This window comes from Trachypithecus francoisi, unplaced genomic scaffold (genome assembly GCF_009764315.1).
Source record: "Trachypithecus francoisi isolate TF-2019V2 unplaced genomic scaffold, Tfra_2.0 Lachesis_group14, whole genome shotgun sequence".
Taxonomy (NCBI): domain Eukaryota; kingdom Metazoa; phylum Chordata; class Mammalia; order Primates; family Cercopithecidae; genus Trachypithecus; species Trachypithecus francoisi.
Genome location: NW_022681459.1, coordinates 42,718,991 through 42,964,930, shown reverse-complemented (window position 1 = coordinate 42,964,930; position 245,940 = coordinate 42,718,991). Strand labels below are relative to the sequence as shown.

General features: G+C 47.7%; 4 protein-coding genes, 1 long non-coding RNA gene and 1 pseudogene across 28 annotated transcripts; 3 read left to right on the top strand and 3 right to left on the bottom strand.

The window, feature by feature from the left end:
• The first annotated feature begins 1,972 nt into the window (after positions 1-1,972).
• SLC25A18 (solute carrier family 25 member 18) lies at positions 1,973-31,113 on the top strand. 7 transcript variants are annotated; one of them, XM_033233023.1, is made up of 11 exons: positions 1,974-2,264; positions 6,717-6,779; positions 17,499-17,718; positions 18,775-18,897; positions 19,104-19,159; positions 20,314-20,404; positions 21,127-21,245; positions 26,516-26,681; positions 27,285-27,439; positions 29,110-29,185; positions 29,610-31,113. In XM_033233023.1, the coding sequence occupies exons 3-11, from the start codon at positions 17,699-17,701 to the stop codon at positions 29,749-29,751; spliced, it is 948 nt and encodes a 315-aa protein (XP_033088914.1). In that variant the 5' UTR covers positions 1,974-2,264; positions 6,717-6,779; positions 17,499-17,698; the 3' UTR covers positions 29,752-31,113. The 7 variants fall into 7 exon arrangements, with proteins under 7 accessions (XP_033088912.1, XP_033088914.1, XP_033088916.1 ...); XM_033233025.1 differs by lacking the exon at positions 1,974-2,264 and adding an exon at positions 6,583-6,601 and having other exon boundaries at positions 17,631-17,718; positions 29,610-30,212; XM_033233024.1 differs by lacking the exon at positions 1,974-2,264 and adding an exon at positions 6,584-6,601 and having other exon boundaries at positions 29,610-30,212.
• Positions 31,114-31,708: 595 nt separating this feature from the next.
• Positions 31,709-77,990, bottom strand: ATP6V1E1 (ATPase H+ transporting V1 subunit E1). Its single transcript, XM_033233019.1, has 9 exons — positions 77,786-77,990; positions 67,202-67,267; positions 59,895-60,004; positions 59,161-59,227; positions 43,995-44,084; positions 42,319-42,387; positions 36,913-37,007; positions 33,758-33,845; positions 31,709-32,282 (listed from the first exon to the last, which is right to left on the bottom strand). Exons 1-9 carry the CDS (start codon positions 77,816-77,818, stop codon positions 32,220-32,222), a joined length of 681 nt encoding a protein of 226 aa, XP_033088910.1. The 5' UTR covers positions 77,819-77,990; the 3' UTR covers positions 31,709-32,219.
• Positions 66,265-66,724, top strand: LOC117096075. The gene is made up of 2 exons (XR_004442338.1): positions 66,265-66,330; positions 66,651-66,724. It is a non-coding gene; the product is annotated as an uncharacterized LOC117096075 (long non-coding RNA).
• Positions 77,991-89,298: 11,308 nt separating the features above from the next.
• Positions 89,299-194,993, top strand: BCL2L13 (BCL2 like 13). Of its 14 annotated transcripts, none has more exons than XM_033233007.1 (7): positions 89,763-90,083; positions 109,742-109,912; positions 142,931-143,038; positions 149,017-149,173; positions 155,730-155,799; positions 163,306-163,449; positions 191,695-194,491. In XM_033233007.1, exons 2-7 carry the CDS (start codon positions 109,792-109,794, stop codon positions 192,550-192,552), a joined length of 1,458 nt encoding a protein of 485 aa, XP_033088898.1. In that variant the 5' UTR covers positions 89,763-90,083; positions 109,742-109,791; the 3' UTR covers positions 192,553-194,491. The 14 variants fall into 14 exon arrangements, 13 of the variants coding, with proteins under 13 accessions (XP_033088897.1, XP_033088898.1, XP_033088909.1 ...); XM_033233011.1 differs by lacking the exon at positions 109,742-109,912 and adding an exon at positions 152,731-152,864 and having other exon boundaries at positions 89,954-90,083; positions 191,695-194,993; XM_033233008.1 differs by lacking the exon at positions 89,763-90,083 and adding an exon at positions 90,088-90,204 and having other exon boundaries at positions 191,695-194,993.
• LOC117096792 lies at positions 93,626-93,739 on the bottom strand (annotated as a pseudogene).
• A 1,319-nt stretch (positions 194,994-196,312) lies between the features above and the next one.
• Positions 196,313-236,852, bottom strand: BID (BH3 interacting domain death agonist). 5 transcript variants are annotated; one of them, XM_033233004.1, is made up of 6 exons: positions 236,705-236,852; positions 215,638-215,707; positions 207,897-208,107; positions 203,701-203,840; positions 202,342-202,569; positions 196,313-200,389 (listed from the first exon to the last, which is right to left on the bottom strand). In XM_033233004.1, the coding sequence occupies exons 2-6, from the start codon at positions 215,647-215,649 to the stop codon at positions 200,378-200,380; spliced, it is 603 nt and encodes a 200-aa protein (XP_033088895.1). In that variant the 5' UTR covers positions 215,650-215,707; positions 236,705-236,852; the 3' UTR covers positions 196,313-200,377. The 5 variants fall into 5 exon arrangements, with proteins under 5 accessions (XP_033088895.1, XP_033088892.1, XP_033088894.1 ...); XM_033233001.1 differs by lacking the exon at positions 236,705-236,852 and adding an exon at positions 235,935-236,363; XM_033233003.1 differs by lacking the exon at positions 236,705-236,852 and adding an exon at positions 218,202-218,785.
• Between the last annotated feature and the right edge of the window lie 9,088 nt (positions 236,853-245,940).

Here is a 245,940-nt window from a genome sequence, read left to right as displayed (position 1 = left end):
ATATGATGCTACTCAAATTGTGCATTTCGATGGGTTCTCCCAGTGGTTGGGAAGAGCACCACTCTAGCCTGGCTTCCTTCACTGTCCTGTCAGCTTTCCTAGAGCCCAGTCCAGTTGCCTCAGTGGCTGAGATGGCATTAGCAAATCTCCCTGTGCATATCAGTAGCACACCCTTAAAATGTACGCAAACTTGGGTTCCTAACTTCCAGATGCCGTCCTACCGTGACATGAATTCCTCACCAAACAGGCCAGAATGTTTTTTCGACAGATTTGGCTATTGATAGGCTTTAATTTTTCTTGAGACAGGGTTTCACTGTGTTGCCCAGGCTGGGTACAGTGGCATGGTCTCAGCTCACTGCAACCTCAACCTCCCGGGCTCAAGCAATCCTCCCACCACAGCCTCCCAAGCAGCTGGGACTACAGGGGCACCCCACCACACCCAGCTAATTTTTTATCTCACCATGTTGCCCAGGCTGGTCTAGACCTGAGCTAAGTGGTCCGCCTGCCTCAGCCTCCCGAAGTGCGAGAAATTACAGGCGTGAGCCACTGTGCCTGGCCTTTATTTTTTATAAGGAGCTTAGCCAGTTAGAGTGCTTGCAGATTTATTTTCTTCCGACTAAAACCAGCCACAAACATATATACCAAGGTTGGGCATGGTGGCTCAAGCCTGTAATCCCAGCACTTTGGGAGGCTGAGACAGGCGGATCACGAGGTCAGGAGATCGAGAACATCCTGGCTAACATGGTGAAACTCCGTCTCTACTGAAAAATACAAAAAATTAGCCGGGCCTGGTGGCAGGTGCCTATAGTCCCAGCTACTCAGGAGGCTGAGACAGCAGAATGGTGTGAACCCGGGAGGTGGAGCTTGCAGTGAGCCGAGATGGCGCCACTGCACTCCAGGCTGGGCAACAGAGTGAGACTCCGTCTCAACAACAACAGAAGAAAAAACAAACATTCTGGCTACAGTGGCTCATGTCTATAATCTCAGCACTTTGGGAGGCTGAGGCAGGAGGATTGATTGAGCCCAGGGTTTCAAGAGCAGCCTGAGCAAAATAGTGACTCAGTCTCAAAAAAAAAATATTATATATATATATATATATGTATGTATATATACACACACCAAAAGTTAGCATCTTCCACTGGTTACCTGTTTTAAAATAGTGTAGTAGGCAGTGTAAATGTGACTGTATTTTTGGAATTGTTATTATTTAACACTTGTTTAGCGCCCTGGGTAACATAGCTTACACAGATAATCCTACACAGTGAGCTTACTTAAAATAAGCATAAAAGCTACTCTGGCAAGATTTAGGGGGACAGGAAGCTATGCATTGTTACTGTAGATTAGTCTCAAAAGTTCTGATCAACTTTCTATTTTGACATTTGGAGACATCCATAGGTGCTTCTCTTGTTAAAGATCAATGTCTTTTGTCTCTAAACCAATTCGTGTTACTGGAAGGAAAGGCAACCCAAGTTTTATCAGCCCCTTTGTGGGCTCCATTTTGCTATACTCTTATGTTCTCTGAGAGTGCTACTGACAGCACTGAGAAAATAACCACCCAGATGGGCTATTTCGGGGCTGATCTTTACCCTGGAATCCTCCTGGAAGGTGAATGGCCTATGTCATGCAGTTGTTATGCAAGAGGTATCATGGGCCCTCTCCTGGATGGCCCAGCAGCAGCCGCCGCCTTCACTGTCCTCCCCACAACTGCTGTTGATTTCTCTACATTGATCCTGCAGATGTTTCCCTGGCCTCATGGTGTACCCTTGGACTTCTAAGGGACCTCTGTGCATCTGTTTTGGCCCCCTTTCTGCTAGCAAGGCTCACTTCCCTAGTTTCCTTAAGCAATCTTATAAAAAGCCTTCAGTGCAAAATGGACTGCAAAATACTAGCCAAGAAGGCGAAGGCATCTGGAAAATGCCCAAATGTGGCTATTGTGTGCTGAAATCCCGGCCCCTTCTACATCCATGACGTGCATATCAATGCAGGTGCCCTTGAGACTTCTGCAGGTTCGGGAGAGCATGACATGCTCCTAGAGTCCCGGATTTGGACTTCATTGTGGACAGCCTGTGACAAGGATGAGGAGCCCTATTCTAGCCAGTTAAAGCCGGACAGAATTTTTAAAAGCAGTGAAGCCAGTTCCTTGGATATATCCACGGGTTTTGCTTTGAGAAGGGATTGAGTAGGCAGTGAGAAAAGCCGAGTGCAGCCTGGCCCGTGAGTGCCTCAACAACTGAGATGAACATCGACTCACAGGCAAGTTTTCAGTAAGTATTTATTAAATACCCACCGTGAGCCTTGTACTTTGCCTAGTTACTAAGAAACCAAAAGGGAGAAAAATAGCCTCTGCTCAGAGTTCATGATAAACCTGTATTGTGAATACAGAATACAGAAAAACTGGACTCTAGTGTGGTGCTAGAAAGAGTGCACTGCTTAGCTGAGATAGCAGACGAAGGGAAGATGTTTTTGTTTCCTCCCTGCAATGCAGTTGTACCAGGAGGGTGGCGTGTTGGTTTTCTCAGCCCATTTAATTTGGATAGAGCTGCGGGCTCATCAGTTTGGGGACTGGCTTCATCGCTTGTTCTGTCCAGCAGTCGCGTCTTCTCGGACTCCTTGTTCCAACTTGAATTCCTCTTTTGCCCTGGCTCCACTCTAAGCTAAGATGAAAACTGCATAATTCAGAAAATGCAGCACAAGTAATTACGTCCGGTGTGATACTAAACATTTCCCAAAGGCAGCACAGATCTGCAGAAACTGCAGCTTGGGAGAAGTGACGGTGTTCCTCTCCCCACTCCCTCAGCCTGCTCTGATCATTACTCACATGATCTTTTGTGATGTTCACAGTGTAGCATGGCCATCATCTGGGAACTTGCTAGAAATGCAAATTTTGGCATCCCACCTAAGACCTTAAACTGAAGAAGGGCCCAACTCTCTCTTATAACTAGCAACAGATGCAACTCTCATGGTTCTGATGCAAACTGACCTGGAGGAATGGCCCTGACATTTACATTTTGGTCCTTAGATGCAGGCAGTCTGAGCTGAACATCTTCAAATCTGAGGCATAGCATAGAAAAAGGAAAGAAAACAGTTTATATAATGTAAAAAAAATTTTTTAAAGGACTTAAGTTGACCGGGCACAGTGGCTCACACCTATAATCCTAGCACTTTGAAGGCCAAGGCGGGCAGATCATGAGGTCAGGAGATCAAGACCAGCCTGGCTAACACGGTGAAACCCCGACTCTACTAAAAATAAAAAAATCAGCCGGGCGTGGTGGTGGGTGCCTGTAGTCCCAGCTATTTGGGAGGCCGAGGTGGGAGAATCGCTTGAACCCAGAAGATGGAGGTTGTAGTGAGCCAAGATTGCGCCACTGCACTCCAGCCTGGGGGACAGAGAGCAAGACCCCACCTCAAAAAAAAAAAAAAAAAGCCTAGGCAACATAATGAGGCCCCACCTCAAAAAAAAATTTTTTTAGTTAGCCAGGTTGATGGTGTGCACCTGTGGTCCCAGCTACTCAGGAGGCTGAGGTGGGTGGATCACTTAAGCCTAGTAGCCCTCCCTGGGGATGATCTTTTCTCTGCCTCTGCAGCCTGATTTGTCACTCTGTGCAGACTCAATTCTGTCTTTAATTCACGTTTCTTTGCCATACTGTGACCACCCTCTTCCAAATGCCTGTTGGATGTTGCCTGCTGCTGCTGTTTTGTCCATTGGATTTATTTGCCACTGTTCCAAATTTTGTATTACTAAAATGATTTACAATGTAATTTCCAGACTTTATTTCCCATAGTTTGCCTAATGTTTTAAAAGTCCTTTCCGGCCAGGCGCGGTGGCTCAAGCCTGTAATCCCAGCACTTTGGGAGGCCGAGACGGGCGGATCACGAGGTCAGGAGATCGAGACCATCCTGGCTAACACGGTGAAACCCCGTCTCTACTAAAAATACAAAAAAAATTAGCCGGGCGAGGTGGCGGGCGCCTGTGGTCCCAGCTACTCAGGAGGCTGAGGTGGGAGAATGGCGTGAACCCGGGAGGCGGAGGTTGCAGTGAGCTGAGATCCGGCCACTGCACTCCAGCCTGGGCGACAGAGCAAGACTCCATCTCAAAAAAAAAAAAAAAAAAAAAGTCCTTTCCTAGCCATTTGATTATATGTCACATTAATACTAACACCCTATTGCTGCCCATTTGTGTTTAAATGTAACCTTACTAGCTTCATTACCCAGCTTTCTTGCCTTTTTGCGGTGGTAAAATGTAACAGAGAATGTATCATTGGAAGTATGCATCTCAGCATCGTTTAGTACATTCATATTGATGTGCAGCCATCACGATCCACCCTCCATCTCCAGAACATTTGCAGCTGAAACTCTGCCCTGTTAAACGCTGACCCTTGCCATGCACAGTGGCTCACACCTGTAATCCCGGCACTTTGGGAGGCCGAGGCAGGTGGATCACTTGAAGTCAGGAGTTCAAGACCAACCTGGCCAACGTGGTGAAACCCCATCTCTACAGAAAATATAAAAATTAGCCAGGCGTGGTGGCAGGTGCCTGTAATCCCAGCTACTTGGGAGGCTGAGGTTGCAGAATCACTTGAACCCAGGAGGTGGAGATTGCAGTGAGCTGAGATCACGTCACTGCACTCCAGCACTCCACGCCCAGCTTATTTTTGTATTTTTGGTAGAGACAGGGTTTCACAATGTTGACCAGGATGGTCTTGATCTCCTGACCTCGTGATCCGCCCGCCCTCCTTGGCCTCCCAAAGTGCTGGGATTATAGGCATGAGCCACTGTGCCCTGCCAAGTTTTCTATTTTTTAATAGAGAGAAGGTCTTGCCAAGTTGAAGTGCAGTGGTATGATCATAGCTCCCTGCAGCCTCCAACCCCGGGGCTCAGGTGATCCTCCTTCCTCAACCTCCCAGGTAGCTAGAACTACACACGCCACTGCGCCTGGCTGATTTTTTGTTTGGGGTTTTTTTGACTAATTTTTTAAAAATCTTTTGGACGGGTGTGTTGGCTTACACCTGTAATCCCAGCACTTTGGGAGGCTGAGGCAGGCAGATCACCTGAGGTCGGGACCAGCATGACAAACATGGAGAAACCCCATCTCTACTAAAAGCACATAATTAGTAGAGATGGTGGTGCATGCCTGTAATCCCAGCTTCTCGGGAGGCTGAGGCAGGAGAATCGCTTGAACCCGGGAGGCGGAGGTTGTGGTGAGCCAAGATTGTGCCATTGTACTCCAGCCTGGGCAACAAGAGTGAAACTCCATCTCAGAAAAACAAAAAAAGAGATGGGGTCTTGGATGTTGCCCAGGCTGATCTCAAACTCCCAGGTTCTAGTGATCCTCCCACCTCAGCCTCCGAAAGCACAAGGATTACAGGCGTGAGCCGCCGCACCTGGCCTCTGTGTTTACTCCCTTGAGGACCTGCCATACTGTCTTCCACCATGGCTGCCCTGTTTCACATTCTCACCAGCAATGCACAAGGGTTCCAATTGCTCTACATCCTCACCAACGCCCATCTCTTTTTTTGAGCCATGCTTGTGGGTGTGACACAGCACTGCACCGCTGTTTCTGGTGCCTACTGTAACCCCCTCATCTGCAACTGCCACTTTAAGCTCATGTCAGCTGCCAAACTTCTCTTCCCTCCCCTGTCTTCTTACCTACCCCCTACTTTTAACACTCAGTGGGGGGATAATGTATCTTCCTCCTGCTGATGCGTGCTTCAAATCTGATGCCCGCCTCTGACATGTTTAATCGCCTGCCAAGCCCTACAGAATCTTCACAGAAACCATTCGCACCTCTTCCCTTCTGTGAGCAGGCTGTCTTTGTTTGTTTGAGATGGAGCCTCGCTCTTGTTCCTCAGGCTGGAGTGCAGTGGCACAATCTCAGCTCACTGCAAGCTCCTCCTTCCGGTTTCACACCATTCTCCTGCCGCAGCCTCCCAAATAGCTGGGACTACAGGCACCCGCCACCACGCCTGGGTAATTTTTTGTACTTTTAGTAGAGGCGGGGTTTCACCATTTTAACCAGGATGGTCTCGATCTCGTGACCTCGTGATCCACCCGCCTCGGCCTCCCAAAGTGCTGGGATTACAGGCGTGAGCCACCGCGCCTGGCCCTCTTCTTCTTACACTTGTAACATTCTTAAGAGTGGAGAATGTGCCAAAACTACATTGCAGCCCTTCTGCAGCTGAGCACATGATAGCCCCCAACAAAATACAAATACAAAATGAACAGAAAATGTATTCCTGCAGGGAGGGTGCCTCCCAGGATCATTGAAATAGCCGGTTATCAGCAGTAAGAAGAGTGCATGAGACTGAGAAGCAGAGATTTGCTTCTGGCACCAAATGTCTTGCAGAAGTGTTTGCATTGGATTGATTTTCAGTGTTTGTCTTCCTCCCTGGCTTCCAGGTCTCTCAGTGGGCGGTGAATCTCCGCTCACCCGCAAGCTGCCTTGTTAAAATCTTTTCCCAGCCTGGACTTTTGTCCGAGTCATATTAGCAACCAAGTAAACAGCAACCTGCTTGCCACCTGGGGAGGTACAGCGTGGCTTGACTGGCTAGTAGCCTCTTTGGGTTTTGTTTCAAACCCAACCTATTTGAAGGTGCAGTGTGCGGTGAGAGTCTGGAACCCTGCAGCGGGGATGAGGGGGATGCAGTGGGAGGGAAACCGACCACAGAAGGGAAAACCAGCCCAGGATGGCTGGCACTGAAAGCCACCTCTCCCTGCAGCTCAGCAGTGATCTGGACTGTATCCTGGGTTCCAGTAAAGGCAGAGGTTCTTGCCGAAAGCAGGTAAGTGTCTTGTCTGTCTGCATCCAGCTAAGAGTTGGTAGGAAAAGACTATTCTAGCAAATAAACCATTTGGGGAAAGGGGAAGAGCAGCCAGTGGGACAGGGACACTCATCCCATTTGTTGGACAGAGTCAGAAGGGGTGGGCACGAGGAAGTGGCCTCCCCTGACTGGGGTATCCCAGGCAACATCCAAGCCAGGAAGCAAGTGATTTTCTTGGCAATAAGTCAAGAACTGGCTCCTGACTAGTAGAGTGAGGGCTCATTCCTGGGAATACTCACCTTTGCTCTGCTAATAAAAGGATATAGGTGGGGACGTGGTCCTCACCCTGAGGCCCCCAACCCAGCTCCTCACAGCAGGAAGAAAGAAGCACAGCCCTACAGTGGAGCCGGCAGTCTCGTGACAGGTCTGACGGCAAAGTCAGAGGGGAAGTCATTGTGGCTCCTTGATTCAAGGATGCTTACTGGATGCCTCTGCACCATGGCTAGGATACTGCCCCGAGACTTTTTTTTTTTCCTTGAGACAATTTTACTCTGTTGCCCAGGCTGGAGTGCAGTGGCTTGATGTCGGCTCACTGCAACCTCCGCCTCCCGGGTTCAAGCAATTCTCCTGCCTCAGCCTCCCAAGTAGCTGGGATTACAGGCGCCTGCCACCATGCCTGGCTAATTTTTTTTCTATTAGTAGAAATGGGGTTTCAGCATTTGGCTGGGCTGGTCTTGAACTCCTGGCCTCAGGTGATCTGCCCACCTCGGCCTCCCAAAGTGCTAGGATTACAGGCGTGAGCCACCACGCCTGGCCTCAAGACCGTCTTAACTCACAAATAACCAGTAATTTTCATGGGGAAGCAAGTCAGTGTCAATGTAATGCGGTAAGTGCTACAACTTGATGAACTTGAATATTTGATGGGATAACAGCAGTGGGCTCCTAGCCAAGAATGGGGGGACTCCGGAAAGGCGTGTGGGAGGAGGTGACGTCTGAGCTGGAGCCCAATGAACATTTGTAAATCACTGGGTTTGGATGTAGAAAGAGTGTCCTGGGTGAAGGGGACAGTATGTGCAAGACTTAGATGCAAGACTGACGTGTTCTGAAAGCAAGAGTTGAAAGCAGGGATGAGGGAGAGGAAAACCAGGGCAGGTTGTACTGGAGTGGGAGCCTGACCCGAGAGCCTCGGGAAGGCAGCAGGCCCAAAACTACCCCCGCGCCCCTTCACCCACTTGGCAGTCCGGAAGGTGGATTTGAGGGCAATAAGGCTGAAGGCAAGGAGCTGAGTTAGGAGCTCTCAGGCATCCGGGGGGACAATCGGTGGTGATCTAGCACTGGCTGCACAGAAGGGAAAGCCAGAGGAGTCCAGCCATGGGAATGAGACGTTTTTAAATGGGAAGAGCGAAAAGTGGTGTGATCTGGGGAGCTTGGAAAACTCTAGCACGCTCCTCCCTGCAGCTCACCAGCTAGTATCGTTTTTCTAAATAGTGTGTCTTGTTCACAGTGTGATCCTCAATTACAGTGTATTAAGAATCACTTTTCCGGCTGGGCGTAGTGGTTCAGGCCTGTAATTCCAGCACTTTGGGAGGCCGAGGTGGGCAGATCACTTGAGGCTGACAAGTTCCAGACCATCCTGGACAACAGGGTAAAACCCCATCTCTACTAAAAATGCAAAAATTAGCCAGGCATGATGGAGCATGCCTGTAATCCCAGCACTTTGAGTGGTTGAAGTGGGATTATTGCTTGAGCCCAGGCATTCACGACCAGCCTTAGCAACATGGCGAAACCCCATCTCTACGATAATTTTTTTTTTTTTTTTTTTTTGAGACAGAGTCTCACTCTGTCACCCAGAGTGGAGTGCAGTGGCGTGATCTCGGCTTACTGCAAACTCCGCCTCCCAGGTTCATGCCATTCTCCTGCCTCAGCCTCATGAGTAGCTGGGACTACAGGCACCTGCCACCACACCCGGCTAATTTTTTGTATTTTTAGCAGAGACGGGGTTTCACTGTGTTAGCCAGGATGGTCTCAATCTCCTGACCTTGTGGTCTGTTCGCCTCAGCCTCCCAAAGTGCTGGGATACAGGAGTGAGCCACCGCACCTGGCCTACAAATAATTTTTTTTTTTTTTTTTTTGAGACGGAGTCTCGCTCTGTCGCCCAGGCTGGAGTGCAGTGGCCGGATCTCAGCTCACTGCAAGCTCCGCCTCCCGGGTTTACGCCATTTTCCTGCCTCAGCCTCCCGAGTAGCTGGGACTACAGGCGCCCACCACCTCGCCTGGCTAATTTTTTGTATTTTTTAGTAGAGATGGGGTTTCACCGTGTTAGCCAGGATGGTCTTGATCTCCTGACCTCGTGATCCGCCCGTCTCGGCCTCCCAAAGTGCTGGGATTACAGGCTTGAGCCACTGCGCCTGGCCTACAAATAATTTTTTAAAAATTAGCTGGGCATGATGGTGCACACCTGTAGTCTCAACAACTCAGGAGGCTGAGGTGGGAGGATCCCTTGAGCCAGGAAAGTTGAGGCTGCAGTGAGCCAAGATCACACCACTGCACTCCAGCCTGGGCAACACAGCAAGACCTTTTACAATATTCTGTACCTTCTGGATTTTCTAATTTTTTTTTTCTATTACTTTAAGCACTTTAAGAAAGGGAACACATGTTCATTAGTAACAAAAAGTAATGGATCATTCCTGTTAGCTCATTATCTTCTAGCAAAACAGGGTAGGCCACAGGTGAGTTCTGGTAGTGGGATTCAGGCGGGGTGGCCGGAGCAGCCTCTGAGTGCTGCTGGGTGGTGAGATCAGTTGACGGTGACGCGCCTCCTCTCTGACTTCCTCCCCACTTCCTCCCAAAACTGCTTCTGACTCCACGCCAAAACCATCCTTAGCCACCTCCACGCTTGAAAACTAGAGTCTGGAGTGGTGAGAAGGTAGGACTCGGTATCTGGAAATACTCCTGGCAATGCAGCACCTGGGCGCTGGAGGACTAGCCCAGGGCCAACCACAGCAGCATGGTGTCTACACAGTTGAGGGGTTCTTTCCGCCAAGCCGGTGTGCCTGCTGGCTGACTTCCCTCCCACAGTGCTGAGGAGAGAGTTCCTGAAGCCCCCGTGACCCCATCTCTCTCCTTCCCTGCAGGCAGTTTCGGTTCCTAACTCGCATCCTTCATTCCGCAGAGCGGAAACAGCTCCATGGTTCTTTCCTGCCTTTCAGCCCTGGACAGTCACCAAGGCCAGGCCTTTTTGTTCTCTATAAAGTTCTCTCCCAGTAACCCTTGTTCTCTAGGCTTTTTCTCTCACCCCTCCCTCTCCACTTCATTGTTTTACTGTGAAGTGTCTCCTAATTGGCCTCTCACTGACCGCCCTCAACCCATTCTTCCAGAATTGTCCTCATACCACATTCAGTGTGGTATTTTCCCCCTTAAAAGCATTCAGTGTGGCCAGGCAGTGGCTAACGCCTGTAATCCCAACACTTCAGAAGGTGGAGACGTGTGGATCAGCTGAGCACAGGAGTTCAAGACCAGCCTGGGCAACACAGCAAAACTCCATCTCTACAAAAAAGTTTTTAAAAAATTAGCCTGGCATGGTGGCATACACCTGTGTTTCCAACTACTTGGGAGGCTGAGGTGGGAGGATCGCTTGAGCCTGGGAAGTGGAGGTTGCAGTGAGCTGAGATTGCGCCACTGCACTCCAGCCTGGGCGACAGACCCAGATCTTGTCCCCCTGAAAAAAAGAAGTATTCAGTGTTTTGTTACTGCCTACAGGATCACATTTAAAAATTCACTTTTCGGCCGGGCGCGGTGGCTCAAGCCTGTAATCCCAGCACTTTGGGAGGCCGAGACGGGCGGATCACGAGGTCAGGAGATCGAGACCATCCTGGCTAACATGGTGAAACCCCATCTCTACTAAAAATACAAAAATTAGCCGGGTGAGGTGGCGGGCGCCTGTAGTCCCAGCTACTCGGGAGGCTGAGGCAGGAGAATGGCCTAAACCCGGGAGGCGGAGCTTGCAGTGAGCTGAGATCCGGCCACAGCACTCCAGCCTGGGCGACAGAGCGAGACTCCGTCTCAAAAAAAAAAAAAAAATTCACTTTTCATGTTGTGAAAATGCCAATCGAAAAGAAAACAAAAGAGATGCCCTTTTAGGAGGGCACATACTGTCTCTAGCCACCCAGGCTCCCCACGTATGGTCGAACCTTCCTTTGCTGCCTCCTTCCCACAATTCTGTTCCCTGAACCCTCTGCTCACACCACGCCCACATCCAGGCTCTGCACACCCCTCCTTCTGCTTTTAAATGCTTCCTTATGCTTTTTTTTTTTTTTCTTTTTTTGAGATGGAGTCTTGCCCAGGCTAGAGTGCAGCAGCATGGTCTCAACTCACTGCAATCTCCACCTCCCGGATTCAAGCAATTCTCCTGCCTCAGCCTCCCGAGTAGTTGGGACTATAGGCACGTGCCACCACGCCTGACTGATTTTTGTGTTTTTAGTAGAAACAGAATTTCACTACGTTGGCCAGGCTGGTCTCGAACTCCTGACCTCGTGATCCACCCACTAAGGCCTCCCTGAGTGCTGGTATCACAGGTGTGAGCCACCATGCCTGGCCAATGCTCCCTTATTATTATTATTATTATTTATTTATATATGTATTTTTCGAGATGGAGTCTCACTCTGTCACCCAGGATGGAGTACAGTGGCGCGATCTCAACTCACTGCAAGCTCCACCTCCCAGGTTCAAGCGATTCTCCTGCCTCAGCCTCCTGAGTACCTGGGATTACAGACATGCGTCACCACACCCAGCTAATTGTTGTATTTTTAGTAGAGACATATCAAATTCCTTCTTAATATGATTCAGTTATCACATGTGAATTGTGAATGCACTTGTCTTCCCAATGCACAGTGACACAATGTCATAGCCAGATGGTGCATCCCGAGCTGTGACAGGGAGCCTCTGTCGTCCAGGTGGCTGTTTTTCTAGTCCTTTCCCACTTTGATTCCAAAGAGTTTCAGGTGTGTCTTCTCATTGTTCTGTATCCCAGCACTTAGATTATGATTCATACACTCTAAATTCCTTCAGAAAAGACAATAGAGGAGGCCAGGCGCGGTGGCTCACACCTGTAATCCCAGCACTTTGGGAGGCCGAGGCGGGCAGATCACGAGGTCAGGAGTTCGAGAGCAGCCTGGCCAACATGGTGAAACCCCGTCTCTACTAAAAATACAAAATAAGCTGGGCATAGTGGTGTGCGCCTGTAATCCCAGCTACTGAGGAAGCTGAGGCAGGAGAATGGCTTGAATCCAGGAGGCGGAGGTTGCAGTGAACCAAGATCATGCCATTCACTCCAGCCTAGGTGACAGAGCAAGACTCCGTCTCAAAAAAAAAAAGAAGGTGAGGAAATGCGGGCCATTGGCTGACAGTCTGAAGCATTCAGCAAACCTTTTTTTTTTTTTTTTTTTTTTTTTGAGGCGGAGTCTCGCTCTGTCGCCCAGGCTGGAGTGCAGTGGCCGGATCTCAGCTCACTGCAAGCTCCGCCTCCCGGGTTCCCGCCATTCTCCTGCCTCAGCCTCCTGAGTAGCTGGGACTACAGGCGCCCGCCACGTCGCCCGGCTAGTTTTTGTATTTTTAGTAGAGACGGGGTTTCACCGTGTTCGCCAGGATGGTCTCGATCTCCTGACCTCGTGATCCGCCCGTCTCGGCCTCCCAAAGTGCTGGGATTACAGGCTTGAGCCACCGCACCCGGCCAGCAAACCTTAAATGACTCAATAGTTGAACAACTGTCCCTTTGTTGACCAAATTCCTTGGCAGCGTAGCAAGTGCCCTGGCCAGGCAATGTGGCTGCCCCAGGTGCCGTTTGCTGCAAGAACACCCCTTGCTGGGGATGCTTTAGGCCTATGAGAACTTTAGGCCTATGAGATCCTTTAGGCCTATGAGAACTTTAGGCCTTGAGAGAACACAAGGGCTTCCCTGTGGCGGGGTGGGCTGTGTCACTTTACAAGTCTATTCCTGGCCAGGCGCGGTGGCTCATGCCTGTAATCCCAGCACTTTGGGAGGCCGAGGCGGGCGGATCACGAGGTCAGGAGTTCAAGGCCAGCCTGGCCAACATGGTGAAACCCCGTCTCTACTAAAAATACAAAAATTAGCTGGGCGTGGAGGCATGTGCCTGTAGTCCCAGCTACTCGAGAGGCTGAGGCAGGAGAATGGCGTGAACCTGGGAGGCGGAGGTTGCAGTGAGTTGATATCACACCACTGCACTCCAGCCTGGGCGACAGAGTGAGACTCCGTCTCTTAAAAAAAAAAGAAAAAGGGAAGAAGTCTATTCCCATCAGTGCTGGAACCAGTAGGATTTCAATTCTGTGGAGGGCAAGGCCTTGCTTTGTTCCCCAGCTGTGTCCTTGCTGCTTAGAACTGCAAATGGCATACAGTAGTCACTCAGCAAATATCTGTAGAGTGACTAACATGTAGGCTTGTGGGTTGCCTTGGGGAGCAATTATCGGCCCTGGTGCCAGGTTTGGAGTTTTCATGGTGCTATGACTCCTTTCATACCTTGCCTGGCTAATGGTTTCATCTTTGTTGCCTGTTTACTAATGCCTTTACTGCTGCCAGGAATCTTGTCAAGTCACAGGCTTTGATTACCACAGGCCTGCTGAAGGGAACTTCTGGGGCTGGATTTGCAGCAGCTTGGTACAGCCTCGGGGTAGGGAGGCACATGCTCCCGCCCAATGCTCGTCATGGGTGGAAACACTCACGTCTGTCTAGCTGTGCTGTGGAGTGGCCCTGGGATTAGGGTGTGCCTGATTTCTCTGGCATCTGTTAAATACCCCTATTCCAGTAGCCAGGGAGCCACAATTTTGTTTTGTTTTGTTTTGTTTTGTTTGAGACGGAGTCTCGCTCTGTTGCCCAGGCTGGAGGGCAGTGGCGCCATCTCAGCTCAAAGCAAGCTCCGCCTCCTGGGTTCAAGCGATTCTCCTGCCTCAACCTCCCGAGTTCCCGAGTAGCTGGGATTATAGTCATATGTCACCATGCCCAGCTAATTTTTTGTATTTTTAGTAGAGATGGGGTTTCTCCATGTTGGTCAGGCTGGTCTCGAACTCCCAACTTCAGGTGATCTGCCCGCCTCGACCTTCCAAAGTGCTGGGATTACAGGTGTGAGCCACCGCGCCCGGCCCACAGTTTCTAAAGTAGTAATTTAGCTCTAGAAACAGCAGGGAATGTGACTATAAGAGCAGTCACAATGTTCTCAATTATTGGACTCCCTGGCTTCAGACAGAAACGGTTGTGTCCTATCCCTTTTTTTTTTTTTTTTTTTTTTTTGAGACGGAGTCTCGCTCTGTCGCCCAGGCTGGAGTGCAGTGGCCGGATCTCGGCTCATTGCAAGCTCTGCCTTCCGGGTTCACACCATTCTCCTGCCTCAGCCTCCTGAGTAGCTGGGACTATAGGTGCCTGCCACCTCGCCCGGCTAATTTTTTGGTATTTTTAGTAAAGGGGGTTTCACCGTGTTGGCCAGGATGGTCTCCATCTCCTGACCTCGTGACCCACCTGCCTCGGCCTCCCAAAGTGCTGGGATTATAGGTGTGAGCCACCACGTCCAGCCAACTGAAGTCCTTTTTTAAAAATTTATTACTTTATATAAACTGTTTTCTTTATTTCTTTTTTGAGACAAAATCTCTCTGTTGTCCAGGCTGGAGTGCAGTGGCACAGTCTCTGCTCACTGCAGCCTTCGCTTCCCAGGTCAAGTGATTCTTCTGCCCCAGCCTCCTAAGTAGCTAGGATTACAGGCGCCCGCCACCACACAGGCTAATTTTTGTGGGGTTTTTTTTTCTTTTTTTTTTTTTTTTTTGAGACAGAGTATCCCTCTGTTGCCCAGGCTGGAATGCAGTGGTATTGTGTCAGCTCACTGCAACCTCTGCCTCCTGGCTTCAAGCAATTCTCCTGCCTCAGCCTCCCGAGTAGCTGAGATTACATACACGCGCCCCCATGCCCCGCTAATTTTTGTATTTTTAGTAGAGATGGGGTTTCACTATGTTGACCAGGCTAGTCTCGAACTCCTGACCTCGTGATCCGCCACCATGCCCTGCTAATTTTTTTTTTTTTTTTTTGAGATGGAGTCTCGCTCTGTCGCCCAGGCTGGAGTGCAGTGGCCGGATCTCAGCTCACTGCAAGCTCCGCCTCCTGGGTTCACGCCATTCTCCTGCCTCAGCCTCCCGAGTAGCTGGGACTACAGGCGCCCGCCACCTCGCCCAGCTAGTTTTTTGTATTTTTTAGTAGAGACGAGGTTTCACCGGGTTAGCCAGGATGGTCTCGATCTCCTGACCTCGTGATCTGCCCGTCTCGGCCTCCCAAAGTGCTGGGATTACAGGCTTGAGCCACCGCGCCCGGCCGCCCTGCTAATTTTTGTATTTTTAGTAGAGATGGGTTTTCACCATGTTGCCCAGGCTGGCCTCGAACTCCTGACCTCAGGTGATCCACCCTCCTTGGCCTCCCAAAGTGTTGGGATTACAGGCATGAGCCACTGCGCCCTGCCCTTTTTTTTTTTTTTTTTTTTTTTTTTTTTTAGGGGCCATAGGGTTTCGCTCTGTCACCCAGGCTGGAGTATAGTGATGTGGTCTTGACTCACTGCAGCCTCTGCCTCCTGGGCTCAAACAATCCTCCCCTCTCAACCTCCTGAGTAGCTGGGCCACCATGGCCAGCTAATTTTTTGTATTTTTGTAAAGATGGGGTTTTACTGTGTTGCCCAGGCTGGTCTTGAACTCCTGGGCTCAAGCGAGCCACCCGCCTCAGCCTCCCAAAGTGCTGGGGTTACAGGCGTGAGCCACTGCCCCCGGCCGAACTTGAGAACTAGAATGTGTCTTTTGCGCACTACAATGTCACCAGACCCGGAGCAGTGCCCAGCACTCAGTAAATGTCTTCCTGAATGGATTAGTGTAGCACCAAGAGAAAGACTGCTGTCTCCCCCACCCCTACTTTCTTCTCTTACCTAAAACAAAATAGCTGGAGGCAGCAAAGAATTGCTGGCAGCCTGGAGAGCAGTGAGGAGTGCGGGAGAGCTGGGGACCCTAAGGCAGCTTCAGGGGCCCGGGCCAGCCTGCGCCCAAGCAGAGAGCATCGGGAGAGCTGTTCTGACACTGCCCCTCTGGGGTTAAAGCAGCCCCACTCTGGCCCTGCATGGTGGTCACGCCTGTAATCCAACACTTTGGGAGGCCGAGGCAGGTGGATCACCTGAGGTCGGAAAAAATACAAAAATAAAAATTAGCTGGGCGTCGTAGTGCCTGCCTTATAGTCCCAGCTACTCCAGAGGCTAAGGCAGGAGACCACGCCATCACACTCCAGCCTGGGAGACAGAGCAAAACTCCATCTCAAAAAAAAAGCAGGCCCCTCCTCAGAAGCTGTTGTAATTGTAGCTTCCGCTTGTCAATTAGGAATACAATGTAGTTTGGTTTCTCAACTAGATCACATGAGTTTCAGAAAACACAGTTTAAGGCCGGGCGCGGTGGCTCAAGCCTGTAATCCCAGCACTTTGGGAGGCCGAGACAGGTGGATCACGAGGTCAGGAGATCGAGCCCATCCTGGCCTACACGGTGAAACCCCGTCTCTACTAAAAAATACAAAAAGCTAGCCGGGCGAGGTGGCGGGAGCCTGTAGTCCCAGCTACTCGGGAGGCTGAGGCAGGAGAATGGCGTAAACCCGGGAGGCGGAGCTTGCAGTGAGCCGAGATCGTGCCACTGCACTCCAGCCTGGGCGACAGAGCGAGACTCCGTCTCAGAAAAAAAAAAAAAGAAAACATAGTTTAATAGTCAAAAAAGTAACTGTGGAGCATCTTAAGTGTTTTTTTTTGTTTGTTTGTTTGCTTTGTTTTTTGAGATGGAATCTCGCTCTGTCGCCCAGGCTGGAGTGCAGTGGCGCGATCTCGGCTCACTGCAAGCTCCGCCTCCTGGGTTCAGGCCATTCTCCTGCCTCAGCCTCCCGAGTAGCTGGGACTCCAGGCACCTGCCACCACGCCTGGCTAATTTTTTGTATTTTTAGTAGAGACGGGGTTTCACTGTGTTAGCCAGGATGGTCTCCATCTCCTGACCTCATGATCCGCCCGTCTCACCTCCCAAAGTGCTGGATTACAGGCGTGAGCCACCGAGCCCAGCCTTTTTTTTTTTTTTTTTTTGAGACAGAGTCTTGATCTGTCACCCAGGCTAGAGAGCAGTGGTGTGATCTCAGCTCACCACAACCTCTGTCTCCCAAGTACCTGGGATTACTAGCCCGCCACCATGCCCAGCTAATTTTTGCATTTTTAGTAGAGACAGGGTTTTACCACGTTGCCCAGGCTAGTCTTGAACTCCTGAGCTCAGGCAATCCGCCCACCTCGGCCTCCCAAAGAGTTAGGATTACAGGCATGAGCCACCACACCTGGCCATCTTAAATATTTTATTGTCGTTCTTGGACACAATGAAAGGGATTCCTAGTTCATAGCAACTCCTCTTAAAATCCTTTCCCATCCCATCTGCTTCCTCCAGCACCACTCCCATGCCTCTGTCCAAAATGCCCCAGACATCCTTTCCTCCAGTCTCAGCAGGCTATATCCTGCTCTCCCATTCCGCTTCCTTCTTATCTGATCCCCAGAGTCCAAAAGTTCAAGGATTCTGATTTGAATCCCAAAGTCCAAAAGGTTCAGGAAGGGAAAAACGTGGAGCAAGCGGGCCGCATGACTCCACTAGTGACGTGCGTCCTCGCCCATCTGTGCGGTGTGTGTTTCTCTGACTACAGAGGAGGAAGCTGCAGCCCAGGGAGGTCGTGACTTGCCGGGAAGGTGGCTCGGGCCAGGCTGCACTCAAAACCCGTGCTCTGTCCACACTGCTACGCGGCCAGAGCCAAGGAAGCTTCCACTTCTTCCCTCAGCCAGCCCCGACAGCAGCTACCCCACGGAGCCAGCAGCCCTGTGTCCTGGGATCCCCAGTCCCTGCAGAATGGCCCACCAAGATCTGAGGTGAGCTGGACAGGGGCAGCCGGAGGCCCTAGCCCCTAGGCCTGGGGAGAGAGTCGCTATGGTGATAGCACATCCAGGTTTCTGAAGAACAAGCTGAGTCCTGGGGAAGAGCAAGAACCCTGCTCCCCATATAACATCCACCCTACCTTTACTGCAGCAAATACATACACACAAGCATCTGTGCATTTATATATTATTGTTCAACATAGTTTGTTTGGGTTCATCTTCTCTGACTGCCAAGTTTAGTTCACAGTTCTCTTTATCGTCCCAAGTTTCTTCCTTTGTGAAAGGCCCGCTGTCATCCACTCTTACCACTTCCAGGTAAATCCATCGCCAAATATTTTGTTCACAGTCTGCCTCCCGCCTGAAAGATAAGAAACGTTTAGTGGGTTCCAAGGAGTCTGAGAAGCTTTGTTTTTTATATCTGGTCTTCCAAAGCTCCTATACCCAGCAGGGTGGGGGGCATGTTATCTCAACTGTGGCTTGACTTTTGGCTGGAACTAGATCACCTCTAGGGCTGACCCACTTGAAGCCCACACTGTGGGAAGTGCCTGTTCTCTTATTATGAACAATAGCTGGCATTCCCCCCAGGCACGGTTTCCATAGTCCTCAGCAACCCTGGAGTGAGTGCCGCGGGAATGCAGGCCCAGAGAGGCGAGGTCACAGTCGGGATGCAAACTCGGTTCTGCCTGACCTTCAGCCAGTTTGTGTGAGAACCACACACGTGGCTCCAGGCCTGCGGAGGAGCCAGAGGGTGGGCCGGGGAAGCTCGGGGCAGAGCGGTGCCCTGGTGGCGGCCCATGGGGGCAGAGCTGGACTCCTCCCAGAAGCCCCTGCCGGTCCCAGCCCCAGGGACTTCCTGGGTTGCAGCAAGATGCCTCAGCCCTGGTGAGTGCGGCTGTCCTGCCTGGACCAGACCTGGGCCAGGGAGGCTGAAGAGCGTCTCTGGACACCTGTAGGGCTGGAGTTCCCCACTGTCTGTGCCCCTGCCCATTCCTGGCTGCATCCGCTCCCTAACCTGCCCCTCCCTCTGCCTCTCTCCTCCCCGTGTCCTAGCATCACAGCCAAACTCATCAATGGAGGTGTAGCAGGGCTCGTGGGGGTGACCTGCGTGTTCCCCATCGACTTGGCCAAGACTCGCCTGCAGAACCAGCATGGGAAAGCCATGTACAAAGGAATGTAGGTGCTGGCGGGCGAGCGTGGAGGGCAGAGGCGCCTGGAGGAGGGATGGGGCCCCTTTCCCTCCAGTCTCCAGGCAGCGTGCGTGAGCGTGGGGGCTGGGGAGCTGGTCAGCTGGTCAGCTGGGATGTGCCCGCGGGAGCAGGGCATGGAGGGGGCTGGGCGGCCTGCTGCACCCTTACTCCTACTCTGGCCTCTGCTTTCAGGATCGACTGCCTGTTGAAGACGGCTCGGGCGGAGGGCTTCTTCGGCATGTACCGAGGTGGGCTTCTCAGGCCCCCTGGGAGGCTGGGCAGCAGGTGTGAGCGTTTGGGACCTGGGGAAATGGTGTTCCTTCCGTTGCTGCGGGGATGGGCCCAGGGCTGCCAGGGGGTCCTTCCTGATGAGCCTCTGTGCTCTTGGGTGGAGTCAGAGGCAGCTCTGGGTCCTGGTAAGGCTTCCGGAGACCCCCAGAGCACACCCCCGCCACCGCCTCACTAAGAGCAGGCGAGCCCACCCTGCCTGCCGGCCTCTCTCTGCCTGGCTAGAAGCGAAGAGAGAGAGGCTGAAAGGGACTGCGCGAAGGGGCCTGAGCGCCTGGCAAGGAGTTCTGGGTGCCTCCTCCCCAGCACGGTCCAGCGCTGCCACGGTCCCTGCGGGGTCCCCAGCCAGCAGGCCACCTTGGATAGTGGATCCAAAGCTGGAGTTGAGCAGGAGCTCATATGCTTGTGCCACCGAGAAGCGAAACACAAACCCTGGAGAGCCCCGAGCCAGCAGCCAATGGGACTGGCTTGTGCGGCACAGAGGAGCAGAACCCCAGTCCCTGCGCCTGGAGCCTGTCACTGGGAACTGCTGGTTTATCATCCGCGACCCCACCAGCAGCAACAAAAATGAAATGGCTTCCTGATAACCAGACTGAGGAGTCCGCAAGAAAAAAATACGTAAAAAGAGGAGAATGTGGAGCCGGGTGTGGTGTCTCACGCCTGTAATCCCAGCACTTTGGGAGGCCGAGGTGGGCGGATCATGAGGTCAGGAGATCGAGATCATCCTGGCTAACATGGTGAACCCCGTCTCTACTAAAAATACAAAAAATTAGCCGGGCGTGGTGGCGGGCGCCTGTAGTCCCAGCTACTCCGGAGGCTGAGGCAGGAGAACGGCAGGAACCTGGGAGGTGGAGCTTGCAGTGAGCCGAGATGGCGCCACTGCACTCCAGCCTGGGCGACAGAGCCAGACTTCGCCTCGAAAAAAAAAAGAGAGAGAGAGAATGTGGTAGGGAGTGGGAATGGAAATTATTTCAGTGAAACAGGCCCGGGAGCCCCACCTGGCCCCCAAGATGCCCTTCACTCAGAGACTGGCCTGGCTAGGGCTGAGGGGCAGACCCGGGGAACTGTTATTTCTGGGATGGCCTTGACTCCCCATCTTGTCCTTCACTTCCAGGGGCTGCCGTGAACCTCACTCTGGTCACTCCGGAGAAGGCCATCAAGCTGGCGGCCAACGACTTCTTCCGGCAGCTGCTCATGGAAGATGGGTATGGCCAGGTGGAGTGGGGTTGGATCCTTCACTGTGTGTTTTTTGGGAGAGATGGCAGGAAGAAGATTTCAAATGTGCCTCATTTTACCTGCCTGCATGCATTTAAATATGTGCACACAGGGCTGAGGGCTGCTGGAGAGTGAAGGGAGAGAACGAGCTGGTATACTTTGGAAGTGTGACAGATAATATAGACAACATATAGAATACACAGACAAATCCATCAACTAGGCAATACATTTTTAAAAATCAGCCACCAAGCTGGGTGCAGTGGCTCATGCCTGTAATCCCAGCACTTTAGGAGGTTGAGGAAGGAGGTCACTTGAGCCCAGAAGGTCTAGGTTGCAGTGAGCCATGTTGGTTCCACTGCACTTCAGCCTAGGTGACAGAGTGAGACTTCGTCTCAGGAAAAACAAATCAGTCCCCAAACACTTTCTAGCTCTCTCTGTGCCTCACATTGCCCCAGTGATGTTCCTGAAGGGATCAGGGACAACACCTGGCCTGGGTAGTTTCTCTGTCACTGTTTTCAGCTTCCACGCGGTGCTACCTCCCTAGCAGGCTTTGTTTTAAACTTAGTCCCCTGTCAGTACAGAGACCACACCTAAGGGCTAGCTGATGACTTGCCCAGCTGGGTGAGTGGCAGTCACGGGGGCCATCCAGGGAAAGTCCCCCTCTCACAAGAGGGCAGCTGCAGCTGAAGGAGCCTGACGCCTGTTCCCATAGGATGCAGCGGAACCTGAAGATGGAGATGCTTGCCGGGTGTGGGGCTGGGATGTGCCAGGTGGTGGTGACCTCTCCCATGGAAATGCTCAAGATTCAGCTGCAGGATGCTGGACGCTTGGGTGAGGCCTGTCCCCACCTCCTATGGGAACAGTAAAGGGCTGGGATTGGAACCAGGCACATCCCACATCCCACCCTCATTTGCTAGGCTGTGTGACCAGTCAACTTTCCAAGCAGGTAGAAGTCTTTGGCCAGGCATGGTGGCTCACGCCTGTAATCCCAGGACTTTGGGAGGCTGAGGCAGGTGGATCACTTGAGGTCAGGAGTTCAAGACCAGCCTGCCCAACATGATAAAACCCCGACTCTACTAAAGATACAAAAATTAGCCAAGTGTGAAAAAAAAAAAAAAGTCTTCGTTTATGGTTACACATTTCATCAATGCTGCCAGCTCTAGAACAAATAGCAGAAACGAGAATGTTGATTCAGAGGGTCAGAAAATACTTTATGCTTCTGTCATATTTTCTTCACAATTAGACTTGATTTCCTAAAGATTTTAAGAAACGCTGCCGGGCATGGTGGCTCACAGCTGTAATCCCAGCACTTTGGGAGGCTGAGGCAGGTGGATCACCTGAGATCAGGAGTTCAAGACCGGCCTGACCAACATGGTGAAACTCCATCTCTACTAAAAATACAAAAATTAGCCAGGCATGATGGCAGGTGCCTGTAATCCCAGCTACTCGTGAGGCTGAGGCAGGAGACTCACTTGATCCCAGGAGGCGGAGGTTACAGTGAGCAGAGATGACGCCATTTGCACTCCAGCCTGGAGGACAAAAGCGAGACTTCATCTCAAAAAAAAAAAAAAGGCCGGGCGCGGTGGCTCAAGCCTGTAATCCCAGCACTTTGGGAGGCCGAGACGGGTGGATCACGAGGTCAGGAGATCGAGACCATCCTGCCTAATACGGTGAAACCCCGTCTCTACTAAAAAATACAAAAAACTAGCCGGGCGACGAGGCGGGCGCCTGTAGTCCCAGCTACTCGGGAGGCTGAGGCAGGAGAATGGCGTGAACCCGGGAGGCGGAGCTTGCAGTGAGCTGAGAGCCGGCCACTGCACTCCAGCCTGGGCGGCAGAGCAAGACTCCGTCTCAAAAAAAAAAAAAAAAAAAAAAAAAAAAAAAGAGAAATGCCAATGACTGGCTCACTGAAACCTCCAGTCAGTAAGTATTTTGTGCTGTAGAAGCTGGCTTTTGGTGGAAAGGCATAAAAAGGGATAAGAGAATCATTCCCATCCTTTTGTTTTTTCCTGGAAGAGAAGTTTGGCCCTTTCCCAAATCCTAGTCCTTTCAGAACGATGGAGCGGTGTTGGCTCAGCATGGTACACTCCTGTAATCCCAGCTACTCGGGGGGCTGAGGCAGGAGAATCACTTGAACCCGGGAGGCGGAGGTTGTAGCGAGCGATCGCACCACTGCACTCCAGCCTGGGCAACAGAGTGAGACTCCCTCTCAAAAAAAAAAAAAAGCAAGCACTATGGAGTGGTGTAGATGCCACAACGCATATAGTAAAAGCTAGAGCTGGCCAACCATGGAAGGGATGTGGGGGCCTCTCCTTAGGGCTAAACCACAGCAACCAAATTAAATACACTAACCCATAATGCACCGAATGCAGCACCTGGCAACGGGCTTACGGTCCTGTCCTCAGTCCATGCAGTGCCCTTCCCTTCCTCAATTCAGCTGTGCACATGTGCTGTGCTAGAATTCTACCAGATTTCTACATCGAATCAGACCAGCCTGGACCAAATAAAACTGTGGGAGAATAAACTTTAGGCACAGATGAGCCCCCACTGTGTTTAGTTTTTCAACCTGGGTAAGAAGTTTAGTATTCCAAAAGCATTTAGAAAGAAGTAAAAGATAGGATAGCAATAAATTATGGTGCATGTAAAGATGACAACGGGAAAATAATGTTCATATGGATCAACTAATTGCTTAAAGTTAATTGTTTGCAGCCTGCACCTAGATTACTACCATAAGAAAATGTGTGCCTGCCAGGTGCAGTGGCTCACGCCTATAATCCCAGCACTTTGGGAGGCTGAGGTGGGTGGATCACCTGAGGTCAGGAGTTCGAGACCAGCCTGGCCAACATAGTGAAACCCTCTCTCTACTAAAAATACAAAAATTAACCAAGTGTGCTGGTGTGCACCTGCAGTCCCAGCGGCTTGGGAGGCTGAGGCAGGAGAATCGCTTGAACTGGGGAGGCAGGGGTTGCAGTGAGCCAAGATCAGGCCACTGCACTCCGGCCTGGGTGATAGAGCAAGATTCCGGAAAAAGAAAAGAAAATAAAAGAAAATTTGTGCAAAGGCTGTGTGCAGTGGCTCCCAACACTTTAGGAGGCCGAGATGGGGGGATCACTTTAGCTCAGGAGTTTAGAACTAGCCTGGGCAACATAGTGAGACCTTGCCTCTAAAAAAATACAAAAATTAGCCAGATGTGCTGGCATGGGGCCGTGGTCCTGGATGTCCTGGCGTGGGGCTGTGGTCCTGGACGTGCTGGTGTGGGTCTGTGGTCCCAGGGACTCGGGAGGCAGAGGTGGGAGGATTGCTTGAGCCAGGAAGGTTGAGGCTGCAGTGAGCGATTGCACCACTGCACTCCAGCCTGGGTGGCAGAGCAAGACCCCGTCTCAAAAAACAACAAACAACAAAACAGGCCGGGTGTGGTGGCTCATGTCTGTAATCCCAGTACTTTGGGAGGCCGAGGCGGGTGAATCACCTAAAGTCGGGAGTTCAAGACCAGCCTGGCCAACGTGGAGAAACTCCGTCTCTACTAAAAATGCAAAATTAGCTGGGCGTGGTGGCGCATGCCTGTAATCCCAGCTACTCGGGAGGCTGAGGCAGGAGAATCACTTAAAACCAGGAGGCAGAGGTTGCAGTGAGCATTGATCGTGCCATCGCAGTCCAGTCTGAGCAACGAGAGTAAAACTCCGTCTCAAAACAAAAACAAAAGCAAAACAAAACAAAAACCACAAAAAAAGAAAATGTGGCCCGGGCACAGTGGCTCACACCTGCAGTCCCAGCACTTTGGGAGGTCAAGGTGGGTGGATCACGAGGTCAGGAGTTCGAGACTAGCCTGACCAACATAGTGAAACCCCGTCTCTACTAAAAATACAAAAAATTTGCCAGGCATAGTGGCAGGCACATGTAATCCTAGCTACTTGGGAGGCTGAGGCAGGAGAATCACTTGAACCCAGGAGGCAGAGGTTGCAGCAAGCCAGGATCACGCCACTGCACACACCAGCCCAGGCAACAATGCGAGACTCTGTCTCAAGAAAAAAAAAAAAAAAAAGGAAAAAAAAAAAGAAAATGTGCATGATAACTAGATTCCTAGTATGAAATATTTTCGGCCGGGCACAGTGGCTCACGCCTATAATCCCAGCACTGTGGGAGGCCAAGGCGGGTGGATCACGAGGTTGGGAGTGGCCAACACAGTGAAACTCCGTCTCTACTAAAAAAAATACAAAAAATTAGCTGGGGCCGGGCGCGGTGGCTCAAGCCTGTAATCCCAGCACTTTGGGAGGCCGAGACGGGCGGATCACGAGGTCAGGAGATCGAGACCATCCTGGCTAACACGGTGAAACCCCGTCTCTACTAAAAAAAATACAAAAAATTAGCCGGGCGAGATGGCGGGCGCCTGTAGTCCCAGCTACTCGGGAGGCTGAGGCGAGAGAATGCGTAAGCCCGGGAGGCGGAGCTTGCAGTGAGCTGAGATCCGGCCACTGCACTCCAGCCTGGGCGACACAGCGAGACTCCGTCTCAACAACAACAACAAAAAAAAATTAGCTGGGCATGGTAGTGGGCGCCTGTAGTCCCAACTACTCAGGAGACTAAGGCAGGAGAATGGCGGGAACCCAGGAGGCGGAGCTTGCAGTGAGCTGAGATCGTGCCACTGCACTCCAGCCTGGGCGACAGAGCAAGACTCCATCTCAAAGAAATACCAAACAAATTTGGGACACGTCATTGGGAATAGCTTCCTTTTGGCAAGGACTTATAATCTAAGCAAAGCTTCTCAAACAACAGATTTAGGAAAATAAATATTCACAGAATTTCAGTGTCATAAATCCCATTGTTATTAATGGGCCTCACAGCATTTTATTTTATTATTATTTATTTATTTTATTATTATTTACTTATTTTTGAGGCAGAGTTTCACTCTGTTGCCCAGGTTGGAGTCCAGTGGTGCTATCTTGGCTCACCACAACCTCTGCCTCCCAGGTTCAGGTGATTCTCCTGCCTCAGCCTCCTGAGTAGCTGAGATTACAAGCATGCACCAACACATCTGGCTAATTTTTGTTTTTCTATTTTTAGTAGAGACAAAGTTTCTCCATATTGGTCAGGCTGGTCTCGAACTCCCGACCTCAGGTGATCTGCCCACCTTGGCCTCCCAAAGTACTAGGATTACAGGCGTGAGCCACCGCGCCCAGCCACCTCACAACATTTTAAAGGTGGTATAATTCCATTCTAATGAGTAATATTGAACTTATCAAATGATGGGCTCTGAATTATTTAAAGAATCAAATTCTACCAAATAGGGAAGGGTGGGACGGACCTGCTCACCTCATCTTGGAGGGCGAGCAGAAGGAGGTGCCATGGAAGCCTGAGGGAGACATTCCATCCTATTAGCACTTTAGGGCATGGGAATTTCACGTATGTTCTGCCTAACGGTGAAAAGCAACAAATTATTTTTGTGTCTAAAAATCACCTAGGCCAGGCACAGTGGCTCATACCTGTAATCCCAGCACTTTGGGAGGCCAAGGCAGGTGGATCACCTGAGGTCAGGAGTTCGAGACCAGCCTGGCCAACATGGTGAAACCCCGTCTCTACTAAAAATACAAAAATCAGCTAGGTGTGGTGGTGCATGCCTGTCATCCCAGCTACTAGGGAGGCTGAGGCAGGAGAATCGCTTGAACCTGGGAGGCAGAGGTTGCAGTGAGCTGAGATCACACCACTGCAAAAAAGACACCCAAAATAAGTAAAAATAAAAATGATCTACATAGGCTGAGAAATGGTTTAGAAATGGAAGCCAGATCAAATCCAGTTTTAATGGGAGGGCAAGGAATGGAGCCCTAAGGAACGTGGCGGAGAAGCAAGCGGGTCAGGCTGTGGCCGTGCTCTCGGGAAGTGCTCTCAGCACTGGGATAGCTCCTGAGATACTGCAGACCTTAGGAAGACGTCCTTAGAGCCAACATTTAACATTCTAAAATCAGGACATTCTTCCGGATGCCAGTCGAGGTGTCAGCCTGGCCTCTGAACTCCCCGGGCCAGGGATTGAGAGCCACACTCATAGGAGTGTTCTGTAGCATCTGTCGGGGACCAGGTAGTGATGGGGTCTGTCCTTTCCCTTCCAGCCGTCCATCATCAGGGCTCGGCCTCAGCACCCTCCACCTCCAGGTCCTACACAACGGGTTCGGCTTCCACCCACAAACGCCCCTCTGCCACCCTCATCGCCCGGGAGCTGCTCCGCACCCAGGGCCTGGCTGGGCTCTACAAGGGCCTGGGTGCCACTCTCCTCAGGTGAGCCTTTCTTCCGCTTCCCTAGGACAGTGCATGGGGGAGGGCATGAGGGCCGGAGAGCTGGCTGTCCCTATCTGCCTCTGTGTCCTTCCCAGAATATCCAAACCCAGGTGAACAAACGATTTCCACGCTTCCTGTTTTGTCCAGAACTGGCCAGGGTGGCCCAGAATGGGTACCTAGAAGACTGAAGTTTTAGGCCCCTTGCATAGCGATGACCAGGCCCACAGGAAGGCTGCGTGTTTTGTGGCCCAAAGGCACCTAAGAAAGCCCTGTCTACAGAGGACTGCAGAGTTCCTAGTAAATGAGTGGCCATGTCCCTCATCTTCCCTTGGCCTGCCTGCCCCTGCACAGAACACGTTTCCAGCCTCGGACTTGCCTCTGGCAGTCAAGAGGCTGCAGGTGCTGCAGGGCAGAGGAAGGAGCTGGGAGGGCAGGACAGATGGCAGTAGCCCTTTTGTCCCCTGCTGTCCCGGGCACTGAAGAAGGGGTGAGTCCCAGCGGCTTCTCTGTGAGCCCCATAGCTGACAGCAAAGCTCATTGTCTCACCTTGGGTGGCAGCCCCAGGGCAGCTCGGAGCTCAGTGTTTCTCTTCCTCTTCTGCAGAGATATCCCCTTCTCCATCATCTACTTCCCACTGTTTGCCAACCTTAACAACCTGGGGTTTAACGAGCTCGCCGGTAAGGCGTCCTTTGCACATTCCTTCGTGTCAGGCTGTGTGGCTGGTTCTGTCGCTGCGGTCGCAGTGACGCCTCTAGATGGTAAGGAGGTGGGAGACGTGTCCTTTCTATGGGATAAACAGTAATTTTGCACTTAATAGATGAGACAGCCCGACCCTGGAAGCCGTCTGGGGTTGCAATCTGGCTGCTGGCAGAGGTTCATTAGAGGCTCTTCCGGAGAAAGTGGGCCCAAGAGACTTTCCTTCTGTTTCTCATCCCTGACACATCTGCTCACCTTCCAGATGCTGATTCCTTTAGCTTTTCATCCCCTCAGAAGAGCTGTGAGCCTCAGCTGTAAATTATTGCTGATCTTTTAAAATTTGGGGTTGGCCAGGTGCAGTGGCTCACGCCTGTAATCCCAGCACTTTGGGAGGCCGAGACGGGTGGATCACGAGGTCAGGAGATCGAGACCATCCTGGCTAACACAGTGAAACCCCGTCTCTACTAAAAAGATACAAAAATCTAGCTGGGCGAGGTGGCGGCGCCTGTAGTCCCAGCTACTCGGGAGGCTGAGGCAGGAGAATGGCGGGAACCCGGGAGGCGGAGCTTGCAGTGAGCTGAGATGCGGCCACTGCACTCCAGCCCCGGCGATAGAGGGAGACTCCGTCTCAAAAAAAAAAAAAAAAAAATTAGCTGAGTGTGGTGGCGGGTGCCTGTAATCCTAGCTACTTGGGAGGCTGAGGTAGGAGAATCACTAGAACCTGGGAGGCGGAGGTTACAGTGAGCCAAGACCACACCACTGCACTCCAGCCTGGGTGACAGCACAAGACTCCATCTCAAAAAAATAAATACATAAAATCTAGAGCTAAAGGCGGGAGCTAAACCCACTGTAAGAAGACAATGCTTCCCTCTGTGTTAGGGCTGCCTGCAGCTCCTCAAACATGCGGGCGGACTTCCTATACCAACAGTAACCTGGCCAGGTGTGGCAGCAGCTCACACCTGTAATCCCGAAACTTTGGGAGGACGAGACAGGAGCCCAGGAGTTTGAGACCAGCCTGGGCAACAAAGTGAGACCCTGTCTCTAAAAGAAGTAAAAACATTAGCTGGGTGTGGTGGTAGCGCCTGTAGTCCCAGCTACTGGGGAGGCTGAGGTGGCAAGATCACTTGAGCCCAGATGGTCGAGGTTGCAGTGAGCTGTGACTGTGCCACTGCACTCCAGCCTGGCAAAAGAGCAAGACCCTGTCTCAACAAAACCAAACAAACCCATGGTAACGTGACTCATTTATTTTATAGCTGAGGCCCCAAGAGGAAGACCTCCACTTACAGATCACACAGTGCACACAATGGCAGAACCAGTCTCATGACCTTTTTTTTTTTTTGACACGGAGTCTCAATCTGGTGCCCAGATTGGAGCGCAGTGATGCAATCCCAGCACACCACAACCTCCGCCTCCCCAGTTCAAGTGATTCTCCTGCCCCCGCCTCCCAAGTAGCTGGGACTACAGGCCTGTGCCACCATGCCCGGCTCATTTTTTATTTTTAGTAGAGATGGGGTTTCACTATGTTGGCCAGGCTGATCTCGAACTCCTGACCTCGTGATCTGCCCTCCTCAGCCTCCCAAAGTGCTAGGATTACAGGCGTGAGCCACCGTGCCCAGCCTATGACTCAGTTTTATATGTGGTAGCTCTAAAGGAGGACCCAGCCACTTTGTGTTGAGGGGAGGACACCAAAGGTAAGCTGTTCACTGCTTATTTTAACTTTGACTTGATTTAGTTCTGAAAACTCGAATCCAAACCCTCAAGAAAGGCCTGGGCGAGGACATGTACAGTGGGATCACCGACTGTGCCAGGTGAGAACCAGTGTCCTCTCAAATGGTGGCTGGGACCGGTTCCTCTGCATGGGCGTCTGCCTAGATCAGATTTACAGACCAGCTTTAATGCTGGGCTCTGGGTTTCTTAGAAGTCTGTCTTTCCCTCACCTCTCAGAGAAAACAATGTACTGGGAGCCTTTTTCTTCTTTGTGGTATCCCTACAGCATCTCTCACTAAAGATTCTAGCCACATCAGGCCTATTTCCAAGGCCTTGACCCAACTGCTTAAGTAACCAACCTGCAGGCACCTAGCGGGCGAGGCACAGCCCCACACCGTTGGCCCCTTGCTCTTGCTGTGGAAGGCACTATTCTCGAAGAGAGGTGCACAAATGGAGAGGCCACCACCGAGGGCTGCTGGCAGACTGCCCCTGCCCATCAGCTCACCGGCTCTTCTTTCTCCCTAGGAAACTCTGGATTCAGGAGGGACCGTCTGCCTTCATGAAAGGCGCTGGCTGCCGGGCACTGGTCATAGCACCTCTCTTTGGGATTGCTCAAGGGGTCTATTTCATTGGGATTGGAGAGCGCATCTTAAAGTGTTTTGAGTAGACAGAGCTGGAGGTCAGGTCTCTGCAATCGCCGCCCTCTCTCTAGCCCATTTCACTTAGCCTAGAGGGGACGAGGGCAGGCGGGGTGCCCTGGCCTGCCTTATCCTCTACGTTGTAGTGCTACCTCAATCTCGGGAGAAACAGCCCTGTATTCTAACAAGCTGAGCACAGCCTTCTTCCCCTGCGTGTCTACACTCATTTTCCTTTGTGGGCACAGCTACCAGGGGCTTTCAGAAGCCCCTACCCACCTACTTTTCAATAAAAATAGTACTTTAGTTGTATTAACTGCAGGACCTTAACAGGTAGTCAAAATAGAAGGGTTGTTTCTATATTTTAACATCTCAGTCAAACTCAGCAACCTTCAGTCAGCTTGAGGATTTAGCATTGTTAATCTTGGACTCTATAACTTGAGTCCTAGCACTGATTTTTGAGGAAAAGGAGGATCAGAAGTTCAAGGGACCATGAAAGTCCTCAACGTTAGCACCTCGTTTGAGACCAAGCACCCTTTCAAATCCCTGGATGGCTGAGGGGGCTGAGGCCGGCTCTGACTGGACACAGCCCTTCCCTCCCCTCCCTCCCCTCCCTTCCCCTGCCCCAGAGCCCAGGCTCTTGCAGACCCCTCCCTGTATCCGAGGAACACTATTTGAAATAAAGGTGAACGGTTACAATCTCATCTCTTCATCAGTGGGTATAGCACAGGCTGCAGTGAATGGTGTCACCATCTGCTTTTCTACGTCCATTTCAAACCCCAACATTAAAAAGGGCACAGAAGCAGGCCCCGTGACTCTTCAAACTGATACTTACTGGGGGTGGAGGATCACAGCCACAGGGAAACATCTGCTCGTTAGTGACACTGGGCTTTAAGCCTTGATTCTATCCCTTCGTAAGTGCATCGTCTTGAGGAGCTGAGTTTGCTGTGAGAGCCGTCCTCGTGCACCTCGATTCCTGCCCCATAGGCTGCTACAGGAGAAATCACGTCACAGCAGCGGGGCCAAGTCCTAAGAAAATCGGCACCTGCTGCAGGAGCTGGTGTTTACAATAGTTCCACCTGCTGTGAAACCTGGGCTAACGAGGAAGAGGATGGCGCCAGCATGGTCAGCCTTGGGAGCCTCACTTTCTGTTATAAGAACTGTATTTGAGTATGGTCCCTGGAGACAGACCTCAGTTCAAGTCCCAGCTCCACCATGTACTAGCTGCAAGGCCCTGGGCAGCTCTTAGTCGTCACCTACGGAAAAATAAAACATGGGGCAGGGGAGGAAGAACAGGGCCTCTGTGAAAGGATCTGGTTCCAGCACACAGTGACCTGCTCTAAAATAACTCGGTTTTTTGGGCTGGATGCTGTGGCTCACGCCTGTCCTGTAATCCCAGCACTTTGGGAGGCCGAGGTGGGCAGATCACGAGGTCAGGAGATCGAGACCATCCTGGCGAACCCGGTGAAACCTCGTCTCTACTAAAAATACAAAAAACTAGCCGGGCGAGGTGGCGGGCGCCTGTAGTCCCAGCTACTCAGGAGGCTGAGGCAGGAGAATGGCGTAAACCCGGGAGGCGGAGCTTGCAGTGAGCCAAGATCGCGCCACACACTCCAGCCTGGGCGACAGAGCGAGACTCCGTCTCAGAAAAAGAAAAAAAACCTTGTTTTTTTCTCACTCGGGCAACACTAACACAACTATTTCCTCGATAAAGTTGTGCAGCCCTTCTAGAAGCCAGCTCACACTGAAGAGCCATGTGGGGCGTGTGGCAGATCACAAGGGTGGAAAGAATGCTCCCCTCCCGGGTGACGGGCTGGGAACAATGGACAGCAGCCCAGGGGACACCCAGAGGGTCCACGGGTCCAGGTGCTGACAGCTGTCACCAGCAAGTGCCACAGGGATTGGGAAAATACTTCTTTTCTAGGTGCCTCAGTAAGAATTTGACTCTGTCAAAACCTAAATTTGTAGTGCTTTACACTAGAAATCACATTAAATCCATGTAACTCTTTTAATAAATAAAGCATATTCATGGCTTAGATTTTAAATCACATTTACAGATGAGGGAAAACTTCTAGGCCTAAACAGGTAACAGTCAAGCGACTACTGCTGGAAGGAGTGCTGCGCCACACGCACCTTAAGCCTCAAGAGTGGGGACTGCAGGGCCAAACACCAAACACATCACCTCTAGGCCAGACGGAGAGTGGAGACCCAGGAAGCCCATGTGACCACCATCCGCCCCCTCCCCTAGTGCTGGAGAACCAACTGGACACTGTGTTACTTTCAGATGAACTGGAGGTGGGTCCTGATCATATTACATGAAGCTTTCCACCACTGTGAACAATTAGGCAAGGCATGAGTGACAGGAGGGGCATCACTGATAAATACAGAGCAATACTGGGGCAGTAAAGAGGAAGCTACAGAGACATTCGTGTTTCTTCAAATATCAGAAGCTTCCACATCACAGCGGGAGAGCTGAGGATGAGCTCCACCTCCTGAAGGCTTAGTCCAAAAACTTCCTGTTGGCATTTGCACCAAACAAGGCTCCCCGGACTTCTGGCATCATCTGTGGAGAGAAGGTGTGATAAATATGCAATGTCAGCTGGAGAAGTTGTAGAGTACTGCACATCTTAACCACAGGTGCAAAGCCACGAACCTACATGGCTGGGAAGGACTCACAAAGCCACGCACATCAAAGCCACCCTTTCGTTCCCTGAAGCACAGTAACACATTCATTGGTGAGAAGCTTAACTCATCCCAAATCTAGGGTTCAGACTGCTTACAAAAGGGACACAGTAAAAAAAACCAACAAAAACCCTAAGGTCACTACTATCTCAGACTTAACTCATCATAATCATCTCATCACAATATGCTAGGTCACCTACACTCTTTCTTCAATAAACATTTACTGAGTGCCTACTATGGCCACAGCGGCCGCACAGAACACTTCCAATGCCAGTTTAGGCTGAAAGCACTTGCCACAGCCACTGATGAATCCTTAGGAGGACTTAACCCTGGATTTCTAAGGCTCTGCTGTCCAACAGGGCAGCCCCAGCTACAGCTGGTTATTGAGTGCTGAGAAACTGAATTTTTCAGTTTAATCAAATATCCGTGAGTGAGTAGTGGCTATGATACTGGATGAGACAGTGGCTACTAGGAAACAATGTTCTGAGGTTTAAGTTACCAGAATATGAAAAAATCAAGGTGAAAGTGCTTTAGTTATAAGACAAGTATCTGCATAAACAGTAAACTGCCCATCTAGGTCAGGGAATAACTAGGTTAGCAGCCACAGCAATAGACTACCACTAGAAGGCTAGAAGATGCCCAGCATTTTAGAACAAATGGAATTTTCCTGGCTTGTTTCCTAGAGTTCATGTGTACAAATCTGGAAACATCTGAAAAGCCAGCAGCTTTATGATAATTCCTTTAAACAAGTATTTGTGGCCTCGTGTGGCGGCTCACGCCTGTAATCCCAGCACTTTGGGGGGCCAAGGCGGGTGGATCACCTGAGGTCAGGAGTTTGAGACCAGGCTGGCCAACATGGTGAAACCCCGTCTCTACTAAAAATACAGAATTAGCCGGTGTGGTGGCGCGTGCCTGTAATCCCAGCTACTCAGGAGGCTGAAGCAGGAGAATCACGTGAACCTGGGAGGTGGAGGTTGCAGTGAGTCGAGACTGCACTCCAGCCTGGGCAAAAAAGAGTGAAACTCCATCTCAAAAAAGCAAAACAAAACACAAGTATTTGCTTTAGTTTCCATGATTCCTGTTACAGAAAAAACTTGTCAGCACCTTACATGTAGTAAAATGTACAAATTTGAATCATAGGTCAACAAAACCCTTGTTCTGAACCCAAATTCACCCTCATGTAAATGTTATTACCTTAGCAAATGCTACTGCATGCCCTATTCTCATTCTTTTTGAGCAAATGTCCAAAAATGTGGAAGGACAGCAACAAATCCCAAATACCAGGGAATGGACATGTGCTGTCTGTCCCACTTCAAAGTAATAGCAGACCAACTACCAAGAAGTACCCCCCCTCACCTGCTGGGCTATGAGGTCCAGCCGGCTTTCCAGGGTGTTGGAAACCTTTATTTTACGATCCCCATTATAGATCTCAACTCCACCAGCTCTGCAAAAATAAGCACAGGAAATAATCGTTTTCAAAGAGTTGAGAAAGATACATGGTACCCTTTACTCCCGCAGAGGAATGCCCTCGTCTTGGTGTGTAGACTGCGCAACCTAAGCAACAGGCTTGAAAGGAACTGAAAAAGCTTCTGAAGATGTAATGCACAGTTGGTTTCAAGACACCTCCATCCCTGCCCAGACGTCCATTATATGAAACAGTGTAGTATTTGCACACAACTATCACACATCCTCCCCTCTATTGTAAATCATGTCTACAGCACCTAAAATAGCTAATACAACGTAAATGGTTGTTACACTGTAGTGTTTAGGGAGTGAAAAGAAAAAGTTGGTTGAATTCACAGGTGTGGACCCCAAAGATACAGAGAACTAACTGCATTCATCTCAATAACTCATTTACCAGGTGACACTGTGTGTAGTTTTTGTATTTTTTTTAGTAGAGACGAGGTTTCACCGTGTCAGCCAGGATGGTCTCGATCTCCTGACCTCGTGATCCACCCGTCTCGGCCTCCCAAAGTACTGGGATTACAGGCTTGAGCCACCGCGCCCGGCCCTGAATGTTTTCTTTTTTTTTTTTTTTTTTTGAGACGGAGTCTCGCTCTGTTGCCCAGGCTGGAGTGCAGTGGCCGGATCTCAGCTCACTGCAAGCTCCGCCTCCCGGGTTTACGCCATTCTCCTGCCTCAGCCTCCCGAGTAGCTGGGACTATAGGCGCCCGCCACCTCGTCCGGCTAATTTTTTGTATTTTTTAGTAGAGACGGGGTTTCACCAGGTTAGCCAGGATGGTCTCGATCTCCTGACCTCGTGATCCGCCCGTCTCGGCCTCCCAAAGTGCTGGGATTACAGGCTTGAGCCACCGCACCCGGCCCCTGAATGTTTTCTTAAGCCCAATCCTGCTCATCATTGATAAGGCCCTATCACGACTGCATGTGTGTCTGATAAAAGACGTCACTGCTGGCCAGGAGTGGTGGCTCACCCCTGCAATCCCAGCATTTCGGGAGGCTGAGACAGGTGGATTGTTTCCATTCACAAGTTTGAGGCCAGCCTGGCCAACATGGCGAAAGCCCATCTCCACCAAAAATACAAAACTTTGCTGGGCACGGTGGGGCACCTGTAGTCCCACCTACTTGAGAGGCTGAGACAGGAGAATTGCTTGAACCCAGGAGGCAGAGGTTGCAGCAAGCCGAGATGGCGTCACTGAACTCCAGCCTGGGCAACAGAAAGAGACTCTGACTCGAAAAAAAAAAAAAAAAAAAAAAGAGGCCAGGTGTGGTGGCTCACGCCTGTAATCCCAGCACTTTGGGAGGCCGAGGCGGGCAGATCATGAGGTCAGGAGATTGAGACCATCCTGGCTAACATGGTGAAACCTGTCTCTACTAAAAATACAAAAAATTAGCCAGGCATGGTGGCAGGCGCCTGTAGTCCCAGCTACTCAGGAGGCTAAGGAAGGAAAATCGCTTGAACCTGGGAGGCAGAGGTTGCAGTGAGCCGAGATCATGCCACTGTACTCCAGCCTGGGTGACAGAGCGAGACTCTATTAAAAAAAAAAGTGTCCAAGGACTTTCTTCAATGTTACTGGTATGGCTAGGTGGCCTCAGGCCGGTGAAATCGATAAAATGACGCTGGCTCTCCCCTTGTCAGGAGTTTCTACTGCCTACCCCAACTACACCGAGAAATGTTCTGTCATTTCCTCACAGTCATAAAAATACCACCCGTGGCCGGGCGCGGTGGCTCAAGCCTGTAATCCCAGCACTTTGGGAGGCCGAGACGGGCAGATCACGAGGTCAGGAGATCGAGACCATCCTGGCTAACACGGTGAAACTCCGTCTCTACTAAAAAATACAAAAAACTAGCCGGGCGAGGTGGTGGGCGCCTGTAGTCCCAGCTACTCGGGAGGCTGAGGCAGGAGAATGGCGTAAACCCGGGAGGCGGAGCTTGCAGTGAGCTGAGAACCGGCCACTGCACTCCAGCCTGGGCCCCATAGAGTGAGACTCTGTCTCAAAAAAAAAACAAAAAAAAAAAAAACCACCTGTACTTGCTATTCTATTTCTAAGGAACCTAATTACTAGGCATACACAATTCTTGTTTTTTTTTTTTTTGAGACAGAGTCTCGCTCTGTCGCCCAGGCTGGAGTGCAGTGGCCGGATCTCAGCTCATTGCAAGCTCCGCCATTCTCCTGCCTCAGCCTCCCGAGTAGCTGGGACTACAGGCGCCCGCCACCTCGCCCGGCTAGTTTTTTTGTATTTTTTAGTAGAGACGGGGTTTCACCGTGTTAGTCAGGATGGTCTCGATCTCCCGACCTCGTGATCCGCCCGTCTCGGCCTCCCAAAGTGCTGGGATTACAGGCTTGAGCCACCGCGCCCAGCCCACAATTCTTGTTTTGATAAAATATTACTTAGAAGGAGGGAGTACCTACCTCAGCATCCAATACAGAGATCTGGTCCTAGCTTTCATTCTGGTGGCCACCTCCCCGCAGAAGGAATGCAGTGACCATAAATTAGACTTTTTTTTGTTTTTTGAGATGCAGTCTCACTCTGTTGCCAGACTGGAGTCCAGTGGCGTGATCCTGGCTCACTGCAAACCTCCGCCTCCCAGGTTCAAGTGATTCTCCTGCCTCAGCCTCCTGGGTAGCTGGGACTACAGGTACGTGCCACCATGCTCAGCTAAGTTTTGTATTTTTCGTAGAGACAGGACTGGACTGTGAGCAGAGGGTGGGCTGGTATGATAGGGAGTCTGGCTCCCCAGGCCATGTTGACCAGGATGGTCTCGATCTCTTGACCTTGTGATCCGCCCACCTTGGCCTCCCAAAGTGCTGGGATTACAGGCGTGAGTCACCACACCCGATGATACTAGACTTTTAGAGTGTATTTAGCCGGCCAACAAGGGAGAACAACAGAGCGCGGCCAGAACAGGAGCAGCTGCAAGAAGAACACATCACAGCTCTAGCCTTGTGTCTAAGAGTGTGTTGGCGAAAATACCATTTGAAAAAGGCCCAGTAGAAAGGCCACTCTCCCAGGGAGAGAAAGTAGCTGTTAGCAGCAGGAATACTCCTTACATGTCTTCAGGCAGGTAGGACTCCTGGTCAATTTGGACATCTACATCATTTTTGGTGGCAATTTTGTACATAGGGATTGCCTTCTGCACTGCAGCCTGGAAATACAGAAAACAATGAGAGGTATTACTAGAAACTATGAAGCAGGTATCCAAAAATTCAACAGACTATACAAGCAAGGATATTTCCATTTATGCCATGTAAAAGAACAGAGGCACTGCTGGTGGGAATGTAAAACGGCACAGTCACTGAGGAAAAATGACAGTCTGCACAGAGGAGGGAAGAGACGCGAATGGTTTCTGTCAAGATTTAACAGGGCTTGGCCAGGCGTGGTGGCTCACGCCTGTAATCCCAGCACCTCAGGAGGCCAAGGCGGGTGGATCACGAGGTCAGGAGTTCAAGACCAGCTTGGCCAAGACGGTGAAACCCCATCTCTACTAAAAATACAAAAATTAGTGAGGCATGGCCGGGCGCGGTGGCTCAAGCCTGTAATCCCAGCACTTTGGGAGGCCGAGACGGGTGGATCACGAGGTCAGGAGATCGAGACCATCCTGGCGAACACGGTGAAACCCCGTCTCTACTAAAAATACAAAAACTAGCTGGGCGAGGTGGCGGGCGCCTGTAGTCCCAGCTACTCGGGAGGCTGAGGCAGGAGAATGGCGTAAACCCGGGAGGCGGAGCTTGCAGTGAGCTGAGATCTGGCCACTGCACTCCAGTCCGGGAGACAGAGCGAGACTCCGCCTCAAAAAAAAAAAAAAAAAAAAAAAAAAAAAATTAGTGAGGCGTGGTGGTGCGCACCTGTAATCCCAGCTACTTGGGAGGCTGAGGCAGAGAACTGCTTGAACCTGGGAGGCAGAGCTTGCAGTCGGAGCCGAGGTCACACTGCTGCACTCCAGCCTGGGTGACAGAGCAAGACTCCATATCAAAAAAAAAAAGGTTTAACGGGGCTTGGCAGGTGATTCAATATGCCAGAGGCAGTTATCAGGTTTGAAACATGGATCAGCAGGAGGAAGATACATTATCCCCCTAACTGAGAGTGTTAGAAGCTGGAGGTGCGTAAGGAGGGAAGGGAAGGAAGAGAAGTTTGGCTGCTGACATGAGCTTAAACTGGTAGTTGCAGATGAGGGGGGACAGCAGGCACCAGAAACAGTGGTGCCATGCCATACCCACAAGGATGGTTCTGATCAAAACAACAGTATAACGGTCCTCAAAAAATGAAGCACAGAATTACCACATGATCCGGCAATTCTACCTCTGAGTATACAGACAAATGGATAGAAAGCAAGACAGATATCCATACACCCACGTTTGCAGCAGGATTATTCACAGTAGCCAAAAGGTGGGAACAACCCAAGTGCCCAGTGACAGATGAACGGATCAGCACAACGTGGGGCACCCACACCGTGGAATATTATTCAGCTTTACAAAGGAAGGGCATTCTGACCCACACTACAGGGACCTTGAAGGCATTATGCTAAGTGATATGAAACAGTCACAAAAGGACAAATACTGAATGTTTCCACTTATATGAGGTGAACAGGGGAGAAGAGAGGAGATAAATAATGGAGAGTTAGTGTTTAATGAGCACAAAGTTTCACTATGGGAAAATGGAAAAGTTCTGAAGATGGATGATGGTGATGGCTGCACAATGTTGTAAATGTACTTAATGGCACAATGTATGGTTAAAATGGTAAATGGTATGTATATTTTACCACAACTGAAAAAAAAAAAAAGAAAGGCTGGGCACGGTGCCTCAAGCCTGTAATCCCAACACTTTGGGAGGCCGAGGCAGGTAGGTCACAAGGTCAGGAGTTCAAGACCAGCACTGGCCAACATGGTGAAACCCTGTTTCTACGAAAGATACAAAAAATTAGCCAGGCATGGTGGTGTGTGCCTCTAATCCCAGCTACTTGGTAGACTCAGGCAGGATAATTACTTGAACCCAGGGGGAGGAGGCTGCAGTGAGCCGAGGTTATACTACTGCACTCCAGCCTGGGCAACAGAGCAAGACTCCATCTCAAAAAAAAAAAAAAAGCCGGGCGCGGTGACTCAAGCCTGTAATCCCAGCACTTTGGGAGGCCGAGACGGGCGGATCACGAGGTCAGGAGATCGAGACCATCCTGGCTAACACAGTGAAACCCTGTCTCTACTAAAAATACAAAAATTAGCCGGGTGTGGTGGCAGGCGCCTGTAGTCTCAGCTACTTGGGAGGCTGAGGCAGGAGAATGGCATGAACCAGGGAGGTGGAGGTTGCAGTGAGCCGAGATCGCACCACTGCACTCCAGCCTGGGCGACAGAGCGAGACTGTCCCAAAAAAAAAAAAAAGAAAAAGTGGGTTTTTACCACTATCTGGCAATTCGTGTGGTGGACATAATTAATAAAGTCTTGTCTTTGAACAATATTGTGCACACTCAAGTAACCATGTAAATCCTTTCTTGGAAGAACTGAAGACCAGCCACATTTCTCTCTAACAGTATTACTTTGTTGAACAAATCAATGCATCTATTCAAGAGTTCCTTGTTTTCTTTCTTTTTTTTTTTTTTTTTTTTGAGACGGAGTCTCGCTCTGTTGCCCGGGCTGGAGTGCAGTGACCGGTTCTCAGCTCACTGCAAGCTCCGCCTCCCGGGTTTATGCCATTCTCCTGCCTCAGCCTCCTAGTAGCTGGGACTACAGGTGCCCGCCACCTCGCCCGGCTAGTTTTTTGTATTTTTTAGTAGAGATGGGGTTTCACCGTGTTAGCCAGGATGGTCTCGATCTCCTCACCTCGTGATCCGCCCGTCTCGGCCTCCCAAAGTGCTGGGATTACAGGCTTGAGCCACCACGCCCGGCTGGAGTTCCTTGTTTTCATATCTAATGCAGCACCACTTTGGAGAGCTAATCACCAATTCTGGACACTGATACTGTAGAAGTTTCAAGAAAAAGCTTGCTTGGCACCCAGAAATATCATGGTGTTATCTAGAGAAGGCTAGTGAGCAACTGAAACCTCCCTCCACTGAATGACATCACCTTGGTGAATTCTCCATTATGATGTTGAGCTCTGTTTTACAAGTTAATAAATGAGGCTGTCAGCATAAACACAGACTGGGGTTACTGAGATGGTTTCTAACCTTTTATTATAGTGGAGAATGTACAGTTAAGGGGAATGAGTATCTATGTTCTCTAGCTGGCACACACTTTCTTTCCTAGTGCACAAGTAACTTAGGGAGACAAACTATAATAAAAATGCAAATAGGCCGGGCACAGTGGCTCACGCCTGTAATCCTAGCACTTTGGAGGACCGAGGTGGGTGGAGAACTCAGACTCAGAGCTGACCAGAATCTCTGGGTGCCCACATTCTTCCTCTAGGTATAGGAACACATTCAGTGAGGTTAGAGCTCAGCCTTGCTTGTCTGGCAATAGGCTACCTCCTAAGATGGCACTGCCTATCTTTGTTCCAACCCAAAGTGCTGTTTCCATTATTTGATTTTTAGATTACAGTATTACCAAGTTCCTAGAAAGAGAGAAGGGTACTAGCTTGGATGGCAACTTGACTCTTAAGAAAACAGATTAGAGGCTGGGCGCGGTGGCTCACGCGTGTAATCCCAGCACTCGGGGAGGCCGAGGAGGGTGGATCACAAGATCAGGAGATAGAGACCATCCTGGCTAACACGGTGAAACCCTGTCTCGATTAAAAATACAAAAAATTGGCCGGGCGCGGTGGCTCAAGCCTGTAATCCCAGCACTTTGGGAGGCCGAGACGGGCGGATCACGAGGTCAGGAGATCGAGACCATCCTGGCTAACACTGTGAAACCCCGTCTCTACTAAAAATACAAAAAACTAGCCGGGCGAGGTGGCGGCGCCTGTAGTCCCAGCTACTCGGGAGGCTGAGCAGGAGAATGGCGTAAACCCGGGAGGCGGAGCTTACAGTGAGCAGAGATCTGGCCACTGCACTCCAGCCTGGGTGACAGAGCGAGACTCCGTCTCAAAAAAAAAAAAAAAAAAAAATACAAAAAATTACCCGGCGTGGTGGCGGGTGCCTGTGGTCCCAGCTACTCGGGAGGCTGAGGCAGGAGAATGGCATGAACTCAGGAGGCGGAGCTTGCAGTGAGCTGAGATCGCGCCACTGCACTCCAGCCTGGGTGACAAAGTGAGACTCTGTCTCAAAAAAAATAAATAAATAAATAAAAAATAAATAAATAAGTACAGGCAGGTCGGGTGCGGTGGCTCACACCTATAATCACAGCACTTTGGGAGGCCAAGGTGGCTGGATCACGAGGTCAGGAGTTCAAGACCATGATCAGCCTGGCCAATATGGTGAAACCCCATCTCTACAAAAAATACAAAAATTAGCCAGGCATGATGGCGGGTGCCTGTAATTCCAGCTACTCGGGACACTGAGACAGGAGAATTGCTTGAAACCAGGTGGTGGAGGTTGCAGTGAGCTAAGACCGCGCCACTGCACTCCAGCCTAGGCAACACAGCAAGACTCTGACTCAATTAAAAAAAAAAAAAAGAAAATAGATTAGAGGCTTCAGTACACTTAAATACCTACAATGTGTTAAAACTCCTATAATTCCCATGGTTGAGCTGTTTTCTATTAGAACATGCATTTCATCCTAACATTTTGATGGATGGATGGAAGGAAGGAAGGAAGGAAGGACAGAAAGAAGGAACGAACAGGGCACAGTGGTTCACGCCTATAATCCCAGCACTTAGGGAGGCCAAGATGGGTGGATCGTGAGGTCAGGAGTTCAAGACCAACCCGGCCAACATGGTGAAACCCTGTCTCTACGGAAAAAAAAAAAAAAAAAAGGCTGGGCACGGTGGCTCAAGCCTGTAATCCCAGCACTTTGGGAGGCCGAGACGGGCGGATCACGAGGTCAGGAGATCGAGACCATCCTGGCTAACACAGTGAAACCCCGTCTCTACTAAAAATAAATACAAAAAACTAGCCAGGCGAGGTGGCGGGCGCCTGTAGTCCCAGCTACTCAGGAGGCTGAGGCAGGAGAATGGCATGAACCTGGGAGGCGGAGCTTGCAGTGAGCTGAGATCCGGCCACTGTGCTCCAGCCTGGGCGACAGAGCGAGACTCCGCCTCAAAAAAAAAAAAAAAAACACACACACAAAAATTATTTAGGTGTGGTGGCATGTGCCTGTAATCCCATCTACTCGGGAGGCTGAGGCAGGAGAATCGGTTGAACCCAGGAGGCGGAGGTTGCAGTGAGTGGAGATACTGCCATTGTACTCCAGCCTGGGCAACAGAGTGAGACTCCATCAAAAAAAAAAAGAAAAGAAAAGAAGGAAGGAAGGAAGAGAAAGAGTGAAAGGGAGAAAGAGAAAGAGAAAGAAAGAGAAAAGAGAGAGAGGAAGGAAGGAAGGAAGGAAGGGAGGGAGGGAGGGAAAGATAAAAAATTATCCTAAGTTCTTTACCTTTACCAGAGGGAAATCTTGTTTCCTGCAACGAACAATCATTCGGGGCTCCAGCAACTGGTACAAACCCTGGAAGAAATAGTACATACAATCAGTAGAAAATGCAAACTATAAAATAAAGCAACAGGCCGGGCGCAGTGGCTCAGGTCTGTAATTCTAACACTTTGGGAGGCTAAAGCGGGCGGATTGCCTGAGCTCAGAAATTCGAGACCAGCATAGGCAACAAGGCAAAAAACCCCATCTCTATTAAAAATACAAAAAATTAGCCTGGCATAATGGTGCACGCCTATAACTCCAGCTTACTCAGGAGGCTGAGGCAAGAGAATGGCATGAACCCAGGAGATGGAGGTTTAAGTAAACAGAGATGATGCCACTGCACTCCTGCCTGGCTGACAGAGTGAGACTCTGTCTCCAAAAACAAAATAAAAATACAAATAAAATAGCCAGGTGTGGTGGCTCATGCCTGTAATCCCAGCACTTTGGGAGGCCGAGGTGGGTGGATCACGAGATCAGGAGATCAAGACCATCCTGGCTAACACTGTGAAACCCCGTCTCTATTAAAAATACAAAAAAGTAGGCCGGGTGCGGTGGCTCACGCCTGTAGTCCCAGCACTTTGGGAGGCCGAGGTGGGCAGATCATGAGGTCAGGAGATCAAGACCATCCTGGTTAACACGGTGAAACCCCGTCTCTACTAAAAATACAAAAAAATTAGCTGGGCGTGGTGGCGGGTGCCTGTAACCCCAGCTACTCGGGAGGCTGAGGCAGGAGAATCGCTTGGACCTGGGAGGTGGATGCTGCAGTAAGCCCGAGACTGCGCCACTGCACTCCAGCCTGGGTGACAGAGTGAGACTCCGTCTCAAAAATAAATACAAATTGAAAAAATTAGCTGGATGTGGTGGCGGGCGCCTGTAGTCCCAGCTACTTGGGAGGCTGAGGCAGGAGAATGGTGTGAACCCGGGAGGCGGAGCTTGCAGTGAGCCGAGATCATACCACTGCACTCTAGCCTGGGCAACAGAGCAAGACTCCATCCCAAAAATAAATAAATAAATAAATAAAGCAACAGTAAAATAGGATGTTTCTATAGTTCTTTCATTTAGGTTGGAAAAACTTCCCCTGGTAGGTTCCAATAACAGATGGCATATACCACACGAGACCATGGAAAGATCAATCTATCACAAACCAGATAAATGAACCCAAACCTTTGGTCGTAGAAACAAAATTCATGCAGATGCCATAAAACAACCAAGCTGAGGACAAATATTATTGTAATTAACATAAGTAAAATAAGGATTTCGAGCTTAGTGGTAAACAATTAAAACATATACAGTGTTTGGTTGGAATCCTAAATCTAAAGCAAGTATTTTAGTGGCAAAATCAAATTAAGGGAATTTAAAGTTAGCCTTTGCAAGCAAATTTGAACCTTAAGTCATGTAAGACTACATAAATGAGTAGCAGGCTGGAAGTCTTATCCAACCAGACAGATTTACTATTTTCCTACGTAGCACACATTTTAGATATGGTCAAGAGTGGAAGGGAAAAAGCTAAAAGGAAAAAAAAAGGGTGAAAGGAAAAAACTATGATGAGAAAGCAGGAAAAATAGAGCTGGTCTCTAACAGACACGCTAAATTTTCTCAGAACTGTGGCTATCAACAGTAGATCTGGTCTGTGAGGGTACCTGGAGAACCAGTCCATCCAGCAGCACCTGGTACCTGGTTGTATCCTTTACCACCTTGCTGAGTCTCTGTTTTGCTTCATTTAGTAGGTCCTACAAAGATGAGAACAGATAAACGTTATCTACACATCTGGGCAGTCAGCTCAGAACCCACTGTGAGGCTGATCCTGGCTCACGCCCAGCTGCCTCACATTTTTTTTTTTTTTTTTTTTTGAGGCGGAGTCTTGCTCTGTCGCCGGGGCTGGAGTGCAGTGGCCGGATCTCAGCTCACTGCAAGCTCCGCCTCCCGGGTTTACGCCATTCTCCTGCCTCAGCCTCCCGAGTAGCTGGGACTACAGACGCCCGCCACCTCACCCGGCTAGTTTTTTGTATTTTTTAGTAGAGACGGGGTTTCACAGTGTTCGCCAGGATGGTCTCGATCTCCTGACCTCGTGATCCGCCCGTCTCGGCCTCCCAAAGTGCTGGGATTACAGGCTTGAGCCACCGCGCCCGGCCTGCCTCACATTTTATTGCTGCGATTTCATTCAACACACATTCCCTGAGATCTGAGATAAAGCAGGTGCTGTGCTGGGTCCAAGGAAGCATGTAACACCATCTCTGCTCCCAGGGAGTCCACGGCCTAGCAGAGAACAGCTCAGGTAACCATCAGTTCAGAAACCGACACAAGTGACTGACATGGGAAGATTCGCACGGTGTAACTTGGAAAAGCAAGCTATTAAAATGCTTATACAAGATTACCCTTTTTTTTTTTTAAGGAAAAAAACAGATGTCTGGCGATAGGTTGAAATACCAACAGTCTACCTCTGGAAGGCTAGATTATGAATAATTTCGATTTTGTTTGTTTGTTTTTGAGATGGAGTTTTGCTCTTCTAACCCAGGCTGGAGTGCAATGGCGTGATCTCAGTTCACCCCAACCCCCACCTCCTCCTGGGTTCAAGCAATTCTCCTGCCTCAGCCTCCCGAGTAGCTGGGATTACAGGCACCTGCCACCACGCCCAGCTAATTTTTGTCTTTTTAGTAGAGACAAGGTTTCACCATGTTGGCCAGGCTGGTCTCAAACTCCTGACACCTCAGGTGATCCGCCCGTCTCAGCCTCCCAAAGTGCTGGGATTACAGGCTTGAGCCACCGCGCCCCGGCCAATTTTCTTTGTTAGTTTGTATTTTCTAATCTGTCTCCAATAAACACTGACTTCTATAATAAAAATAACTAAAATAGGATTACCATCAGGAAACAAATCTCACATGGCTGAGAACACACTGGATATCATTTGTTAAGTAATAAGGCTTAGGGGCTAAAAGAAAACTCAAGGTTTTTTGGTTGTTTTTTTTTTTTGAGACAGTCTGGTTCTGTCACCCAGGCTGGAGTGCAGTGGCACGATCTCGGCTCACTGTCACCTCTGCTTCCCAGGTTCAAGCAATTCCTCTGCCTCAGCCTCCTGAGTAGCTGGGATTACAGGCGCACACCACCACGCCCGGCTAATTTTTTTTTATTTTTAGTATAGACGGGGTTTCACCATGTTAGCCAGGATGGTCTCAATCTCCTGACCTTGTGATCCGCCCGCCTCGGCCTCCCAAACTGCTGGGATTACAGGATTTTGGCCACTGTGCCCAGCCGAAACTACCAACGTTTAACAGCAACCCATGCAGACAACTCAACCACTGTAAATACCTTCCTAATATAAATACATGATCTAAAAGTATACAAGCCAATGAGCAAGTGACAGCTGGGACTCAATCTAGAATGCTCTGACTGCAGACTCTTCCCTGCCTTCTAGTCCAATGCCCATCTGCTCAGGCCCAAGGGAAAGAATCAGCTGGCAGAACCTGCCAGGAGCAGCACAAGGCAGCGGCTGGTCATGTCTCCTCTCCCCAGGCCATCACTTAGCCTTCCCAGTGGGCTCTATCTGAAACTTATTCACACATTTTGACACCAATAAGTACAAATAAGCCCAGATTGGAAAAAAAAAAAAAAAAAATCAGGAGCACCCATGTTAACATCCAATTATTATTATTATGTTTTAAAGACTGAGTCTCACTCTGTTGCCCAGGCTGGGATGCAGCAGCGTGATCTCGGCTCACTGCAACCTCCACCTCCTAGGTTCAAGTGATTCTCCTGCCTCGGCATCCCGAGTAGCTGGAATTATAAGTGTGCACCACCACGTCTGGCTAATTTTTGTGTTTTTTAGTAGAGATGGGGTTTCACCATATTGCCCAGGCTGGTCTCAAACTCCTGGACTCAAGCAATCCAACCGCCTCGGCCTCCTAAAGTGCTAGGATTACAAGCATGAGCCACCACGCCCAGCCAAGCTCTAATTTTTTTTTTTTTTTTTTTTTTGAGACGGAGTCTCGCTCTGCCGCCCAGGATGGAGTGTAGTGGCCGGATCTCAGCTCACTGCAAGCTCCGCCTCCCGGGTTCACGCCATTCTCCTGCCTCAGTCTCCCGAGTAGCTGGGACTACAGGCGCCCGCCATCTCGCCCGGCTAGTTTTTTTTGTATTTTTTAGTAGAGACGGGGTTTCACTGTGTTAGCCAGGATGGTCTCGATCTCCTGACCTCGTGATCCGCCCGTCTCGGCCTCCCAAAGTGCTGGGATTACAGGCTTGAGCCACCGCGCCCGGCCCAAGCTCTAATTTTTAAATGGTTTTTTTTGTGTGTGTTTTTTGTAGGGACAGGGTTTCACTATGTTGCCCAGGCTGGTCTTGAACTCCTGTGGTCAAGTGATCCTCCTGCCTTGGCCTACCTAAGCTACCTAATTGTTAGGATTACAGGCATGAGCCACCATATCCGATATATACATATATATGTGTGTGTGTGTATATATATATGTGTGTGTGTGTATATATATATATATGTGTGTGTGTGTATATATATGTGTGTGCGTGTGTGTATATATATATTTTTAGAGACGGAGTTTCACTCTTGTTGCCCAGGCTGGAGTACAATGGCGCTATCTTGGACACTGCAACCTCTGCCTACCAAGTTCAACTGATTCTCTTGCCTCAGCCTCCCAAGTAGCTGGGATTACAGGCATGCGCCACCATGTCTGGCTAATTTTGCATTTTTTAGTAGAGACGGGTTTCACCATGTTAGTCAGGCTGGTCTCAAACTCCTGACCTCAAGTGATCCATCTGCCTCGGCCTCCCAAAGTGCTGGGATTACAGGCGTGAACCACTGTGCCCACCCCATGCCCATGGTGTGTTTTCTAATAAAAAGTAAAATAGATTAAAAGACCTCAAGAGCGGCTGGGCGCGGTGGCTCAAGCCTGTAATCCCAGCACTTTGGGAGGCCGAGACGGGTGGATCACGAGGTCAGGAGATCGAGACCATCCTGGTCTACATGGTGAAACCCCGTCTCTACTAAAAAAATACAAAAAAAAAACCAGCCGGGCGAGATGGCGGGCGCCTGTAGTCCCAGCTACTCCGGAGGCTGAGGCAGGAGAATGGCGGCAGTCCGGGAGGCGGAGCTTGCAGTGAGCCGAGATCGCGCCACTGCACTCCAGCCTGGGCGACAGAGCGAGACTCTGTCTCAAAAAAAAAAAAAAAAAAAAGAAACATTATTATTATTATTATTTTGAAGACAGAGTCTCGCTTTGTCACCCATGCTGGAGTGCAGTGGCCCGATCTTGGCTCACTATAACCTCCACCTCCCGTGTTCAAGTGATTCTCCCACCTCAGCCTCCTGAGTGTTATAGGCGTGCACCACCTTGCCCAGTTAATTTTTGTATTTTTAGTACAGACAGGGTTTCACCGTGTTGGCCGGGCTGGTCTTGAACTTCTGATCTCAAGCGATCTGCCTGCCTCGGCCTCCCAAAGTGCTGGGATTACAGGCTTGAGCCACCGTGCCCAGACTTAAAGAAACTGTAAAATGCAGTCTTTTTTTTTTTTTTGAGACGGAGTCTCGCTCTGTCACCCAGGCCGGAGTGCTGTGGACGGATCTCAGCTCACTGCAAGCTCCGCCTCCCGGGTTCACGCCATTCTCCTGTCTCAGCCTCCTGGGTAGCTGGGACTACAGGTGCCGCCACGTCGCCCGGCTAGTTTTTTGTAGTTTTTAGTAGAGACGGGGTTTCACCGTGTTAGCCAGGATGGTCTCAATCTCCTGACCTCGTGATCCATCTGTCTCGACCTCCCAAAGTGCTGGGATTACAGGCTTGAGCCACTGCGCCCGGCCTAAAATGCAGTCTTTAAAGGGAGGAATAGGTGGGAAGACTGCTTGAGTCCATCAGTTTGAGACCAGCCTGGGCAACATAGTGAGACCTTGTCTATGTAAAATTAAAAAAAGAAAAAGAAAAAAATCAGGTGAGTGTGGTGGTGAACACTTGTAGTCCCAGATACTAGGGAGGCTGAGGTGCAAGAATCCCTTGAGCCCAGGAGTTTGAGGCTGTCGTGAGCCATTATCATACCACTGCACTCCAACCTGAGCAACTGTGTCTTTAAAGACTCAAGAGAAAGCACAGCCTCAGCCACATGCTGTAAACCCAGTACTCTGAGAGACTGAGGCGGGCTGATTCCTTGAACCCAAGAGTTTGAGGCCAGCCTGGGCAATAGAGTGAAACTCCATCTCTACTAAAAATGATTATTTCATATTTAGGCTTGGGTCTCATCCCCAAAATATCTTATTATGTATACGCAAATATTCCAAAATCCAAAAAATCTGAAATCCAAAAAACTTCTGGTCCCAAGCATTTCAGATAAGGGATACTCAACCTGTCTATAAGACATCTGGCTGAAAGAACTCTCAGCTCCTCCCCACCAAGAGTCCTCTAACATTTTTCCTCTTGTGCTGGAATCACCCTATCCACACTGGTCACACAGACAGGGATAGACAGTCCGAGTATGGAGATGAGGCTACTCCAGTAAATTAAGTAATACCAAGTTGTGGAGCGTGCCACTAGCCATTTGTATGAGGAATCTACTATGGAAAACATGGAAACGGTAATTAAGGACTTTTAAAAGGCCAATTCGTTTAGTCTAAATAAACTAAACTCTAGCTAAGCAGGCTAGAACCTAACTGATATAAACTGTATTATCCCTTGTCTGAAGCACGCCTGTCCACTATGTCACCATGGGGGAGAAAGGTAAATTACTATCAATAACTACCATCAGTGTGATAGGCTACTAACATTCCAGTGAGACACCCTTTGATGTGATTCCAAGCTCAAATAACTTTCTGGTTCTAATCTGGCTCCTCATGTAGCTTTTCCATAGCTGTCTCTCACTGTCAACTACTGCAGTTCACATGTGGGCTTATCTGATGAGTTTGGAAGGGAAAATCTGTCCAACGGAACCTAACTGCCCTGAGGATTCTGAAAATATTAGGAGTTTGCTCCTCAAAAGCAGGAAACCAAAACCTGATTATGATGTCAACAACAAAACCGTATCTCCCTGGCCCTGCGTAGCCTGAAGAGTCAGTGGGCATTTCTTTCTTTTCTTTCTTGTTTTTTTTTTTGAGACAGAGTCTCATCTTGTCGCCCAGGCTGGAGTGTAGTGGTACGATCTTGGCTCACTGCAACCGCCACCTCCCGGGTTCAAGTGATTCTCCTGCCTCAGCCTCCTGAGTAGCTGGGATTACAGGTGCACACCACCATGCCCGGCTAATTTTTGTATTTTTAGTAGAGACAGGGTTTCACCATGTTGGTCAGGCTGGTCTCGAACTCCTGACCTTGGGATCCACCCTCCTTAGCCTCCCGAAGTGTTAGGATTACAGACATGAGCCACCGAGCCTGGCCAAAGACATTTATTTCTATTTCATCTCTAACCACAGCAATAGAAATCTCCACTTCAGTACCAATGTCTCAGAAATTAAATGTTATTGGTTATTTATTCTCCTTTAAAAAAGAAAACTTGGCCAGGCGCCGTGGCTCACAACTGTAATCCCAGCACTTTGGGAGGCTGAGGCAGGCAGATCACCTGAGGTCAGGAGTTAGAGACCAACTTGGCCAACATGGTGAAACCCTGTCTCTACTTAAAATACAAAAAATTAGCCTGTAATCCCAGCTACTCGGGAGGTGAGGCAGAAGAATTGTTTGAACCCGGGAGGCAGAGCTTGCAGTGAGCTGAGATCGCACCACTGCACTCCACCCAGGGTGACAGAGCAAGACTCCATCTCAAGAAAAAAGAAAAGAGAAGAAAACTTAAACTTTTGGCCAGGTATAGTGGCTCCCGCCTGTAATCCCAGCACTTTGGGAGGCCGAGGCAGGCGGATCACCTGAGTTTGACACTAGCCTGATCAATGTGGAAAAACTCCATCTCTACTAAAAATACAAAATTAGCCAGGCGTGGTGGTGCATGCCTGTAGTCCCAGCTGCTTGGGAGGCTGAGGCAGGAGAATTGCTTGAACCCGGGAGGCAGAGGTTGCGGTGAGCCAAGATTGCGCCATTGCACTCCCGCCTGGGCAACAAGAGCAAAACTCCGTCTCAAATAAAAAAAAAAAAAAAAGGCCGGGCGCGGTGGCTCAAGCCTGTAATCCCAGCACTTTGGGAGGCCGAGACGGGCGGATCACGAGGTCAGGAGATCGAGACCATCCTGGCTAACACGGTGAAACCCCGTCTCTACTAAAAATACAAAAAACTAGCCAGGCGAGGTGGCGGGCGCCTGTAGTCCCAGCTACTCCGGAGGCTGAGACAGAGAATGGCGTAAACCCGTGAGGCGGAGCTTGCAGTGAGCTGAGATCCGGCCACTGCACTCCAGCCTGGGTGGCAGAGCAAGACTCCGTCTCAAAAAAAAAAAAAAAGAAAGAAAACTTATGAATAAGTTTTGAGGTTTGGGGAAATGATAAGAAAGAACTATCATTCATTCAACACTCATTTTGTTTCAGGCATTATACTAGTCACTTTACCTAAGTGATCTAATTTTTTTCTAAATAAGCTTCAGGTGGATGTTTCTTTTTTTTTTTTTTTTTTTGAGACAGGGCGTTGCTCTGTCACCCAGGCTGAAGTACAGTGGCACAATCATAGCTCACTTCTCCTGCCTCTGCCTCCAGAGTAGCTGGGACACCACCACGCCTGGTTAATTTTAATTTCTGGTAGAGACAAGGTCTTACTGTGTTGCCCAGGCTGGTCTTGAATGCCTGGGCTCAAGCTATCCTCCTGCCTCAGCCTCCCAAAGTGTGGGGATTATAGGCATAAGGGATGGTGCCTGGTCTCCATTTTTTAATAGGAAAGGAAGGGTTCAAAGGAGTCAATGGGGTTTAAAAATCTGCCCACTGAATAGCTGGGAAGGGTAAAAATGGAACTTAAACCTCAAAAGAATTCCAAAGCATGCACTCCTTTTTTTTTTTGAGACGGAGTCTCGCTCTATCGCCCAGGCTGGAGTGCAGTGGCCGGATCTCAGCTCACTGCAAGCTCCGCCTCCCGGGTTTACGCCATTCTCCTGCCTCAGCCTCCCGAGTAGCTGGGATTACAGGCGCCTGCCACCTCGCCCGGCTAGTTTTTTGTATTTTTTAGTAGAGACGGGGTTTCACGGTGTTAGCCAGGATGGTCTCGATCTCCTGACCTTGTGATCCACCCGTCTCGGCCTCCCAAAGTGCTGGGATTACAGGCTTGAGCCACCGCGCCCGGCCTAAAGCGTGCACTCTTAATCCTGGAAAACATCTGGGCAGGCAAGGAAAAAGGATCAATACAGAAAAATATCTATAAAGGATTACACAACTTAGAACAAAGCAGCAAACAGCTTGACTCTTTTCTTTTAATTTTCACCCCGGTTCTGTATTTTCCCCCTTCCTTCCATCTTTTGTCAATATCCTTTTCTAACTGCGTGACAATTTCCTTTCCTTTCACAACTTCTTATTCTATGGATAAACTAGAAGTAAAATGTTTCAGAATAGCAAAATCCATTCAAAGCATGTATGTGTGCTTTTATGTAGATTGAATCCTGTTTGATCTACATCATCTCACAGTCTGTTTCAAAGCATGTATGCGTGCTTTTATGTAGACTGAATCCTCTTTGATCTCTATCATCTCACAGTCTGTTTCCTCATTACTCCACATCTCTTATTTACAGGGTTCAATGATGGCAAGAAGTTAAGACTGTAAGCGGTTAAATAGAAACAAGTATCTTTAGAATAACTGAAATTACATAAATGTTTATATTCTCAAAATTCTCATTATAAGTCAGAGAAATAAAAGCTCAAGCTATATACTGAATTCAAGTTGCATGCAACAGTATACTTGGATTTGTTCCAAAAGAGATTAAAACACACAGCCCAGCTGGTGAACAGGCCATGCACCCTGCCTTCAGCTCCTCACCTCACATGCACTTCTCCCTTCTCACGCCATAACAATCTGGCTTTCTGCCTTCATCAGTCCAGCGAAACTGTTCTGGCAAATGTAAAAAATGACATCTTGACTGCAAGATCCAAAGACCACCATGCTCTTCCCAATGTAATTCTCTCAAACACTGAACACTGTATTAGAGACCATTTTGTTCAAGTTTGCGGTTCCCTTGGCTTCTCTGTATTCAACATAACTGTATTCATTCCCCCCGCGTTTCCTTAGCAATTTATTTTCTATTAAATCTGATGCTTCTCAGTTTATTTGGCCCGCTTCTCTTCTAATTCTCCATTCAAAACCACAGGGCTCTCATCTCTGTCCACAGCTCCAGCAGGGACTTCTGTGTTGTCTCCACATAAGCTCCTCTTCTCTCCTAACAGACTCATAGAGCTTCACCTGGAATCCTAAGGCAATTTAAACGCAACGTTTTTTTCACCATTCCTTACCTGTTCTTCCTATATTTCTTTCTTTCTCTTTTTTTTTTTGACATGGAGTCTCACACTGTCGCCAGGCTGAAGTGCAGTGGCATGATCTTGGCTCACTACAACCTCCGCCTCCCGGGTTCAAACAATTCTCCTGCCTCAGCTTCCCAAGTAGCTGGGATTACAGGCACCTGCCCCCATGCCCAGCTAATTTTTGTATTTTTAGTAGAGATGGGGTTTCACCATGTTTGCCAGGATGGTCTTGATCTCCTGACCTCACAATCCACCTGCCTTGGCCTCCCAAAGTGCTGGGATTACAGGCATGAGCCACCGCGTCCGGCCTGTTCTTCCTATATTTCTAATCTTCATTCCATCTACCAGTTGCCCAGACTACAAACCCTTACATCATTCTTGACTCCTTTGTGTTCACTCATCACAACTGTAAGTCACCAAGTCCTACAGATCCTACCTTTTTAGGATCTCTGGAATAGGCTTATCTTCTCTTTCTGCTGCCAACATTCTACTTCTTGACCAGGAAGGTAAGCCATACCCTCCCTGTTTCTACTCCACATGGTCACCAGTGGTGTTTCTCTAACACAAATGTAACCATTAAACACTGTTTCTCAAAGTGTGGTTCTCAGACTACCTGCACCAAGATTACCCTGAGCTGCTTGTTTAAATGCTGACTCCTGACTAGAATATAAAAGTCTCTGGAAATGGGAATGAACATTTGCATTTTAACAAGGTCCCCCAGGTGATTTTTATGCCCATTGATGTTAGAGAATTAGGGCTGGGCGCAGTGGCTCACGCCTGTAATCCCAGCACTTTGGGAGGCTGACGGCAGATCACCTGAGGTCAGGAGTTCGAGACCAGCCTGACCAACATGGAGAAACCACATCTCTACTAAAACTACAAAAGAATTAGCCAGGCATGGTGGTGCATGCCTGTAATCTTGGCTACTCGGGAGGCTGAGGCAGGAGAATCGCTTGAATCCGGGAGGTGGAAGTTGTGGTGAGCCAAGATCGCTCCATTGTACTCAAGCCTGGGAAACAAGAGCGCAACTCGGTCTCAAAAAAAAAAAAAAAAAAAAAAAACCCAAAAAACAGAGAATTAGCCAAAAGGATAAAGTCTATATTCTTCAGCAGACACTCAAGGCCCTTCTAATCAGACCCTAATATGTGGCCTGTTCTCTGCCCACTACTCACTCTGCCAGACTACCTCTATTTCCTGTACATGTCAAATTCAGGCCTCGGTTTTTCACTCACACTGCTCTCTCCGTTCTGTCTCCCATCTCATGACTAATTCTTCAAGTCATGCTCAAACAGCTGTAGTGGAGATATATTATCTTGTCCAGGTCCTTTTAGACTGCAGACTCCTCCTAGAGGAGCTAGCACAATATGGGACACATGGGATAAACGTACTGTTAAATTCTTTTTTTTTTTTTTTTTTTTTGAGACAGAGTCTTGCTCTGTGGCCCAGGCTGGAGTGCAGTGGCGTGATCTCAGCTCACTGCAAGCTCCACCTCCCAGGCTCACGCCATTCTGCCTCAGCCTCCTGAGTAGCTGAGACTACAGGTGCCCACCACCACGCCCGGCTAATTTTTTGTATTTTTATTTTTATTTTTATTTTTTTTTTGACACGGAGTCTCGCTCTGTCGCCCAGGCTGGAGTGCAGTGGCCGAATCTCAGCTCACTGCAAGCTCCGCCTCCCGGGTTTACGCCATTCTCCTGCCTCAGCCTCCCGAGTAGCTGGGACTAAGTTAGCTGGGACTACAGGCGCCCGCCACCTCGCCCGGCTAGTTGTTTTGTATTTTTTAGTAGAGACGGGGTTTCACTGTGTTAGCCAGGATGGTCTCGATCTCCTGACCTCGTGATCCGCCCGTTTTGACCTCCCAAAGTGCTGGGATTACAGGCTTAAGCCACCGCGCCCAGCCATGATCTGAATTTTATCTATGCCACTTCAAATTTTCCCTCTGAGGCCAGGCATGGTGGCTCTTGCCTGTAATCCCAGCTACACAGGAGGCTGTGTGGGAAGGACTGCTTGAGCCCAGGAGTTTGTGAGCTATAAGTGCACCACTGCATTCCAGCCTGGGCAACATAGCCAGACCCTGCCTCTTTAAAAAAAAAAAATTCCTTCTAAAAGCCAACTAGTAATTTTTTATGTATTTTAAGAGATTTAAGGCAGCTTACAGAAGTATATCTAATGAAAAGGTTAATTACTTTTTAAAAAGCAAATTAGAAAAAGTAGCTAATAAAATATAAACAAGTGGATTAAAAAATTAGAGCAAAGAGAAAATAAGGGAAAGAAATAATAAGTCAAAATTAGAAGTCAAGTCAAATCCGGCCGGGCACGGTGGCTCACGCCTGTAATCCCAGCACTTTGGGAGGCCGAGGTGGGCAGATCACGAAGTCAGGAGTTTGAGACAAGCCTGGCCAACACGGTGAAACCCCATCTCTACTTAAAATACAAAAAACTAGGCGGGCATGGTGGCGGGCGCCTGTGGTCCCAGCTACTCGGGAGGCTGAGGCAGGAGAATGGCATGAACCCGGGAGGCGGAGCTTGCAGTGAGCCGAGATTGCGCCACTGCACTCCAGCCTGGGCAACAGAACGAGACTCCGTCTCAAAAAAAAAAAAAAAGAAGTAAAGTCAAATCCACTAAACCTATGGGTTGTTTACATCCAGTTACGAAAGGTCAGGATACCATCTAAGACACAGCAGCATCAGAGAATGTATCATCAAAACCATTTCTATAATATGTTAGATGATCTTTCTCAGAATCCTTTCTATTCTTAATATTATTAACCTTCAAAAAGGCAGCATTAAAAAAAAACCTAATTACAAAGCCTATTAATTAACTAAGATTATAACCTTTTGCTATAACCTTGTGTGTTATATAGCCCTTACTACTTATATTTAGGAATGCTGCCAAGACATTAACATCACACGCCTCTAAACTTTTTTGACTTATACAAATAATAGTATCTAAGCAGTAGATGTCACAGTTTCTTACTTTGGGCATAAATAATGAAAAGACTATAGTCAAGAGGCTTGCTGGGCATTAGGACCCAATAAGCTAAGAATATACATATATATATATTTCTTTTTTTGAGACAGAGTCTTGCTCTGTCGCCCAGGCTGGAGTGCTGTGGCAGGATCTCAGCTCATTGCAAGCTCCGCCTCCTGGGTTCACGCCATTCTCACACCTCAGCCTTCCAAGTAGTTGCAACTACAGGCGCCCACCACCACGCTCGGCTAATTTTTTGTATTTTTGGTAGAGACGGGGTTTCACTGTGTTAGTGAGGATGGTCTTGATCTCCAGACATCATGATCCGCCCGCCTCGGCCTCCCAAAGTGCTGAGATTACAGACGTGAGCTGCCGCGCCCGGCATAAACTAAGAATATTTTATCTACACAGGCCTATTGTGAGAAGAAAGGGTTATCACTGGTGGAGATGGAGATGGGGATGGAGAAAAGGAACTAACATTTCTTAAATACGATATGACAATGTTATATGCCAGAGGACTTACATGTGTTCTCATTCGATTCTCATAAGTACTCTGAACCAAACATTATAATGTATATACATAACACAGATAATGAATACAAGAGAAAACTAAGGATGGGAAACAGTAATTTAGACAAACGAGTATGGCAGAGTTGACATTTAAACTCATAGCTGATTGACTCTTAAGCCCCAAGCCCTTCTACAACAAACTACCTTCCCTAAGACATACTGTTGGCCGGGCACGGTGGCTCACGCCTGTAATCCCAGCACTTTGGGAGGCTGAGGCGGGCGGATCACAAGGTCAGGAAATCGGGACCATCCTGGCAAACATGGTGAAACCCCATCTCTACTAAAAATACAAAAAATTAGCCAGGCGTGGTGGCAGGTGCCTGTAGTCCCAGTTACTCCGGAGGCTGAGGTGGAAGAATGGCCTGTACCCGGGAGGCGGAGCTTGCAGTGAGCGGAGATCGCGCCACTGCACTCCAGCCTGGGCGACAGAGTGAGACTCCGTTTAAAAAAAAAAGAAAGACATACAATTATTTAGGCTGGGCACAGTGGCTTACACCTGTAATTCCAGCACTTAGGGAGCCTGAGATAGGCGGATCACAAGGTCAGGAATTCGAGACCATCCTGGCTAACATGGTGAAACCCTATCTCTACTAAAAGTGAAAAAAAATTTAGCCAGGTGGTGGCGGGCACCTGTAGTCCCCACTACTCGGGAGGCTGAGGCAGGAGAACCGCTTGAACCCAGGAGGCGGAGGTTGCAGTGAGCCGAGATTGCGCCACTGCACTCCAGCCTGGGCAACAGGGCAAGACTCAAAAAAACAAACAAAAAAAAGACATACTATTATTCTAAAAGCTGGTTACAAATTAGTTCAGGCAATCCAAGTTGCTAAAGGAATTTGAATCCTCTGGAAGGAAATCAACTCCTGATTATTGACACTTTAGTGAAGACACAAAATAACAGTTGTCCTGAGCCAGTAACATTTTGCAGGCAACATTTCCCCAGGAATCTCGACTCCTTCTTTTGTATTTTAAAGGGGATGAGCTAATTCCATGTGGCAAGATAAATCGGCAACAGATTTTGTTATCTTCCAATATTCCTGGAGTTTAAAAGCAGATAAAGCACTTAAACTTGGGGCAACTTTTATTATTTGAAGTAATATAGGAGTTATGTTAGTAAATCATCTCTGTGGTGTCCTCTCCTAAGTATCAGTCCTTTACACTTAACATCCTCACTGACACCTACCTCTGGAGGTTTCTTGGCCCCTCAAACATGTCCAAAAGTCAAGCCCCCCAGGGATGCCAAAACAAACAAACAGAAAAAAGAACTAGTTATTTTTCTTTTTCTTTTTTTTTTTTGAGATGGAGTCTTGCTCTGTCGCCTAGGCTGGAGCACAGTGGCGTGATCTTGTCTCACTGCAAGCTCCGCCTTCTGAGTTCACGCCATTCTCCTGCCTCAGCCTCCCGAGTAGCTGGGAGTATAGGCACCCGCCACCATGCCCAGCTAATTTTTTGTATTTTTAGTAGAGATGGGGTTTCACCGTGTTAGCCAGGATGGTCTCGATCTCCTGACCTCGTGATCCGCCCACCTCGGCCTCCCAAAGTGCTAGGATTACAGGCGTGAGCCACCGCGCCCAGCGTTATTTTTCTTAAGAAAACATTTCAGCATCTTGACTTCCCATTTTTGTTAACGGATCCACCATTCTCCTAATACATCCACACCTGATACTCAGAATTTAGTGATGGACTTGGAAGAAAAGGCAGTCAGTCAATGTCTGGAAAGTCTTCTTGTAAAATCCATCAATACTAACACCGCGACTCAGTTCTCACTGCCACCATCAATTAATAAGAAGTGACAATCTAATAAGAACTGATCAATCTAACGGCCGGGCGCGGTGGCTCAAGCCTGTAATCCCAGCACTTTGGGAGGCCGAGACGGGCGGATCACGAGGTCAGGAGATCGAGACCATCCTGGCTAACACGGCGAAACCCCGTCTCTACTAAAAAATACAAAAAACTAGCCGGGCGAGGTGGCGGGCGCCTGTAGTCCCAGCTACTCGCGACGCTGAGGCAGCAGAATGGCGTAAACCCGGGAGGCGGAGCTTGCAGTGAGCTGAGATCCGGCCACTGCACTCCAGCCTGGGCGACAGAGCAACACTCTGTCTCAAAAATAAAAAAAAAAGAAAAAAAGAATTGATCAATCTAATAAGAACTGACAACTTGGAATACCAGTTTGTCTTTCTGTCTCACCTAAGAAAACAGTATGTCTTCCATTTATTCAAGTTCTAGATTTTTAGTTTTATACCTGTTTTTATATAGGATTTACTCCTAGTAATAATTTCAGTAGCTATTATAGAGAGATCTACTTTTTATTTTACAGTCACAATGAGTAACAGTGGAAACAGGAGGCATCCCTGTTTGGTTTATGAATATAATCCAAATAGCTCTACACTTTCTCAATGAAGTGGTATGCTTCTGGAGGTTTCTGCCCTCTTCCTTAGAGGGCTGTAATACTTTCCATATGGTTTTCTTTTTTCTAGCCTCTTCCCTGTTAAATTTAGCCTGCATGCTTATATCGTGAGCCTTATCTATGATATTCTCCACAAAATAATACCAAAGTTTCCAACAGCTTTCTGTTGAAAACAGGTGAAGTTCTTTAGCCTCACACTCATGGCCTCTGTATTAACCATCCGATGGTTCTAGTCTCATTGCTTCCTGTACTCTCATGTACTGTGCGGTCCTCCCATAGTGTGTGCTATGATCCAGGAGAGTCTTACATGCGCGTTAGATCAGAAAGTCCTTCAATACAGGGCTTGGCTCTTATTCACTTTTGTATTTACTATAATAATTTGTTGAATGTTTTCTCTCTAAAAATTATTCAATCAACTCCTTAATTAATGCTAACTAGTAATCTACAATAGGCAAACAAATAAACATGTAATCATTTTATAACTAATAGGGGTTAATTACTCACTGTGATAAGGTCATCTCTCGCTCTGAGGACTTTGAGTCTCGCTTGATTCATCAAATTGGACATCTGACTGCAAAATGGTATTAAAAAATAGCGTAAGTAACAACTTAAAACTGTAGAGAAAGAACTTGAGGCCGGGCGCGGTGGCTCAAGCCTGTAATCCCAGCACTTTGGGAGGCCGAGACGGGCGGATCACGAGGTCAGAAGATCGAGACCATCCTGGCTAGCATGGTGAAACCCCGTCTCTACTAAAAATACAAAAACTAGCCGGGCGAGGTGGCGGGCGCCTGTAGTCCCAGCTACTTGGGAGGCTGAGGCAGGAGAATGGCGTAAACCCGGGAGGTGGAGCTTGCAGTGGGCTGAGATCCGGCCACTGCACTCCAGTCCGGGCGACAGAGCGAGACTCCACCTCAAAAAAAAAAAAAAAAAAAAAAAAAAAAAAAGAGAAAGAACTTGAACTCCTAGGCTGAAGCAATCCTCCTCCCTCAGCCTCCCCAAAGCACCAGGATCACAAGCGTGAATCACCTTGCCCAGCCTGCAGTTTCATCTTTGAATAATCCTGTCGTTTCGATTTTCACAAATGAAGAAAGAGAAGTTAAACAATCTGTCAGATTAGTAGTAGGTGGTCGAGTAAAGACCTGAATCTATATATGCCTGACTCCAAAGCGCCTGCTCCGTCTTCATCTCATGACTTCGGAAAACTTCTTAGCTTAATACTGCAACCCAGATCTACTTACATTTTCTTCTGCTGCTCAATCTGTTTCTCTTTCTTCTCATAATATTCCATAATCTTTAGTCTCTGAGTTTGCACAAGCCGACCTTTCTCTATGTTGAACTCTTCTTCTGCCTACAGGGAAATTAGTCAATATTAATTCATTACATCAAGTTTTGATTAACAGTTTTATTTTAAACAGCTGGTGACTTGGGTTACTTGCTTATGAACACTAATTTCATATATAAAACAGAAAATTGGCCAGGCGCAGTGGCTTAAGCCTGTAATCCCAGCACTTTGGGAGGCCGAGAAGGGAGGATCACGAGGTCAGGAGATCAAGACCATCCTGGTTAACACGGTGAAACCCAGTCTCTACTTAAAAAAAGAAAAACACAAAAAACTAGCCGGTGAGGTGGCGGGCGCCTGTAGTCCCAGCTACATGGGAGGCTAAGGCAGGAGAATGGCTTAAACCTGGGAGGTGGAGCTTGTAGTGAGCTGAGATCTGGCCACTGCACTCCAGCCTGGGCAACAGAGCAAGACTCTGTCTCAAAAAATAATAAAAATAGGCCGGGCGCGGTGGCTCAAGCCTGTAATCCCAGCACTTTGGGAGGCCGAGACGGGCGGATCACGAGGTCAGGAGATCGAGACCATCCTGGCTAATACGGTGAAACCCCGTCTCTACTAAAAATACAAAAACTAGCCGGGCGAGGTGGCGGGCGCCTGTAGTCCCAGCTACTCGGGAGGCTGAGGCAGGAGAATGGCGGAAACCCGGGAGGCGGAGCTTGCAGTGAGCTGAGATCTGGCCACTGCACTCCAGTCCGGGCGACAGAGCGAGACTCCGCCTCAAAAAAAAAAAAAAAAAAAAAAAAAATAATAATAATAATAAAAATAAATAAATAAATAAATAAACGGGAAATTTATTGTGACTCATTTTCAAGGATTCTAATTTATTCAAAAGGAAAGATCAGCAATTTTCATTATAAATGACACACCAGGAAACTAAAAATTTCATCAAGGATAACAGTAACCAAGTTACTAAAGCATATAATTGGGTAGAATATTCTGCACATGAAAAAATTACCACACATTCGAAACTTAATCCATTAGCTTGTTAGTGGGCCAATGAAAATGACATAGAACTTGAAAGTTTAAAAGATCCTGGCCAGGTAGGATGGCTCACGCCTGTAATCCCAGCACTTTGGGAGGCCCAGGCAGGCGGATCACGCAGTCAGGAGATCGAGATCATCCTGGCTAACACGGGGAAACCCTGTGTCTACTAAAAATACAAAAAATTAGCCAGGCGCCGTGGCAGGCACCTGCAGTCCCGGCTACTCGGGAGGCTGAGGCAGGACAATGACGTGAACCCGGGAGGCAGAGCTTGCAGTGAGTGGAGATCGCACTGCACGCTAGCCTGGGGGACAGAGCGAAACTCTGTCTCAAAAAAAAAAAAAAAAAAGAAGATCGAGATTACTCCCCATAAAATTTGGTCGCATAACCTCAGGCTTAGCGTCCTCTCTTGTAAAATGAAGTTAAAAAATTAAGAAGTTGGTTGGGGTGCAGTGGCTTATACCTGTAATCCCAGCACTTTGGGAGGCCAAGGCAGCTGGATCTCCTGAGATGGGGAGTTCGAGATCAGCCTGATCAACACAGAGAAACCTCGTCTCTACGAAAAATATAAAACTAGCCAGGCATGGCGATGCATGCCTGTAATCCCAGCTAGTCGGGAGGCTGAGGCAGGAAAATCGCTTGAACTCGGGAGGCGGAGGCTGTGGTGAGCCGAGATCGTGCCACTGCTCTCCAGCCTAGGTAACAAGAGCGAAACTCCACCTCAAAAAATAAAAATAAAAATAAAAAATAAGAAATAAAAATAAAAAATAAAAAAGTTTTAGGCTAGGCATGGTGGCCTACGCCTGCAATCCCAGCACTTTGGGAGGCTGAGGTGGGCGGATCACCTGAGATTGGGAGTTCGAGACCAGCCTGACCAACATAGAGAAATCCCATCTCTACTAATACAAAAAAAAAAAAAAAATTAGCCAGACATGGTGGTGCGTGCCTATAATCCCAGCTACTCAAGAGGGAGAGGCAGGAGAAATGCTTGAACCCACTAGGTGGAGGTTGCAGTAAGCTGAGATCGCGCCATTGCACTCCACCCTGGGCAACAAAAGTGAACTCGTCTTTAAAAAAAAAAAAAAGTTTTTTCCCTCATGGGTAAGTGTGGCATATATTTAAAAATATAAATTATGGGCTGGGCACCATGGCTCACGCCTATAATCCCAGCACTTTGGGAGGCTGAGGCAGGTGGATCACAAGGTCAGGAGTTCAAGACCAGCCTGGCCAACACAGTGAAACCCCATCTCTACTAAAAATACAAAAATTAACCAAGTGTGGTAGTGGGCGCCTGGAGTCCCAGGTACTCGGGAGGCTGAGGCAGGAGAATCGCCTGAACCTGGGAGGCAGAAGTTGTAGTGAGCTAAGATTGTGCCACTGCACTCCAGCCCGGGCGACACTGCAAGACTCCATCTCAAAAAAAAAAACACAAACCCCCGGGCGTGGCGGCTCCCGCCTGTAATCCCAGCACCCCAGCACTTTGGGAGGCTGAAGCAGGTGGATCATGAGGTCAGGAGTTCCAGAGCAGCCTGGCCAATATGGTGAAACCCCGTCTCTACTAAAAATATAAAACAATTAGCTGGGTGTGGTGGCGGGCACCTGTAATCCCAGCTACTCAGGAGGCTGAGGCAAGAGAATCTCTTGAACCCAGAAGGTGGAGGTTGTAGTGAGCCGAGATTGCGCCACTGGACTCCAGCGTGGGCAATAGAGGGAGACTCCGTCTCAAAAATAAATAAAATAAATAAATACTTGAGACAGAAATGCATTTACTGAGGCCGGGCGCAGTGGCTCACGTCTGTAATCCTAGCACTTTGGGAGGCTGAGGTGGGTGGATTGCCTAAGTTCAGGAATTCAAGGGCCAGCCTGGGCAACATGGTGAAACCCCGTCTCTACTAAAATGCAAAAAATTAGCTGGGCATAGCAGCGTGCGCCTGTAGTCCCAGCTACTCGGGAGGCTGAGGCAGGATAATCGCTTGAACCTGGAAGGCGGAGGTTGCAGTGAGCCGATATCGTCCCACTGCACTCCAGCCTGGGCAACAAGAGCGAAACTCCGGCTCAAAAAAAAAAAAAAGTAATAAATGCATTTACTGAAATAATAGCTGAAATAGGACTTCTGTATTTGATGCACAAAGACTCATACAAGAAACTATCACCATCAAAACAATATTAAGCAATATCCTATCAGCTGTTATGTATTAATGAGAGGGAAAATAATCTTTTCTTCCTTAAATGATAAACTCATCAAATAGCCCAAGGTTTCAGAGAGTTTTATTTCTATAGTACCAGGCACATAAAAATTTAAGGCTGTACTAAAAGGACAATGAAAATATTAAACAATATATCTTGGTCATATTTTATTTTATTTACTGATTTTTTTCTTGAGACACAGTCTCACTCTGTCACCCAGCCTGGATGGAGTGCCATGGTGCGATCTCAGCTCACTGCAACCTCCGCCTCCTGGGTTCAAGCGATTCTCCTGCCTCAGCCTCCTGAGTAGCTGAGACTACAGGCGTGCACCACCACACCCAACTAATTTTTGTATTTTTTGTAGAGGTGGGGTTTCACCATGTTGGCCAGGCTAGTCTTAAACTCCTGACCTCAGGTGATCCACCTGTGTCAGCCTCCCAAAGTGCTGGGATTATAGGTGTGAGCCACTGCCCCAGCCATATTTTGGTAATATTTTAAAAGCAAGCTTTAAAAAATGCGTGTTACTGGCCGGGCGCCGTGGCTCAAGCCTGTAATCCCGGCACTTTGGGAGGCCGAGACGGGAGGATCACGAGGTCAGGAGATGGAGACCATCCTGGATAACACGGTGAAACCCCGTCTCTACTAAAAAAAACTAGCCGGGCGAGGTGGCGGGCGCCTGTAGTCCCAGATACTTGGGAGGCTGAGGCAGGAGAATGGCGTAAACCCAGGAGGCGGAGCTTACAGTGAGCCGAGATCTGGCCACTGCACTCCAGCCTGGGCGACAGAGCGAGACTCCGTCTCAAAAAAAAAAAAAAAAATGCGTGTTACGATTATACCTTCAGAAAAGAACATTTTGATGTACTGTTAAGGAATATAAATTGGCATAAGCAATGTGCAACTGGAAATGTAGATAAAACTTCTAAATGCTGATGGAAGGACACCTTTGTAATGGGTGGGGTTTTCATTTTATACCTTACATACTTACAAACTTTTTTTTTTTTTTTTTGAGACAAGATCTCACTCAGTTGTCCAGGCTGGAGTGCAGTGGCATGATCTCGGCTCACTAAAACCTCTGCATCCCGGGTTCAAGCGATTCTCCCACCTCAGCCTCTGGGTAGCTGGGGTGACAGGAACGCGCCACCATGCCCATCTAATTTTTGTATTTTTAGTAGACACGAGGTTTCACCATGTTGGTCAGGCTGGTCTTGAACTCCTGACCTCAGGTGATCCACCTGCCTCAGCCTCCCAAAGTGCTGAGTGATTATAGGCGTGAGCCACCAAGCCCTGCCTAAACTTTATTTTTTTGCAATGAGCGCCGATTAACAAAAAAGCTAAACAATGAAACACTACAACCTTCTCCAGTCACCTATCACAGTTCACCACAGTTATTAAATATTTGAATTTTGGTTTCCAGGAGAAAATGAACCATCCATTACTTTTCTACCCTCTAACATAAAATTTCAGGACACTTATTGGCAATCACAACAATTAGAAAGGAAAATTTATTTTTTAATGTTAAAGATACAGACATTTCCATTAAGAATTTATTAAGGTAAAATTTAAATTAAAAAGTAAATAAGGCCGGGCGCGGTGGCTCAAGCCTGTAATCCCAGCACTTTGGGAAGCCGAGACGGGCGGATCACGAGCGGAGCTTGCAGTGAGCTGAGATCGGGCCACTGCACTCCAGTCTGGGCGACAGAGCGAGACTCCGTCTCAAAAAAAAAAAAAAAAATGCGTGTTACGATTATACCTTCAGAAAAGAACATTTTGATGTACTGTTAAGGAATATAAATTGGCATAAGCAATGTGCAACTGGAAATGTAGATAAAACTTCTAAATGCTGATGGAAGGACACCTTTGTAATGGGTGGGGTTTTCATTTTATACCTTACATACTTACAAACTTTTTTTTTTTTTTTTTGAGACAAGATCTCACTCAGTTGTCCAGGCTGGAGTGCAGTGGCATGATCTCGGCTCACTAAAACCTCTGCATCCCGGGTTCAAGCGATTCTCCCACCTCAGCCTCTGGGTAGCTGGGGTGACAGGAACGCGCCACCATGCCCATCTAATTTTTGTATTTTTAGTAGACACGAGGTTTCACCATGTTGGTCAGGCTGGTCTTGAACTCCTGACCTCAGGTGATCCACCTGCCTCAGCCTCCCAAAGTGCTGAGTGATTATAGGCGTGAGCCACCAAGCCCTGCCTAAACTTTATTTTTTTGCAATGAGCGCCGATTAACAAAAAAGCTAAACAATGAAACACTACAACCTTCTCCAGTCACCTATCACAGTTCACCACAGTTATTAAATATTTGAATTTTGGTTTCCAGGAGAAAATGAACCATCCATTACTTTTCTACCCTCTAACATAAAATTTCAGGACACTTATTGGCAATCACAACAATTAGAAAGGAAAATTTATTTTTTAATGTTAAAGATACAGACATTTCCAATTAAGAATTTATTAAGGTAAAATTTAAATTAAAAAGTAAATAAGGCCGGGCGCGGTGGCTCAAGCCTGTAATCCCAGCACTTTGGGAAGCCGAGACGGGCGGATCACGAGCGGAGCTTGCAGTGAGCTGAGATCGGGCCACTGCACTCCAGTCTGGGCGACAGAGCGAGACAACGCCTCAAAAAAAAAAAAGTAAATAAAGGCCGGGCTCACGCCTGTAATCCCAGCACTTTGGGAGGCCTACGTGGGCAGATCACGAGGTCAGGAGATTGAGACCATCCTGGCTAACGTGGTGAAACCTCGTCTGTACTAAAAATACAAAAAATTGGCCGGGCGCGGTGGCTCATGCCTGTAATCCCAGCATTTTGGGAGGCCGAGGCGGGTGGATCACTTGAGGTCAGGAGTTCCATACCAGCCTGGCCAACCTGGTGAAACCCTGTCTTTACCAAAAATACAAACATTAGCTGGGCGTGGTGGCGGGCGCTTCTAATCCCAGCTATTGGGGAAGCTGAGGCAGGAGAATCACTTGAACTTGGGAGGCGGAGGTTGCAGTGAGCCAAGATCACACTATTGCACTCCAACCTGGGCGACAGAGCGAGACTCCATCTCACCAAAAAAAAAAAAAAAAAAAAAAAAAATTAGCTGGATGTGGTGGCAGGTGCCTGTAGTCCCAGCTACTCAGGAGGCTGAGGCAACAGAATGGCGTGAACCCAGGAGGTAGAGCTTGCAGTGAGCCAAGATCGGGCCACTGCACTGCAGCCTGGGCGACAAGAGTGAGACTCCATCTAAAAAAAAAACAAAAAAAACAAAAAAGTAAATAAATAGGGCTGGGCACGGTGTTTTACACCTGTAATCCCACCACTTTGGGAGGCCCACACGGGTGGATCACCTGAGGTCAGGAGTTCAAGACCAGCCTGGCCAACATGCTGAAACCCTGTCTCTATTAAAAACACAAAAATTAGACAGGCGTGATGGTGCGTGCCTGTAGTCCCAGCTACTTGGAAGGCTGAGGCAGGAAAATCGCTTGAACCTGGGAGGCAGAGGTTGCAGTGAGCTGAGATCAGGCCGCTGCACTGCAGTCCGGGTGACGAAGTGAGAATCTGCCTCAAAATGAAAGAAGGGGCCAGGCACTGTGGCTCATACCTATAATCCCAGCACTTGGGGAGGCCAAGGCAGGCAGATCTCAAGAGACTGAGACCATCCTGGCCAACATGGTGAAACCCCATCTCTACTAAAAATACAAATATTAGCTGGGTGTGGTGGTGCGTGCCTGTAATCTCAGCTACTCAGGAGGCTGAAGTAGGAGAATCACTTGAACTTGGGAGGCGGAGGTTGCAGTCAGCGGAGACTGCGCCACTGCACTCCGCGGAGACTGCGCCACTGCACTCCAGCCTGGGAGACAAGAGTGAAACTCTGTCTCAAAAAAAAGAAAGAAAGGAAGGAAGGAAGGAAGGAGGGAAGGAAGAAAGAGACTTTTATCAGTCCTATGCAATCTGTTGGTTAAACAGTTTTGCTAACAATATTATTTAGCAAAGCAAAACAATATGGAAACCATGATAACTTCTTAAAACTAGAAAATGAATCTCACCTTTGCATCTATTTCTTCTGCTTTCTCATTGGCTTCTTGTTCAATGAAAGCCATCATATGCTTTATCTATAAGGAAAAAACATTTTATTTTTTAATTTAACAAGATGGAAATATATTTTCTGATTCATTGAACAATCAATCATAGGTAGGTGCAGTGGCTCATGCCCGTAATCCTACCACTCTGGGTGTCCACGGAGGGAGGACCGCTTTAGGCCAGGAGCTGGAGACTAGTCTGGACAACACAATGATACCCCGTGTCTCTACTAAAAATTAAAAAAAGTCAGTCACTGAATACATACTGTGCTAGGCACTGAGTACAAGGATAAGTGAGATCATTCCTAATTCTCAGGAAATTTAGGATCTAAAATTTGTTCTAGCAAACAGACCAGATAAAATACTCAGTAACACAGATAAATAGGACATTCATCCTCCTCTCAAGGAACTTGGAATACAAGTTAGCCAGCACCCTCCCTTTCTCTTCTCCACCTCTAAGGAAGTATGCTGAAGAGCTATCTATATTTACACTTTCAACTGGAGCACCTCTTTCTCTCAACACTGTAGTCTCACTTGCACCCTCCTCTGTACTCCACTCACAGTTCTCTCATAGAGTGACAATCTCCTCGCCCCTTGATCTTAGCCTTTTCTTACTTGATCTTTCAGCATCAGCAGATGTGTTCAGCAACATTCTCTTCTTCTTTTTGTTTTGAGATGGAGTCTTGCTCTGTTGCCCAGGCTGGAGTGCAGTGGCACGATCTCGGCTCACTGCCAGCTCCACCTCCCGGGTTTACACCATTCTCCTGCCTCAGCCTCCCAAGTAGTTGGGACTACAGGCGCCGCCACCATGCCCGGCTAATATTTTGTATTTTAGTAGAGACGGGCTTTCACAGTGTTAGCCAGGATGGGCTCGATCTCCTGGCCTTGTGATCCGCCTGCCTCGGCCTCCCAAAGTGCTGGGATTATAGGCGTGAGCCACTGCGCCCCGCGAGCAACCTTCCCTTCTTCAACGATCTTCCCTTTGCTTCCACGACTTCCTCCTGTTCTCCTTTCCAGTCTCCTTTGGGGCCGTACTCTTCCACTCTGCCTCCTAGACAGTCCTTTTTGAATATCCTACTCATAGTCATCTAAATTCAATACACTCAATACTGAACTGCTCACCACTCCTCTCCCCACTTCTCACTTTGAGCTCTCTCTCAGGGATTAGCACCAACACCCAACCGTGACTATTCCTCCTACCTCAGTCCTCATATCCAACCAATCACCAAGTCCTATTAATTCTCTCTTAATAGTTCTTTACCTTGCCCACCTCATTCCACTGTTAGAGCCACTACCGTAGTCCTTGCCATCATCATCTCTCAGCTGAATTACTACAACAGCTTCCAAATTTGCCTTCCTGCCACTATTCTTGTTCTTTCTAATCTACTCTACATTGCCACCAGAGAGATGCTTCAAAATGCCTATCCTGTCATGTAACACTTTACCCCCACTTAAGATAAAGCTTTTAGAAGGTACAGGATCTCGGCCGGGCGCGGTGGCTCAAGCCTGTAATCCCAGCACTCTGGGAGGCCGAGACGGGCGGATCACGAGGTCAGGAGATCGAGACCATCCTGGCTAACACGGTGAAACCCGTCTCTACTAAAAAAAATACAAAAAAACTAGCCGGGCGAGGTGGCGGGCGCCTGTAGTCCCAGCTACTCCAGAGGCTGAGGCAGGAGAATGGCGAAAACCCCGGAGGCGGAGCTTGCAGTGAGCTGAGATCCGGCCACTGCACTCCAGCCTGGGCGACAGAGCGAGACTCTGTCTCAAAAACAAAACAAAACAAAACAAAACGAAAGCACTACTGGGTGGGGAGATAGGGGAGGGAGAGCATTAGGAGAAATACCTAATGTAGATGACGGGTTGATGGGTGCAGCAAAAACCACCATGGCACGTGTATACCTATGTAACAAACCTGTACATTCTACACATGTATCTCAGAACTTAAATAAATTAAAAAAAAAGACAAAGAAAAGAAAACAGTACTGCCCGGGCACAGTGGCTCACGCCACCCAGGACTTTGGGAGGCCAAAGCAGGAAGATCACCTGAGGTAGGGAGTTTGAGACCAGCTTGGCCAACATGGTGAAACCCCGTCTCTACTAAAAATACAAAAATTAGCCAGACGTGGTGGCGGGTGCCTGTAATCACAGTTACTTGAGAGAATTAGGCAGGAGAATTGCTTGAACCTGGGAGGCTGACGTCCCAGAAAAAAAAAAAGGAAAACATTACCAAACTGTACACTTAAAAATAGTTAAGGCCGGGCGCGGTGGCTGAAGCCTGTAATCCCAGCACTTTGGGAGGCCAAGACAGGCGGATCACGAGGTCAAGAGATTGAGACCATCCTGGCTAACACAGTGAAACCCCGTCTCTACTAAAAATACAAAAAAAAAACTAGCTGGGCGAGGTGGCGGGCGCCTGTAGTCTCAGCTACTAGGGAGGCTGAGGCAGGAGAATGGCGTGAACCCGGGAGGCGGAGCTTGCAGTGAGCTGAGATCCAGCCATTGCACCCCAGCCTGGGCGACAGAGCAAGACTTCGTCTCAAAAAAAAAAAAAATAGTTAAGAAGGCTGGGCATTTGGGAGGCCGAGACGGGCGGATCACGAGGTCAGGAGATCGATACCATCCTGGCTAATACGGTGAAACCCCGTCTCTACTAAAAATACAAAAAACTAGCCGGGCGACGAGGCGGGCGCCTGTAGTCCCAGCTACTCAGGAGGCTGAGGCAGGAGAATGGCGTAAAACCCGGGAGGCGGCCGGGCGCGGTGGCTCAAGCCTGTAATCCCAGCACTTTGGGAGGCCGAGACGGGCGGATCACAAGGTCAGGAGATCGAGACCATCCTGGCTAATACGCTGAAACCCCGTCTCTACTAAGAATACAAAAACTAGCCGGGCGAGGTGGCTGGCGCCTGTGGTCCCAGCTACTCGGGAGGCTGAGGCAGGAGAGTGGCATGAACCCGGGAGGCGGAGCTTGCAGTAAGCTGAGATCTGGCCACTGCACTCCAGTCCGGGCGACAGAGGGAGACTCCGTCTCAAAAAAAAAAAAAAAAAAAAAAAAACCGGGAGGCGGAGCTTGCAGTGAGCTGAGATCCGGCCACTACACTCCAGCCTGGGTGGCAGAGCAAGACTCCGTCTCAAAAAAAAAAAAAAAAAAAAAGAAGGCTGGGCATAATTGGCCCACACCTGTAATCCCAGCACTTTGAGAGACCAAGATGGGCATACTGCTTGAAGCCAGGAGTTCAAGACCAGCCTGGGCAACATAGTGAGACCTCTGTCTCTTAAAATAAAAAAAGGTAGTACATTTTGTTATGTATTTACAATCTTTAAAAGTGAGGTAAGAATACAACCTTCTAGCACCAAAGTCTTAAAGAAAACATACAAGGAGGCTGAGGCGGGCAGATCATTTGAGGTCAGGAGTCTGAGATCAGCCTGACCAATATGTGAAGCCCTGGCTCTACTAAAACAAAAAAAAAAAATTAGCCAGGCGTGATGGTATTCTAAGGAATACAGAGTATCCCAGGTACACCTGTAATCTGAGCTACTTGGGAAGCTGAGGCAGGAGAATCACCTCAACCCAGGAGGTGGAGGTTGCAGTGAGCCAAGACCAACAGAGTGCTCTGTCTCAAAACAAAACAAAACAAAATAAAAAAACCGACCGCGCGTGGTGGCTCACGCCTGTAATCCCAGCACTTTGGGAGGCCGAGGGAGGTGGATCACCTGAAGTCGAGAGTTCAAGACCAGCCTGACCAACAAGGAGAAACCCTGTCTCTACTAAAAATACATTAGCTGGGTATAGTGGCGCATGCCTGTAATCCCAGCTACTCAGGAGGCTGAGGCAGGAGAATCACTTGAACCCGGGAGGCAGAGGTTGTGGTAGAGATCCTGCCACTGCACTCCAGCCTGGGCAAGAAGAGCGAAACTCCATCTCAAACAAAACAAAACAAAATGAAACAAAAAACATATAGGATGATTTTAGAAGGGACAGTTTTTTTGTTTTATCGAAAATCTTGGAGCCATCCTACTTTTCTTTTTATTTTGGCAGTTGAGTTGTTACATAGTCTGGATTCCACCTTCCACGGTCACCATCGTGTTTCCAACCCTACTTTTTTTTTTTTTTTTTGAGACGGAGTCTCGCTCTGTCGCCCAGGCTGGAGTGCAGTGGCCAGATCTCAGCTCACTGCAAGCTCCGCCTCCTGGGTTTACGCCATTCTCCTGCCCCAGCCTCCCGAGTAGCTGGGACTACAGGCACCTGCCACCATGCCTGGCAATTTTTTTGTATTTTTTTAGTAGAGACGGGGTTTCACCGTGTTAGCCAGGATGGTCTCGATCTCCTGACCTCGTGATCCGCCCGTCTTGGCCTCCCAAAGTGCTGGGATTACAGGCTTGAGCCACTGCGCCCAGTTGCCAACCCTACTTTTAAGCAGCGTGAAAGTTATAATGATCAAACCTATGTTACAGATAACACACTACTCACAACATCTTGAGCCTTGAAATATTTAGGGTACTTAATCCAGACCTACATGTGTGGAAAATCACTGACCTTGCTTAAAAGATCAGTCCCACAGATTTGGGAGTGTGAGAGGGGGTCATGGTAATGGTGTCTACAAGTTTATTTATTTATTTATTTATTTTATTTTTATTTTTTGAGACAGAGTCTCGCCCTGTCGCCCAGGCTGGAGTGCAGTGGCGCGATCTCGGCTCACCGCAAGTTCCGCCTCCCGGGTTCACTCCATTCTCCTGCCTCAGCCTCCTGAGTAGCTGGGACTACAGGCGCCTGCCACCACGCTTGGCTAATTTTTTGTATTTTTAGTAGAGACGGGGTTTCACTGAGTGAGCCAGGATGGTCTCGATCTCCTGACCTTGCGATTTGCCTGCCTCAGCCTCCCCAAGTGCTGGGATTACAGGCATGAGCCACTGCGCCCGGCCCCTGCAAGTTTAGTTTGAAGTTTCCCTGAACTTATTCTATCTGGAATTTTAAAAGTCGTTTAACTAGCCGGGCTCACACCTGTAATCCCAGCACTTTGGGAGGCCAATCTGGGAGGATCACGAGGTCAGGAGTTCAAGACCCGCCTGACCAACATGGTGAAACCCGGTCTCTACTAAAAACACAAAAATTAGCCAGGCATAGTGGCAGGAGCCTGGAATCCTAGCTACTCAGGAGGCTGAGGCAGGAAAATCACTTGAACCTGAGAGGTGGAGGTGGCAGCGAGCCGAGACCATGCCTGGGTGACAGAGCAAGACTCTGTCTCAAAAAAAAAAAAAAAAGTCATTTAACTAAATACAGTAATCAAAACTGGTGTTTATAAATGCTACAAGTTTGGCCTCTAAAGGTGAACCCTGATTCAGACTTGGATTATCTGCCTTTAACACTCTGCTGAACCCTTGGCTACCAGATCTGATCAGACCAGCACAGTCTAGAGCAAACTGCACTAATTCTGACCCAGGTCAGAAGCCTATTTACAGTTAACATGGTCATATTCTTTAAGAGTTCCAAGAACAGACATAGTCAATCCCTTAAGGACATTTAACTCCACCCCGAAGGCAGAAAATTTGACCTTTAAAAAAGTTTCTTCTTCCTGCTCACTAATCAAGGTTTTTAAGAGTCAGGTTTCCTTGTAAATTTGATGAAATAAATTACCATATTCCCTAGAAAAAAAGCAAATATACACAAATATTTTCATGCAATGGAGAAGTCAGAAAATTTGGGATTTATTAAGCATCTACTATGGGCTTGGTGCTTCGTCTATTTACTTATGAGAATACAGTAAACAATTCACACTGTCCTCATCAAGCTTTCATGTAGCATGAAGGGCTTTAGGAAATAGACAAGATTGCTTCTTTCAATTTTACATAAATAAAAAATAGGCCGGGCGCTGTGGCTCAAGCCTGTAATCCCAGCACTTTGGGAGGCCAAGGTGAGTGGATCACGAAGTCAGGAGTTCGAGACCAGCCTGGCCAACATGATGAAACCCCATCTCTACTAAAAATACAAAAATTAGCTGGGCGTGGTGGCGGGCGCCTGTAATCCCAGGTACTCGGGAGGCTGAGGCAGATGGATCACTTGAACCTAGGAGGTGGAGGTTGCAGTGAGCCAAGATCACGCCATGGCACTCCAGCTTGGGCAAGAAAGTGAGGCCGTCTCAAAAAAAGATACAGTAGGTCATATGCAGTGGCTCACGCCTATAATCCCAGCACTTTGGAGGCCAAGGTGGGCGGATCACCTGAGGTTGGGAGTTCAAGACCAGCCTGGCCACATGGCGAAATCCCATCTGTACTAAAAATACAAAAAAATTATCCGGGTGTGGTGACATACGCCTGTAGTCCCAGCTACTGGAGAGGCTGAGACAGGAGAATTGCTCGAACCCAGGAGGCAGAGGTTGCAGCGAGCTGAGATCGCGCCACTGCACTCCAGTCTGGGCGACAAAGCAAGACTCCATCTCAAAAAAAAAAAAAAAATTTTTTTTCATCTAGATTCCAAGGAACTATAGCTTTATCTCTATACTAGTTTTTCCTATGGAAGCCTTAGTCTTCACCATATTATGACAAGGAGGGAAGAAAAGGAACAAGAGGGAGAGAATGAGCACTGTGGCCACTAAGAGTATATGAAGTGTATTTTACTTTTCCACTGCATCAAGCTTTTCCTATATTGAAAGAAGCAGAAGAAGCAGTGAACAGAAGAAGCAGTGAAAAAGGTTTAAAAAAACCCTTTCATTCTGTAAGAATATTGTACGATTTCTCTTTTTTTTTTTGAGACGGAGTCTCCCTCTGTCGCCCAGGCTGGAGTGCAGTGGCCGGATCTCAGCTCACTGCAAGCTCCGCCTCCCGGGTTTATGCCATTCTCCTGCCTCAGCCTCCCGAGTAGCTGGGACTACAGGTGCCTGCCACCTCGCCCGGCTAGTTTTTGTTTTGTATTTTTTTTAGTAGAGACGGGATTTCACCCTCTTAGTCAGGATGGTCTCGATCTCCTGACCTCGTGATCTGCCCGTCTCGGCCTCCCAAAGTGCTGGGATTACAGACTTGAGCCACCGCGCCCGGCCTGTATGATTTCTTACACTTCTCCATAGGTACTATTTTTATCATCTGTATTTACCCTTTGGGATTAACACAAGAGCCATAAAATTAAGAAGAAATACCCACTCTTCTTAGTGCATATCAGGTTAAGAATAAAATGAAAAGACATTTTCTTTTTTTTTTTTTTTTTTTTTTTTTTTTTGAGACGGAGTCTCGCTCTGCCCCGCCCAGGCTGGAGTGCAGTGGCCGGGTCTCAGCTCACTGCAAGCTCCGCCTCCTGGGTTTACGCCATTCTCCTGCCTCAGCCTCCCAAGCAGCTGGGACTACAGGCGCCCGCCACGTCGCCCGGCTAGTTTTTTGTATTTTTTAGTAGAGACGGGGTTTCACCATGTTAGCCAGGATGGTCTCGATCTCCTGACCTCGTGATCCGCCCGTCTCGGCCTCCCAAAGTGCTGGGATTACAGGCTTGAGCCACCGCGCCCGGCCGAAAAGACATTTTCAAGGAAATGGAAGCATCCAAGGAAAAACATTTTTTTGAGATGGAGTTTCACTCTTATTGCCCAGGCTGGAGTGCAATGGCACAATCTCGGCTTACTGCAACCTCCGCCTCCCGGGTGCAAGCGATTTTCCTGCCTCAGTCTCCCGAGTAGCTGGGATTATAGGCATGTGCCACCATGCCCAGCTATTTTGTATTTTAGTAGAGACAGGGTTTCTCCATGTTGGTCAGGCTGGTCTCGAACTCCTGATCTCAGGTGATCTGGCTGCCTCCGCCTCCCAAAGTGCTGGGATTACAGGCATGAGCTGGCCAGGAAAACACTTTACTGCTCATCTCAGAAGATTCATAAGACAGTGAGTGTGCTTTAGTAAGAGAATTTTCCTAGCACAGTACTTCAGAAAAAAATGGACTTAGTTCTCTAAACTATGTGCAAATTAAACCACAGCCTTAAACTTCCTTTTCTGACAATCTATCGGCAATATGACTACTGAATGCAAGGATTCTAGTTTGTTAGTTCTAGGCTTATAAACTGCTACTATATTCCAGAGAGTCTTTTGCATGACAAAGTTCTTAATACCTACAGTCTTGAAGGTATGGCGCTTAAAAAAAAAAAAAAAATTTCCCAGGACTGATTACACACTTTCAAAACTGATGTGGGTTCACGAGTTCCATAAAAATTTTTTCCCATAAACTCTGATACATCTACTTGATGACAAACTCCGTTAGGCACTGAGGCTCCTAAATGTAAGAAAAGGGTCCTGGCCAGGTGCAGTGACTCACGCCTGTAATCCCAGCACTTTGGAAGGCCGAGGCAGGCGGATCACGAGGTCAGGAGACCAAGACCATCCTCCCTAACACCATGAAACCCTGTCTCCACTAAAAAGACAAAAAATTAGTGAGGCATGGTGGCGGGCGCCTATAGTCCCAGCTGCTCGGGAGGCTGAGGCAGGAGAATGGCGTTAATCCAGGAGGTGGACCTGGCGGTGAGCCGAGACTGTGCCACTGCACTCGTCTGGGCCACAGAGCCAGACTCTGTCTCAAAAAAAAAAAAGAAAAAGAAAGAAAAAACAAAAGAAAAAGGGGTCCACCATTTGACATATTTTTGTTTATTTATAGAGACAGGGTCTTTTGCTCTGTCACCCAGGATGGAGCACTGTGACATGATCATAGCTCACTGCAGCCTCGACCTCCTGGGCTCAAATGATTCTCCCGCATCATCCTCCCTAGTAGCTAGGAGCACGTGTGCCCCACCACACCTGGCTGATTTTTTTTTTTGAGATAGAGTCTCGTTCTGTTGCCCAGGCTGGAGTGCAATGGTGCGATCTTGCCTCACCCACCTTCCTGGTTCAAGAAATTCTCCTGCCTCAGCCTCCCTAGTAGTTGGGATTACAGGCATGCGCCAGCATGCCCTGCTAATTTTGTATTTTAGTTGAGACAGGGTTTTGCCACGTTGGCCAGGCTGGTCTGGAACTCCTGACCGCAGGTGATCCGCCCACCTCGGCCTTCCAAAGTGCTGAGATTACAGGCATAAGCCACCGTGACCAGACAGCCTGGCTTATTTTTTAACAAAAAATTTTTTAGACATAAGGTCTATGTTGCCCAGGCTGGTCTTGAACTCCTGGGATCAAACGATCCTCCCACCTCAGTCTCCCAAAGTGCTGGAGGCTACAGGTGTGAGCCACTGCATCTGGCTTGTATTTGTGTTTATTAATATTACAAATTTTTAGCTGGAGTCTCACTCTGTTGCCCAGGCTGGAGTGCTGTGGCACAATCTTGGCTCACCGCAACCTCTGCCTGCTGGGTTCAAGCGATTCTCCTGCCTCTGCCTCCTGAGTAGCGGGGACTACAGGCGCACCCCACTAGGCCCAGATAATTTTTTTTGAGAGGGAGGCTCGCTCTGTCGCCCAGGCTCACTCGGCCTCCCGAGTTCACGCCATTCTCCTGCCTCAGCCTCCCAAGTAGCTGGCACTACAGGCGCCTGCCACCATGCCTGGCTAATTTTTTTTTTTTTTTTTTTTTGAGACGGAGTCTTGCTCTGTCACCCAGGCTGGAGTGCAGTGGCCAGACCTCAGCTCACTGCAAGCTCCGCCTCCCGGGTTTACGCCATTCTCCTGCCTCAGCCTCCCGAGTAGCTGGGAATACAGGCGCCCGCCACCTCGCCCAGCTAGTTTTTTGTATTTTTTAGTAGAGACGGGGTTTCACCGTGTTAGCCAGGATGGTCTCGATCTCCTGACCTCGTGATCCGCCCGTCTCGGCCTCCCAGAGTGCTGGGATTACAGGCTTGAGCCACCGCGCCCGGCCCCTCCGCACTGTTTCTTTCCTATCAAATATGCCTTAAGCACTTCCCTCAGGGTTTAAAACAAACAAAAAAAAAGGGACAAGGCTGATTTATTTTTTCCTTTTTTTTTTTTTTCCTTCAGAGGAAGTCTCGTCCTGTAGCCCATGCTGGACTGCAATGGCGCGACCGCGGCTCACTGTAACCTCCGCCTCCCGGGTTCAATGGGTTCAAGCGATTCTACTTCCTCAGCCTCCCAAGTAGCTGGGATTACAGGCGCGCCACCACGCCCAGCTAATTTTGTATTTTTAGGCGAGACCAGGGTTTCACCATTTTGGTCAGGCTAGACTCGGACTGCTGACCTCAGGTGATCAGGCCGCCTCGGCCTCCCAAAGTGCTGGGATTACAGGCGTGAGTCACTGTCTCCGGCCACAAGGCTGTTTTCAATCCTTGCACAGATCTCTGTCCGACTAGGCACAGTGAATATCCTTGGAAAACAGGGAATGCTGAGGTGGGGGGCAAAGAGCCAGGGCGTTCAAGAAGGCGGCGGGCAGGCAAGCGGGCAGTGCGCAAGACCCGAGCAAAAGTCACACGAGCTGCGGGGCAAATCTCCTTCCTCAGGCCGACCTCTACGGTCTGGTGACTTGGAGCAAGGGACCTTCCTGAGGCATCTGGGAGACTCAAGGCCCGCGGCCTCCACGAGCCGGGCTCCAGCCCACCCCCCGGGACTGGCGCCGCAGCTTTGGGAGACCCACCCAACCAAGCCCCTCACCTGCTTTTGCACGTCAGCATCGCTGAGAGCCATGGCGAGAGCAATGCTAGGTCGGTGAGCAGCAGGCTCGAGTTTAGGTTTAAAGAGTGAGGTTAGACGAACGGGCAAAGGGAACCCCTACGCAGATCTCGGGTTCCTTTACTTTATAAACGCAGGTTCCGGTTCCGGCCAGGTGACTGCACAGTTCATCCGCATGACCCTTCTCAGCCAATAGGAAGAGAGCGACGCCCAGGAAGTCCCGCCCTGTCCCGGCTTGTGGGCGCGTGCTCGGGTCTTTCTACGTCGCTGGCTCGTGACTTGACCTGTGTTTTTTACCTAAACTGGGGTCCCGGGTAGGAGGAAGAAAACATAAGGAGTTCCTCTATCTGAAATTAATCGGGCTGTTTTGAGGAGTACTGGTTAGGTACATTGGAAAATTCGCCTTTATTGGAATTTTTCTCATAATTACACAGGGTTATGGGTTTAAGGGAGGAAGATCACAGAGGTCCAATGTCATTTTATTAATGCCAATCAAGGGTACATGATTTTTGGCCGGGCGTGGTGGCTCACGCCTGCAGTTCTGACTCTTTGGGAGACTGAGGCGGGTGTATCGCTTGACCTCGAGTTCGAGACCAGCCTGGGCAACACAGAGAAACCCCGTCTCTACCAAAAGGAAAAAAAAAAAAAAAAGGATACGTGATTTCTGACTATTCATGTCAACCTTGATTACCTGGATAAAGTAGGGTTTGTAGGTTTCTCCACTCTAAAGTTACTTTTCTTAACCCCCTTTCCATACTGTAGTCTTAGGAAGGAAGCCACTATGCAAAGCCCACACCTAGGGAGTGGGGAGCTATGCCAAACTTCCTTATTAGGGTGGAGCAGCTACATAATTTATTTGTAACTTTTCTGAGATAGCCTATATATTTTTCAAAAGCCTTCCCAGGTCCCATTTAGAGGAATATTAGGACAGAAATCCTCTCAGGCTCATTTGTTTCTGTTTGGATTTACCTCAAGCCCCAGTTTTTTCCCCCAAAATCCCAAAGGCAAAAACGTTTGAAAATTCCTTTATCTTTAGGAAAGACTGACTCCTAATAGTAGAATAAGGGGTCAAATGGTACACCCACTCTTTTCTTTTGACTGTGCTATGCTTACCCACCATTTTTATTAGCTTTTTATCTTGAAGAAATTTGAGATATAGTAACTTGTAAGAATATTGCATTGACCTCCCTTCACCTAGATTCAACAGTTGTTAACATTTTGCTACATGTACGTTAACACTTTCTTTTCTTTTTTTTTTTTTGAGACAAAATCTGGCTTTGTCGCCCAGGCTGGAGTGCAGTGGCGCGATCTCGGCTGGCTGCAAGCTCCGTCTCCCAGGTTCATGCCATTCTCCTGCCTCAGCCTCCTGAGTAGCTGGGACTACAGGCGCCCGCCACCGCGCCCGGCTAATTTTTTGTATTTTTAGTAGAGACGGGGTTTCACCGTGGTCTCGATCTCCTGACCTTGTGATCCGCCTGCCTCGGCCTCCCAAAGTGCTGGGATTACAGGCCTGAGCCACCGCGCCCAGCAAACACTTTATTTTCATACACACATACACTTCCTTTTTTAGTGTGTCATAAGAACAAGGATGTAGCACATTCAGGACATTTAGTTTACTAGGCTGAACGTTAATTTGCTTTGTCCCAGGCCAGGCGCAGTGGCTCATACCTGTAATCCCTGCATTTTCAGAGGCTGAGGCAGGTGGATCACCTGAGGTCGGGGATTCGAGACTAGCCTGACCGACATGGAGAAACTTCGTCTCTACTAAAAATACAAAATTAGCGGCCGGGCGCGGTGGCTCAAGCCTGTAATCCCAGCACTTTGGGAGGCCGAGACGGGCGGATCACGAGGTCAGGAGATCGAGATCATCCTGGCCAAAATGGTGAAACCCCGTCTCTACTAAAAAAATACAAAAAAACCTAGGCGGGCGAGGTGGCGGGCGCCTGTAGTCCCAGCTACTCGGGAGGCTGAGGCAGGAGAATGGCGTGAACCCGGGAGGCGGAGCTTGCAGTGAGCTGAGATCCGGCCACTGCACTCCAGCCTGGGCGACAGAGCGAGACTCCGTCTCAAAAAAAAAAAAAAAAAAAATACAAAATTAGCAGGGCGTGGTGGTGCATGCCTGTAATCCCAGCCACTTGGGAGGCTGAGGCAGGAGAAGTGCTTCAACCCAGGACTTGGAGGTTGTGGTGAGCAGAGATGCTGCCACTGCACTCTAGCCTGGGCAATGAGAGTAAGACTCCGTCTCAAAAAAAAAAAAAAAAAAAAAAAATTCCTTTGTCCCATCAGTCCATCAATGTACTTTATAACTTTTTTTTTTTTTGAGATGGAGTCTCGCTCTGTTCATCTCAGCTCAGCACAACCTCTGCCTCCTGGGTTCAATTGATTCTCCTGCCTCAGCCTCCCCAGTAGCTGGGATTACAGGCACCTGCCACCACACCCAGCTAATTTTTGCATTTTTAGTAGAGATGGGGTTTCAGCACGTTGGCCAGGGTGGTCTTGAACTCCCGACCTCTGGTGATCCGCCCGCTTTCGCCTCCCAAATTGCTGGGAGTACAGGGGTGAGCCACCGTGGCCGGCCATAACCCTTTTTTATAACCTTACTTTTTAACCTTTTATAACCTTTTTTTTTTTTTTTTTTTTGAGACGGAGTCTCGCTCTGTCACCCAGGCTGGAGTGCAGTGGCCAGATCTCAGCTCACTGCAAGCTCTGCCTCCCGGGTTCACGCCATTCTCCTGCCTCAGCCTCCCGAGTAGCTGGGACTACAGGCGCCGCCACCTCGCCCGCTAGTTTTTTGTATTTTTTAGTAGAGACGAGGTTTCACCGTGTTAGCCAGGATGGTCTCGATCTCCTGACCTCGTGATCCGCCCGTCTCGGCCTCCCAAAGTGCTGGGATTACAGGCTTGAGCCACCGCGCCCGGCCTTATAACCTTCTTATAAGCTTACTTTATACCCTTTATAACCTGACTGGGTTTCACCATATCGGCCAGGCTGATCTCGAACTCCTGACCCTGTGATCTGTCCGCCTTGGCCTCCCAAAGTGTTGGGATTACAGGCGTGAGCTACAGCGCCTGGCCGGTACACATATTTTTAAGGCTGTTAATACATGCTGCCATTTTTTTCCCCATAGTGTACAATGTTCCTTGTAGTGTATGACAGATTGGTATACACATTTGGTATACGTATTTCAGAATACTGATAATGCTGGATAAAGGAAAGATTTACCCACAGAACAATAAATGCTGCCATTTATTAATATATTTATTAATACATGTTGCCATTTTTTCCATTTGTACTAGTGCACAGTGTTCCTTGTAGTGTATGACATATTGGTGTACATATTGGTATACATATTTGAGAGTACTGGTAATGCTGGATAAAGGAGGGATTAGCCACAGAACAATAAAACAGGGCAAGAGAAACTGATGCAATTGACCTTAACTCGATCACTATTGAGCTAAACCAGATTGGATTGTCTAATTTTGTTCATCTTTTGCATTAATAGCTTCATTATTTATCATCCTAAAAAACAGATTTCAGGAGTATGCCACCCTCTAGCATCCCTAGGTCAGGCTGAGATGGAATTAACACATTTTGATGACAATTCCTCCTCTATTTTTATAGTGTTCTGCAAATGACAGGTTTTGGAGAGTAGAAGCAGCAGTCTAATGCCACATGTCAAATTGTTTCTGAAATTAATGTCCGGAATGGATGTAGCACTGTCTAGATCAACCATGCTTTTGTTTTTTGGAAAACAGTGTGATAATCTTTATGATTCTTCTTCTTCTTTTTTTTTTTTTTTCTTCTGGAGATGGAGAGTCTCGCTCTGTCACCAGGCTGGAGTGCAGTGGCGTGATCTCGGCTTACTGCAACCTCTGCCTCCCAGGTTCAAGCAATTCTCCTGTGTCAGCCTCCCGAGTAGCTGGGACTACAGGCATGTGCTACCATGCCCAGCTAATTTTTGTATTTTTAGTAGAGACAAGGTTTCACCATGTTGGCCAGGCTGGTCTCAAACTCCTGGCCTCAGGTGATCCGCTGGCCTCGGCCTCCCAAAGTGCTAGGATTACAGGCATGAGCTACTGCGCCTGGCCACGATTTACTTATTTTTATTTTGAGACATTAGAAAATACATAAAAATACAAAGAATAATTTATTCCCATACCAGGTACCACTACCCAAAATTAACAATTAACATTTGTCACGTTTACTTCAAGACTTCACTTGAAAAACAAATCGTAGATATAGTTACTATCCCCTTTTGCGGCACCTACTCCTCCCCCATGTTAGTTTCTCTTTAAAACTCCATTTTCTTCGGTTTTGCTGATTCACCAAGGAACAGGCCAGGTCCTGTCTGAAAAGAATGTGGTAAGCTTTACAGAGATAACCTCTGGAGGGAAAGAGTTGTTATGAGTACAGGCAAAGATGAGCCAGTTGGTAGTTGTCCAAATCCAATTTTCTCCTATACGCTTAGCTCTTGTGGAGACATTTTAAAACATATTTTCAGACAAGTTCCAAAAAATTCCACTCCTAGATAAGCCTATTTGTGGCTTCACCAAAATCACTGGCCTAGATTCCTGTCAGGTTAGTCAGAAAGAGATGGTTCATGTGCTCTTACCTACACCCAGGCAGGTTTACTAGATACCGAATCAGCAGGATAAATAAGCTAACGCTGGAGTTTGCTCAAGAGGACAAAGAGGGAAAGACTAGAAGTAAATGTGAATAATCTGTCCTTAAATGTTGAGCAAATAATTTGAAAAAGAAAAAACAAAGTGTAGCCAGAAATAGTAACTCTAACTTAGGTGTCTGCACTTTTTGCCTCTTCCCAACCACATCACTATGCTACAGTGATTTAAAACCTAGATGGCATCAAGTCACTCCCCAATTTACAACTCTGTCATGGCTTCCGCTTGCTCCTGAAGACTTCCCCGCTGGCTCTAGTAGATGAGACTACTGGGTCTGGCCCTGTATACTTGCCTGCCCTCATGACCCCTCCTCCCTTTGCACACTACCTCAAAGCTTTACTACTTTCCTTTCCGTTTTTTTTTGAAAACATCAAGTTTTCTGCTTGAGAAGTTCTTTTCTTCCCCTTACCACTTAACTTGGTTTTCATCCTGTAGGTCTCAGAATCTCTTTCGGGAGAGCTTATCCTGGCCACCCTCTCACCTTCTTCGCTATTCCAGTGAAACCTTGTCTGTTTCAGGACATGCCACCTTCTTTTTGTTTGTTTTGGTTTGTTTTTTTTGAGATGGAGTCTTGCTCTGTTGCCCAGGCTGGAGTGCAGTGGAGTGATCTCGGTTCACCACACCCTCCACCTCCTGGGTTCAAGCGATTCACCTGCCTCAGTCTCCCGAGTAGCTGGGACCACAGGCACGTGTCACCACGCCTGGCTAATTTTTTTGTATTTTTAGTAGAGACGGGGTTTCACTATGTTGGCCAGGCTGGTCTGGAACTCCTGACCTCATGATCCACTCGCCTCAGGCTCCCAAAGTGCTGGGATTACAGGCATGAGCCATTGCACCCGACCCATGCCATCATCTTAAATAATTTTTACTTTTTTTCTGTTTCAATGTTTTTCTTTTCTGGTTTTCCAACTAAGATGTTAGTTTCACAAGAGGGACCATGTCTGATGTACTCATCATTGCTTTTGCTAGCATCCAGCCTGGTTAATGGCAGGGATTCAATAAACAATTGATTGGCCAGGTATGGTGGCTGGCACCTGTAATCCTAGCACTTTGGGAGGCTGAGACAGGCAGATCACTTGAGCCCAGGAGTTTGAGACCAGCCTGTAGTTCTTGCTATTTGGGGGTACAAGGCCAGAGGATTGCTTGAGCCTGGGAAGTCGAGGCTACAGTAAGTCATAATCACATCACATCACTGTACTCTAGCCTGGGTAACAGAGTGGAAGTGGAGACTCTGTCTCAAAAGGAAGAAAAAAAAAAAGCAACAAATGACTGATGAATGGAAATGAATAAAATGAGTAGAGTCTAGTTTAGAGTAGATAACCACATTAGGCTGTAGGCTAGAGATTTGTAGCGCCTATTAAAATCTGTCCAAAACTCCCCCCAAAACTGACCAGGTGCAGTGGCTCATGACTATAATCCCAGCACTTCAGGAGGCCAAGGCAGGTGGATCACTTGAGGTCACGAATTCAAGACAAGCCTGGACAACACAGCAAGACACTATCTACCAAAAAATACTGTAAAAAATTGGCCGGGCGCGGTGGCTCAAGCCTGTAATCCCAGCACTTTGGGAGGCCGAGGCGGGTGGATCACGAGGTCAGGAGATCGAGACCCTCCTGGCTAACACGGTGAAACCCCGTCTCTACTAAAAATACAAAAAAACTAGCCGGGCGCGGTGGCGGGCGCCTGTAGTCCCAGCAGGAGGCTGAGGCGGGAGAATGGCGGGAACCTGGGAGGCGGAGCTTGCAGTGAGCCGAGATCGCACCACTGCACTCCAGCCTGGGCGACACAGCGAGACTCCGTCTCAAAAAAAAAAAAAAGGCTGGGCGCGGTGGCTCAAGCCTGTAATCCCAGCACTTTGGGAGGCCGAGACGGGCGGATCACGAGGTCAGGAGATCGAGACCATCCTGGCTAATACGCTGAAACCCCGTCTCTACTAAAAATACAAAAACTAGCCGGGCGAGGTGGCTGGCGCCTGTAGTCCCAGCTACTCGGGAGGCTGAGGCAGGAGAATGGCGTAAACCCAGGAGGCAGAGCTTGCAGTGAGCTGAGATCTGGCCACTGCACTCCAGTCCGGGCGACAGAGCGAGACTCCGTCTCAAAAAAAAAAAAAAAAAAAAAAAAAAAACCTGTAAAAAATTAAATAAAAAGGGTCGGACGTGGTGGCTCATGCCTGTAATCCCAGCACTTGGGAGGCCGAGGCGGGTGGATCACAAGGTCAGGAGTTTGAGACCAGCCTGGCCAACATGGTGAAACCCCATCTCTACTAAAAAAAAAATTAAATAAAAAAACTCTGGCCGGGCGCAGTGGCTCACGCCTGTAATCGCAGCACTTTGGGAGGCTGAGGCGGGTGGATCACAAGGTCAGGAGATGGAGACCATCCTGACTAACATGGTAAAACCCCATCTCTACTAAAAATGCAGAAAAACTAGCCAAGCGTGGTGGCAGGCGCCTGTAGGCCCAGCTACTGGGGAGTCTGAGGCAGGAGAATGGCGTGAACCTGGGAGGCGGAGCTTGCAGTGAGCCGAGATCATGCCACTGCACTCCAGCCTGGGCGACAGAGTGAGACGCCGTCTGAAAAAAAAAAAAAAAAAAAAAAAACTCCAAATACCATAAACTGCTGTGATTAAAGTCAATAATTTCTATAAAAGGGCTATATTATTTTATGCAATTTTCTGAAAAGACAATCTCTTTCCTCATTGAAATGCCTTAGCACTTCTGTTGAAAATTAGTTAACAATTCTGGGTTTTCTATTCTGTTCCATTGACCTGTATGTCTAGTCTCAAAATATATATATTCAAAAAATAAAATTAAAAAGGGAAGGCCAGGAGCTTTAGGAGGCCAAGATGGGAGAATTGCTTGAGGCCAGGAGTTTGTGAGCAGCCTGGGGAACATAGCCAGACCCATCTCTTTTTTTTTTTTTTTTGAGACGGAGTCTCACTCTGTCACCCAGGCTGGAGTGCTGTGGCCGGATCTCAGCTCACTGCAAGCTCCGCCTCCCGGGTTCACGCCATTCTCCTGCCTCAGCCTCCCGAGTAGCTGGAACTACAGGCGCCGCCACCTTGCCCGGCTAGTTTTTTGTAGTTTTTAGTAGAAACGGGGTTTCACCGTGTTAGCCAGGATGATCTCGATCTCCTGATCTCGTGATCCGCCCGTCTCGGCCTCCCAAAGTGCTGGGATTACAGGCTTGAGCCACCGCGCCCGGCCAGCCAGACCCATCTCTACAAAAACAATCTTTTTTTTTTTTTTTTTTGAGATGGAGTCTCGTTCTGTCGCCCAGGCTGGAGTGCATTGGCGTGGTCTCGGCTCACTGCAACCTCTGCCTCCCGGGTTCACGCCATTCTCCTGCCTCAGCTTCCCGAGTAGCTGGAACTATAGGCGCCTGCCACCACGCCTAACTAATTTTTTTGTATTTTTAGTAGAGACCGGGTTTCACTGTGTTTGCCAAGATGGTTTTCATCTCCTGGCCTTGTGATCCGCCCGCCTCAGTCTCCCAAAGTGCTGGGATTACAGGCGTGAGCCACTGCGCCGGGCCAAGGTTCAAGTGATTCTTCTGCCTCAGCCTCCTGAGTAGCTGGGACTGAAGGTGCACGACACCACATCTGGCTAATTTTTTGTATTTTAGTAGAGACGGGGTTTCACCGTGTTGGCCAGGAATGGTCTCCATCTCCTGACCTCGTGATCCGTCCCTCTTGGCCTCCCAAAGTGGTGGGATTACAGGCGTGAACCACTGTGTCTGGCCTACAAAAACATTTTTAAAAAATTAGCCACGTGTGGCCCAGTGTGGTGGCTCATGCCTATAATCCCATCACTTTGGGAAGCTGAGGTGGGCAGATCACTTGCGGTCAGGAGTTGGAGAGCAGCCTGGCCAACACGGTGAAACCCAATCTCTACTAAAAATACAAAAATTAGCCGGGCGTGGTGGTGCATGCCTGTAATCCCAGCTACTTTGGAGGCTGAGGCAGGAGAATCACTTGAGTCCAGGAGGTGGAGGTTGCAGTGAGCAGAAATCTGCCACTGTACTGCAGCCTGAGCGACAGAGGGAGACTCTGTCAAAAAAAAAAAACAACAAAAACAACTTAGCTATGTGTGGTGGCACAAATCTGTGGTCATTGACACTTGGGAGATTGAGGTGGAACAATTGTGAGCCCAGGAGGTCAAGGATGCAGTGAGGTCGGGTGTGGTGGCTCACGCTTGTAATTCTAGCACTTTGGGAGGCTGAGGCGGGTGGATCACCTGAGGTAAGAAGTTCAAGACTAGCCTGGCCAACATGGTGAAACCCCATCTCTACTAAAAATACAAAAAATTAGCCAGGCGTGGTAGCGGGTGCTTGTAATCCCAGCTACTCAGGAGGCTGAGACAGGAGAATCACTTGAACCCAAGAGGCGGAGGTTGCAGTGAGCCAAGATCGCGCTACTGTACTCCAGCCTGGGCAACAAAGAGTGAAACTCCGTCTCAAAAAAAAAAAAAAGGATGCAGTGAGGTATGGTTTTACCACTGCCCTCCAGGCTGGGTAACAGAAGCGACACCTTGTCTCTAAAAAAATAAATAAATGGCCGGGCGCGGTGGCTCAAGCCTGTAATCCCAGCACTTTGGGAGGCCGAGACGGGCGGATCACAAGGTCAGGAGATCGAGACCATCCTGGCTAACACAGTGAAACCCCGTCTCTACTAAAAAATACAAAAAAAACTAGCCGGGCAAGGTGGCGGGCGCCTGTAGTCCCAGCTACTCGGGAGGCTGAGGCAGGAGAATGGCGTAAACCCAGGAGGCGGAGCTTGCAGTGAGCTGAGATCGGGCCACTGCACTCCAGCCTGGGCGACAGAGCGAGACTCCGTCTCAAAAATAAATAAATAAAAATAAAATAAATAAATAAATAAGACCAGACATGGTGGCTCATGACTGTAATCCCAGCACTTTGGGAGGCCGAGACGGATGGATCACCCAAGGCCACGAGTTGGAGACCAGCCTGGCCAACATGGCGAAACCCTATCTCTACTAAGAATACAAAAAAAAATTAGCCAGGTGTGGTGCCAGGCGCCTGTAATCCCAGCTACTCAGGAGGCTGAAGCAGGAGAATCGCCTGAACCCAGGAGGTGAGGTTCAGTGAGCTGAGATCGTGCCATTGCACTCCAGCCTGGGCGACAGAGCAAGACTCTGTCTTGAGAAAAATAAATAAATAAATAAATAAAGGAAAAGACTGAGAGCAATGTGAAATAAATGAACTTAAGTATGTATCAAATTGGTAACGTTAGTACCCCCCAAAATAAATTATTTCATGTAACATTTTTGAAAGTTTTTTTAGGAAAAGTGTACATACAATGAACTGCACAGACCTTAAAAGTAAAATTAGGGCCGGGTCCGGTGGCTCATGCCTGTAATCCCAGTGCTTTGGGAGGCTGAGGTGGGCGGATCTCTTGAGGTCAGGAGTACCAGACTAGCCTGGCCAACATGGTCAAACCCCGTCTCTATAAAAAATTTTTTAAAAAGCCAGGCGCGGTGGCTCACGTCTGTAATCTCAGCACTTTGGGAGGCCAAAGCAGGCGGATCACCTGAGGTTAGGAGTTCAAGACCAGCCTAACCAACGTGGAGAAACTCTGCCTCTACTAAAAACACAAAATTAGCTGGACGTGGTGGTGCATGCCTGAAATCCCAGCTACTTGGGAGGCTGAGGCAAGAGAATCGCTTGAACCTGAAAGGCAGAAGTTGCCTGAGCTGAGATCGCACCCCTGCACTCCAGCCTGGGCGACAGAGTGAGACTCTGCCTCAGAAAAAAAAAAAAAAAGTCTTCATTTATGGTTACCCATTTCACTGCAACCTTCGCCTCCCAGGCTCAAGCGATTCTCCTGCCTCGGCCTCCCAAGTAGCTGGGATTACAGGCTCGTGCCCCCATACCTGGCTAATTTTTTGTATTTTTAGTAGAGATGGTTTTTTTGTATTTTTAGTAGAGATGGGGAGTTTTACCATGTTGGCCAGGCAGGTCTGAAACTCCTAACCTCACGTGATCCGACACCTTGGCTTCTCAAAGTGCTGGGATTACAGGAGTGATCCACCCCACCCGGTCTGTACTATTAGTTCTCCAAGGTCACTAAGCTTTTCCTTTGCAAAACTCTATGTCTCTATTAATGGCACCATCCTTTCCTCAGTCACTCGGGATTAAAAAGCATCCTGTGGCACCAGCCCCACAATAGCAGTTCAACTATTTTATTTTATTTTATTTTATTTTATTTTTGAGACGGAGTCTCGCTCTGTCGCCCAGGCTGGAGTGCAGTGGCCAGATCTCAACTCACTGCAAGCTCCGCCTCCCGGGTTTACGCCATTCTCTCGCCTCAGCCTCCCGAGTAGCTGGGACTACAGGCGCCCGCCATCTCGCCCGGCTAATTTTTTGTATTTTTTTAGTAGAGACGGGGTTTCACAGTGTTAGCCAGGATGGTCTCGATCTCCTGACCTCGTGATCCGCCCGTCTCGGCCTCCCAAAGTGCTGGGATTACAGGCTTGAGCCACCGCGCCCGGCCGGTTCAACTATTTTAAATCACTTCATTTAGAGTAGCTTTGTTGAGATATAGATCTCATACCATACAATTCACCTATAGTGTACAATACAATAGTTTTCAGTATTTCAAAGAGTCGTGCCACCATCACACCAAAAAGAAACCCTGTATCCATTGGCACTCACTCCCCATCAGGATTTTATCACTTCTGATCTGGCTCAGTATTCTCCTTGTCAATGTCCTTCTTGTTCCAGTTCAGAACACACACCACGGGCTATTTGCTCTCCCTAAAACACATTGCATCCTCTCTCCTACATACCTTCCGATACTCCTCCAAAGAACTCTTGCATTCAAGTAAACAAACATCCTTAATACAAGTTAAGTATGTTCCACGCACTGTGCTAGGTACTGTTAACAAAAACGGGTTACTACTGTTAGGACTTCCTTCATGCCGTGGCGCTTCTGCTCAGCCAGCTCCGTTCGCCTAGGAGGACCTCTCTACACGACCCCACTATATCCCCTCCCCGGAATTCCTTCCCAACCTTCAAGGACCGTCTGCCCCAACTAGTGGCTAACACCGCGGCTGTAGTGACTGTGTAGATACTTATTTGATCTGCTCCCTTGGCAAACACTTGAAACTCAATACATGTTTGTGGAACTGAACATAGGCTGTGTACGCAGTAAGGCTTCTTTTCCTGGAATCGCCAGCCCTTCCTCCGACACAGAGACCAGCCGGTCAGAATCCCAACCCCTCGACTCCAGAAATGATTTGGGAAACGGAATTTCCGAACGTCAGCAATCATAGATTTGGGCGGGCTAGGAGGGTTTGGGTCTTCAGGTCACATCTGCGCGGAGAGACCTCCGGCCTCGGTGGTCGGTGCTTCCGCTCCGGATACCCTTCCGGTTCTCCGGATACCCTTCCGGTTCTCCGGTCGCCCTGGTCCCGCCCGACGCCGGCCGTGACGAAGACACGCTGGGGTGACCTCACCCTCCAACATGGCGGCGGCGGTAGATTAGGGCTGCGGGTCGGAGCATTCACCGCTGCTGGGGGACCCTGTCGGAAGCAACCGCCGCCGCCACCTCTTTCATCTCTTCTGGGGCAGGGGCCAGGGCCAGGTGAGGGGAGTGGGGTTCCGGGAAGGCTGAGATGTGTGAGGAGGTGGTTTTCACCTCGGTAGAAAAGTGCCCAGAGACCGTATCGAGCCACCGGCTGACTCCCCAGTGGTTCCGAGGACGCGTGAGTTTGAGTGTGTGTGTCTACACCCGCGCTCCTTCGCCCGAAGGTGCTCGAAACTTAGGGGTCCGCTTCACCCAGACCAGACCTGGCCGCCCGGCCCCGCCGCTGAGCAGGCTTCTCCCGGCGTGGGGTGCAGGAGGCGGAGGAGCTCGGCCCTGGCTCCACGCGCTGTCCTTCCCCACAGACAGCTTCACGTGGAAAACCCGGGTCCATTTTTAGGGCTAAACTGGAGAACGGCGACTTCTTTTTGGTTGAGGGAAAGGTTTTCCAGCGATTCCCTTAGGACACTTGAAGATTATCTTTGCCAGTCTTAGTCGTTTCTTTTCAGAGATTTTTAGAAGTCTTGTTTCTTAACCTTAATTCACTGCTGTTCTGACACCCATTCTTTTTTCAGAAAAAAAAACTGCCTTCTTGTCCGTGGAGGCAATACAGTTCACATGGAGTCATTTTTCCCGTTTGATTTATCCTCCCAACATTCTGTAAAGATCCTTCTTTTGCCTTCATAACCGACTTTTTGAGTGGAGGCACTAACCTAGCGTTGAAAATCGGACGGATCTGTCCAGTTGTTCCCATGCTGTTGACTGATGGCTTTGGTTAGCTCCCAGCCACTCCCTGCACAAGTGTTTGTTTATCCAAAATAGCTATCTCACTGTCTCTGTTTAGAAGTTGTGAACTAAGCTGACAGCCCTCTCTCCTTACTTTTATTTTTTTGTTGTTGTTGCGTAAAACAAAACAAAAACTTGTATGGCGAAATTGTAAGATTTCCCCTGGAGGTTTAGTATAAAGCAGAATGTTGCTCTCTGCCCTGACTTGTGTGACCTTGGATGAGTTAGTTGCCACACCCTTCAGATACATTTTTTTTTTTTTTGAAACGGAGTCTCGCTCTGTTGCCCCGGCTGGAGTGCAGTGGCCGGATCTCAGCTCACTGCAAGCTCCGCTTCCCGGGTTTACGCCATTCTCCTGCCTCAGCCTCCGGAGCAGCTGGGACTACAGGCGCCCGCCACCTCGCCCGGCTAGTTGTTTTGTTTTGTTTTGTTTTGTTTTTTTTTTGAGACGGAGTCTCACTCTGTCGCCGGGGCTGGAGTGCAGTGGCCGGATCTCAGCTCACTGCAAGCTCCGCCTCCCGGGTTCACGCCATTCTCCTGCCTCAGCCTCCCGAGTAGCTGGGACTACAGGCGCCCGCCACCTCGCCCGGCTAGTTTTTTGTATTTTTTAGTAGAGACGAGGTTTCACAGTGTTAGCCAGGATGGTCTCGATCTCCTGACCTCGTGATCCGCCCGTCTCGGCCTCCCAAAGTGCTGGGATTACAGGCTTGAGCCACGGCGCCCGGCCTGTTTTGTATTTTTTAGTAGAGACGGGGTTTCACCGTGTTAGCCAGGATGGTCTCGATCTCCTGACCTCGTGATCCGCCCGTCTCGGCCTCCCAAAGTGCTGGAATTACAGGCTTGAGCCACTGCGCCTGGCCATTCTTTCTTTTTTTCGCTTGAGCCACTGCGCCCGGCCATTCTTTCTTTTTTTCTTTTTTCTTTTTTTTGAGACAGAGTTTCACTCTTATTGCCCAGGCTGGAGTGCAATGGCTTGATCTCGGCTCACCGCAACCTCCGCCTCCCGGGTTCAAGCGATTCTCCTGCCTCAGCCTCCCGAGTAGCTGGGATTACAGGCATGCGCCACCACGCCTGGCCAATTTTGTATTTTTAGTAGAGACGGTGTTTCACCATGTTGGTCAGGATGGTCTCGAACTCCCAACCTCCAGTCATCCACCCGCCTTGGCCTCCCGAAGTGTTGGGATTACAGGTGTGAGCCACCATGCCGGGTGAGACTTTCGTTTTTACACCCCCCCCCCCCATGAAGTATTCTTTTCATTTTTAACCCCCCGTCTCCCCCAAATGAAGCATTCTTCATTTGGTAATAGGCAGTTAAAGGTATTGAAAATCTTTTTACTCTGAATGGTCAGGTACTATTCTGTATTTTTTTTCCAATGGCTCATTTTTTATGTGGAAGAGTATATTCAGTAGTTGGATTCACTTTTTATTTTATTTTAAGCTGTCTCCTACAGCAAGGACCAGTAGTTGAATTCAACTGAAAGATGTCTAAGACTATATCCAACCAGTCTTGTAAAAAAACAGACTTGTGTTTACTAGCACATAATCTAATAAACATTATTAAATATCACACACACTAAGCTTTTAGGACAAGTGGTTTGCAACAGTAATAATCATTTTTTTTTTTTTTTTTTTTGAGACGAAGTCTTGCTCTGTCGCCCAGGCTGGAGTGCAGTGGCCGGATCTCAGCTCACTGAAAGCTCCGCCTCCCGAGCTTATGCCATTCTCCAGCCTCAGCCTCCAGAGTAGCTGGGACTAAGTTAGCTGGGACTACAGGCGCCCGCCACCTCGCCCGGCTAGTTGTTTTGTATTTTTTAGTAGAGACGAGGTTTCACCGTGTTAGCCAGGATGGTCTCGATCTCCTGACCTCGTGATCCGCCCGTCTCGGCCTCCCAAAGTGCTGGGATTACAGGCTTGAGCCACCGCGCCCGGCCTTGCAACAGTAATAATCATTATTAAAAACATTTTATTTGGCTGTGTGTGATGGCTTATTATAATCCCAGCACTTTGGGAGGCTCAGGCAGGAGCATTGCTTGAGCCCAGGAGTTCGAGACCAGCCTGGGCAACATAAGGATACCTTGTCTTCACAAGAAATTAAAAAAAAAAAAAAAAAAAGCCAGGCATAGGTCCTAGCTACTTGGAAGACTGAGGCGAGAGGGAGGACTGCTTGAGCCCGGGAGATCAAGGCTGCTATGAGCTACGATTGCTCCACTGTACTTCAGTCTGGGTGACAGAGAGAGACCCTGTCTCAAAAAATATATATATGTTTATTTATTAAATAAATATATGTGTATATATATATATTTTCGAAATGGAATGTCACTCTGTCGCCTAGGCTGGAGTGCAGTGGCATGATCTCGGCTCACTGCAGACTCTGCCTTCTGGGTTCACACCATTCTCCTGCCTCAGCCTCCCGATTAGCTGGGACTACAGGCGCCCGCCACCATGCCTGGCTAATTTTTTGTATTTTTTTAGTAAAGACTGGGTTTCACTGTGTTAGCCAGGATGGTCTCGATTTCCTGACCTCGTGATCTGTCTGCCTCGGCCCCCCAAAGTGCTGGGATTACAGGCATGAGCCACCACGCCCGGCCTAAATATATATATATATATATATATATTATTGTGAAATACTTTAGGCATACAAAACACAAGTTTTAAACATTCACTTTGTAGTTCTAGTCTGCATTTATCATTTTTCAGACAGGATTTTGATTTGTATCTTATTCCAAGTAAATGTTCACCAAGAGTTCTTGTTTAATATATATACAGAGTGGGGGTGGGTAGTATTTTCAGATTAGTTTATTTTTTTAATTTTTCCTCCTCAGATAGTAATGTGCCAGTGAGCCCAAGAGGCAACATGGTTTGAGGGAGTCACATGTCACGCATTAGCATGAAACCCAGTCATCTTGGTTCTTTATGAACCACAAAAGGATCGGAGTAGCTGATTTTTTTGTAGCAACTTTATTGAAATATAATTAACATACCATACAACTCACCATTGTACAGTTCACTGCTTTTTAGTATATTTACAGAGTTGTGCACCTACCACCACAATCATTTTCATCACTTCAAAAAGAGACTCCCACACCCATTAGCAGTCATTCTTTTTTTTTTTTTGAGACGGAGTCTCGCTCTGTCTTCCAGGCTGGAGTGCAGTGGCCTGATCTCAGCTCACTGCAAGCTCCGCCTCCCGGGTTCCCGCCATTCTCCTGCCTCAGCCTCCAAGTAGCTGGGACTACAGGCGCCCGCCACCTCGCCCGGCTAGTTTTTTGTATTTTTTAGTAGAGACGGGGTTTCACCATGTTAACAGGATGGTCTCGATCTCCTGACCTCGTGATCCGCCCGTCTCGGCCTCCCAAAGTGCTGGGATTACAGGCTTGAGCCACCGCGCCCGGCCTAGCAGTCATTATTACTGGCCCCTCTACTCCCACCTCTGGCAACCACTGATCTACTTTCTGTGTCTATGGATTTGCCTATTCTGGAGATTTCACGTAAATGGGATCACATCATATGTGTTTTTTTTTTTTTTTTTTTTTGGTGAGCCACCGTGCCTGACCAATATGTGGTCTTTTGTGTCTGGCTTCCTCTCTTTTTTTTTTTTTTTTTTTGAGACGGAGGCTCACTCTGTCGCCAGGCTGGAGTGCAGTGGCGTGATCTCACTGCAACCTCCGATTCCCAGGTTCAAGCGATTCTCCTAACTCAGTCTACTGAGTAGCTGGGATTACAGGTGGGCGCCACCACACCCAGCTAATTTTTGTATTGTTTTTTTTTTTTTTTTTTTGAGGCGGAGTCTCGCTCTGTCGCCCGGACTGGAGTGTAGTGGCTGGATCTCAGCTCACTGCAAGCTCCACCTCCCGGGTTTACGCCATTCTCCTGCCTCAGCCTCCGGAGTAGCTGGGACTACTGGCGCCCGCCACCTCGCCCGGCTAGTTTTTGTATTTTTAGTAGAGACGGAGTTTCACCGTGTTAGCCAGGATGGTCTCGATCTCCTGACCTCGTGATCTGCCCGTCTCGGCCTCCCAAAGTGCTGGGATTACAGGCTTGAGCCACCGCGCCCGGCCTAATTTTTGTATTTGTAGTAGAGACGGGGTTTCGCCATGTTGGCCAGGCTGGTCTCCAACTCCTGACCTCAGGTGATCTTGGCCTCTCAAAGTGCTGGGATTACTGGCGTGAGCCACCGCACCCTGCCTGTCTGGCTTCTTTCACTTAGCATAATGTTTTCAGAGTTTATCCAAGATGTAGCATGTATCAGTACTTCATTCCTTTTTATTGCTGCATTATATTCCATTGTATGGACATAGCACATTTTAAAAATCACTTCATGGACAGGTTTTTTTTTTTTTTTTTTCTTTTTTTTTTGTGAGATGGAGTCTCGCTCTATCACCCAGGCTGGAGTGCAGTGGCGCTATCTTGGCTCACTGCAAGCTCCCCCTCCCGGGTTCACGCCATTCTCCTGTCTCAGTCTCCTGAGTAGCTGGGACTACAGGCGCCCTCCACCACGCCTGGCCAATTTTTTGTATTTTTATTAGAGAGAGGTGTTCACTGTGTTAGCCAGGATGGGCTCGATCTCCTGACCTTGTGATCCGCCCACCTCGGCCTCCCAAAGTGCTGGGATTACAGGCGTGAGCCACCGCGGCCCGCCAGTGTTTTTTTTTTTTTTTGAGATGGCATTTCACTCTTGTTGCCCAGGCTGGAGTGCAATAGCGCCATCTCAGCTCACTGTAACCTCTGCCTTCTGGGTTCAAGCGATTCTCCTGCCTCAGCATCCTGAGTAGCTGGGACTACAGGCATACACCACCATATCCAGCTAATTTTTTTTGTATTTTTTGTAGAGATGGGGTTTTGCCATGTTGCCCAGGCTGGTCTCAAATTGTTAGACTCAAGTGATCCTCCTGCCTCTGCCTCCCAAAGTGGTGGGATTATATGCATGAGCCACCACGCCTGGTCCGTAATGCTGCTTTGAGCATTCGTGTGCCAATTTTTGTGTAGACATGTGTTTTCATTTTTCTCTGTTATATATCTAGAAGTGCAACAGAGTAACTGAATTTTATGTTCTCATTTTACACAAGCCATATACAGGAAGCCTCATTATTGTGAAAGTCAGATTATTTAGGACGGGATGAAAGTAAGGCAGTCGTCTGTGAATTATCTGCAAATGCCAACTGCTGAGTGAAAATATTTTTGGGTAGCTCTTAACACAGGATTGAACAATTAGGCCTGTTTTAATTGGAAAGGGAGTAGTGTCTACACTAGAGTTCTAGTGTCTGGTGAGTTTTGAAAATACTTGTCCAGTTGCATTTTTCAGATGGGTGGGGCGAATTTTTTGCCATTTCGTAGTTTTTTTTGAGATGGAGTTTCACTCTTGTGAGGTCTTCACTCCCAACCTCAGGTAATCCGCCCGCCTTAAGCCTCCCAAAGTGCTGGGATTACAGGTGTGAGCCACCGCACCCAGCCATTTCATAATTTTTATTAGGATTATTTTACCCTCTTTCAGAGAAAGTCCTAGAATTCAATAGGAGCTGGTAAAGCATGGATTAGAAAATAGCTTTGGACTCCATATTAACTTGTGGAACTTAAAAAAAAATTCCCTATTCAAGCCACTGGTGAGTCATGAGACTAAAGAGCTGATAACCAAGAAACTTAATTTTTTTTTTTTTGAGATGGAGTCTTGCTCTGTCGACCAGGTTGGAGGGCAGTGGCATGATCTCCACTCACTGCAAGCTCCGTCTCCCGGGTTCATGCCATTCTCCTGCCTCAGCCTCCCGTGTAGCTGGGACTACAGGCGCCCGCCACTGCACCTGGCTAATTTTTGTATTTTTAGTAGAGATGGGGTTTCACCATGTTAGCCAGGATGGTCTCCATCTCCTGACCTTGTGATCCGCCTGTCTCAGCCTCCCAAAGTGCTGGGATTACAGGCATGAGCCACTGCGCCCAGCCTACTTTTTTATTTTGAGACAGAATCTCACTCTGTTGTCTAGGCTGGAGTGCAGTGGTGCGATGTCGGTTCATTGCAACCTCCGCTTCCCCGGTTCAAGTGATTCTTCTGGCTCAGCCTCCTGAGTAGCTGGGAATGCAGATGCACGCTACCACACCCTGCTTATTTTTGTATTTTTAGTAGAGATGGGGTTTCACCATGTTGGCCAGGCTGGTCTCAAACTCCTGACCTTAGGTGATCTGCCTGCCTGGCCTCCCAAAGTGCTAGGATTACAGGCAAGAGTGACTTCGCCTGGTCTATTTATGTTTAAAATTACAGATTTTTGATTTGCTATAGATTTATCGAATGTGAATTTTTATTTTTTTCTTTATAAACTGGGATTATAATTGTGTTCAACTCTGTATTATTGGAGTATTTAATAATTCTTTTTTTTTTTTTTTTGAGATGGATTCTTGCTCTGTCACCAGGCTGGAGTGCAGTTTCACTATCTCAGCTCACGGCAACCTCTGCCTCCCAGGTTCAAGCGATTCTCCTCTCTCAGTCTCCTGAAGTAGCTGGGACTACAAGCGTGTGCACCACGCCCAGCTAATTTTTGTATTTTTAGTAGAGACGGGGTTTCACCATGTTGGCCAGGATGCTCTCCATCTCCTGACCTCGTGATCCGCCCGCCTTGGCTTCCCAGAGTGCTGGGATTACAGGAGTGAGCCACCATACCCGGTTTAGGAATGGCTTTTTTAAAAGGCATCCAAAGTAATTTGATGGGACAAGTTTGGGAAACATACAAAAGACTCTCATGTTGCTGCGTATTTGCTTTACATAAGAACTAATAGTAGGTTTTTTTTTTTTTTTTGGAGACAGAGTCTCCCTCTGTCGCCCAGGCTGGAGTGCAGTGGTGCAATCTAGGCTCACTGCAACCTCTGCTTTCCCGGTTCAAGTGATTCTCATGCCTCAGCCTCCTGAGTAGCTGGGATTACAGGCACATGCCACCACGCCTGGCTAATTTTTATATTTTTAGTAGAGATGGGGTTTCGCCATGTTGGCCAGGCTGGTCTCCAACTCCTGGCCTCAAGTGATCCAGCCACCTCGGCTTCCCAAAGTGCAGGGAAGTATAGGCGTGAGCTCCCGTGCCCGGCTTATAGTAGGATTTAATAGCTGCTGTGTACCTTCTGATTATGTTTTATAAAATGTATATAATTCCTACAATATAATCAGCACTGGTAGCATTCTGGAACTTGGACTGGTACTTGTAATAGAAATCTAGTTTGAAAAAGAAAATAAGCCATATGTTGTAGAATTGTGGATATATATTTGTTGTTGAAGGTTCATGGATGTTTTACTTGTGGTTGGTTTTGGAGATGATGACAAATGAATACATAAACACAGCATGAGGTTACTCTAGGTTTCCTTAGGCTGTCTCTCTGGCTGCAGCCACAGTTAGCTCTCTTTATCCAGTTTCCATATCTCTGCAGATTCCACCAATCTTGATTGGAGAATATTTGGGGGAAAAAACACAAATAACTAAAAACAATATAAATGATACCAATACAGTGTAACAGCTATTTAAATGGCATTTACATTGTGTTAGGTATTGTAAGTAATCTAGAAATGACTTAAAAGTATATGAGAAGAAGGAAGTGAGTAGGTTATACACAAATACCACACCATTTTGTATGAGGAACTTGAGCATCTGAGGATTTTGGAATCCGCAGGTATCCTGTAACCAATCCCACGTGGGTACCAAGGGACAACTCTACTTGAAACTTAATAGAGGAACAAAGTGAAAAGAGTAGGCCGGGCGCGGTGGCTCAAGCCTGTAATCCCAGCACTTTGGGAGGCCGAGATGGGCGGATCACGAGGTCAGGAGATCGAGACCATCCTGGCTAACACGGTGAAACCCCGTCTCTACTAAAAATACAAAAAAAAAACTAGCCGGGCGAGGTGGTGGGGGCCTGTAGTCCCAGCTACTCCGGAGGCTGAGGCAGGAGAATGGCGTAAACCCGGGAGGCGGAGCTTGCAGTGAGCTGAGATCAGGCCACTGCACTCCAGCCTGGGCGACAGAGCAAGACTCCGTCTCAAAAAAAAAAAAAAAAAAAAAAGAGTAAGGCAGAGAAAGAAACAGATGGGTTACATAATATGTTTAATAGTTTGAATTGGCCGAGCGAGGTGGCTCAAGCCTGTAATCCCAGCACTTTGGGAGGCCGAGACGGGCGGATCACGAGGTCAGGAGATCGAGACCATCCTGGCTAACACGGTGAAACCCCGTCTCTACTAAAAAATACAAAAAACTAGCCAGGCGAGGTGGCGGGCGCCTGTAGTCCCAGCTACTCCGGAAGCTGAGGCAGGAGAATGGTGTAAACCCGGGAGGCGGAGGTTGCAGTGAGCTGAGATCCGGCCACTGCACTCCAGCCTGGGAGACAGAGCGAGACTCCGTCTAAAAAAAAAAAAAAAAAAAAAGTTTGAATTGTACAAATTATAGCAGGTATTTTTTTTTTTTTTTTTGAGACAGTGTTTCGCTCTTGTTGCCCAGGCTGGAATGCAGTGGTGCGATCTCGGCTCACTGCGGCCTCCGTTTCCTGGTTCAAGTGATTCTCCTGCTTCAGCCGCCAGAATAGATGGGATTACAGGCGCCTGCCACCATGTCCAGCTAGTTTTTTTTTTTTTTTTTTTTTTTTTGAGATGAGTCTCGCTCTGTCTCCCAGGCCGGAGTGCAGTGGCGCTATCTTGGCTCACTGCAAGCTCTGTCTCCCGGGTTCACGCCATTCTCCTGCCTCAGCCTCCTGAGTAGCTGGGACTACAGGCGCCTGCCATCAAGCCTGGCTAATTTTTTTGTATTTTTAGTAGAGCCAGGGTTTCATCTTGTTAGCCAGGATAGTCTCGATTTCCTGGCCTTGTGATCCGCCCGCCTCAGACTTCCAAAGTGCTGGGATTACAGGTGTGAGCCACTGCGCCTGGCCTAATTTTTGTATTTTTAGTGGAGACAGGGTTTCACTGTGTTGGCCAGCCTGGTCTCGAACTCCTGACCTTGTGATCTGCCTGCCTTGGCCTCCCAAAGTGCTGGGATTACAAGCATGAGCCATCATGCTTGGCCTAAATATCTGCCTTTTAGATATGAAATAGTCTGTTGGTGAGCTTATAGTGGGATGGACTTGAGCCCCTTGTCCCTTGCTTCTACAAAAGCTTTAGGTGATGGTCCCAGGTCATAATTACTTTTCATCCAATCTAGCTTTTTGTTTTTTCCCCATCCATTCTCAAAACTGACAAATTTGCTTCTTTCAGTACTCTGGGTCTGTGATACTATGAAAACCAACTTGTTTTGCTACCGTATCCTCGCGTATTACTAGTGTTAGTGTTTTCACTTCTGCATTCCTCTCACCTAGTACATTGCCTGGCATGCAGTAAATATGTGTTGAATAAATACAGTTAAGGGCTAAGAGGAAGTGAAGATGGTGTACCCAATTAAGTGGTTGTGATGTTAACTAGCTGTATGATTTTAGTCAAATAAATTGTTCTTGTTCCTCCATCTATAAAATTGAGACTGTTGGCTGGGTGTGGTGGCTCACGCCTGTAATCCCAGCACTTTGGGAGGAGAGGCTAAGGCAAGGGGATCACGAGGTTGAGAGATCGAGATCGTCCTGGCTAACACGGTGAAACCCTGTCTTTACTAAAAATACAGAAAATTAACCGGGCGTGGTGGCAGGTGTCTGTAGTCCCAGGTACTTGGGAGGCTGAGGCAGGAGAATGGCATGAACCTAGGAGGCGGAGCTTGCAGTGAGCTGAGATCACGCCACTGCACTGCAGCCTGGGCGACAGAGCGAGACTCTGTCTCAAAAAAAAAAAAGAAAAAGAAAAGAAAAATGCTTTAGAAACAGTGTCATGAAGATGTAATTTATATATGATGTTTATTAGAAATGCCAAAGTCCATCCAGGCACGGTGGCTCACGCCTGTAATCCCACCACTTTGGGAGGCTGTGGTGGGTGGATCAGGAGGTCAGGAGATCGAGAACATCCTGGCTAACACAGTGAAACCCTGTCTCTGCTAAAAAATACAAAAAAATTAGCGGGGCTTGGTGACACACCCCTGTAGTCCCAGCTACTTGGGAGGCCAAGGCAGGAGAATCGCTTGAACCCACGAGACGGAGGTTGCAGTGAGCCAAGGTCATGCCACTGCACTCTAGCCTGGGTGACAGAGAGACTCTATCTCAAAAAAAAAAAAAAAGAAATGCAAAAGTCCATTGTGCAATATATTTATTAGACACTGCAGAATGTTGCAAAGGAAGTGGGTTTCCCTCCCATTTTGTGCTTAGAGACCTGACCCTGTAGTAGTGCTGTGGAGTTTACACTTGGCATTTTGTCAATACCTTTGCCCTATAATTTAATACAAATGTGCTAGTTATATAATAGTGTTCTTGGGATGTGACTTTTCCCCCATTTAACCATAGGCCTGAAGGAGCTGCTTCGTTGCTACACAACTGGAAGCTCAAGCTAAATTAGAAGTTGGGGCCAGATATGGTGGCTCATGCTTGTAATCCCAGCAATTTGGGAGGCTAAAGTGGGAGGATCACTTGGGGCCTGGAGTTTGAGACCAGCTGGGGCAGTATAGTGAGACTCCATCTCTATAAAAAATTTAAAAATTAGGCCGGGTGTGGTGGCTCACATCTGTAATCCCAGCACTTTGGGAGGCCGAGGCGGGTGGATCACGAGGTCAGGAGATCGAGACCATCCTGGCTAACACGGTGAAACCCTGTCTCTACTAAAAATACAAAAAAAAAAAAATCAGCCGGGCATGGTGGCGGGCGCCTATAGTCCCAGCTACTCGGGAGACTGAGGCAGGAGAATGGCGTGAACCCGGGAGGCGGAGCTTGCAGTGAGCTGAGATCACGCCACTGCACTCCAGCCTGGGCAACAGAGCGAGACTCCATCTCAAAAAAAAAATTTTTAATTAAAAAAAAATTGAATGGATTTTTTTTTTTTTTTTTTTGAGACGGAGTCTTGTTCTGTTGCCCAGGCTGGAGTGCAGTGGCCGGATCTCAGCTCACTGCAAGCTCCGCCTCCCGGGTTCCCGCCATTCTCCTGCCTCAGCCTCCCGAGTAGCTGGGACTACAGGCGCCCGCCACCTCACCCGGCTAGTTTTTTGCATTTTTTATTAGAGACGGGGTTTCACCGTGTTTGCCAGGATGATCTCGATCTCCTGACCTCGTGATCCACCCGTCTTGGCCTCCCAAAGTGCTGGGATTACAGGCTTGAGCCACCGCGCCCGGCCTGAATGGATAATTTATATTGTAGGTCTGGTATGTTTATAACTAGAATGATAAATATGCATTTAAAGTCTGAAAACTCTATACTAGATTTAAATGAATAAATACAATCCTTCAAATATATAGATATACGGGCTTTAACATATATACTAGAGTTAAAGATGGAAGATGAAATTCATGATTAAGATTGCATTTATAATTAGACAATCAGGTTTTATGAGAAAATTTGGAGAACATTATGCTAAAAATCAAATTTGGAAACTTGGTGATTTGTAGTTTGTCTCTGGCTTTTGGGTTGGTAATCGACTTCAGTGATATGGATTCTTGGTAAATACAAGAAATTTGAATACAACAAATCAGAGAACATCAATTTTTTTTTCTTTTAATTAGAGACAGGGTGTTACCCTGTCACTCAGGCCGGAGTGTAGTGGCATTATCACAGGCTCACTGCAGCCTCAATCTCCTGAGGTCAGGCTAGCTCCCTGCCTCAGCCTCCCACAGTATTGGGATTATGGGCATGAACCTGTTCTCGGCTCATCAGTTTTTTTGGCAGCGGGGGAGATGGAGTCTAGCGTCTAGCTCTGTCACACAGGCTGGATTGCAATGGCATGATTTTGGCTCACTGCAACTTCCACCTCTCAGACTCAAGCAATTCTCTTGCCACAGCCTCCGGAGTGGCTGGTATTATAGGCACACGCAACCACGCCTAGCTAATTTTTGTATTTTAGTAGGGATGGGGTTTCACCAGGTTGCCCAGGCTGGTCTCGAACTCCTGACCTCAGGTGATCCGCCTGCCTTGGCCTCCCAAAGTGCTGGGATTACAGGTGTGAGCCACCACGCCTGGCCGATTCTTTAAAGCATTTATTCAAAAACAAATACTTTCTTATTCCTGTCACCAAAGAAATACTGAGACTTTCATTTTTTATTTTCTAGCAAAAGAATGTTGTTGTTAAAGAGACTTTTTTTGTTTTTTTTGAGACGGAGTCTTGGTCTGTCACCCAGGCTATAGGGCAGTGGCACGATCTCGGCTCACTGCAACCTCTGCCTCCCAGGTTCAAGCGATTCTCCTGCCTTAACCTCCTGAGTAGCTGGGATTATAGGCACCTGCCACCACACCCGGCTAATTTTTGTATTTTTAGTAGAGACGGGGTTTCACCATGTTGGCTAGGTTGGTCTTGAACTCCTGACCTCAGGTGATCCACCCACCTCAGCCTCCCAGAGTGCTGGGATTACAGGCGTGAGCCATCGTGCCTGGCTGCCAAAGAGACTTCTTTTTTTTTTTTTTTTTTGAGACGGAGTCTCGCTCTGTCGCCCAGGCTGGAGTGTAGTGGCTGGATCTCAGCTCACTGCAAGCTCCGCCTCCCGGGTTTACGCCATTCTCCTGCCTCAGCCTCCCGAGTAGCTGGGACTACAAGCACCCGCCACCTCGCCCGGCTAGTTTTTTATATTTTTTTAGTAGAGACGGGGTTTCACCGTGTTAGCCAGGATGGTCTCAATCTCCTGACCTTGTGATCCGCCCGTCTCGGCCTCCCAAAGTGCTGGGATTACAGGCTTGAGCCACCGCGCCCGGCCTTTTTTTTTTTTTTTTTTTTTTTTTGAGACGGAGTCTCGCGCCCAGGCTGGAGTGCAGTGGTGGGATCTCAGCTCACTGCAAGCTCCGCCTCCTGGGTTTAGGCCATTCTCCTGCCTCAGCCTCCCGAGTATCTGGGACTACAGGCGCCTGCCAAATCGCCCAGCTAGTTTTTTGTATTTTTTAGTAGAGACGGGGTTTCACCATGTTAGCCAGGATGGTCTCGATCTCCTGACCTCGTGATCCGCCCGTCTCGGCCTCCCAAAGTGCTGGGATTACAGACTTGAGCCACCGCGCCCGGCCGAAGAGACTTCTAAAAGCTTAGATTGTTATTAATGTTATTACTTTTATATGTTCTTTCCCCCTTTTTTTCTTTCTTTCTTTTTTGTTTTTTTTCTGTTGTTTTTTTTTTTGAGATGAAGCTTTGCTGTGTCGTCCAAGCTGGAGTGCAATGGCGTGATCTTGGCCCACTGCAACCTCCACCTCCCTGCTCTGAGCAATTCTCCTGCCTCAGCCTCCTAAGTAGCTGGGATTACAGGTACCCACCATCATGCCCAGCTAATTTTTGTATTTTTGTAGAGATGGGGTTTCACCATGTTGGCCAGGCTGGTTTTGAACTCCTGACCTCAGGTGATCTGCCTGCCTCAGCCTCCCAAAGTGCTGGGATTACAGGCATGAGCCACTCTGCCTGGCTGACTCTTCTTATTTTCATTCTTCTTGACATGTTACTACGTTTGACACAGTTGTTCACTGCCTTCTTATTGAAGTGCCTCCCTGACTTCTGTGATCAGTCTTTCCTGGTTTTCTTTTTACCTTTCTGTTTCAATCTGGACTGAAAGGGTTGCTCTTCCAGCTTCTCATCTTTTGACTACCCCTTAAATGTTAGTGAATTCTATTGTGTTCTTTTTAAGATTATACCAGTATTTCTGAACGTATTTTGTAACCCATGTCTCCTTTATTAAAATAAGGTAAATAAAAATTTTCCAGGCTGGGCGCGGTGGCTCACGCCTGTAATCCCAGCACTTTGGGAGGCCGAGGCGGGTGGATCACGAGGTCAGGAGATCGAGACCATCCTGGCTAACATAGTGAAATCCCGTCTCTACTAAAAAAAAAAAAAAAAAAAAAAATTGGCCGGGCGTGGTGACGGGCGCCTGTAGTCCCAGCTGCTCCAGAGGTGGAGGCAGGAGAATGGCCTGAACCTGGGAGGCAGAGGTTGCTATGAGGCAAGATCGCACCACTGCACTCCAATCTGGGTGACAGAGCAAGACTCTGTCTCAAAAAAAAAATTTTTCCCTGGCTTCTATTCTGGTGGCATTGGCGGCGGTGGGAGGCATGTTCTTTTCCTTCTTGTCCCAGCACTGAGAATCACTGCTGCAAACAAGATTGAAAATTTACTGAGCCTTACCTTCTATAGTCTGTAGTCTGAAACTAATAGGTGATTTTCGTTTTCCAAGTCTGAAAATATATTGAATATTCTTTTACAAACTGTACTTCCCCTGATATTTTGACACACCCCTCCCATTGAAAATCATTGTTCTCCATTCACATTTTTTTTTTTTTTTTGAAAGACAGGATCTTGCTCTGTCACCCAGGCTGGAGTGCAGTGGCGCAGTCCAGTCTCACTGCAGCCTCAGCCTCCTGGGCTCAAGCTATCCTCCCACCTTGGCCTCCCAAGTAACTGGGACTATAGGCACGTGCCACCAGCTCAGTTAATTTTCTTCTTTTTCAGGCTGGTCTTGAACCCCTGGCCTGAAGCAATCCTCTTGTCTCTGTTTTCCAAAGTGTTGGGATTATAGGTGTGAGCCACTGCACCCCACTGTCCATTCACTCTTCTTTTTTTTTTTTTTGAGACAGAGTCTTGCTCTGTAGCCCAGGCTGGAGTGCAGTGGCGCAATCTCGACTCTCTGCAACCTCTGCCTCCTGGGTCCCAGTTTAAGCAATTCTCCTGCCTCAGTCTCCCGAGTAGCTGGGATTACAGGCATGCGCCACCATGCCCAGCTAATAGAGACAGGGTTTCACCATGTTGACCAGGATGGTCTTGAACTTTTGACCTCGTGATCTGCCTGCCTTGGCCTCCCAAAGTACTGGGATTAGAGGCGTGAGCCACTGCTCCTGGCCATTCACGCTTCTTAGGTAATTCAGTTGACTTATATTTATACAGAATACTTAGAATTTTGTATCTCCAGGCTAGACCTCTTTCTTCCTTTTTTTTTTTTTTTTTTTGAGACAGAGTCTTGCTCTGTAGCCCAGGCTGGAGTGCAGTGGCGCAATCTCGACTCTCTGCAACCTCTGCCTCCTGGGTCCCAGTTTAAGCAATTCTCCTGCCTCAGCCTCCTGAGCAGCTGGGACTACAGGTTCCCCCCACCACGCCCAGCTAATTTCGTCTATTTTCAGTAGAGACAGGGCTTCACTATGCTAGCCAGGATGGTCTCGATCTCCTGACCTCGTGATCCACCTGCCTGGGCCTCCCAAAGTGCTGGGATTACAGGCGTGAGCCACGGCTCCCGGCCTCTTAAAGACCTTTATATCCAGCTGCTTATTCTGTATCACTATCTGGATGACTTGTAGGTACTTGAAAATTCAGTTTAGATGCTCCTCAACTTACAGTGGGGTTACATCCTGAGAAACCCATCGTAAGTGTAAAATATATATTGAAAATACGTGTAATACACCTACGAAATATAACTTAGCCTATGTTTAAAACACATTAAGCAAAAAATGTTTTTTTTGAATTTTTTGTAGAAGTGGGATTTCGCCATGTTGCCCAGGCTTGTCTCAAACTCCTAAGCTTAAGTGATCCCTCTGCCTTGGCCTCCCGAAGTGCTAGGATTACAGATGTGAACCACTGTTCCCAACCACACATTAAGCACATTTAAGTGTGCTTAAAACACATTAGCCTGCAGTTGTGTAAAATCATGAAATATAAAACCTATTTTATAGTAAAGTGTTGAATATCTTATCAAATTTCTTTTTTTTTTTGAGACAGAGTCTTGTTCTTGTTGCCCAAGCTGGAGTGCAGTGGTGCGATCTCGGCTCACTTCAGCCTCTTCCTGCCGGGTTCAAGCGATTCTCCTGTCTCAGCCTCCCAAGTAGCTGGGACTACAGGCGCATGCCACCACGACCGGCTAATTTTTGTATTTTTACTAGAGATGGGGTTTTGCCATGTTGGCCAGGCTGATCTTGAACTCCTGGCCTCAGGTAAGCCACCTGCCTCAGCCTCCCAACACGTGGGGTTACAGACATGAGCCACTGCGCCCGGCCATCAGATTTCTTGAATACTGTATTGAAAGTGAAAAAACAGAGTGGTTGTATGGATAGTTGAAGTTCAGTTTCTACTGAATGCATATTGTGTTCGCACTGCTGTCATAAAGTGAAAAAATTGTAAGCCAAACTGTTGTAAGTTGGGGACTGTCTGTATACCCTAAAGTGATTTCCTTATCTTTCCCCAAACTAGCTCTTCCTATATTATCTGGTTTGAGAAATAGGAGTAATACCACTTACCTTACAGCTTCCTGGGTCGGTCACTCATTGAGTTAACCAACAGATCTTTGAATTCCTAGCCTTTTTCCTATCCATCCTCCCCTTTTCAGTGTTCTGTTCCTATGCTAGTTCATGCCTTCTTACATCTCTTGCTGAGGTTTTTCCATATGCTCCTAACTTGTCTCCTTGCCTCTACTCTCCAGTCTGTCTTCCTTACCGCCTCCAGTATGAATTTTTTTTTTTTTTTTTTTTAAGACATGGTCCTGCTTTGTCACCCAGGCTGGAGTACATTGGTATGTGATCATAGCTCCCTATAACCTCAAGCTCCTGGGCTCAAGTGATCCTCCTGTCTTATCAGCCTCCCAAGTAGCTAGGACTACAGGTGCATGCCACCACACCCAGGGCTAATTTTAGTTTTTGTAGAGACAGGGTCTCACTGTGATGTCCAGGCTGGTGTTGAATTCCTGACCTCAAGTGATCCTCCTGCCTTGGCCTTCCAAAGTGTTGGAATTATAAACATGAGCCACTGTGCCAGCCACTTACATCTATAGCCTTTTTATTTTGTATATTTCAAATTCTGCTTGTATTTTTAAAAATTGTTGATCATTCTAGGATATTTATCTTAGTTTGCTTATCATAGATCTTAAATTTTGCCAACGTTACCTCTTTTTCCAGTCTATATTTTTGTTACATGTATTTTTGTTTACTTCTGTTTGAAAACTCCTGAGGTCTGGTGATTTATCATATTTGTGTTCATGTCTAATGCCTATAGAGTACCTTGCAGCTTAAAAAATGTGTGTTGAATGAACACACAAAAAGGTCCCGAAAAGCTTTATCTTCTATTTCTTTTTGTTTTAGTTATTGAGACAGGGTGTTGCTCTGTTACCTAGGCTGGAGTGCAGCGGTGTGATCATGACTCACTGCAGCCTCTACCTCCTGGGCTCAAGCAATCATCCCATCTCAGCTTCTGAGTAGCTGGGATTATAGGTGTGCACCAGATACCTGGCTAATTTTAAAAATTTGTGTAGAGACAAGGTTTTACTATGTTGTCAGGCTGGTTTCAAGCAATCTACCTGCCTCTGCCTCCCAAAGTGCTGGGATTACAGATATGAGCCAGCACACCTGGATTTGTGTCTTCTCTCTCTTTTTTTTGAGATGGAATCTCGCTCTTTCGCCCAGTCTGGAGTGCAGTGTTGTGATCTTGGCTCACTGCAAGTTCCGCCTCCTGGGTTCATGCTACTCTCCTGCCTTAGCCTCCCGAGTAGCTGGAATTACAGGCGCCCGCTGCCATGCCCGGCTAATTTTTTGTATTTTTAGTAGAGACAAGGTTTCACCGTGTTAGCCAGGGTAGTCTCAATCTCTCCTGACCTTGTGATCCACCCGCCTCAGCCTCCCAAAGTGCTGGGATTACAGGTGTGAGCCACTGTGCCCGGCCCCGTCTTCTCTTTTTTTTTTTTTTTTGAGACGGAGTCTCGCTCTGCCGCCCAGGCTGGAGTGCTGTGGCCAGATCTCAGCTCACTGCAAGCTCCGCCTCCCGGGTTCACGCCATTCTCCTGCCTCAGCCTCCCCAGTAGCTGGGACTACAGGCGTCCGCCACCTCGCCCGGCTAATTTTTTTTGTATTTTTTTAGTAGAGACGGGGTTTCACCGTGTTAGCCAGGATGGTCTCGATCTCCTGACCTCGTGATCCGCCCGTCTCGGCCTCCCAAAGTGCTAGGATTACAGGCTTGAGCCACCGCGCCCGGCCAAGTCTTCTCTTTTTAAGACAGGGTCTTGCACTGTTTGCCAGGCTGGTGTGCAGTGGTGCAATTATAACTCACTGCAGTCTTGACCTCCTTGGCTCAAGCAATCCTCCTGCCTCAGCTTCCTGAGTAGCTGGGACCATGGGCAGGCCCTACCACGCCCAGCTAATGTTTTAAATTTTTTTGTAGAGATGGAGTCTTGATATATTGCCCAGGCTGGTCCTGAACTCCTGGCCTCAAGCAGTGGGGTCCTGAATTCCCACCTCAGCCTTCTAAAGTTCTGGGATTACATGCGTGAGCCACCGTGCATTGCCTATGTCCTTATTGTATAAGTTTTATTTTATTTTATTTTATTTATTTTTTTCTTTTCCTTTTAAACTGTTTTCCTAAAAACTAAGATACAAACAGACTCATTAGCCTAGGCCTACACAGAGTCAGAATTATTAATATCACTGTCTTCCACCTCCACACCTTATCCCACTGGACAGTCTTCAGGGGCAGTAACACCCATGGAGTTGACATTTCCAGTAACAATGCCTTCTTCTGGAATCCCTCCTGGAGGACCACCTGCCCTGAGACTTTTACGGTTCACTTTTTTTTTTTAATAAGTAGGAGTACACTCTAACAATAAGTGTAGTAAATACATAAACCAGTAAGTCATCTAATATTGTCATGTTTTATATACTGCATGTAATTGTATGTGCAATACTTTTTTTTGAGACAGAGTCTTGCTCTGTCGCCAGGCTGAAGTGCAGTGGCTTGAACCTGGGAGGCAGAGGTTGCAGTGAGCTGAGATTGCGCCACTGCACTCCAGCCTGAGCAACAAGAGTGAGACTCCACCTCAAAAAAAAAAAAAAGAACACTCCAAGAGTTGCACAAGACATTTTGGTGTGAAACAACTTAAAGTAGCATGTAATAAACTTTAAACTGAAAACATTACTTTTCTGTTCTTAGGTTTTACACATCCGTAAGTAGACCTTTTTGGAGCCTCACCAGCCAATTCAATGGCGTCCTCTTCTACTGTGCCTCTGGGATTTCACTATGAAACAAAGTATGTTGTTCTCAGCTACTTGGGACTCCTCTCTCAAGAGAAGCTGCAAGAGCAACATCTTTCCTCACCCCAAGGTATTATCTTTGGCTTATGGTAGTTGTAGTAAATTGTAACAAGAACTTTATATATAAAAGTGTATGTATCTAATTTATATGTATGGTTATCAAATAGTACTAATAAGCCTGTAAGAATAACCTGTTATGGCTGGGTGCGGTGGCTCACGCCTGTTGTTCCAGCACTTTGGGAGGCCAGTGTGGGCAGATCACGAAGTCAGGAGTTTGAGACCAGCCTGGCCAACATGGTGAAACTCTGCCTCTACTAATAATACAAAAATTAGTTGAGCATGATGGCATGCGCCTGTAGTCCCAGCTTCTCAGGAGGCTGAGGCAGGAGAATCGCTTGAACCTGGGAGGCAGAAGTTGCAGTGAACCAAGATCACACCACTGCACTCCAGCCTGGGCAGTAGAGTGAGACTCCGTCTCAAAAAACAAACAAACAAACAAAAAAGAATAACTGTTGTGCCATTCTTTCCATTTCCAGGAGCAAAAAAAAAAAAAAAGTATTTTTAAGACGGAGTCTCACTCTTTCTCTAAGGCTGGAGTGCAGTGGCATGATCTTGGCTCACTGCGACCTCCACCTTCCTCGTTCAGGCAATTCTGCCTCAGCTCCCGAGTAGCTAGGATTACAGGTGTGCACCACCACACCCAGCTAATTTTTGTATTTTTAGTAGAGATGAGGTTTTGCCATGTTGGCCATACTGTTCATAGAACATGTACATGATCCTGTCTATTCCTCCATATCTCACTATCATTTTCCTAGTTTATCTCCATTTGTCTATCTGTGAAACCCTCTATGACATTTCTTTTTTTCTTTTTTGAGACGGAGTCTTGCTCTGTTGCCCAGGCTGGAGTGCAGTGACACGATCTCAGCTCACTGCAACCTCCGCCTCCTGGGTTAAAGCGATTCTTCTGTCTCAGCCTTCTGAGTAGCTGGGACTATAGGCGCATGCCACCATGCCTTGCTAACTTTTTTTTTTGTATTTTTGGTAGAGATGGGGTTTCACCGTGTTAGCCAAGATGGTCTTGATCTTCTGACCTCGTGATCCACCCACCTCGGCCTCCCAAAATGCTAGGATTACAGGCGTGAGCCACCGTGCCTGGTTGACATTTCTTTTTTTATTTTAATTTTTTGAGGTGGAGTCTCGTTCTGTTGCCAGGCTGAAGTACAGTGGTGATCTTGGCTCATTGCAACCTCCGACTCCTGGTTCAAGCAATTATCCTTCCTCAGCCTCGGGAGTAGCTGGGATTACAGGTGTGTGCCACCACGCCCGGCTAATTTTTGTATTTTTAGTAGCAACAGGGTTTCACCGTGTTAGCCAGGCTGGTCTCAAACTCCTGACCTCAGGTGATCCACCACCCTTGGCCTCCCAAAGTGCTGGGATTACAGGCGTGAGCTACCAGGCCCGGCTTACATTTCTTTATCATTCAATTCACCCTTTTTTCGTCTCTGTTTAAGCCGTTAAATAAACTTTTCACCAGATAGCAAATTTTAATTCCATTTTTTATCTATATGTATATTCTGTTTTTTAATTTTCTTTTTTTTTTTTTTTTTTTTGAGGCGGAGTCTCGCTCTGTCGCCCGGCCTGGAGTGCAGTGGCCGGATCTCAGCTCACTGCAAGCTCCGTCTCCCAGGTTTACGCCATTCTGCTGCCTCAGCCTCCCGAGTAGCTGGGACTACAGGCGCCCGCCACCTCGCCCGGCTAGTTTTTGTATTTTTAGTAGAGACGGGGTTTCACCGTGTTAGCCAGGATGGTCTCGATCTCCTGACCTCGTGATCCGCCCGTCTCGGCCTCCCAAAGTGCTGGGATTACAGGCTTGAGCCACCGCGCCCGGCCTTAGGTATTCTTTCACATTTGCCAGTTGTTGAAAATTAAAAAACAGGGCCGGGCGCGGTGGCTCAAGCCTGTAATCCCAGCACTTTGGGAGGCCGAGACGGGCGGATCACGAGGTCAGGAGATCGAGACCATCCTGGCTAACACGGTGAAACCTGTGTGTACTAAAATACAAAAATTAGCTGAGCGTGGTGGCGGGCACCTGTAGTGCCAGCTACTCAGGAGGCTGAGGCAGGAGAATGGCATGAACCCGGGAGGTGGAGCTTGCAGCCAGGCAAGATCGCGCCACTGCACAGGCGACAGAGCAAGACTCCGTCTCAAAAAAAAAAAAGAAAAAGTACCTGAATATATGTGTGTGTTACAGACACATACACATACATAAAAGCCTTTAGTACATTCCATATTTGTATTGGTAATGGTGGTTTTCGTAGAGGTCTGTAATTACCACAGGTTTTTCTTGGATTTAAGATTTAATATTCCTGGCTGGGCGGGGTGGCACACGCCTATAATCCTAGCACTTTGTGAGAGGCCAAGGCGGGCAGATCACCTGAGGTCAGAGTTTGAGACCATTCTGGCCAACATGGTGAAACCCTGTCTCTGCTAAAAAATACAAAAATTAGCCGGTTGTGGTGGCACGTGCCTGTAATCCCAGCTACTTGAGAGGCTGAGGCAGGAGCATTGCTTGAACCCGGGAGGCAGAGGTTGCAGTGAGCCGAGATTCCACCATTGCACTCCAGCTCTGGGCAACAGAGCAAGACTCCATCACCAAAAAAAAAAAAAAAAAAGATTTACTATTCTTAATTTATAATAAAGATAACTATAATGCTTGTATAAAGAACATTAATTGGGTCAGGCGCAGTGGCTCACGCCTGTAATCCCAGCACTTTGGGAGGCTGAGGCATGTCGATCACAAGGTCAGGAGCTCAAGACCAGCCTGGCCAAGATGGTGAAACCCCATCTGTACTAAAAATACAAAAAAATTAGTCGGGCATGGTGGCAGGTGCCCAGCTACTTGGGAGGCTGAGGCAGAGAATTGCTTGAACCCAGGAGATGGAGGTTGCAGTGAGCCGAGATCACCCCACTGCACTCCAACCTGGACGACACAGCAAGACTCCATCTCAAAAAAAAAAAAGGCCCGGCGTGGTAGCTCACACCTGTAATTGCAGGACTTTGGGAGGCTGAGGTGGGTGGATCATGAGGTCAGAAGTTCAAGACCAGCCTGACCCATATGGTGAAACCCCGTCTCTACTAAAAGTACAAAAATTAGCCAGGTATACTGCAGATGCCTGTAGTCCCAGCTACTCTGGAGGCTGAGGTGGGAGAATTGCTTGAACCTGGGAGGCAGAGGTTGCAGTGAGCCAAGATCGTGCCATTGCACTCCATCCTGGGTGACAGAGCAAGACTTTGTCTCAAAAAACAAACAAACTGGCCAGGCGTGGTGGCTCACGCCTGTAATCCCAGCACTTTGGGAGGCTGAGGCAGGCGGATCACTAGGTTGGGAGATTGAGACCATCCTGGCTAACATGGTGACACCCCGTCTCTACTAAAAATACAAAATATTAGCTGGGCGTGGTGGTGGGCACCTGTAGTTCCAGCTACTTGGGAGGCCAAGGCAGGAGAATAGCTTGAACCCGGGAGGTGCAGCTTGCAGTGAGCCGACATCGCGCCACTGCACTCCAGCCTGGGCTACAGAGTGATTCCGTCAGGAAACAAAACAAAACAAAACAAAAAAAACCCAAGAAACAAACCTGAAATGATGACAAGCAACAACAACAACGTGGATTTCCAGTCTAGTTCTGAGAAGAGGTGCATGTGATGATAATTATACTACACTACAGCTTTAAATGAAAATAAAATCCCTGGCCGGACGCGGTGGCTCAAGCCTGTAATCCCAGCACTTTGGGAGGCCGAGACGGGCGAATCACAGGGTCAGAAGATCGAGACCATCCTGGCTAACACGGTGAAACCCCGTCTCTACTAAAAAATACAAAAAAACTAGCTGGGCGAGGTGGCGGGCGCCTGTAGTCTCAGCTACTCGGGAGGCTGAGGCAGGAGAATGGCGTGAACCTGGGAGGCGGAGCTTGCAGTGAGCTGAGATCGCACCACTGCACTCTAGCCTGGGCGACAGAGCGAGGCTCCGTCTCAAAAAAAAAAAAAAGAAAATTAAAATCCCTTAGATATCTTCATTTATATAAACATTTATTTATTTTTATTTTATGTTTTTTGAGACAAGAGTCTTGCTGTGTCACCCAGCCTGGAGTGTAGTGGTCCCATCTTGGCTCACTGCATCCTCCACCTCCTGGGTTCAAGCGTTTCTCGAGTCTCAGCCTCCCGAGTAGCTGGGACTACTGGCACGTGCCACTACACACAGCTAATTTTTGTACTTTTAGTGGAGACGGGATTTCACCATGTTGGCCACGCTGGTCTCGAACTCTTGTTCTCAGGTGATCCCCCCCACCTTGGCCTCCCAACGTGCTGGGATTCCAGGCACGAGCCATGGCGCCTGGCCTATACAAACATTTTAAAGGAACTGTTAAGTGAAGATCCACTAGTTGTGGGATGGAAAATATTGTTTAACAATGGTTTATTTTTGGATGTTTTTTCCCAAAGAAATTGCAGTTACGCATTTTCAAGAATGTTCGAAGAAACAGTAATTGATTTTTTAATAAACTGACTAAAGACAATCCATTGTACCAGTTGAGGAACTTATTTTTGGAATGTATTTTTATAAATTGATCAGATTGACTTATTTCTACACTGATTGATTGATTGATTGATTGATTGAGGCAGAGCCTTGCTCTTCTGCCCAGGCTGGAGTGTAACAATATGATCTCGGCTCACTGCAACCTCCACCTGCTGGGCTCAGTCGATTCTCCTGCCTCAGCCTCTGAGTAGCTGGAACTATATGGTGGCCCGTGCCACCATACCTGGCTAATTTTTGTATTTTTAGTAGAGATGGGGATTCGCCATGTTGGCCAGGCTGGTCTTGAACTCCGGACCTCAAGTGGTCCACCCACCTTGGCCTCCCAAAGTGCTGGGATTACAGGTGTGAGCCACCACACCCAGTCTACATCTCATTTATTTAATTCAACTATTTCAACTTTTGCAATGTTTTTTATTATTCCATTTCTTTTTTCTTTTTTTTTTTTTTTTTTTTTTTTTTTTTTTTGAGACGGAGTCTCGCTCTGTCGCCCAGGCTGGAGTGCAGTGGCCGGATCTCAGCTCACCGCAAGCTCCGCCTCCCGGGTTTACGCCATTCTCTCGCCTCAGCCTCCCGAGTAGCTGGGACTACAGGCGCCCGCCATCTCGCCCGGCTAATTTTTTGTATTTTTTTTAGTAGAGACGGGGTTTCACCGTGTTAGCCAGGATGGTCTCGATCTCCTGACCTCGTGATCCGCCCGTCTCGGCCTCCCAAAGTGCTGGGATTACAGGCTTGAGCCACCGCGCCCGGCCCATTTCTTTTTTCTTATTTGTTTGCTCTTCTTTGAGGCAGAGTCTCGCTCTCGTCAGGTGGGAGTGCAATGGCATGATCTCGGCTCACTGCAACCTCCACCTCCCAGGTTCAAGCAATTCTCCTGCCTCAGCCTCCCAAGTAGCTGGGACTACAGACGCATGCCACCACGCCCAGCTAATTTTTTTTTTTTTTGTATTTTTTTTAGTAGAGACGGGTCTTCACCGTGTTGCCCAGGCTGGTCTTGAACTCCTGAGCTCGGGCAGTCTGCCTGCTTTGGCCTCCCAAAGTGCTAGGATTACAGGCATGAGCCTCTGCACCCAGCCCCATTTCTTTTTTCTTAACTTCTCTGGAGATAATGCTGCACATTTCATTTTGTTACCCAGGCTAGAGTGCAGTGGCACGTTCTCGGCTCACTGCAACTTCTGCCTCCTGGGTTCAAGCAATTCTCCTGCCTCAGTCTCCTCAGTAGCTGGGATTACAGGTGCCTGCCACTGCGCCCAGCTAATTTTTGTATTTTTAGTAGTGACAGGGTTTCGCCATCTTGGTCAGGCCGATCTTGAACTCCCAACCTCGTGATCCACCTGCCTCAGCCTCCCAAAGTGCTAGGATTACAGGTGTGAGCCACTGTGCCTGGCCAACATTTCAGTTTTTAAATGGTACTTTTAAAAAAACTTTAAGCTAGTGTTGTGAACTTTTCTTTTTATAATAAAATTTCTCTAGGTGAAGGATAAAGGTTGAACCTCTGTCCCAGAGGTTCTTGAAGTGGCTGACAGTCAAAGGGCTGAATCTTTCCCCTCAGAAGCAATTACTTTTAATGCTTTTTGAGACCTTGCTATTTTAAATGATTGGCATTAGTACAAGTAAAAATGTACTATGTACTTGTAAATAAGTAGAAATCCATCTGTCCTTAGAGATTTCACACTTACTATGACAAACTGCATAATTATGTGCCTGGCGTGGTGGCTCACACCTGTGATCCCAGCACTTTGCGAGGCCAAGGCAGCTGGATCACCTGAGGTTGGGAATTCGAGACTGACTTGACCCACATGGAGAAACCCTGTCTCTACCAAAAATACAAAATTAGCTGGGCATGGTGGCGGGCACCTGTAATCCCAGCTACTTGGGAGGCTGAGGCAGGAGAATGGCATGAACCTGGGAGGTGGAGGTTGCAGTGAACCAAGATCGTGCCACTGCACTCCAGCCTGGGTGACAGAGCAAGACTCCATCTCAGAAAACAAACAAAAAAACATTTACTGAAACCTGAATTAGTCTTCTTCATTAGAATATAACATCAGGTTTGGTGTCATGGCTCACACCTGTAGTCCCAACACTTTAGGAGGCCGAGGCAGGCCCATCACTTAAACCCACGAGTTCAAAACCAGCCTACATGGTGAAACCCTGCCTCTACAAAAAATAAAAATAAATTAGCTGGGTATGGTGGTGCGCACCACCATGCCCAGCTAATTTTTAAATTTTTTGTAAAGATATGGTCTTGCAGTGTTGCCCAGGCTAGTCTCAAACTCGTGGGCTCAAGTGATCCTTCTGCCTCGGCCTTCCAAAGTGCTGGGATTACAGGGGTGAGCTATTACATCTGGCCTTCTTAAATCTTCTTATCCATAAATTTCTACTGCAGCAATGGAGGTAGCTATTGTTTGTCTGCTGCCATTCTAGCTTAAGAGTGGGTAGAAGTAAGAATTCAGAAATGTTGGAATTCAGTAGTAGGGATTACAGATGGTGTCCTAAGAAAGCTAGTGTAGGCCGGGCGCGGTGGCTCAAGCCTGTAATCCCAGCACTTTGGGAGGCCGAGGCGGGCGGATCACGAGGTCAGGAGATCGAGACCATCCTGGCTAACATGGTGAAACCTCGTCTCTACTAAAAAATACAAAAAACTAGCCGGGCGAGGTGGCTAGCACCTGTAGTCCCAGCTACTTGGGAGGCTGAGGCAGGAGAATGGTGTGAACCCGGGAGGCGGAGCTTGCAGTGAGCCGAGATCCGGCCACTGCACTCCAGCCTGGGTGACAGAGCGAGACTCCGTCTCAAAAAAAAAAAAAAAAGAAAGCTAGTGTAAATAATTCAATGTAGCTAGTTGGTGTGTTCTACTTTTGAAAATTGAATCGTATTTTAATGCCCTGACATAGGTGGCTATCTAAACAAAATTATATCAAAATGACTAAAAGCTCATAAAACATCATGCGATACCAAATATTTATAATCTCATCACGCTCACAGAGGAGCTGTTCTTCTTTTTTGTTTTCTAATCTTTATCAGTATATACAGTTTTATATAGTTGTAATCAATTGTGATTTTTACTTTTCAGTTTTAATTTGAAAGATTTCATATTTACATGTTCTGTACTTCATCTTCCTTATTGTGTGTTTGAATGATTTCCTTTTATTATTATCTTTTACATTTTTCCTTTTTTTTTTTTTGGACATGGAGTCTCACTCTGTTGCCCAGGTTGGAGTGGTGCAGTGGTGTGATCATGGCTCACAACAACCTCCACTATCTCTAGTTCAAGCGATTCTCCTGCTTCAGCCTCCTGAGTAGCTGGGATTACAGGTGCCTGCCACCACACCTGGCAAATTTTTTTTTTTTTTTTTTTTTAATTGAGACAGAGTCTTACTCTGTTGCCCAGGCTGGAGTGCAGTGGCACAATGTTGGCTCACTGCAAGCTCCGCCTCCCAGATTCAAGCAATCCTCCTGGCTCAGCCCCTTTAGTGGGTGAGATTACAGGCACGTGCCACCATGCCTGGCTAATTTTTGTATTTTTAGGAGAGAGAGGGTTTCACCATGTTGGCCAATCTGATCTCAAACTCCTGACCTCAGATGATCCACATGCCTCAGCCTCCCAAAGTGTTGGGATTACAGGTGTGAACCTCAGCACCCATCCATTTTTTTGGATTTTTAGTAGAAATGGGGATTTCACCGTGTTGGCCAGGATGGTCTCGATCTCCTGACCTTGTGATCCGCCCACCTCAGCCTCCCAAAGTGCTGGGATTACAGGTGTGAGCCACCACGCCTAGCCCAGGCCTCAGTTTTTAATTTGCTATCAGTGAGTTTTATCCTTACTTGTGTTTTCATGATGGTAGTTATTATCCTTTCACTTCCAGATGTAGGACTTCCTAGACCATTTCTTGTAAGGCCAGTCTAGTGAATAATTCTCTCAAAGTTTGCTTGTCTACAAAAGACTATTTCACCTCCATTTCTATTTCTTTTTTCTTGAAACGGAGCCTCTCTCTGTCACCCGGGATGGAGTGCAGTGGCGCGATCTCAGCTCACTGGAAGCTCTGTCCCCTGGGTTCATGCCATTCTCCTGCCTCAGTAGAGAGGGGGGTTTTACCGTGTTAGCCAGTATGGTCTCAATCTCCTGACCTTGTGATTCGCCTCGGCCTCCCAAAGTGCTGGGATTACAGGCGTGATGAGCCACTGTGCCCGGCCCTCACCTTCATTTCTTAAGAATAGCTTCCTGGCTCAGGAAATTTTCTTCTGAGAAATCTGCTGTTTGTCTAATAGGGATTCCTTCCTTTCTTTTTTTAAAAGAAACGGAGTCTTGCTCCGTTGCCCAGGCTGGAGTGCAGTGGCGCGATCTCGGCTCACTGCAAACTCCGCCTGCCGGGTTCAAGTGATTTTCCTGCCTCAGCCTCCCGAGTAGCTGGGACTACAGGCGCCTGCCACCATGCCTGGCTAATTTTTTGTATTTTTTAATAGAGCCACGGTTTCACCATGTTAGCCAGGATGGTCTCGATTTCCTGACCTTGTGATCTGCCCACTTCAGCCTCCCAAAGTGCTGGGATTACAAGCGTGAGCCACTGCACCTGGCCTAATAGGGATTCATTCCTTTGTGACTTGACACTTGCTTTTTTAGAATTCTCTCTTTGGCCGGGCGCGGTGGCTCAAGCCTGTAATCCTAGCACTTTGGGAGGCCGAGACGGGCGGATCACGAGGTCAGGAGATCGAGACCATCCTGGCTAACACGGTGAAACCCCGTCTCTACTAAAAATACAAAAAAACTAGCCGGGCGAGGTGGCGGGCGCCTGTAGTCCCAGCTACTCGGGAGGCTGAGGCAGGAGAATGGCGTAAACCCGGGAGGCGGAGCTTGCAGTGAGCTGAGATCCGGCCACTGCACTCCAGCCCCGGCGACAGAGCGAGACTCCGTCTCAAAAAAAAAAAAAAAAAAAAAATAGAATTCTCTCTTTGACTTTTAACAGTTTGACTGTATTGTGCTTTGGAGAGGACCTTTTTTGGTTGAGTCTATTTGAGATCCTTTCAGTGTCCTGGATCTGGATGTCCACATTTCTTTCAGACTTGAGTAGTTTCTAGCTATTAATTCACAAAATAGGTTTTCTATGCATTTTCCCATCTCTTTTTGTTTTCAAACTGCCATTATTTGAATATTTGTTTGCTTAATCACATTCCATAGGTGTAGACTTTCTTCATTTTTTTATTCTTTTATTATTCATTTATTTATTTATTTATTTATTTATTTTTGAGATGGAGTTTTGTTCCTGTTGCCAGGTTGGAGTGCATTAACACAATCTCGGCTCACTACAACCTCCGCTTCCCGGGTTCAAGTGATTCTCCTGCCTCAGCCTTCCAAGTAGCTGGAATTACAGGTGCCCACAACCACGCCCGGCTACATTTTGTATGTTTAGTAGAGATGGGGTTTCACCACATTGGCCAGGCTTGTCTTGAACTCCTGACCTCAGGTGATCTGCCCCCAACTTGGCCTCCCAAAGTGCTGGGATTACAGGCATGAGCCACTACGCCCAGCTTTTTATTCTTTTTTTGTTTGCTTGACTGGATTATTTCAAAACAGCTGTCTTCAAATTTAGCAATTCTTCTGCTTGGCCAGGCCCAGTGCCTCATGCCTGTAATCCCAGCACTTTGGGAGGCCGAAGTGGGTGGATCATGAGGTCAAGAGATGGAGACCATCCTGGCCAACATGGTGAAACCCCGTCTCTACTAAAAATACAAAAATTAGCTGGGTGTGGTGGTGTGTCTGTAGTCCCAGCTACTCAGGAGGCTGAGGCGGGAGAATTGCTTGAACCCAGGAGGTGGAGGTTGCAGTGAGCTGAGATCACACCACTGGACTCCAGCCTGGTGACAGAGCGAGACTCCTTCTCAACAACAACAAAAAAAGAAACTCTTCTGCTTGTTCTATTCTATTGTTGAAGTTCTCAATTGTAGTTTTTATTTTATTCCTTGAGTTCTTCAGTTCCAAGATTTCTGTTTGGTTGTTTCTTATATTATCTCTTTGTTGAATTTCCAATTAAGGTTATGAATTGTTTTTTGGATTTTGTTGAATTGTCTGTCTGTATTCTCGTGTATCTCAGTGAGTTTCCTTAAGATCATTATTTTGAATTCCAGACATTTTATAGATTTCGTTTTCTTTGGGATCTGTTGTGTTTTTTTTTAGGGTTTTTTTGTTTGTTTGTTTGTTTGTTGTTTTTTTTTTTGAGGCAGAGTCTCACTCTTGTCGCCTAGGCTGGAGTCTGCAGTGACACAGTCTTAGCTCTCTGCAACCTCTGCCTCCCAAGTACAAGTGATTCTTCTGCCTCAGCCTCTAGAGTAACTGGGACTACAGGCACCCACCACCACGCCCGGCTAATTTTTGCATTTTTAGTGGAGATGGGGTTTCACCATGTTGGCCAGACTGGTCTCAAACTCCTGACTTCAGGTGATCCACCCACCTCAGCCTCCCATAGTGCTGGGATTACAGGCATGAGCCACTGCATCCGGCCATTTTTTTTGAGTTTTATTTATTTATTTAGGTCTGTGTAGGAGACAAGCCTTGGGGATCTCTAGTTGGCTGTTTTGATGACATCTTCTACAGACAGAATTTTTTTCCACCTCAACATTGTATATCTGTGAGAGTTTGCTTGCTTTGTAGTTTTTATTTTGTTTTGTTTTTTAAATATGGATGTTGTTTTTAATACCATTTAAAGTAAACCCAATGTAAATACAGACATTAGTACGCTTTTTTTTTTTTTTGAGACAGAGCTTCACTCTTGTTGCCCATGCTGGAGTGCAATGGTGCAATCTTGGCTCACCACAACCCCTGCCTCCCGAGTTCAAGCGATTCTCCTGCCTCAGTCTCCTGAGTAGCTGGGATTACAGGCATGTTCCGCCACACCCAGCTAATTTTGTATTTTTAGTAGAGACAGGGTTTCTCCATCTTGGTCAGGCTAGTCTCGAACTCCTGACCTCAGGTGATCCACCCTCCTCAGCCTCCCAAAGTGCTAGGATTACAGGCATGAGCTACCGCACTCAGCTGGTAGGCTAACTTGGAGGGAAGTATATTTTTCTTATTGCTGTCTGCTGTTACACTATCCTGTTTGCTATCTAAAGGGAGATGTAGAACTTACTCCTATTCCATGCTGTTATAAATAGGATCTGCTGGAGCACTCATTGGTATAATGTAGATAGGGTTTGGTTTCAAGTTCATGAAGTAGTAAATGTTAGAAGAAGTGACTAAGGGAGGTGATGTTATTGATGACTCAGGATTTCTGTCACATTACATCTCTTTTATTTTTTAACTGAGTCATGTACTGGGTACAGACTTTTACGTAAATAGTTAACTCTTGTACATTTTTCCAGTACTAGTTTAGTCTTCCAGTCTGCATTTTTGTGCTGAATATAGTCAACCCTATTCAAGATTACACATTCTGACTAGTAAAAGTCCTTCTTGCTAAATAATAACCTTTTATCATGTTCAATTTAGCATATATTAATATGTGGCTCCTTGATATTGTGGTAATTAGCATGCATTTTTATAATAAGACATTTCTTTCTGAGGTCAGAAGAAGAGTAAGTTGATTTCTGTTAATTTGTAATGTGACAATCAGTTACATGTAGTTGTGATACTGGTTTGTTATTCCTCAACCATTAAGCAACTCCCCATTTCCCTCTCTTCCCAGCCCTTGGTAACCACTTCCCTACGTCTTTCTCAGTGGATTTGAATATTCTAGGTACCTCATACCATATTTGTCCTTTGTGACTGGCTTATTTCACTTAACATACGTATTAGTTTGTATTCATACTGCTAATAAAGACATACCTGACACTGGGTAATTTATAAAGGAAAGAGATTTAGTGGACCCACAGTTCCACATGGCTAGGGCGGCCTCACATCATGATGGAAGGCAAAGGAGAAGCAAAGTCCCGTCTTCTTACATGGTGGCGGGTATGAGAGTGTGCTGGGGAACTCCCCTTTTATAAAACCATAAGATCAGCCGGGTGCGGTGGCTCATGCCTGTAATCCCAGCACTTTGGGAGGCTGAGGCGGGTGGATCACAAGGTCAGGAGTTCAAGACCAGCCTGACCAAGATGGTGAAACCCCGTCTCTACTAAAAATACAAAAAAATTAGCTGGGCGTGGTGGCATGCGCCTGTAATCCCAGCTACTCCAGAGCCTGAGGCAGAGAATTGCTTAAACCTAGAGGGGCGGAGGTTGCAGCGAGCCGAGATTGCGCCACTGCACTCTAGCCTGGGCTACAGAGGGAGACTCCGTCTCAAAAAAAGAAACCCATGGGATCTTATGCGAGACTTATTCACTATCACGAGAAAGACCCACCCCCACGATTCAATTGCTTCCCACCAGGCCCTTCCCACAACACATGGGAATTGTGGAAGCTGCAATTCAAGATGAGATTTAGGTGGGGACATAGCCAAATCATATCATTCCACCCTGACCCCTCCCAAATCCCATGTCCTCACATATCAAAACCAATCATACCTTCCCAGCAGTCCCCCAAAGTCTTAACTCATTTCAGCATTTACTCAAAAGTCCTCAGTCCAAAATCTCATCTCTGAGACAAGGTGAGTCCCTTCACCTATGAGCCTGTAAAATCAAAAGCAAGGTAGTTACTTCCTAGATACAATGGACGTACTCGCAATGGGTAAATACCCATTCTAGTGGGAGAAACTGGCCAAAACGAAGGGGATACGGGCCCCATGCAAGTCTGAAATCCAGCAGGGCAGTCAAATCTTTTTTTTATTTTTATTTTTATTTTTTTTTTGAGGCAGAGTCTTGCTCTGTCACCCAGGCTAGTGTGCAGTGGCACGATCTCAGCTCACTGCAAACTCCACCTTAGCCTCCCCAGTAGCTGAGATTACAGGTGCCCACCACCACGTCCAGCTCATTTTTTTTTTTTTTTTTTGGTAGAGATGGGGTTTCACCATCTTGGCCAGGCTGGTCTTCAACTCCTGACCTCATGATCCACCCACCTCAGCCTTCCAAGTGCTGGGATTACAGGCGTGAGCCACCGTGCCCAGCCGGCAGTCAAATCTTAAAGCTCCAAAATGACCTCCTTTGACTCCATGTCTCACATCCAGGTTGTGCTTATGCAAGAGGTGGGTTCCCATGGCCTTGGGGAGCTCCACCTGTATGACTTTGCAGCATATAGTCACCCCCCTGGTTCCTGTCACAGACTGGCATTGAGTGTCTGTGGCTTTTTCAGGCGCACAGTGCAAGATGTCAGTGGATCTACCATTCTGGGGTCTGGAGAACAGTGGCCTTCTTCTCACAGCTCCCCTAGGCAGTGCCTCAGTGGGGACTCTGTGTGTAGGTTCCCACCCCACATTTCCCTTCTGCACTGCCCTAGCAGAGGTTCTCCGTGAGGGCTCCGGCCCTGCAGGACACCTCTCTCTGAACATCCAGGCATTTCCATACGTCCTCTGAAATCTAGGCAGAGGTTCCCAAACCTCAGTTCTTGACTTGTGTGCACCTGCAGGCTCAACACCATGTGGAAACTGACAAGGCTTAGGACTTTCACCCTCTGAAACCATTTTTCGAACTGTACCTCGGCCCCTTTAGCCACAGCAGGAGTGGCTAGGATGCAGGGCACCAAGTCCAGAGGCTGCACACAGGAAGAGGGGGCCCTGGCCCTGGTCCAGGAAACTATTTTTCCCTCCTAGGACTGTGATGGGAGGAGCTGCTTTGAAGGTCTCTGCCATGCCTTGGAGACATTTTTTCCATTGTCTTGGCAATTAGCATTTGGCTCCTTGTTACTGATGCAAATTTCTGCATCAGGCTTGAATTTCTCCCCAGAAAATGGGGTTTTATTTTCTACTGCATCATCAGACTGCAAATTTTTCAAACTTTTATGTTCTGCTTCCTCTTGAAGCTTTGTTGCTCATAAATTTCTTCTGCCAGATACCCTAAATCATCTCTCTCAAGTTTAAAGTTCCACAGATCTCTAGGGCAGGGGCAAAACGCCACCAGTCTCTTTGCTAAAACATAGCAAGAGTCACCTTTGTTCCAGTTCCCAATAAGTTCCTTATCTCCATCTGAGACCACCTCAACTTGGAAGTTATCGTCCATATCACTGTCAGCATTTTGGTCAAAACCATTCAACAAGTCTCTAGGAAGTTCCAGACTTTTCCCACATTTTCCTGTTGTCTTCTGAGCCTTCCACACTGTTCCAACTTCTGCCTATTTGTTACCCATTTCCAAAGTTGCTTCACATTTTTGGGTATGTTTATAGCGGCGCCCCACTCCCAGTACCAATTTTCTGTATTAGTCTGTTCTCACACTTTTAATAATGACATACCTAAGACTGGATAATTTATAACGGAAAGATTTAATGGACTCACGCTTTCACATGGCTGGAGAGGCCTCACAATCATGGCAGAAGGCAAAAAAGAAGCAAAGGCATGTCTTACATGGTGGCAGGCCTGAGAGCGTGTGCAGGGGAACTCCCTTATAAAACCATCAGATTCATGAGACTTATTCACTACCATGAGAACAGTATGGGGGAAATCACCCCCCTGGTTCGTTTGTTTCCACCTGGCCCCACCCTTGACACGTGGGGATTATTACAATTCAAGATGAGATTTGGGTGGGGACACAGCCAAACCATATTTGCACAATATTTTCAAGATTCGTCTATGTTACAGCATAAATAACCTTCCTATCAGCAGTGTAGAGAGGTTCTCATTTCTCCATATTCTCACCAACATTGGTTTTCTGTGTTTTTAATAGTAACCATCCTAAAGGTTGTGAAGTGGTGCCTTATTGTGGTAGCTTATTTCTTTTTATTGTTGAATAATATGACGTTGTATGGATGTGCCATAGTTTATCGAGTCACCTTTGAAGAACATCTCAGTTTCTTCCGAGTTTTGGCGATTATGAATAAACATTCGCGTGTAGGTTTTTGTGTGTATGTAAGTTTTCAACTCATTTGGGTTAATACCAGGGAGCACAGCTGCTGGGTCATATGGTAAAAAGAGTTTATTTTGTTTTAAAAGGAATTGCTAAACTGTCTTATGAAGTGATTATGTCATTTTGCTTCCTGCCAACAATATATGTAAGAGTTTCTCCATCTCTTTGCCAGCATAGCTATTCTAGTGGATGTGCTGTAATCTCATTGAGTGTATATCTCATTGTGGTTTTATTTTTAATTTTAATTTTAAAATTTATTTTTATTTTTAATTTTTTTTTTTTTTGAGACTGGACTCGCGCTCTTTCGCCCAGGCTGGAACAGTGGCCGGATCTCAGCTCACTGCAAGCTCCACCTCCCGGGTTTACACCATTCTCCTGCCTCAGCCTCCCGAGTAACTGAGACTACAGGCCCCTGCCACCAGGCCCGGCTAATTTTTTGTATTTTTTTAGTAGAGACGGGGTTTCACCGTGTTAGCCAGGATGGTCTCGATCTGACCTCGTGATCTGCCCGTCTCGGCCTCCCAAAGTGCTGGGATTACAGGCTTGAGCCACCGCGCCCGGCTTTATTTTTAATTTTTTTAAATTTTTGAGTACATAGTATGTGTATATATTTATGGGGTACATAAGATACTTTAATACAGGCATGCAATGAGAAATAAGCACATCATAGGGAATGGGGTATCCGTCCCTCAACATTTATCTTTTGAGTTACGAACAATTCAGTTACCCTTTGTTATTTTCAAATGTACAATTAAGGGGCTGTTGAATAGTAGGTCTTAGTCCTTCTTTATTTCTTTTTTTTAACCCATTAACCATCCCCACCTCCTGTTGTTCCCTAGACCCCCATTACCCTTCTTAGTTCTGGTAACCATCCTTATATTCTCTGTGTCCATGAGTTCAGTTGTTTCTTTACATCTCAGAAATAAGCAAGAACATGCAATGTTTGTCTTTCTGTGCCTGGCTTATTTAACTTAACACAATGACCTCCAGCTCTATCCATGTTGTTGTGTTGTTGCAATGACAGGACCTCGTTCTTTTTTTATTTTTTTATTTTTTGAGACGATCTTGCTCTGTTTCCCAGGCTGGAGTGCAGTGGCATGATCTTGTCTTACTGCAGCCTCTGCCTCCTGGGTCCCGGTTCAAGCAGTTCTCCTAGCTCAGCCTCCTTAGTAGCTGGGGTTACAGGCACGTGCCAACATGCCCAACTAATTTTTGTATTTTTAGTAGAGACGGGGTTTCACCATGTTGGCCAGGCTGTTCTTGAACTCCTGACCTTGTGATCCTCCTGCCTCAGCCTGCCAAAGTGCTGGGATTACAGGTGATCTCATTCTTTTTTATGCCTGAATAGTACTCCATTGTCTATATGTACCACATTTTCTTTATCCATTCATCTATTTGTGGACACTTAGGTTGCTTCCAAACCTTGACTGTTGTAAACAGTGCTGCAGCAAACATAGGAGTACAGATAGCTCTTTGATGTACTGATTCCTTTTTTTGGGTATATACCTAGCAGTGGGATTGCTGGATCATATGGTAGCTCAAGTTTTAGTTAGTTTTTTTTCTTCCCCCCGCCACAGGCTGGAGCGCAATGGCGCAGTCTCCGCTCACTGCAACCTCCGCTGCCTGGGTTCAAGCGATTCTCCTGCCTCAGCCTGCTGAGTAGTTGGGATTACAGGTGCCTAACACCATGCCCGGCTAATTTTTGTATTTTTAGTAGAGACGGGGTTTCACCATGTTTGTCAGGCTAGTCTCAAACTTCTGACCTCAGGTGATCCGCCCACCTCGGCCTCCCAAAGTGCTGGGATTACAGGCGTGAGCCACCGCACCCAGCCTTTTTGGGTTTTTTAAAATTGAGTTGTAAGAAGTCTTTGTTGTTGTTGTTGTTGTTATTGAGACAGAGTCTAGCTCTGTTGCCCAGGCTAGAGTATAGTGGTGTGGTCTTAGCTCACTGCAACCTCAGCCTCCCAGGTTCAAGTGATTCTCCTGCCTCCGCCTGCTGAGTAGCTGGGATTATAGGTGTCTGCCACCATACCTGGCTAATTTTTGTATTTTTAGTAGAGCCGGAGTTTTACCATGTTGGCCGAGTTATTCTGGAACTCCGGACCTCTATTGATCTGCCTTCCTTGGCTTCACAAAGTGTTGGGATTACAGGTGTGAGCCACAGTGGGCAGTTGTAAGAATTCTTCTTATGTTTTGATTACCAGATTCTTATCAGATACATGATTTCAAGACATATTCATTCATGCTGTAGTTTGTCTTTTTACTTTCTTGGCAGTATCCTTTGACATACAAACATTTTTAATTTTGGTGAATTCCAGTTTCTCTGTGTTTTCTTTTTTTTTCTTTTTTCTTGAGAGCATGAGGAAAGGCTTGTAGTTACCAATTCTTTTTTTGTTTTTTGTTTTTTTTTTGAGACGGAGTCTCTCTGTGTTGCCCAAGCTGGACTGCAGTGGCGCTACCTTGGCTTATTGCAACCTCCGTCTCCCAGGTTCAAGCAATTCTCCCACCTCAGCCTCCTGAGTAGCTGGGATTACAGGGGCACACCACCAAGTCCGGCTAATTTTTTGTATTTTTAGTAGAGATGGGGTCTCACCATGTTGGCCAGGCTAGTCTTGAACTCCTGACCTCAGATGACCCGCCCACCTCAGCCTCCCAGAGTGCTGGGATTACAGGCGTGAGCCACTGCACCATGCCTGTCTATGTTTTCTTTATTATACTTTGGGTGTCTAAGAAACCATTGCCTAATATAAGGTCATGTACATTTTCACCTGTGTTTCCTTCTGAGAATTTTATAGTTTCAGCTCTTAAATTTAGGTCTTTGATCTGTTTCTTTGTTGTTGTTGTTTTTGTTTTTTTTTCCTGAGATGGAGTCTTGTTCTGTCGCCCAGACTGGAGTGCAGTGGCGCAATCTCAGCTCACTGCAACCTCCACCTTCCCGGGTTCAAGCGATTCTCCTGCCTCAGCCTGCTGAGTAGCTGGAATTACAGGCATGCACCACAGGCGTGTACCACGATGCCTGGCTAATTTTTGTATTTTTAGTAGAGACGGGGTTTCACCATGTTGGCCAGGCTGGTCTCCAACTCCTGACCTCATGCTGCCCGCCTCGACCTCCCAAGGTGCTGGGATTACAGGCGTGAGCCACTGCGCCTGGCCTGATCTGTTTTGAGTTAATTTTTACATATGGTTTGAAGTAGGGATTCAGGTAAATTCTTCTGCATAGTACTGTGGTTTCAGTGTCTCCTCAAATTCATGTTGTAACTTAGCTCCCAGTGTGGCAGTATTAGAAGACAGGGCCTTTTAGAGGTGATTGCATCTTGAGCACGTTGTCCTTGTGCTTGTTCATTTATATTGCTGTAAAGGAATACCTGAGGCTGGGTAATTTATAAAGAAAAGAAGTTTATTTGGCTCCTGTTTCTTTCTTTTTTTATTTTATTTTATATTTTTTATTTTTTTTGTGAGATGGGGTCTCGCTCTGTCGTCCAGGCTGGAGTGCAGTGGCGCGATCTTGGCTCACTGCAAGCTACGCCTCCTGGGTTCACGCCATTCTCCTGCCTCAGCCTCCTGAGTAGCTGGAACTATAGGCACCCGCCACCATGCCTGGCTAATTGTTTTAGTATTTTTAGTAGAGGTGGGGTTTCACCGTGTTAGCCAGGCTGGTCTGGATCTCCTAATCTCGTGATCCACCCACCTCGGCCTCCCAAAGTGCTGGGATTACAGGCGTGAGCCACGGTGCCCTGACTCTTGGTTCTTCAGGCTGTATATGAAGCATGGTGCTGATGTCTGCATCTGGTGAGGGCCTCAAACTGCTTCCACTTGTGGTGAAAAGGGGAAGCTCATGTGTGCAGAGATCACGTGACAGGAAAAGAGGAGAGTGAGAAAAGGAAGGGAGGTGCCACGCTCTTTTTAACAACTAGTTCCGGCAGAAACTAAATGAGCAAGAACTCACTGAGAACCTTAAGGACGGTACCAGGTCATCCATGAGGGATCCACTCCCGTGACCCAAACATCTCCCATTAATCCTCACCTCCAACATTTGGGACCAGCTCTCAACATGAGGTTTGGAGGGGTTAAACAAAGCATAGTAGCGGTTACAGATGGATTGACCCATTCGTGGGTTAATGGATTACTGAGTTATGTGAGTGGAACCGGGGGCTTTATTAGAAGAGGAAGACCGGGAGCTCACACATTAGCATGCTCAGCCCCCTGGCCATGTAATACTCTGTGCTGCCTTGGGACTCTGGGGTCAAAGGCAGCCCCTCAACCTTGGACTTTTCAGCCTCCAGAACTGTGAGAAATAAATTCCTTTTCTTTATAAACTATCCAGTTGCAGGTATTCTTTCATAAACTAAAGAAAATGGATGAATACACATGGGGATCTCTAGTTGTCTCAGCACCATTCGTTGAAAAGTTATTCTTTCTCCCTTTGATTGACCTTGGTACCTTTCTCAAAAATCAGTGGACCGTAGATGTATGGATTTATTTTTCCCTTCTCAATTCAATTCCATTGGTCTGTATACCTGTTGTTATACCATACTATCTTTATTGCTGTAGCTTTGTAGTAAACTTTGAAATTATGAAGTGTGAGCCCTTCAACTTTGTTCTTCCTTTTCCAAGATTTCTTTGACTATTCTGTGTCTCTGGCAATTCCATATTAATTTTAGGATTGGCTTGTCTGTTTCTGGAAAAAACATAGTTGGAATTTTGATGGGGATTGCATTGAATGTATAGATCAATTTGGGATGTCCTGCCATCTCAAATCAGCTTGCTTTTTTTTTTTTTTAAAGGCAGAGTTTCGCTCTTTCGCCCAGGTTGGAGTGCAGTGGCGCGATCTTGGCTCACTGCAACCTCTGCCTCCCAGGTTCGAGTGATTCTCCTGCCTCAGCCTCCCAAGTAACTGGGATTATGGGCACACGCCATCACGCCTGGCTAATTTTATGTTTTTAGTAGAGATGGGGTTTCTCCATGTTGGTCAGGGTGGTCTCGAATTTCCAACCTCCCAAAGTGTTGGGATTACAGGCGTGAGCCACTGCGACCGGCTCAAGTCAGCTTTTCAAGGCAGATTTGTATAACCCAATTTGAAATTGAGCCATAATATTTCCAGAGATGTGTACTGTTTCATTCTTATCTTAGCTTTTCTATCAGGAACAGAAGATGATTAATCTCAACCACTGTGAAGCCAGACCTTGGGTGGTACATGGTGGAATTCTGCATTCTTTTCCCTCAGATCTGTCCTCCATCAGTCTGTCTCCCAATCTGCAGGATGCTTAGGGGGTATGGTAACACTAGAACATGAAAACTGCAATCATGATTGGCTGTCTGGAATTTGGTTATTTAAAACAAAACAAAAAAAGGGCTGGGCATGGTGGCTCCCACCTGTAATCCCAGCACTCTGGGAGGCTGAGGCAGGCAGATCATGAGATGAAGAGATCGAGACCATCCTGGCTAACATGGTGAAACCCCATTTCTATTAAAAATACAAAAAATTAGCCAGGAGTGGTGGCACGCGCCTGTAGTCCCAGCTACTCGGGAGGCTGAGGCAGGGGAATCGCTTGAACCTGGGAGACGGAGGTTGGAGTGAGCTGAGTTCCCGCCATGCATTCCATTCCAGGCAACAGAGTGAGGCTACGTCTTAAAAAAAAAAAAAAAAAATCTTGTTCCTTTATTTATTTATTTGTAGAGATGTTTGTTCAACCATGTTCCTCAGGCTGGTCTCAAAATTTCTGAGCTCAGGTGATCTTTGTGCCTAAGCCTCCCAAAGTGGGAGGGCCAAACATCTGGTTTCTTTTCTTTCTTTCTTTTTTTTTTGAGACAGAGTCTCACACTCTTGCCCAGGATGGAGTGCAGTGGTACAATCTCTGCTCACTGCAACCTCCGCTTTCTGGGTTCAAGCAATTCTCATGCCTCAGTCTCCTTAGTAGCTAGGATTATAGGAGCGTGCCACCACGCACAGCCAATTTTTGTATTTTTAGTAGAGATGTGATTTCACCATGTTGGCCAGGCTGCCGTCAAACTCCTGACGTCAGGTGATCCACTCGCCTTGGCCCCCCAAAATGCTGGGATTACAGGCATGAGCCACTGTGCCCAGCCAACATCTAGTTTCTTAATTGCTGGTCCAGTAAGGTATATTTTGAGGTATTTGTTTTTGCTATTTAATGAACAATTGAACCATTCTGTCTATATGTTCAATGTACCTTTTTGATTTGATTGTAATTATTTGCACTGTCTAGAGTGTTATTTGCAAGGCTAATTGCCTGAATACTTGCTAAAACAAAGATCATGGAGCTCTACCCCAGACCTGCAGGACCAGATACTGCATGCTAGGACCTGAAATCTATAATTTAATGTGTTTTATAGGTAATTTAAATGTGTCCCCAGTTTGGGGAACCATAGATTTAGAAAGTATTTTGCTCTGGGAGCTCTAGTTCTTTCAACTTGGCTAAACTTGTTAATCTTCTATTCACTTTGATAGCTCTGAATGAATTTCAGGGCTGGAATATAATGATTACTGACTCACTTGGCTTCATTTGAAACTGAAGTGGGTGGGATTTAGTGTGCTAAAACCTGTTTATCTTTGAAATATTTGTCTCTCGGTTTATAGTCCAGGATTTATGCAGCATTGGCCCTACTGTGTAGCACTGTGATTTAGAAAACCTAGGTGGAGAGGATTAATTAAATGCAAATCACTGAATCTATCTGTGTCACTGGTCAGCTAAATAAATAGCCTTTGTGTCCTAACAGCAGCAGACATTTTCTGGTTTAGGTTTTCCACATGGTTTATTATGAAGTATGACAACTTGTCGTGTGTAATCAGCGTCACATTAGTCTCATGAGAATAAGCTGTCCTTTAATCAGCTGCTTTTCTTTAATCTGGTGGGGTGAGTGAGGCATATGGTAACCATGACATTTTTGTCATTTGCTTTGTGGGATGGTAGTGGTATTGATGGTGGTGTGATTGGATGTGTGGGTGTATGTATGTTTTGGGTATGTAGATTTTCCAAAAAGGGGCAGAGGACAGATGGCAGATAAAGCATTCATATATTCCTTGTCACTGTGCTTCAAAAATTATAGTCATGTGTCCTGGGAGTCAGTAATAATTTTATTTACCAGAATATGTAGTTTCTAATGTTATTTCTCTGTGATTTATTAGAACTTGGGCTAGTCATTAAATTCACTGAAGTCTCATATTCTTCATGTAATAAGGATAGACTTGACAGCCTTTACAGACTATAAACCTAAATTTAAAGTTTTATGATTCAGTCACTGATTAAACTCTCATAAGTATGCAAGTAATAGTGAAGGTCTTATTCTTTCCATTCCTGGTTCTCAGTATTCTCCATCATGATTCATCGCCATAAATAAATGCTCTATTTATCTTCCTATCTGTGCAGTTGGTCTGTTCTCATATTTGCCCGATGTAATACGACTTCTCATTTTATTTCTTTTTTGAGACAGAGTCTCACTCTGTTGCCGAGGCTGGAGTGCAGTGGTGCAATCTCGGCTCACCGCAAGCTCCGCCTCCCAGGTTCATGCCATTCTCCTGCCTCAGCCTCCCGAGTAGCCAGAACTACAGGCACTGCTACCACGCCTGGCTATTTTTTATTTTTATTTTTTCTGTTTTTAGTAGAGACAGGGCTTCACTGTGTTAGCCAGGATGGTCTTGATCTCCTGACCTCGTGATCCTCCTGCCTCGGCCTCCCAAAGTGCTGGGATGACAGGCATGAGCTACCGCTCCCAGCCTTATTTCTTTTACCTTTTGTCATTTGAGCTAGCCTCAAAATATACTGATAACTTTGTATTTCTTATTTATTTGTATTTTTAAGCTACACCTGCTGGAATGGGAACTTTGTATTTTTTTATTCCTCTGAATTTATTTATAATTCTTATTTTATTGTGTGTGTTTTTTTAAGTATCTCCTCTCCCTAGCGAGGTTACCATGTATACATAGAGAATACAATGAGCTTGTTGTCTGTACATATACATCTATACATTGTAACTCTTTATCGTAGTAGATAGTGGTAGCTATGAAGTAGTTGAGTATTTTTTTAGTCCATGTTTCACACAAGTCTAGGACAAAGGAAGTATATCCCAAAGTGTTTGTAATCTGATTAGAATAATAATAAAGTATAAAATCATCAAACAGCATAGGATAATGTATGTTTAAATGTTCAACTTTGTGGCACACACTAAATGTATAAATGTTTAAGGTCAGTGATAGACCTGTGAACATAGTAGTCATTGAAGACATTTTGGATTAGAGAGTTAAACTGGTTTTTCAAGGGTAGACAGAATTTGAATTATCAGGAAACAGAAGGGCAGTTTATGTTAAGCAAAAATGTAGAATAATATGTTTGAGGTTTTTGTTTGTTTTATTTTGTTTTTTAGCAATAGGTTCTTGCTGGCCGGGGACAGTGGCTTACACATTTTAAGGGAGACCAAGGTGGGTGGATCACGAGGTCAGGAGTTCAAGGCCAGCCTGGCCAACATAGTGAAACCCTGTCTCTAGTAAAAATATAGAAAATTAGCCAGGCATGGTGCCAGGCGCCTGTAATCCTAGCTACTAGGGAGGCTGAGGTGCGAGAATCGCTTGAACCTGGAAGGCGGAGGTTGCAGTGAGCTGAGATCATACCACTGCACTCCAGCCTGGGCAACAGTGTGAGACTCCGTATCAAAAAAAAAGTAATGGGTTCCTGCTATGTCGCCCAGGCTGGAGTACAGTGACTACTCACAGGCGTGATTATAGCACGCTATGGCCTCAAACTCCTGAGCTCAAGGGGTCTTCCTGCCTAGGCCTCCCAACTAGCTGGGACTGTAACATGGTACCACATCTGGCTTGTTTTGTTAGATAGTGAGAAATTGGCAGTGAGTTCATACTGGATGAAAATTGTAATACTTTTAAAGAAAATTCCTTATCACATATAATTTAATGTGCCTTATAATGATGCATAATGGAAAAATCTAAATGGTAAATAAAAAAATCAGGAGTAGGAAAATTGTACGTCTATAGTAGGAATAACAGATCATAGATAAGTAAGTAGTCTGTGAGATCCTCTACAATTATACTAGAGCTGAACTGTGAATTTGGTTCTTGGCAAAGCCAAATACATATATACATACATATATACACACATATATACACATACACATATATACAGATACATATGTACATATACATGTATATACACACACACTATAAAACAGAGGGCATACTTAGTTCCAGGAGTCTTTTCCCCCTATAATTTAGAAGCGATACTAGTTTCTTTTGGTTGGAAAATAGTTCTTTTTTTTTTTTTTTTTTTTTTTTTTTGAGACGGAGTCTTGCTCTGTCGCCCGGTCTGGAGTGCAGTGGCCGGATCTCAGCTCACTGCAAGCTCCGCCTCCCGGGTTCACGCCATTCTCCTGCCTCAGCCTCCCGAGTAGCTGGGACCACAGGCGCCCGCCACCTCGCCCGGCTAGTTTTTTGTATTTTTAGTAGAGACGGGGTTTCACCGTGTTAGCCAGGATGGTCTCGATCTCCTGACCTCGTGATCCGCCCGTCTCGGCCTCCCAAAGTGCTGGGATTACAGGCTTGAGCCACCGCGCCCGGCGGAAAATAGTTCTTTAAAAGATTTCTTTTTTCCCACTTAGAGCTTTATAACATAGGACACAGAAATGCAGTAGAAAATGTTGTCAATGTCGGCCAGACATGGTGTCTCATGGCTGTAATCCCAGCACTTTGGAAGGCCGAGGTGGGTAGATCACGAGGTCAGGAGATCAAGACTATCCTGGCTAAAATGATGAAAAACTCCGTCTCTACTAAAAAATACAAATAATTAGCTGGGCGTGGGTGGTGGGTGCCTGTAGTCCCAGGTACTTGGGAGGCTGAGGCAGGAGAATGGCGTGAACCCGGGAGGCAGAGCTTGCAGTGAGCCGAGATTGCGCCACTGCACTCCAGCCTAGGCAACAGAGTGAGACTCCGTCTCAAAAAAAAAAAAAAAGAGAAATGTCAGTATGAAACGTGGTATTAGATTTCAAAACATTGTCTCTTAATGTGATTCTGGATAAAAATAAGGAAGTGACACCGAAGTACAATTCAGTTAAATAGTTAACATTCTCTACGGACCTAGATTATACGTACATAATTTTTTGTTGTTCGGTTTTTGTTTTTGAGACAGTTTCGCTCTGTCACCCAGGCTGAAGTGCAGTGGCGTGTCTCAGTTCACAGCGATTCTCCTGCCTCAGCCTCCCGAGTAGCTGGGATTACAGGCACGTGCCACCACAACCAGCTAATTTTTGCATTTTTAATGTAGGGACAAGGTTTCACCATGTTGGCCAGGATGGCCTGAATTTCCTGACCTTGTGATCTGTCAACCACGTGATCCTCCCACCTCGGCCTCCAAAAGTGCTGGTATTACAGGCATGAGCCACCACGCCTGGCCTAATTTTGTGTTTTTAGTAGGGACAGGGTTTCTCCATGTTGGTCAAGCTGGTCTCAAACTCCCGACGTTAGGTAATCCGCCTTCCTCAGCCTCCCAGAGTGCTGGGATTACAGGCGTGAGCCACCGAGCCCGGCCCATACATACTTTTCTGATGGTCCAGCTTAATATGAGGATAAACTACAATGCAGAGGAGTGGAGACTTCTTATCATGTCAGGAAACCTTGCAGAAAAATGGATCCAGTAGATTGTATTCTCTGCAAGGAGTCTAAAATGTTTAGATGTTCTGAGTTTCTGATTAAGGCCAGGTCAAGAGTAGAATGATAGATGTTAAGTTAGAAATGTTTTTGTGGAATGGAGGGCTAACTTTTTCCAGCCTGGTTGTTATTTCTGTTTCTGTCATTGAAGTATGTTTGAAGGAGTGTCAGTAGCTACAAGAAGGGTTGATTTCTGTTAAAAGCACACTCATTCACAGTAGCTCATGACAGTGATTGATCAAAATTCCTACATTGTTCAGTATGACATTACCTTAGGTCAGAGATTACCTTAGCCTGGAAAAAAATTGAAGGCAAGTCCATTAGAGACAAACCACCCCTGGAAACAGGTCACAGAACATCTGGTATTCAGGAATACAGCTTTTTAGTAAAACTTCCCCAATTTGTTGTGCAATGTCCAACAGATTGAAGCAACACAAGTTAAGCCATTCTCTCTAGCAGCAGTTGAAGAGCAAGAATAACTGCGGGTCAAGATTTCTCCTAGTTTGTGTTAAAACAGCCCTGTTTTATATTACATGGCATTATCTAAACTGACAGAGGTTGTCCTGCTGTTCCTACCTTTCACAGTGTGGAAAGCAGGTTCTGTATAAGCATCATTGATTAGAAATCTGTGGTGAGCTGATTTCTGTTCACAGAGATAAGGGGTCAGGAAAGTTAATTATCTAATAATACAATTTTAGAGCATGAAAAGAATTGGTGAGTGGGAGTGCCTGTCTATTCGGCGTTAATCTCATTACTCTTCACAACAACCCTTTGTGATGGGTATTTTCCCATTTTATGTAAGAGGAGAGGTTCAGCTAGGCGTGGTAGCTCATGCCTATAATCCCAGCACTTCGGGAGGTCGAGGCAGGCGGATCACTTAAGGTCAGGTGTTCGGGACCAGCCTGGCCAACATGGCGGAACTCCGTCTCTACTAAAAATCTAAAAATTAGGTGGACATGGTGGCACACGCCTGTAATCCCAGCTACTCAGGAGGCTGAAGTGGGAGAATTGCTTGAACCCAGGAGGCGGAGGTTGCAGTGAGCTGAGACTGCACCACTGCATTCCAGCCTGGGCTACAGAGCGAGACTCTTATCTCAATTTAAAAAAATAATCATAAAGAGGAGAGGGTCAAGAAGATTATTTTCCTTGCCCAAGTGATGAGTTAGAAGGCCTGACTCCAAAGCTTATCATCCACTTTATGGCTGCTTTCCAGGAAGCTAGAAGGGAAAGAGACAATTTTATTGCAAGAAATAACATGGGCCGTAAATTAATTTCCCAGCTTGTTTTTGATTTGCTTTAATAATGTCATGATGTATCCTGGAGATCACTGTACCTTGTGCAGTTATATTAATCAGTGCTATTGCAGAGCCATCCAACACTACAATTACTTCTAAAGGGAAAACCTGTTACAATTGTAAACAGTAATGGAGATTTAGTAGAAGCTTATCTGTACAGGCAGACTTTGATGCTTTATGAGAATTTATAAAGATTAGGATAAATGGGATAGGAGCTTTCTAGGATAAATTGGCCTTAAATTTTGCATAATAGATTGTTTTATGTAACATTTTCAAGTTTTTATGAATGTAGTTTATCAAAGATATTAGGCAGAAATAAGTGAAATGTCATTAAGCAAACTATATGTTATTGGTGACATTGAGGAGATCCTTTGTGTTACATTTCAGCTTTTAAGGATCCTAGCACTTAGGGAGGCAGAGGCAGGAGGATGGCTTGAGCCCAGGAGTTCGAAACCTGTCTGGGCAATGGAGTGAGACCCCATTCTCAAAAAGTAAAAAAAATAAGGATTTGAGTTTTATTTTGTTCAGTCTTAGCTCATAAGGAAAGTGTTTTATGTCACTTAAAGGAAAGTTATTTTTGTCAGCTTTAAAAGTAGAAAATGAATCAGAATCTGTGATATGTAAAAATGTTTAACCTTTTGTTTGTTTTTAAAAGTATTTTAAATACCTGTAAATGATAGAATAATCAAGTTTCTTGACTTTAATAGAATTAATTAATTCAAAGCCCATCTGTGAATTTGGGATTCTTTAATTTGGTTGCAAAAAATGAAAACATGGGCAGAGCCTGGTGGCTCATGCCTATAATCCCAGCATGAGGGAGGCCAAGGTGGGAGGATTGCTTGAGCCCAGGAATTTGAGACCAGCCTGGCCAACAAGGCAAAACTTTGTCTCTACCAAAAAAAAGAAAAACCCCACACGGCTGGGTGCTGTGGCTCCCGCCTGTAATCCCAGCACTTTGGGAGGCCGGGGCAGGCAGATCACGAGGTCGGGAGATCGAGACCATCCTGGCCAACATGGTGAAACGCCGTCTCTACTAAAAATACAAAAATTAGCTGGGTGTGGTGGTGCATGCCTGTAGTCCCAGCTACTCGGGAGGCTGAGGCAGGAGAATCACTGGAACCTGGGAGGCAGAGGTTGCAGTTAGCCGAGATCGCGTCACTGCCCTATAGCCTGGGTAACAAACCAAGACTCTGTCTCAAAAAAAAAAAAGTCTTTTTAGCAGCAACACTCTTTTGCTAGAAAATAAAAAAGTCTCAATATAAATGAATAGCAGGTAGACCTGCAACTTGGTGGCCCAGTTCATGCTGCTTTTTGTTTGTTTGTTTGTTTTGCTGAAATTCTTGCACGGTGGAGAAGTATAGTTGATTGCAGAGCCCTCCCAGCACACCCAGGTAGGGACTTCATTGTCCCCACAAGTTACTTATCTCAAGTCTTCAGGGAAATGAAAAATCAGTCTCCTCTAACAAAAAGATTAGTCGCTAAGTATACAATTCAACATCCTCTGAGTGTTCAGGTAAACCTGAATTTAAGTTCCAGAAATGAGTGAGATTCCTAGGATGGCTCTGAATTATCTTGACTTCCTGAATGCCTCTGGCTAAAAACCAAGCTGGGATTATTGATGCGATTGTGAATCTGGCCTGTGTCCTGGGAATGTGGATTCTGCTGCATATGTTAATTGATTTGGCTCCTTTTTTTTTTTTTTTTTTTGAGACAGAGTTTTGCTCTTGTCACCCAGGCTGGAGTGCAGTGGCGCGATCTGGGCTCACTGCAACTTCTGCCTCCAGGGTTCAAGTGATTCTCCCGCCTGTAGCTGTGATTACAGGCGCCCGCCACCACACCCAGTAAGTTTTTGTTTTTTTTAGTAGAGACGGGATTTCACCATGTTGGCCAGGCTAGTCTTGAATTCCTGACCTCAGGTGATCCACCTGCCTTGGCCTCCTGAAGTGCTGGGATTACAGGTGTGAGCCACTGCATCTGGCCAGTTTGGCTCTTTTTATCCGAAAGTTTTTGTTTAAATGGAAATTTTTGCTCTGTAGTACTGAAATCTGAAAGTAGAAGAAAAAAAAATATTCAAGAAAGAATATTTTTGTAATGTAGGGAGAACTTGAGCTTTTTATATAAGCTTTTAAAGCTATAAAAGGAACTATGCTGTTTTACCCCCAAATTTGCCCACTTTTAATTTGGGAGAAACGTTTTGGTTTCCTTTATGTTCTAGTCTCTGGATACAAATCCTTTCTTTGTTTGTTTTTTCCCCCGTTACCAACCACAGGTTCTTAGGCTCCTGTGTAATAGAAATTGACACAAGGCCAAGCAAGTTTCCCAGACAAGGCTTAAGACTTATGGGTTGGGCACAGTGGCTCATGCCTGTAATCCTAGCACTGTGGGAGGCCGAGGTGGGCGGATCACGAGGTCAGGAGTTCGAGACTAGTAGCCAACATGATGAAACCCCATCTCTACTAAAAATACAAAAAATAAGCTGAGCATGGTGGCAGGCGCCTCTAATCCCAGCTACTCGGGAGGGTAAGGCAGGAGAATCGCTTGAACCCAGGGGGCGGAGGTTGCAGTGAGCCGAGATTGTACCATTGCACTCCAACCTGGGCAACAAGAGCATAACTCTGTCTCAAAAAAAAAAAAAAAGACTTATGCCTAGAAAGGTCGGACATAAGGGAGACAGCACAGGAGGAAGGGTTCTCCAGCTGGCTCTCTGAGGGGAGTGCATTGCAGTGTCTTAGGGAGGGTGACATGCATGATTCACGAGGCAGGTGAGCATCACTATGTGTGTGGGGTGGAGTGCAGACATAGTAAGGAATCATGCGAACACATGATCAGAAAGTGGCAGAGAAGCCCCTTCCTGGGTGGTGATTTTAGTATTAAAATGAGGCTGGAGATTAGGATTGGTCATTGTCCTTGGGCTCATGTGCGTGGTAGAGCTAACTCTCTTGAATAAGATTTATGGCGGGGTGCTGCCTGTAGTTTCTTCATACCATACCTGCAAAGTCTGGTCAGCAGGTATGGCGCCAGTTAGGGTGGTGCTGTAAGGTGTGGTCACTGAGAACGGATGGAAAAACATATGAGTGGGGTGGGGCCCAGTCCCATTTCCTACTCTGTCTTACCTCCATACCCTGAGATTACTCGTCTTGATCTGTCTCCTGGAGCCTTTTAGTGGTTGGTGATCATTGGCCACTGCTCATTAAGTCAGGTTACCTAATAGTAGAAAAGTATAGTAGATGAACCAAATGAAAGAGGGCTAGATTATGCAGTGGGTGTGAGTATGTGGATTCAGGGAGGGGAAAGAAGGAGAATTAGATGGGCCGGGCACAGTGGCTCACGCCTGTAATCCCAGCACTTTGGGAGGCCAAGGCAGGTGGATCACGAGGTCAGAAGATTTGAGACCATCCTGGCTAACACGTTGAAACTCCATCTCTACTAAAAATACAGAATATTAGGTGGGCATGGTGGTGGGCACCTGTAGTCCCAGCTACTCGGGAGGCTGAGGCAGGAGAATGGTGTGAACTCACGAGGTGGAGCTTGCAGCGAGCTAAGATTGTGCCACTGCACTCTGGCCTAGGGGACACAGTGAGACTCTCTCAAAAAAAAAAACAAAAAACAAAAAAGGAGTGTTAGATGGTAATTAGTAAAGTGTTTAAACCAAGGCTTATAAAGATCCTGAGAGGGTCCATGAATGCCCTAAAATTGCTTGCCAAACATTCTGGGAGGAGGGGCCATTATTTTATTCACATTCTCTAAGAGCCTGAAATCTCAAAAAGCCCAAGAACAAGAACTGCTGTGCTGTGATCACTGTCATAGAGGCAGGCCTGGACTTCATGGTGTTTGATTTAATACAGCCCATGCTTGCAAGAATGGCGAGAGGCGATACTGTGCAGTGGTTAGGGCCCAGACCCTGAAAGATGACTGCCTGGGTTTGTCTCTGAGCTCTGCTGTCGGTGTACCCTTAGTCAGATCTCTTCCCTGTGCCTTAGGTTTTTCACCTGCAAATTGAGGATAATAGTAATACCTATCTCAAAGGGTTGTTATGAGCATTTAATGAGTGTACATGTGTGTACACATGTCTACATACATACATGTACATACAAAGTACTTAGTATGCTGCCCCCAGCACTTGATATTAGCCATTATTATGTATTGTTATCATTAAAACTAACGCGTGAAATTGGACTGTCAGGTGACAGAGGTGCTGCTTTCTGGCTTCAGTACCTTTTTTTCTACCTTAGTACTTGCAAAGATAAGTAACTATCTTGCTGCATTTAGAAAAGTTAGTAGCAAAATAGAATTAACTAGTAATAAGCATGAAAGACTGGTGATGAGCATAGCTCTCATAAATCTGAAGTGATTGGCACAAAGAAATCATTACACCCACAGTGGTGGGATTTTAGCCTGGGTTGTGTGCTTTGTGGACTGAAGCAGCGGTCAACTAACTATTGTGGGCAGGGTAGGGAGAAGAAAAGAAAGAAAATTGTAAAGCGTGGATAAAATGCTAGAAGTGTATCATTTAAAAACATGTCCAAAAGTGAGATACAGTTAGGGATCTATGTAATTTGAAGTGGGGGGAATGGACATCTCCCACCAACACTAAAATATTAATAACACCAATTGTTTTTGTTTTTATCATATTCATACTTTTTAAAAAGAATACATTGTCTGCGGAAAGAGGACTGGCCTCACTTATTGATACATGTTTCCCAACCTCCTCTTGAGTTAATGTGTTTCTGAAGATTCAGCTCCATTTCCCTGTTTCTGGCAGAAACATCTAGAAAGGTGGAAACTTACTCTCAATAAATAGGCCCAAATATTTCTACTAAAGGTTGTTTTTGTTTTGTTCTGTTTTGTTTTTTAATTATTGCAAAAGGATTTCCTACCCTCCCTAGTTTTGATAATGAATTGTGATTTTGCATGTTTTGGCTTATTAAAGTGGTATTGTAGGGCCAGGCGCTGTGGCTTACGCCTGTAATCCCAACACTTTGGGAGGCCGAGGCGGGCGGATCACAAGGTCAGGAGTACGAGACCAGCCTAGCCAACGTAGTGAAACCCCATCTCTACTAAAAATACAAAAAAATTAGCTGGGCATGGTGGCGGGCACCTGTAATCCCAGTTACTCGGGAGGCTGAGGCAGGAGAATGGCTTGAACCTGGGAGGTGGAGGTTGTAGTGAGTGGAGATCGCGCCAATGCACTCCGACCCAGTGAGAGACTCTGTCTCAAAAGAAAGAAAAAAGTGCTATTATATTCTAATGATTTCTCTCTCCCTCTTTCTTTCTTTTTTTTTTTTTTTTTGTTTTGAGATGGAGTCTTGCTCTGCCACCCAGGCTGGAGTGCAGTGGCCGGATCTCAGCTCACTGCAAGCTCTGCCTCCCGGGTTCCCGCCATTCTCCTGCCTCAGCCTCCTGAGTAGCCGGGACCACAGGCGCCCGCCACCTCGCCCGGCTAGTTTTTTTGTATTTTTTAGTAGAGACGGGGTGTCACTGTGTTAGCCAGGATGGTCTTGATCTCCTGACCTCGTGATCCGCCCATCTCGGCCTCCCAAAGTGCTGGGATTATAGGCTTGAGCCACCGCGCCCAGCCCCCTCTCTCCCTCTTTCAATAATAACCTTTTTTGTTGCTTTCAGGGGTTCAACTAGATGTAGCTTCACAATCTCTGGATCGAGAAATTTTATTAAAAGTTAAAACTGAAATTGAAGAAGAGCTAAAATCTCTGGACAAAGAAATTTCTGAAGGTCTGTTTATTCTTATTTTTCTAGTTAATAAGCAGATTCTGTTTGGTATGGTTTACTGTTGGTTTAATTTGATTTTTACAGTGGGGTGTTCTCAACAGTTAACAGCTTACACCGATTATCCATTGGTAGAAGTTCATAAGGGTGAAACTAGAAGGTAGCCTTTTTCTTTCCTGGGGAATAGGATTATGGAAGTTCCCCAACTATACCTAACAGGTTAGATGTAGCGGTTTCTGGTGTTAAGTATCAGATAAGTGATCATGTTAAGGTTCTTCCCATCCACTATGGTTTGATTTGTATTTGGTATTAGCTTTATAAGTAATAACAACATTAAAAGGAAAAAGTAAGCATATGCTTCTTTTATTTTTGCATACATATATACTATAGATAACTAATTATAATGTACATTCAGCTGTATAGCCATTTTATTTTGCACTTAACATTACAACATAAACTTTAAAACTAGTTACTCTACTAAGTGCATGAAATTTCATTCGCTGAATAAATGTTTTTACTCAGTGGTTATTCCCTTATAATTATGATTATTATTTCGGGGACAGAGTCTTGCTCTGTTGCCCAGGCTGGAGTGCAGTAGTGAGCACTGGGATTACAGGTGTGAGCCACCATGCCTGGCCTGTTCCCTTATTATTGAGGGGAGCATTTGGATTATTATTCCTTTTTTTCACTGGACGACGACTACACAGCATTTGCATTATTTCCTGTGTTGCCCTACGTAGATCATGCTGCACTGAACATCTTGCCCAGTGATATATATTTTTTTTTACAGCTTTATTGAGATATATTTTACATACCATAAAATTCACCCATTTGAAAAGGTCCAGTTCAGGCTGGGCACAGGGACTCATGCCTGTAATCCCAGCTGTTTGGGAGGCCAAGGCCTCAGGAGGATTGCTTGAGCCCCTGAGTTCAAAACCAGACTGGGCAACATAGGGAGAGCATGTCTCTATGTATTAAAAATAAAAAGTCTAGTTCAGTGGTTTTAGTGGATTCCCAGAATTTATCACCACAATCTGAATTTAGAGCACTTTCAGTCCTCCAAAAAGAAACACAATACGCATCAGCAGCCACTTCCCATTCCCACTAGCCCAGGTCCCAACCCCAACCCACACCAGGCACCCACTGATCTCCATTCTGTTTTTATTGATTTGCCTATTCAGGAGATACACATAAATAGAACAGTTCACTATGTGGCGGCGGTGGTGGTATTGTTTTGAGACACAGTTTCACTCTCGTTACCCAGGCTGGAGTGCAGTGGCACCTCTCGGCTCACCGCAACCTCCATCTCCCGGGTTCAAACGATTCTCCTGTCTCAGCCTCCCGAGTAGCTGGGATTACAGGCATGCGCCACCACGCCCAGCTAATTTTTTGTGTTTTTAGTAGAGACGGGGTTTCTCCATGTTGCTTAGGCTGGTCTCGAACTCCTGACCTCAGGTAATCTGCCCGTCTCGGCCCCCCGAAATGCTGGGATTACAGGCGTGATCCACCGTGCCTGACCACTGTGTGGTCTTTTGTGATTGGCATTTTTACTTAGCATAATGTATTTTTTTTGTTGTTCTTGTTGCTGTTTTTTAAGACATCACCTTGCTCTGTTGCACAGGCTGGCATGCAGTGGCATGATCTGGGCTCACTGCAACTTCCAACTTTAAGGTTCAAGCAATTCTCCAGCCTCAGCCTCTTGAGTAGCTGGGATTACAGGTGCCCACCACCATGCACAGCTTATTTTTGGTTTTAGCAGAGATGGGGTTTCACCATATTGGCCAGGCTGGTCTCCAACTCCTGACCTCAAGTGATCCGCCTGCCCCTGCCTCAGCCTCCCAGAGTACTGGGATTACAGGCGTGAGCTGCTGCACCTGGCTGATTTAGCATAATGTTTTCTTTTTTTTTTGAGACGGAGTCTGGCTCTGTCACCCAGGCTGGGGTGCAGTGGCCGGATCTCAGCTCACTGCAAGCTCCGCCTCCCAAGTTTACGCCATTCTTCTGCCTCAGCCTCCCGAGTAGCTGGGACTACAGGCGCCCGCCACCTCGCCTGGCTAGTTTTTTGTATTTTTTAGTAGAGACGGGGTTTCACCATGTTAGCCAGGATGGTCTCGATCTCCTGACCTCATGATCCGCCCGTCTCGGCCTCCCAAAGTGCTGGGATTACAGGCTTGAGCCACCGCGCCGGGCCTAGCATAATGTTTTCAAAGGTCGTCCATGTTGTAGCATGTATCAGTACTTCATTACTTTTTACAGTCAAATAATACTCCACCGTGTGGATGTGCCACATTTTGTTTATTCGTTCATGAGTTAATGGAAATTTAGGTTGTTTCTACTTGTTTACTATTACGTATAATGCTGCTGTGAATATTCTTATGCAAGTTTTTGTGTGGACGTATATTGCCCAATAATTTTTTCTTTTTCTTTTTCTTTTTTTGTTTGAGACGGAGCCTTACTCTGTTGCCCAGGCTGGAGTGCAGTGATGCCATCTTGGCTCACTACAAGCTCCATCTTCTGGGTTCACACCATTCTACTGCCTCAGCCTCCTGAGTAGCTGGGACTACAGTTGCCCACCACCACAGGCGCCCACCACCACACCCAGCTAATCTTTTGGTATTTTTAGTAGAGACGGGATTTGTTAGCCCGGATGTTCTCGATCTCCTGACCTTGTGATCCGCCTACCTCGGCCTCCCAAAGTGCTGGTATTACAGGTGTGAGCCACTGCGCCTGGCCTGCCCAATAATTTTTAATGATCAAAATTATAAATTATGTTTATGACTCAAGTTCCTCATTGGTAGAGAAAAAATGTGAATAGAAATGTACAAATAATCTTGAGACTGGGTGCCATGGCTCACGCCTCTCTAGTCCCAGCACTTTAGGAGGCTGAGGCGGGTGGATCAGTTGAGGTCAGGAGTTTGAGACGACCCCAGCCAACATGGCGAAACCCTGCCTCTACTAAAAATACAAAAAGTTAGCCAGGCGGGTTGGCACACACCTGTAATCCTAGCTACCTGGGAGGCTAAGGCATGAGAATCTCTTGAACCCAGGAAGCAGAGGTTGTAGTGAGCCAAGATCATGCCACTGCATTCCAGCCTGGGTGACAGAGTGAGACCTTTTGAAAAAAAAAAAAAAAAAAGAATGTACAAGTAATCCTGAAAGCTAATGTTAGTCTTGTCTTTTATATTTCTTCGTTTTTTTTTTTTTTTTTTTTTTTTGAGAAGTCTCGCTCTGTTGCCCAGGCTGGAGTGCAGTGGTACAATCTCAGTTCACTGCAACCTTTGCGTCCTGAGTTTAAGCAATTCTCCTGCCTTAGCCTCCTGAGTAGCTGGGATTATAGGCGCCCGCCACCATGCCTGGCTAATTTTTGTATTTTTAATAGAGATGGGGTTTCATGTTGGTCAGGCTGGTCTCAATCTCCTGACCTTGTGATCCACCCGCCTCAGCCTCCCAAAGTGCTGGGATTACAGGTGTGAAGCACCACGCACAGCCATTGTATTTCTTTATCAACATTTTAAAGCGATTAAATTTCTGATTCTCTTCATGTATATTCTGGTAATAGCACTCCTGCATAGTAAAATGGGCAAAAAAGGTAGAAAGAAGAGAGTAACAAAAGGTTTAAATACATTCACTTATTGAACCCCATATTATCTAAGCTAGACCATTAAAATAGATGCTCTCCAGCTTGCTCAAACAACAAAGTATTTGTGCACTTCGCAGCCATTTGCATCTTTCTTGGAGGCAAGCACTTTATAAAGAAATACATACTTAACTCTGTAGTAAAATGTGCAGCCTTATAGGAGTAAGCCTTAGATTAGTAAGTATTGTATGCAGATGATGGCTAAATCTTGGGAGTGGGTGCGAGCTGCCTGCTTTCCTGGTAGTTTATTCCTTGCATCCCATTTGTACTCTGGAACAAAAGTTACTCTGCTTGCTCTTCCTGCAGTTAGGGAATGGTTAAGTCTCTACAACAAGTTATGACTGCTTTTTCTGGGTTCAAGTTTTATTTTATTTATTTATTTATTTTACTTTTTTAAAATTATTATTATACTTTAAGTTCTAGGGTACATGTGCATAACGTGCAGGTTTGTTACATATGTATACTTGTGCCATGTTGGTGTGCTGCACCCATCAACTTGTCAGCACCCATCAACTCGGCATTTACATCAGGTATAACTCCCAATGCAATCCCTCCCCCCTCCCTATTTTATTTTTATTTAATTAATTTGGTTATTGTTTTGGGAGACAGAGTCTCACTTTGTTGCCCAGGTTGGAGTGCAGTGTGCAGTGTCATGATCAGGGCTCACTGCAACCTCCATCTCCTAGGTTCAAGCGATTCTCCTGAGTAGCTGGGATTACAGGCATGCACCATCACGCCTGGCTAATTTTTGTATTTTTAGTAGAGTCAGGGTTTCCCCATGTTGGTCAAGCTGGTCTTGAACTCCTGACCTCCCGGGCTCAAGCAGTCCTCCCACTTTAGCCCCCCAAGTAGCTGGGACTATAGGCGTCAACCACCGCACCCAGCTAATTTTTTTTTTTTTTTTTTGAGATGGAGTCTTGCTCTGTCGCCCAAGCTGGAGTGCAGTGGCACAATCTCGGCTCACTGCAAGCTCTGCCTCCCAGATTCATGCCATTCTCCTGCCTCAGCCTCCTGAGTAGCTGGGATTACAGGCTCCCGCCACCACGCCCAGCTAATTTGTTGTATTTTTAGTAGAGATGGGGTTTCACCGTGTTAGTCAGGATGGTCTCAATCTCCTGACCTCGTGATCCGCCCACTTCGGCCTCCCAAAGTGTTGGGATTACAGGCGTGAGCCACCATGCCTGGCCCTTTTTTTTTTTGAGAAGGAGTTTCACTCTTGTTGCCCAGGCTGGAGTGCAATGGCACGATCTTGGCTCACTGCAACCTCCATCTCCTAGGTTCAAGCGATTCTCCTGAGTAGCTGGGATTATAGGCATGCACCATCACGCCCGGCTAATTTTTGTATTTTTAGTAGAGTCAGGGTTTCCCTATGTTGGTCAAGCTGGTCTCGAACTCCTGACCTCAGGTGATCTGCCCAGCTTTGGCCTCCCAAAGTGCTGGGATTACAGGCATGAGCCACTGCGCCAGGCCTTAATGTTTTGTATTTTTAGTAGAGATGTGGTTTTGCCATGTTGCCCAGGCTGGTCTCGAACCCCTGGACTCAAACCATCTGCACACCTCGACCTCCCAAAATGCTGGGATTACAGGCATGAGCCCCTGTGCACAGCTTCTGGTTCAACTTTTATATTTGTTTGTATAATCTTCATATAATAGTTTTAAAATTTATCTATGTGTAGTAATATTAAGGTTGAAAGTTTATTTTAATAAGGAAATGAAAGCAATAGATTCATCCTCTGAGGATGATTAGAATCTGATTAAGTGCCACTTTTATAAATGTAAAACAAAATCTTAAAAACAAAATTTTAAGAGAGGGATAATAGAGCCAGGAATTGCCTTTCGTTTATCATTCTTATACTTGTTGGTCAGTAATCATAAACTAAATTGATTAGCTTATTATAGCATGTCAGTTTCGTTGTTTCTTTTCTCTTAAAAACTAAGCTTTTTCATTAAAACCTAAAAGAACCTCTAAATTTTTGACCTAACAGTGTTTACGTGCCAACAAAGATTAATGTTCACAATGATTACCCGACCTTTTTAAGTGGCTGGTAATGATTAGCTTGTTCCTGACAGTGGGTGTCTTAATCCTGTGGCCTTTTATAGCACAACTTTTGATATTATTGTTTTTTTGTTTGTTTGTTTGTTTTTTGAGACGGAGTTTCACTCTTGTTGCCCAGGCTGGAGGGCAATGGCGTGATCTCGGCTCATCACAACCTCTGCCTCCCGGGTTCAAGCGATTCTCCTGCCTCAGGCTCCTGAGTAGCTGGGATTGCAGGCATGCACCACCACACCCGACTAATTTTATAGATATTGTTTATTATATTAGGTTTTTCTTTTGTCCTGTCTTCAGCCTTCACCAGCACAGGCTTTGACCGTCATACTTCTCCAGTGTTCAGCCCTGCCAATCCAGAAAGCTCAATGGAAGACTGCTTGGCCCATCTTGGAGAAAAAGTGTCCCAGGAACTGAAAGAGCCTCTCCATACAGCATTGCAAATGCTCCTGAGCCAGTGAGTTACACTGCTGAGTGGGATGTGCTTCTTTAAGTAGGCTCTGGATCTCTCATGCGGTGCAGGATTGGTTAGGGCTGTGTTTTAGGTGAACAGTGTTAGGCTCTGGATCTCTCATGCAGCACTGGATTGGTTAGGGCTGTGTTTTAGGTGAACAGTGTCACTTCTTTCCTCAGTTTTCTTTACATTTTCTTCACTTGCTTTCCCAAAGCATCTTTGTGTTTTGAACGACAGTTTTGCTTTATAGGAGTGATTTAGCTATTCCAACATAGATTTGTTAATTTGTATTTACATGTTGAGCTGTCAGGTTTCAACGAATGCTTTTACCAAGTTGTAAATACAAGTTACACTTCCCCCGACCACTTTTTACTGCTCTTTCCTCTAGTGGCGACATGAATATAATGACTAGGGTTTTGTGCATTTTAATGTGGGATTAACCACTGTATCTGTATTTTAGAATTCTGTATTTAACACAGTGTTGACCGGGTGCGGTGGCTCACGCCTGTAATCCCAGCACTTTGGGAAGCCAAGGTGGGCGGATCATGAGGTCAGGAGTTCAAGACCAGCCTGGCCAGTATGGTGAAACCTCATCTCTACTAAAAATACAAATATTAGCTGGGCGTGGTGGCGTGTGCCTGTAGTCCCAGCTACTTGGGAGACTGAGGGAGAAGGATTGCTTGAACCCGGGAGGCAGAGGTTGCAGTGAGCCGAGATCGCGCCACTACACTCCAACCTGGGTGACAGAGCAAGACTCCATCTCAAAAAACAAACAAACAAAAAAAACCCAAAAAATTACATCTGTATCCCAGAAGTTGTTCAACTTGAGGGTTGCACATCTGCCCTTGGAACTGCTTCTACATTCTTACAGAAGGAACTTCTCTCCTAGCTATGGTTCTGACCATATTAAAGCTAAAGGCAAGAAGCTAGTAATAAGGAAAGTATTAGAACCAAATCATTTATTATAAATATTAAAAATCAGCCTGTAATCCCAGTACTTTGGGAGGCTGAGGCGGGGGGATCACTGGAGGTGAGGAGTTGGAGACCAGCCTGGCCAACATGGTGAAACCCCATCTCTAGTAAAAATACAAAAATTAGCTGAGCATGGTTGCAGGTGCCTATTATCCCAGCTACTCGGGAGGCTTAGGCAGGAGTATCGCTTGAACCCAGGAGGTGGAGGGTGCAGTGAGCCAAGATCATGCCATTGCACTCCAACCTAGGTGACAGAGGGAGACTCCATCTGAAAGAAAAAAAAATTTTTTTTTAAATTTTAATATAAGCAAAGTATATATCGATTACCATTTGTTAGAAGAAAGTAATTTGGGTTTTAGGAGAATTTGAATTTTTGCTGCATAGTATTGTGAAATGAGCAAATGTAAAAATACTAGTTATGCTTAAACAGTGAAATGAAATCGTATTTGGTAATCTCAGTACTTTGGGAGGTCCAGGCGGGAGGATGGCTTGAGGCCAGGAGTTGATGACCAGCCTGGGCAACATAGCCAGACCCTGCGTCTACAAAGCAATTTGTTAGAAAATTAGCCAGTGTGGTGGCATGTTCCTGTAGTCCTAGCCACTTGGGAGGTTGAGGTGGGAGGATCGCTTGAGCCCAGTAGTTTGAGGCTGCAGTGAGCTATGATCACACCACTGTGGCACTCCAGCCTGGGCAACGGAGCAAGACCTTGTCTCTAAAAATAAAAATTTCAAAAGTTGTATTTGGATTTTCTTAACCTAATATATAGTAAAACTTAAATATAAATGTGGAGAGAAGTATATGGGTGTTGGGAAATAATTTGGATTTACAGCAGTTTTCAAAAAGTGTTCTATGGAGCCTTAGGCACTGAGGTGCTGCAGGGGTCCTGAAGAAGTGAGGAATAGTGAGTGGGTTGAGCTCATTAGGGCCTCTCCACTCTTCTTTCTTACTTATTTATTTATTTTAAATTGTTTGTAGAGACAGGGTCTCACTGCGTTGCCCAGACTAGTCTTGTAACTCCTGGTCTCAAGCAACTCTCCCACCTCAGCCTTCCCAAAGTGCTAAGATTACAGGTGTAAGCCATTATGCTGTGCCTTATTTATTTATTTATTCTTCCACTCTTCTTAAACCAGAGCACGTGGACTTTCATATATTTTCTATTCTGAGGTTACATGTAAGACTTAAAGAAAGAAATTTGCTGCTTCGCTCCTCTCCCCACAAAAATGTAAAAGTTATCAGGACCAGGAGTAAAATAATGAAGTGAAAGGTGCAGACAAAAGAATCTTTTCCCTGGCTGGGCGCGGTGGCTCATGCCTGTAATTCCAGCACTTTGGGAAGCCGAGGCGGGTAGATCACAAGGTCAGGAGATCGAGACCATCCTGGCTAACACGATGAAACCCCCGTCTCTACTAAAAATATAAAAAAATTAGCCCAGTGTGGTGGCGGGCACCTGTAGTCCCAGCCACTCAGGAGGCTGAGGCAGGAGAATGGTGTGAACCCGGGAGGCAGAGCTTGCAGTGAGCCGAGATTGCGCCACTGCACTCCAGCCTGGGCAACGGAGCGAGACTCTTCTCTCAAAAAAAAAAAAAAAACGAAGAATCTTTTTCCAAATTTGATACAGACTTTGGCTTGGAGCAAACCATGTCACCCTTAATATTTCAATTCTCCATGTGTTAGTTTTAACTTTATGGTATAGTATAAGCTCTTCAAAAAACAGTGGTATGTAACTTTTTTGAAGTTTTGTTTCTGAAGTCCTTTTTATGATCTATAGGAAAAAATTGATGTCTTATCACGGCAAATTCTATTTAAAGGAGAATTGGCTTGGACGAGTGTTTATTTTTTTCCCAAATCTTGATAGAGTTATTTTTGAAATTGGTTATGTATCAAAGTCAGGTCTCTCTTTTTTTTTTTTCCAGAAATCTGTTTTTAGAAGTTTTAAGCTCTGTTACTTGAAAATAACTAATGAGGCCGGGCGCGGTGGCTCAAGCCTGTAATCCCAGCACTTTGGGAGGCCGAGACGGGCGGATCACGAGGTCAGGAGATCGAGACCATCCTGGTTAACATGGTGAAACCCCGTCTCTACTAAAAAAATACAAACAAACCAGCCGGGCGAGGTGGCGGGCGCCTGTAGTCCCAGCTACTCAGGAGGCTGAGGCAGGAGAATGGCGTAAACCCAGGAGGTGGAGCTTGCAGTGAGCTGAGATCCGGCCACTGCACTCCAGCCTGGGCGACAGAGCAAGACTCCGTCTCAACAAAAAAAAAAAAAAAAAGAAAATAACTAATGGATGATAAACTAGAAGCATTATAAAGGTTGAAGGCAATATTGTAGGTAGAAAATACAACTGATTCTTTCAAAAGGTTTTAATGTAGGAAGTTAATATTGAACGCTTCTTACAGAACATCTGTTTCAAAAAGGTGTCCTGCCTCGCTCTTTTCTTCTTCGCTCTATTGTAATAAGTCACTAGGTAGGATTGGTTATTTAGCTACTTACTTTTCTATGTATTTGATTTCCTTTGAATGTTTTAATCTGCTGCATTTTTTTGTGCATATATGTCTGTGTATATAATGTTTCAAATCATGTTTCATTCAGAACGATGCTAAAATTCTTTAGCATGGTAGACAAACAACCAGTAAGGACTACTGTGACCCCCAGCAGCACCAAACAGTTCAGGAAAGGAAGTGAAGGGACTGATATATGCAAGTAAAGCTTCAGGGAGAATATAGGTAGGTAGACTGTGTAGTATCTGCTGAAGTTCAAGTTTTACACAAATCTGCTACTTAGCCCAAGGCATCTGAAAAGTACTGGGCTCACTTTAATGGGAAGGTGATGTCAGGAAGATAGTGTATGCTGTATATATTTCATTATTATAGAGGCCATCTCTGGTATCGCATTTCCTTTCAGCATCACTGTAGTATTGATTTGAAACAGACTTAGGGGAAAGAATGATACCTGTGTCATCAGGATTCTTTTCTGAAATATCTGGACCAGTGCTGTTCAATGCAAGTCACATATAATGTAGTTTTAATATGTAATTAAAAACTAGCAGCCATGTAAAAAAGTAAAATGAAATTTAAAATTTTTAATATTTTATTTAGCTCAGTACATCTAAAATATTTCAACATGTCTTCAGTACAAAAAATTGCTGAGCTATCTTGATTGTTTTTTCTTCCTCATTGAAGTCTAGTGTGTATACTATACCTTCAGCACACCGGCCACATTTCTAGTGCTCATTAGCCACATGTGACGTGAAGACATTGTCATGGCATGTGTCAGAATCTTAACTTGAAATGAAGTAGTGTAATGGCTTTGATACCAGATCTAACTGAGTGTGAATTCCTGCCTTGCTGCTTTCCAGCTATATGGGTTTGGGGTAATTTCTTAGCTTTTCTGAGCTTTGGTTTTCAAATATGTGATATGATAATATGTAATATAAATATAAATATATAAAATATTAAAACCTAACATAATAGGCTAACAATAAGTGGTAGCTATTATCAATCTTAAATATTCTTAAACTAGGGAGGTCATAGGCCACAATGGTCAGAGCAGAAAAATGCCTTTGGGGTGGGATTTTAAAACCCTACAAAAGTTGGCCGGGCACGGTGGCTCAAGCCTGTAATCCCAGCACTTTGGGAGGCCGAGACGGGTGGATCACGAGGTCAGGAGATCGAGACCATCCTGGCTAACACGGTGAAACCCCGTCTCTACTAAAAATACAAAAACTAGCCGGGCGAGGTGGCGGGCGCCTGTAGTCCCAGCTACTCGGGAGGCTGAGGCAGGAGAATGGCGTGAACCCGGGAGGCGGAGCTTGCAGTGAGCTGAGATCCGGCCACTGCACTCCAGTCCGGGAGACAGAGCGAGACTCTGCCTCAAAAAAACAAAAACAAAAACAAAAACAAAAAAACAACAACAACAACAAAAAAAAACCCTACAAAAGCAAGACTCCTTCTTTTCTTTCTTTTTCTTTTTCTTTTTTTTTAATTTGAGATGGAGTTTTGCTCTTGTTGCCCAGGCTGGAGTGCAGTGTCGCAGTCTCGGCTCAACTGCAACCTCTACCTCCTCAGTTCAAGCCATTCTCCTGCCTCAGCCTCCTGAGCAACTGGGATTACAGGCACGTGTCACTATGCCAGGCTAATTTTTGTATTTTGTTTTCTAATTTTTGTATTTTTAGTAGAGATGGGGTTTTGTCATGTTGGTCAGGCTGGTCTTGAACTCCTGACCTCAAGTGATCCACCTGCCTTGGCCTCCCAAAGTGTTGGGATTACAGGCGTGAGCCACTGCACCCAGCCCATTCTTTCTTACATGTTTGTTAATATTTTGCCCAAAGGGAGGGAAGGTAAATTTTTAATCTGTTAATTTTTAATTAATAGATTTTAATTAATTTTAAATCTATTATCTGAGCAATTGATGCCTTCATATGTTAGTTGGTCCCAAGTCTTTTGTTTTTAAAATTTACACATGAAACCGTGCTTAAAATAAAGTACTTGAAGTACTTTCTTTATACTCAAGAAATGAGTGAGTGTTATCAATGATTCGAGTTTTGGGTATGACTAGGACTTACATAGAAATAATCAGAAAGGCTTATCTCTCTACCCTGGTATCATAATAATCCAAGTTAAAAATAGGACTCCAGCTCGGGGTGGTGGGACAGGCCTGTAATCCCAGCTGGCACTGAGGCTAAGGTGGGAGGTATCAGTTGAGCCCAAGGAGTTTGAGACCAGCCTGGGCAATGTAGGTGACTCCATTTCAAAAAAAAACAAAGTTTTGTTTTGTTTTGTTTTTTATTGAGATGGAGTCTCACACTGTCACCAGGCTGAAGTGCAGTGGTACAATGTTGGCTTACTGCAGTCTCCGCCTCCCTGGTTCAAGCGATTCCCCTGCCTTAGCCTCCCGAGTAGCTGGGACTATAGGCACACACCACCACGCCTGGCTAATATTTTGTATTTTAGTAGAGACGGGGTTTCACCATGTTGGCCAGGATGGTCTTGATCTCCTGACTTCGTGATCCACCCGCCTCGGCCTCTCAAAGTGCTGGGATTACAGGCATGAGCCACTGTGCCCGGCCCAAAAAATTTTTTTTAATTAAAAATTTAAAAATTGGACTAAATTTATTGCGATATTGATTTCAACTCTTGTCTCCTCTGTATGAAGAGTCTTCCAGTGACATGTCTCTTTAGTTTTAAAATATTTTAGATTTTTTGCATTTAAGAAAAGTTAAAATTCTGGTTTTCATTGTACTTATGAGATCATTTTTATTTGTTATTATTTTATCCTGTATTAATAATTCAGGTATTTCTTTGCAGCATAAAAATCCTATCCTTTAAGTTCCAAGCAGTTACCAAAAAATTACTAGAATATACATTTATCTTGTTATGTTATTAACTATTTCCCAAGCAGGTATCACAGCTTATAGAATGCTTGAAAAAAGTGCATACCAGTGTGAAAAGCCACATTTTGTACAAAACAGTATGTTGAATAATCCTTGTCACTTTCGCAAAAAGTTCAAGAATAGTGATTGTATATTTATTCATCTGGAAATACAGAATTTTCCTTCTTTGTGACACAGACTTTTAAAAAAATCTCTACAGGCCAGTGACATATCAGGCATTTCGGGAATGTACACTGGAGACCACAGTTCATGCCAGCGGCTGGAATAAGGTATCATCACAATGATCTTTTCTCTTAAAAGATTTTAGTGTGTTAATGATAAAATATAGGAGGAATTGCTAGCATCATGCAGCAGAAAACTGTTAGAGCTCGTACTTTAATGCGCAAATCTATGTTAAGTGGATATTTTTGGTTAAATAACTGGTTTTTTGATTAATGCTGCAAGGTTCTGCTTGGCTCAAAATTATGGTCCTATAGTATGGCCCCTTCCTTTCTGTCCCAATTTTCCCATCATTTCTTCATTTCTCTGTGTTAGATATGCCATTTATCTCCAGAAGGTTATATATTTATTAACATGTGATTGTGTTTGGGGAAGAAGAATAAAGACTTCACTTGCGAGGTAGCCTCTTCCTGTTCTCTCAGATAAATAATACCATTGATGTTTTATAACTTACACAGTGTCTCGTGTCACGTACCATTTGAGCATCCCAACCATCCTTTGCAGAAGACAGAATAGATTTTATTATTATTTAGCTAGTTAGGTAGGTAATCAGAAAGAAAAGTTCAATGACTTGCCTAGAATCCCTTGACCAGTAAATATTGGAACCAACACTAGAACTAAGATCTGATTCTAGCTTCTGTTTTTTCCACTGTACATATTGCTTATCTACTATCTTAGACTGTATTATCTGCTTAGCACCTTGAGAAGGCAGCGTGTAGGGGGATGCAGTGTGGGGTGGCTCAGTGCAATATGAGAAAGAAGGGCAGCCCTGAGGGATACAGTGCTGGAGATGAGAAAATTCAGGACTGTTACTGTTACAGACACCTACCTCTATGCAGAATTGTCTGTCATGAGTCAGACATGTGACCTTATGTACCTAATTGATGTATATTAGATACATAACCAAACTTGTTTCAGATTTTAGCTTTGCCATGGACAGGATGTATGTCTGTGGGCAGGCTCTCTTTTAAAAAAAAAAAAAAAAAGCCGGGCGCAGTGGCTCAAGCCTGTAATCCCAGCACTTTGGGAGGCTGAGACGGGCAGATCACGAGGTCAGGAGATTGAGACCATCCTGGCTAACACGGTGAAACCCCGTCTCTACTAAAAAAATACAAAAAACTAGCCAGGCGTGGTGGTGGGCGCCTGTAGTCCCAGCTGCTCGGGAGGCTGAGGCAGGAGAATGGCGTGAACCCGGGAGGCGGAGCTTGCAGTGAGCTGAGATCCAGCCACTGCACTCCAGCCTGGGCGACAGAGCAAGACTCCGTCTCAAAAAAAAAAAAAAAAAAAAAAAATTTCGGCCGGGTGCAGTGGCTCATGCCTGTAATCCCAGCACTCTGGGAGGCCAAGGTGGGCGGATCACCTGAGGTTGGGAGTTCACAACCAGCCTGACCAACATGGAGAAACCCAGTCTCTACTAAAAATACAAAATTAGCCGGGCATGGTCATACATGCCTGTAGTCCCAGCTACTCAGGAGGTTGAGGCAGGAGAATCGCTTGAACCTGGGAGTCGGAGGTTGCAGTGAGCCAAGATTGTGCCATTGCATTCCAGCCTGGGCAACAAGAGTGAAACTCCGTCTCAAAAAAAAAAAATTTTTCAACTTTTATTTTAGATTCAGGGGACATGTATGTGCAGGTTTGTTTTAGGAAGGTCTCTGAATCTTAGTTTTCTCATTTGTGAAATGGGAAACAATAATACTAACCTCGTAAGTTTTATTAGAATTAAATGAGATAATAAATGTTCAGTACTTATTAAGCATATATTATCAGGCACCATAGTAAAGCTCAGTAAACAGCAGCTATTAGCTTTAACACCTTATTCTCAAGTAGTCACTATTAATAGAATATTAGTATGTTACCTATCAGTACATAATTTGTTAAGATATCTATTTGCCTTGTTTTTTGGAATAAGAGAAAATATTCTCTCTGATATAGACATTTGAAATAGATTTATTTTATTTATTTATTTATTTTTGAGATGGAGTCTCACTCTGTCGCCCAGGCTGAGGTGCAGTGGCATGATTTTGGCTCACTGCAGCCTCTGCCTCCCAAGTTCAAGCAGTTCTCCTGCTTCAGCCTCCCGAATAGCTGGGATTATAGGTACCCGCTACCACGCCCAGCTAATTTTTGTATTCTCAGTAGAGATGGGGTTTCACTGTGTTGACCAGGCTGGTCTCGAACTCCTGACCTTGTGATCCACCACTCACTTCAACCTCCCAAATTGCTGGGATTACAAGTGTGAGCCACTATGCCCAGCCTTTTTGTTGTTGTTGTTGGAGTCTCACTTTGTTGCCCAGCCTGGAGTACAGTGGTGCAATCTCGGCTCACTGCAGCCTCTGCCTCCCGGGTTCAAGCAGTTCTCCTGCCTCAGCCTTCCAAGTAGCTGGGCTTGCAGGTGCCCACCATTACACCCAGCTAATTTTTGTAATTTTAGTAGAGACAGGGTTCGCCATGTTGGCCAGGCTGGTCTCAAACTTCTGACCTCAGGTGATCTGCCTGCCTTGTCCTACCAAAGTGCTGGGATTACACGCATGAACCACCCTACCCGGCCTGAAATATATTTTATAAAGGGCTGGATGCAGTACAGTAGCTCACACCTGTAATCTTAGCACTTTGGGAGGCCGAGGCGGGATGATCACTTGAGCCCAGGAGTTCGAGACAGCCTGGGCAACATAGCAAGACCCTGTCTCTTAAGAAAAAAAAAGACCATCCTGGCTAATACGGTGAAACCCCGTCTCTACTAAAAAATACAAAAAAAAACTAGCCGGGCGACCAGGCGGGCGCCTGTAGTCCCAGCTACTCGGGAGGCTGAGACAGGAGAATGGCGTGAACCCGGGAGGCGGAGCTTGCAGTGAGCTGAGAGCCGGCCACTGCACTCCAGCCTGGGCGGCAGAGCAAGACTCCGTCTCAAAAAAAAAAAAAAAAAAAAGAAAAAAAAAGCCAGACATGGTGGTGCGCACCTGTATTCTGAGCTATTTGGGAGGCTGAGGTGGGAGGATGGCTTGAGCCTAGGAGGTGGAGGTTGCAGTGAGCCGAGATTGTGCCACTGTATTCCAGCCTGCGCAACAGCGCCAGACTGTTTCAGAAAAAAAAGAAAAGAAAGCCCATACCTATTAGTAGTCACTCCACCTATTAGTAGTTACTCCCCATTTCCTTTCCTGCTCCTCCCAGCCCCCGGCAACAGTGACAACAATGACTGTACTTTCTGTCTTAATGAATTTGTCTGTTCTGGACATTTCAAATAAATGGAGTAAATAATATGTTCCTGAAGTCTCTTTTAATATGTAGACTTATCCTCCCTCTTTTTTTCCTCTCTTGAATTTAGTTACAAGTTATTTTTCCTGTAAAATTTTCTAATTTCTGGATTTTATTGACTATATCACTGAGATATCACTTAACATGTTCTTCTGTGTCTGTATTTCCTTCCTGATCAGATTCAGGTTCAATCTTTTTGGCAAGAATACCTAATGGGTGGTTTTATCTATTTCCTATTGCATCACACTGGGTGACATATAATATCTGGTTGTCTCTTACACTGTATTTTGAAGCACACAAATCAAAGACAAACCTAATCAGTGAATTTGGTACAGATAAAATTTGTAGAATATGATTTTTATTAGAACTGTTAAGTCACAGAAGGATTAAATAGATTGGTGGAGCAAACTATGTCACTGTTATCATAAATATTCATTGTAATCAAAGGGACTCTCAGAGCTGTAAGTTAGTATGCTTCATTTCTATACCAAGCAAGCTCATATATTCTTTAATAAAAGGATAATGTCACTGAATTTAAGTAGGTCTAACCTGTTAAAGAGACCACATAGTGTTTGAAAAGATGTCAGGAGATTAAATAAGTGTGTGGATAAAGGTAAGCCAGTGGAGGTAATCTGTTTTGATGGCCAAAAATACTTTAGCATTTCACTGCAAAAACAGTTGAAGAAAAAAAAATTATATATGATGTGGGGATTACTGTTATCCAGTAAGGAAATGACTTTTGAGAAAGAATCAAAGATAAAACTGTTTGCTGACTTTTTAGACCTAGACATGTGAATCGTGGGTTCTTCTAGGAGTGGATGCCTGGGGATCTAGTTTTCTTTTAACATTTAAAAAAATAATATGGGAGGGAAGAGTCCAAAAAAAATCAGTTGTGCAGATTATGTAAAATTCTTGTGGATGGTAAAATGTCAAATTGATGGAGGTCAGTTGTAGAATTAACTCATGGAGCTTTGTGTGTAGGATTATGTGTAAATCCTCTTAGGATTTAGCTGCTTAAAGACAATCTAAATGGTACAGTGGCCTTGGACGTCATCATACAGGTCCCTGAAGATAGCATGCCAAATAGGTAAGCCTGGTATATGGTAGTCATTTAATAACTGTATGAGGAATGAAGGGAAAAAAAACGAGTCATCTGACATAGCATGTACCACCAAGAAGCGTATTACCAACCACATAGAAAATGCCCATCCTGAAAAATGACGTTTCTGCACTGTGGTTACTGCATTTCAAGAAAGATATTGGAATAGGTAAGAGCCAGAAAAGGGAACTTAAGTGATCAAATGGATCACTTTGCATTGCAATGGAGCAATAGCCATATGAAAAAGAGAATAAGACAGTAGTGGATTTCAGACTGGAAGTCTAGTGAGTGAGGCTTTTCACTCCTCTTCCAGGAGTGAAAGAGAATTGCAGATTTATCACTGGATTCTTACATAGTAAAACAAGGGTGTCTGCTTTTCGATATATGAAAGAGTTAAATTTGGAACAAATAAAACTTAGTGGTATTTTGTATAACAAGCATAAAATATTTGCAACTCATTTCCCCAAGAGGTAATAGAGCTTAAATATGAATAACTTTAAAATGTTATATTATCATGGATTATTATGGGAAATTAGAATGTTTTGAAGTCCAGGACATCCCAGGCCTTTAAGTTGATACACAGATTAGCACCACTGGTTCATAAGCCACTCCTTACCTGCTGCTACCCACGGCAAAATATAAACAGTTTTTGTTTGTTTGTGTAGTAGTATAAGTTTTCTTATTGTGGAAATGCCTAATGTGTTCTTCTTTATAGCCCTATACTACTCCATCAGTGTTAAGAAGGAGTTGTCAATATATTTTGGGCTGGAGCGCCTTTAGAATGTGAAGAAGTAAAGACATTATGTGTTCACTGCATTCTTCCTTTCAGATTTTGATAGAGATTCCCCCAGGGCTGCTTTCTTTTCCTTTCTTTAGAAGCCAAGGAATGTTAGTTTGAAATATAAAACTCATTGTTTTTTGTTTGTCCTCCTGCAGAAGTATTTTGTCGTCCCTCGGTTATTTCCTTGATAGTCTACTAACAAGGAACTGGAATTGGTTTCATTTCCTTTTGCATTCCTTTTCCAGGCATATGGACCTCTTGATGTTTTAGACAAAACAGACTGCATGCACATGGCTACCTGAATACTTAGTTTTTTTCAATATGCATTTTTTTTTAAAGGAAGACAGGGACTCTAGTTAGTTTCTGTTGTAATTTTTGACGACTTTTAAGTGTTGAGCCACATGGATATTAGGTGTAGATTGTAATGGCATCTTTTTTTTTTTTCTTTTTTTTTTTTTTTTGAGACAGAGTCTCACTCTGTCGCCGGGGCTGGAGTGCAGTGGCCGGATCTCAGCTCACTGCAAGCTCCGCCTCCCGGGTTCACGCCATTCTCCTGCCTCAGCCTCCCGAGTAGCTGGGACTACAGGCGCCCGCCACCTCGCCCGGCTAGTTTTTTTTTTGTATTTTTTAGTAGAGACGGGGTTTCACCGTGTTAGCCAGGATGGTCTCGATCTCCTGACCTTGTGATCCGCCCGTCTCGGCCTCCCAAAGTGCTGGGATTACAGGCTTGAGCCACCGCGCCCGGCCCTGTAATGGCATCTTTTTTTTTTTTTTTTGAGACCGAGTCTCGCTCTTCCACCCAGGCTGGAGTGCAGTGGCCGGATCTCAGCTCACTGCAAGCTCCGCCTCCCGGGTTCACGCCATTCTCCTGCCTCAGCCTCCCGAGTAGCTGGGACTACAGGCGCCCGCCTCGTCGCCCGGCTAGTTTTTTGTATTTTTAAGTAGAGACAGGGTTTCACCATATTAGCCAGGTTGGTCTCGATCTCCTGACCTTGTGATCCGCCCGTCTCGGCCTCCCAAAGTGCTGGGATTACAGGCTTGAGCCACCGCGCCCGGCCAATGGCATCTTTTATGTTTGACTTTTGATGAGTTTTGCAAGATAGCTCTTAATTTTTAAAAGTTCTTATTTTCAAATAATAAAAGCACTTTGTACAAAGTACAAAAAAGTACAGAAAGATATGCTTTGAAAAATAAAAGTTTTCTCTCATCCTTGTTGCCAGTCACCTAGTTCCTTTTAGGCAACCAGTATTACCAGTTTCTTGCGAATTTTTCTGGAGATACTGTAGGATTATATAAACATATATGTTTGTATATGTTCTTATTACACAAATGGTACTGTATGTATTCTTTTATAACTTGCCTTTTTTCACTTAAAGTAAATCCTGGTTATTGGGTAGTAAGCTATCTAAGTCTTTTTAACAGCTGCATATTTTACTGGATGATGGTAATTTATTTAACTAGTCTCTGTTGGGTTGTTTTTCTAGTTTTCTGCTATTATAAATAATGCTTCAGGCTGGGCACAGTGGCACAAGCCCATAATCCCAGCACTTTGGGAGGCCGAGGTGGGCAGGTCACTTGAGGCCAGGAGTTTGAGACCAGCCTGGCCAACATGGTGAAACCCTGTCTCTACTTAAAATACAAAAATTAGCCAGGCATCATGGTGGACACTTGTAATCCCAGCTACTCAGGAGGCTGAGCAGAGAATTGCTTGAACCTGGGAGGCGGAGGCTGCAGTGAGCCGAGATTGCGCCACTGCCTGGGCCAAAGAGCAAGACTCCAGCTCAAAAAAAAAAAAAAAAAAAAAAAAAGAAAAGAAAAAAGAAATTAATAATGCATCAGTGAATTTCCTTCTATATATGTTATTTCTCACGCACACATGCAGGCACACACATGCCTAATTCTTTTTTTTTTTGAAACGGAGTCTCGCTCTGTCGCCCCGGCTGGAGTGCAGTGGCCGGATCTCAGCTCACTGCAAGCTCCGCCTCCCGGGTTTATGCCATTCTCCTGTCTCAGCCTCCCGAGTAGCTGGGACTACAGGCGCCCGCCACCTCGCCCGGCTAGCTTTTTGTATTTTTTTAGTAGAGACGGGGGTTTCACCGTGTTAGCCAGGATGGTCTCGAACTCCTGACCTCGTGATCCACCCGTCTCAGCCTCCCAAAGTGCTGGGATTACAGGCTTGAGCCACCACGTCCGGCCACACATGCCTAATTCTTTTCAATAACTATTTCTACCTCCCTATATTATAAAACCTACATGCAGTATTCACAAAAGTCCTAATAGAAGTTACTGTTTTATTTCCTTTATATAATGAAAATAAAATACCTTAATGATGCATTTAAGTATCATTTTCTAGTAGTTGAACATATAAAACACATTATAAGAATTTCAGTGTGGTTTTTTTATTCTCTCATCTTTGCATTGAAGATTTTGGTGCCTCTGGTTTTGCTACGACACATGCTTTTGGAATTGACAAGACGTGGTCAAGAACCTTTGAGTGCACTGCTGCAGTTTGGCGTGACATACCTGGAGGACTATTCGGCAGAGTACATCATTCAGCAAGGTGGCTGGGTATGAGCTGTTATATATTAAAAATATTTTCTTGAGAAAAAATTAGTTTCGTTGTTGTTGTTTTGCTTAAGAGATGGGTTCTTGCTGTGTTGCCCGGGCTGGAGTGCAGCGTCTAATTGCAGACACTATCATGCAGGCTTCAGTCTCAAACTCCTGCACTGAAGTGATCCTGCCTCAGGTTCTGAATAGCCAGGAGCACAGGCTGGGACTATAGGTGCCCACCACTGTGCCGTGCTCTATCCTATTTTTTGATATGTAATTATTATTATTCAGTTTGTTCGGTTGTTTTAAAATTTTCCTTATATGTTCTTTGACCCTTGAATTACTTGGAAATTATTTTTTAATTTCCAAATATTTACAGGTTTAAAAATTTTCTTTTCGGCCGGGCGCGGTGGCTGAAGCCTGTAATCCCAGCACTTTAGGAGGCCGAGACGGGCGGATCACGAGGTCAGGAGATCGAGACCATCCTGGCTAACATGGTGAAACCCCGTCTCTACTAAAAAATACAAAAACTAGCCGATCGAGGTAGCGGGCGCCTGTAGTCCCAGCTACTCCGGGAGGCTGAGGCAGGAGAATGGCGTGAACCCGGGAGGCGGAGCTTGCAGTGAGCTGAGATCCGGCCACTGCACTCCAGCTAGGGGGACAGAGCGAGACCCTGTCTCAAAAAAAAGAAAAAAAAAAAAAAATTCTTTTCAATTACTAATTTAATTCTGTTTCATCAGAAAGCACAGCCATCATGGCATTGAAACTTGAGTTATGGCCTACTATCATGATCAGTTTTAAAGAATATATATATATAGGGCTGGGCGCAGTGGTGCACATCTGTAATCCCAGTGCTTTGGGAGGCTGAGGTGGGTGAATCACCTGATGTCAGGAGTTCAAGACCAGCCTGGTCACCATGACGAAACCCTGTCTGTACAAAAAAATTAACCGGGTATAGTGGTATGTGCCTGTAATCCCAGCTACTCAGGAGGCCAAGGCAGGAGAATCACTTGAACCCGGGAGGCAGAGGTTGCAGTGAGCCAAGATAGCGCCACTTCACTCCAGCCTGGGCGACAGAGCAACAACAACAACAACAAGAAATATATATATATATATTTTATGTGTATTTCAGGAGAACATATATTCTATAATTGTTGGTGCGGAGGTCTGTACGTGTCCATTCACATTTAATCAGTCTTAATAATTATGTATTTTAAATCTTTCAGTCATTTCCAATTTTTTTGTCTAATTATTTGCTAAGAGAGACATGTTCAGATTTGCTGCTATGGTGGTAGATTTTCCATTTTCCCTTTAGTTCTGTCAGTTGTAGGTGACTAAAAGTTGTAATTATCAACCCTTGGTGAATTGAACGTTTTATTATTACAGTTACGGACTTTGTCTCTAGAAATGTTTTTTGTTCTAAAATCTATTTTTTTCTTTCTAAATAATCCAGCCCAAAATGTCAAATATCCCTTTGATATTAAAGGATATCTTTAATTTCTCTCAATAATACTTGGTAGTTTTAAATGTAGAGGTATTGTACAATATGGGCTTCCTTCCACATCGTACTTGAAACGTACTTATTTCTGTTTCTGTTTTTAAAATATTTATTATTATATATAAAAAGAGACAGGGTCTTTCTCTGTTGCCCAGGCTGATCTCAAACTCCTGAGCCCAAGCAGTCTTCCTGCCTTGGCCTCCCAAAGTGCTAGGATTAGAGGTGTGAGCCACCGCGCCCAGCTGTGTTTATTTTTTAACAGTAGTTAAATAGTTTGGATGAACCATATTTTTAAAAAATTTTCCTGAAGGAGTGAAGACTGTTTGAAATCCTTCTGTATTAAAAATGACATTAGGCCGGGCGCGGTGGCTCAAGCCTGTAATCCTAGCACTCTGGGAGGCCGAGACGGGCGGATCACGAGGTCAGGAGATCGAGACCATCCTGGCTAACACGGTGAAACCCCGTCTCTACTAAAAACTACAAAAAAAAAACTAGCTGGGCGAGGTGGCGGCGCCTGTAGTCCCAGCTACCTGGGAGGCTGAGGCAGGAGAATGGCATGAACCCCGGAGGCGGAGCTTGCAGTGAGCTGAGATCCGGCCACTGCACTCCAGCCTGGGCGATAGAGCTAGACTCCGTCTCAAAAAAAAAAAAAAAAAAAAAAAAAAAATGACATTAATGAGGCCGGGTGCGGTGGCTCAAGCCTGTAATCCCAGCACTTTGGGAGGCCGAGACGGGCGGATCACGAGGTCAGGAGATCGAGACCATCCTGGCTAACACGGTGAACCCCGTCTCTACTAAAAAATACAAAAAAAAAAAAAAAAAAAACTAGCTGGCGAGGTGGCGGGCGCCTGTAGTCCCAGCTACTCGGGAGGCTGAGGCAGGAGAATGGTGTGAACCCGGGAGGCGGAGCTTGCAGTGAGCTGAGATCTGGCCACTGCACTCCAGCCTGGGCGACAGAGCAAGACCCCGTCTCAAAAAAAAAATGACATTAATGAAAATTCTTGCCAAATAAATGTATATGCTCGAGACCTGATTATAGCTTATGGTTAGGATTTCATGTCTTCTTACTTAGCTGAACTGAACCTTCTCTCCCTTCCTCCCTCTGTCCCTCTCTCCTCTTATTCTTTTTTTTTTTTTTTTTTTTTTTGAGACGGAGTCTTGCTCTGTCACTAGGCTGGAGTACAGTGGCACAATCTCAGCTCACTGCAACCTCCGCCTCCTGAGTTCAAGCTACTCTCATGCCTCAGCCTCCCGAGTAGCTGGGACTACAGGTGCCCGCCACCATGCCCTGCTAATTTTTGCATTTTTAGTAGAGACGGGGTTTCGCCATGTTGACCAGGATGGTCTGAATCTCTTGACCTCGTGATCTGCCTGCCTCAGCTTCCCAAAGTGCTGGGATTACAGGCATGAGCCACTGTGCCCGGCCCCTCCTCTTATTCTTTAAAATATCAGTATATCCATCCCAGCATTTGTATCTATATTTTATCTTTTTATTTCAATTTGTCTTGTTCCAAGCAGTCATTCATCATTCAGCCATGTATTGAGCACCTGCTGCATACTGTGCCCTGTTCTAGGTTCTCAGTAGAAAGCTGTCAGCAGAGCGTTTCCTTGACCCGAGACAGATGACACTCTAATGGAGAGAGACCACAGTGAAGATGTGTAGTGTATCTTCATACACTACAGGGAGTTACGTGCTGTGACAACAACGCAGGGAGACGCATGATGTAGGGGTCAGAGTTTTTATATGACTCAGGGGAGGCTGCACTGAGGAAGTGACATATATTTGGACTTCACTCATCTCCTTGGGTTAATTTCACTGTTCATCATTTTAGTCTTTTCCATTCTTGCTCCGGGGTTTTTTTCATTCTTTCTTTGGGCCTAGAAATATTTTTAAGCTGGGCGCGGTGGCTCACGCCTGTAATCCCAACACTTTGGGAGGCTGAGGTGGGTGGATCATGAGGTCAGAAGATCGAGACCACGGTGAAACCCCGTCTCTACTAAAAATACAAAAAAATTGGCCGGGTGCGGTGGCGGGCGCCTGTGGTCCCAGCTACTCAGGAGGCTGAGGCAGGAGAATGGTGTGAACCCAGGAGGTGGAGCTTGCAGTGAGCCAAGGTCGAGATTGCTCCACTGCACTCTAGCCTGGGCTACAGAGTGAGACTCTGTCCCCCCAAAAAAAAAAAAAAAGTTTTTTAAGTTTACTTGTTGTAATTTGCTCAACAGTCAGTGATTTCGTAGAGAGAGTACTTTTCATAAAGTATGCTCCTCACTATTGTTTTTTAGCCACTGTGCATCTGAGGGTTTGAGTTAATTTTTAAAATGTGTAAATTTAATTACTATGGATACTAGTATCGAACATACTAAGTTTATGTGCTTGGCAAATGCTTACTGAAGAAAATCCTGAGCATTTGTCTTAGGAAAATAAAAATATTTTTTGAGCTGTTCTTAAAAATAAGAATTGTGACAATTTATTGTTATTGTTGTCTTCCTACTTTAATACTTTTTAAAACCATTTGCCAGTGTAGTGTATGGTTTGTGTGATAGCCAGGAGACATCCCAGGTTAACTGTCACTTATCCCATATGGTGCTTTACAACAAAGGAAGAAAAATGCAGGAAATATTATGCACTCCTTTCTCGACTTTCAGTTTTATGACGATGTACATCCAGGTTTGTTTGGTGATTGTAATTTGTTACAGAGAAAGTAAGTATATTATTCAACTCCAGTATCTGTGCAAAAAGAAAAGATCTGCTGCCTGGATAACTAGTTCATTAATACTTCTTTTTTTTTTTTTTTTTTTTTTAAACAGTCTTGCTCTGTCATCCTGGCTTGAGTGCAGTGGCACAATTGCAGCCCACTGCAACCTCTGCCTCCCAGGTTCAAGCTATTCTTGTGCCTCAGCCTCCTGAGTAGCTGAGTTTACAGGTGTGCGCCACTATGACCAGCTACTTTTTGTATTTTTAGTAGAGATAGAGTTTCGCCATGTTGGCAGGCTGGTCTCAAACTCCTGACCTCAGGTGATCCACCCGCCTAGGCCTCCTAAAGTGCTGGGATTACAGGCGTGAGCCACTGCACCTGGCCTTCATTAATATTTCAAATGTGTTTTATCTCTAAATTTGAATGTCCAATCTGTATTTCACATTGTTCAGTCTAAGCTCTCCATTTGCTTGTGTTTAAGATATTAGGCTGGGTGCAGTGGCTCATGCCTTTAATCCCAGCACTTCGGGAGGCCGAGGTGGGCAGATCACCTGAGATCAGGAGTTTGAGACCATCCTGGCCAATATGGTGAGACCCCATCTCTACTAAAGATACAAAAATTATCTGGGTGTGATGGCAAGCACCTGTAATCTCAGCTACTTGGGAGGCTAAGGCAGGAGAATTGCTTGAACTAGGGAGGCAGAGATCTCAGTGAGCCGAGATCGCGCCATTGCACTCCAGCATGGGAAACAAGAGTGAAACTCAGTCTCCAAAAAAAAAAAAAAAAAACAGGCCGGGCGCGGTGGCTCAAGCCTGTAATCCCAGCACTTTGGGAGGCCGAGACGGGCGGATCACGAGGTCAGGAGATTGAGACCATCCTGGCTAACACGGTGAAACCCCGTCTCTACTAAAAAAATACAAAAAAATTAGCCGGGCGAGGTGGCGGGCGCCTGTAGTCCCAGCTACTTGGGAGGCTGAGGCAGGAGAATGGCGTGAACCCGGGAGGCGGAGCTTGCAGTGAGCTGAGATCCGGCCACTGCACTCCAGCCTGGGCGGCAGAGCCAGACTCCGTCTCAAAAAAAAAAAAAAAAACAACAACCAAGAAACTGCTTTTTTTTTTTTTGAGATGGAATCTCGCTCTGTCGCCCAGGCTGGAGTGCAGTGGCATGATCTGAGCTCACTGCAAGCTCTGCCTCCCGGATTCATGCTATTCTGCCTCAGCCTCCCGAGTAACTGGGACCACAGGCACCCACCACCACGCCCAGCTAATTTTTTGTATTTTCAGTAGAGACAGGGTTTCACCGTGTTAGCCAGGATGGTCTCAATCTCCTGACCTTGTGATTCGCCCTTGTTGGCCTCCCAAAGTGCTGAGGTTACAGGCGTGAGCCACCGCGCCCGGCCGATATTGTTTTTTTTTTAATGCCAGTTGGTGAAAATGTATCCGGTGACATAAGCTGTCAACGTGAATCTCCTTAAGATACTTTGTGTTGAACATTACATTGACAGCTCTTAAAACCCTTCCAGAAGAGAATCATTTGACCACATGATACTGCTTGTCTGTTATATAAAGCCTGTGGTATGATTTCCACAGGGAATGTATTTGTCTTTAGTCACTTGAACACAACATCAAGTGAAGCAAACTGCCTACTTCTCAAAGTGCAGCTGCTTTTGAAAACCTGCAGCAGACGAGGTGGTGCCAGCAGCCATAATCTGTTGGATTAATGGAGTGATAGCACATTGTCAGTTAGGAACAGGCAGGCTTTGGACATACAGATTTGAAGGAGAAAAATAATATTTTGTTTTCTGGATTATTAGCAGAAATGTCTAGGACTTAGAGACAGTGTCTTGCCTTGTTGCCCTGGCTGGAGTACAGTGGCATGATCATAGCTCACTGCAGCCTCAACTTCCTGGGCTTGTGATCCTCCCACCTCAGCCTCCCTTAGTAGCTGGTACCACAGGTATGCACGCACTACCACACTTGGCTTATTTTTTGCAGAGAGAGGGTTCCACTGTGTTGCCCAAGCTGGTCTCAAACTCCTGGCCTCAAGCAATCCTCCCTCCTTGGCCTCCCAAAATGCTGGGATTACAGGCATGCACCACCTTGCCCAGCCTGTTTTCTCTTTCTACCTTGTTTGTTTTTCACTCTGCCTTTTTACTCAGCGAATGATGAATTGAGAAAAGGATTAGAAATCACAAGATTTGTTTCTTGCCCCAGCTCTGCTAAATACTAGCCCTGTGTTTTGGAAGGATTCGTTTAACTTCTCTGAACCTCAGTTTCAACTACAAAAAGAGAATAGCTTCTCTATCTCACAAAATAATGATGTGAAAGTGTTTTGTGAAAGTATTACATTTTTACAAATGCACGTTTTCACATGTGTCTCTGAAGAGTGTGGGTTTTTTTCCCTTCTCCTTAAGTCTAATCACCGTTTCCTCTTAGTTTCAGTTCTGACTTTTATTTGCCCTGCAGCCCAGTGAGGGCATAGATTGGTTCATGTGCTGTGATTCTCCCTGAGTCATCCTTGCTCCCTCCCTCCTCATTCTTTTTCATTTCCTGGGCTTGTGTTGCTACGTTGGAAGTAAGTCTGTCTCCTGGAAAGGGCAGAGCAAGTCCACTGTGGTAAGGCTTGTATTTTACTTTCTCTGTCGTCACATGCTAAATACTTCCTATGAAAGATTTGCTTTTAGATTACATAAAAGATTATTGGAGGAAATGTCATCTAATGTCTATTGTAATATTTAAGTATTTTGAATAAAATTAATCTTTGTCATTTTCTTTTGACATGAAGCTTCTGATTTTAGAATAGGTTTTTGTTTGTTTAATCTAAGATGTTTAAAGACTATCTCTTGGAAGCTTTTAGGTTAATAATTTGTTAGAATAGTTTTCATATTGTGGGAGGTGACACAAAGCAGATGATCTGAAATTAATGAAGTGGGTTGCAGCTAAAATCAATTTAGTAAGAGTAAGTACTGTTTTGGGAAATCTGCCTGCTGTATATGTGGGTGTGGATGTTTACTGTGTTATACTCTGAAACGTATTTTTTGTGGATCTTCCTCATCATGTTGGGTGGAAAATTACTTCTGTGTAATTTCTTCAACATAGTCCATTTTCTTATTTTAGGTTAATAGTGATCTGAGAGGCATTTGGTTATAAAGGTCTAAAGCAGTGATCTGTTTCCATTTTGTAACTTCGAGGGCTCAAAAATATAAAACTAGCTGGGATCAACCAGCTAGTTTTATTTTTGAGCCCTCGAAGTTACAAAATGTCAGTGGAGCCTTTGTGTGTTTTATGTCAGTGGAGCCAAAGGGATGGATACTCCCAACATGACAGATATTTTGTATTAACAATGATTTAGATTGTCAGAATCGTTCTAAGGCTACTTGTAGATGTTTTTCTAATATAAGTTGTAATTAGTGTATTATCCAAAATAGCTCTTTTTCTTGACAGATAGATATATAAAGTCTCAGAAGTAATGATAGAGGTTTGTTGGCATAAATCTTAAGGGAAAATGAGTCCTTAGACGAGTTTACCAATGTAGATGGGCTTTGGAATTTTGCCAAAGCTTCTTCAGATGGAAAAGTTCATAGGAGCTCAGCGCAGCAACAGCTGTGTCTCAGAAGGTAAAATATTGCTTGAGGTGGCAGAATAATTTGTAATTGATGTGACCCCCCTGCCCCCACCAAAAAAAAAGTGAAACAAAAAAATTTAGACATCATGATGCGGCCAATTTTTCTAATAGTTCTTTGAGCGATTGTCAACCTGATTTTTACTTAGTTCCTACCACCAAAGTAATGTTTGCATTTTATTTTATATTTATTTTGATATATTCCTTTACTTAGTTTTTTACTTAGTTCCTACCACCAAAACAAAGTTGTATTTGTATTTTATTTTACATTTATTTTGATATATTCCTTTTATCTACATATGTTTCTTCTCTGCTTCCCTTTTTAACTGAAGAGTTTAATGCATATATCTTTGTGTGTTTGCTTGAAAAAAACACCAAGAATAACATGCTCTATCTATGAATACGTCTGGCCATTAACTCAAAAGGCACTCTGTTACAGAAAGAAAAGCAACAGAAATCAATCAGGGACTTCACCTAAGAGGCAGGACAGCACAATTGGTAAAAATGTGGACCCTGGAGGCAGACTGCCTGGGTTTGAATCCCAGCTTTATTACTTTGGGAAAACTACTTATCTTATTTACTTGTTTTGGTTTCCATGTCTGTGGAATGGAAATAATAATAATCCTCTCATAGCATTGTTGTAAGGTTTAAATAGATTAATTTAAGTGAAGTCTTTAGAAGGGCACATGATAAGAATTACATAAGGGTTACCTATTGTTACTATCCAATTTGTCATAGCAAGCTAAGGGACCTTGGGCAAGTTACTCAACCCCTCTGGCTTCATTTATTTAAAAACAATAACAAGACATAGCTCTCTGCTTCTTTGTGCATATTTAACTCATGGTTTATCCCAGCTAGTTTTATATTTTTGAGCCCTTGAAATTACTCCTTTGCATTTTATGTCAGTGAAGCCAAAGAGATAGATACTCTCAGCAACACAAATATTTTGTATTAAAAACAATTTAGATCGTTAGAATGATTCCGAGGCTACTCTTAGATGTTATTCTTCTACTATGAGAAGTTGTAAGTAAGATATTATCCAAATCTTTTTGGATATTATCCAAATATTTTTCTTTTAGTGAAAGCCTGCTCTTCATTCTGACAGTAATTATTAAGAGAGGCTCAGCCGGGCGTGATAGCTCACGCCTGTAGTCCCAGCACTTTGGGAGGCTGAGGTGGGCGGATCATAAGACCAGGAGATTGAGACCATCCTGGCTAACACTGTGAAAGCCCGTCTCTACTAAAAATACAAGAAATTAGCCGGGCGTGGTGGCCGGCGCCTGTAGCCCCAGCTACTCGGGAGGCTGAGGCAGGAGAATGGCGTGAACCCAGGAGGCGGAGCTTGCAGTGAGCCGAGATCATGCCACTGCACTCCAGCCTAGGTGACAGAGCGAGACTCCGTCTCGAAAAAAAAAAAAAGAAAAAAAGAAGCTCCAGCCCGGTGACATGGCAAAACCCTGTCTCAAAAATACAAAATTGAGGCTGGACGTGGTGGCTCACGCCTGTAATCCTAACACTTTGGGAGGCCAAGATGGGCAGATCACCTGAGGTCCAGAGTTCGAGACCAGCCTCGCCAACATGGTGAAACCCTGCCTCTACTAAAAATACAAAAAAAAAAAGTAGCCGGGTGTGGTGGTGCACGCCTGTAGTCCCAGCTACTCAGGAGGCTGAGGCAGGAGAATTGCTTGAACCCAGGATAAATAAATAAATAAAATAAAATAAAATAAAATAGATAAAAATAGAAAAATTAGCCAGGCATGGTGGTGGGTTCCTATAATCCCAACTACTCAGGTGACTGAGGCAGGAGAATCGCTTGAACCCAGATTGCAGAACCCAGGAGCTGAGATTGTGCTGCTACACTCCAGCCTGGGCAACAGAGCGAGACTCAGTCACAAAACAGAACAAAAGAAAACATTGACCGGGTGCAGTGGCTCACTCCTGTATTCCCAGCACTTTGGGAGGCCGAGGCAGGTGGATTGCTCAAGTCCAGGAGCTCAAGACCAGCCTGGACAACATGGTGAGTGAGACCCCATCTCTACAAAAAATATGAAAATTAACTGGGAGTAACCTGTGGTCCCAGTTACTCAGGAGACTGGGGCGGGAGGATCACCTGAGCCTGGGAGGTCAAGGCTGCAGTAAGCCAAGATTGTGCCACTGACCTCCAGCCTGGGTAATAGAGTAAGACCTTGTCTTAAAAAAAAAAAAGACTGCTATTTTTATATTTTTGTTTGATGTGGATTGGTCCCCAGGAGTAAAAGCTTAGTAATCTGTTCTTTAAGACTTCTTACATAAGAGCACAGAATGTTCGGTGAATCTTCATTAAAATGTCACATGTCCTAAATACAGAAATACATTGTAAGGTATGGAGGCCATGACAGCAAGACATAAAGCTATTTAATCTGAATTGACCGGGTGCAGTGGCTCACGCCTGTAATCCCAGCACTTTGGGAGGCCGAGGCAGGCAGATAATTTGAGGTCAGGAATTTGAGACCAGCCTGGGCAACATGGTGAGACCCTATCTCTGCTAAAAATTAAAAAAAAAAAATTAGCCGGGCATGGTGGCACACACCTGTAATCTTAGCTATCCCGGAGGCTGAGGCAGGAGAATCCCTTGCACTTGGGAGGCGGAGGTTGCAGTGAGCTGAGATCACGCCACTGCACTCCAGCCTGGGTGACAGAGCAAGACTCGTCTCAAAAAAAGTAAATAAAAATAAAAAATAAATAAATCTGAGTTGGCTTTTCAACAATATATTATGCCAAAGTTGTGATCAGACAAACTTGATCTAATGTCTTAGATGAGATGAAAAAATCCTCTAGATGTGGAACAAAGAACATTCTTCAGTCTTTTGTTAACTTTGAGCTGTTAAAAATAAGGGGAAAAGCCAGGCGCAGTGGTGCGGTGGCTCATGACTATAATCCCAGCAACTCAAGAGGCTGAGGTGGGGGGATCTGCTGAGCCCAGGGTTTTCAGGCTGTAATGAGTTATGATTATGCCACTGCACTGTAGCCCCTGGGTGACAGAGACCCTCATTAAAAGATAATAATAAGGGAAAGAGACATTTTACTTTTAATTTTCAGTTTGTTGACTTTTCCCTTATTTCTTCATGATGGGCCTTTTTTTTTTGAGACAGGGTTTCACTCTCTTGGCCAGACTGGAGTGCAGTGGCATAGTCATGACTCACTGTAGCCTTTACCTCCTGGGCTCAAATGATCCTCCCATCTCAGCCTCTTGAGTAGCTGGGGCCACAGGCATGCACCACCACATTCACCTAACTTTTGTATTTTTTTGTAGAGATGCAGTTTTGCCATGCTGCCCAGGCTGGTCACAAAATCCTGGGCTCAAGTGATCACCTGTCCCCACCTCCCAAAATGCTAAGGTTACAGGCGTGAGCCACCATGCCCAGCCATGATGGAACTTTTGAAATTTCCATTTTACTTAACTTGTTTTAGAGCCCTGAAGGTCTGTTTTCTGAGAACTAAAATTCTTAGTGTTTTCGTTATGGCTCTTGTTTTTGTTTTGGTTTTTGCTTATTTAGTCAGTCATTGCTATTAGAGGCTCTGTTTTTAGAAGTGCAGATAAGTAACCTTTGAGGATGCCTATCAGTTGTCACTTGAGACCTCTCTGACCACTGGACAACCTTTCTGTTGAAAGAACTGTGTAATTGTAAGGCTACATCTTTTGACATGGCATGAAAACAGATTACAAAACTTGTGGAGTATGAATAGAAAGTGAGAGCAGAGGTGACTCCAAGATTAAGAAAGACGAGCATAAATTATGTTCCTTGTCTCCAAGTAAGTCAAGTTTGGTGGTGGGAGTTTAATAACGTTTTTTGAGGGTTTTTTTTTTTGGTGAAAAATTTTTAATGTAAGTGAAAGACTAAGAGGAGTACACTGTTTTAAGCCACTTGTAGTGAAGTAACTGATGTTCTTTGACTATTTTTCTTAACTCTGAAATGCAAATTATTTGATAAAATTGGATGATCTTACTTGCTTCTCATGGTGAGACTGTGACAGATTTACTCAATATTGTATATTGACTTTCCCAGCTTGTTCTTCACTTAACAAAAAGACTTAGCCCAGTTTTAAAATGTTGATAGTTTCAGTAATGAAAAAAGTTTAATCCTCCGCAATGCCTCATCACTTTCCTGTTAGCGACATGACATTACAGAGATTTGAGGATGGAGGATTACAAAGCTGCTAAGCCATAGTATTGGTTTCTCATTTGGAGATTTTGAAAGAGCAAATAAATAACAGAAGTGGACTACAGTTAATAAGGGGCAAATGGGAACTTTGTGCTACCTGATACTACCCTTTTCTTCTTCCTTGTAAAATTATTCTGTACGTGAGCCTTTCTTTCTGATCTTCACAAAATGGAGGTTTTTGAAGAGATGAGTTAATAAGCAGATAAGCCTTTGGGTATATAAATTATATGACACAGTAATTCCTTAGTAACAGATGTTAGAGGATCTGCATGACTCATTCCGATTATGTTCTGGCAAAAAGATAGGTAAATACAACTTTACAGGAAAACTTAGCTGAACTGTTGATATGGCTTTGGTGAGTGGGTTCTCCGTCTTGGACCTCCAGTCTTTCAGGAAGGTTACAGAAATCGTTCCCTAAGTAAACAGTAGCCATTTTAATTCATGTTGCCTACTGTGATTCTTTGTTATTGGTGACTTACCAAGAATCAGCAAAGTTTGGGATATTACTGAAGTGATTGTAAATATTCAGCGGATGAAGTGATTTACCTTGCAGTTACTGAAATGTCTAAATCATCTTACCTCTGCCTGTTCATTGTGCCAGAGTATGTATGGGCTTTGGTATGAGAGAGACCAAGAATAAGGTTAAATCGATTACAGCAGAATTATACCCTTTTACATTTAACCAGATACAACGCCTGGGTCCTACCTTTATTAAGGATTCTAATTTAATTGTTACGGGTTGTAATGTGCTTCTAGGCAGCAAAGTTCGAGGACCTCGATGTTATATAATCGCCCCACCTGCATAACAGACTCCTGAAACAGAGATTATAATACATTTCTGTCTTGTCTTCTATCAAACAGTGTGTGACTATGAATTTATTAGATTGCTGATTCTATACTTACTAGTTAAATACACCCTAAACATAAAAGAGCCAGTTATTGACCGGGCGCAGTGGCTCAAGCCTGTAATCCCAGCACTTTGGGAGGCCGACACAGGCGGATCACGAGGTCAGGAGATCGAGACCATCCTGGTGAACACGGTGAAACCCCGTCTCTACTAAAAAATACAAAAACTAGCCGGGCGAGGTGGCGGGCGCCTGTAGTCCCAGCTACTCGGGAGGCTGAGGCAGGAGAATGGCGTAAACGCGGGAGGCGGAGCTTGCAGTGAGCTGAGATCCGGCCACTGCACTCCAGCCTGGGCGACAGAGCGAGACTCCGTCTCAAAAAAAAAAAAAAAAAAAAAACCAATTATTTAGTTGCTCAAACTAAACAAATATCAAGAAAGCCATGGTAAAGTACAGTTCTTTAGTAGGTATTGTAGAATATAGATCCCCTCAATTTACGATGGGGGCACATTCCTATAAACCCATCATAAGTTGAAAATGCATTTTTTTTTTTTTTTTTTTTTGAGATGGAGTCTTGCTCTGTCGCCAGGCTGGAGTGCAGTGGTGCGATCTCAGCTCACTGCAACCTCCGCCTCCCGGGTTCAAGTGATTCTCCTGCCTCAGCCTCCTGAGTAGCTGGGACTACAGGCATGCACCACCATGCCTAGCTAATTTTTGTATTAGTAGAGACCCGGTTTCACCATGTTGGCCAGGATGGTCTCCAACTCTTGACCTTGTGATCCACCCGCCTCAGCCTCCCAAAGTGCTGGGATTACAGGCATGAGCCACTGCGCCCAGCCAAAAATGCACTTAATACTCTGATAAACCCATGGTAAAGTCAAAATATTGTTAAATGGAACCATCATAAGTTGGGGACTGTCTATACAAAGAAAAAAAAATGGGCCAGGCCCGGTGGCTTACGCTTGTAATCCCGACAGTTTGGGAGGCCGAAGCGGGCGAATCACTTGCAGTCAGGAGTTCGAGACCAGCTTGGCTAACACCGTGGTGAAACACCATTTCTACCAAAAGTATTTTTAAAAAATTAGCCAAGTGTGATGGTGCACACCTGTAATCCCAGCTACTTAGGAGGCTGAGGCAGGAGAATCGCTTGAACTCGGGAGGCAGAGGTTGCAGTGAGCCAAGGTCGTACCACTGCACTCCAGCCTGGATGACAGTGAAACTCTATCTCAAAAAAAAAGGTAGTTGTGAAGTAAAGTAGGGCTTAATCAGGGAAGGCTTTGTAAAGACATATGGTCACATCTTGAAGGAAGTAAAGGACTTTCGTTGAAAAGCAGCAAGGATTTGTTAGATCAGCTTAGGTATCTTGGGGGGACCATGACTCAGTAACAAAAGGCCTCTACTAGAACGTAGAAAGGTGTTGTTATGTTTTGAATTTTGTGTGTTTGAACCATTTATGATATATCCTAAACTGAGCTTTGTTGGTTATGCTCTGAGATTATTCAGTCCTGTTCAGACCTTCAGTCTTTCTTCTTTGTTTATAGTAGAAGTTAGAAAACATATATTTCCTCGTTAGAGAGACTTGCAGGTCAAGAATGGCAGGTTATGATACATATTATATTGCACATAAAGAATGTTCTGGCCAGGCGCGGTGGCTCAAGCCTGTAATCCCAGCACTTTGGGAGGCCAAGACGGGCAGATCACGAGGTCAGGAGATCGAGACCATCCTGGCTAACCCGGTGAAACCCCGTCTCTAATAAAAAATACAAAAAACTGGTTGGGCGAGGTGGCGGGCACCTGTAGTCCCAGCTACTCAGGAGGCTGAGGCAGGAGAATGGCGTAAACCTGGGAGGCAGAGCTAGCAGTGAGCTGAGATCCTGCCACTGCACTCCAGCCTGGGCGACAGAGCAAGACTCCGTCTCAAAAAATAAAAAAGAATGTTCTGTCCGGGAATGGTGGCTCATGCCTGTAATCCCAGCACTTTGGGTGGATCACTGGAGCCCAGAAATTTGAGACCAGCTTGGGCAACATAGCGAGACCTCATCTCTACTAAAAATCATAAGGAAACGAAAATAATGTTTCATCTATGTGGGCAAAGTATGCAAAGATGCAGAAAGAGAAGTGACAGCTATTCAGTGGAAAAGACGCCGGGTTCAAGAACTGGGCCAGCCTTACTAAGTTTCCAAAGACTTCAGTGTTAATTACATATATATGTGTGTATGTGTGTGTGTGTGTGTGTATATATATATATATATATTTTTTTTTTTTTTTTTTTTCTTGAGATAGGGTCTCGGTCACCCAGGCTGGAGGACAGAGGCGCAAACTTGGCTCACTACAACCTCCACCTCCCAGGCTCTAGGGATCCTTCTACCTCAGCCTCCCGAGTAGGTGGGACTACAGGCATGCGCAACCACTCCTGGCCAATTTTTGTATTTTTTGTAGAGACAGAATCTCACTATGTCACCCAGGCTAGTCTCGAACTCCTGGGCTCAAATAATCCACTCACCTCGGCCTCCCAAAGTGCTGGGATTATAGGCCTCAGCCACTGCACCCAACCTATATTAATATAACTATACATAACATTTCATTATATTCATATAATATGTATTGAATCCTATGAGGCACATGGGAAGAGTGTGGCTGAGAAAAGAAACCAGTGCAACAAAAATATTATAAAAATATATCCTTAGTCTCCAGGAGCTTATAGTTAGGGATATAAGGCAGATCCACACTATTTCCTGTATGTTTTATAGCAAGGAGTAACAGATAAATCCTATGAGTTTAGAAGTAACAAGAAGGATTCAGATGGGCAGAATTGGGAGAGCATTCTGGATTTTCTGGATTGATGGGACAGTGTGACTTCAGTCATTCTGTTTGGGGTTGGAAATGTCTTTAGCACCAGTGCTGTGTGACCTTGAACAGTGAAGACACAGGTGCAGCTCGGAGGTATGGAAATACAGAGATGAATGAAGAGTGCTTCCTAACAGTACTTGATGTTTAGAGCTTTTATATCAAAGATGGGACCAACTTTCCTATCATCCAAGCATTTATTGAGCATTACTCTTTGCTCAGCATATGTTAGGCATTACCTGAGGGATAACAAAGAAGTTGAAGGCATGTTTTCTCCCTTGAAGTATTTATGGTGTTGTTGAGAAGATGACTAATACATGTGAAAAAATAAGAAGTATGGTACAAAATAGATATTGTGATACTTTGTGTGGCCCAGACTCAGTGCTTTCTAGGAGTTCAGGAGAAATAAGAGAGGAAGATTGAATACAGTGGAATTTAAGCCAGACCCTGATGGAGCCAGATAAGGGGTCTTAAATTGGAGTCCATAGATGTGCTTCAGGGAGTCTAAAATTTCCCCTAAAATGGTATGCTGCTTTGTATGAAAGCACAGTTTTGGCCGGGCGCGGTGGCTCAAGCCTGTAATCCCAGCACTTTGGGAGGCCGAGACGGGCGGATCACGAGGTCAGGAGATCGAGACCATCCTGGCTAACACAGTGAAACCCCATCTCTACTAAAAATACAAAAACTAGCCAGGTGAGGTGGCGGGCGCCTGTAGTCCCAGCTACTCGGGAGGCTGAGGCAGGAGAATGGCATAAACCCGGGAGGCGGAGCTTGCAGTGAGCTGAGATCTGGCCACTGCACTCCAGTCCGGGCGACAGAGCGAGACTCCATCTCAAAAAAAAAAAAAAAAGCACAGTTTTAAGGGAGAGAGGTCTTAATACCTTTTGTCATATTTGCAAAACCTTTTCTGCTCCCCTAAAATTCTAATACCAGTATCTATATGAATAAGGAGACAGCGCTTGGGAATTTAGTATGGCATTTGTAGGGCACAATGAGTAACATTGCCAAGATAAGCCTCCCCTCCCAGAGGGAGCACCTAGTACACAATTACAGAGAGATGTGGGTGAAATGATGGCCCTAGTGATAGAGAAGATTGACTTTGCCTCCTCTAATGCCCTTCACTGTGCTGTAGCCTTTCAAAAATTTATGTTGGGTTTCCTAGGAAAACATTAATGTGCTCAAGAAGGGATAATGTATCATTCTAAATATTGTATGAATTTGCCCGCTTGCTTTTTAACTGAAAGAGTCAAAATTATAAATAGACTTCAAATGTAGAACTACTTTATTTTGTAATATTCAAACTAAGCCTTTATGTAATGGCCGGATAGTACCTTAGATTGATCTTTTCTCCTCTAAGTAATTGGTGGTGTGTATGAGGTGCCATATTGTGGGACAGGGTCTTGAATTCATGTCTCAGCAAGACCGAGGGGGAAACATGGACCTTTTATGAGATAGAGGCAGTGTTTTATATAAAGACAGGCACTGATATTTTACTTCTCGTTCATTGGCCTAATCTTTCCTCCTTCTCCAGCTCCAGCTTTGCCTGTCTTCACTCCCTGTCCTATGCTTTGGCATGCTGAAGAGCCAGTAGTCTGCATATACGATGATATTTTTCAGCACCATGTTTTTGTTTATGCTTTTCCTTCTGCCTAGAATATCTTGCTCATCTTTGATCTGCTGGTTTTCTCTTTCATTCTTTAAGATCCAACTTTGGGCCGGGCGTGGTGGCTCAAGCCTGTAATCCCAGCACTTTGGGAGGCCGAGACGGGTGGATCACGAGGTCAGGAGATCGAGACCATCCTGGCTAACATGGTGAAACCCCGTCTCTACTAAAAAATACATAAAACTAGCCGGGCGAGGTGGCGGGCGCCTGTAGTCCCAGCTACTCGGGAGGCTGAGGCAGGAGAATGGCGTGAACCCGGGAGGCGGAGCTTGCAGTGAGCTGAGATCCGGCCACTGCACTCCAGCCTGGGCGGCAGAGCAAGACTCCGCCTCAAAAAAAAAAAAAAAAAAAAAAAAAAAGATCCAACTTTGGCGGGCACAGTGGCTCACACCTGTAATCTCAGCTCTTTGGGAGGCCGAGATGGGTGGATCTCTTGAGGTCCAAAACCAGCCTGGCCAACATGGTGAAAACCCATCTTTAGTAAAAATACAAAAATTAGAAAAGTTAGCCAGGTGTGGTGGCAGGCAGCCTGGGCAACAGAGTGAGACTCCGTCTCAAAAAAAAAAAGGCCGGGCGCGGTGGCTCAAGCTTGTAATCCCAGCACTTTGGGAGGCCGAGACGGGCGGATCACGAGGTCAGGAGATCGAGACCATCCTGGCTAACACGGTGAAACCCCGTCTCTACTAAAAAATACAAAAAACTAGCCGGGCGAGGTGGCGGGCGCCTGTAGTCCCAGCTACTGGGAGGCTGAGACAGGAGAATGGCGTAAACCTGGGAGGCGGAGCTTGCAGTGAGCTGAGAACCGGCCACTGCACTCCAGCCCGGGCGACAGAGTGAGACTCCGTCTCAAAAAAAAAAAAAAAAAAAAAAAAAAAAAAAAATCCAACGTTGTTGTTCCTCTTCCATGAATCTCTCATGTTCCCAGAGTACCCTGTTTGTCTCCATTGCTATTTTTATTTATTATTTATTTTACAGAGATGGGGTCTTACCATCTTACCCAGGTGGTCTCTAATTCCTGGGCTCAAGCTTATCCTCCTGCCTGGGCCTCCAAAAGTGCTGGGATTTTAGGCATGAGACAACAATGCCTGGCCTCTGTTACTGTACTTTAAACTCTTTGAAGGTAGAGATTGTTTTATTACCAGCACCTAAAGAGCACAGTCCCTGATAATAAGAAGTCAGGAATTGGAGAAATCCAATATGATTTCCAGATTTTTGGCTTAACTTACTGTTTTTTTTTTTTTTTTTTTTACATCATCCAAGTTGGATTGCAGGCCTTTCGGAGTCTTTGCATTGCTTCTGATGAAAGATAATGATTGGCATAGTGGCTCAAGCCTGTAATCCTAACACTTTGGGAGGCTGAAGCAAGCAGATTGCTTAATATCAGGAATTTGAGAGCAGCCTGGGCAACATGGCAAAACCCCGTCTCTTCAAAAAATGTAAAAATTAGCCAGTCGTGATGGTGCATGCCTGTGGTCCTGGCTACTCTGAAGGCTGAGGCAGGAGAGTTGCTTGAGCCCTGGGGGCAGAGGTTGCAGTGAGCTGTGTTCTCGCCGCTGCACTCTAGCCTGGGCAACAGAGAGAGACTCTGTCTCAAAAAGAAGAGAAAAGAAAAGAACGGGAGGGGAGGGGAGGGGAGGATGCTTCTATTAGAGTAATACAGGGAGGGAGGAAGGGAAAAGAAAATGGCTTATATTAGAGTAATACCAGAAAATGTGGATGGAAGGGAAGAGATAGATTTAGATGTTAGAAGATATATTTAGGAATAAATATATTGAGATATATTTAGTACTTAATGATTAAATAAAAGGGGAAGATGATGAGATTAGATGCTCGCTAAAATATTAGGTGTGGGGTAAGACAGAAATGATGTGGAGTTAGTACTTGTAGTTTCTAGTCTTCAGTATGACAAGCATTCTTCTGGCTGGCTGTATCGCATGAGCTCTGCAGTTGATGGGTGTATAGACTTCATGTACTGCATTTGCTTGTGAAGTACTCTTTGTTAGCATTTATTATTGATGATGGTCCCAGAAATGTGTAATGGTTTTACATTACGCCTCTACTAATGCAAATGTAATGAGAGTTTGAAAGATGAAATCCCTTAAGATCATAGCAGTGACAGTCTGTTTTAGTCATGTGGGGTTTGAAGTCTGGGAAAGGAATCCATATGAGGAATGGCACTGATGGCAGAGATCTTTTAAAAAGATTTTTAAAAGTTATTAATTAGCATAGACTACTAGTTCCTTTCATAGAACTAATTTTTAGGGAGCCTTGTTTATCTCCCTGTTTCCTTTAGTCTCAACCTAATTACAAGCACGTTACAATTATATCAGTATCTAATTTTGTAGCAGTCTTATTTAAGAATTAAAAACCCTGGCCGGGCGCGGTGGCTCAAGCCTGTAATCCCAGCACTTTGGGAGGCCGAGACGGGCGGATCACGAGGCCAGGAGATCGAGACCATCCTGGCTAACATGGTGAAACCCCGTCTCTACTAAAAAAAATACAAAAAGTAGCCGGGCGAGGTGGTGGGCGCCTGTAGTCCCAGCTACTCGGGAGGCTGAGGCAGGAGAATGGTGTAAACCCGGGAGGCGGAGCTTGCAGTGAGCTGAGATCCGGCCACTGCACTCCAGCCCGGGCGACAGAGCGAGACTCCGTCTCAAAAAAAAAAAAAAAGAATTAAAAACCCTGCCAGGCGTGGTGGCTCATGCCTGTAATCCCAGTACTTTGGAAGGCTGAGGTGGCGGGATCACTTGAGATCAGGAGTTCAAGACCAGCCTGGGCAACATGGTGAAACCCTGTATCTACAAAAATAAAACAGCCAGATGCGGTGGTGGTGCATGCCTGTAATCCCAGCTACTTGGGAGGCTGAGGCAGAAGAGTTGCCTGAACTCAGGAGGCCAAGGTTGCAGTGAGGTGAGATGGCTCACCACTACACTCCAGCCTGGGAGACACAGCAAGGCTCTGTCTCAAAAAAAAAAAAAAAAAAGAATAAATTCTCACAATCCAACATAAAAACACAACTCAGTTTAAAAATGGGCAAAAGATTTGAATCATCCTAAAGAAAATATACAAATGGCCAGTTAGCACATGAAAAAATGTTCAACATCATTATTTTCAGAAATGTTTTAGAATTCCAAGAATATTTGGAAATATTTTTCTAAGTTTTTTTGAAAATAATTTGACATAAAATTACCATATGATCTGGCAGTTTTGCTCCTGCTGTATTCAAAATAATAAAAGCATTCAAACAAAAACTAGTACGTGGACATTTATAACAACACTATTCTAAAAGGTAGAATCAACCCAAATGTTCACCAGCTAATAAGTAAAATGTGGTGTCTACATACAATGAAATATTATTCTCAGCCATAAAGAAGAATGAAGTACTGCCGGGCACGGTGGCTCACACCTGTGGGAGGCCGAGGCAGGTGGATCACGAGGTCAAGAGATCAAGACCATCCTGGCCAACTTGGTGAAACCCCTTCTCTACTAAAAATACAAAAATTAGCCAGGCATGGTAGTGGGCACCTGTAATCCCAGCTGCTCAGGAGGCTGAGGCAGGATATTCGCTGGAACCCGGGAGGTGGAGGTTGCAGTGAGCCGAGATCACGCCACTGCACTCCAGCCTTGTGAAAGAGTGAGACTCCATCTCAAAAAAAAAAGAATGAAGTACTGATACATGCTACAACACGGGTGGGCCTTGAAAACATTATGCTAAGTGGAAGCAGCCAGACACAAAAGGCTGTATTGTGTGACTCCATTTATACTTCTCAGAATAGGCAATCCGTAGAAGTAGAATGTAGATTAGTGATTGCCCGGTGATGAAAAAGGGGAGAATGGAGAGTGACTACCAAAAGGTGTCTTTCTGGGATGATGGGAATTTTCTGGTAATTCTGGTGTGGTTACACAACACTGAATATACTAAAAACCACTGAATGGTACACCTAGAAATTCTTTTTCTTTCTCTCTTTCTCTCTTTCTTTTTCTTTTCTTTCTTTCTTTCTCTCTCTCTCTCTCTCTCTTTCTCTCTTTCTTTCTCCTCTCTCTCTCTCTCTTTCTCTCTCTCTTTCTCTTTCGAGACAGGATCTTGTTCTGTCATTTAGGCTGCAGTACAGTGGCACAATCATGGCTCAAAGTGATTCTCCCACCTCAGCCTCCTGAGTAGCTGGGACTACAGGTGTACATCACCACGATAATTTTTTAAATTTTTTAATTTTTCTTTTTCTGAGACGGAGTTTCACTCTTGTTGTCCAGGCTGGAGTGCAATGGTGCAATTTCAGCTCACCACAGCCTCCACCTCCCAGGTTCAAGTGATTCTCCTGCCTCAGCCTCCCGAGTAGCTGGGATTACAGGCATGCGCCACCATGCCTGGCTAATTTTTTTGTATTTTTAGTAGAGATGGGGTTTCTCCATGTTGATCAGGCTGGTCTCAAACTCCTGACCTCAGGCAGTCTGCCCACCTCAGCCTCCCAAAGTGCTGGGATTACAGGCGTGAGCCACCATGCCCGGCCTTAATTTTTTTTTTTTTTTAGACATGGAATCTCACTGTGTTGCCCAGTTGGTCTCAAATTCCTGGGCTGAAGTGATCCTCTCGACTTTGCTTTCCAAAATGTTGGGATTATAGGTGTGAGCCCCTGTGCCTGGCTATGGATTTTATGTTACATGAATTTTATGAATGTGAATCTCTTTTTTTTTTTTTTTTTTTTGAGGCGGAGTCTTGCTCTGTTGCCGGGACTGGAGTGCAGTAGCCGGATCTAAGCTCACTGCAAGCTCCGCCTCCGGGTTTACGCCATTCTCCTGCCTCAGCCTCCCGAGTAGCTGGGACTACAGGCGCCCGCCATCTCGCCCGGCTAGTTTTTGTATTTTTAGTAGAGACGGGGTTTCACCATGTTAGCCAGGAAGGTCTCGATCTCCTGACCTCGTGATCCGCCCGTCTCGGCCTCCCAAAGTGCTGGGATTACAGGCTTGAGCCACCGCGCCCGGCCGAATGTGAATCTCAATACTAAAAAAATAAAAAGTTTTAAAAATTTGGTAATAATATTTCCACATGCCCTACTCTGTGTTTGAGATGTGCGAAATTCAGACATTCAGGAGACTCTTTACCTGATTCAAATTGTTCCACAGTTCCTGTGGAGATTGTTGAGCATCTGCTAATCTCATGTTCCCAGGAAGCAGCAGAGCCCTGTTCATGTTTACATTCTTTTAGTTTTTAAATTTTTGTCATTTTTTAATTTAAATAATTTTGTTATGCTGCAAAAAGCTTTATTCCATTTGGTGCAGGGCTTGGGAGTGGGCTTCAGGGTGGTGAAAAAAATACATTATTTTAAATAAATGGAAATATATATATATATATTTTTTTTTTTTTTTTTTAAGTCATGACCCTTATACGAAATTTTTTTTTTTTTTTTTTTTTTTTTTTGAGACGGAAATCTTAATGCCGCCCAGGCTAGAGTGTAATGGCGCGATCTCGGCTCACTGCAACCTCTGCCCCCCGGATTCAAGTGATTCTCCTGCCTCAGCCTCCCGAGTAGCTGGGATTACAAGGCACGTGCCACCACGCCTGGGTGATTTTTGTATTTTTTAGTAGAGGCGGAGTTTCGCCATGTTAACCAGGCTGGTCTTGAACTCCTGACCTCAGGTGATCCACCCACCTCAGCCTCCCAAAGTGTTGGGATTACAGGCATGAGCCACCACGCCCAGCCAAGAAATTTTTATGATGCACACTTTTCTTGTTACCTTGCCCCTTAGAAATAACTCATAATGGTTTGGTGTACATTTTTCTAAACATGTGTTTTGCTTATATAAGCATTTTATTATGTATAAATGTATGCAAATAAGTAGATATATATATATATATGTGCACTTAGTAAATAGGATCCATTTTTCCAGAGTTATATTTGCCACAAATCATGTGACTTTGTATATCTAGTTCTGGATTCTATTTAATTGGTCTGATTGCCTCTTTGGTTTTTTTTGGGGAATTGAGACAAGGTCTCGCTCTGTCATCCAGGCTGGACTACAGTGGCACGATCATAGCTCAGTGCAGACGCAAACTCCTGGGCTCAAGGGATCATCCCATTTCAGCCTCCTGAGTTGAGTAGATGGGACTGCAGGCGCCATCACACCTGGCCAGTTGTGTGTGTGTGTGTGTGTGTGTGTGTGTGTGTGTGTATGCGTGTGTGTCGAGACGATGTGTTACTATGTTGCTCAGGCTTGTCTTGAACTCCTGGCCTCAAGCGATCCTCCTGCCTGAGCTTCCCAAAGTGCTGGGATTACAGGTGTGAACCACTGTGCCCAGCCAGGTCTATTTTTAAGCTCTTACATACTTATATAATCAGTGTACCTTTGTAATGAGTTGAGTGTCAGCTTATTTTTCAAGATCAGCTAAATTTCCTTAGCCTTTTAAAATTGCTACATAGATTTTAGAATTGGTTGTCAATTTCCATAAGAAAAAACCTGGTGGGATTTTATATTGGCGATTGTAGTGAACCAAAGGGTTAATTTGGGAATAGTTGACATCTTTACAGTAGTTTTCCAATATGTGAGCATGATATATATATCCCTTTAGGATATCTTTAATTTCTCTCAATAATACTTTGTAGTTTTTTTGTTTTGTTTTGTTTTTTGAGATGGACTCTCGATCTGTCCCCCAGGCTGGAGTGCAGTGGCACGATCTCGGCTCACTGCAAGCTCCGCCTCCCAGGTTCACGTCATTCTCCTGCCTCAGCCTCCTGAGTAGCTGGGACTACAGGCGCCCGCCACCTCGCCCGGCTAGATTTTTGTATTTTTGGTAGAGACGGGATTTCACTGCGTTAGCCAGGACGGTCTCGATCTGCTGACCTCGTGATCTGCCCGCCTCAGCCTCCCAAAGTGCTGGGATTACAGGCGTGAGCCACTGCGCCCGGCCTATTTTGTAGTTTTTTATGTAGGGGTATTGTACAATATGGGCTTCCTTCCACATTGGACTTAAAAATGTACTTATTTCTTTCTTAATAGTAGTTAAATACAGGCTAGGATCTCCATGTCTTTTCTTACTTAGCTGAACCAAACCCTCCCTGTGTCTCTCTCTATTTGTCTCTCTCCCTCTCTCCCTCTCCCTTTCTCCCTCTCCTGCATGTATCCTCTTCTGGACCATTCCAGTGGTCCTTACCCTGAGGCTGGGGCAAGCTGTCATCCTCAAAAGCTTGGAGGCCTAGAAGCCCTTTCTCTCTTCCAAGCCAATGGGCTCTCCAATTTTCCTAATTGTATCCTACAGTATTGTAATTGTTAAAGACATATTTTACTTTCCAATTTTGTATTATCTCTATTTAGAAGAGATGGAGGAGGAAGGAAAAGTTTGTAAATTACCTTCTTTAGCCAAGGAAGGGTATTGTTTCCAATTGTTTTCACCTTCTTATTGTCCCATCCAGTTGGTATTTTAAAATAGCTCTTTGTCCTACCACCATACCACCAAAAACAACAATTAAAATGACAACACAAACATTAACAAGTTATGAAATAGCAGAACTTACTGATTACTTCCTATGTACAAAGTACTAATCTAACCCCTATAAATACTGTACCTTGGGCCGGGCGCGGTGGCTCACGCCCGTAATCCCAGCACTTTGGGAGGCCGACAAGGGCGGATCACGAGGTCAAGAGATTGAGGCCAACATGGTGAAACCCCGTCTCTACTAAAAATACAAATATTAGCTGGGCATGGTGGCGTGTGCCTGTAGTCCCAGCTACTTGGGAGGCTAAGGCAGGAGAATCACTTGAACCTGGGAGATGGAGGTTGCATTGAGCCGAGATTGCTCCACTGCACTCCAGTCTGGTGACAGAGCGAGACTCCGTCTCAAAAAAACAAAAAACAAAACAAAACAAAAAAACCAAAAGAAAAAACTATACCTCATTTTAAAAATAGACTCAGGTGCGGGTGTGGTGGCTCACACCTATAATCTCAGCACTTTGGGACACCGAGATAGGAGAATTGCTTGAAGCCAGGAGTTTGAGACCAGCCTGGGCAACATAGAGAGACTCATCGCTACAAAAAATAAAAAAACTTAGCCGAGTTCAGTGGCCCATGCTGTTATTCCCAGCTACTCAGGAGGCTGAGGTGAGAGGATCCCCTGGGGCCAGAAGGTTGAGGCCACAGTGAGCTATGATGCTGCCACTGCACTTCAGCCTGTGTGATGGAGCAGACCCCAACTCTAAAAATAAAACAAAAACAATCCTACCTAGTCAGTCGTCCCCCTTTTATTTGTGAAGAAATTGAAATCTAAAAGTCCAAGCAAGGTATCCAAATTCGCACAGCTGGGGCACAGTTGGAGCTGGATACAAGCCAGTTGTTTTTGATTGTGAATTTTGTGGTCATGCCGTATTATTTTACTCCCCTGCTTATTCCATACTCATAGAATATGCTTGATGCTTACCATGGCCTCTGAAGTGGTGGGAGCAAGGGTTGCAGTAGAATGTGGTGCAGTATGATGCCGACATCGTGATCGTGTGATTTATTTGTATTTTTTACTTTTTTATGGGGCTGATAGACTTCTGATTTATATTAGATCCTTGATATATATAGAAAGTTTTTGGTCTTGGTTGAAGAACGAAATTATTCTACTTCAGATGAATAGCAACCATAATCGTAAAATGAAGTAGAAATTAATCGCTTTACATATTCTTTTTTTTTTTTTTTTTTTTTTTTTTTGTTGAGACAGAGTCTCGCTCTGTCACCCAGGCTGGAGTGCAGTGGCCGGATCTCAGCTCACTGCAAGCTCCGCCTCCCAGGTTTACGCCATTCTCCTGCCTCAGCCTCCCAAGTAGCTGGGACTACAGGCGCCCGCCACCTCGCCCGGCTAGTTTTTTGTATTTTTTTAGTAGAGATGGGGTTTCACTGTGTTAGCCAGGATGGTCTTGATCTCCTGACCTCGTGATCCGCCCGTCTCGGCCTCCCAAAGTGCTAGGATTACAGGCTTGAGCCACCGCGCCCGGCCTGCTTTACATATTCTATTCAGATTCCCTGTAGCTTTTATGAGTGTTGTCTAGCCTTTGGATGACAATTTCTGTACATCTCTGTGACATTCCATTCCATTGGTTCTCTTTCTGTCCTTTGATTATGCCTTACCCTCTGGGTTGGCCTAGCCCATTGTGCATGCACCTATCATAAAGCTTTCTGTATCGTATTGAAGTTAGTTATTCATATGTCAGTCTTCACAGCTGCCTAGTAAATTCTGTAAGAATAGACTCATTCTTCCTCATAGCCCTTGTGCCTGACACAGCCGTGATAAGCAGTAGGCATGCAGTGGCCTGTTATTAATAGACATAGACACACGGCCTGCGCTGCAGGGCTTTATTGCTTTCACTCAGACTTCCTGAAGAAAGAAGCAAGAGTCTCTGTGTCTGCAGCATCTCTCCATTCTGGCTTTGCTATCAGAGGAATTTTAAAGCAAAGCTCTGATTGTAATTTTGTACCTCAGAGATGTCAGTGATAAACCATCACCTGTTGGATAAAGTCCGTATTTCTTAGCTCTCTGTCATTCAGGTTTCTCCATGGTCCTGTCCTCACTGACCTTCTGTTCTTCATGTGCACTCTGCATTAATTAAACAGGGCTCTGTCCTTATTCTCTTTTTTTCTGTCTCTGTGCTTTTGCCTGCATTGTGTCTTCTGTGTACCCCTCGCCTGCCAAAATCTTACCCATTCTTCAGATGCCTAATATAAATGCTAGTCCCTCCGTGAAGCCTTCTGTGATCTCCTTGCTTTCTCTGACCTCTACCCAAAGAGGTCTTTTTCCCATCTGAACTTTTTTTCTTCTTCTAAGGAAAGCAGCACTGCCATATGAACTCTTAATAGCACTTTCACTATGACATAGCATTATTTTTATACCCTACTAAGTGATACATTCCTTGAGCACAAGGTCTTGCCTTTGTTTTCTCTGCTGTTTTGCATTAATTACTGCATTGAACATACAGGGTGAGTATCCCTCATCCAAAGTGCTTGGGATCAGAAGTGTTTTGGATTTTATTTATTTATTTTTTTTGGAATGTTTGTATATATGTGATGAGATGCCTTGGGGATGGGAAAGTCCAAACATGAAATTTACTTCTTTTTGTATGTACCTCATACATATAGAGTGAAGGTAATTTTATATAATATTAACATATTAATATATAAATATACAATATTTATAATATAAACATATTATAATATTTTGTGTGCACGAAGCAGATTTTTGACTGTTTTGCCTGCAACCCATCACATGAGGTCAAGTGTGGAATTTCCCACTTGTGATGTCATTTCAGCGCTCAAAAAGTTTTGAATTTTGGGCTGGGTGCAGTAGCTCACTCCTGTAATCCCAGCACTTTGGGTGGCCAAGACGGGTGGATCACTGAAGGTCAGGAGTTCCAGACCAGCCTGGTGAAACCCCATTTCTACTAAAAAAGTTAGCCGTGCATGGTGGCGGGTGCCTGTAATCTCAGCTACTGGGAAGGCTGAAGCAGGAGAATCGCTTGAACCTGGGAGGCAGAGGTTGCAGTGAGCCGAGATCATGCCACTGCACTGTAGCCTGGGAGACAGAGCAAGACTCCATCTAAAAAATAAAATTAAATTAAAAAATCTCAGATTTTGGAGCATTTCGGATTTCAGGTTTTCAGATTAGGATGCACTCAGCCTGTATGTGAATTATACTGAATGTAAATTAACTCATGATTTTTTAGTTTCAAGGAAACTGCTCAGAAGCCTGTCGAAAATTGTTTCTCTGTATTGGCCTACAAATAAAGGCATTCCATTCAGAAACTATGTAGATTTAAACAGTGTTTCATTCCTAGAACTTCAGTTTAGGAAGGAATTTGCTTTACAGCTTGATGTTTATTTTTTAAATAGATTTTTATTATTGACACTTGTCCTTCGTTTCTAGGGCACTGTGTTTAGTCTTGAGTCAGAGGAGGAGGAATACCCTGGAATCACTGCAGAAGACAGCAATGACATTTATATCCTGCCCAGTGACAACTCTGGACAGGTCAGTCCCCCAGAGTCTCCAACTGTGACCACTTCCTGGCAGTCCGAGAGCTTACCTGTCTCGCTGTCAGCTAGCCAGAGCTGGCACACAGAAAGCCTACCAGTCTCTCTAGGCCCTGAGTCCTGGCAGCAGATTGCAATGGATCCTGAAGAAGTGAAAAGCTTAGACAGCAACGGAGCTGGAGAGAAGAGTGAGAACAACTCCTCTAATTCTGACATCGTGCACGTGGAGAAAGAAGAAGTGCCCGAGGGCATGGAAGAGGCTGCTCTGGCTTCTGTGGCCTTGCCAGCGGGGGAGCTGCCAGAGGCCCTTCCGGAAGCCCCAGCCCCCTTGCTTCCACATATCACTGCCACCTCCTTGCTGGGGACAAGGGAACCTGACACAGAAGTGATCACAGTGGAGAAATCCAGCCCTGCTACATCTCTGTTTGTAGAACTTGATGAAGAAGAGGTGAAAGCAGCAACAGTTGAACTTACTGAAGTGGAGGAGGTGGTCCCCGCACCGGAACCCACAGAAACACTGCTGAGTGAGAAGGAGACAAATGCAAGGGAAGAGAGCCTTGGGGAAGAGCTGTCCCCTCCCGGCGAGATGAAGCCCCTGCCGCTCTCTGAGGGCAAGTCTAGACTGTCCCCCGCCGGCGAGATGAAGCCCCTGCCGCTGTCTGAGGGCAAGTCTATACTGCTGTTTGGAGGCGCTGCTGCTGTTGCCATCCTGGCAATGGCCATCGGGGTAGCTCTGGCTCTGAGAAAGAAATAGAAGGCTTTTCAGGAGAAACAGACAGAAGGATGTAAGGTTGGAGTTGTACTGGCTGGAATTTGAACCTCCAGCAGCTGTCTGGACATTTGTGGAACACTCTGGGATAACTGGGGACTTCTGCTCAATGTGGCAGTGGCATGTTAGGCATGTTAGGGCTTGAGGTGGGGCGTTCACATTCGTCTGACTGTAAATCCCAAGGGCCTCGGCTCCTGCTAAATTGAGAACCTTAGGGGTAAAGCCCCCCTCCAGGACAGGGTTTCCCAGCCTTGGCACTAGTGATACTCTGATCATTTTCTGTGGCGGGATGTTCAGCAGCATCCCTGGCCTCCACCCACTAGATGCCAGTGGCACCCCCTCCCAGAGATGACAACCGAAAATGTCTCTAGACATTGCCACATGTCCCCTGTGAACATCCCCTGTGGAGATCCACTGCTTTAGCGGAGGAGGGTTTACTTGGGAAGAATTGGGATAGAAATTCCCAGCTGAGAGAGCTTAGCTGTGGGCTCCTCAGCTACTGACTCGTTAGCTCTTAATCCCCTTAGAATTTCATCTTTCCTGATGAGCAGGCTGGGCTCTGCACCTACTCTTTTTTTGCCGCCCCTGCCCCTCATCCTGGAGTGTGAGGGTGCTTGCCCGTACTCTCAGCTGCCTCTCAGGGACTGCACTGTTCCTCTTCACCCCCGGGTTCCTGCTAAGATCCCATGGGAGGAGGGTTGCTCTGGACTTCTGCTCAGACCTGTCCAAGTCCCCGAAGCTTCCTGCAGCTCCACCTTGTAAAAATGCTGCCTTTAGGAATCTTTGAAATATGTATACAGAGAAAATAACATGAAAGAGATCTGGGGTCCCCACTTGTGAGTGCAATTGCAAGTAAGTCTAGCTACAGAGACACATTTGTCTTGTGTCAAGGCAGGAGGATAACCCGGATGACCTTCTGAGGTCTCTTCAGCACTTTTCATCAGTGGTCACCCACCACTATGGTTAGTTGCCAGCAACATCTCTGTTGCTGGATGGTCACTGTCTTTAATCCTGGGCTAGTATGTTTTTTCTAATATGTGACCTCAGTCTTACTACTGACCAGTTCTATGGGTCTCTTGCTAGGTGGTAAGGATTTTTATTCTTGGGCTTTTAGAGCCAGTTAGATCATAACTCATGAAATATAGAGTGTCCTAAATATCACTGAAATAAAAAGTAGGAAAAAGAAGCTTGAATTTTAAGACTGAGGCTGCTCTGCGGATTCTAGTTTGGCTTTCAGAGTTCAAGAATGGCAGCATCTTCACCTGAATTCTTCAGTGCCAGGGTAATAAACCAAAATAGTCCTCATCAGTATATGCTAGTTGAGCATTGGCATAATTTTCTTTCCTCTGGCTGATCCCAGCTCTAAAGGAAGAGTAGACCTGCATCTTTCCATGCCCGAGGGTCACGACGTCACTATGCAGGGCACATGTGGCTTGGTTTAAAAAGGTCATCTTAGATTTATCTTAGTAAATGTAATAAATTATTTTTTAGATCCTGAAATTTGTAATAAAAATACTTTACCTACCCTGATCACAAAACCTGATGTTTTAAATGTGCTTTCTTTTTGAAATTTATGTTTTCAAATAAAATCTCCCTAAAGCATTACTGTTTAAAAATTGGTCAAAACGAGGTCTGGGAGTACGTTTGTGTGTCTTTCCAGCTTTATTGTGTAGCGTGTTTTAGTGTCCCACTGAGGGAGTGCTGTTTTAAGGGTTTTGTGTACTTGGATTAAGTAATTAGAGGTGAGTGGGGGAATGGGATTAGCAAGGCAACAATTTTTTTCTTCATGGGCTCTGATAGTTGCATTGGATTATTCTGTATTCTAATTGCTATTATTTGTGTTTGCATAGGTGAAGAGCAGAGAAAACTGGTGAGTTATCTTGATTTTTAAAAAGTGATAAAATACTTGGAGTTCCAATATTAACACTTGCCAACTCTGGATTCTCCGCTGGCTGAGCAGATTCAAGCGCTGATCGAAGCCAGGTTCATCTCTGAGCTGCTGAAAGGAGGTGCTCATGAGGCTTAGGATATTTGAGTCTGCTGCCCACAAAAGAATAAGGAAGAAATGTGGTATGGAAGCGGCTACTTGCTGCTTTATTTCCCCACCTGTTGAACACTCAGCCACAGTGATTTGGCCAGTTGTATTTTGCTAGGTAATGGAGCTAGTGTTTTCCATTGGCTTTCTCTAGGTAACTCTTGGTCAGCGCCTGAGTTAACAGGATGTGGCAGCATCCCCGTTCTTCCTTCACTTCCTTACCTCATGAGGACTGTGCTCCTGCTTTTTGCTCATACATTTAAAAAACGATTTCTCAAGCTCCCCTTCCTTTTTGGGGGAGGAGCTGATAGTAGGCCATTCCTGCCTCCAACTTACATACCCTCTAAGTGAAGGTAAAGGAAAGGTTCAGAATAAATCCAACTTGTGTATAGAAAAGTTCTTGTTAGTCCTTAGACCTCATCTCAACTGCTCTGTTGAAGGCAATGATTTATTGGGGGGAGGGGGAGAAGAATGCCAATTTATCCTCTCTGTATTAAAGTGATAATTCTGGGCCCACAGAAATCAGTCAGTACCTACAGTGTGCCTTAAGGGGACTCTCATTTCCTTCTAGAGAACATTCTAGATCAAGAAATACAACTGTTGACCTTCTGGGTCACCCATTTCCCCCTCGCATTCTTGAGACCCCTTCTCACCTGCATTTCTGTCCCAGGGGTACCAGATGCAGCCACTACCTACCTAGGCTTGTCCTGGGGGAGTGAGCCGTGAACCTGGAGACATGGCTTTGACTCACAGCTACTATTAATTTCCTCAGGCTTTGGGCTGATTCCCTCAATAATAGGAAAGTAATGCCTGCTCCTTTCCTTTCTCCTGAAAGGTATGAGATGTGGACAGTTCAGTGTTTGAATTATTTTAAGAGATGTTTTATAGAAATAAAATGTAGCTAAGAAGTTGTTTCCCTTTCTCTTAATTTCTTACATCTTTCCACACAAACTTATCTTTCCAAGAATTTGAGGTGGTGATCATATCCATCAAGACGGCCTTGTAGGCTATCAGATTGCTAACAGACACGACTTAGAGCTTCTGCTCAAATTCCCACACAAGCATTATCTCATTTAACATCTCAGCGACACACCGCATACTAGAATGTTTCCTCTTCTCTGGTGCACCAAGACCTGCCCTTAGTGATAATCTCATGATTATGACATCCATTTGAGTTTAGAGTGTATAATTTTTCCTAAAAAAACCTCATGTCGATAATTATAATTTTAGCAAATAGTAGTTGAGCATTTACAACATGCCAGAGATGGTTCTAGTGCTCTCACATACCTTATTTCACCTTCACAGTTCTAATCGCTGTTTGTATTCCTTTTATTCCCATATTACAGAATGAGGAACTTAATCAGAGTTCACTCTGTCGCCCAGGCTGGAGTGCAGTGGCTCGATCTCGGCTCACTGCAAGCTCCGCCTCCCGGGTTCACGCCATTCTCCTGCCTAAGCCTCCCGAGTAGCTAGGACTACAGGTGCCCGCCACCACGCCTGGCTAATTTTTTTGTATTTTTAGTAGAGACGGGGTTTCACCGTGTTAGCCAGGATGGTCTCAATCTCCTGACCTCGTGATCCGCCCACCTCGGCCTCCCAAAGTGGTGGGACTACAGGCGTGAGCCACTGCACCCAGGCCCAGAGTTTGTTAGTTTTTCTAATGTCCTCAAGCATAGGAGAGGCAAGGCAATGATTTTGCCAGTTTTTATCATTTTCCTGGCCCTGCAAAGCAGTATTGGCAGGTCCCCTGCAAACAGTTGCGCCAGTTGTTTACTGCATAAGGACTGACAGGACAAATTCCGATGTGCAGCCTGTGCTCTGCTCGCCATGCTGTGGGCCTTGGAAGAAGGGAAGTCTTAATTTGTACAAAGTCACCATATAGGCTCACTTAAATATTAAGCATGTTCTACTACAAAAAACAAGAGTGAGGGTTACGTCCAGGACTGGTCTCAGCTTCCAATTATGTAGCTGTTTTCCGTGCAGACATTGAGTGAGATGCTTTGTGGTTACAGAATTCACAGGCATTGCTGATGAGCTTTCATTAGCTTTCTTGATTAAGTATTTTTGCTTATAAACAAGGTTAGGCAATCTGTCCCAGCAATTATCACAAAGTGCTAAGTGAAGGGGGTGAAGACAGCAGATGCATTTCTCGCTCTCTGTTTGTTCGAGTGTGTCCCTTCTCCCCTGCGTATGCCATCATAAGTGTAGGGCTGTGGAGTGAAGTGGGGGAATACCTGGAAGCACTGCTGGGCCTCTGGACAGACACTCCAACAGGTTGGGGACTTAGGAGGGTTGACCAGGTATGGCCGCAAGTATGTCAGCTCCTGGAAGACCCTCCCGGTGTGAAAACCTAGGACATTCCACAGCACATCATGGTAGTTATCACCTTGGCTGGAGAACACCAGTTCTGTGGTACAGAACAGGGACGTTCAGTGACCTCATCTACAAAGAGAGCTCCGTGGAGAGTTGAAAAGTGCATGCCACTAAAATAGCACATCCCATCTTCCCTTTCTTTTCGCAAGGCTGTTTCGCTTCAGCCTGGCATCCTCACACACTAACACCATCAGGTCTTCCACATTTGATGTCTACGCCACAGGAGCCCACACCAGACGGGTGCTTCCCTGCGAGCGCACAGTGAAATTGTTCTCGGGGGTATTTGCAAGGCCTTGTTATCAGTTAAAAAGTAGCAGCTGCCTCCAGGTGAGTCTCTGCCGCTCTCACCTCTCCTCAGGGGAAACTGTATAGTGATCCTGCTCACTGTGGGGAGTGTTCTTTGCACCACCAGAAGAAACTAGTTAATGAATGTACTATTTAGAAGAAAAGTTTTGACATTTTAAGCCTACCAGTTGTTCCCTTTCCCCAGGAAAAGAAGGTCAAAGTACAGTCTTCCCTGTTGCAGAGCTTGGAATAACTCTGTCCCTGATGCTTTCCAGCAAGAGAACTGTATTATGTAGAGGGGTCCTTGGCCAGCATCAAAGGAAAACATTTTTCTCCTAGACCTGCATTTTTCCCATTACAGTCTTCCATTTCTTCCTCCAGATTAAAAGTGCCTCTTCCTACCTAACTCATTCCTTAATAAAGGTCAGTTTAGTGTTGGCTCAAATGCTATCATATCAAAAATACCAGAATTGATTGGTGATTTGGATAATTAGGTTAACATGGGCATTTTACTGAAGCAGCATGTTTCCTTTTTCTGTGTGAGTTCCATGGGCCCTCTGTGCAGCCGCTCTGCTTTGCTGAACTGACCATTGTGGCTCATTCTGGCTCCTCTTCCCTCCTGTCTTCTACCTTTTGGTCAATCTCCTCTTCATCGGGGAAAGGAACAAACTTCAAATCTGTGAGTTACTCTGTCAGAAGCAATGTGCTAGAGAGAACACATGGGATTTGAAGATAATCGATGGACTCATCTTTCTGTCCACATGGTAACTCTACGCCCTTGACTTAGGCGGTATCATTTCATATGATCAATTGTCTTTGTAAGTCCATACTTAATTGGTTTGACTCCAGGTTCTGAAAACAAGATCGTAACATTCAAAGGACTCTCTATATTCCAATTCTCAGTCAGCACAACTAATAAAGTTGTTGGACAATAAAACCAGGCACTAGCGCTGTGACCCTTTAAGGAAGTCTTGAGTATCTCAGCAGTTAATGCTGGGTCCTAAGAGGAGAGTTCCGGAATGCCTTGACCTTCTGAATGCACCAAATGTCCCACGTGACTTTCAGATACACCAAGCATCTTTTCAAGGAGAAAGCTTTTGATGTTTAACAAAGGAATTTCCATCACTTCATTCGAATATTTTTAAAACAGAAAAGAAAACACATTCTCTGAATTAAAATCACCTTTCAGTCATTTCCACAAGGGTTGTGTTACAGGGCAAAATCCACCAACTGCCAGGATATGCCTGAGTCACCATGGCTGGGAAGTGCTGAAGACTGGAGCAGCTGTGTTTGAGACAATGCAATCTGTTTCTAATGTTGGCTTTGCTTTACAACCAAGACGGTATCTCAGACTTGGTCTGGAAGAATTTACACTAAGGCCTGTTATAAGCTGTAATAAAATGGCGGCCTACTGTCTGAACTCAAGTGAAACAGAATAAGGTGAAGATGCTGTGGGAGAGGCAGTGAGCGATGATAGTCCAGTCATTTGCTGCTCTAGAGCCCTTTTCCATTAGTTCCGGGTGACCGCTGGTATAGCCCCTTTGGGAAGAAAATGCCTCCCCCAGTGAGAATCTGATTATAATGGCTGATGTATGGACGGTGTGTAGGTGTAGCGTGGTTCAACCTTTTTTCCATTGTGGTCAGGAAACTTTTAAAAGTCCACTTCAAAACAGGAAAAGTCATCGTTTTAGGAAGATTTATTTCCAAACCATGGCCTTCACGATGCACGGCAGCATTTCTTTTTAGTATTTGCAACCTTTTGCCCACTTCAATTGAGCCAGCCCTAGCGTGGTATGTCTTCCATGCTGAACAATAGAGAGTTTGTTTTTCTTTTCTGATGATTTTAAACTCTTACGGAACAGGAAAGTGGTAAGAAGAAATCATGAGTCCGTCAGTGCCCTTACTCATACGCGTCTCCAGTAGCCTCCTGTTGTGGTCACAGGAGATTCCTATTCACAGCAATGTGTGTGATACAGACCCAGCATCTACTGTCGTGCGTTTAAACTGATTCCTAGGACATAGCTTCCCATTGAACAGCAGACCAGTGTTGCACTGTTTCTAAAGCTAAGCGCTTCCTTGTTTATTTTGGTACTACCTAAGTGACTTGGTGTTGACTGTCCCTAGGAGAGGGAACTACTTTGCTGAATTTTTAAAAAGTCCAACTGCTCTTTCATCTTTTATGCTTAGAAACCTCTTCTCTCCAGATGCACTTCTCAGGCATGGATGAGCCGAGCGTACGGCTAGAAATGGGAAGTCTACAGCTTCTGTAAACTTCCCGGGCTACTCCCGGGGCATCGCAGTAGCTTCTGGCACCCGTGGCTTAATGTCTTTAGCAAAGCCTTGATGTCATGGAAGGAGAAAAGGTGCATGCCGTTTGTTACCTGATTTTGTAAACAGTGGCTGACCTGGGCCCTTAAACCACCTTCACACCTTTTAGAACCACAACTGGTTCTTTTTGACTCAAACAAAGGGAGATGAAATTGAGAAAGTCAAGCGCGTACGTACTGAGGCCGGACGGTCCCACTGTTTGAGTGCAGCACTACAGTTCCGAATCTCTGGGCCATTTGGTTTTTAAACAGGAAGATTGTTGGTTCCTTAGTATTAAGATAGTCCCTATTTTGAGTGGAATTTTTCATTTGTAAGGGGTATGTTCCTTTCCTCTCCAATTCTTGCTTTCCTCGAACAGGATACTGCCTGCTGTAAGACCATCCCCTATGGTTGTACTTTAATAAACAGTAATTCTTTTTACCAAAAAAATTGTATTTTGTTTCTGCTTCCTTGAAACCTGCTTTTCAATTTAATTTTCAAGTGAGAACCTGCACAGCGGAAATAAAGGCACCATGTGTAGATTTACGAATGTGCAGATTCATGTGTGGATGATATGAAGGCCATTCAAATACGTGTAAATTGATATTTTCATTCAAGTATATTAATGTGGATCTTTTAGAATGCATTATAAGCTTAAAACATTGTCTTTAAAACAGAAATCACAGTTATCTTCCAGCCCGTCTTCTCTAGGAACGCTGTTGTTATGCCAGGGTTGTGTCTACACTGGAAGCAGCTACATGGCTGTGACCATATCGAGCTTTAGCCAGTCACACTTTTGGAACTGTCGGTTCAGTCCATCCCCTAGAGCAAGAAAGGAGAAAGCCAGAATCAGCTATGCTCATTCACAAACTAGGTTCCAGAGCTCTGTGCCACAGCGCAGCAAAGCTGGGGTTTATGCAAAAACATGTTCTGCAGAGCCCTAAAGTCCTATCCGTGCATCCTTTCTGCTACATGGGGACAACTGCAAAAACAGGCTGTTCAGGCGGTGAGGTGGCTGTTCACGTCTCCGAGGCATTGACTGTCAGGAGGCCCCTGCTGGGTTAGAGGAATCACGATTCTGCCTCAGCCGTCAGTCTCTGCTAAGCTGTCCATACAGACAGCCGCACACGTCTTGCCCACTCATTCCCCCTTTACATGGGTGTTGGTAAAAGCTGTCCAGGAATGGCCTCAGGCTTACCTCCTTCCAACAATTCAGCTGGGTTTAATGCCTGATTTAAGATTTATATTCAGGGGCCGGGCGCGGTGGCTCAAGCCTGTAATCCCAGCACTTTGGGAGGCCGAGACGGGCGGATCACGAGGTCAGGAGATCGAGACCATCCTGGCTAATATGGTGAAACCCTGTCTCTACTTAAAAATACAAAAAAAACTAGCCGGGCAACGAGGCGGGCACCTGTAGTCCCAGCTACTCGGGAGGCTGAGGCAGGAGAACGGCGTAAACCCAGGAGGCGGAACTTGCAGTGAGCTGAGATCCAGCCACTGCGCTCCAGCCTGGGCGGCAGAGCAAGACTCCGTCTCAAAAAAAAAAAGATTTATATTCATTCTTTTGTTTTGTTTTGTTTGTTTTTTGAGACGGAGTCTCACTCTGTTGCCCAGGCTGGAGCGCAGTGGCCGGATTTCAGCTCACTGCAAGCTCCGCCTCCCAGGTTCACGCCATTCTCCTGCCTCAGCCTCCCAAGTAGCTGGGACTACAGGCGCCTGCCACCTCGCCCGGCTAGTTTTTTTTTTTTTTTTTTTTGTATTTTTTAGTAGAGACGGGGTTTCACTGTGTTAGCCAGGATGGTCTCGATCTCCTGACCTCGTGATCCGCCCGTCTCAGCCTCCAAAGTGCTGGGATTACAGGCTTGAGCCACCGCGCCCGGCCGCTAATTATTTTTATAAATTTTTAAGAGACAGGGTCTTGCCATGTTGCTCAGTTTTGTCTCAAACTCCTGGCCTCAAGCAATCCTCTTCTGCTTCCCAAATCGCTGGGATTACAGGCTTGAGCCACCATGCCCGGCCTTTACACTGTGACTTCTAATACCTGGTTATGGGACAGATGTGCTCTGGAAAAGATTTTAGACAGCTCCCTCCTTTTTTGACTACTCGTTTTGGTTCACATTTCACCTTTTTTTTGAGACAGAGTCTTGCTCTGTCATCCAGGCTAAAGTGCAGTGGTGCGATCTCGGTTCACTGCAACCTCTGCCTCCAGGGTTCAAGCAGTTCTGCCTCAGCCTCCTGAGTGGCTGTAGCTGGGACTACAGGTGTGCACCACCATGCCCGGCTAATTTTTGTATTTTAGTAGAGATGGGCTTTCATCATGTTGGCCAGGCTGGTCTGGAACTCCTGACCTCAGGTGATCTGCCCATCTCGGCCTCCCAGACTGCTGGGATCACAGGCGTGAGCCACCACAGCCGGCCACATTACACTTATTTTTATGACAAAGCAAGCAGTCTGAAAAGCTCATTGTGGGCCCTCCAGCCCTTTCCTTCCACTCTGCACCTGCTTATGCTGCGAGGACCCCACCAGGAGTGCGACATGAGCTTTTGCCGCCCCTCTGAGTGGAGCACGTCTCCAATAGTAAGCTGGTAAAGCTCGAAAGGACTCTGGGTGCTCTTCACCACCTTCCACACATAGCTTTCTTGCTCACAACAGCAAAACCTAACCCGAGCAGGACAGCCTGTAACCCTTGTGCTGGCATCAGAGGCAGTGGCCCCGCTGGGCTTCTCAACCTTCCAGAGAAAAGGGCATGGGCAGCAGGCAGGGAAGGGGCTGACCTCATGGGTTCTTACGTTTCTGGCTAAGCTCCTCACGTAGGCGCGTAGGTTCTGGTTAATAAAATTCACTGTTGTTTGAAAGACATCACGGAGCAAGGACGGCGTGTGACTGGCCACCTTCTTGGCCAGCAGCAGGGCCAGTACCAGCATGGCCTTCTCCTTCTCCATGTCTGTAGGGTAGGCCTGCAGCAGCTGCTCCAGGGCAGTGGCCAGGTCCCTGTTCCGGTCCTGCACAGAGGGGCACACACAACCTGGTTCACTAATACTCTTCCCTCTTAAAGGAAACACAGTCCCCCAGCATGAAGCAGCACTCCAAAGGGAAGTACTGATTAAGTATCCAGGGCTGCTGGGCTGAAAGAATGAGAAGCAGTTGAGTTCTGAAAGGCAATGGAAAGGGAAGATTGCAGTCACTCCCTGCAGGGAGCTCGTTAAGCACACGCATGTGTGGAGAGCCCATGCGCTCACTGTTAGACGGTGACGGGATACAAGAAGCCTTCGTCGTCCCTGCGCCCAAGGCACTTCAAGTCCAGAACTAGTGACCACCTGCGACACCTTAGGCCCAGGCCCATTTGATTGGTGCAGACCTAGCTGAATGAAGGGGAGGAAGGGGACTGCATGGGGGGTACTGGACACAGACCATGAGGCTGGCAAGGACCGTCAGGCCCGTTGGCACACATGCAGAGTTACATGGGAGTGTGCCGGCCACTCCTGCGTTCTAGGCAGCTGCTGGGGACGTCACAGGCTGGCCCTGCTGAACAGAAGCATGACTGGATTTCTAGGAGGTGAGGACGCCTGCGTTTTCAGCTGGTAGAGCCAAAAAAGTGGAACTTTCCTCTCAGCTCCCATCGCTACAGGCCTGTATTTGGCAGTTGGAGGATGTAGTTCTCCTTCCCACTAAGTGTTTTGGGGACAGTGCCCTGGACCAATCTTGTATCCCCCACAGTGCCAAGCAAATGGTAGAGGTCAGAAAGCTGTGTGGGTTCCAACCAAGGAGCCCCGCAGACCAGCAGGTGGCACCCCAGGGCTTACGGCTCTCACTGGCACCACTATTAAACTCCCTACAACCCAAGAAAGCGCCCGTTACTTCTGTCAGCCAAACCTGCTTCCTTCATCTTTTAGAGGCTTTTACCCCTAAACTCTTTACTCTGATTTAAGGTTCAGGTTTCCTCGATGTTAACCAGCTGAATTCTTCTGAAAGGCAGTGAACCATGCCCTGTGTCCAGTTACTTCATCAGAGTTCTGGAAAGGACAGTCATGAGTTGAGTGGCCTCACGCCACAGTAGGCTGCCTGGTGAGAGGCAGGGGACAGTCCCCATAGGCTCACTTACCTGCCCACATGGTCCTCAGGCCCTCACTCACCTCCTCCGACTGGCTGGTGTTCCTGAGCTGCAGGGCCAGGCCGTTCACCAGGCCCGGAGGGATGCTGCGGTCCATGCTGTCCCCGACCTGGGCGAGGTGCCTGGCAATGTTCCGGATGACGTCTTCTTGACTTTCAGAATCTGCGTGTTCAGGCAGGGGCGGCAGAGACAGAGCAGACTCAGAAAATGGCCCTGATACCCTCTCCCACACCACCCTGCCCCAGGAAAGGACAGGTCTGCGATGGGACGAGGCCAGCCCCTCACCCCACAGTGTAGCGCCAGCCCCCACTGGACACGGGCTCCACTCCACCAGGGCCATGGCAGGCGGGCTGGGTACCAGTGCTGAGCTGGGTTCTGGGCAGTGCCGGAGCTTAGGGCCTCGGCTGAGGCCTACGTTCCCATACACAGGCACCATGTCCTCACGGGCAGGGTCAGTGAAGCTGGGGTGTCACGACCACGCCTGAGATACAAGCCTGGCAGCAGCCTCATGGCTCACACCACACAACCCAGCACGGTTGGCTTTGGCCTGCGCAGCCGTTGGGGAAGGGGCCCTATGGGCAGACAGCATCCTGGACCCACCTTCGCCCTCTCCAGCCTGAGAGCCCCTATTCCTCGCCGAGAGCCCCTGTTCCTTGCCGAGAGCCCCCATTCCTCGCACTCCCGTCTCAGGAAAACCCCAGTTGTCACTGGCACCGGCAAGGCCCTGGAGAATCTCTCCTGCCTTTCTAACCGGAGATCTCCTCCTTGCCGCTCAGTCCTGCTTCTCTGGAGCACAGCCTCCATGCTGCCCCTGCCCGAGTACCACTGTCACAGCTCCATGTCAACTACCACGCTCCCTGCTGCCTCCGTTTCTTCCTCAACACTTGCTGTGCTATTGTCTGACACCCTTGCTAGAGGCTAAGCTCCCTAAGGGCTGTGATTTTTTTTTTTTTTTGAGACGGAGTCTCGCTGTCGCCCAGGCTGGAGTGCAGTGGCCGGATCTCAGCTCACTGCAAGCTCCGCCTTCCGGGTTTACGCCATTCTCCTGCCTCAGCCTCCCGAGTAGCTGGGACTACAGGCGCCCGCCGCCACGCCTGGCTAGTTTTCTGTATTTTTTAGTAGAGACGGGGTTTCACCGTGTTAGCCAGGATGGTCTCGATCTGCTGACCTTGTGATCTGCCCGTCTCGGCCTCCCAAAGTGCTGGGATGACAGGCTTGAGCCACCGCGCCCGGCCTGACCCTATTTCTTAAAAAACGTTTTAATTGCATGAATGAATGAATGGGCCTGTACCTAGCTCCCAGTAAGTGTTCAATAGATGCCAGCTATTGTTATTTCTCCCATTAAATCTTCTACTTTTTTTTGTGCTTGCAACTTCCCTCTGACTTTTTTGGTTTAGGCTGCTGCTCCCGCCCTCAGTCAGCTGTCAAATCTCACCTGATGTTGCAAACACAAGTGTTTTGCCTATCCTCTGCCACCATTAGCTCTCATCTGATGACGACAGTCCCACTCTCCGCCGTCCAGTCTACTCTGCCACCTTCACAGCACAGACCTCAGAGCAGGGCAGGGTTGGGGGAAGTGAGGTGCCAAGGAGTGGCACCTTAGAAGCTGTGCTCTTAGAAGCTGTGCCCTTAGAAGCTGTGCCCTTAGAAGCTGTGCTCTTAGAAGCTGTGCTCTTAGAAGCTGTGCTCTTAGAAGCTGTGCTCTAGGGGTTTCACGGCCTCCCTGGAGTCTGTCCGTGGAACATACAGTATGGCTACCACATCACTTCTCTTCAAAACCTCTCAAGGACTCACCTCTGTTTAAGTAACAAGTCATGACCCAGCTCAAAATGCGTCTGACTTCACTTCCACGCTTCCTAGGCAAACTCAACTATTCACTGTAGCTTTTTTTCTTTTTCTTTTCCTTTTTTTTGTTTTTGAGACGGAGTCTCACTCTGTCACCCAAGCTGGAATGCAGTGGTATGATCTCAGCTCACTGCAACCTCCGCCTCCCGGGTTCAAACAGTTCTCTACCTCAGCCTCCCAAGTAGCTGGGATTACAGGCGCCCGCCACCGTGCCTGGCTAATTTTTGTATTTTTTTTTGGTAGAGACAGGGTTTCATCATCTTGGCCAGGGTGTTCTTGAACTCCTGACCTTGATCCACCTGCCCTGGCCTCCCAAAGTGCTGGGATTACAGGCGTGAGCCACTGCACCCAGCCTCACTGTAGCGTTTATAGCTGCTGGGCTTTTGCTTAAAAGAGGGCCATTCCCTCTTCCCAGTTTCCAAGGAACCAAATGTACCCAGCCTCCAAGGCCCAGCTCAACTGGAGCTGCAGCCCCAGAGTTTTCCTGATTCCCTGCAGAGCAGAGCACCCAGCTCCTCCAGCACCTCATCGCTCCCCCGGCACCGAATCTGTGCCTCGCTCATCCCCAAAGCCTATCCACCTGGCTTCAGTTATGGACACGTCCTCTCTCCCTCTGGCCACCAGCCCAGTAGCAACAGGAATCTTTCCTGATCCGTCTGTGTCCAGCCAAGTGAGCGGACTCACCAAAGAAACCCTGGCAGCCAGAGTCTCTACCTTGCCCCTCTTCCCAGGCTTGCCACGGACTAGATTCACATACCACTTCCCTACCAGAGCACCGGTCAGGCTAAGTGAACTACCATGATCTCACTTTTGCCGATGCCACTTGAGTCAAGCCCGGTTTGTCAGTCTAGAGGCAAAGGCCAGCGTGGAGAAGAGCAAGAGAAAAACACCAGGGCAGACTGGGGCTGCAGTTGCCCCCACAGCAGTGCTGACAGCAGAGCTGTGCCCATGCACTCCTGCCCTTCCTGGACCTTCCCAAGGAGATCCGGGGTTTCTCCTCAATTCAGAGCCAGCCAAGAAGACGTGCTGGCTGGATTAGAAGGCAGAGACGTTCTCAGACACCTCCACCCCCCTCCCACCCCCACCCCAGGCTAGTGGGGAACTCCAGCCACATTCTCAAGCACTGATCTAAGACAGGTGGGAGGCAGAAGACTGGGTCAGCTGTTGGTCTCCCCCACAGCCACCAGAGGGCAGCGCAACCCTTGAGCTCGGAAGGCCTGGGCCAGGATGGGAGTCTACCTGGGTCAGAATCCTCTGGGCAGTCTCCCCCCAAAAACAGCCTGATGCAGGCAGCTGGAGTAGGGCCCAAGGCCTGCATTTGGAAAGGTTCCTCGTGTAATTCCAACGTGCACACTACTGAAAGCCAGCGTCATAGGGCCGGATCTGGAAGTGGGTGAGCCTCCACATGCCCCCAGCCTCCGCTTGGGGCAGCCCGTCCGCATAAGCAGCCCCTTGGCAAAGGCGAGTGGAGCTGAAGGCTGGAGGAGAGCGTAGGGATTAGCAACAGGAAAGGTGAACTGTCTGGAAACCATGGTGGCCTGGAAGCTGTGCCCTACAGTGCGAGGGCGGCTGAGCCCCAGCTTGAGGGGGGGCCTGGCCCTACATCCGGGCTGTGAGGCGGTGACATGACCGCGAGCTGTGTGATCTGGAGCTAGTCATTTACCCTTCGCTGGACCTGGGTTTCCTCACCTGGAAATGAGGTTCCAAATGCTTCTGTGTTCTTGTAGAGGCAATCACGGGGCATAATGTATACAAAAGGAAAAGTGGCAGGTATAGACAGGGGCAAAAGTCACTGTGAAACCAGTGGGCCTCCATCAATGGGACAGTCAGTCAGGCCTGCTTGGGGAGACAGGGGCCACGCCGGTAGTGCCACCTGGGGGCTTTGCCCAGACCCAGCAATGCCCAGACCAACCAATCAGAATCTCTGGAGGCAAGACACAGGCACCAGCATTTAAAGCTCCATGTCCTTGAGACGATATAAGGCCACGTGAGAGAACCCCTTGGATTATATACTCCAGACAAGTGGTTTGCAATCTTTGTATCAGAATCACATTTGGGAAACTGGATAAAAACACCATTCTATGTAGGTCCAGACAAGGGACTCAAGACCAGTACATGGGATTCTGGCTCATCAGAAAGGAAGAATTTTCTAACAGAGTCACCCAAAAATGGTAGGCAGTGAGTTCAGCAGCACTAGAGGGAATCAAGTAGAGACCAATCAGTCAAGTGGTTAAGTGATACCAACCTACGGTTAGCTGAAACTGCAGAGGCAGAGGCTGAGCCTGGGGGTCCCTTCCAGCCCTGAGGCTCCCTGAAAGTAACTGGCGACAGAAAAGCCCAGCTTTGGGGAAGGAGGTGGGGCCGGCCGCCTACCTGCCTCTATTCTTCCCATGCGGGAGTGGCTGCTGCGGTTGCCATCCGTCTGAAGCTCGTCGTAGCCCTCCCACTGGGGAGCTGGCACTGGCAGCTCGCGGCCCAGCACGTCCAGCTCTCTGCGGAAGCTGTTGTCAGAGCAGCTTTGGAGGAAGCCGAATACCAGTAGGTTTGTGATGCACTCATCCCTGAGGCCGGAACCATTGCTGACCTGAGGGGAAAGGGGAGTCAGGAAGGCGGGACCTCAGCCAGGCCAGAGGCCCCTCCTGCAAAGAGCTCCAGGTGCAGCAGGCCCAAAAGAGCCTCGTAGGCCCCAGAGAGCTGAGGGACCCTGTGGGCTGGAGTGCCCTGCAGGAGGTCTCAACAGGCAGAGGCAAGGTCTGCAGCCCTGGCTTTAAGCAGCACCGCTCTTAGATGGCAGGGAGCGAGCCCCGACTCTGCAGAAAGGGATTCCTCTGCAGAGAAATCTGCTGGACCTCCTGAAACATGTGGCTGGGGAGCTTCCACTGGGTGAGAAGGCCACAGGCTGTTCTGGGGAGGCGAGTGAGTGACACGCGGGCATCATCCATCATCCTGTGCTTGCACGCTTTCCTCAGGTTCCCCTGCAAGCTTCAGCCATCTGAGCCCACCTTTCCTGGCTGTGCTTCCAACAGGTGGAGCCTCTTTTTTCCCCCCTCATCTCCTTCATGGGCTCAGGAGGGTACTGGGCAGATGGAAGATTTTCAGTAACTACTGTGGAGTGGTGACCACAGCTGGGCACCTGCCTTTGGCCAAGCTTGGTTTACTTTGGGTGTATGTGTCCTTAATCCAAACCCCACAGGGAGTGGTGGGGCTGGCTCCTGCTCTACCCGGAGGGGCTGGGCTCTTGGCCGACAACTCTCCAGCTCCCTGGGCAGCACTGGCAGCTGCAGCTTGGCCAGCATCTGTGCCGCGGGAAATGGCAGGGACTGTTCTTGGGGTACTGACTGTGTTTGGGGCTGTATTCTTGCAAACAAAGGTGAACTCTTGTAGCATCTGCAGCTGGGTGTGCCCAGAGCAGAGAAAGACGTAAGGTGGAAGAGAGAACAAAACAAAAAGAAGGGCGGGGACGCTGAGATCTGCCCAGGTTGACACAAAAAGACCTCCTGGGCTGCCAGAGAAGGGCGGGAGGGAAGATGGAAGTGCAGGCAGAGATTTATTTCTATCCTCTAAGTCCATAATATTTTTCATTAGAAAAACCAAAAACTTTTAGAGGACAGTTCTTACAGATCAAATTGTTTTTTTTTTTTTTTTTTTGAGGAGGAGTCTCGCTCTGTGGCCCGGACTGGAGTGCAGTGGCCAGATCTCAGCTCACTGCAAGCTCCCGGGTTTACGCCATTCTCCTGCCTCAGCCTCCCGAGTAGCTGGGACTACAGGCGCCTGCCACCTCGCCCGGCTACTTTTTGTATTTTTAGTAGAGACGGGGTTTCACCGTATTAGCCAGGATGGTCTCGATCTCCTGACCTCGTGATCCGCCCGTCTCGGCCTCCCAAAGTGCTGGGATTACAGGCTTGAGCCACCGCGCCCGGCCAAATTGTTGTTTTGTTTTTGTTTTTGTTTTGAGCTGGAGTCTCGCTCTGTCACCCAGGTTGGAGTGCAGTCGTGTGATCTCGGCTCACTACAACCTCCGCCTCCCAGGTTCAAATGATTCTCCTGCCTCAGCTTCCTGAGTAGCTAGGATTACAGGCGTGCACCACCACACCCAGCTAATTTTTGTATTTTTAGTAGAGATGAGGGTTCATCATGTTGGTCAGGCTGGTCTCGAACTCCTGACCTTGTGATCTGCTCCCCCTTGCCCTCTCAAAGTGCTGGGATTACAGGCGTGAGCTACAGTGCCCATCAGCAAATTGTTTTAATGCTTTGCTAAGTGACGCCTGTAATCCCAGCACTCTAGGAGGCAGAGGCAGGAGGATCGCTTGAGCCCAGGAATTTGAGACCAGCGTGGCAGCAAGACCCCCATCTCTATACAAAATAAAAATTAGCCAAGGTGGCATGCACCTGTAGTCTCAGCTACTCATGAGACTGAGGTGGGAGGGTCACTTGAGCCCAGAAGTTTGAGGCTGCAATGAGCCATGATCACACCACTGCACTCCAACCTGGGTGACAAAGTGAGACCCTGTCTCAAAAAAGAAAAAAAAAAGCTTAAAATAAGGAGCTTGTGTATTGCTGCAGCCATAAAAAAGAATAAAATCATGTCCTTTTGCGGCAACATGGATGGAGCTAGAGGCCATTACCCTGAGTGAACAAACTCAGAAATAGAAAATCAAATACTGACTGTTGTCACTTATAAGTGGGAGCTAAACAATGGTTGCCCATGGACATGAAGATGCAGTGAACAGGCACTGGGCGCTTTACGGCGGGGGGGGGGGGGGGGCGGGTGCAGCACGGACACAGTCCCTCTCCAGGCGATACTGGAAGCCTGATCCCCACCAGTGCACGATATTCCCATGTAGCAAACATGGACATGTACCCCTGAATCTAAAATAAAAATAAAATCAGGTGCTTGTGTATTGCTATTCAGCCTTTACTTCTCCAAAGTTGTTTCTGAAAACAGGAAAAATGGTATGCAAAATTCCACTGCATCAATTCCTAACAGTTCCTGTATGCAGCAGCCGCATGGCACGAGACAGCTCACAAACAGGATGTGCTTCATTCCTGCCTCAAGCGACAGTCCTGGTGAGGAGAGAAGAGAGGACACAGGCAGTGCTGTGGGCTAAGCTGTGTCACCCAAAAAGAAGTGTGCAAGTCCTAACCCCGAGTACCTGCCCATGTGACCTTATTTGAAAAGGAGGAGGGGCCGGGCGCGGTGGCTCAAGCCTGTAATCCCAGCACTTTGGGAGGCCGAGGCGGGCGGATCACGAGGTCAGGAGATCGAGACCATCCTGGCTAACACGGTGAAACCCCGTTTCTACTAAAAATACAAAGAAATTAGCCGAGCGTGGTGGCGGGCGCCTGTAGTCCCAGCTACTCAGGAGGCTGAGGCAGGAGAATGGCGTGAACCTGGGGGATGGAGCTTGCAGTGAGCCGAGATCGCGCCACTGCACTCCAGCCTGGGGCACAGAGCAAGACTCCGTCTCAAAAAAAAAAAAAAAAAAAAAAAATGAAAAGGAGGTTTCCGCAGATGCAATCAAGTTAACATGAGGTCGTGCTAGATGAGGGTGGGTCCTAAATCCAATGACTGGTGTCTTCATAAGAGAAAGGAGAGGGAGATTTCAGCAGACACACACACACAGAGAACGCCATGTGAAGACAGAGGCAGCCACAGGAGCCAGGAGAATGCCCCAGAAGGAAGCAGCCGGGCAACATGGGATTCCAGCCTTCGGGCCTCTAGAACCGGGAGGGAATCGGCGTCTGTGGTTGAAAGCCACTCTCCTGCTTGGCATTGCCTGCAGCAGCCCCAAGAAGCTAATGCAGGCAGCCGCTGCCCAAGGACCTCTTTTTGACCTGCGCTTGGTAAACAGGCACCCAGAATCTGGACGCAGAGCGGCGTTGTCACCATGGCAGGTCAGGCTATCAAACTCAAGTTCCCACAGAAAATAAAGACTTGAGGGGGAGGGAGGGAGAGGAAAGAATGGCACCTGCCAGAGGAGGTCCAGATGCTGCGAGTGACCGTGAAGTCAAGCACTGGGCCCAGTGGGTGGAGAGCTGTGTGGACAGGCTCCTGTCTGGACCAGTGCTTCAGGGACAGGCTGGGCTGGGCCCACAGGACAGGAGTGGGCTTGGAAGATGGATGTCATTTAATTCCAAGAATAGAGCTTGTGCTGTGCCAATATGGAACCATGCCCTTTTTTGATCTTCCAGAGCCACTTTTTTTTCGGAGACAAAGTCTCACTCTGTTGCCCAGGCTGGAGTGCAGTGGTGCGATCTCAGCTCACTGCAACCTCTGCCTCCCAGGTTCAATGGATTCTCCTGCCTCAGCCTCCCAAGTAGCTGGGGTTACAGGCACATGCCACCACACCTGGCTAATTTTTGTATTTTTAGTAAAGATGGGGTTTCAGCATGTTGGCCAGGCTGGTCTGGAACTCCTGACCTCAGGTGATCTGCCACCTTGGCCTCCCAAAGTGCTGGGATTACCCGCGTGAGCCACCATGCCCGGCCTCTAGATCCACTTTTGATAAAAGAATTGATAGTTGTTTATCTTTTAGATCACAGGAAAAAAATATGTTAAGATAAATTATCCAGACAGGAAATCCTGCAAGGCATGTTACTAAAGTGATCTAATGGAGGCAGAAATAATAAGATCAGCTCCAGTGCAAAGAAAAGGATGGTAATGGCTGGGTGCAGTAGCTCACGCCTGTAATCCCAGCACTTTCAGAGGCCGAGGCGAGCAGATCATGAGGTCAAGAAGTTGAGACCATCCTGGGCAACATGGTGAAACCCCATCTCTACTAAAAATTCAAAAATTAGCTGGGCGTGGTGACACGTGCCTATAGTATCAGCTACTTGAGAGGCTGAGGTAGGAGAACTGCTTGAACCCGGGAGGCGGAGGTTGCAGCGAACCGAGATCGCACCACTGCACTCCAGCCTGGTAACAGAGCGAGACTCTGTTTCAGAAAAGAAAAAATAAAAGAAAGAAAGAAGAAGATGGTACCTACCCTACCCAGTGCACTTTCATAAATTGGAAAAATCCTGTTCCCCAAACCTGGCAAAAAAATAGCACCAAACAAAAATAAAACCAATCTCATTGTCTTTGTTTTATCAAATATCAAAACAATCAAAGAGGCAGCAGTTGGAAGATATTGACAAGCAAAATAATGCAAAGTTCTCCACACTTTTTAAAGGAAAATTAGAAACACTGATTTTGTTGTTGTTTAGACAGGATCTCCCTGTGCTGCCCAGGCTGGAGTGCAGTGGTGCGATCTTGTCTCACTACAGGCCGAGACTCCTGAGCTCAAGTGATTTTCCTGCCTCAGGCTCCCAAGCAGCTGGGACTACAGGCATGCACCACCATGCCTGGCTAATTTTTGTAGCTTTTGTAGGTATGGCGATCTCACCATGTTGGCCAGGTTGGTCTCAAACTCCTGAGCTCAAGCAATCCACCCACTCCGCCTCCCAAAGTGCTGGTATTATAGGTGTGAGCCACCGCACCCAGTAAATTTTCGGTTATGTGCATTTTACTGTATTTTATTTTATTTTATTTTTACTAGGGGAAGAAAAAGAAATATCTACACAGAACTGGCCGGGCACGGTGGTTCATGCCTGTAATCCCAGCACTCTGGGAGGCCAAGGCGGGCAGACCACGAGGTCAGGCGATCAAGCCCATCCTGGCTAACATGGTGAAACCCCGTCTCTACTAAGAATACAAAAAATTAGCCCGGCATGGTGGCGGCACCTGTAGTCCCAGCTGCTCGGGAGGCTGAGGCGGGAGAATGGTGTGAACCCAGGAGGCGGAGCTTGCAGTGAGCCAAGATCACCTCCAGCCTGGGCGATAGACCGAGACTCCATCTCAAAACAAACAAACAAAACAAACCAGAAAAAAAGAAATATCTAAACAGAATTAAGTTCTGATGGGAAAAAAGGCTGAACCCTATAATTTGAAAGAATCTTTCGGAGTGTTTCGCTGTGACCCCAGCTCTGTGACCCGGGCGGGCTGCCTCACTGCTGCCCTGGCTTTCTCCCTCCGAAGGCAGGAAAGGGGAGCGCTGCGCGTGGCGACGTCCAGCCCCGTTACTGACGGTCCAGCCCCCTCACTGACGGGGCGGAGGGAGGGACGGCGGGAGGACAGGCGCCTCCTCCGGCGAGTTAGGGCGCCGCACTGTGACGGCGGCGTTCTGCCTGCCGAGGCCTCCGGAGCACGAAGCCGGAACAGCAGGGGCAGGTGGGAAGGGACGGTGGCACCCACAGAGTGGTCTTTTGGACACTGACAAGAAGCCTGGATCAGGACCGGGGGAGCTCCTGCAATCTCCTCTGTTCAGGTAACTAACATCAAACTCGAGCCACTGCCTCAGCCCTCCAGCCACCACGCTGAAATCCACACCATCCCCACCTCTGGAAAGGACACTCAGTAGGGGCAGCTTGAGAACCTCCTGGGTGCTGGGTGCTCTCCATGCTTAGAAACCGCGACACAGGCCGCCAGTCACTAAGCGCCAAGGCATTAGACTTCGCAGATGCCTTCCCAGAGGCTGCCAGGATAGCGCGAGGCCCCGGTGCCGGGCGCCCTGCAGAGGCTGCAGAACTCGACAGGAGGGATGGGAGGAGGCTCTGATGCAGTGGGTGGAGACAGGCTCCTGACCCGTGTGCTGTGATTTTCTCTGCCCAGACCAGTTAAAGGGAAGGAGAGACAAGGAATCCTTTAGGGAGCATCCTACTGAAGGCAGGGCAATGACCGCGGGGGCTCCTGGCTCCCCTCCCAGAACTCCACCGCTTTTATCTTTATAAAGACAGGGTCTTACTATGTTGCCCAGGTTTCTCAATCAAACTCCTGGCCTCAAGCAATCCTCCCGCTTCTGCCTCCCAAGTCACTGGGATTATGTGCCACCTCCCTCAGCTATGAAGGGAAATTTAAATCCAGTGGGTTAAAAATGTTTTGAAACACCTTACAGTTTACAGCACTTTTATTTGACCTTTATTGATTTATTTGCTCCTGAGAGCAATGGCATGGGTTAGACAAGATAAGTATTGTTGTCTTGCTTTTACAGTTGAGAGAATTGTATGAAGTACTTATCTAATGCCCACTTTTTTTTTTTTTTTTTTTGAGACAGAGTCTTGCTCTGTCACCCAGGCTGGAGCGCAGTGGCGCGATCTCGGCTCACTGCAAGCTCTGCCTCCCGGGTTCACGCCATTCACCTGCCTCAGCCTCCCCAGTAGCTGGGACAACAGGTGCCCACTACCTCGCCCGGCTAGTTTTTTTTTTTTTGAGACGGAGTCTTGCTCTGTCGCCCAGGCTGGAGTGCAGTGGCCGGATCTCAGCTCACTGCAAGCTCCACCTCCGGGGTTTACGCCATTCTACTGCCTCAGCCTCCCGAGTAGCTGGGATTACAGGCGCCCGCCACCTCGCCCAGCTAGTTTTTTTGTATTTTTTAGTAGAGACGGGGTTTCACCGGTTTAGCCAGGATGGTCTCGATCTCCTGACTTCGTGATCTGCCCGTCTCAGCCTCCCAAAGTGCTGGGATTACAGGCTTAAGCCACCGCGCCTGGCCTTGTATTTTTTTTTTTTTTTTTTTAGTAGAGACAGGGTTTCACCACGTTAGCCAGGATGGTCTCGATCTCCTGACCTCGTGATCCGCCCGCCTCGGCCTCCCAAAGTGCTGGGATTACAGGCTTGAGCCCACTTTCTTGTTTTTAAATCTCTTTTGTGTTTGTTTGCTTGCTTTTTTGTTTGGACAGGGCTGCAGTGCACTGGCACAATCACAGCTCACTGTAGCCTCGACCTGGCCTCAAGGAATCCTCCTGTTTGGCCTCCCAAAGTGCTGGGACCCACAGCCTATGGCTGTCAATGGTCTAAACCAAAAGCCCCCTTGCCCTTGCAGTTAGCCCCAGGCGCTGTGTGGAGGGGCTGCACCGAAAGCAGAGTGCAAGGAAGGTGCAGGACAGGGAAAGGGAGGAATTCCCCCCTCTTGCCTGCTTCAGTGACGGGCTGGGCGGGGTTCGTCTGTGCAGAGCTGTGGTAAGGGCCACGTGGGCTCAGCCTCAGCCCTCAGAGAGGCATGCTGGGGGACATGCCAGCCCTTACCCCTCACCCCCCGCCCCCTACAAGGCACCTGCAGGGGATCTGGCCTCTGACCTCACAGTCCATGGCCTGGGCAGCGCGGCAGCTCCGACTCACTCCTGGTCCACGGTGTCCCAGCGGCGACCTGGAAGAGGATGCACACAGAGTGGGCAGCTGCTCCTGGAAAGCCCTGGTCAGCACCCCTTGGAAGGACAATGCAGCTGGCCTGGGCTCCAGAAATGGTGGCTGAGCCCAGGTCCTGGGTTTCTTTCCTCTTGGCTGGAGCCAAGCTGTTTCCCTCATTCCAGATACTCGCCCAGGCACTCAGTGCCCTGTGGCCAACCCCACACCTGAATTCAGCCCTCCCATGCCACCCCAGGAAGACCTCAGGCATCAGGAAAACAGGGCCGTCGTCTCACAAATTATTTTATTATCATAAAATGTAAAATGTTTAGAGAGAGAGAATGGATTTGACAATTAAAAAATTAAATCTTGGCCGGGCGCGGTGGCTCAAGCCTGTAATCCCAGCACTTTGGGAGGCCGAGACGGGCGGATCACGAGGTCAGGAGATCGAGACCATCCTGGCTAACACGGTGAAACCCCGTCTCTACTAAAAAATACAAAAAAAAACTAGCCGGGCGAGGTGGCGGGCGCCTGTAGTCCCAGCTACTCCGGAGGCTGAGGCAGGAGAATAGCGTGAACCCGGGAGGCGGAGCTTGCAGTGAGCTGAGATCCGGCCACTGCACTCCAGCCTGGCGACAGAGCAAGACTCCGCCTCAAAAAAAAAAAAAAAAAAAAAATTAAATCTTCCGGCTAGACGCAGTAGCTCATGCCTGTAATCCCTTTGGGAGGCTGAGGCAGGAGGCTCACTTGAGGTCAGGAGTTCAAGACTAGCCTGGTCAACATGGTGAAATCCCGTCTCTACTAAAAATACAAAAATAGGCCGGGTGTGGGTGGCTCACGGCTGTAATCCCAGCACTTTGGGAAGCCAAGGCGGGCAGATCACCAGGTCAGGAGACAGAGACCATCCTAGCTAACACGGTGAAACCCCATCTCTATTAAAAATAGAAAAAATTAGCTGGACGTGGTGGCACGCACCTATAGTCTCTGGTACTTGGGAGGCTGAGGCAGGAGAATCGCTTGAACCCAGGAGACAAAGGCTGCAGTGAGCTGAGATCATGCCACTGCACTCCAGCCTGGGTGACAGAGAGAGACTCTGTCTCAAAAACAAAACAAAAGAAAAAACAAAAATAAGCTGGGTGTGGTGGTACATGCCTGTAATCCCAGCAACTCGGGAGGCTGAGGCTGGAGAATCGCTTGAATCCAGGAGGCGGAGGTTGCAGTGAGCCAACATTGCATCATTGCACTCCAGCCTAGGTGACAGCTCGAGACTAAGATTGATCTGAGATGACAATTGCTTGCACCCGGGAGTTCAAGGCTGCAGTGAGCTAGGATGGCGCCACTGCACTCCAGCCTAGGCATAGAGGGAGACGCTGGCTCTAAAATAAAAGAATGACCAGTCTGGGCCAGGCACAGTGGCTCATGCCTGTAATCCCAGCACTCTGGGAGGCCGAGGCAGGCGGATCACGAGGTCAAGAGATGGAGACCATCCTGGCCAACATGGTGAAACCCTATCTCTACTAAAAATACAAAACTTAGCTGGGCGTGGTGGTGCATGTACACCTGTAGTCCCAGCTGCTTGGGAGGCTAAGGCAGGAGAATGGCGCGAACTTGAGACGTGGAGGTTGCAGTGAGCCGAGATCATGCCATTGTACTCCAGCCTGAGTGACAGAGCGAGACTGTCTCAAAAAAAAAAAAAGCCAGGTATGGTGATGCAAACCCTGTGGGCCCAGCTACTCAGGAGGCTGAGGCAGGAGGATCACTTAAGCCCAGGAGGTGGAGGTTGCAGTGAGCAGAGATCACACCACTGCACTCCAGCCTGGGCAACAGAGTGAGACCCTGTCTCAGAAAAAAAAGAAAAAAAAAAAAAAAGTTCTGTGTTGGCATCAGTATAGTAAGGTGTCTTAAAAAGACTGAACACAAATTTCTACAGAACACTGTAAATAGAATGATCCTGTTTTAAAAAGTATTTGCCTGTGCGTGTGTGTATAGACACAGTATCAGGTTGAACCAAATGAAATGGCTATTTTGTAGGACAAAACCAGGCACTGGCAATTTCACATGGTTCCTGAATACACAGGAAATAAAAAGCAAACAGAGGAGAGAGCCTGTGCCCAGGCAGAGGAGATGGCAGGAAGCAGCACTGACAGGCGCCTCACCCACCTCCCCACCTTGAGGCTCACACAGGCCTGGGGGCCCTGCACCGCTGCAGGCTGTACCCCACTCTCCCACTGGGGAGCCCAGGAGAAACCCTCGCTGGGTGTGGCCGTGCATTTCATAGGAAGGGACCTGAGCTGCATGACAGACAGGGAGGCACCAGGGCCGGCTCCCGGGCCATCTGCCGGCTCCACAGGGGAGGAAGGGGAGCCTGCACCCACACGAGACAAAGCGCAAGACAGAGCCCACCCCACGAAACAGGCCACAGAGGCCACAGCACCTCCCAGGGCCACTGCCCAGGCCACGGCACAGTGGACCAGACCCTAGCTTCCGCCTCAAGGTCTGTAGCCCCCGCGCCTCGCCACTTTGTTCTCCAAGGAACAGCTTCAGGGGTCTCTGTGGGGAAAGCGCCCACTGTCATCTCTGAGTTCGGGAGGCAGCTCACAAAAACCAGCTTCCTTCAGACTCAGATACACGCCCATGTCACAAGCAGACTGCGGCCACCTTGGCACTGCAGAGAGTCTCCCACCAGACTCTAACGCTGTGTCTCATGCAGTCCTTCTCAGCCAGGGCGACTTGGACACACCCAGGAAATATCTGGTGCTGTCTGGAGACATTTACGGGGTGCATGCTCCTTTCACTGCAGGTAGCAGTGGGGGCACTGCTGAGTACCCTGCAATGCTCAGGGCAGTCCCACAACCCATCCAGTTCAAAGTGTCGCTAGCACTCAGGGCCGAAGTCCACACCAGTGTGTTCATATACACAGCGAACACCACTAACCCATACTGGTGTCACATACATGGTGGAACACCCACTAATCCAGACTGGTGTGTCACACACAGCAGAACGCCACTGACCCATACCGACATTGTCACATCACAGAGGAAAACCACTAACGCATGCCAGTGTGTCACATACACAGCGAATACCATTAACCCCAGTGTGGGGCATGCAAATAGCTTACATTGTCACCACTAAAGACAGGGCTGGGATGAATACCCCGATGGGGCTTTTAAAATTTTTTTTTTGAGACGGAGTCTTGCTCTGTCGCCCAGGCTGGAGTGCAGTGGTGCGATCTCGGCTCACTGCAAGCTCCGCCTCCTGAGTTCACGCCATTCTCCAGCCTCAGCCTCCCCAGTAGCTGAGACTACAGGCACCCGCCACCACGCCCGGCTAATTTTTTGTGTTTTTAGTAAAGACAGGGTTTCACTGTGTTAGCCAGGATGGTCTCTATCTCCTGACCTCGTGATTCGCCTGCCTCGGCCTCCCAAAGTGCTGGGATTACAGGCGTGAGCCACCACACCTGCTCCCCCATGGGACATTTTCTATCAAATCCATGATCATATGGGATAACAGAGGGGCGAGGTGGTGTGGCAGTCTCGGGAGAGGACAGAGTGAGGGCAGCTCCCCTGGGCTGTGCCTTGAGGCCACATTGCCCAGACCCTGGGGGCCCCATACCCTGGGACGTGAGGCCGCCTCCTCTGGGCAATGGCCTCGGAGGGCTTTAGGAGCAGGGAGCGGCATTCCTAGGCCTGGCTGGTCAACTTCGGGCAGAGCACCAGCCCTGCATCGGGTAACCTCTGGCTTCATTTGTCACTTAAGAAGAAATCCAATAAGTCAATTGCAGCTGTGAGTGGGACTCCGAGGGCGTGGATGCAGACTCCCTGGAAACCACAGAGGCTCCCCAGTCAATAGCGGCCCTACCCCCATCCCAACTCCTAAACAAAGTTGCCAGTAAGAAGGAACCTCAGGCAGCCAGGAGTTCACGCCCCTCTCTTCCAAGGGCCAGTGGGAAGACAGCCAGGCATGTGGGGAACGAGAAATACCCCCGCCTCACCTCAGTGAGGCTGCCCTCATGCCAGGACGCTCACAGCCAGGATCCCCGAGGCCCTAGCGGTGAGCAGGGTGAGGGGCCGAGCCCTGCATGTGCCATTCCCCCAGTCTCCAGGACTCTGCCGGACGGGGGTGACAAATACCATCTCTGACAACAAGGACCCCAGCAGGCACCGCCAGGCCCCCTCTGCAGGCCTCCCCGCCAATCCTCACCACAGCCTCGCCAGGAAGGCGCTTCTGCCCTGGTTTCAGAGACACGGCTGAGGCTCCAGGGGGCTCAGGGAGGGCAGGGGGCCGCTTCGCTGCTGCTGAGCTGGGGGGCGCCAGGCCCACACGAGTATGCTCAGGAGTATGCTCAGATGCCAGCTTTGCTTCTGAGGCCCGTGGGCCTCCCATGCACTCTGGAAGCCAAATGTCCTGGAACTCATTGAAAGCACCACGCAGTCGGTCAGATAGAGGCGTGGGCCACATGGGGACAGGCACAGCACACAGGTGCTCCCAGAGGAAGATTTGTAAGGGCCAGATCTCTGAAGGGCAGTCCTCCTGGGCCAACATCATCCCTGCCTTACTGGTCCCACTCACAGGCGAGAGCTGACTCACTGAATTTCTTTTCTGTTTTTGTTTTGTTTTGTTTTGTTTGAGACAGAGTCTCACTGTGTCACCCAGGCTGGAGTACAATGGCGTGGTCTCAGCGTGGTCTGCAACCTCCACCTCCCCGATTCTAGCGATTCTCCCGCCTCAGCCTTCTGAGTAACTGGGACTACAGGCGCCCGCCACCACACCTGGCTAATTTTTGTATTTTTAGTAGAGACGGGCTTTCACTATGTTGGGCAGGCTGGTCTCGAACTCCTGACCTCATGATCACCCGCCTCAGCCTCCCAAAGTGCTGGGATTACAGGCGTGAGCCACCGTGCCCGGCCTGAATTTCTTTTTTTTAAGAGATGGAGTGTCGCTATGTTGCCCAGGCTGGCTTAGAACTCCTGGGCCCAAGCAATCCTCCCACCTCAGCCTGAACTCCTGGGCTCAAGCCATCCTCCCACATCGGCCTTCTGAGTAGGTGGGGCTTCAGGTGTGCACCACAGCACCCAGCTAAATTTATTCTTAAGTAACAAATGACTGTCACTATGTTCCCCAGGCACACACACCTCCTAAACACTATGCAACCTCAAGGTCACCCACACGCTGCACAGGAGGGCACGCCAGCCCAAAGCCAGGACAACCAGCTCGACTCATGCCCTGGCCACCACTGACACGCTCTGTGGCTTTGGGGTGGCATTCTCCCACTGGTAGACGTGCTGGGCTTGCTGGCAGTGCAGGCACTGTACTCAGGGCTAGGGACAATGGCAAAAATAAGCCATGTGTCCCTGGCCCAGTGGAGCTTATTTACAGAAATATACCATTGTAAATACAGTGGACACCATGAAAACAAGCATGTGCTACTCTAGGAACGTCCATCCACCTCCCAAACTTCATGGCATGCTCTGTGCAGCGCCAAGGAATGTGCCAACCAGGGAGTGTGAACACACAGGCACTGTGACCTAGACTGGTGACCCAGAGAAGGGGCAGTGCCATTTGGGTCAGGGCTGAAGAATGCCCAAGAATTAATCAGAAAAGGAGAGGGGCAGGGAAGGAATTCCTGACACTTCACTTTTCTGGGCCTTGGTGTCTTCAGAAAAATAAAGGGTTTGGAGGCCGGGCGCAGTGGCTCACGCCTGTAATCCCAGCACTTTGGGAGGCCGAGGCGGGCGGATCACAAGGTCAAGAAACTGAGACCATCCTGGTCAACATGGTGAAACCCTGTCTCTACTAAAAATACAAAAATGAGCCAGGTGTGGTGGCGCGTGCCTGTAATCCAGCTACTTGGGAAGCTGAGGCAGGAGAATCACTTGAACCCAGGAGGCGGAGGTTGCAGCGAGCTGAGATCGTGCCACTGCACTACAGGCTGGGTGACAAGAGCAAAACTCCATCTCAAAAAAAAAAAAAAAGAAAAGAAAAATAAAGGGTTTGGAGAAGGTGATTTCCTTTTTGGTTTTTTGTTTGTTTCTTTCTTTCTCTGAGACGGAGTCTCGCTCTGTCACCCAGGTGGGAGTGCAGTGGCATGATCTCGGCTCACTGCAAGCTCCGCCTCCCAGATTCAAGTGATTCTCCTGCCCCAACCTCCTGATTAGCTGAGATTACAGGTGCCCACCACCATGCCTGGCTAATTTTTGTATTTTTAGTGGAGATGGGGTTTCACTATGTTGGCCAGGCTGGTCTCGAACTCCTGATCTCGTGATCTGCACCCCCACCTCGGCCTCCCACAGTGCTGGGATTACAGGCGTGAGCCACCATGCCAGCCTGTTATTGTTCTTAAATGAACACATGTGAAAGGTTTTATTCAACTCATTTTTAACAGGGGAAACAGCGATGTTGAAATCATTCAAAGGAGTCCACGAACTGTGTGCACAGGCAATGGGAAAGCTGGGAATGCGCTCACAAACTGAGGCAAAACTGGGCCCAATAGCCACAAGGCACTGGTCGCTTTCCACGGGGCAAAGTTCAGTCGCCTTTCTTTTTTCCTTTCTTGTGTTTTTGAAATGGAGTCTCGTTCTGTCACCCAGGCTGGAGTGCAGTGGTGCAATCTTGGCTCACTGCAATCTTCACTTCCTGGGTTCAAGTGATTCTCCTGCTTCAGCCTCCCAAGTAGCTGGGGCTATAGGCATGCACCACCATGCCCGGCTAATTTTTGTATTTTTAGCAGAGATGGGGTTTCATTATGTTGGCCAGGCTGGTCTCGAACTCCTGACCTCGTGATCCGCACCCCCCTCAGCCTCCCAAAGTGCTGGGATTATAGGTGTGAGCCACCATGCTGGCCGCAAAGGATTCTTTAACTCAAAAGAAGGGCAGGACTCATGAGACTGCCCTGACCATTACACAGTGCAGCGAAAGTTCAATTCAACTAAGCCTCCTTGTGCTTCTTTGACTAATTTAGGGCCATGCAGTATCAAACAGCAACGCAGGCACAAAAGCAGCTTCTCCCTGGCTATCTTCAGAAGGAATCTTAGATTGCCCTTGAACACCATCGACAATCTGCTATTCTGAGGGCTGGAAACCAAACCTAAGAAACCACCAGGCTTTGGCCGGGCACGCTGGCTCATGCCTGTAATCCCAGCACTTTGGGAAGCCAAGCAGGCAGATCATCTGAGCCCAGGAGTTCAAGGCCAGCCTAGGCGATCTGGCGAAACCCAGTCTCTACAATATATGTAAAAACTAGCTGGGCATGGTGGCGTTTGCCTGTAGTCCCAGCTACTGGGGAAGAATTGCTTGAGCCCAGGAGGTGGAGGTTACAGTGAGCCAAGATCACGCCACTGCACTCCAGCCTGGGCAACAGAGCCTGACTCTGTCTCAAAAAAGAAAGAAAGAAAGAAAGAAAGCAATTCCAGCAAGTTTCTCCTGTGGTGCCTGTGCAAGTGAAGCCCACCCCAAGGCGACGTGAGGGCGTGTTCTCAGAGCTCGCAACAGCAAGGGACTCGGCCGCTGTCATTCGCCTTTGCCCGGCAGAGGCTCCAAGGGAAGCTAGCCTTCAATCTGTTAGGTGCACCAGCGGCTTCTCTACTTGGTCTCAAGTTGGATGGAAGCAGAGACAAAACTTGAGGAAGCTGCCAGTCAGTCAAGCCCTGGCCATGTGAGGCTGACAGCATAGATTCTAGTTACTGTATGACTTCCCAGATGGTTGCTAGTGACAGCACCTGGCTCCACAAGCTGGCCTGTGGCCTCCCGGGGGTCCTTGAAGGTAATGGGGTCTAGTCATGTCTGTCTGTACATTCAGTCTCTTATCTCTCTTACTGAGGTGCCTCAAAGAGCTTAAGTTCCCCAGCTGCTGGCAAGTGACCTTCCTGTCACGCTATGAGCTAAGGCCGGGCCACTCTTCTGAGGAGGCCGAGACCTCGCAGGCACTGGTCCACGGTCACCTCAGTTCCTCCAGAAGTGGCTGGTCAGCGTCCTTCACAAATACAGCATTCCAGGGAAGGACTGCTGTTCCCAGCTGCACTAGGAACTTACCCAGTTATATATCGGTTTGAGAAAAGGCACAGAAGCTAGTCCCTCAAAAAATTAAACCTAGAACTACTGTTTGACCTAGAATTCAGCTTTTGGGCATTATGCAGAAGAACTGAAAAGTAGCGCCTGGAACACACATTGGCACATCCATGGTCACAGCAAATAAAAGGCCAAAATAGTCCAGATGTCTAACGGATGAGTGGAAAAATAAAACATGGGGTGACATACGATGGACACACGCTACAATACAGATGAACATGAAGACACTATGCTGGGTGAACTAGGCCAGTCATGAAAGGACAAATACATGTGGCTCTATCTCCAAGGGGTGCCCAGAGTAGTCAAATTCACAAGGATCAGAAAGTACAAAGGCACCTGCCAAGGGCTGGGGGCAGCAAGTTAGCGTTTCATGGTACCATTTCTGTTTTGAAAGGTGAAAAAGTTCTGGAGATGGTTGGGGGGTGACGTTGCATGACAATGAGACTGTACTGAATGCCACTGAACTGTACGCTTAAAAATGCTTAAAATGGGAAATCTTATGCTATATCTATTTTACCACGATAAAAAATATACACTTAAAAAACAGCCAGGTGACCTGGGCGCGGTGGTTCACGCCTGTAATCCCAGCACTTTGGGAGGACGAGGCGGGTTGATTACAAGGTCAAGAGATCGAGACCACCCTGGCCAACTTGGTGAAACCCCGTCTCTACTAAAAATACAAAAATTAGCTGGGAATGGTGGCGCCCGCAGTCCCAGCTACTCAGGAGGTTGAAGCAGGAGAATCGCTTGAACCTGGGAGGCGGAGGGTGCAGTGGGCCGAGATCGCGCCACTACACTCCAGCCTGGCAACAGAACAAGACTCCAGCTCAAAAAAAAAAAAAAAAAAAAAAAAAAAGAGCCAGGTGTGGGCCGGGCGCAGTAGCTCACACCTGTAATCCTAGCATTTTGGGAGGCCAAGGCAGGTGGATCACTTGAGGTCAGGCGTTCAAGACCAGCCTGGTCAACAGGGAGAAAACCCCATCTCTACTAAAAATACAAAAATTAGCCAGGCGTGGCAGCAGGCGCCTGTAGTCCCAGCTACTCGGGAGGCTGAGGCAGGAGAATTGCTTAAACCCAGGAGGCGGAGGTTGCAGTGAGCCGAGATTGCGCCACTGAACTCCAGCCTGGGTGACAGAGTGAGACCCCGTCTCAAACAAACAAACAAAAAACCAGAGCCAGGTGTAGTGGTGTGCACCTGTAACCTCAGCTACTCGGAAGGCTGCGGTAGGAGGATGGCTTGAAAGCCCAGAAGCTCAAGGCCAGCCTGGGCGACTCAGTGAGGCCCCATCTCTAAAAATCATTATTATTATTAAAGTTTACACTTTTTTAAATTTCAAATTTCAATTTTAAAAAAGACACATTCTTACTGAACCTATGCAAATAACTATATCACCACAAAAAATAAGGAGACAGTGAAAATGGGGGTTCACTGAGAAAGTGATATCATTTAAAAATGTTTCACATCTGGTCGGGCGCAGTGGCTCACGCCTATAATCCCAGCACTTTGGGAGGCTGATGAGGGTAGATCACTTGAGGTCAGGCGTTCAAGACCAACCTGGCCAACATCTCTATTCTACATCCCATCTCTACTAAACATACAAAAAATTAGCCAGGTGAGGTGATGGGCAACTGTAGTCCCAGCTACTCAGGAGGCTGAGGCGGGAGAATCACTTGAACCCAGAGGCGGAGGTTGCAGTGAGCTGAAATCGCACCATTGCACTCCACCCTGGGTAGCAGAGCAAGACTCTGTCTCCAAAAAAAAAAAAAAAAAAAAAAAGTTTCATATCCATCTACCAGAGCAGAGCCTTCTAAATCATTACAGATTACAGACACTAAGAATGAGAAAGCATTTCCTCTTATAGCTAGAAAACAGAAATGAGGCCGGGCGCGGTGGCTCAAGCCTGTAATCCCAGCACTTTGGGAGGCCGAGACGGGCGGATCACGAGGTCAGGAGATCGAGACCATCCTGGCTAACACGGTGAAACCCCGTCTCTATTAAAAATACAAAAAACTAGCCGGGCGAGGTGGCGGGCGCCTGTAGTCCCAGCTACTCGGGAGGCTGAGGCAGGAGAATGGCGTGAACCCGGGAGGCGGAGCTTGCAGTGCGCCGAGATGGCGCCATTGCACTCCAGCCTGGGCGACAGAGCGAGACTCCGTCTCAAAAAAAAAAAAAATCCTACACAGAGCAGGGGAGAGCACTGACAAGCACGGGGCCTCCTGCCAAGCCCAGAACTTCCGAAATATTTCCATGAACAACATTTACACGTACACACCGAACCAAGGAGCGGCGGCCAGCGTCTCTTGTGATTTGACAAGCACTCTTCCTTGCGGGTCTTACAAAGTAACACTGAAAACAAATCTCATTATGTTTATAGTATTTTTCTTTTTATGAGGTGAATGATCAAATATTTGTGATTTTCCAGGGGCACTCGGAGCCTCAGGGACTGTTTCAGAGGCAATCTGGACAGTTGTTAAGGCAGGATCGCGGTGTCTGAGAGGGAAGACTTGATTATCCATTAACAAAACAAATCTGATCTTTCACAAGTGAAGAACCTTTGCTCTTTGATTTTCCCCCTTAAATAAGCACGAACATAATAAAGTCAACATAAAGCATCAAAAATGATTCTGCTATACAGAACCTCTGCCATCCAGGTGGATTACACAGAAAGGAAAGAATAATCTTTCACCTTTGGGAGGCCGAGACGGGCGGATCACGAGGTCAGGAGATCGAGACCATCCTGGCGAACACTGTGAAACCCCGTCTCTACTAAAAATACAAAAACTAGCCGGGCGACGTGGCGGGCGCCTGTAGTCCCAGCTACTCGGGAGGCTGAGGCAGGAGAATGGCGTAAACCCGGGAGGCGGAGCTTGCAGTGAGCTGAGATCCGGCCACTGCACTCCAGCCTGGGCGACAGAGCGAGACTCCGCCTCAAAAAAAAAAAAAAAAAAAAGAATAATCTTTCACTTTGGTTTTTCTTTTTTTGTTTTGAGACAGAGTCGTGCTCTGTCGCCCAGGCTGGAGTGCAGTGGTGCGATCTCAGCTCACCGCAAGCTCCGCCTCCCGGGTTGACGCCATTCTCCTGCCTCAGCCTCCCAAGCAGCTGGGACTACAGGCGCCCACCACCACGCGTGGCTAATTTTTTTTTTTTTTGTATTTTTAGTGGAGACGGAGTTTCACCATATAAGCCAGGATGGTCTTGATCTCCTGACCTCGTGATCCGCCCACCTCGGCCTCCCAAAGTGCTGGGATTACAGGCGTGAGCCACCGCGCCCAGCCATAATCTTTCACTTTGAAGGCAAAGGCATTAATGAGTAAACAAAGAAGGCAAGACCATCAAGGCCAGCAAACTTTGGTATTGTGACATAATTCATTGCTGCTTTTCAGACTCAGGTGACATGACGATAAAAGGTACATACCTAGTTTTGCCCTTGACTATGTTTTTCGTCATTTTTACCATATTCTGGAAAACACTGGTAAATCGCTTTAGGAGGGAGTGTGGACCAGGATATCCTAGGATGCCTGAGGCCCTTTTCAGAGAATCTGTGCAGTTGAAAAGCTTCCATAACACAGTTTCTTCTGTCACTCTCTCACGAGGGTACAGTGGACTTTCCCAGAGGCTGAGCAAAAGAGATACTGCAACAGTGAGAATCCAGGTATCCGGTATTCAGTCAGACACCCAGGAGATCTGCAGAAACACGGACGCAGTGCTGTTCTCCTCAACAGAAATGTTTTGTTTTATAAAATAGTTACATCGGCCAGGCGCAGTGGCTCACGCTCCTAATCCCAGAACTTCGGGAGGCCGAGGCGGGTGGATCACCTGAGGTCAGGAGTTTGAGACCAGCCTGACCAATATGGTGAAACCCCGTCTCCACTAAAAATACAAAAATTAGGCAGGCATGATGGCGTGCACCTGTAACCCAGCTACTCGGGAGGCTGAGACAGGAGAATTGCTTGAACCCAGCCAAGATTGCACCACTGCACTCCAGCCTGGATGACAGAGCACGACTCTGTCTCAAAATTAATTAATTAATTAATTTAATTAAGCAATTTCACAAATTTCAAATGAATCAACAGAAAAAAATTTTTTTTTTTTTGAGACAGGGTCTGACTCTGTCAAGCAGTCTAGAGTGCAGTGGCACGATCATGGCCCACTACGGCCTCAAACTCCTGTGCTCAAGTGATCCTCCTGCCTCAGCCTCCCAAAGTGCTGGGATTACAGGTGAGGACCACTGTGTCTGGCCTATTTTTAAAATTTCTCAGTTTTAATTCTAACACAGAATATAGGGATAAAAGCCTACTTAATCAAATGCTTTTTCGTTCCCCAATATTTTTTATATATAAAGGGATCTAGAGACCAAAAAGTTTGAGAAGTGCTGCTTTGAGGGAAAAAAACAAAACTTTTTTTTTTTTTTTTTTTTTTTTTGAGACGGAGTCTCACTCTGTCGCCCAGGCTGGAGTGCAGTGGCCAGATCTCAGCTCACTGCAAGCTCCGCCTCCCAGGTTTACGCCATTCTCCTGCCTCAGCCTCCCGAGTAGCTGGGACTACAGGCGCCCGCCACCACGCCCGGCTAGTTTTTTGTATTTTTTAGTAGAGACGGGGTTTCACCGTGTTAGCCAGGATGGTCTCGATCTCCTGACCTCGTGATCCGCCCGTCTCGGCCTCCCAAAGTGCTGGGATTACAGGCTTGAGCCACCACGCCCGGCCAAAACTTTTTTTTTTTTTTGAGATGGAGTCTCGCTCTGTCGCCCAGGCTGGAGTGCAGTGGTGTGATCTCGGCTCACTGCAAGCTCCACCTCCTGGGTTCACGCCATTCTCCTGCCTCAGCCTCCCGAGTAGCTGGGACTACAGGCATGCACCACCATGCCCAGCTAATTTTTTATTTTTAGTAGAAACGAGGTTTCTCCATGTTGGCCTGGCTGGTCTCAAACTCCTGATCCCAGGTGATCAACCCGCCTCGGCCTTCCAAAGTGCTGGGATTACAGGAGTAAGCCACTGCGCCTGGCCTTTTTTTTTTTTTTTTTTTTTTTTGAGACAGTCTCACTGTGGCCCAGGCTGAAGTGCAATGGCGCGATCTCAGCTAACTGCAAGCTCCACCTTCCGGGTTCATGCCATTCTCCTGCCTCAGCCTCCCGAGTAGCTGGGACTACAGGCGCCCACCACCACACCTGGCTAATTTTCTGCATTTTTCGTAGAGATGGGGTTTCACAGTGTGAACCAGCATGGTCTCGATCTCCTGACCTCGTGATCCGCCTGCCTCAGCCTCCCCAAGTGCTGGTTTTAGAGACGTGAGCCACAGCGTCTGGCCAAGAATTTCCTTTTAAATTTAAAGTCTAATGCATTAAGATTATTAGAAGTACAGTGGGCGCAGTGGCTCACGCCTGTAATCCCAGCACTCTGGGAGGCCAAGGCAGGAGGATCACCTGAGATCAGGACTTCAAGACCAGCCTGGCCAACATGGTGAAACCCTGTCTCTAATAAAAATACAAAAATTAGCCGGGTGTGGTGGCACATACCTGTAATCCCAGCTACTTGGGAGGTGAGGCAGGAGAATCGCTTGAACCCAGGAGGCAGAGGTTGGAGTGAGCCAAGTTTCATTCCACTGCATTCCAGCCTGGGTGACAGGGCAAGACGCCGTCTCAAAAAAAATTATAATAGGCTGGGCATGGCGGCTCATGCCTGTAATCCCAGCACTTTGGGAGGCTGAGGGGGGCAGATCATGAGGTCAAGAGATCGAGACCATCCTGGCTAACACAGTGAAACCCCGACTCTACTAAAAATACAAAAAAATTAGCCAGGCGTGGTGGCGAGCGCCTATAATCCCAGCTACTCGGGAGGCTGAGGCAGGAGAATCTCTTGAACCCAGGAGGCAGAGGTTGCAGTGAGCCGAGATCACGGCACTGCACTCCAGCCTGTGCAACAGAGTGAGACTCCATCTCAAAAAAAAAATTATAATAAATAAATAAATTATTAGAAGTAGGATTTTCTTTTTTTTTTTTTTTTGAGAGCAGAGTCTCGCTGTGTCGCCCAGGCTGGAGTGCAGTGGCGCCATCTCGGCTCACTGCAAGCTCCGCCTCCCGGGTTCCCGCCATTCTCCCGCCTCAGCCTCCGAGTAGCTGGGACTACAGGCGCCCGCCACCGCGCCCGGCTAGTTTTTTGTATTTTTAGTAGAGACGGGGTTTCACCGTGTTAGCCAGGAGGGTCTCGATCTCCTGACCTCGTGATCCACCCGCCTCGGCCTCCCAAAGTGCTGGGATTACAGGCGTGAGCCACCGCGCCCGGCAGGATTTTCTTATGTTCTGCAAATCTTCGAAATATTTACTTATATAAACTAATCTCAAACCAATCAGAACAGAGTTCCCCCAATTCAAGACACTTCGTGACCTTACCCAGTGACTCAAGAAAAGTTTTCCACATTCGCTCAGTGAGAGGCAAAGGCCTTTCTGAATTACAACTTCAGCCCCAGGGCAAGAGTAAACACAGAAACTGGAAAACTCCCTGGACCAGGTATCAAAGAGTTGTTCTTCCTGGTGGACACAAAATTCTGCATCGAATTGAGCTCAAAGAGGCTAAGGACACAGAGAACGAAGTCCAATCATCCAGATTCTCCAAATCTGGCCACAGAGGACTGATCTCTGTCATCCGCCTACAAAGATGAGCAACAATATGACCACAAACCAAGGCTCAATCTCCGATGCCACCAGGCCACAGACAAGCCAGAAACCAAGAGAACACAGACGCAGGGGCGGGGGAAGCCGAGACACAGAGAGAAAATGGAGAAACAGGCTCCACGAAGTGAAAAGTTTCATTGCTGCTAGAATTTGCCTCTGGTAGCCAGAGGACCAGCACTTTGGGAGGCTAAGGCAGGAGGATCACTTGAGCCCAGGAGTTTGAGGCAAACCTGGGCAACACAGTGAGACCCCGTCTCTACAAAAAGTACAAAATAAAAAATGAATGAAACACAGAGACCTGCTGTAACATGAGTGACCCTTGAAAATATGCTACATGAAAGAAGTCAGTCACAAAAGGCCACCTAGTGATGTGATTCCATGAGCACGAAAGGTGCTAAACATGCAAATCCAGACAGAAAGTTCAGGGCTGCCAGGGCTGCCAGGGCTGCGGCGACCTGCTGGTATGTATGGAGCTTCTTTCTGGGGCGCTGGAATGTTCTGCCTGTAGGTGGTGGTGATGGGTGCACACTGTGAATATACTAAGCCACTGAACTGTACACTTTCAATGGGTGAATTTTATGGCATGTGCAGTATGTCTCAAACAAATGGTTTTTGAAAAGGCAGCCAGCAGGAGGGGGCATGAGGAGGCAAGGGCCTCTTCAGGTGACTGGGGCCCCCTCCCAGAGGTCGGAGGCTCCACCACAGGCCCCGGAAGTCAGTGGACCCCGATGCTCTCGGCCTCCGTGACTTGGCAGTCCTGCCTCCCTCCCGTGTTCAGGCCCTGGGCTTCTGGGTGGGGCATGGTGGCTGGCAGCGGATGGCAGGTGTCCTTCAGCTACTCCAGAATCCCTGGTGAGCCTGTCTGCCCCTGGTCCGCCCCTCCCTGAACTCTCTGTAGACTCTGTCATAAAGAACAAGGCTGGGTCGTGTGGTGGCTCACGCCTGTAATCAAAGCACCTTGGGAGGCTGAGGTGGGCGGATCATGAGGTCAGGAGATCGAGACCATCCTGGCTAACGCAGTGAAACCCCGTCTCTACTAAAAATACAAAAAATTAGCCAGGCATGGTGGCAGTAGCCTGTATTCCCAGCTGCTCGGGAGGCTGAGGCAGGAGAATGGTGTGAAACTTGGGAGGTGGAGCTTGCAGTGAGCCGAGATTGCACCACTGCACTCCAGCCTGGGCGACACACGAGACTTGTCTCAAAAATAAATAAATAAAGAATAAGGCTGTCACCACGTCCCAGACAGAGTCCAAGTCAGGGCAGAGCCCTCACAGAGCACAGCAGGGCCTGTGCCGCGCCAACGCTGTGCTCCTGCCTGGCAGAAATGCCACCCGGCCCCTGGCAGAAACGCCTCCCTTCTCCTGTGGAGGGGCTGATGACCCAGGAGCGGCTGGCGGCTGGTGTGAGGACACGGGTGACCCTTCCACAAAGGCCCCCAGCTGGGCTCCCTGCTCAGCTGGCCGGGTTTGGGGCTGGATGTCTGCAGGGGTTCTCAGGGATACCCAGAGGGAGAAACAAGGCTTTTGGGGAAATAGTGACAGCTGGGGCCAGGGTTCTCACAGCCAGGCCCCATCTCTCCCTGCCTGGATTTCAGGGGAAGCGGGGCTTGGGGAAACAGGAACGGAGGTGGTCATCGCGCCGGAAGGGCGTGTGGGCCACAGAGAAGCACCCTAAGGCTGTGCTGTCATCCAGACTGCCACCCCACCTTTCCAGGGCACAGCAAGGAAGTGCCTGCTGAAAGGATCCTGGGGACAGTTGTCAAGGCAATGTTATCTTCTCATAGCACGCCTGCCTCGGTTCCGGGGCCAGGACGGTGCCCGGCCTGGCTGTGGTCCCTCTACTGACTCCACACACACAGGCAGCTGGGCCCAGGCAGCAGCCAGTCCAAGCACAGTGACCTCCAGCACCCAAAGCTCAGAGTTCCCAGCTGAACCCAGGAGGCACCCCACCTTCCTGTCTCTAGGGAGATGCCAGGTGGTGCAAAAGCCACTCCCAGTCCTGACGCGAGGCCTGGTCACGTGGTGCCCCACCAGGCTGGGGGGATGGTACACTTGCCTGCTGGCCTCCAGTGCTCTCAGGCCCAGCCTCACTGTCACAGGACCAGAGCTCCTCAGGGATGGCCACTGTCCTGGACTGACCCCCAGGAGGGAGGCGCTGCTGCCTCCCAGGGGCCTTCGTGCCAATGGCCCCTTTCTTTCCACCCCCATATGCTGCCCCTGCCTACTCCCTTCCCTGGCCCTGGGTCGCCACTCCTGTCCTGTTCTCCTGCTGTCCCCACCCCAGCCCTGACCCTAGATGGCTCTCCCTAGAAAACACTGGAACCCCAGAGAAGCCCAATCCCCCAAGTCCATCTGCATTTTAAGAAGCCCTCAGGCACTCCCAGCCCAGAGAAGGAAGCTGTAAAGGTGGACGGGTCATGTCAGACTTTGAACCTGCAATGTGATCTCACCTTCCCCATCTGTAAAAGGGGACACTCCCTGCCTTGTGCGATCACATGCAGTATCAGAAAAAGCACCTGACATATGACATCCACTTACAGAGGGTTTTCCCTTCTCTTTGGTTTTGGGGGAGAATGGGAGAGACCCAAGCAGGAGCTCCTGGAACACCGCCTATCCCGGACCCAGCGCTGTAGTCACCTGAACACGCACCCAGATACGGGGGAACTTCACAGAATGAATGTGAGAAATAAAATGAGACATTCAGTTACACAAATTAAACCAAACATAGATGCAGGGGTACCCCATAACAGAAACAGAGCAACTACTGCCGGCCTCGGATGAAAGCTCTTGGCCAAGGGCCATGACAGCAGCGGGGAGGTTCAGCAGCTGTCCCCAAGCACACAGGGCATTTGGAACCCCCAAGCCCGGCCTCGTCCACCAGGCCACAGCACACACTTTCCTTTTTCTGAAAAAAGGGGGTTTGTTAAGCCAACGAGGAGGGAAGCCAAGGACTGCCCCCAGCGCCTGCATGGCTGTGAGTATAGAAGCGGGCTGAGCCACAGGCTGAGGGTCCCATGCAGACCAGGCAAAGCCCAGGCAGGATGCTCTGCGGAAAGCTCCCTGGTGATCCGGCCCCGGAGCCAGACTGAGCCCCAGCCCCAGAAGACAGGTACCTCCTCCTCCCCTGGGGCCACAGCAGCCACAGAGGCCACCCACGGCTTCCACTAGGACAGCGTGTCTTTCCAGTTACTCTACGTGCCTAAAAGTGACCAGTCCCCTTTCAGGTCTGGTCTGTGATCCAGATGGTAGTCTTTCCCCTTTAAAACCCCACTTCCCACCCCTGCCCTGGCCAAGCTGATAGGATTCAAGGAGTGCAGCGGTGCAATCACAGCTCACTACAGCCTCAACTTCCCGGACTCAAGCAAGCCTCCCGTCTCAGCCTCCCAAAGCCACTTCCTCCTTTTCTTAGTTGATAGCTTCTTCTACAGAAAAGGACCCCAAAAACAAACACCTAAAAAGCCAACCAAGAATTCAATCTGCAAGGCAGCAGCACCTCTAGAAACAGCTGCTTTGTGGCCCGTTTGCCTTTTATGTGAAACTTCCCCATTTGGGACCAACGCAGGCAGAAAGAGAAAAGGAGGAAGAGAAGGAAAAGAGGCAGGCTGTGTTGGGGCTGGATGGGCCTGGAGGAACCTGCCAGCAGTGGCTCTTGGGGAAAACCCCGCTGGGAGGGTTCTGAACCCCTGCCCCAGAAGCTTCCCTTCTCCCGCACAAATCACTCGCTGCCTTGGAACCTGGGCTGCCTCCCTCCCAGAGGCTCAGAGGGGAGCGAGGCCACAGAAAGGCTCCTCACCCCCGGTGGCCTAATAGGTGTGACATGTGGAGGGGAAGTCTGGGCAGCGTGCATGATGCTCAGAGCCGAAACCCTGGAGTCCGACTCCCTCGGTTGTGACCTCGGACAAGTTACTTAGCCTCTCCTTGCCTCAGTTTCACCATCTGGAGAATGGGGATACTACCCTAGTCTGACCACTGTGACGTCCAAATGAGCCAGTGAGCACACATCAAGTGCTCCATGAGCATCCGGCACACAGGTGCTTGTCTCTGTCCTGGGCTTCAGCTCTACCAGTGTCTTCTTCAGACCTGTCATTGGCTTGGGGCAAGGATACATGTGGCCACTGACGGCGGTCTGCAAGGTATGGCAGCCATGGAGCTGCTAATTAGACCCTGTGAGTGGGAGGCCCTGTGGGGTGGGCAGAGGCAGATGCCCAGCTGCTCTCAGGGACACTCCATGACTGCGCTGCCCTCCACAGCCCCCGTTGGCAAGTGGTGACCAGATGTCAACCACAGGAGGCATTTCCAGAGGCCACAGCTCTAGAGCGAGGTCTCTCATGGGCTGACAGAGCCAGTGCTCCGGGTCGCCTGAAACAACGTGCGCAGTCCTCGGTCCCATCGAGGACCTGCTCAGCCCTGAAAACGAATAACGCAGCCCCTCCACTTGGCACTGGGGAGAGGATGACTCACGGCCCTTCTGCCTGGAAGGCAGGCTCTGGCATCAAATGTCCATCCTCCTCCATCACCCTCATCCATCCTTGTCAGTCCAGGGGCCCAGGCACTGCTGGGGCTGCTGGGCAGGCAGTTCTCACTTGCAAATGAGTGGGACCCTCAGTCCTTCCATCAACTTCCTCACGTCAGCTGAGCCTGTGAGCACCCCTAGGCAAGGCCTCTGAGCTGGGCATGCGACACCTCTTCCCACCCAGGCACCCTCCCCCTAGAACCCCCCCCCCCCCGTACCACCCTGGGGACACGCTCCGCTTCCCTCTCTGGCAAGCTCCTGCACAACCCTGAGACCACTTGATAGCCACTGTCTATCCTTCCCAACCTGCTCAGTCCTGCCAGTCCTGCCCAACCTCCCCAGAAACACTAACAGCACCTCGCCCCAGCCACAGCAGGTCTCTGCACCCCTCACCTCAGTCGCCACTCTCACATCTCACGAACAGAGACACTAGCTGCTTCTTCATGCTCCCTGTGCCTGTCTTGGGAGATCCCTGCCTTCAGACCCCAGCCACGAACTGCTGACCTCTGGTTTCCTCTTCCCTCCCCGGGCAAGAGGGGCAGAAGGGGTAGGGACACACACTCCCGGCCGCAGGCAGAGGCTTGGCCAGGGTCCTCCTCCCAGCAGTGCCTCCCTGGAGCTGTCTACCTCAACTGCTGATGCCAGAGGATCCCTCTGCGCTCCCCACGCCCTTAAGTCCCCAGCTCAGGGAATCTGGTCTCAGTCATCACTCCCAAGGGACTGCAGGGCCCCAGGACGGCACACATTCAGGCCCAGGAGAGCTCTCCCCATCTCAGAGCCTGCCCAGCGCGGGTGGAGATGGAATGTGGAAGAACCACATCCTCTGCAGCTCCCCCACAGTAAGAGCGAGGACTGAGGGTGTGGATAAGGTTCCAGGAAGGGGGTGTAAGCACGGGAAGGTGGAAGAGCTCCGGGCGGGTCCATCTGCTCCTCACCTGCCCCAACCCCGCCTGCAGGTGAAGGCCGGTCCAGCCCCAGAAGGCCCAGCCCTCAGCCCACTTACAGAGCCCGCACTGTGCTCCTCCGGCCGGCCCCTCGCTGCCCACCAGAGCCATCATGATCCCAGCACCGGCTGCACATTCGTATTTGTTCAATGAATGAATGAACTCTTGCCAGTCCAGCCACTTGGTGGCTGAGGGCTTCAGGGCTCTCCCAGGGTCCCCTGGGGTCATTCAGCCACTCAACAGCTTCCCAGCAGCAGCAGCGAGGATCCGCACATCATTGCCAGCGCTCTAAGGCGCGGGCGAGTCCCTGTAGGCGGCCACTCTGACCGCGCTTGGTCAGCCCTGAGCTCCGCTCGGGAGGAGCCGGCAGGTGTCTGCGGTGCTGGAAAGACCACGGTGTGGGCGGGGGTTCCGATCCGCCGGGAAGGGCGGCCTGCTCCCGGCCAGGCCCCCGGGTTTTCTCCTCTCTGGGGCTGGCCTCGACCCCTCCCCCGCCCTCCCCGCGCCCCGCACCCCTCCCCTGAGTCCCCAGGCCACGTGGAGGGGACACAACAAAGCCTTCCCCGCCTCCGAGGCGGACCCGACCCTCAGCACCGACCTGCAGGCCGCGCCGAGGAGGGCGCCCGGGCGGAGGGGAGGCGGGAGAGGCGCGGCCCGCGGGTCGGTGCTGAGGCCGGGCTCTGACCCCCTCCTCCCCTCCTCCGGCTCCCACCGCGGTCGGGCCCAGGGCGGGCGGCGGGCCCTGAGCTCCACGCCGGGGCAGACGGGCAGGCAGGGGTCCCGGGCTGGGGTTCGGCGCGTACCCCGGGAGGGGCGCGGGGGCACTCACCACCCTTCAGCCGCGGGGGCGCAGGCGCGTCCGGGCCGAGGCAGCGTCTCTCAGGCGCGCGGACACCGCCGAATACCCGCTTCCTCCTTATGGCGCCCCGCGCGCTTCCTCCTTCGGCCCCCCACGCCCGGGCCCGCCCCGGCCCGCCCCGGCCCGCCCCCGGCGGCTTGCGGGGACCCGGGGAGCCCGCGCCCGCGCGGGGCGGTGGAGCGGGGCGGGGAGCCGGCAGCGCAGTGAGAACCGGGATTTCCACCCTTACCCCTTACGCGACTGTTCCAGACAGTGTCGTCCAACTTTAAGTTAGCCACTTACTCCAGCGCCTCTAGGATAATTCCTAATGACTCTCCGGGAAACATTCAGAATCCCTAGGCTGTTTCTGGAGTAGTATGGGATGGTCATTCTCGGTCCTCACGAAACCAGGGGTTTGGAAAATGAGTGAAGCCATGTGGGTTGAGAGAATCTGGCCCAGCCCCTCACTAGTCTCTGTGCTTGTTATTCTTCAATTATTTGGATATGCAACTCTGATTAAAAACAGAAGTTTAACATGTAGATAATGCTGGGACTGCAGGCGCACACTACCACACCCAGCTAATTTCTTTTTCAGTTTTTTGTAGAGGTGGAGGCGGGGGGGTGGGGGGGTCTCCCCCTCTGGAGGCGTCAGGCTGGTCTCGAACTCCGGGCTCCAGCGATGCTCCCGCGCCGGCCTCCCAAAATGCTGGAATGACAGGCCAATTCACGCATGCTCAGATGCAGCTCTCACGGACAGTGCTGCTGCAGAGCCTTTTGTGGTCGTCTTCACTTCTCTTGAGTGCCATACCTAGCACTGGAACTGCGAAACATAGGGCTGGACGAGCTTCATGGTATTAGAAACTGCCTGCTTTCCAAGGTGATGCACACCGTTCGGCACTCCCACCAGCCCTGTTGGAGCCTCCAGTTGTTCCACGCCCTCGCGTGGGCTCACTCCCTGAGCCTGCTGTGGGGCCTCCACCTGCTGCCCTCACTTCTACCTGGGCTCTCTAGACTCTTGCTTCTTTTATAAAAGGTCAGAGGATGTCACTCACCCTTTAACATCCTCCGAATAAAGGCCAAGTTCCTTTCAGTGGCCCGCAGAGTCCCACGTGACCTGCCCTGCTCTAAGCAAATTCTGCCCTGTCCCTGCTCCTCCTCGGCAGCCCCATGGCCTCTGGCTCTCCCCGGGCCTCACTTCATTTTCCTCCACAGCCGGCATCGCAGCATGACATACTATGGAGACGTTAGTGTGTGTGTTGCCTGCCTCCCCTCTCGGAATGTAGCCTCCACGAGGACAGGGGCTTGTTTCCTGCATGCTCTTCACTCAGGCTTCGCACTTCCGGGGTTAAGCACATGGAAGATCCTGTGAGCAGGGAAACGGTCAGATGGCGTTAGGGGCTGGTGCCCTGCAGAGGACGAAAGGGAAACTTCATGGGCTGAGGCCAGGTCATCTGCAGGATGGTGTTCAAATTCATGGTGCAAAGTCAGCAGGCGCCCAGATGGGAAAAAGAGAGGTACGTGCACCTGGGCACAGGAAGCTTCAGGGGTCCCTCCCAGGGCAGGCGAGAGCTTGGACACTGGGGCACAGTGGGCAAGGGGCCAGTGGGGTGGCCTGAAGGCAGGGAGGCTCCAGTAGCCTGGGTGAGCAGTTGGATTTTATCCTAATCACTGTGGGGGCCACTGGCCCTGTCATGCAGGACAGGACCTGTACCAACTGGCGCTCCCAGTCTCTGCCTCTCCTGTTCACTTTTTGCAGGTCTCTCAAGTGCTTCTTACAGTCAGGGTAGAGTCACCCCACCTCAGTCCTTCCTGTCCTGATTTGCTGCCTCTGTGATGCTTTGGGCTTCAAAATCTATCTGTAGTATTTGTAAAATGATAAAAAGTGATGTTTCCTGCAAACCAACCACTTCAAAAAGAAAGGGGGGCGGGGTGTCAGAAAACAATTCAGGGGGTGAGGGACTTGGGGGCTATGGAAGGGCTCAGGGAAATTCCGGGGATGATGGGATTCTTCTATGTAGGGATTGTGGTGGATGCCACACAATTGTATACTTTTGTGAGAACTCTGCACTAAGAATGGTGAGTTTTACTGTATGTAAAATTATACCTTAATTAACAAATGAAACAATATACACATACATGAGAGAATGATGACTTTATTTTTTTAAAACAGGATCTAGCTCTGTCACCCATACTGGAGTGCAGTGGTGCAATCACAGCTCACTGCAGCCTTGACCTCCCAGGCTCAAGTGATCCTCCTGCCTCAGCCTCCCAAGTATCTGGGACTACAGGTGTGCACAACCACGCCTGGCTATTTTTTTTTTTTTTTTTTTTAAGATGGAGTCTAGCTCTGTCGCCCATGCTGGAGTGCAATGGCACAATTTCCGCTCACTGCAACCTCTGCCTCCTGGGTCCAAGTGATTCTCCAGCCTCAGCCTCCTGAATAGCAGAGATTACAGGCATCCATCAACATGACTGGCTAATTTTTGTAGTTTTAGTAGAGATGGGGTTTCACCATGTTGGCCAGGCTGGTCTCGAACTCCTGACCTCAGGTGATCGATCTGCCTGCCTCGGCCTCCCAGAGTGCTGGGACTACAGGTATGAGCCACCGCACCTGGCCTTTTTTTTTTTTTTTTTTTGAGACAGGGTCTTGCTGTGTTGCCCAGGCTGGTCTTCAACTCCTGGGCTTAAGCAATCCTCCCACCTCGGCCTCCCAAAGTGCTGGGATTATAGGCATGAACCACTGCACTCGGCCTGAATGATGTTTTTGGCAATGAAAATGAAACACCAAACCCAGCCAGGTTTGACGGGGAAGGCGAACCGGCGACCACATAGCCACCTTTGGCCTTTGGTTCTGCTTTTTGCTGCAGTTTCTCACTGTCACTTCCTGCCACTGGGCTCCTCCTCCTGTGAAAACTCAGCCCTCTCTTCCTCAGTTCCCCCTTTGCAACAGAACGAGGCTGGCATTTTCTAAAGCATTCTCGGGGAGTCCAGTTCCTAAAAGATTATTTCAAAGTCCACCGTTATGGGCTGACTTGAGTGCTCTCAAAATTCGTGTTGAAGCCCTGACCCCCCAGGACCTCAGAACGTGACTGTGCTTGGAGATAGGGACTTTCCGGAGGTGATTAAGGTTAAGTGAGGTCACTGGATGGCCCTGCTCCTATCTGACTGGTGTCCTGATGGGGACATGGACACCCGCACAGGAAAGGGCCCGGGGAGAACAACACATTGTCTCCAACCCACGGAGAGAGGCGTCCGGGGAACCCAGCCCTGCCTGTGCATTTAGCTGTGCCTTCCGGCTCAGAATTGTGAGGAAACCCGCTTCTCCTGTGCAAGCCTCCAGTCTGCGGTACTCGGGCCCCTGGATGTGATCTGCATCGCGTCCTGCTCTGAGCCACCCGGCCCCACCGGAAGGGCTGAGCGTCTTTCCCTTTCACTGCCTGTGTTCTGGGAAACTTTCAGAATCCCCAGGCTGTTTCTGGAAAAGTCTGGGGTGGTCATTTTTGGTCCTCACAGAACTAGAGGTTTGGAAAGGGGGTTGCAGAGAATCTGGCCCAGCCCATCACCAGCCCCCGTGCTTGTTATTTATTCTTCAATTACTTGGATATGCAACTCTGATTTAAAACATCAATTTAGGCCGGGTGCGGTGGCTCAAGCCTGTAATCCCAGCACTTTGGGAGGCCGAGACGGGCGGATCACAAGGTCAGGAGATCGAGACCATCCTGGCTAACACGGTGAAACCCCATCTCTACTAAAAATACAAAAACTAGCCGGGCGAGGTGGCGGGCGCCTGTAGTCCCAGCTACTTAGGAGGCTGAGGCAGGAGAATGGCGTAAACCCGGGAGGTGGAGCTTGCAGTGAGCTGAGATCCGGCCACTGCACTCCAGCCTGGGAGACAGAGCCAGACTCCGTCTGAAAAAAAAAAAAAGAAACATCAATTTAACATACAGATAATGCTGGGACTGCAGCTTCGCCAGGTGGCCTTCCTCTCCTGGTCGGGAGGCCTCATGCCCATCTTGTCCCCCCATGGTCAAGGGAAAAGGGCAAAGTTTTTTTGTTTTTTTGTTTTGTTTTGTTTTGTTTTGCAAAATTCAAACCTTTCCCTCCTTCCCAGGTCTGGGTCACTTGCGACCCTCCTCTCAGGCTGCTTTTGACAGGCCCAGGTCACAGCCAGCTTCAGGGGAGCTGTGTTGGGTTCCTCGGAACTCCTGGAATGATGTGACCTCTCCGGCTGTGGCCCTGGGCCTCCAGGTCAGACTCAGCCCAGACCCTGGCTCACAGGGAAGCAGAGCCTAGGGCTGGCCTCCACCCGCTCAGACGCCCGCACACAGGCCAGGGGAGGGGCTTGGGGACAGCTCTGGGAGGGTCCTTGTTTGTGCTGTGGGTGTCCAAGGCTGGGTGTGCAGAGTCCAGGTTGCCGCACACCTGAGGGACTCTCGTGTGAGGACGGCGCAGGGCTGGAAGCTGGACTGCCGAAGGCGAAACAGACAGCACTGCTGGCTCCCTCTGCGCCATGGACTGGCTCCTGTGCAGTCTCAGGGGCAAGTGTGCTGTTGTCATGTGCGTGAGCTGACACGTTTTCTCCACCCAGCTCCATCCTGGGTCCCCCCACGTTGCTGCACATGTGGCTCCAGTGCCCTGGGGTCCCCACTGTGGGCGGCTCTGCATTTCGCCCACCTGCTTCCCAAAACATGGAACCCCAGTGACCTCCAACTTGCCGCCATGACAAACCACTCATTCATATCCTCAAACACGGCGCTCTGAGCCTAAATGAGGGTTTCCTTAGAGAGAGATCTGGGGACCGAACCGTAGGGACAGAGCTCCTGTCTAAGGTGGGCCTGTGGTGAGGTCTTCCCAGGGGTACACTTTAATCCCACAGCAGGGCTTGCTGGCCACCCTGCGGCATCCCCATCAACATCGGGCAGGATCTAGCCTCCAAACCTTTGCCAGTCTAATAGTATAAAATGATACCTCGGTGTTACTTTGGTTTTGCATTTCCATGGTGAACAACGAGTTTGAGCATTTTTGTTCAAAAGTCCTTTGGGAGTTCAAGACCAGACTGGGCCACTCGGAGTTCAAGACCAGCCTGGGCAACTCAGTGAGATGTTCATCTCTACAAAAAAATTAAAAAGATAAAAAATTAGCCAGGTAGGCCGGGCGCGGTGGCTCAAGCCTGTAATCCCAGCACTTTGGGAGGCCGAGACGGGTGGATCACGAGGTCAGGAGATTGAGATCATCCTGGCTAACACGGTGAAACCCCGTCTCTACTAAAAAATACAAAAATCTAGCCGGGCGAGGTGGCGGGCGCCTGTAGTCCCAGCTACTCAGGAGGCTGAGGCAGGAGAATGGCGGGAACCGGGAGGCGGAGCTTGCAGTGAGATGAGATCCGGCCACTGCACTCCAGCCCCTGAGATAGAGCGAGACTCCATCTCAAAAAAAAAAAAAAAAAAAAATTAGCCAGGTATGGTGGTGTGTGCCTGTGGTCCCAGCTCCTCAGGAGGCTGAGGTGGGAGGATGACTTGACCTCGGGAGGTTGAGGCTGTGCTGAGTTGTGATCCTGTCAGTGCACTCCAGCCTGGGCAACAGAGTGAGGCCCTGTTTCTTTTTATTTTTATTTATTTATTTTTTTTTGAGGCGGAGTCTCGCTCTGTCGCCCGGACTGGAGTGCAGTGGCCAGATCTCAGCTCACTGCAAGCTCCGCCTCCCGGGTTTACGCCATTCTCCTGCCTCAGCCTCCCGAGTAGCTGGGACTACAGGCGCCCGCCACCTCGCCCGGCTAGTTTTTGTATTTTTAGTAGAGACGGGGTTTCACTGTGTTAGCCAGGATGGTCTCGATCTCCTGACCACGTGATCCGCCCGTCTCGGCCTCCCAAAGTGCTGGGATTACAGGCTTGAGCCACCGCGCCCGGCCTTCTTTTTATTTTTTTTTGAGACGGAGTCTGGCTCTGTCGCCCAGGCTGGACTGCAGTGGCCGGATCTCAGCTCACTGCAAGCTCCACCTCCCAGGTTCACGCCATTCTCCTGCCTCAGCCTCCCGAGTAGCTGGGACTACAGGCGCCCGCCACCTCACCCGGCTAGTTTTTTGTATTTTTTAGTTGAGACGGGGTTTCACCGTGTTAGCCAGGATGGTCTGGATCTCCTGACCTCGTGATCCACCCGTCTCAGCCTCCCAAAGTGCTGGGATTACAAGCTTGAGCCACCGCACCCAGCCGGGGCCCTGTTTCTAAAATGAAAACAAAAAAAAAAAAAGAAAAGTCCTCTGGGTTTCCTCTTGGTATTACTCAGCACAGGACAGAGTGTCAAGTTTCCATCCTCAGGCAAGCAGATGCTGAGAGAAAGTTGGGGGGGAGGTGACACCCAAGAGGAAGGGGCGGGATTGGACAGGGACAGCCTTCAGGTCACAGTGGGGATCGGACCCCTGGGAGGGGAGAGAGGGAAGGAGAACTGGTCAGCTGTGAAGCAGATCTGATAGGGCCCTGCTGCCACACCAACAGCAGCTCAGGGCCAAGGATGCTGTTGCAGGAGCAAGGGACAGACCCCCATACCACTGGCTCAGTGCCTGGAGCACGTGGCCTCTGTGGCTGCAGCCTGAGCCTGTTGGCTGAGGCACTCCACGCACTTGGAGAGCACATTCTCTGTGGAAGGAGATTGCAGCGTTCCTACGGTTCCAAAGCAGTAGCAGCAGCACCTGGAGAAAGAAGTCCACCATCTTCTTGATGACAGACTCTTTCTGCAGGCACGCTGCAGTCACAGACTGGGAGCTCCGGGGCTGGTGTATTGCTAGCTCAGTCTGACGGGGTCCCGGCTTTCCTCTGAGGGTCTCCTCCCAAAAGTGCCGAGACTGATGCTGTCCCATTCAGCATCTCCGCAGTCATCAGCCCTTCACATCCCTGGGTGAAGATGAAGAGACAGTGCACAGAGCTCACTCCCAAGTGACAGGGCAGCAGTCAGGACAGAGAACTCTACAAGGGACATTAGTGCACTGAAGAGCAGGGCGTGGTTCTGACCACAAGCATTTGTGCATCTGGAGGGCAGAGGGAGCATGGGCACGGGGGTCTGGGCGGCCTCCCAGGGCGGACGGAGGTCAAGAGGAGTGCGGGAGGCCCCTAGGTTGGTGGTTAAGAGCTCAGCCTTCAGAGTTTGTTTTCTCAGCTCTATCCCTGACGAGCTTCATGGCTATAACTGGCAAGGGCTGCCCCCAGAAAAGCTGGCGGCCAGCTCCCCCTGTCCTGAGGCCCCAGAGCAAGTTTCTTGGGCCCTGATGTCCTGTCATTAAGGAGATGATAGTACATTCCTCAGAGGCGGGCTGTGAATACATGAAATGCAAGGTCTTAGGCACCCAGGATGCGCTCAGGAAGCGTGGCTTGTGATTACCCAGCAGTGCGGTTGGAGGCCCCTGGCAGCTCCATTTGCTGGGAGTGGGGTGGATGGACTCCCTGTGGGTGCTTCAGGCAGGGGGCTGGATGGCGGCTCCCAAGGGGCATGGGGAGAAAGACAAGAGCGGAGAGGCTGCCACACACTGCCCTTTTCCTCTTCCACCCCAGCCCTTCTCAGTGCACCCTTGGAATTTCACCCCTCCCCGCCAGCTGCCCCCACCGCCTCCCCCTGCCCTGAAGCCTCCACCCCGACCATCTGCCCCAGACACTTCCATGCTCTTCTTGATGGTGGGCTCGCTCCAGGTGCCGCTTGTTCCCCGGCCAGGCCGCTGTGCTCTCACTGAAGCTCAGGTGCTCTCAGAAGCAGAAGGAATGAGGGGTGGAGGGGCCAGTGTCCTCCTGGCCTGAGGACAGGGCTGGGGAGGCAGGGGCAGAGCTGGCCTGTCCCCTGCTGGCCAGGGCTGACACTCGGTAATGTCTATTACCAAGTGGGCCATTTCTCCCTCCTGTCCCTCCAGGCATCTCATCCCCCCACACCGCAGGAGGCGAGGTCTGCACAAGGCCTCTGCTCCCCTGGGAACAAGCCCATGGGCTCCATGGTGCCTCCTGGTCCCTGAAATGGAGCCCACCCCAGTACTGGCGGGAGCCTGATTGCTGGAGTGAAGGGTTTCTTTCTTCCTGGCCACCCTATTCCCCTCATCTCTGGGACAGAAAGCGACAATGCCTGCCTGAGACCTGGGGTAGAAAATCAGAGTGAACGCACACCATCGCGTGGCAGGGAGGCCAGGGGCACAGAGCCCTCCCTGAAGTTAGTACCCCAGGAACTGGGGCTGCAGGGATGGCCCAGGGCTCTCAGCCAACATCAAAGGGCCACAGCGCAGGGGCTGGTGGCTCCTGGCCAAGTTAGCACCGACCACAGAGCTCCCCTCTCTGCCTAGACTCAGCACTCTGCCCTGACAGCCTGGCTGGTGGTGCCTGGCTGTGTGGCTCCCTGCCCAGGTGGTGCCTTCCCCAGGCACTGGGCCTTGAAGGGCCGGTGGGTTGTGAGGGCAAGAGTCTTGCTGGAGGAGAAGGGAGAGATGGCAAGATTCAGGGCCAGAGGCGGGCAGGGCGGGGTGGAGGGGGGTGAAAATCGTGTTCACGGCCATGGTGAAGACCAGTCCCACCCACCGACTGGCAAGTAGACCCCAGGGATTCCCCAGCCCCGTTGCTGGGGCGGGTGTGGCCCCGCAGAAGCTCTGGGAGGCTGGCATGACTCAGCTTTTGCAGAAAGACCAGTCTGGGGTTTCCCATATTGCTTCAAGCAGCCTTTTCCGTGGGACTGCTCTATCTAATGCCAACACCCCTCAGCTGCTAGTGAGCCCTCACCACCAACTTTTGGAGGGCTACCTCCTAAGGCCCAAGGGCTGGAAAACTCTGAGCACAGCCCTCCCAGAGTCTGGCTGTGGCTCAGAATGGGTGCGGGGGCAGGGCAAGCAGGATTTCCCAGGGGGAGCTGGGCCCTCTGGCGTCTGCCCCAGGGCTGGCCCAGGCCAGGGACCCCCATGCTATCCTTCCTCTCACCCTGCCCTTTCTGAAGTGAACTCTGGATGTTGGTCAAATCAAACCCAGCAGAGGGAAGGGAGTGGAGGACCCGGTATGGGGTCCTGGCGTGGCGGGGGCTGTACCCAGCTGGAATGTTTTGCATGGTGATTTGTTAAAGGGATATTGGGCAGAGGGTAAACCACCACTGTGTCTAGCATTCTGCTCAAAGATGCAGAAACCAAGAATGCCACGTGCAGAGTGAGTGGCATAGGCTGTGGGCCCCCCGGGGAGGGGCTGAGTCTCAGCACTGCAGCCTCATGCTGTGCGAAG

Bases quoted from the DNA above. Each gene is read 5' to 3' on its own strand.
- BCL2L13 (XM_033233006.1), top strand. From the start codon at position 89,732: ATGATTTGGGAAACGGAATTTCCGAACGTCAGCAATCATAGATTTGGG. The intron at 143,039-149,016 runs GTCTGTTTATTC...TCCTGTCTTCAG, and splicing joins GGACAAAGAAATTTCTGAAG to CCTTCACCAGCACAGGCTTT. The intron at 149,174-155,729 runs GTGAGTTACACT...AAATCTCTACAG, and splicing joins TTGCAAATGCTCCTGAGCCA to GCCAGTGACATATCAGGCAT.
- ATP6V1E1 (XM_033233019.1), bottom strand. From the start codon at position 77,818: ATGGCTCTCAGCGATGCTGACGTGCAAAAGCAG. The intron at 67,268-77,785 runs GTGAGGGGCTTG...TTTTCCTTATAG, and splicing joins ATGCTGACGTGCAAAAGCAG to ATAAAGCATATGATGGCTTT. The intron at 60,005-67,201 runs GTGAGATTCATT...ATTTCCCTGTAG, and splicing joins CAGAAGAAATAGATGCAAAG to GCAGAAGAAGAGTTCAACAT.
- SLC25A18 (XM_033233020.1), top strand. From the start codon at position 17,437: ATGACTCCACTAGTGACGTGCGTCCTCGCCCATCTGTGCG. The intron at 17,477-17,630 runs GTGTGTGTTTCT...TTCTTCCCTCAG, and splicing joins CGTCCTCGCCCATCTGTGCG to CCAGCCCCGACAGCAGCTAC. The intron at 21,246-26,515 runs GTGAGGCCTGTC...TTTCCCTTCCAG, and splicing joins GCAGGATGCTGGACGCTTGG to CCGTCCATCATCAGGGCTCG.
- BID (XM_033233001.1), bottom strand. From the start codon at position 236,011: ATGTGCAGCCGGTGCTGGGATCATGATGGCTCTGGTGGGCAGCGAGGG. The intron at 215,708-235,934 runs GTAAGTGGGCTG...ATCCTCTTCCAG, and splicing joins AGGAGCACAGTGCGGGCTCT to GTCGCCGCTGGGACACCGTG. The intron at 208,108-215,637 runs GTCAGAGGCCAG...CTTTCCCCTCAG, and splicing joins CCCAGGCCATGGACTGTGAG to GTCAGCAATGGTTCCGGCCT.